At 41.7% G+C, this 288,358-nt stretch overlaps 5 protein-coding genes across 9 annotated transcripts in view; 3 read left to right on the plus strand and 2 right to left on the minus strand.

Moving 5' to 3' along the window:
- Positions 1 to 42,462, plus strand: part of cbfa2t2 (CBFA2/RUNX1 partner transcriptional co-repressor 2) — a 51,653-nt gene extending 9,191 nt beyond the window's left edge. The window contains exons 1-11 of one of the 2 annotated variants that reach the window (XM_033627613.2): positions 15,132 to 15,566; positions 30,814 to 30,972; positions 31,850 to 32,091; positions 32,187 to 32,276; positions 34,735 to 34,919; positions 35,017 to 35,270; positions 36,959 to 37,044; positions 37,285 to 37,477; positions 39,156 to 39,224; positions 39,423 to 39,613; positions 40,534 to 42,462. In XM_033627613.2, coding sequence (XP_033483504.1) covers positions 30,840 to 30,972; positions 31,850 to 32,091; positions 32,187 to 32,276; positions 34,735 to 34,919; positions 35,017 to 35,270; positions 36,959 to 37,044; positions 37,285 to 37,477; positions 39,156 to 39,224; positions 39,423 to 39,613; positions 40,534 to 40,899 — 1,809 coding nt within the window. In that variant the 5' untranslated portion in view covers positions 15,132 to 15,566; positions 30,814 to 30,839 and the 3' untranslated portion in view covers positions 40,900 to 42,462. Of the gene's footprint in view, positions 1 to 15,131; positions 15,567 to 30,813; positions 30,973 to 31,849; positions 32,092 to 32,186; positions 32,277 to 34,734; positions 34,920 to 35,016; positions 35,271 to 36,958; positions 37,045 to 37,284; positions 37,478 to 39,155; positions 39,225 to 39,422; positions 39,614 to 40,533 lie in introns of those variants that run through there. The other variant, XM_033627611.2, reaches the window with a different exon arrangement.
- A 20,541-nt stretch (positions 42,463 to 63,003) lies between these two features.
- necab3 (N-terminal EF-hand calcium binding protein 3) lies at positions 63,004 to 146,223 on the minus strand. Its single transcript, XM_033625519.2, has 13 exons — positions 145,908 to 146,223; positions 129,784 to 129,808; positions 110,413 to 110,521; positions 108,580 to 108,605; positions 105,212 to 105,309; positions 99,121 to 99,257; positions 93,215 to 93,336; positions 86,113 to 86,192; positions 83,732 to 83,785; positions 78,602 to 78,714; positions 76,898 to 76,975; positions 71,194 to 71,285; positions 63,004 to 64,084 (listed from the first exon to the last, which is right to left on the minus strand). Exons 1-13 carry the CDS (start codon positions 146,031 to 146,033, stop codon positions 64,053 to 64,055), a joined length of 1,092 nt encoding a protein of 363 aa, XP_033481410.1. The 5' UTR covers positions 146,034 to 146,223; the 3' UTR covers positions 63,004 to 64,052.
- Positions 146,224 to 151,481: 5,258 nt separating this feature from the next.
- Positions 151,482 to 160,735, plus strand: rbck1 (RanBP-type and C3HC4-type zinc finger containing 1). Its single transcript, XM_033627823.2, has 13 exons — positions 151,482 to 151,644; positions 151,733 to 151,780; positions 152,120 to 152,264; positions 153,972 to 154,068; positions 154,196 to 154,394; positions 154,656 to 154,792; positions 154,900 to 155,073; positions 155,958 to 156,118; positions 157,263 to 157,359; positions 158,061 to 158,240; positions 158,335 to 158,433; positions 160,009 to 160,152; positions 160,283 to 160,735. Exons 2-13 carry the CDS (start codon positions 151,741 to 151,743, stop codon positions 160,361 to 160,363), a joined length of 1,554 nt encoding a protein of 517 aa, XP_033483714.1. The 5' UTR covers positions 151,482 to 151,644; positions 151,733 to 151,740; the 3' UTR covers positions 160,364 to 160,735.
- Positions 160,736 to 166,274: 5,539 nt separating this feature from the next.
- Positions 166,275 to 172,030, minus strand: tbc1d20 (TBC1 domain family, member 20). Of its 3 annotated transcripts, none has more exons than XM_033627498.2 (8): positions 171,481 to 172,030; positions 171,005 to 171,190; positions 170,733 to 170,813; positions 168,822 to 169,008; positions 168,469 to 168,570; positions 167,692 to 167,833; positions 167,087 to 167,265; positions 166,275 to 166,875 (listed from the first exon to the last, which is right to left on the minus strand). In XM_033627498.2, the coding sequence occupies exons 1-8, from the start codon at positions 171,536 to 171,538 to the stop codon at positions 166,611 to 166,613; spliced, it is 1,200 nt and encodes a 399-aa protein (XP_033483389.1). In that variant the 5' UTR covers positions 171,539 to 172,030; the 3' UTR covers positions 166,275 to 166,610. The 3 variants fall into 3 exon arrangements, with proteins under 3 accessions (XP_033483389.1, XP_033483390.1, XP_078025987.1); XM_033627499.2 differs by having other exon boundaries at positions 171,487 to 171,676; XM_078169861.1 differs by having other exon boundaries at positions 166,275 to 166,436; positions 171,481 to 171,676.
- A 1,693-nt stretch (positions 172,031 to 173,723) lies between these two features.
- On the plus strand, positions 173,724 to 196,710 carry znfx1 (zinc finger, NFX1-type containing 1). Of its 2 annotated transcripts, none has more exons than XM_033627147.2 (19): positions 173,724 to 173,875; positions 176,431 to 176,513; positions 176,622 to 177,493; positions 178,503 to 178,737; positions 178,835 to 179,184; positions 179,293 to 179,472; positions 179,840 to 179,946; positions 181,776 to 182,014; positions 182,110 to 182,241; positions 182,463 to 182,611; positions 182,887 to 183,030; positions 183,131 to 183,245; positions 184,543 to 184,784; positions 187,802 to 187,941; positions 188,529 to 188,661; positions 190,128 to 190,295; positions 192,619 to 192,729; positions 193,344 to 193,439; positions 193,674 to 196,710. In XM_033627147.2, the coding sequence occupies exons 1-19, from the start codon at positions 173,853 to 173,855 to the stop codon at positions 196,122 to 196,124; spliced, it is 5,970 nt and encodes a 1,989-aa protein (XP_033483038.1). In that variant the 5' UTR covers positions 173,724 to 173,852; the 3' UTR covers positions 196,125 to 196,710. The 2 variants fall into 2 exon arrangements, with proteins under 2 accessions (XP_033483038.1, XP_033483039.1); XM_033627148.2 differs by having other exon boundaries at positions 184,546 to 184,784.
- Positions 196,711 to 288,358: the final 91,648 nt, after the last annotated feature.

The raw sequence follows: 288,358 nt of genomic DNA on the forward strand, positions 1-288,358 counted from the left end.
TATTGCCATGACACTGATAAATGTGGAGATTTATTCACTGTGAGCTGGAAACAAACTAACTGCTCTCAAGTCAAATTATTATTATGGCATTGGTGCTCCATGGTAGCAAAATGTGACTGAACAGTCGCAGTCTGGAGCCCTGTTGGTAAAAAATTAAAAAAGCATCATGCTCATACTGTCAGTCAGCAGAGACTGGTTTGGATGGGTGGAGGAGTGCGTGTGACATTTTGTGTTCATGAGACTTCTGTGTGAGGAAGAGAGCCAAAACACCAAAGTAAGTCATATGCCATTGTCCTAAAAAAAACAAAATGATGTGATGGCTTTTACTCAGTGTTCGCGATATAGAATTTATATACGTGGAACAGGCCGCGATACAATGAGTATATTCAATAAATCAACCACCCCTAGTCCTTAGCAGCAGCCCGGGTTTGAGTCCAACTCAAACCCGCCCTCTGCTACATGTCAGCCCCTCTCCCCCCAGAATCAAGGAAAGCAAACACGATTAAAGTCAAGAGGTTGAGAGATCAAAGCAAACTTTTTATTATTCAAGATTCATTTTTAGCCATTGAGCTCTTTAGCAGAAATGGTTCATGATTGTGAATATAATTTGGTCTTTCAACATCGGGTTGTGTTGTTAATGGGCTAACTGGCTAACTAGCATCTTGAAATCGTTCTGTATGTCTTCTGGTTTCCCTTTTCTAATGACAGACGACTGCGGCCTGCTGGTATGTTAAGTTATTTCCTCTCAAGCGGACGCAGAACATAGTTGCTAGCTGGCTGTTGGTTGTAGTCTTTGCGGTGTGTTCTGATGCAACTTTTTGGCCCAGTGGCCTTCGTGGCCACTTCCACTTCATGTCGGTGTGGTGTGTCTGGGCCTTGATATGTCACTGATTTGCAACGACTTTGACTGCTTCAACTCTGCGTTTTACTTTCAGTTCCAACTCACTGTTGGTCCAAGCAAAGAAATGTAACTAAGCAACTAACCACAGAGTAGATAGTCTGCTGCCTGTTTACACGCACCTGCCCAGGTGGTGTGATATGCATTTTCATGTGTGTTGGTATGAATGGAGAATCTGAAACGGTGCCAAAACACTTTTGTAGAAGGAGAATGTTTCATTTTAAAACTGCGTTTGAAAAACGTGTTAGTGTGAATGGCCCTGGTGGGGATGTGCTTTTAATTAAAGCAGCTCAGTGTGACAGCTTTGACAGGAGTGGGAGGTGTTGTGAACCTTGACACAGCATGTACGTCAATTTATTGTCACATTGAAAGTAGAAATTTATTCATGCTGTTGTGTTCTGTGAAATTATATGTGGCTCCTCTATTTTAAGACTTTTCCCTCAATAAATGCAAAACACGTTCAAGGCAGGCTGCTAAATCTGAGCAGTTTGATAACTCGGTTATGAGTCATGTTTACTCTCATAATTTAGTTATGTTTTTTATTTGGTCTAATTCTTTAATATCTAAATCCTGGGGCAAAATGTATGTGTTGTGTTAGTGGGTGTAGTGACAGAGGGAACAAGAAGGTATTAGCTTCATGAGGTGGCAGTCTCAACAAAGACTTCTATTAAGTCATAAATGATGTAATTGAGTTTTTAGTTTTGGACCATGATTAATTCCCTATAAAAAAGGTGGCAAAGTCAATAATCTTTTACTGGCCAGCAGCTGTGAACAATACACAGTACTGTCACTATAATAAAGCCTGTTGTACTTAGAGGAATGTCCAATGCGTAGTTACTGGCTGTATGTGTTACGTCTGTGTGTGGGCCCGTCCACATCTTAGCAAGCGCCCGCTCTTTTAACACACGACTTCTCCCAAACATGGAGTTGTTTATGAGCACTATTCATTTTTATGTGCCAGCAGTTGGGTGAGGCTGGCAAGTTCTGATCCGCTGTATCATTTTCCAATTAGCCAAATTGCCGCATTTAAGGTTTTAACTGTGAGTGCCATAGATGGATATCCCCGACAGCGTATCTGGTACATTAGTTAAACAAGAGAGCGGCTGGAGAGACTTCGAAAAGTGTGTTGGTTGTTGAATATCGTTTAAGGGGAGTTATTGGTGAGAAGGGTTTGGCGTCTGGCTACGCACTTGGCCTCCCTGCGTGGAAACTTCAGGAAGATGCAGCCAAGTGAGCATGAGACCCACCGCTCATAAATTTTAAGCACACATACAGCCACTCTCTCGCTCTGTCTCTCCCTCATACCAACACACAAACACCTTCTCACTCACTTTCCCTCTTGCTCATAAACACACTCTCACACATGCATGTCTCCGTCTTTCTCAAACCCGCACTTCTTATATTTACTCATCTCTATTTGCTCCTGTCTTGTGTTTACACACACATCCACACACACCCGTTGCACCCCAAGAGCAGCCGTGTGTCTCCCCTCTGTGCGCGGAGTGTAATAGGAGATCTGAGGGTTTTCCGTGGGTGAGTAGGCGGGTCAGACCTTACTTAAACTAATGGCTCCCAGCAGTGTTGAATAGCCAGACACAGTGGAGCCGAGGCCTGAGGTTTTGGAATGCCACTGCCGGCTCAATGCCTGCCTTTCATCGGCACCGAGTGAAGGGGAGAAAGAGAGGGAGAAAATAAGAGAAAGGAGGGGGAGGAGAGAAGGGGAAAATACGGGACCCATTTGTTTTGGGTGATATGAGGATGCCTGAAAAGGAGGGCACAATAGTCAAAGTGGAATGGACGGACGGAGGAGGGGGGCAAGGGCGGGTCAGTGGACTGTGGGGAAGGAGGGGAGGGGTGAGGCGTGTTTGGGCTGGTGGGATGTCAGGAGGGGGTAAAGTACCAGTCGATGGTTGAATTGTGTCGGAGCACTGTGGGACCCCCCTTCTGACCAGCCACCCATTTGTTTTTAATGTCCTTGGGATGAGCTGTGAATGAGTCTTCAGGGAACCAATAAAGTTTTGAGGACTGAGGCCATGGCCAGAAAACCAAAGCAGATCATTTAAATGTGTTTCCTTGTTTATGGCCTTCCATCCGAACTACGCAACCATTGTTGACCAACAAAAACAAACATGTTGTCCGAAATGACCTAAAAAGTTAATACATTTGAAAGAATGCTGAAAAGAGTGTGATGCCTTACACAATCATGGCTGATGTGCTTTTGTTTGTCTGCAAGTTAAGTTTTTGTAAGGTATTCTCATAGAACGATTCCTATGATATCCCATGAATTAGTTCCCCATGAATAATGTTACATCCTCAGCATGCAGTTACATAATTAACATAAAGTTATGGAGGTTAAAGGCCATTAAAGTTACTGGGGTTAGGTTAAGGAGGAAAAACATGGTGAGGACGTACCTTAAAGTGACTCAAAGTTTACATGGTTCCGAACACGCAACTCCAGAGGAAAGTCCTGGGGGAAAGTCCACCACCCCAGTCTGCTTCTTTACAAGACCACTTGGGGCTGCTTCCTTGTTTACTCCCATCAGGGCATTGGCCAGGTGATCGCAGATTTCCAGCCTGGTTTTTGACTTGGCATTACAGTCAGGCTCCCTCTTACGTAGCTGAACTACTTCACCCGTATTCTTCAGCCTGAACTCTTCAATCAAATGCGCTACATGTGTAGTCTGTCCCTCGCACTCGCCTTAAGACACGTGGTGATCGAGCTTGTGGCCATAGCACCTAAACTTTGGAATGCTCCGCATGCTCCCTTACGATCTTCTGACTCTGTGGTTTCTTTTAAAAGCCAGCCAAAGACACTTGTTTAGACAGGCGTTTGGGTAACTTGTATGTACCAGAGCTGTATTTTTCCAATTTTGTGTATTGTTGTTGTGTAGTGTGAATTCTTCTTTTTGTGTTTGCTAGCTGTGCTACATGGCTCACGTAGTACTTTCTTCATGTATATTGCCCGTGTGAAGCACTTGACGAATGCACGTGACGAAAAGCATTATATAAATACATTTTACTTTCTTACTTTTACTTAGTAGTGATGCTATGGACTCATGCTTTAAATAGCCTGTTTTATTTTTATCTTGTGTACTGCCAGCATGCGTATGAGAATGCAAATGTAATTAATACAGTTGATGGTATTGATGCACCAATAAATATAGCATTGCATCAGCCAAAAGAAGAGAAGAACTGCAAGCCAGTTAAATCAGTGAAGGTTTCAAAAATATTCAGAAGACTGGCTTAACAAATGTTTTATCCAAAATTTCAAATACAACGTGAGACATCAGTGACGTACAAGCTGTACTAATGTTGCGTTCCAGTTGCACAGGGAAGTTGGATTTTCCGTATTTCCAGGCAGAAATTATACCTGGAACGCCCCTTGAAGTCGGATTTCTGACTCAGTAAATCAGAGGAACCTCACCAACCCCAACCTCAAAATCCAATATGGCTGCTCTGGGCATCAATAGTAGTGAAAACTGCAGTATTATACTGCATTTGTGTCTCATTAAAAAAGACATACGTACATCCAACTTCTTTCCTTGGACATGATGCTACTGTGTTTAATTTACAATATAGAGAGTAATGCGTCATCAACAGGTATTGCTAATACTGGCTAATCTAGCTAGAACTGGTATTGCTAACAACATCTTGGTTTTCCCACTTGTTGTACTGGAGCGTGGTCAACTCGGGTGTGATGTCATTCCCAGCTCCAAAATCTGACCTCTGAGGTAAATGGAACGCAGCAAAGGCTCCATCCTTTCAATTCACACCGACCCCATCTTCACTGTCCTCAGACTCAGCTCTCCTTACATCTGCTAATACCAGAAAGTGAGGCATAATTGTGCCAGTTAAGACTGCCTTTAACTTTATGTTGACTATCCATCCATGTCTGTGTTTATTTTAGATCATTACCAGGTCTTGAAACATGTATTTAATTCAGTGTCATGAAATGCTATTTGCTATCCAAGGCACATCAGACTTTTTAATGTTGTCCAGGCGTATGACCACAGAAGCAGATATCTCCACACAAAACCAATGATTAGCTATTTTGAACCAAGTGACAACAGAGAGGGCACAGAATTAGAAGCTTTGCTTTGGCAACTCAGCCATCAGGCATGTTTATGATATTAATAACACATTTTATTTAATGTTTGTGAAGTGGTTGCTTACCAGAACCATTTCGTGGTTTGCCAACTGCCATTTAAAGGTTCCCCATGTAGTTTTAGGCTGAGTGTCCATTTAAAGTTTTTTTCTGAGTGCCTGAGTCTTTTTTAAATTGTTCCCAATGAGGAGAGAGTGTGTGACGCCACATGTTGCTGCTCCCAGTATCTTTTTTTCAGAGCACTCTGACTTTTTGTGCAGCTGTGCTGAGTGGTTCTAGTTGACAATCTCTTAACTTTTCAGAAAGGTGCAGGTGTCACTGTCTCTCCTTTTCAGGCAACAGATCATATAATAGATGGGGCAGGACTCATCACCCTGGTAACCAAGAAACTGGAGGTGAAGCTTGTACTGGCAGTGTCTGTCTATCCACACAGATACTATCACAGCAAGGACAGACAAGCTTATTTGTGGGAGCAGACTGACCACAAACTAGGGCCGCCCCCCATTAGTCGACCAAACGTTTGTCGACCAGAAACGTCATTAGTAGGCAAGGTTTCATCGGTCGCTTAGTCGAAGAAAAATAAAACAAATGTGAAACTCTATTAGGAGCTGCACCTTGTCAAAATAAATCAAAACCTATATGACTGGACTGTGTGGGATTTTAATTTGAAAAGAACAGACACAGGACACACGCTCAGCAGATTCCAAGCAGATAAAGACGCAGCATGTGTATGGCCCCCAAATTCCAGGGCTGGTACCTGCGGTTATTCCACAGGCTAGTTAATAACATGTCGGGCAGGAAATCCAAAGTGTGGGATCATTTTGAGAAGGTGAAGGACGAACCCAAGGTGATATGTAAACTCATCTTCATTGGTCGACTACAAACATGACGTATCATCTGAAACATGTCAGTAGCTACATACCCATTAGCCACTTAGCACAATCATTACTGCTTTGCCGACAGCGTCATTAACAGGCGGCTCGCTCAGTGTGTGACGTGCACTTGTAGATAAAATATAGGCCTATATTAATGAAGGTTCATTAGTACGGTTTGGTATTTCTCTGTAATGTAGCACAGTGTTAACAATGTTACTGATACTATTCTTTCTCACACCTTCAACTCAAACCATTGTGTTGCCCCACCCAAAATATATCATTTAATTATTACATTAATATTGTAAACATGCAGGCAACTAGTCAACTAATGGCTCTAAATGACAACTATTGGTCAACTAGGAGCAGCCTTACCAGAAACTGAATCTTGCTTGTGAATGCTTTCATCACCCTTCATGTTATAACCTTGCTGGAAACCCGTGCACAGCTCTTGTCCGTCGCCTTGCCAGCACTTTCCTGCCAGATCAAAATGCTTCATGGACACAGATCCTCAGACCTCCAGTAGCTCAATGCACCTCTTTTTCGGTGAATGGCTCCCTATTTTGTTTATCTTGTGCATGCGCTCGAAGACAGACACTGTACACCGTTGAATGGTGTTACACTACTCCACAGGTCAAGATGGCAGCAACATGCCAACATACGCAGCAGTGTGCCAGAAAAGACAGGAAAGAAGAAGACTACAATCTAGTAAACATGGATGTAAACAGTGCTGGATTTATTTGTATTTATTTGTGAGGAAAGTTTGTCAGAACTCAAGGATACACACAGTGTGCTTTGGTGAGTAACACTGGATGTAAACACAACTTTTGTTTGTTTACAAGTTAACTCCACAGGGCCGCTTTGACTGAAAGTGGAAGAGGAATAGATTTAAATGTTTTTTTGTTCCTTTGGTATTTGAGAACGTTGAAGTCGAAGCAAAAGTGTGTGTGTGTCTGTGTGTGTGTGTCTGTGTGTGTGTGTCTGTGTGTGTCTGTGGGTGATGTTCCGGGAACCTCATCCTTTCCCTCGCCATCCAGTACTACTTAAAGTTTACTGTCCAGAACCAACACATACAGTAAAACCCTATCATTCATCTGACCCTGCAGACAGAGAGAAAATGGCCCTCACTTTAGCCTTCATTACTACCGAGAAGCTTCTTATTTTATCGCTAACTGTGTTGTTTTTTTTGTTGTTGTCATGTTTTTTTTTTTGACAGTAAATGGTCCTCCAGACGTGGACCTGGAAAATGACGTGTCCCTATTAGATAAATATGCTGTAGAAGATGTAATGGAAAATGCAGCCATGCGAGATCAGACAGGGAAATCTATGGCTGCATCAGATTAGCAAACATCAGGAGTCTGAACAGTGATGAGACAGAGGGGAAGAGGGCGAGGAGGGGGAGGGGAGCCATGCTGGTAAAATGGTTAGAGAGACAACAATGATGAGACTTGGTGGTAAAAATAGCAACAATATCGATAATTACCCAAAATAGGCATATTTATCAGATAGCCAGAAAGAGAGAGGAGGAGAGGAGACAGACGGAGAGACATCCGCGTATGTGGCAGTTTTACAAGGGGCCCCGACATACTAGCCCAATGTTCCGTAGCTGCTATTTAGTGTTTGCAGGTGTCTCTTGGTGGTGTTTCTTGCTGTGTTGCATACTGTTGATACCAGTCGTCCAGTCGGTTATACATCCTAGCACAGTGGTTCCCAACTGGTTCAGCCACGGTTTCCAGATTTCTCCTTAGTCATTAGTTCAAGGTCCACAAACTTTGATACAATCAGCGTCTACCTTGCGTTTGGCCATGATGCTAGCTAGTTTGCTGTCTTTGTCAAGTAACTGTCCGTTAGTCACTCACTCTACCTTAGGAAACGGTGCTAAAAAATAAAAGCTCTGTGCTGGAAATTCACTGGACTTAGAAATAAAGGGTGTTTTTTACAAACTTAACATGTTTGTAAGTCACTTGCGGCCCATTCAGATCGGATCCGAGACCCACCAGTTTGGAACCACTGACCAAGCAAACCAGTGATTTTAAGGAGCAGTGTGTAGGATTTGATGGCATCTTGCGGGGAGGATTGCAGATTGCAACCAGTTGAAACTTCTCCTATGTACCAAGCTTTAACTCCCGGTTAGGATTCCTTCAGTGTTTAAACCAGTAGCCGAATTATCCAAAACAAACAGACCATGTGATTAAAACAGGTAAAACCCTTTATCTTTCTAGGTACTTATGTGTTACATATCAGTGTTTCTTCTTCATTGTTTGGCTCATCTCAAATGGGCCGCTAGCCCAGCACCTGCTAATATGTGTTCCCTTTTTTACTCTGATAACGTAAGATCCAGACATTTGGGAGGTTTTCTGGGGGCGGCTGTGGCTTAGAGATAGAGCAGGTCGTCCACTAATTGAAAGATCTGCTGTACGATCCCCGGCTCCTCCAGTCCGCATGTTGAAGCATCCTTGGGCAAGGTACTGAACCCTGAACTGCTCCTGATGGCTGATCCATCGGTGTGTGGGAGTGTATGAATGGTTACTGAGGAGCAGGTGGCACCATGTATGGTAGCCTCTGCCACTAATGTGTCAATAGGTGAATGTGACATAATGTAAAAAGGGCTTTGAGTGGTCTGAAGACTAGAAAGGCGCTACACAAGTGCAGTCCATTTGCCACTTACTGGGAGCTGAATTATCTGCAGAGGTCTCTTCCTCTCTAAAACACATGGGCTCTGTGATTTAAACCAGTAAAAACACATGTTTTCCAATGCTGTTCGGCTCATCGTGGTGGAGCTGGTTACTACGGTGGCTGATGCAAAAACGAGAGTGGCCCTATCTAGAGCCAGTGTTTAGTTTGTCTGTTTTTGGCTCCTGTAGAAACATGGCGGTACAGCATGGCGATCTCTAGAATGAGCTGTTCTGGCTCATTCTCCACACTGTATGACCACAGATGAGCTCGATAACTGATAACACCATATTCACATCGCAGACACATGCACCACATGCACACACAATCTCACAAAGACTGACTTAACACACTGTGAAGTGAGAAAGCTTCTGTAGGAAGCTGTGTCTGGGGAAAAGATAACAAAGCCCCAGCACAGGTTTTTTTTTAAACTCATGAAAATCTCTGTCATCGTTTCACACTGATCTGGCAGCAGCTCTCGCAGTGACATCCCATCAGCCAGATTACCCTTTTCAAACCCCTCAGTGAACGCTGAGAACAAAATGCTCTCACCATGTGTGAGTTGTGTTGCCTCATGAAAGTCAATGTGATTCCAGTTGCACGGTGTGCGTTGGAGGCAGAGTTTCTGTTTTCCTCAACACCTAACTGATGTGGACCGTTGCCCAAGAGACCTTGTTTCGTCTGAGGATATCTCACATTTCTCAGTTTCCATCTTGATGTTAGCTACAGTGGAAGACTGCTGATGAAAACATGGATTTGGATGTCCATACGAGACCAGGCTCATGGGTTTGCAATTCAGTGGGGACAGACTGGGAAAAGTCTTGTTGTCTTTAGCGAAAAATGTGGGGTTCTTTATTCACCGGACCAACTGGCAGAGTGGATGTGGTCATCTGAAGACATTATGTTATCCAATCTAATACTCGCATGCACACATAGGATACTAGAAATCTACTAAAATCCCTGTATGGCCCATATGAAACTCAGCAGTGTTGTTTCCTTTGAACATTTATGATTAGAATATGATCTGTCAGCTAAGCAGCTGAGATGAAGCTTGGTTGTCAAGAGTTGAATGTTGGGTAATTTTTTTTATTAGTATAATGAGCTAATGAATTAGGGAAAAATGGAAATGGCTATAATTTTGCTTCTGGTTACTTGGAAAGGTGATCTAAGAGTCCGAGTCCATGTTTGTGATGTCCAGAAATTATTTATTGCTATGGTGCAGTCATGCAACCCTTCCTTATTAGCATACTTTGCATAAACAATGTAAAAATTAGGTTGAAATCAGAAAATGGTTATATATTCACTTTTAGTCAACTTAGAAAGGTGATCTCATAGTCCAAGTTTATGCCCAGAAATTCATCTAACCTTTCCTTGGACATTTGTGTCACTTTTTTGGTCTCAGTGTCAGAATCGTTACGCTCCTAATAATCAGGTGTCTTAAACATTAGCCAGTGTGTAAGGAGATTAGCATGTCAGCGATGCTCAGTATCACCAAAACTGCTTCAGCAAGTTCCCACAAAATTCCTCAAAACTCAGTCAATTCTGAGTCACGTAAGCCGGCAATTGAAAAGTCCTTTAGATTGGCTGTAAAAAAAAATAAGAAAGGGGGACGTGGATAACGAAACCACCGTTTCCACCAGACACTTTCGGTATGGAACCTTTGGAATCAAAAGTCACCCTTCAGACATGGTACCCAGACTCTAGGTCCGCTTAGCGTTTCCACCACAATACTCTCAAATGTGGGCAGGGTTGTTGTCACTCACTACTCCGTCCAGGACTCACTGTATTTCCTCAGAGATGGAACGTCTGCACCTTGTTTATTGTCTGCAGAACAAAGTTGAACGCAGACATTTTCAGAACAAAGTAGAACAGGCTGCAGTGAGAGTCTCTCCCAATGGGATATTCAGAAATAGCGGGTTTGTGCATTAAGTCCTTCTCAGGCAAGCAGAGGCAGCCAAAGTCCACAGGAACAACACTCCGCAATGCTTTTTTTTCTCCAAGTGAGGATTAGAACACAAGCAGTTCACATAAGCCAATTGAAATTAATATATTTGTCAACGTTTGAAGAAAATGTCTGTGTCATCCAACAGAGACAAAAAAAAACCCAACTAAAGTAATCGTCAAAGTTGTCACAGTGAAATTTAAGGTGTGCTGATGGATTCATGTCGTGATTCATGCATTGAGAAACATAACAAGTAAAAATTCCACCTTAAAAGTTGCCGGCAGTTGGCCCAGTGAATTGAGTTATTTTTCTCAGACTCCAGCTGCTGCAAGAGGCAGCAAAACATCCTTTCATTTTTATAGTTATAGTTTGCTAATGTAAAACTTGCTGTATGAGCAGTGGTTACAAAAACCAGAAAACCCTGAACCTCAGAAAACACTGTTTTCACTGAGGCGCGTGTGAATCCAGTGATTCAGGAGTGTAAGTGCTGTGTTGTAAGTGAATGGATGGAGTTTGTGGTCGCTTACACATTTGTTTTCTTGGTGCTTGGTCATATGGCTGAGGTCACTATACTTTTACTTCCTGTGTGGAAACCATTTGATGATATTAAGCAGTACTTTGAAAACGTCTTTAAGCTAGATTTTACACAACTTACTTCATTAAAAAAACAATGTAAATGCATGTGGATTAAGGCATATACTCACACAAAACATTATTTCCTTTGCAATTTTTAATGCACGAACATACATAGGGAGTTCACGTTCTGACTATGGTGGTTCCTATCTCGTTTACTCAATCACCAAGTCTCAAAATCCCATATTCCCTCTTGTCCTCCTCCTCCTCTTTTTTTCTTCCCTCTCTAAAAAATGCTGTTTACTTTTTCTAAAAGTGGAAGTTTGGCGAGGGAGCGTGTGAACAGAAACAGATGCTGCATACTCTCTTGCTCTGTAGCGCTCTCTCTCTCTTTATCTCACACACATACACACAATGGCAAACAGCTGTGTGAGGATTGAGCTGCTACAGCAAAAGGAAGCCGTACAGTATGCATACATACTATTGTGTGCACGGTATCGTTTACTCCCCTTGTTTGGGATCTTCTCAAAAGCAGCCGTGCTGAGATTCAAAGCCAATGTACTTCGAAAGTACTGTGAGAGGCTTTTGAAGATGTGAAAGGGGCCATAAGTACCTTTCTGATGACAACAAGTAGGGTAAGAAAAGTGGTTCCTTGTGTCTAACGTTATCCACACAAGAAATAAAAAGATCTGGTGCTAATGCTAGTTGCTGTGGCTATCCCCATTCTGTAACCAGCGTAACATTAGCAAGTGCATATCAGCAACATTACCGTCGTCATTGTAACTCAGCTGATGGGCGATCTCAGGCCATATATTGTCTTTTATTTGGTTGTTGAGATAGTCATGGTGGTGTTTGTCATATAATACTGGTTGCTGAGACGCCATATTGATAAGACGTTCCCTCGTTTTGGCTCAAGCTAGCTATGACATGGAGGCTCATATGCGGTTCAAAGGATATAGGGCTCAAAAGGGCACGTGACTTCGCAATGCATTGTGTGTAACCAGCACCATTTTTACGGGCAGATTGTTTTGTTTACATTGCGTTGCACCGGGAGAGAGACATAAAGCGAGAGATTTAAATGGACCGGGCAGAGGAAAAGTGTGTCGGACAGTACCGAGACAAGCTGGACCCTGTTCCAAAGGCTCGGCTTGACAAAATCCAGAAAATAGGTGGAGTGGACCCGTATGAGCACGGAGACTGGACTCGGGATTTAAAAGCCCTGCCGCCGTTGACTGAAGCTGAGCTTGTCCTCTATCTCGTCAGCGGTTTAAGTTATTGTACCGGCAATAAATTTAGGAATGCCAAATCTTTAAGGGCTCATGGGCAAGCAAACTTTTGGTGGGTGCAGGACCTCCGAATTTTACACCTTAAAGAGAAGAAGTCGTCATTTCTTCTGCCATATCTTCTTTGTTTTCCATTGTATCTACACACCCAAGATAAACTTTTTTGTTGCCCTGAGTAGGCTCACTTTCACAGCAGTTGCAACAAAGGATTTCATTGGTCAAACATACATTTCCGCAACGTTATCAAGGTCTGTCAGAATAACAAATGTTTTGCAGGGGTGTGAAAACAACCCACAAAATCTTTTTTTTTTTAATTTCTGTACAGATATTTTGGCTGAAAAACTTTGCTTGGTTTTAAGTGGCGTCAAGACCGAAAGCAACCCTACATTTATCAGTGTTACTGTCTACAGAGTGTTAGGGCTACGACACACCAAGCTGATGTCGCAGTCAATGTTGGGCTGTGGTATGTCCCGCACTGTTGGCCCTCTTCCTGCCGATTTAGCTATTGAATTGACATCGGCCAATGCTGAGCCCATCGATGAATTACGTCACTCTGATTGGCAGTTTAGCTCAGTGCTCGAGAAAAGAAATGGATGTAAGGAAAGTAAAAGAACTAAAGTCCAAAGGGAGTGAGATCAAAAAACCTTGTTACATATGGAAAGATACATTTTCTTCAGCGATTAAGCTCTTCAGCAGAAACGTTTCCTGATGGTTTCTGTTACTGTTGACTGGTGCACTGTAAATATGCTCAGTTCTGTCAACATTGGATTTTGTTGGTAATGTGCTAACTGGCTAACTAGCATCAAGACGGTCGTTTGGTGTATGATGATTACAGACACCGCCGTCTGCTGATGTGGAGAGTCATTTTCTCCCACGCAAGCGCAGAACATATGTGTTAGTTGACCGTCGGTTGAAGTCTTTGTGGTGTGTTTATGTGCAACTTTTTGGCCGAGACACAGCAATGTGAGGCAATGCAGCATCAGGCTTTTGTTGCCGCTAGTTCTCTGAGGTCAGTTTGATGTAATGTAATCTAACAAATAGAGAACATTTAGTTTTCGTGAACTGACAATGAAAATAAATTGTTAGTTGCAGCCTCAGCCTTTGTTCTGTTTTAAAATAAGATGCTTTACTAGTAAGGCATGTGACAGGTGGTGGTACAAAATTAAACAAGATCGCAGTACTTAATAGAAAACCTGTTGGTGAATTGATTCTGTGGTCTGTTGAAATTATATGGCTTATCTTATTAATATACTGAACAAGTTTGCCACTACTGTGCAGAAACCTCATACTCCATGTAAACTCCCATATAGCTTTGTGTAGAAATGAGGTAAAATCAGACATGTGATAGCTCATGACTCCAGTGAGCATGCTCTGTGATGTGCCACCTGCCTGCCACTGCACCTGGATTTTAATCTAAATCTGCTGGTAGCCTTTATCCATCCGCGGTGTCGGTTGCAGCTCACCACCTACTATTTGCTACAATAGCATGTGGGTTACAGTATGCAAGGCCTTCCTCGTTTCTCCATCTTTCCACCCCCTCCCTCCCTCCCTCTCTCGCAGCCACCTGGCCCTGCCTCTGAGCCTGCTGGCTGACCAGATGCACCCTGAATAAAACAGGCCTGCAAGGAGAGAGGAGGGGAGATAGAGGTTATTATGGGTGATTATTCAGTCCATATCTAGTTTTTGACAACCAGTGGAAATGTAGTAACGCACAATAAGCCTTTCTGTGCTTATTTAGAAACCATTAGATGTGACACCAGTGTGGATTTTACCTGTGTTCTTCAGGGCAGAACAAAAAAAGGATTTGACTTTCAGTTATTCTGTGCTGTTTAAGTGTGTTGTGCATAAGGGCAAAGAGAGGAGGCGACACCTTCTCCTAATGAACTGTTTGTATTTATCTGACAGCATTTGCTTGTTTGTTTGCGCAGCCAAGTGCCTGTGGATTCTCACACGTTGATCATGTTCTCTCAATTGTCGGTCGTCTAATTAAAAACAGATTAATGCCTTATTTACACCAGGCTCACAATGAACCGAGCACCATCCTCTGTGCTCTTCTAGAAGTAAACTGGTGCAGGGAATAAAAGGCAGGAGGAGTGAATGAAGCGCGCAGGCTGCCCGATCTCAGCCAGGCCCTATTATCTTAACCTGCATTGTGTCGACAGCAGCACTTGTGCGCGAGGCTGGGCATAAATCAGACAGTGATTTAAGTTTAACTCAGTGAAGATGGAGCGCAGGGGATGAGAGCGCAGAAGAGGAGAGAAGAATAACTCATTCATGATCCTCAAGTGTCCCCAATGGGTTGGCTGGCGAGGCAGCGTTGAGCGCCGCATTAAGGAGCTGAGACAAAAGAGGGCATCAATGAAAGAGCCGGGAAGGAGTGGGGGGGGGTGGTATAAAAACATTTTAAAGGGAGATCCCCTCTTCTCTTGGAGGGGTGGAGGGGAGGGAGTGGGTTTGCAAAGGACCCCCTCCCTCACTCACACACATGCAGATGCACGCACACACACTTTTGTCTCTCTTGGCACGGCCCCTTGTTTAGCCTTTAGGTGCCAAAGCAATTAGTTATGTTAATTGCAGGGGCCATTGCCGGTGAATGCAGGTTGAATAGAGCCAGTCAGCAGTGGATGATTGGCCAGGATCCACGGGTGAATGGGTGGGGAGGAGGAGGAGGAGGGGTGGGGGCTGTGACGTCGCCAGAGCACCCGGCCCATGAAAACAGAGGAGAGGACAGTGTGTGGGAAAACAGGGGAGGAGCCAGAGCCGAAAGAGAGAGACAGAGAGGGTGGGAGGCTCAGAGCTTGAGAGAGCAAGCACGAGAGAGGACCCACATTCACTGATAGAAACACAGAGATAGAGTTGGAGAAAATTAATACACCTGCGGAGACAAGCTGAGGGACGGAGACAGTGAGACAGAGAGAGCTTCGCGGGAGAGAAAGAGAAACGACAAAGACACAGAAAGAAAGTCAGAGAGAGTGTGTGTGTGTAGTGCAGCGCTGCGCTGGTCTACTCGGTTATCTGTCTCCATCTGGGTGCCATCTGTGTCTCTGGCTCTGGCCTTCGCCACACTGGAGCTCACATATGTGGGAATGCAAACACATGCCTGACATATGAAGGCGTGGAGTCACAGAAAGAGACAAAAAGGAAAGGATAAGAAAGCGAAACCCAGCCGCCGCAGCTGACTTTCTCAAAGGACTGAAGAGTGGACTCTACTAGAGTGGAGGTAGGAGAGAGGAGCAGGATTTGTGTTGCATTTTACTGGCTGTATTTTTAGTGAATATATTCATTTATCTCTAACTGTGAGCGAGTGTTTTTGCTTTTGCAAATGGTGCGTTTATGTGTGTGTGTGTCTGTTACATCCTAATTCCCAGAGCTGCTCTGTAGTGCTGTACAGATGGTGCCTCATCCTCTCCTCTTATCTCTTCATCCTTATCTTCTGAGGTAGGAGGGATGAATTTGCCTGTGCGCATCCTTTCAGCGCACAAAAACTTCTGCTGCCATATGGACAAAATACTGATTGCTGAGGAGACTTTTGTTGTCTTGTTGTTGAAGTTTTAACGGGGTCAGTTTTGGGGATAATTTAAATAGAAGTAGTCCAAATGTTCCCTTTGCTTTTTTCTGTTTCTCTGACTCCATATATAGCACATAAATCAACCCATAAAACGCTCTGGCAACTTTCAGCGTTTGGCATCATCTGTAGCAGCAGCAGATTTTTTTAAAAAAGGAGGCTGTGGCTATCTGACATCTGAGGGTTTTTTCCCAGCAAACTTTTCCCACCAAAGCAGCTTCATCCCCAGGTTTAGCAGCCAAAACATGGAGCCTTCTGTCGTTTCTTCATTGTCAACTCACCCCTAATCCCCCTCCATTTGCTTGCACTTGTGGCAAGCAGAAGAAAAGTCAAATCCACCTGGAGTGATTATGCTATGTGGGAAGAGATCCCTTCCTCTATAAGCAATACTTACGTGCAAACATCGAAGAACTGCTACTTCAGCCGGATACGTAAACACGGCAGCGTGATTGGCTCCATGTGTAAAAGTGGCTTATCTTGCTCAGCTGTCATTTACTCAGATAGTAATCAGTTTTTCCACATGGCAAGCAGAGCAGAAGAAAATAGGTAAAGAAGACGTGTGCATCTGCTGTACAGTATCCCAGACATATGGGAAGAGGAGGGAAACTGCTGTCTGTCTTTCATGCTGTGCCTACATGTTACACAACACCGACATCAGTGGGAACACAGATCCCAGCAGAGTGCAAATGTCACATCATTGTACTTGAGTTGAGTTACAGTTTTTGGAACAGTGTTACCCATCTGCAATACCTTGCAGGGGAAAGTGTGTTGGGAAGGAGGAAGGGAGGGAGGGAGGTGTGTGAGGAGAGCAGCAGACAGAGAAAAGGCAGAGAGACCTGGCTTGTGTTACGCCCGGCCAGACCAGTCCATCAGGGAGATAGGAGCGACTAACTGTTGGCTGCACAGTCTCAGAGCAGAGACCCCTGTCTGGTCTGCTGGACACTGTCACTCTCCTGACAGCAGGCAGTGTTCTGCGCATGTGTGTTTGTGCAGAGATCAAGGATGTGACTTTCATTTTTATTCAGAAATTTCATTTCGCCTTCATTGATTTCTGACAGGCAGTTACTGTTTGTCAAGGATTTATGTGGCTGTTGAAGTTTTTGATCGTATGCTTGATAAGGCCGAGTCCAAAGAAGCGAGTGTGTGTGTGTGTGTGTGTGTGTGTGTACCAGGTGTCTTGTAGACACAGTGTCTGCTCAAGTACAAGGTTGCTTTCTGTAACTCTCTGCCCTTCTCTCTGACCTTCCTTTCCAGCTGTGAGCTTATCTACTGAAAGTGTAGTAATAAACGGGGAAACAGACCACCGTGACACTTGCTCAACGTGCTATTATCTGAAGAATTCATCCACACTATACCCCCCACTTTTTTCAACACATGCACACATGCACACTCACACAGAATAGAGCAGCTGCTTCAAGAGTTTGATGCAGGAAGTGCTCTATTAGTTCCAGTGGCGAGGACTGTGATATCTGGCCCCAGGGGTTCAATGAGAGGTTGTGTGTTTGAATGCGTGCGCCCGCTTGTGTGTTTGTGTGCGGACATGAAAGGGTTAGATCATTTACTCAACAGAAACAGCTCAGTCACTCCAAGTGGTGAATTGAAAGATGGTTTCATCACCGGGAAACATCTCCTGACAGTGTAAAGCGCTGTGGGTTTGCAGACGCGTATCTGTGTCAGCGAGCATCCAGCCACCTGTGCTTCGCCACCCCCTCATCTCTCCTATTGTGACCTCAGTGACATTGTATGGGAGCCCCTCTCCTTGTGCTAAGTGCATGAGTTAGAGGTCTGTTGACCCCTTGCTAGCCTGAGAGACCCGTTCAGTGACCCAAGACAAGAACTCTTTTTACTGGACTGGTGTGGTCTGGGAGGGAAGGGTATCGGCACATGCTTAAAAGGCTCTATAATGACCTCACTTGAATTCCCCAGACAAATCTATTTAAGGTCTGAAGTTCTGAATTGACATTAATTGCCTGCGTAAATACAAGAATAATACATCACATAAAACTGATAGTGGTAAAATAGTACTGAGGGGTTCCATATTTTCAAAATCTATGGGAAAAATAAAGTTTAAATGGAGCGCTGAAAGCTGTGTGAACCATTTTTTGAACACAATAAGTGTAAAACAATCTCACAAAATCACAGCTGCTAACATGTTAAGGCCCACACACACTAAACCAACATCAAAGAACTAGTGACGATGCAGGGCGTCAGTTGCATCGCCTCACATTGCCTGTGTTTTAGTCAAAAAGTTACACTTGAATTCACCACAAAGACGGCAGCCGACAGTCAACTAGCATGTGCATTATTCAAAATAACTCCATACCAGCAGGCCGTGGCGGTCTGTATTTGTTTTTTGTTGTGAGAGACAAAGGATATCTACCATGTGCTAGAAGTCAGTAGCTAAAAAACAATCTTATCCAATATATCAAGGTAGTTTCGATCTCACACCTTCTTGAATTTAGTCGTACAATTCCTCACTTTTGTTTGTCAGAGTAATTTCACTCACGGTTGGGCTCCACCGGCTCTGACATTGATTAAACATACCAATAAGGCTGGAAAAAAGCCGACAAGGGCAGACGAATACCAACGGTGTGGGTAACACCAGCAAAAGTAGGGTGACAGACACTCACTGATTGCCCGAAATGTACCCTTGGTTGACTGTCAGATTGGGCCCTCGACTAACAGATATAGATCAATATGAGTGTCCCGTTGGAGTTACTCTTGTTGCTACCAATTGTACAAGTTCAGTATCTGGTAGCCTTTTAGCTCTTGTTTAGTCCGCCAATTCCAGAGAAAAACATCCGTCTTTATCTTGGTAGTTAGTTAAACTTTCTTCACTGGACACCTTGTTGAATTATTGGTAGCATATACTGAGTTGGCCCGAGCTTATTGGCTTTAAATCAGTGGTTCCCAAAAGGTTCACCCACTGGGTCCAGATTTCTCTTAAATCATTTCTTCAATATCTCCACAGTTTGATACATTCAGTGTCATACTTGAGTTCGGCAATGTCGTCAAGCTAGTTTGCCGTCTCTATCAAGTAGCTGTCCGTTAGTCACTTACAGTGCGTTTTTTACATAGTTGGCAGTTGGGAACCAATGCTTTAAAACACTCTGGGGTTGGTTAGAGTGGTGAGATGTAGCTTAGAGTCTGTACAGAGTCTTGTCAAAGGTTCTGAATGTGTTGAGCAACACTAGCTACTCTTTGACATTACACAGACTCATTTGCCTCCTAATATCACACGTATTAGGTAAGGATGCCTTCAGGCCAAACTTTCCAATATTTAACCAAGGAGGCACAGATATGCAGGAGGAACACTGAGGTTTTGTGAGCCTCTGTGAAAAACAGGATGCGTTTAAACATGTGTAACTTTCCTGGAAATACAGTGTTATTTTTCCAACGCAAAACCCAAAAGGCAGGAGCTGATACTCGAGAGGACGTGCAAGAGCAAAAGAAAATTGTATGTGCCTGTGTTGTTAGGTGTGTGGGTGGAAAAGAAATGGGTGGTGCAGCCTCTCTCCATGAATTGTCTGTCATAGTCATTATTTTCCCTCTTTCTTCTTCTGAGAAAGTGTGCACGAAAATGTGAGTATTTTCACAAACAAAAGAAAGACAAACTGATTTGCTCGGCTGAAATTAAAAACTTAAAGAAACACAGACGTTGAAACTTTGTAGTCAACAGTTTCATGTTAAAACAATGGTTTAATCCTTCTTCACCATGAGGATGAATTGTATATGTACATATACTAAAAAAGACACTGCGTTCTTAAACACGTGTGCTCAAACTCATACAACACGCACACACACAATAACGCTCATCAAAACACGCCTCAGCCCACTCGTTCACAAACACACACTCATCCTCCCCAGCTATCTCTGTCTCATTCTCCTCATTGTTTTGAGCACAGCTGGCCTCTTTGTTTTACTTATCTGTCTCTCTCAGCGGTTGTTGAGCTCTAGTCTTTTATACAGCTGGGCTAAGCTTACACACAGCTCTGTTTATGTACTCTATGGACCATACTGCTCAGCTTTGATTCACTGCATCCCCAACACCTGAGGGTGACAGATTAGTCGTCTCCATAGTCCATGTGTGCATGGGGAAGGGATACTGTCTTTGTTTTACTACAATACAGTAAGTTGGATTGTTTTAAGTTTTTCTTAAGCTGCGCTCATGTTCTCAGTGATGTGACTGGCTTATAGTGAGCTTCACAATATGTTGGACTGACGACATGTTTTTTGAAAGCCTGACCAAAGAAATATGAACGTTGTTCTCTTTAATCTAACGTGTAAGATACTGTAAAACTTCAGATAAAAGCTTAGTCCCAGTTAAGCACCCAGTCCCTTTTACTAGAATGGTGTGGCTACACATTTTGACAAACAAAGGCCTGTCTCGAATAGTGGCCTGGTCTGGTTGCCAAGCAGTTCATTTTTATAGAAGTTCTTCGGATGTATAAAACATGTTGTTGGCTACCCACTTGAGCTAACGTTAATTAGCTGTTTAGATCGTATTTACAAAGATAAATGTTTTAACTTTGGCTACACATGGTTGGCTCGGTGAAATTCTCCACAACTCAATCGTTCAGTTAATTTTACTGAAACCATGAGTACCAGGGAAGACGCTAATTCATTCAGACATCCCGGGCTACTAATCGAAGTTTTACGGTATGAAGTTGCGTACAACAAAATGCTGGGGTTTTTTTTGCAACTTGACACTGATTTTTCGAAACAACTTGTGTTGCGGTTGGGGAAAAAAACCAGTTCACTTGAATATCATGACTCTTATTTTTAACAATTCCTGAACAGATTTTATATAAAACTAGCGCTTAGTTTGTTAGCTTTATGCCGATATAATGGGAATTACCATTAATATGCTGGGGTCAGTTAGCATTGCAGTTGTGATAGTATTATCAGAACAAACAATCCATTTTACTTAATGTGCTTAACATTGATATATATATTTTTTTGTTGGCCTACGCAGAAGTTAGCGCCACCCTGGTTTCTTTGTCAAAAAACAAATATTTCCATTGGATTTGGGATTATTCCAGAAAATAAACTCTGCAGCAAACAAAAGATTATGGTACTTGCAAGTTTTGTTCAGTGATGTTGTGAAGTCGTGTTCGTTGTGATGAGATACTGCAGTCTTATTTAGCCGCTTGTTAGCAGCTGCCTTTTTAAGGCACATAAAAGCTTCAAAACTTAAAAGTGAGGTATGTTGGATAACAAAAAGTCCCCTCAGCTTGTGTTGACCACAGACTCAAAAAAATGACTGGCATGTGATGTGCATTGTTTTTGGAAATATGACTCATGATATATTCATGAATGGTTCAACATTTTCCCATGGTCAAGTGTCATAAAAGCAAGCAAAAATGGCAATAAATCTTAACATCGAGTTGCAACACTTGTAGAATCACCACCCAAGTATCGTGATCAAATCTGGAGATAAGCATATCCTATCAGCCCTAACTTGTGTACATCCATTAACCGTCATGTTTCCCGTCAAGAAGCTCTGACCTTCACCCCACATGTCCTCTCTGGATTAACGTCAGTGAAATGCCAAAAATGTAAAATTAAAGGTCTTGATATAATCCTAAAAAACAAAGCTCACTGAGTCATCGCTCTCAGTCTGGGTCAAAAGAGACCGTGTAAATGTCTTCAGCATGGCCCGTGGTGATAGCAACATCTGGTTGGACCCGAGCCCAGGCCGTTTGGCTGTTGAGGCCTCTGACACCTGGTCTGAAACAGGCCGTTCTTAATGCATGCTTTGTTTTCTCATGTCTAGAGCTCGTATTTTGTTTTATGGACTACCGTAACTTACTAGTTCCGAGCGTGCATCTGCGTACGTACCTCTACCGAAGTACAGCACCGAGGAAAAACAGTATTTTGCCTAGCTGCAGGTAAAGTTGACTGTCCTGGTTTATGATCTATAGGAGCCACGCAATCTTTAACCTCCAGACACACATGATGATATACATCTTCGCTGTGTGTCAGGGGAGCTCTATAAGTCTGTTCTGACATCAATAATTTTGTTTCACCATGAGAATAAACAGTGAAAAAAGAACAGCTTCATTTTAAAGCTGTCATTCTTCCTGAATGTTTGCCGTCTTGAGTTTAAAGACTCGCCAGGCTCTCGATGATTGATGGGCAGGCTAACCAATTAGTTACGGAGAGGTGAGAAGGGTTGTAACCAGATAGGCAGATAATCTACTGGCCCTCAGAGAAGGCGAGCTGGTGTGAGAGTCTGCATGTGTGTGTGAGTCACGGCTTTTGTGTTTGGAGGTCATGACTGACAGATTTGAATTGTCTGTTATGTCATAGCTGTTATTTATGTGGGGGGGGGGGGGGGGGGGGGGGGGTGTGTACACGTGCCTCAGGCTGGCTATTTCACAGGTGTGTTTGTGTGTTGCTTCAGGGATAGCTGCCCTCTCTCCACTAAGCTGATGACAAACCCAACACCTGGTTAATGGGGCCAACACACACACACACACACACACACACACACACACACACACACACACACACACACGATGACGAACATGCACCTCCAGCTGTATCCCTCGTGGCTCAGCTGTGTGTGACACAGGCTTGCGTCTGTGTTTTAAGTTTGTGCCACTGTGAATAACACACATCCATAGGACCCAGTGACGGTGGAGCCTGTGGCAGAGGCTGAATGCAGCAACAGTTAAGTGTGTGAGTCCATAACCTTTGTTATCCCACAACAGGACCACGACAAAGACCCTTCATTACAGCAGATTTGCTTTATTATACACAACCAAACAAGGAAGGTATAATGCTGCCCGGAAGCAAAAGAGGTGGGATATATAACATGCATTTTCTAAGCAAAAACAGTGACACAACCTGTGAGTAAGAAATCATTTACTGTCCCTGTTACATGGCAGCTGATCTGGCCCTCTGCTTGGAAGATAAGGAGCTCCTGGAACTAATTTTCTTTGAGCTAGCTGTTAACTGCTACTACCTGCTTTTCAAATCTCCCAGCAGTGGGTCGCACACGTAACATGTCATCAAAACACCACTCTTGTCCCATCCCGCCAGCTGTCCCTTTCACACAAACATCAATTTGACGCTGTTACTACCACTGCTGCTGGCTTAGAGGCCAAACAGTGCTGTCCTCCCATTCCAGGATCATATCTTTTATACAGAGCGGCGAGGCGGAATAACGGCCCGACATTGGCACCTTGAAATGCAGGGCTTCTGTCAAATACATACAACTATATTTTCTACATTTACTCTACACACTGGCCTTCTTGCCTGCTCAAAATTTTATTCTAGGACATAGCAAGGATCTAGAAGTAGTAATAACCATGATAGAGTTGAGAGCTGGAAGGTGCTTTCATTTCAACAAAGCGCCATAGGAGTCTTTGATAATGTTACAACACTAATGTTCTCAACTGGTTGGTCACGGTTTAAAAGTGGGTATCAAGTCCATTCTGAATGAAGTATCTCGGGGAACATGTCAGGTTTGTAAAAAACACACTTTATTTTGAGGTACAGTGAATTTCGGGCACATGGCTTTTATTTTGAAGTGCCTTTTCCTGCTGTAGAATGAGTGAATAAGGGACATCTACTTAACAGAGACAGCAAACTAGTATGACGCCAAATATATTTAAGGTGTGGACCTTGAACTAATGACTGAGGAGAAATCTGGACCCTGTGGCCACTTCGGAACCACTCCTGTAGGTTTATGTTAAGGTTAGAGTTCTTCATCAAAGACGCAGATAATTTTCAGTTGCCCTTGCTGATACGGTGATAGGCTTTGAAGAAGTTTATGACTCTGACATCGCAGCAGCAATGAAACGGGCTAAGATGCATTTTCTTCGACTGTGGTGTCTGGCATCCACACAAAGAATGATAATAATAGCTATGTAAAATCGTTTTTTGAAGTTGAGCGCATGATGGAGTACACACCAAAACTATAACACCAACAACAGGGTAGAGCGATATCGGTGGGATCGCTTGAGAATGGTTTTGTGAACGATAGAAACAGTAAAAGCCAATCAAAATCTGTCTGACTTTACAGGGCATCGCATTCAAAATGGCAGATGACATTGCAGAGAGACTCATCATTGAGTTTTAAAAACACTTTCGCTGTTTAATAAAACAAACAGACTTTATGAAGACACTTCCAAAAAGGAAGACATCTGGGATGCAATCTTGCTCCTTCTCAGAGTCAGTGGTAAGTGGCCCTTAAAGCCAGTAACTTCCCATCCAGTACATTCTCCCTGCAGTCTGACCTCATGTACACGTGGACGCTGTCCGCTCTCGCTGTCCGGCCTTTGCCAAACCTCCTCTCCCTCCTCTGCTTCCAGCATCACATCACTGCGCCTCTTTTACTGCTCATTCTTAGGTTTTATGGACGACGTCTGTCTGCCTTGCCTTCGTCCCCCTCTTTTCGTTTTCTCTCTCGCTCTGCCACTAAGTACATTTCCATCCCCACGTCCCTTTTTTCACTATGTGGCATTCTGGATTACAGTGGTGTTATTGTAATTATCTCACTGAGTGACAAAGTCATGCGAGGGCTTCTCTCGCTGTCACATTAAAACGTGACGAGTTCCCGTCAGGAACACATCTGCGTGCCTCTTCACATGTGTGTGCATGAAAGTCGCACTGTCCCCTCCTTCACCTATACATTTCTTTTTTTTCCTGATATCTCATCCTCCAGAGTTGTCTCTCCTTCCTCTCCCTTTCTATGTATACATCTTTCTCTCACTCTCCCCCCTTCGCTGTCAACCTTGCCACCTCCCCGTCTCTCCCCTCCCGTAGCAGAGTGAGGAGTAGAGTGTTGATACTGGGTTTTGTCCAAATATGTAGTCTACGGGGCTGGAAGGTGGTAATGAGAGCCAAGAAAAACAGCCTGGCTCCGAGTCTGACAACCAGGCTTGTCTTTCTGATGAAACCAAATGAAAACAGTATTTTCTATCCTTGTTATTCCCTCCCTCCCATCCTTCTTGCCCTACGTTCATCCCTCCTTCTCCACCTATGGTGCCTCTTATTTACAGCCTCATTTTCTGTTAAAGTCAATGTTTGTTTAATGCACTTTCGTGGTCATTAAAAGTGTTACTGCAGCAGCCAAAATTTGTCTTCAGTAGGGATTTAAAACAGAATTAAATTTGAAAATAATGCAGGCATGGATATGTTAAAAAATGACCTGTATATAAACATTGCTTGTCATATTGTAAACCAGTATATTGTAAGTATCTGGTGGCCGCAACAGGGTCGTGGCAACAGATGAGGCTGTGCCGGTCCCAGGAGAGCAATAGTATAAATTAAGTTGATTGAAAAAAGCAGCGAGGACACGTGTCTCCTGATTTCCAGACATTTGACACCACGCACGCACCGAAAAGCCTCTAAAATACTTAAGTCCTTGAACCTGCCGCTTAACTATGAGGCTATAACGACAACCTGACACTGAGAGAGACCATGCGCTGTCGAATTATCTGTTTCATAAGTGGATGGGGTTGTGTGAGTGTTGGTGCATGAGCCCTTGTCTTTGCAGTGTGTGTGTGTGTGTTTGTGTTTGTGTGGGTGGAGGTCAGGAGGGAGTGCAGGATAGAGGAACAGATGTGTGCTGTATTGTGGTGGTGTGCGTGGACGGACGGGGACCAGGTGCAGCCTTTGTCTCCCCGGCATTTAAGTCCACTCGCTCGCATTCAGCCGCCTCGTGCCTCCCCACCCCTCCCCTCCACGTCCTCCTCCACTCCTTGGAGGGAAGGCAGAAATGTGTGTGTGTGTGTGTGTGTGTGTGTGTGTGTGTGTGTGTGTGTGTGCGTGCGCGCGTGGAGGAGGGGCTGCTTTGGCTTAGCAGAGGAGGCTCCAGCAGTCTCTCCTGCACCCCCCCCCCCCTCCCTCACAGGTGACTGTTGGAGGTCCCAGCTGGCCAGCTCTTGGCCGATTAGATCCATATGGTACAGGAGGAGGAGGAGGAGGAGGAGGAGGAGGAGGAGGAGGGGAAGTGATCATCAGTTGCATGGGTGCTGAGGGAGCTGTTAGCTTGTCCCTTCTTTGCCCCGAGCTTTGAGTCAGTTCCTCAAATTTTTGTTATCTTTTTCACTTCACCACTTTTTTCTACTCCCTGTGTGTCTCACCAATTTTTCTGTTTAGTCTGGTGTGTATTTTAATATTATTCCCCTAAGTTCATTTTCAGATCTATTGCTGTTGGTCTGCTCTCTGTTTTGGTTAAGTTGTTTTCCTTGGTGATGAGGTGGAGGCTCTGTTAGTTGTTAAAAACCAGGCTTTTTTTTTTTTTACTTTGAATGGTGAGAGTGCGAGGTTGATGGTAGCCTATTCAGGATCTTGTTTTTGTACTTTAAAAGTATATAACACAATATATGTTGATGCTTGCTGTTTTATTGAAAGTTAGGACATTCAAAACATTAACTTAGCAGCAAATTAAACAGGCTATATAGTGAACATATAATGGAGTAATGGCGTCCTGAGCAGAGAATGAAGTCACACTACCCCTGTGTGAGTTGTATTTTAAGCATCTCTTTGGTTTGTTGTGGTAAACTGGTGCGACCGTGTGTGCATGTTAGTGCATGTGTGTATCCCCATAGCTAGCTCATCACTGCCGACACATTTGCACTGTGCTCATTCAGTAGTAAGAGCTTAAATTAATATGGCCACCGTTGACACCGTTAGCTCTCTTGTTGAGAATCATGACCAGACAAATCATATGCTGGAGATGCTGGAGCACCTACCATTTAGTTCACACCTGGTTAACACCGTTTGATTTGTAAGCACTGTTGCCATTGTTTAGAACTGTTTATGGAGTTAGCACCGTTAGTTGCCAGTTGGTTAAGCCATGTCCATGTTGAGAACCATGTCCAGACAAGTCATATGCTGGAGATGGCATCATTATGGAAGCATAGCGCCCACCCTCCAGTTCCCCCTGAGTTAACACCGTTAGCTCTGTCATCGATGTTGCTGTTGTTTTACACTGTCTATGGAGTTAGCACCATCAGCTGCTTGTTGGCTAAACCACCTCCGCGGTTCTCTGTGAGAACCATGTTCAGACAACTCATATGCTGTAGATGGCATGTAGCTCCCCCAGGTTAACACGGTTAATTTTGTCAGCACTGTTACCCTTCAGCGCTGTAAATAGTTAGCGATGTTAGCTGCTAGCTAGCCACGAGCCCAGTAAACTCCATGTTGAGAACCATGTCTAGGCAACTCATACGCTCTGAATATGCATAGAGTCCTTTTAAGATTAATTTCTGTGCACTCATGGTCCAGTACATGTTTCGCCTAGCTTGGCACAAAGAGTAGAATCGTGTGATGAAGCTAACCCTCTCAAAAAGAGGAAAAATAACCTGCAGCTGCTAACGTTTTCTCTTATTTACATGCGTTATCTTGTTAGCTATCAAGCTACCTACCAAATAACCACGTTTTGTTCAGCGTTCGGACAGTGAGGACATTAGTTACTTCTAAGTTGCTGCGTTCATAGCCCATTGTTGGTCAGAAAGCTTTCGTCTAAGCTAAGTCAACACACAATAAATGTATTTATGACCATTTTGGAGTTGTTGTAAAGTATTGTTATGAAGCTAGGTTAGTGAGCTAGCTTGGTTTCCTCCCCTTGCTCCAGTGTTTGTCCTAAGCGAGGCTAACTTCTTTTAAGAAAACATTCAGCTGTATTCATTTAAACAAAGTGTTGTAAGGTTTGATTCAGTTAGCTTTGTGTGCCTGTGGGTGTCAGCATATCTTCTGGGCCTGCATACTTGTAGCATTGCACATGTGCTCCATTGTCTTTTTGCTCTTTGATAAATTAGTGAGGCCTGTGTTACATCTTCTCTCACCTCATCTACACTGACAGGACTGAGATAGCAGCACGTCGCCAGTACACACAGTCCTACAGCACGCATTCGCACAAATACATGCACCGTGACTCACAGCCGCCAGAGAGTTTTAACCTCAGAGTAAAACCACAAGCTTAATAAACCCTAACACTGAACACATTTATTTATACGTCACATCAAGATTAATTTCTTTGCACTGACTCAAAGTCGGTTATCGCTCCTCACTTCATGTAAGGAGGTAAATGAATGTTCCTGGCACTTTATCTGTCTTGTCGTTTCCGATTTCATTATTTAATGGATTGGCTTCAGTCACAGTAGTGGCCTTATGGGGAAAGCCTTGTTCTGTCTCTGTCTCTTTCTCCTCCTGAACCTCATTTTAAACCATCACCTGCAGAGGCAGAGGCAATTAAAGCCGATTGAATGTTTTAATGCAGACGAGCGTCACCTGAAGCTGAACAAACAAGAAACACCTGGCTAGCAACGACAGCCATCACCACAGATGCACTCCACAGATTACTTTTCCATCGCTGCAGTAACAACTGTAGTAGAGAGCAAATAAGTAAGCTCGGGTAACACACGAGATTAACTTTTTTATTATCTGTTTGAGAGATGATGAGAGAAGACAGCATGGAGAGGTGAGCAGAATCTGTAATTGTTTTATAAATTGAAAAGCTGAAGCTGTCTGGTATTAGCTTTATATTCAGTATGCATTGGTCTGCTCACAGTGTTATCTCCTCTGCTTCAAAGTGTTGCCTATGCATCGTGGCATTTCCATGAAATCCTCTTGATGTGTAGTGAGGAGCTTTGTGTACCTTGTCTTTGTTCCATTAGAGGAAAGACGACAGGTGGTATTTAGACCAGACAAACACCCCACATCCTCCTCTAAGCCTACATTCACCTGAGTTAACATCAGACCACTTTATACACTATGTGTGTGTGTGTGTGTGTGTGTGTGTGTGTGTGTGTGTGTGTGTGTGTGTGTGTGTGTGTTTTGTGGCTGCTGTAACAGCTGCCTCCCCTGACGGCCCTGTGACTAGATCCGATGGACTCAGGTGCTCGCAAGCCAGATGAAGTCATCCAGCTATGTGCGCTGTCTAATTGACAAGCAGAGGCAATCCTCTATGGGCTGTCAGCGCGACATGCACACACACCTGATGTCGCCTGTTTTGGCCATTACCTCTGGCACGGCTAACCACAGACAGTGCCACATCTTAAGACGGCACGGACGCAGCTGTAGCCTAATTTCTCAGTTCCGTGCTGAAATTGGATGCACAACAAGACATATGCGCGATATGTTTGTATCCGTTGAGCGTGTTTATGTTCCGCGGACTCATGTCGGACCTGTCAGTCACACACAATAGGCCTGCAAGAAGCTTCACAAGGATGACAGTCATTTGGACACAGAGCTACTGTTCACTGCCAGGGGAGAACTGTTGATGATGTGTCAACATGTCGCCTTGTGAATACATTTCTATGCGACGCTGTTGAAAAGCACGAGCTGAACGCCGGGGCTCTTGTGTATATATGAAGTTGTTTACATGGTAACAGTCTTGACACTAAAGGCCATATGCCCCGTTGATTCTGTTATTGAGATGTCAGTCTAATTTCCTGGCCATACGGATGGAGTGTGCGGAGCTTTGGAACCGGTGCGTGTGCGTGCTGCAGGCTGCTTCCTGCGGTGCGCTGGCAGACCGCGTGTGTGGTGGGCACGACGGTCCAAATGTCTGCATAGATCCCTCCTTCCTGCCCCCTATGTTGGTGAACAGGTGGAGCGATGGCAGGCAAGCCACAGGGCTGAGAAAGAACGAGAGGGAAGGAGAGAGCGTGAAGAGGACTGCAAAACAGAAGGAAGAACAGTCGAAGCTGTATAATGAATTGCAGACATGACAGATGAGTTGCATGGGGCAGATTGAGAAAGTGTGCAGAAAGATCGACTCTTGAAGGCAAGCGGGGCTGAGAGTTTGTTGACAGAGTTTCTTGTAAGTGCGTGTGCTTCTATATACACATACTTTTGTAATTTATTTCCTCTGAATTCTTAATGCATTGATTTCTGTACGTGTTTACATATTTTTGCACACTCACAAAATCTAAAGCACTCTTTATTCATTCAATGGGTGTAATTCCTCCTTTTGAGTTCTCACGAGTTACCTGCTGACGGCTTAAATCTTCCAACTTAAGCCTTTATAAACTGGGACCCTGCGGCTCAAGGCCATGCAGAGTTCATAGCTGTGAAAAAGATATAAAGGGCGCCATTGAAGCCAAAGCCCTAAAACCATGAAACCACATTTAAAAAGCTGCTCTCTGCTGACCCATGACCCTCGAGACCATGCTTGTCTATTAATCGTCCATTCTTGAAGCAGTTAGAAAAGTCTGATCCACTCTAAATGGAGACGGGACCCCGGCCTTCATGGATCTCCAGGAGACAAAGACGGCTTCTGATCCCGCATCTCCCGGCCGCCACACCCCCCATTTCACTTTCCCCATGCCCCTTATCTGGTGGTCTCATTCAGTGGCAATAGCATATTGAGAAGTTGCGTTTAACATTCAAAAGCTTTGCCGATCTTGTTAGTAAAGCGTGAAATAACCCCGTCCCTTTCTCACTCCGCCCCCCCCCCCCCCTCCCCCCACCCCCATTTTCTGGGGCGCTCAATGAGGGGGCATTCTTCTCCCAACACAATAGGCTTCTTCAGCATTTCTTCTGTTATTGATCTGAATGGTTGGGAGTAAGGGGATAAACTTTAGACATCTGGCTCTTTGATGGGGGGGAGGCAGGGTGGTTGATGCTCTGGCAGTATGTGTTGTGTGATGTGAAGTGGGTTGGGGGGTTGGCATTTCTTTTTCTTTTGTGGCCACAGAGTTGAAGCTCCTGCATTGATTAGGAAAGCAAAACTGGTCTTTTTAGTGGCTTGTTTATGTGTCATGTGAGTTAAAATCCTTTATTTCTTTTTGTATCTTTCGATCAAATGGTCTTCTTAAACCTATTTTGTACATTTTTATGTGTCCTGTTGCTTTAGCGTAGAGAACAAGACAACATTTTTAAAACTGTTCTGGTTTATGACCCACAGCTGAACTCTCTGTCCTCTTTTCTCCCTCTGCAGACAGTAGAGAGAAGAAGAGCCCTGCCATGCCCGGTTCTCCTGTGGATGCTAAGACTCATTCCAGATCAGCCCCCAGCAGCAGTGCCAGCTCCACCATGCCACCCCTGCCCTCTGTCAACCCCAGCGGCCCTCGCCCGGCCTCCTTTTCCACCACAGCATGTAAGAGTCATTCTCTTTTGCAAATGATATCCTCATGCCGGCCTCAGACCAAATAACTCTGGCAGACAAATTTCCAATGTCAGAATAAAATCATGATGTTTACCTCAGATGGTGTATGCTCCCAGGATCTTAATAATAAGGTGCAAGGTGGTTATAAAAACTTAGTCCGAGTTGTCTCAAGTCAGTCTCTTGTGCATCTTGCCATTCCCATAGAATCAAACATATTTAATATTATTGTATGTTTAGTCTTGGCTCATGCAAATCAAAAACAAGTCTCGTCTTCTCTCTTCTCGTTCTCTTGTTCTGTGGAAAAAGAGGAAAAACAGGTGGAGTTGTGGATTCAGTGTGCATCTGAACACCAACTAGTGCTCATGGTAGTGAGAAATCTAATCAATAAAAGCTGGTAGTGAGTTGAGGCTACAAAATCCAACATGTAAAGTTTGATCCAAATACAGTTTAGATTTCTGGATTATATTGATGCCAAATTGACGGTAGAAGTGTCCACATATGAGGCCTTTTATCTCGTTTTCTGGAGTTATTTGTTTTTGCAGACACATAAGGAATTGTTAAACTGACATTTTTTTAAAAGGACTTTGGCATAAGATTTGCCAACATGAGGACTGGAAATAGGACAGGACTGGAAATAATCTAGTTTAGAGTCTTGCAAATAGTGACCCTGCAAGAACCTAGGTCTTTGCAACATCTTATAGCATGTGACTAAAAACGTCTTGAGATGTGAGAGGGTGTCAGACTTAAGTCCTGAAAAAGTCTTATAGCGTATGATAGGTATTAGTCTCATAAGTAGGTTTAAATCATGTGTCCATTCTTATGAGGAATCATCTTAATCTCCCCTCCTCATCTCACCTTTCCTCCCCAGTGACTAATGGGAATCATCATTCCCCACCAACCCTGAATGCAGTGCCATCTCCACCGCAGCGTTACAGCAACGGACCATCCTCTTCCTCTTCCTCATCGCTGGCTAACCAGCAGCTGCCGGCCACCTGTGGGGCTCGCCAGCTGAGCAAGCTCAAACGTTTCCTGACCACGCTGCAGCAGTTTGGCAACGACATCTCTCCTGAGATTGGAGACAGCGTCCGAAGCCTGGTTCTGGCCCTCGTGGTAATTTTGATTATTTTGTGTAGAAATGGCTTTTTCATCTTCTCTTAATGACATAGACTGACTAGTTTCTAAACTTTATTTACCTGCCTCCTTAGAATTCGACGGTTACCATTGAGGAGTTCCACTCACGGCTTCAGGAGGCCACCAACTTCCCCTTACGGCCCTTTGTCATTCCTTTCCTTAAGGTAAACACATCTTCAACCTCCCCTCCACATTCCCATATTTGCTTTGCATTATTCCGTTGGACTACTTCCTTTTTTCTCGGCACCAGTGTTTTTCTTCCCCCTCTCAGTTTAAGTCTTAAACCTCACACACTCTGGTTTCAGAACACTGTGGCCCTCACGTCTCTCGACAGTGGTTGTCAACCAGTGCCGCCTTATTAAAGTGATAAAGAGAAGGTGCTTGACACCAACATCACCTTCATTCAGTATGATCTATATAATCTTTGGGCAATCGCATCAGCGCTTGTGAGTCATGATGGAAAAGTAACAGAGTCATTACACTTTATTACGGCGTCTCCAGGATACAATGCAGTAGTCTATAAATAAAGATCTGTGTAGGTTTTCTAATTGAATAAACGGCTTCTCCGGAGTTCAAAGTAACTATCAACATTTGCGTGTTGACTTGACAAGCAACAGATGAGTGTGTGTGTTAAACAGCCTCTCAAGCCCCTTTGTAACCAGGGGAGTCTGCAAGAGTATACTTTTTAGGAGCTCCCCTCGGTAAAGCAGCCCATAAATCTTCAGTCGGTTGTACCGCTGCAACTTCAAGCAGTCGAAATCTGCTCTTTTTCCACACTTACCTCTTACTCACCTTTGGAGCCCCTCCATCTGTCTGCCGGAGAGCGCCGAGACAAGAAACCTCTGTTCCCCTCCTTTTGCTAATTTATTATGAGGGGGTGGGGTCCCCCGCAACTTAATTCCAACTCCTTGAGAGGAGTCTGTCTTAAAAAACAAGAGAGAGTGGGGGAGAAAGAGACAGATGGGACCAAGTCACAGGGGTGAGGAAGTGGAAAAGAGAGTGAGGTGGGTGAGGAGGAGAGAGGGAAAAGTGGGAACTCGGAAGTGTGAAACATGCCTATAAAGTGTTCCCTTCCCTTTTTATGGGCTTCAGTGTGCCATATGGAGCCGCTGTCCCGTTAAAAGAGCATTCAGCTGCCAAGGCGCCGCCAATCTAGCATCCGCCCCGCTGAACCCCAGAGAGCCCTCTGCTCAACTGACACACAGCACATGTGTCCGCTAGCTGGGGCCCCAGGGAAAGAAGGGAGGCAGAGGAGCATGGGAGAAAGAGGCAAAAGAAAGCACAGGGACAGAGCAGACCATAAAGCGGAGGTATCAGCATCTTTGTGACGACAGTACATGGATAAGGAAAGTTGCTGCATGTGTTAGCTAGCACAGACAGAGAAGAAAAGATTAAAGGAGGAAGGAGCCTGCATTTATAGAATCTGCTAGATAATGGCTGAAAGTGCTACGTGAAAGGAGGAGGTCAGAGTCACAAAATGAGAACGGCATGGTTATTTAGTCGGTTGCCCAAGAAGAGGAAGAATGAGGGAGTGAGGAAGCAGTGTAATTGCAAACACACCAGAGTCTGTTCCTAATTAGGGAAACGCAGGGAACAAAAGCGAGATGGAAAGATAGGACGGAGACAGTCACAGATAAATATTTTTAAAAAAAGTCAAGAGAGAGAAGGTAGGGAATGAGGGGAGAAGTGGAGCCTGTGTATCGTTTCTTATGAAATGCTTCGAAGTTTAAAAGCCTCTGTATCATCAGGCATATCTTTGCCACGATGTTTTTTTGTTTTTTGTTTGAGCCACAGCCACCATGGAGGCAGCCACAAAACAACACCCAGACCCAAATTGAGCTTTACAGCCAGACCTCAAGGAGTCAGTGCCCCCCTTCTTTAAACCCCCTAACTCCCACTACGGCGTCTTCCCCAGGATGCATAAGTACATTGTGTCTCTCAGCTCTCGAACAGTGCTGGTGGTCTGTCTTGGACAGTTTGGGTATGCTTGATTCACATTGGTGCTTCTCTTTTTCTGCTGATCTCTGATTGAGCATGGACTGTATAAAATAATGAACTCAGCTACCTTGACATGACCCATTGGCTTGTGGACTACTGCTTTGAAGTCTTTAATTCGGCATTTCGGCCGTCACCATATTGGGTTTTTTTGTAGCCAGAAGTGATTTGGACGAGAGGGTGGATCTGTCTCATAGATGGTTAGTCAGGCAGACCCGCCCTTAAATATGCATACCTGTAAGCCTAAATTAAATGTAATGCAATGTTTCATTCTGCTGTAAAGTTTGGCATTTAAGATGGGGGTCTATGGACATTGACTCGCCCCTGGAGCCAGCCTCCAGTGGCCATTTGAGGAACTGCAGTTTTTGGCACTTTGTAGTTGCCTTCATTTTGCAGCCCTGGAGGTTGCGGCTTGGGTATGACTGATGTGTGACTGAATACGTGACTGGCAAACGGCCAGTGGCGATCGTAGACTCTTGGGGGCCCTGGGCCAGCTGACATTTAAGGTGGCACAACATCGCTAAATCAAAGATTTCTTAGGAAGATTTCTTTATCTTCCTCCTCTCAGACTTAAGATTCCTCTGTAGATTAGAATGAAACCTCACCAGTTTGTTTATTTCTTGTCAGGCAAACCTTCCCCTCCTGCAAAGGGAGCTCCTCCACTGTGCGAGGGCAGCCAAGCAGACCCCAGCCCAGTACCTGTCCCAGCATGAGCATCTCCTGCTGAGCACCACCATGGCGTCTTCTCCAGACTCCTCTGAGCTGCTGATGGAGCCTCCTGAAACTGTTACCAAGAGACACAGCCCCAGCAGGTTAGATAAAAGTTAGTGGACACATGCAGCCTTCATCCTTCTGCTCGTTTTTATTTTTCTTATTTGTTTTAACCGCCCACTGCCCTCTCTCCTTCAGAGCTAAAGAGAACGGTTTCCACGAACGTCCACCTGCAGCCATGGAGCCCGCCGCGAAACGAATTTGCACCATCAGCCCAGCTCCCCGACACAGCCCCGCCCACCCGCTGCCCCTCAGCGCCCAGCTTCACCCGACCCCTCCGCCCTTGCAGCACTACGCGCTGGATGACATCGCAGCACCGCACATCCTACACCGTGAGCACAGCCAACGCATGCTGGAGATCCGCGAGCTCAAAGACAGGCCCAGACTCCCTGGTATGTGATGCTTATTAAGTTATTTTGTTGGCCAGGTTTCTCAGTCATGTCTTCTCAGGATTTAAAGTTAATGAGCACTGACATTTTATTTATTCCTAAAGAGAGGTTCAGTCTCAGTTGTGGGAAAGCTCTGTCCAAAAACAAACCTCATTCTGTGGCAGAATATTCCTGCAAATCACTTTAACACCAAAAAAATTTAACCTAGATCTGGTTCTTTACAGCAGAGTGAACCCAAGTGGGTGATTAATCTAGATTTTAACACACTTGCATGAACACACATGCATTCTATGAGCGATAACGGGTGGTCTGTGTGTTTGTGTAGCCGTCCCCGCATATATCTCTGGACTCCACATGTGTGTATAAACAGAGCCGTACTGTCCAGGCAGGGAGGGTCGGATCTCCTCTGGTGTATATCTACCCTCCATTTGGGGCTTGTCAGCAAGCAGTGGAAACAGCAGTAGCTCACAGACACAGGCACACACACATACACACACACATGTAGAGAAACACACCTTGATATGTTCATGGTAGAGGTGCTGTGTTTATAAGGCCTTAGTCCCTTGTCTGACAGCCTCCCGCCCGCCTGCCGCCACTTAACTCACAGGCACACACACACATAAACACATCAGTCCACGCACTCGTGGCTTTGAACTGATGAACGCTGATGAGAACCAGGAGTGGAGAAGAGGTCGAGGGGAAGGCTAGCGAGTGTGTGTGTGCGCATGAGGGAATCATTATTCTTTTCAGCAGGCCCAGTGTGCATGTGGCCTCTTGTTGGCTGTTTGTTACTCAGTTTTAAGAGATAGCAGTTTGTGCTGTCTTTGTAGTCAGTGTGTGTCTCTGTGTATGGACATGTATCAAGACATTTCGGGGCCGTGCATGAGCACAAGCTTGTGTGTGCAAACAATTATTGCAGTTAAATGTACAATTAAATATTGCTTAAGTCATAGTGTTGTGCAATGACTCAACTGGAATCAGATAGTTAACTAAATTAGTGTGCATGTGCGTGCGTGTGTGCGTGTGTGTTCATGGTTGTAATGGTCCACAGTGAGTGTCAGACCGGCTGGTTGTGTTTAGAAGTGGAGCCACTCCACTCAGCCTGAGTGTCTCCCTACTGGAATGCCGTGAGCTCCAGGAGGGGAGGTGCTAAGGGAGACGTTTGGGGAGTGTGTGTGTGTGTGTGTGTGTGTGTGTGTGTGTGTGTGTGTGTGTGTGTGTCTGTGTGTCTGTGTGTGTCTGTGTGTGAGTGTGCGGTTGACAGCTGACTTCCAGATGTGTGCAGGCTCTGGGTGCTGGAAGTCTGTTTTGCATCACAGCCATCTCCTTTTCTCTTTCACCCCACCTTTCTCGCTCACAATCTCCCGATCTATCTCACATCTTTTCTTATTTTTTGCTGCCCGTTTACTTCACCTCATCGCTGTCACTCTTGATTCTGGTGTAAAAAAAAGTGCGGCCTTTGACTTTTAAGTCATTTCTCTTCTGTTATGTGGGGAAATATTCTCAGTTTATCTTGTGGTGAGGTAATGACGCTACTGTAGCTCAAAATTTAAAGTTTTTTTTGCCAAGATTGGCTACAGACGCAGACGTATATACACCTTTCACTCACTCACTGTCACTTGTGGCTTCTCTCATATTAAAAAGAACGTTAATCACATCGGCCTGTGGTCTGTCTTGTGTGTTTTAATCAGGCACTAACGGGGGCTACCGCGAGGAGCCGGTGGACCACAGACTGACAGACAGAGAGTGGGCTGATGAATGGAGGCATCTGGACCATGTAAGTCTGCAGACAGGCACCACCACTGCTAATGGCTTGTGATATAGAAAGAATGTCAAATGTAATTTGTCTTCCTGGCATCCTACACCAAAGAGTTTTTAACTTTTAACACAGTATGAAAGCAATCTATAGCACATCTGGACGTCACACATTCACACGAGGAATCCATGTTTTGCTGCTAAAGATAATAACCCCCAAACATACGGGCTTCAAATTAATATAATAATCTTCCTCCTCTAGGTGTTGAACTGCATTGTCGACATGGTAGAGAAGACACGGAGGTCAGTGAGCGTGCTCAGGCGATGCCAGGAGTCGGATCGCGAGGAGCTCAACTATTGGAGACGGCGCTCGAGCGAGCAGGAGGACCCGCGCAAAGGAGGCTCAGGCTCCGCTCCCTTCTCCAAGACACACAGCCCCCACTCTGCAGAGTCGGGTGGGTGCCGCTAGATTTAATTCACTTATGTTGGTGTGCCGCAGAAACCAGTCATTCTGTTGTCATCTCTGTGATCGGTGCCTATTGTTTTCCACATGGGAGGATTGCTTCATGAGGCCAAACCAGTGGAAAACAGTTAGTGTTTATGTTTAAAGGATCAGTTCACCCAAATTACAAGAAAATAACGTTCAGCCTGATAGAATTATCTATTGTGCAGATAATTTTATTTGCCCACATTTGTCGAACTTCTACCATAAAACAGAGTGAATAGATGTGTGTTCCATGATTTTAATTTTAGACGCTGGACACGTCTAAAACGGTTCAATTTGGACGTACCAAATTGAACAGTGCTGTACCAGACTACTCGGTGGAAACGGGGCTTTTCAATTTTAGTTCAGCTCCCTGTCGGAAACAGTTGTCTGTTTGGGAAGATCTGAGCATATGAGTAGATAAATGGGACTTGGATTATACGGCACAAGCTGTGTGAGAGTTTTTTAAGAGATGTTTTGATGTAGTTTTGCTGTTGTTAAAGGCGGACTTTGTCTTTGGATTCTTTGATCACCTGAGACAAGTGAGAAAAACAGTTTTCTTCACAAACTGAAAGTAACATGGGTAAATGGTCATTTGGAGGATGAAGTATTCCTTTAATTCTCAAGTCTGTTACAAAAACTGAACTAAAATGCCAAGTATAATCTTGATAATAAGATATAATGATCTGAACTGAGATGTATGCAGTGGACATGATAGTGAAAGGTCTGAGCACCAGCAAGGGCAGCCTGTCTTCTGTTTCATTCTCTTTACGCCGTCTGGTGGTCATCAGTAGAACTGCAGCTCAGTCACATGTCAGTGTGTTAGTGAGTCCCTCCGCAGTTAGTCCCCCAGTCTGCTGTGTACTGGCACGGTTCTCTCTGAGTGCCAGCCTTGCCTTCCCCCTGCTGGTCCATAGTCACAGACAGGTGCCAGGACCGGCCTTGGCCATATCGGCCACAGAAGGGCCGTCCTGCCGTCCTGCAGGCTCAGAGACCCAGAGCTGGCTGACTTGCCTGAGCACCATCTGGGCCCCCAGCCGGGAAGCCTGCCTGCCTGCCTGCCTGCCTGCCTGGGCTCGGGCTGAGGAAGACTGTAGTGGGGGTGGAAATGGAGGCGGGGAGGGTGCGTGCAGGCTGGGTAGAAGAGAGAGGATGTAAATGACGGTGAAGAGAGAAAGTGGTGGCGGGGCGGAGGATATAAGAGATGGGGGAAAGAGGAGATGAGCCAGGTGGCAGTGCTGGAGAGGCAGAGCCCGGTAGCGACACAGAAATGAATTGAGATGCAGGCAGAGAGGGAGAGATTCGAGGGAACAGACAGAATGTTGACACAGCTTGTTGGTCTGCATTTCCCTCCAAGCCAAACACATTCCTTTCTAAAGCTGTCAGATCTCAGATCAGTCCAAGACTCCGATAAACAACAATTACGTCGGATGTGTGGCCTAGATATGCAGACTTGTTTGCGTCGAGGACAAAATAAAAGACGACAAAGATAATATCACTGCCTGCCTCTGTGGCCTTTCTTTGTGAGCACCTGTTACCTTGATTGAGCTGTCAGTCACGAAGTCAGCCGTTATTTCAACAATTAATCATCTTAATATCCTTATAAGCCTTGGCAGGTGCTAATCCCTTCTGTCTCTGCTTTCCCGCAGACTCCCAGCGCGACTTTGCACCACGGCCAGGCTCAGCATACGTTACAGATGAGATCTGGAGGAAAGCTGGTAAGAACACAATTACATTGGAAAATTAAATCACTGATGTGTTAATGAAAAAAACCTTAATACATTAAGTTAGATACAAAGATAATCATTATGCACTGACAGAGGAAAACTTAAAACATCAAACTGTGCTCATCTGTGGTGTTATTTACTGATGCGGTTGTGCAGAGTTTAAACTTGTCTCACTTGTCTCCCCTGCAGAAGAAGCGGTGAATGAGGTGAAGCGTCAGGCCATGGATGAGGTTCAGAAGGCAGTGGCCGAGGCTGAGCAGAAGGCTTTTGAAATGATTGCCTCTGAGAGAGCTAAGATGGAAAAGACTCTGGCTGATGCAAAGAGGAAGGCTCAAGAGGACGCAATCATGGTCATCAATGAGCAGGAGGACTCCAGTGAGGTGAGCAGAGAGATGGTGTGGAGATTCTGTGAAGTCCTGCATTAAAAGGGTGATTTTGCATAGAAGCATCTTAGATTGTTATTAGTTTAAATACAGTTTATAGTTAAATGTTCACAGTCATAATTAAAGCTGCTATAATCAATTTTTTTTCCATTGAAATTGAATCAAATGACTCCATTTAAGTGACAGGTTGAATCCACACAATATTGTTATTATATTATGCAGAGCTGTGTAGCGACAATGTCAACACAAATTCACAATTCAGCTTCACTATAACTCGCAGCATTCACAGGCAAAGCACTTGTCTTTATCCGGACATATTTTCCCCACAAATACAACATGCTAATGTTTTTAGCACAAGCCTATGGCATTTTACATTCGATAAATTAGCCTAGCAGCTAGTGGACTTTCCCTCTGCTCATATGAAGCCAGGGACAACAGCAACATTTAACGAAATTCGGCTCCATTACAACTCACAAGGTTCCCCGACAAAACAACTGTCTTATACTAAACACGTTTTCCAAACAAATGTAACATGCTAATAGACGGTAATAGAATGAGACCTCATCCAGACCAGATTGACCATAATATAACCCGTGCAAGTCCGGGGTCGTACCTTGGGTCTCAGGGTCTCTTAAACTCCACTGTTCCCTATTTGTCCAGCACCAAAAAACAGACACAGGCAGTGGAGCATTTAACAGCTACAAAGATAAATGTTTCCCTCAGGGGTTGGCGGAGAGCAAACGGAGCTCAAGGAAGAGTAAATATTGGACTTAAATTCATCAGGTGGCCAGAAACACAATTATCAGAGTGATGGTGTGTCAGTGTTAAGTTTCTGCTTTTATTTTGGAAGATGCTTACCTAGGACTCCTGCCCTTACATTCCTGAGTAAACTAAGTTGACTCTCCTTTCTTCCTCAGTGTTGCTGGAATTGTGGCCGCAAAGCCAGCGAGACGTGCAGCGGCTGCAACGCAGCTCGCTACTGCGGCTCCTTCTGCCAGCACAAAGACTGGGAGAGGCATCACCTCATCTGCAGCCCAGGACTTCAGACTCAGCCTAAACCAGTTTCCGCCATCACTGCGAGCAGGGCGGCTGCCGTGGCCACAGCGGCAGCAGCAGCAGCAGCAGCAGCCGCCGCCGGGGTGTCTCCGGTCGGTCTGGCCGGGGTCAAGGTTCCCGACAGCGTTCCTTCAGCCTCCAGTCCTGGTGGAGAGAAGGCTTCGGTCACCTCTCGCTCCTCCACCCCTTCCACCCCCGCCTCGGCCCCTGAGGCCAACGGACACTAGGAGGCGAAGGACATGAGTGGTGAACGTGGCACCTATCCTCCTCCGTACTGGGGAAGAATTGAATCAGCAGCAAGAGGGAACTATTTGTGGGTTAAGTTAGGATAACAGATTTTTCATCATACTCTTTGGCAGATAAAAAAGGACAGATTATGGATGACTGTTTGAGTGATATGTCAACTGGGACTTTGGCTTTGGCAAAGAACAGAAGGACTCGTCTCGAATGCATCTATTGGATGAACAGATCTCCCTAACAGATGGAAACGTGTTTTTCCATGTCCAAAAAACCCCAAATCTTGGATCTGCGAGGGTTGGAAAAAAAACTGACGATTGATCTCAGTTTATCTCTGGCTGCGGGGAGAAAGTTATGAAAGGGAGGCATATGAGAAACGACGGGAGGAGATTAAAAAAAACAGTGAGGTATAAAGGCGCCTCCCCCTTGAACCAATATTCTCACTTTGTTGTGTATAGATTTCAGATTGGGAGGTGGTGGTGGAAAATGTAAACAGTGTAATAGTACCAGCCATAAAACATCTGTCTTTGTCCTGTAGGAAAAAACAATCTGACAGTAGACCACGTCAGAGTCGTCTCTGCAGCTCCTCCTGTATACATAAATATTTGCTCGCCAACTTCTTGTCAGGTTTTCATACGTGTGAATGCGTGTGTCAAACGGTCGTGCCGTCAGTGAATATTGTACAGCATATGATAACTTTTGTCAAAGCAATATTAAAGTGAAGTGTTCAGGTATCTCAAGCCGTTTGTGCATCACCAAAGTTTTCAGTCGCTAAAGAGAGAGTGGTCGTCATTGCTTGTATATGTCCTCGTGAACAAGAGATAATTATACACTAACCCCCCCACACACCATATCTACTTTATAACCCTGGTCACTATGTTTCATTTCTGATCGTCAGACATCTTCAAAAGAACAGAGAGAAAGGTGATGGTGATCGGATCAAGTCAGCGCAGTTCGGACTTTATTCTAGTTGCAGTTTCATTTTGGCACTTGTTCACGTCACCAGTTGTGTATGGCGGGGTCGAATGTTGCTCCAAATCTTCCACCATTGCAATATTTGCATCAGGGGTTTGTAACACAAGTTTTTCAAGCACAGAAAAGCAGATAGAGGATTTAAAAAATCCATTTTACTTCATTTGAAATAATCAAAAAGCAGATAATCCTCACCGGTGCTGACATTGCCGCGGTGCAGGTTTCGAGCAGCGACTCTGTTCCACGGAGAATCTCAGGAGCTAAACTGTATTTGTATGTACAGATCATTCTGTTCTTTTTTGTTTTTTCCTTTTGTCACAGTTAGGTTCAAGTCAAAAGTTTAGTGAGGACCTTTGATTTATCGTACTCTGCTGTTACAACTGAGACATTGTTCTTGTTTTTTTTTTTTTTTTTTGTTCATTGTAAGATGACTTTGTAAAGAATATTATGAGAGAATGCCTTTATTTTGTGAGCCACGATTTTCTTCGTTCTTTAAACACATTCTTTTTGTTATGAGGCATAACTTCATATGAAAAAAGATATCTTGACATGAAGTATGAAATAAACAAATAGAATTACTTCAGATTGTTTTTTGTCTTTTCTCTGATTGACTTATGAATTTCTGATGAAAGGTAAACTCTGCAAATATAAATCAGGGTGGTAGGAGTTAGGTGGGATTTATACTTCTGCGTTGAATGCCATGCACCTCCCCAGAAATGTAACTACACGTTGCAGCGACGCAGACTTCCTGTCTGTTTTTGTAAGCTGACACCATTTCCCTGCAGTGGAATCGAAGCTTTAATTTACTTTAATTTCACAGATAAGAAACAATAATTTGTGAAGACAATAAAGCCTCCACAAAAATAGCATTTTAAGTCTCTTATAGGGTATCTAAGCTATTTGCTGGGCTAATTTATACAATGTAAAATGCCATAGGCTGGCGCTAATAACGTTAGCATGTTATATTTGTTTGGAAAATGTGTTTAGTATAAGACAGTTGTTTTGTTGGTGAACCTTGTGAGTTGTAATGGAGCCACATTTTGTAACGTTACCTTTGTTAAATGTTGCTGTTGTCCCTGGCTTCATATGAGTAGAGGAAAAGTCCGCTAGCTGCTAGGCTAATTTATGCTAAAAACATAAGCACGTTGTATTTGTGGAGAAAATGTGTCCAGATAAAGACAAGTGTTGGTCTGTGAATGCTGCGAGTTATTGTGAAGCTGATTTGTGTACTTGTGTTTGAAACTGTCACTATTAAGCCATGTTTAATGTGTGTTTAATGTGTTTTGAATCAACTAAACTTTACAGCTCATTACAGAAACCCCACGCCGACCAGTGTTTTGGAGGTGTGACTACAGAGTGACACAGACGCACCGTTTCTAACAACAGCAAGGCTATATCAAAACATCTGTTTACAACTTGTGCAGTATAATCCAACTCTCATTTATCCAGTCATAAGCTCAGTGACACGTTGCATTGCCTTCAGCCTTTTCTGACCTCAAAAGCATGTTTTCACTTTTAGTCCCAGAGTTGGATTTTACTGCAGGAGTTGTGTGGGAGTTTCTAAACAGATGTTTTAATATACTTTTGAGTTTGTTAAACCTGGTCCCTTTTCTACTTCAATTAATCAACATTTGCAATTTCTGGATTCTTCATTCATCGGAGGCTGCAAGAAAAATGTTTCCTTCGTGAATTCAAGGTAACACAGCATGACTATTTGACCAATAAATGGTCATTTTGTGGGTGAAGTTTTCCTTCAAGTATGAAATTAAACATCTCTGACATGGAGTGAAAATGTCTTATGTACTGTCACAGTCAGTAGATCTCAGAATCAACCCTACTTGATCAATAAAATAAAAAATGTATTCTGCTTATATATAGTCAGTGTATCAGAAACTCCAAAATGTTGATACAAAAGGTTTTTTATCCATTTATAAAGTTAGTATACCTTCTAATTCACAATTCAAAAAGTGGAGCAGAACTTGCTTCGCCAAGGGGCCACTTTAGCAAACTGGCAAGACGCCTGGGGCCATAAACAAAAATATTTTTCAGATTATATTACATACAAATTGCATTGCACTGGAACTGTATCTTATGGTTTCATGTGACTAATAATTAAATTGATTTATTGATTGATTCAAGGAGGCAAATCCCACAAAGCCATGCACAGCAAGCCCATACAGGTGAGGTCTATACAGAGTTGTTTCTAGGATTTAAGGACACCCCCATTCTGATGCACTCTGGCACATTACTTACATTCAAAGTACAAAATAATCCCATTGTGAGCCGGTGAAGGTCAAACCGTAAGTTGAGTATTGCTGATGTAGATTCTAGTCTTTAAGGCTGATTAGTTAGTAGAACATGTATTGTAGGTATATTATTTCTCAGCTGAGAATATATTGCTTTATTCATTTATTTATTCATTCATTTCCATAACCTCTTATCTCGTTAGGGGTTGCTATGGTGCTGGAGACTATCCCAGCTGACACTGGGTGAGAGGCAGGGTACACCCTGGACAGGTCGCCAGACTATCACAGGGCTGACACATAGAGACAAACAACCATTCATGCTCACATTCACACCTACGGACAATTTAGAGTCACCAATTAACCTGCATGTCTTTGGACTGTTGGAGGAAGCTGGAGTACCTGGAGAAAACCCATGCTGACACGGGGAGAACATGCAAACCCCACAAAGAAGGGCTGCCCCATCCCAGGGTTCAAACCCTCCACCCTGAACATATAGCTTTGATTTCATGCTATTTTCAACAGGGTACTTGAAATGTCAGATATCACCTTGACATTAAAGGCTTGTTCACAAATCAGCATTATGTGGTTCCTCCAAAAGAAGTGACAGAGCTTCAGAGCAAAAGCAGTTGTTAACCATTAATGTATTATCTCTGTATAACCTTATTTAGCATGTTAAAAAATGTCTTCACAAACCAAATTACACTCAACAACTGCTTCTTTCGTGAACTTGTTTTACTGCACAAATCCAGTCATTTCCAAAAACCACACCAGCCTATAATTTCTGCATCCTCTTTGTCTCCCTAATGTTGTGAATCATTCAGTGACTCCTGATGAAATATGCAGGAGGCATCTTCGAAATCAGGTATGAAATAATGAGGAGGCTCTCCTTGAGAGCGAATTATTCGGAAGTGGGTGGAAACTCTGTCATGTATAATGTATAATGTTTTCCACCTCTGAAGTTAATTAATATTTAAGTCACCTCACACTAAAGGTCTTTATTAAAAGGTTCTGGGGTTGCAGGAGATGATATACTTCAGCAGTTACTTTAGTCATCATTGTGTTTTACTCAAAAACTCAACGTTAATTCAAGCAGCAGGCAAGGTGCTGTAAAATGTGTAATATCGTGTATGACCACCAGGTGGCAGTATAAGCTGTCTTAATAAGTAAAGTATTACTCTGCCTCTCCCAGCAGTTAGAAGATCCCCTGTGTGGGAGACTTGTTGCAGAAGTGATGCAGAGCAGTGTGTGATTTTTATAACTTGGACCACAGTACACACTTCCTCATATGAGAATAATAAACTCGACAGAATAATCCTAAAAATATGACTTTTATCAGAGGCAACACCACACTGAAACAAACAACTGCTCAAAAAAATTAAGGGAACATTTAAATCATCATCGATTGTGATGAACGAATTATTCAAGTTGAAAGTCTTTACTGATGTGCACTGTACAATTTGTTGAGAACAAAATGACACAACAGTCAATGGAAACCAAAATCATCAACCCACTGAGGGCTGGATTCAAAATCACACCAAAAGTCAAAGTAAAAAATAGAAATCACAGGTTGATCCAACTGTATTTTATCATGGCAGCTCATAATGTGAGGCCGGGCTTTGTCCTGCACCAGGAGGAACCCAGGGCCCACTGCACTAGTGTAAGGTCTGACAATCACTCTGAGGATTTCATCCTGGTACCTAACAGCAGTCAGGGTACTGTTGGCTATGAAACAGAGGTCTGTGTGACCCTCCAGGGATATGCCTCCCTAGACCACCACTGACCCACCACCAAACCGGTCATGCTGAATGATGTTACAGGCACCATAACGTTCACCACAGCGTCTCCAGACTCTGTGCGCTTAGTGTGAACCTGCTCTCATCTGTGAAGAGAACGGTGCACCAATGGCGGACCTGACAATTCTGATGTTCTTTGGCGAATGCCAATCGAGCTGCATGGCGCCGGGCTGTGAGCACAGGTGCCACTAGAGGACGTCGGGCCCTCATGCCACCCTTATGGTGTCTGACAGTTTGGTCAGAAACATGCACACCAGTAGCCTGCTGGAGGTCATTTTATAGGGCTCTGGCAGTGCTCCTCCTGTTCCTCCTTGCACAAAGGAGCAGATGCCAGTCCTGCTGCTGGGTTGATGCCCTTCTACGACCCTGTCCAGCTCTTCTTGTGTACCGGCCAGTCTCCAGGTATCTCCTCCTCCTCCTCCTCCTCTTGAGACTCTGCTGGGAGACACAGCGAATCGTCTTGCGAGCACACGTATGGATGTGCCAAACCTGTGTAACCTGATTGGGCTGTAGGTATCTCATGCTTCCTGTAGTGACAAGGACACTAGAGAGGAATAAGTCAGGAAGGATGAGGAGAGAGCAACTGTCTGTGGACACCACATCTAAAACCATTCTGTTTTTGGGAGTTGTCATTTTCATTTGCACCAAAGCAACTGAAACTGATTTACAATCACTTGTGCTTTCTAAATGGACAGATTGATATCCCTGAAGTTTAACTGACTTGGTGTTATACTGTGACCATTAAGCGTTGTCTTAATTCTTTTGAGCAGTGTACCCCTTTAAGTAAAAGTCCTGCATCAAAAGTAAAAGTGCTTAAGTATTGCTGGCAAAATACAAAACAAAAAACAAGTGAACTATGAGAACCTTTGTAGTTTTTTATTGCTGATGGTAAATACTAACAAAGCAGCTGTTTTTGTCTTTGTGAGCAGCATTGTTTCACTTTGATTTAAAAAGCACAGATCTAAAAGGACCATGATCATAAAGTGTATTTACTGACCATCAGTTGATCTAAAAATGAACCATGACTCATCTGTTGTCTAGAGGTAATTGTGTGTGTCAGCATGTGTGCCAGGATCAGTGTTGTTGTTTGTGTCTGTGCCTGTCTAGCAGCTGGATCGTGACGTCCGCTCCATGCTGAAGATAAGATATTGAGCGGTCTCATGCTGTGGCTGGGATGTCACATGGACGCAGCAAAGCACGGTCAGAATTCTGAAGCCAGCTTGTAGGTCTCTGTCTTGTTATTAACGTAGATCTGTGTCAGGTTTTTTTTTCATGTGTACACACAGCACAAGCAAAAAGCATTCAGACAGTGTGTTATTGCTGGTGATGAGCCGCCTGGGTTCCCTCACAGTGAGGCTCCGAATTGAGGCCAGACAGTTCAGTCTTGGTTTTGTCAGACCAGAGAATTTTGTTTCTCACAATCTAAGAGTCCTTTGTGTGCTTTTTTTGTGCTTTCATGTGTCTGTCACTGAGGAGAGGCTTCCATCTGGCCACTCAGCCATAAAGCCCAGATCGGTGGAGTGTTGCAGTGATGGTTGTCCTTCTGGAATTCTCTTCCATCTCCACACAGTGTCTCTGGAGCTCAGCCAGACTGCCCATCGGGTTCTTGGTCGTCTCTTCTACCAAGGCTCTCTCTTCTTCCCTGATTGCTCAGTTTGGTCGGGTGGCCAGCTCTAGGAAGAGTCGTTCCAAACTTCTTCCAATTAAGAAATATGGAGCCCACTGTGTTTTTGGAAACTGTCAACACAGCAGAAATGTTTTTGTAGCCTCCCCCAGATCTGTGCTTCAACTTCATGGCTTGACTTTTGCTCTGATATGCATTATCAGCTGTGAGACACTATAGCACCAGACAAGTGTGTGTCTTTATGTGCAATCAAGTTGGAGAAAAAGCTTTCGGGATGAACAGTATACAAAGTATTTCCAGCCCACTCATGTTTCTGCAACAACCACTGGTATGTTACGTTTGTACACCTCATACTGTTGTTGCAGGCCAACTTAGGACCTGAAATGCAAACACAACCAGGAACCAGGGAATGGTTAACGGCAGTTTATTGTAGTTTGAAGAAGCGGAGCTGCAGGCTTGAATGAAATGATGGCTGATGTCGGCAGGGAATGGCGAAGCAGAGCAGTCCAGAGAACGGGGCTGGACATGGCGGGGTATGGTTGAGGTTGGCATTGAACTGATAGCCAAAACAGAAAGAGACAAAGCGTCAAAAGACTAGAAGTTGGCCTAGATGTCTGAACTACAGAGGAGACTGAACGATCTGAAACAGTCTTGATGTCTGACCCGGGGTTTTATACCGCAGTGGCTTGATGGTAAATGTGATTCAGGTGTGCAGGTTCAGCAGCAGCCGGCACTCAGGAGGAGGGAACCAGAAGGCCACGCTCAGCAAACACACAGAGATGTGCTGAAAACAAATATGAGACACTAGGAAGGGGAAACAGGAAATGCAAGGACATATGTATCATATCGTTTCTAAAGTGATGTAGTTCTTTTTTATTGAGTTTTCCATTTATTTTCCCCCCACAAACAAGATTCAGTTCAATTACAGAACCACAAGAAGTTCTTTTTTGTAAAAAGGTTACAAAGGTTCCTCAGCATTTCTCAAAAACTAATTGCTTTTTTCTGAGATTATACATAACCTTCTCTGAGGGCAGGTATGATGAGAGCTCTTTAAGCCACAGAGACACACTGGGGGGGCTCCTCACATTTCCAGCGGATGGCAGTTCATTTGTTAGATGCAATTAGGCCTCGTCTGACAAAGCGAATATTGCCTCTCATGTTGATATGTCCCCCAGTAATGTCAGTCTTGGGTTGGTTGGGATCTCAACCCCCACAATTCTTTTTATAACAACCAAAATAGATCTGCAGCGCTGTTCAAGATATCTACATGTCCAGAACATGCTTCAGTCTTACATCTAGGACAGTACTCTGAGTAGCTACTGCTTATGTTGTGAAGACAATATGGCATCAGGTAAACCCTGTGTGTTAGGTTAAACTGTAAGATTCTGTGTCGGCTGGAAAAAGAGAATGATTGAGAGCTGTCACAAATCAGCTTCCACTCAGAGTCCTCAAATGTATGTCCAATGTCCACTTCCATCTAATCTTTGCATTGAGAACTCTACTTTCTGTACAGCTCATGAGTTTCTAATAGACATTGGATAAAAAACCTTTAAGGTTATGTTTTTCTTGCATCATAATATCTACTTGGAAATCCTCTAGCGGAACAAGTTTCACACCCTGCTGAACTCTGATATAAACTCTAACCTGTAGATACTTAAAAAAAAATGTCCCGTTGGGAGCCCAAAGGAGGATCTCAGTTGCTGAAAGGTTTTTAAATTATTGTGTTCATATAAATGTCCAAATGTGTGTACACCTCTGTTCTACCAGTCTCGTGTGATACCATCCCTCATTGCCCCAGGTAAAACAGGATTGAAATGGAATTGGGTTGATCTGTATACTTTCCGGACACTGTGAAATTTTACTCTAATCTCATGCCATATTTTAGATGTTTGTTTTATAAGTGAAGTAGTTCTGATGTATTTGAGCTGACTTTATTATTATTAGTAGTAGTAGGTGGAGGGGATGGTGGATGGTGTGAAGCCCAGGTGAGACAGCTGCCAAGCTGCAGCCCAATGTTCGAAATCAACAAACAGCAAAACTAGGTGTTTTTTAGCAATACATTGGCAGCATTTGCAGCGGCGATTGTGCCATTAAAACTTGTTGCTTTTTGAGGAGATGTCACCAAAACCAGGTAATTTTTAGCAAGACATTGACAGACGCTGAACAGCGTTTCCAGCAGTGCCAGTGCCACCAAAATTGTTTTTTTTAGCGACAGATCAACAGCATTTCCAGTGGTGATGGAGCCATTGAAACCAGGTGTTTTTTAGCGAGACATTGATGGCATTTCTGGCGGCAATTATTGCACCAACAGCATCAGCTACATTTCCAATGGCAATTGTGCCACCAAAACCAGGTAATTTAGTGAGACACTGATTGCATTTCTAGCAGTGACTGTGCTACCAAAAGTGGGTTTTAAGTGACACATAGACAGCATTTCCAGTGACGATTGTGTCACCAAAACCAGGTATTTTTTAGCGAGACATTGATGGCATTTCTGGCGGCAATTGTTGCACCAAAAGTGTTTTTAGTGACAGATCTACAGCATTTCCAGTAGCAATTGTGCCACCAAAACCAGGGTTTTTTTGTGACATGTAGACAGCATTTTCAGTGGAGATTGTGCTACCAAAACCAGGTATTTTTTAGCGAGACATTGACAGCATTTCCAACGGCAATTGTGCCATCAAAATTGTTTGGTTTTTTTTGCGACAGATCAATAGCTTTTCCAGTGACGATTGTGCCACCAAAACCAGGTATTTTTTAGCGAGACATTGATGCCGTTTCCGGCGGCAATTGTTGCACCAAAAGCAGGTATTTTAAGCAAGACAACAGTAGCATTTCCAACAGCAATTGTGCCACCAAAAGTGGTTTTTAGCAACAGATCTACAGCATTTCCAGTAGCGATTGTGTCATGATTAGCGAGACATTGACAGCATTTCTAGCAGTGACTGTGCCACCAGAAGTGGGTTTTTAGTGACACAAAGACAACATTTCACCAGGTGTTTTTTGGGGAGACATCAATGGCATTTCAGGCAGCGATTGTGCCACCAAAACCAGGTATTTCTTAGCAAGACATTGACGCCACTTGCAGCGGTGATTGTGGCCCCAAAATCAGGTGTTTGTTGGTGAGACATTGACAGTATCTCCAGGAGTAACTGTGCCACCAAAAGCATGTTTTTAAGCAAGACATCTGCGGTATTTCCAAAGGCAATTGTGCCACCAAAAGCAGGTATTTTAAGCTAAAAAATTATCTTCCACCAACCACAATAACCATAACCAAGTGGCTTTTGTGCCAAAACATAACCAGATGTTAACCACAGTGGTGCAGAAAAGTATCAACATATTCACTACATAATGTACTAATATTACATATCAGTGGTTTTCAGAAACGTCCACTGCCAGCATTTATTCTGACGTCTGAGTTGGTATTTCTGCTTGCCAATACAAAATGTTACAAAGATTGTGGAGAAAGTCTGGTTTAATTATGTGCCTGGTTTCTGTCCCAACTTCTTGCTGGAGGCAAAGTAATGGAAGTCACTTTAGATTCTGCCCTTGTTGTCAAAGCTCCTCTCATGATGCCTCAAAAACAAGCTACTGATACAGAAAGCTGATTTCTCTCCCTCTTTCCCTCCCTACCCTTCCTCTTTTCTCACTTCTCTACATCCTTATATCATCTACTTTAATAACAGCTCCCGAATAATGACTCATTCCTGTAACAAACACTGAAAACGATGCGGGTTCTGACATTGTCATCACCAGTTTTGTTTCTTCATCAATGAGGTCTGTTATGTGTTAACATTTAATGTTTTTCTTTTATGAATCATCAGTCTCCCACACAGGAGAAGGGCTGCATTTAACCATTTCTGAAATGACCTTTAAAAGACGTGGCAGTTATGTCACAACAACCAGGGTACACTGAACCTTTGGCAAGTTAATTACTCTTGTTTGCTCCTGCAGTAACTCATTATGTCGAGAAATGTTTAAGAAATGTTTTTTCTAAGGAAATGTTTTAACTCCTTTTTGTACTTGGCTCGATCTGATCCATAAGTGAATCTTGCGTTTCATGAAGCCTTTGATGTGCATATGTTTATATTTCATGTGTATATGCTCTTGGGTCCTACAGCACTGAGTGAAGATCCTCAGTTTGAATTAATCACCAAAGTGAGAGCTCATGCAATTTCTCTTTTCTATTGTATCTAAATGTATGTATCAGAAAACAGTATTTGCTGTGGATACCTAATGAGATACAGATAAGTAGGTTACAGGGGAGCGATGGGAGTGCAGAAGTAGATGGCTGCACTGTAACACTATTAGTAGCTACCCAGTGGATCACTTGTTAATAATACATTTAATGTAGGCCTATACTGTGCAGCAGTTGTCCTATAAAGCTGAGTGTTCAGAGGATTTCACAAAGGAGCATTAAAACCAAGACAAGCTCTGTGTGTCAGGAGGAGATGATATGGGAATCATACACAAAAGAAACCAAACTAAGAATCTTTGAGGCTGCTAACAATGACAGTGCTAACATTAAAGGAGCAGTGTGGACGATTTAGGGGGATTTAGTGGCATCTAGTGGTGAGAATTGCAGATTGCAACCAGCTGAAACTTCTCCTTGTTAGAATCCCTTCAGTGTTCATTGTTCAGGAGGTTTTTACCAGGAGCTGAATCACCTGCAGAGGTCTCGTCTCCAAAACAAACAGTGTTTCTCTGACGCAGCTAGTCTCAGATGGGCTGCATGCCCAGCACCTGCCATATGTTCACAGCGTTTATTCTCTAATAACTCAAGATCCAGACACTCAGGAGGTTTTTACCAGGAGCTGAATTGTCCACAGGGATCTCTTCTTCACCAAAATAAATGGACCAGGTAATTTAAACCAGTAAAAACTAGGGGTGGGAATCACTGGAGGCCCCACGAGACGATATTATCACAAAACATAACTCACGACACAGTATTATTGCGGTTTTAAATGTGTTGCAATATGCTGAGTATTGTGATAAAATATATTGTGATATATTGCAATTTATTACCTTTTTCAACTGCAAATTATGTCCCTGAAGAAAAACTTTGTCAACATCAACAGTTTTATTAAATAAAATAAAGTTTTCAGTCTGTTCATCTCACTTCAGGCAATTTTATTGCAGCAAAATGTATGTAGTAAACTGAAATAGCAACTGATTATATTATTCTAGTAGGCTACCAAAAGTTTAATTTGCATTTGTAATATTAATAATTCATATAATTTTTTTTCTTGTTTGACCAGCCAGTAATACAGGTAGTCCAACCCCCTGGTATATTTTCTTAATTCTTAATTGACACTGGGCTGACTCAATCACATTTTTAAACCCCTCTTCTTTGGGCTCAGTGCCTTCATTAAACAGCATATGCAAGAAAAAGTGTGCCAAAATCGATAATACAAAACACAACGTAGGCACAGAGAAATTGCAGGTCAGAAATATACTTTTAACCTGGACTTTTCACACCCTTTTAGCAAGTTGATGGCTACTCAGAGTAACTCAGTCTCATCTCTCCCTCTCCTCTTTTGTCATGAGGCAGGATGGAGTTACTTTATGGCACTTGGCATCACCAGGTCATTTTATCATGAGCCTAGGTAGATGGATGGATGGATGGATGAATGGATGGGTAGGTAGGTAGGTAGATAGATAGATGAGTATGGACTGGACGGAGTTACTTTATGGCACTTGGCATCACCAGGTCATTTTATCATGAACCTAGGTAGGTAGATGGATGGATGGATGGATGGATGGATGGATGGGTGGGTAGGTAGGTAGATAGATGAGTATGGACTGGATGGAGTTACTTTATGGCACTTGGCATCACCAGGTCATTTTATCATGAGCCTAGGTAGGTAGATGGATGGATGGATGGATGGATGGATGGATGGATGGACAGATGGATAGGTAGGTAGGTAGGTAGGTAGGTAGGTAGATAGATGAGTATGGACTGGATGGAGTTACTTTATGGCACTTGGCATCACCAGGTCATTTTATCATGAGCCTAGGTAGGTAGATGGATGGATGGATGGATGGATAGGTAGGTAGGTAGATGGATGGATGGATGGACAGATGGATAGGTAGGTAGGTAGGTAGATAGATGAGTATGGACTGGATGGAGTTACTTTATGGCACTTGGCATCACCAGGTCATTTTATCATGAGCCTAGGTAGGTAGATGGACGGATGGATGGATGGATGGATGGATAGGTAGGTAGGTATAATATCAATATAAGAAAAGATGTGGGGAGTTACAGTGGTGCCAGTGGTAATAGGCGCACTCTGGGCTGTGACCACCAAGCTGGGAGAGTGGCTTCAGCAGGTATAACGTCTGAGGTTTCTGTCCAGAAGATTGCAAATTTGTGTGATCAGTTGTGGTGGGCCAGTCTGGACTAATTGCCAGGGCCAATATATCCCCCTAAATCCTATACACTGGACCTTTAAGCAGGTATAATCTTTACTGTGTTCACCATCTTAGTTTATCGTGTTAGCATGCTAACATTTGCTTAAAATCACTCAACACAAAGTTCAGCTGAGGTTGTCAGGACTGTCATTAGTTTTGAAGGGTTTGGTCATAAAGCAAAGTCACAGAGCCCCGGTGATGAAAGTAAAACACGGATATATAAGTAAAACACGGATATATAATTTACAACAAATTCAGTGCAGTCGGCAAACAAACTCAGTGAAATTCAGAGACGCACTGAGAGCTAACATTGTGTCTGTCACCTCCGTTCAGCAGGAGGCCTGAATTTTATGATGGTGTTGGAAGATCTGTCATAGTTCATCATCAGTGAGACGCAGGCAGGACATTGGAGCTGTGTCTTACTCCCATGTTGCACATCACTGAAAAAAACCACACTGATGATAAAACTCCATCCCCGTCTGTCTTAATCACATCTTCACTACTGACATTTTTCTTCACTTCCCTTCTCTCTCTCGCCCTGTCTGCCCCTTGCAAATGGTTTTTGACAGAATGCTATTATGAACACTTAATGTTCTTCAAGGCCAGCAGTGACACTGCGATTGATTTTGAGACACATTTTTTCGACTGCTGCTGCTGCTGCTGTACTGGACCTACATCCACACAAAGAAACTGCATGGAATGTAGATTTCAGCTCAGTATAGCACTTACAGTTCTATTAAAGCTGGAGTGCAGGACTTTTATATTCAAGCCAAATGATTTCTCACAATGCTGATCAAGCCTGTGCAAAGTGTTCTGTATTTGTCAGCATACCGGAGTTGTAATGTCTGATGACTGTGGGAACTTTACCGCACTGGTGCACCAGAAGTGATGTGTTTTACATCAGCTGGCCAGAGCTAAAGGGCAGGAAGGGGGGGGGGGGGACCAGACAGAGAAGAGCAGCAGCGAGGAATATGGAGGAAGTTATGCTTCAAGCAAAAAAGTCAGTGGAAGAATTTCAGAAAAAGAAAGCAATTGGCTGCTGAAATTAGAGAAGGCAATAAGGGCAGACACAGATGTCACCTTCTTCCTCTTGGACAGGCTGGTATTTGTGAAATACCAATGCTGTGCCTGAGGAAAGCACCTGCAGCAGTCATAAGCAGTTTTTGTGTAATTACTCTCACCATGGATGGATCCCTGAACGGGCCTACCATGCAAGTGTCAGGGCTCCCCTGGCCTTCACCTGCAAAATGTGCTTCGAATTAACACATGCTGACCAGGATCAGATTCAAAATGACCACAAAAAACACACAAAATCACCACAAAGACACACGAAAGCGGAGAGCAGTGCTTGCACCCCTAAGATTATTTTTTCCTAAACCTAACCATGTGCATTAGTTGATGAAGGCAAGAAAACCTCAATTTGTGGTGTTGTACTGATGTAGTGCATTTATTTTGAAAGAGGCTGCATGTAAACGGTAAATTTCCTGTGAAAACTGAAGTGTATGTTGAAAGAAGACAATTCATGCAACAGGTAGCACTTGGCACGGTGTCCCAGGACATCAAAAACCAACGCACCCCAGATCTTGCACGTCACATCTGAACGTGGAAAGTCCATGACATCGATATGTGACAAGGTCAGAGTGAGAATGTGTTGCATAAAGAGGCTAAACAGCCATAAAGTCTGTGTCCCACTGCTTTGTAGGAGAGGTGGTGGGGCCCTCTGCATGTCTGCCCAGGGCCCCTTGTCTCATAATCTGCCCGTGACTTTCACTGCATGAGGGGAGAGACAAAAGTTCTTCACTGTAGGTTTAAACAATGAATACAGAAAAATGCTTTGATAATATATTGTACTATTTAAAGATAGACCCAAGTCAGTGTGAGGAGTCTTTAAGTCAGCGAGGACGAGTGACTCAGTCTTTTCGAGGCAAAACGCCCTCTGAACATGTTGCCTCCCACACAATCAAGTTTCCAGGGTGAAAGAAATGAAGATACTGAGGCATGAAATAGGACAACAGCTGTTGCTTTGTCCCCTTTGGCCCCCGGTCTTTGGGTTTCTGTGGAGATAAGTCGCACTCCAACATGTCAGACTCACAAAAATACTTCATCATCTGTTGTCCTATTTAATTCTCATGTATTTTTTTCTTTTCCCTTGACCTCATACACGCTTAAAATTGTGTTGGTGAGCTGAAACCGATTGATGGAGCAGATTTTGAAACATCGTGTGCTTTTGTGTTGACAGTCTTCAAGGTTTTCTGCGATCTCCTACGTTCACAACTATTCTTCAAATAAAAACACAGAGAGGTGACACAGGCTTTGACTTTGGACGTCTTCTGTGCTGCCTTCTGCACAATAAAGTAACTGAGGCGCAGGGACTGGCAATAGGGAGGAGTGAAGCAGGACAACAGATGTCGCTTGGTCACCTTAGCCCTGGCCCTTGGCTCTGTGAAGTGACGAGCCGTGTTTTCACACATCAGAGCCAAGGGCACCTGCCTGAATGAAAAAGGGCCTCTATCTTTTCTTCTCTCCCACTGAAGGAGAGGCGCACAGTGGGATTCAAAGAACTGTATCATTTGAAATAACTTTGGCTATTCATCAGTTTCCCACATCGCCTTTCACCATACACAACAGCATGTTTCATAACCAGGAAATTATTAATGTGAAAATATTATTTAACTAACATGAATAGAGTACTGAAATGTGCCAGCAGCTTTTTATTTATTTAAACCAGTGTATTACAGCTCACATCAGACATCTACCCAATAAAAACTCAATAGAGTCAAAGAAGCCTGTCGATACTGTTGTTGTTTCAGTATCATGTTGGAATACATAACTGCGAGGAGAAATCTCCCGAGAGTCCTGGGCTGTACTTTAAAAGAATAATGCATTCCACAGTGGTTTCAGTGTACACATTTCTCATCCAGCAGCAGCAGCAACACTGAATCCCCACATTGTCTGCAGAAATGGAGTAGAAACTAGGCGAGAGTGAATCCCTGTTGTATATCCCAGATATACGATAAATCAGGCAGACACTGTATCAGCACTGTTTGGATTGGAGAACATCAGTTATAGCTGGGGGTGAATTTATATCTCGTGCATAGCAGGAGGCGACGGCAATCTGGGTACATTTTATTAGAGAGTCTGAGGCTGAGTTTATGTTTAGAAACAAACTTCTGATGTCTTTGAACTTATCTTTAAAGGGGCTGTATACAACATTCAGAGCATTAATATAGCAGCAAGCAACTATGTGCTATGTAAAGATACAGAGGAGTAGTGTTCCCTGTGTGTGTGTTGTAATCCAAGCTTCTCTGTTTTTTGTTGTGGTAGTCAGTCTGACCTTCATGCATGTTAGTGCTTGTGAGTCCCTTGGTGGCTAGCTAATTGCTGCCACTTTGTACTGCGCTCACACAGCGGTTACTGCTTCCAACGGTGTCCCAGCCCACAGTGGCGGAGCGGCTGTATCACAAAAGTGTAACACCCACCCTCTGGTTCCCTCCCACATTAACACTGTTAGCTCTATCAACACTGTTGCTGTTGTTAGCGCTCTTCACGCTGTTAGCACTGTTAGCTGCTAGCCGCTGACTCAGCCGCCTAAATATTGGAAATCCCGGCTCATGCCTTGTTTCCACTTACGTATGTGACTGATGTCTGTAGATCTGTAAATACAGGGATGATGCCTCTTGTATAAAACTCAAGGAAGTGCATTTATTTACAGATAGACAGAAACTACCCGTAGCCATGGGAAAGAGGCTAATTTTGGAGTAGGCTGACCAAACGTCCTCTTTTGCCCGGACATGAATTTCTGTCTTTGAGAGATATTATTTTGTAATATAACTGAATTTTCTATCCATACATATAAACTTTAAATATATTAAAATGATAAGGCATCTTTGAGTAAACTGCGAGTATCATTTAAGTAGGCTATGTTGTGGCTGGGCTGAGTTTCCTCTTTTTTTGGAAATCAAAATATGGTCACCCTATTTTGGAGTAGTTTGGAATATGCTCTTGGAACATTACCGGGACGAAAACAGGACCTGTATAACCATATTTTAGCAGAATATCATTACTCAGATTCACAGTGTGTTAAAAATAAATAAAGAAGTCATTTTTAATCATACAAACTCACTTGACAATCAACACTGGCAACTGAATTGAAGAAACTAGCCTGTTAGCCAGTTAGCGAGCTGTTAGCTAGTTAGCACACTGTCATACAGTCTCTCAGAAATCCACTGCAAAAGTTCCATTTTTTTTAATGTACTCGCAAATTCCGGACGGAAATATTACAAAGGGGAGAAGTTTCGCAGGCACATCAGAAATCACAGAGATTCCCATAGGAATGAATGGACTTCTGGTTGCCTCGTCTCCGTACACATGCGTAAGTGGAAATGAGGTGTCAGACTCTGAATGATAAGCCATGTTTCCATCAGCCTGTTTAGATGCGCATCTAGAAGTATCACAACGGAAGATTATGATGGAAATGGCAAAATTCGAATTAAGATCCCCTGATTCGCACAAACTAAAATACGCTTGCTTTAGCCGGGTTTTGGTTGATTCGACAAAATGTTGATTCGCAAAACGGGGGATGGAAACAGTTATGTTCGAATTAAGTCTGACGTAGCGCACCTCTCTCCATGGTGATATCCACACTCCGGGTCGGGAAGGCGGTAATGCATTTACAAGCTGGCGGCCAACCACCACAAAACGTAGAAGAAAAAGAATGCAATGAAAAAGAATTTGTTTCTGGTTCTGCGGAAAACTCGCGCGAGTTCGTAGTTTTCACCAAAGTCCGTACGTTTAATGGAAAAACACAGGATTCGTATTTCTTTTAATGCGCATTTCCCAATGATTCAAATCACTTTTGGATGGAAACATAGCTAGTGATATGCTGTGAATGTCATACACAGCTACTTTAAGATTTTCATGAACTCAAACCCAATTTTTCAATGGTGTTTTTCATTGTTAGTGGCAGGGTCCGCCCTTCCCATGCTTGGTTCTAATTACCTTTCTGTGTATGACTGATTCACAGCAAGACTCAGAGTTTTGTCAAACTATTCCTTTAACATGAGATTGACACGTTTGAATAAGCTGACTTTCAACAATGGTATTTTAATACGCTTTCTAGTAGCTGCATTAATGTTGAGGGCACATGGGCTACAGTTGCTTTTGTGAGAACAGTTTAAAAAAAGTAAATAAAAAATCACTATGTTCTAAAAAATGTTCTTTATTTTCATCCTTCATCTGTCTGTGACATCTGCTGGAAATATTCCTCTTGAAACAGCGACAGGCTTTTTTTTTGCTTCCTTAAATTTGCTCTAACCTAGACAGTCCTCTCAGTGTTAGTAATAGTGGTTACACTTGCCCCTCAGCGTTTAGAGGAACAGATGAGGAACAGGAGGTGTGGGTACACATCCTCCCAGGCTCATCTACATCACATACTCTACACCATATATTCATTCTGTGTAACCAGCAGACAGCCTGGCTAACAGGAGGCTGAAGATGAGAGGGCCAGTAATCATGCAATGAAATATTACAGCCCCGGCAATCAGTGCAATGATGTGCCAGCCTCTGTGGCTGTGCACGCATTTGTGTGTGCATTTGCAAATTTGGCACAAACAATTTCAGCAATCTCAGCAATTAGATGTTTCTGTCATAACAAGATCCTGGCTGCAGGCAGGGATCTGGACTTTCCATTGCTATTCAGAGCTTGTAAAACATTTGCTTCAAACTATTCTGAATGTAAAAGGAAAATGGAGACACGCACAAGGACTTCTGCTGAGCTCTCCGGTAGCTTTAGTTCACAGTACATTAGATGTATGCTGCATTCTGAGTCCCAAATCGTACACTGAAGACACTGATACTACATTTGTGTTGCACTGCTTCTGTTGCAGGAGAGTATGGACTGAATTTGTATGATGGTGTACTGCAGCCCGGGGTATGAAACTCAGGTGATTATTCATACATGGAATGACAAAATATGAAATTCTGCAACACAAATATTTATTTTCAAGCCTCTAAATATGCTGATTGAACTGCTCACAACTCAGATATGCAACCTGATGCAAAGCCACAAGTGCCATGGTTGGGAACTGCTGGTGCAATGAAGCCTGCAGCACTCAATCATTGTCCTGCATTTTATTCACACAGTTGAGCAGTCCCGGTCACGGTCACGGAGGTGTCTGCTGTGAGTCACAGAAACCTCACAGTTCAAGTGCTGTCGTTTCTTTAAGGCACTGTGGGATTCATAGCTCACAGAGTATTGATGAATACAATTATTCAGGCTGTTGTCGTGCATGAATTGTTTTTTTTTTCTATGAAAATAGGTGCACCAAAACTCATTCATATCCTATGTAAGCATGAGCCAGTAATATGTGTATAACTCACAAATTTGGGAAGGTTGAGATCACATGACATGACCAATCGGCATGTAGGGGTGGTGAATGAGTCACAATACACAGGACTTTCCCCAGGAGACTGGTGTTAAGAACTGTGTCAACTTTGAGTGAACTTTGAGCCATTTTAAGGTATGTCGTCACCATGTTTCTTTTCCTAAACCTCATAGTAACTTTACTTGCTTAAAATGAACCTCTGTCAGGTATGTAACCTCATTGATGGGGCGCTTATGCGTAGGATAGCATATGAACCATTGTATGAGGAAACGCTGAGTTATTGACAGGAATGGAGTTTCTACGATCCTTCATTGTGATCTAAGCCATCAGGCTATTTTTTTTTGCAGATTCTTTATTGGATTTTTTTGGATGTATACATTTTACAATTGAGTTCAGACTTATCGGGTATATTCTAGTCTCGCCACCAGACAATCAGAGATCACTGGCTTCTGATAGTCTGTGGACACTCCTTTCTAAAGTGTGTTTAACACACCGGAGAAAACGGCCGGCAACAAAGCAACGGCTCTTGCATTTTTGAAAAAGACACGCCCTCCCAGAAATGTGCGCTCCCCCTTTTCTCGTCCGCAAGAAAACAAACACACAGAGAGCTTGAAAATGGATGCCGAGAGATTTAACTCCGTTTTATCAAGCGTGTGCTCAGTCCACAAGATTGTGGAAATGAAGGACTTACAGCGACTTGAGCCATTTTGTACCGCTACCCGTGTTTTTGGTCGGACTATATTTACGAGCACAAGAGTTCAGCGAGCCACCGAAGGACCACCCTGCGGATTTACTATTGGTTCTGCAACGTAGGGAGTTTTTTTAAACTCTGAAATTGTATCCGCCCATCTAAACACAAAATCAGGGAGAAAGTCATCAGTCTTTAGTTAAGCAAAGCGTCTAAAGACTGACTTGTGACTCTAAAAAAAGTCAGCCATTATCTACTCACCCATATGCCGAGGGAGGCTCAGGTGAAGTTTTAGAGTCCTCACAACACTTCCGGAGATCCCAGGGGAGAGGAGCAACACAACTCCACCTAATGGAGGCTGATAGCGCCCCAGATTGAAACGTCCAAAAACACATAATTGAAACCACAAAATATCTCCATATTTGCTCAAAAGCACGTGAACACACATGAACACAGTGCCGATGTCTCACGGTCTCGCACAAGCACACACACGTGAGCGCAGTGTACACAGAGGCAGTTAGAGCTACAGGCTACAATGAGGCTAAAAACAGAGTTCAAATGACGTTTTTCCAAACAACTTTTTATTTCAGGGCTTCAGGACACTTGGATCACTACGGACGAGCAGTATGGAGATATTTTGTGATTTCAATTATGTGTTTTTGGACGTTTCAATCTGGGGCGCTGTCAGCCTCCATTAGGTGGAGTTTTGTTGCTACAACCTCTCCCCTTGGATCTCACTCTAAAACTTCACCTGAGCCTCCCTCGTCATATGGGTGAGTAGATAATGGCTAAATTTTCATTTTTGGGTGCACTATCCCTTTAAAGTGGCACTGATTAATAGTTTTTGGATTCACATTGAATGAAATGAAAATGAAGACATGAAGAAGCAGTTGCTTGCAATAAACCCATAGATTACTATAACCCAACTCAGATACTTTACTGGGAGTTGTATCCTCCTCAGATTGTTTATTTTTGTTGTTTATTTCATGGTTGAGTCTGAGAACAAAAGAGTACACTCCAAAAGGTAGAGACAAGTTAGCAAAGTCAAACAACCTATGGGTCCAGACATATTTCTCAGGTGAAAGATAGATAGATAGATAGATAGATAGATAGATAGATAGATAGATAGATGCTGTTATACTCCGTGAGAAAGGTAAACTACAATGCTCTCAGAGCAATTTCCAAGTTTTAGCTCTGTTAAGCTGTTAATAAGTTCATTTCATGCTAACATAATCCTGTGTCACTTCATTTGTGTCGGGGCTCAAGTTTGTATAGTTGTTACTGACAGAGGATTTTGTTTGTACCTCTTGCTGTCAGGTATGTTTTCTATGTTTTATTGTACTGAATTGAATGTAACATGGCCGCCCTTTTTGCTGTTGTACTCTGTGGGAGAGGGCCTCAAGTTTATATGTTCGGAACTGCCGGAGGATTTTGTTTTTACCTCTTGCTGTCAGAGTTGTCAGGAATAAACAGAGATCGCCTCGGTCTGGGCTTTCTCATATCAACACAATGCAGACATCACTAGAGTCTGCCAGTATTTCTGATTCTGATTCTACCTACCTATCTACCTACCTACAAGAGCAATGTAGCTTACCTTTCCCACGGAGTATAACAGCAAACGAGGATCTATCTATCTACCTATCTACCTATCTATCTATCTATCTATCTATCTACATTTGTCAGTCGGCCAGGAATGTTTCTTTGTGTTTGCTGGACATTTGCCTACATTTGTCAACATGCTGGTCATAAGAACTGATAATCAGTCAATGAGTGCTGTTTGTTTGTTCGGGATCCTCTTCTCCTCAGTGGCACAAAACTTGATTGAAGCAGCTTTAATTTGCTCTGTGAGAGGGGGATCTTGGAGCCAGTGGAAAGGAAAACAAATGAGACTGGAATGAAAATGAATCAAACGTTTCAAAGAGCATTATGGAAGGGAAATATATAATGCACCTGTCAAGAACTGAAGATACAGACTCATTTCCACTTGTCAAAACAATTAGTAGCTTTAATGATTTTTATTAAAGTTGCTCCTCAGTTTGTTTACAGCCGGTGGTGTACATTACAGAACCAAAACACAACAGAAATATGAATATATCTCCAGTTCCATATGTACAGATGGAGTAAACTCTACCAGGAGCAAAAGAAATACATGTTACATTAAATATGTTTTCTCTCCGTAACTTAGTGATACAATGAAATATCCTCACAAAGTGTTACTTCCCTTAGATACTCACACTTTTTGAGATACTCTAATAGGAGATGTAACTAATATAAATAACCACTAGTATATCTAGCAATAGATAGATGTCAGGGGAAGGGTTGCTTTTTTTTATAATAGCTTTTTTTGGTATTCTGTGCACATGACAGTAGGATAGCTTGATGAAAGAAAAACGGTGCTACAGTATCATACAGCATATACAGCCAGGGTTTAAAGGAACTATTACTGAAAGCTCTTGGCCACAGTCGTCAGCATGCATGTTTAGGCTGCAGCAACCCTCCATCTCCTCATCTTCTCTGTTTTTTTCTTATTTGTATTCAACGATAAACAACTCATCAAAAGCACAATAACACTACTGGCATGGGAATCTTCATTTCAGTTGGATTTGCTCTATAGTCGCCTATACTAGTGTCAGCTTGGTCGTCTTTCACCGGCATGTTATCATACAAATGCTGCAGGAGAGAGGAGGCCAAGTAAAAGACAGGGTTATGAGAAAGAAACGACTTTTGCATCGCGGAGAGTCAGTCACTTTCAAGTCAATAGATTGGCTATAGGGTGCAACTATCCCGTTTGATATAAGCGGCACAATAATGAGCAGTCGAAGACGGAGGAACATTAAAAGATGCTGCTGGATGACGCCATTGTCTCCGTCTCCTGTTGCTTTCAAACGCATGGATTCCTTTTGAATGCTTCTGTGTATGTGTGCGTTTGTATGTGTGCATGTGTGTGGGTGGGTGGGTTGACGCGCCAGTGTGTCTTTGTCCGTGTGACAGTGTAGGCAGCCGATGTGACATTCTGGATTCGGTTGCTAGTTGTTGTTAGTCATAATCCACCAGGAAGCTAAGGAAACACACATAGCAGAGAGAGAGAGAGAGACGGAGAGAGTTAAGTCGCCACACTTCAGTCTGACTGTATGATGATCTCCTGAGGGGAAATGTCAGGGTACATTTAAAAATCATTCATCTCATTTGCATTTTATAAAGCTCTAATTTTTTCCAATTTACCAGCTAAATGTTTTCATCAGCAAAATAACACGTGTAAATGATTTAAGTCATTTGGGGATGGTGGCAATTAAAACAATTAATGGCAGGGGAATCGCAGGGTTACAGATACAGGACAGAGGGTCATGAGGCTGTGTGCACACTGTGCTGCTGTTCTCACATTCAGCAAACAGGGCAAATGATTTTACAGAATGTTTAACCTGCTGTCCGTTTCAGTAGCACTCGCTTAAAGAAACAGTGTAGAGAATTTAGTGGCATCTAACTGTGAGGATTGCAGATTGCGACCATTTGAAACTTCACCCATGTGCCAAGTGTGAAATTCCAGTTAGGATTCCTTCAGTGTTTGGGAGGTTTTAACGGGGAGCCAAATTATCCACAGAGGTCTCTTCCTCAAAACAGTTACAAATCAGTGTTTCTCCTATGCTGTTTGGTTCATTAGAGACGGGTCACTGGCCAAGGACCTCTTAATCTGTGCTCACCTTTTTTCTCTGATAACTTAAGATCCAGACATTCAGAGAGTTTTTACGGGGAGCTGAATTATCCACAGAGGTCTCTTCTTCTCCAAAACAAACAGACAAGGTGATTTAAACTGGTAAAAATGCTGAATAACACAGTTTCACATTACTAGTCAGTGTTTTTCCTATGCTGTTTGGCATGTCAGAGACAGGTCACGGTCAAGCACCTCCTAATCTGTGCTCACCTTTTTTCTCTGATAACTTAAGATCAGGACGTTTAGGAGGTTTTTACAGGGAGCCGAATATTTCACAGAGGGCTCCTCCTCTCAGAAACAAATGGACCTGGTGATTAAAACTGGTAAAAACACTGAATAAAATAGTTTCACTTTACAAATCAGTGTTTTTTTGATGCTGTTCACCTCGTTGTGGAGGGGCTGCTTACTACAGTAGCCATCATGACAACAGGAATGTCCCTATCTGGACCTGGGGTTTGGTTTGTCTGTTCTGGGTTGCTGTAGAAATACTGCAGTGCAACATGGTGATCTCCGTGGATCAGGACCTGTTCCCTATGTAGGTATAAACAGCTCATTCTAAGGCCCTGGGCTCTCATTTACAAACACTGCATACGCACAAAACAAGGCCTGAAAGAAGCGTATGCCACTTCCCACACAAAAGTTGTGATCTATAAAAGCAGACTTAATTGAAAAAATGTTGGAGATGAGAAATTGGCGATGTAGATGGTGGAAGCCTGATTGTAGAAACTGTTCAACACATGAGTTTTGTCCATATGTACATTTTTAGTATAAATTCTACGCATTGTTTTATAAATGAGGCCCCTGATCACACAGAAAGCATTTTAGCAGCTGGAGGCGGCTTTTTGTAATAGTTTTTAATGAGAGTGAAGCTTTTTGCTTGTGTTTTTTGCGTTGCGACATGCCTCGTGTTTTTGCGGTCTAGGTGCTTGGTGTTTTTGCCAGAGTGCTCTGAACTTGAGTTGAAAAAACTTCAACACAAAGCGGAAAAACGCCCCGCAACATCTCTTTTTTCATCATCTTTTTTCCCATTGTCCAATGGAATGATTTGAGAGGCGGGCCTTCTGTGGTGGTCACGACAACAAGTTTACAGTTGGTAAACAATGGAGGAAAAACCGGTCGTAGCTTGGAGCTATACAGCCCAACGATGGACAGCAGGTTGTCAAACTGCCCCTGAGTCATCCTAACATATGCCTGGTAATGGCCATCATCGAGGTGAAGCTCCTGGACCAACTGGTGGTACTCCCAGTGATCCACCCTCGTTTTTAGGGTCTCATGATACCCACACAGATCTCTGTTTCCCTGAGGTAAGAGTAAGGACGTGATGGGGTGGTTGCCTGGCAACAACGAAAAGGTGCAGCAAGCATTTTTTACTCGTGAATTTCATTTTTTTTTTTTAAAAAAAAGGCAGTGCGGTGCACCTCGCGTTTTGCAACCTCCAAGATGCTTTCTGTGTGATCGCGGCCAGAAACATGATGGTTTCTATTCTCAGGTGATAATACAGCAGAGAAACCACACTTATTATATTTCTTTCCTGCCAATATGTCCACCTGAATCCTACACACTGGACCTTTGAGCTGTGAACAGATGTTTAGCGGTTATAAAAAACACAATGTACTTAAAACATCTGGCTGCTGGTGTGAGAAAATGGAAAAAAATATGAATGCATGATAGGTGACTGTCACAGACACAGACAATAATAGCCTCTGCTAGGAGCAGCAGAAAGTTGTGTTTTATTTATTTTTCCATTATTGCTTCCAGAGTCGACTCCTCACTGCGCTTGTGATGTGCACCTCATAAACTACCCCCCGTCTCTGTCCCAATCAGTGCACACTCACATGTGTCCTCAGCAGCCAAACTCATTTAGGATTCAGAGCAAAATAACCTAATAATGAGGTTTCTCTTTGAGAAAAACAGGCTCAGTGTCTGGATACAAACACACGCTGTACATTATCCTGTAAGAAGCAGTTTAACAGCTCTGTTAATGAAGAAATACACAAACGTACAATCTCCCCAACTGGTTCTCAATATCTGAATCAAACTTATATTCTTTTATAACTAACAGTATTAACTTTTTCTCAGGAGAATTAATTTTCCTCTCCCCCTCCCACACGCAACCTTTATTTATTTTAATAATCCCATTACTTCCTAGTTGCTTGCTTGTGATCTGAGAGCAGGATCAAGTCTGCATAGGGCCAGCCCCCTCCTTTCGGAGTGTGGGGGGGACCCAAAGTCAGACATATCAGCCAAAATAAAGAAACACAATCCACATGCAATCACAATAATAATAGTATAACAAAATAAATAATCTGTAGACAAAACATATCGAAACCACAGTTAAAACAATATAAGATTTTTGCCCAAACTTATATCAATAACCACAAGATGCAACAGTAACCTGGTTGATACTAACGGACTCTCCCTGCTGACCTGTTCTGGAGTTTTTCCTGTGATGCCCTGGTACTGCCTCGGTGCCAGTGGACAGGGGGACACACTTCGCCCTGACTTTATTATTTATTATTATTAATTATTATTTAATTATTGGTATTAGTGGTCACAACATAAAGGTAGGATTAGTTTGAATATATTTCCTTCTTTATTATTATTATTATTATTATTATTATTATTATTATTACTTTTATTTATTTTATTAGTATCTTTTTTTCTGATTTATTATTATCATTATTTTATTTGTTTTTTATTATTACTTTTATTTATTTTATAAGTATTTTTTCCTTATTTATTATTATAATTTTTTAAAAATTATTATTATTACTTTTATTTATTTTATTAGTATTTTTTCATTTTTTCCTTATTATCATTATCATTATTTCATTTGTTTTTTAAATAATTATTATTATTATTATTATTATTATTATTATTATTATTATTATTATTATTATACTAATTACGCTAATTTATTTTACGGTCACATTTTCGAATAAGTTTCACCTTGTGTTTATGACATTTTTTATCTTCAGTTCAGTCAGGTTAATTGACTTAAATATGAAAAATATCTTTTTTTTAAATTGTATTTTCCCAGGGTTACTTTATTAATTTCTATTTTAAAGACCTATTTCAGTTACACACACACACACACACCCACACACACACACACACACACACACACACTGGTTGCAGTTATCCTAAATAAGCAACGCCTTCTTGTTTATGTTGTTTTTTTTCCCGTCTCACATTTTCTAACCTGCCTGTTTACACCTGCTTTCAAAAGTGACCTGCATCTGATTCGTTTGTTTACACCACAACAGTTTAGTTCATGTCTCCGACAGTCAGCATGCATGCGTGAGAGTCACAGATGTTGAGGTAAACAACCACGTACAGTAACCTAGCAACGAGCTGAACCCGTGCAGCCCACACAGCTAACTCACCATCTGCAATGACGCAAAGAGGCAGAAATAATAATTAACCCTATTACTTTCTGAAGCATATTTAGAGGCGTGTGACAAATGAATCAAATGTCAAGACGGCAGAGAAGAGTCATGACTCTAACTCGAGCTGGAATGGCAGCGATTCGTGCTCCTCTGCCATGTGTTGATCCTGCTGAGGAGTCGATGACGTGACGAGGAGAAGATATGGACGTCAGATGGAAGTCACAGTGCCAAGTAAAAGGTTGCCTGCTGGGCTTATGTCCACATGCAAATGTGTTCGAAAGGAGGCAAGAAGATATTTGATATTCTGTGTTTTCGCCCTGTTTACAGCTTCACAACATACATCTCTTTATCTGTGCCATGTGAGGGAAACATCAGAGCCGGCTCACGTGCAACAGGCAGTGTGAACACAGCCCAGAGTGTTTGGAGAGGATATCTCCGCTTGGATGTTTATTTATTCAGAAACATCCAATATTTGTACAGTTAACGTCTCATTTGAAAACATTTTCTACCTTTAGGCTCTATAACCGAATTTTCAAAGTGAGTTATTGTCAGGAGGCCCAGAAATTCTGGACGCAACCCCTGATTTCCACAGATGGGAGGTTTTAGTACATATTAACATATCATAACACACCCGAGCCTGATGTACTAATGTACGAATGCAATTAGCAGCTGACTGTGACACACAGAGCATCACCACATTAACTAATCGTATCTTTCAGTTGGCCAGCACGACTAACAGAGGATGAGCCAAAGTGTAAAAAGCCAACATAATGAGCTGTGTCGCAGTTCCATATTACATACTACTGATGAGGAAGTTCAGACTAAGGGACTGTTCATTATTCATGAGGGGCGGGCAAAACAGTTGAGGCACATAAAGTATTGTTTTAAGCACTGGGAAGAGACTCATATTTTTTTATTTTGGGTTAGTGGAGAGACTTGCAACTTAAAACGGCTGTAATTTTTATTTATTTCAAACACCCTCTGAACCTCAAAACCCAGCAGTGCGTTTGAAACACGTGTTTTCTTTTAGAAAATTGACAAAATTACACAACTTATCAAAGCTACAAACTATAAAAACCAGTAAAAACAGACATTTCTGGCAGTGCTTCAACACATCATGTGCGACAAACAATTTATTAGGATCTGTGCATGACTGAAATTAAATCCTGGCTTCAAACCAACTTCCTCAAACTTAACCGTGACAAATCAGAAGTCATTATCATCGGCCCCTAATCTCTTATACCCCTTTCAACAGTCATGGCCTGGCTTGGCTTGGCTTGGTTTGGGCTGTCAGCCCAGCACAGCAGGGATTCTGCGTTGTCGGGGGTTGGCTGTGCTTGGTGAGACGTCATTGCTACCTGCTTGAGGGCGGGCGGCTCGGCTTTTGGACCTACTCCATCTCTGGTGTGGCTTGGCGTGACACGGCACATCTCAACTGACAGTTGAAACACAAATCGGCACAGCGTGGCCTTACTCAGCGTGGCCAAGAGTGACAATGGAAAAGGGGTATTAGCAAATCCACCCATAACTTCTCCCTCTCCATCGATGGCTCCCCCGTGTCTGTAACCTTGGTGTCGTCTTCAATCAAACCCTCTCTTATATCAAACACATCACCAAAACAGCCTTCCTCCATCTCACACACATCGCCCTCCTCCGTCCATCCCTCTTTTTTTCAGCTGCAGAGACTCTCATTCACACATTCATCACCTCCATGCTGGAGTGCTGCTATCCTCCTCTACAGTTCATCATCAAAAACACTCAAGAAACTTCAACACATCCAGATCTCAGCTTACACACTCCTGCACCGGTGACCACATCACTCTTGTCCTTCATAACCTCCACTGGCTCCCCATCCCCCAGTGTATCCACTTCAAACTCCTCCTCATCACCTTTAAAGCCCTTCACAACCTGGCCTCTACTCAACAATTCAGAGTTTAGAATGTGTACTAAAACAAAACAAAACACTTGAATTTTGAGTGTTGATTGTACACTGTTGTCCCACAATGCAATGCAAAGACAAAATGAAGGAGCAACACACTGCTACACAAAATGTAGATGGTGGTTAAACAGCTCCAGAAAGATTTTGGCAAACACAAAAGCACCATCAACAAAGTATTAAATGTTTGTACAAAAAAATGCCCTGTGAAGTATATTCACTTCCCGTATACTACTCCTGGAAATATTGATTTCCTTTCCACCTTCAAATGCCATCTGAAAACACACCTGTTCAAGCTGGTGGTCTGATCTAATGGTGACACACACATTGAGATTTGCACTGAAGATGATTTTATACCTAGTTTTTACAAGTATGATTTCGATCTAGTTATTTTATGAACTTATGTTATGTATTACTGATTTGTTTGACCTCATGTTCTATGGATACACTGCTTCTTGTTTTTAACTGCGCCCTGGAGTGCTTTGAATATAAAACATATTTTTATTGCTACTACCTGCAGAAACACTGGATGAGTGGTGACTGACAGCAGCGTCTGGGCAAGCTGACACAGAGATGTTGGCCCAAGATGACCAAAGATAGGCTGAATAATAAGTTATTAGGTGATTTCAAAGCCATGCAGCGTGCGGTGAATGTGAGCTCATCCCTGATGTGGATACTTCTGGCTCACATTCTCAATTCCACTATCAAGCCGGACTGTTTTTCTGAATATATTCTTCGAAAGACTTGGAATTGCTGTTGACACAGGGGAGAGGCACGGCTCTGTTTGAGTGACCCAGCACAGTATGATCACACGCTCAGAAAAATGACAGATCACAGAGGCAATGAGCAGCTGTGCAGAATATCTAGCATCCTCTCAGCACCCGAGGAGTCTGGGTCGACTGTGCCGACACTGTGGCAAATCTGGATGTGTGTCATATTAACACACTGATAACAAAATAAAAACTGTCACAGTGTCTGCTGTCCTCATCACTTACAAATATTAAGATGTTTTTCCAGGCAGACGTTTACACATGTAAATGAGATGATGATGGTAAAATATATCGAACAAAATAATGAAGGCCTGAAAATAAATGTCACATCTTACTCAGTATATGTAAATTACTTCTACAAACCTGGGATCAGCATGGTAGAAACTACTTCAGCATCCTCCAACATGTCAATGACGCAGCGCTGGAAATCTTTACTGCTGTTGGACTGCAGGTAGCTGCAGACACAGACCACAGAGGACCAAAAATAGGGAAAAAGAGACAGTTAGATTCGAGCATCACGTGTAGTAAAATGAATTGTCAGCTGCTGTTTATGTTAAAATAGAGAGTTTGTCACTGGAGATATTCTGCATTTTAAAAGAACAACTGTTCTGAAGATGTTCATTTACTCATCGAGTGGTTAAAGGGGACCAAATATGCTTATTTCTACTAGAACAGGGGTGTCAAATTTATTTTAGTCTATGGGCCATATAAAGCCCAAGTTGATCTCAGATGACCAATGAAACCACCGCACAATAACCTCTACCATCAGCTCCAATAACTACCCTTTTTTTGTGTAAAGAATTTCAAGTACCTTCTGCAGACATTCATCCTTTAACAAAACACGAACAGCCTGAAATGTCTCAAGAAAAATAAGTGCAATTTCAACAGCATGTTGTTTTTCCACATTCAGTCAGTCGACTTCTCACTCATCACATGCATTTATCCACACATTTCCTGATACAAACAGTAAGTATTCATTCTTATATAAGAGAACTGTATTCTGGTCGGGGTGGAAAAGCCTCTGAAGCAGAATTTTACATGAAGTAGGCAATGCATTGTTTAACTTGCTCCTGAAACCTGGCACCTCTTAGTCTAGATATCTAGTGGGCTGAACTGAACCCTTTGGCGGGCCGGTTCTGGCCCACGGGCTGTATGTTTGACACCCCTGTAGTAGAACATGTTTACATGCTTTAATGATCAAAAGACGGGAACTGCCCATTGGTCCGACATCCCATTGTTCCGACCATATTAAACTCATTGTTCCGAAGTCCCGTTGTTCCGAAATCATCATGATGCCCTGTGGTTAAGGTCTGGTTAGGTTTAGGCACAAAAACCACTTGGTTAGGGTCAGGAAAAGATCATGGTGTGGGTTAAAATGAAAAAGAAAGTGACAAACACATAAGCCGTGAGCCTGCTCCGCCTCAAGCCTTTCCCAGCTGACCCAGAGCCGGTCGCGGCGCACCATCAAGGCAGAAATACACCCGCCGGGAGCCGTTCAGCACCGCGGAGAGCTCCCCACACAACCCGGACCCCAGAGTTAATAACAGGAGGTTATGGTGTTTCATTCTCTTCTCTCTATGACACTTGTATCTCGACCAGTAGCCTACTTTTGTTGTGTTTGCTGATCCTCTATGGTACACAAATACAGTATAGCCTAGTATAATCACATATCGGAACAACGGGACGTCGGACTAATGGGATGTCGGACCAACCAACATTGTGACATCATATATGAATTAGGGATGGGCGTTTTAAGTTACTTCTGTATTTGAGAACATCCTTTAAATTATTACAGAGTACTCGAATATTTGCAAAAAAAAAAAAAAAGAAGTCTAACTTAAGAATAGAAATGTAGAAATGTAGAAATGTAGAAATTGGCCAGCAACGGACAAAAGTGCATTTTGAAATTCATGTATTGAATAACAAGGCTCCAGTTAGCCTATTAAACCATAATTTCAAAGTTAACATAAGAAAAAGTAGCAAACTTTCTGATGCTGCCATTACATACAGCACTGAAGGTCAGGTCAACGTCTGCCCTGGTTAGCATGAGCTAACACAGCAGCAGTGGCCAATTGGTATTATGTATGTTTTTAAATGTGTCTCCTATATTATTAAACCACACCCTGATCTGTGGAGAACAGTATTTCACTCCCATAAATGCTGAGTGTGTTTTATGGAAGTGACAAATAAACGTGATTCTAACATCCAACACGGAGCCGTTTAAGGCTCCCAACAAACTCACATCAACAAAAGAAAGGCTCAACTCTGTCATCAAACTAGCTAGTAACTGTTAGGGAATGTTAGCTGTGTGACACTAACAGTTACCATCAGTGTGTGTGTGTGTGTGCAGGTGGACTCTCACTGACTGTTCTCCTGTGCAGAGCTCACGCCTGCAGCAGCAGTCTCATGATAAATACAGAGAGCGACAGAGGGGTGATGAGGCGCTGAGCAAAGCAACACTGCACACAGCTCTACAGTGAACTCAACTCAACTCAAACTTTATTTATAAAGCACATTTAAAACAACCAAGGTTGACCAAAGTGCTGAACAGGTCAATAGAAATAAACAAACAAATACAATGAGGTACCCAATAGTACACCACAATAATAACCATAAGATATATAAAATACAATACAATAAAATAAAATAAAATAAAAGAGTTATAAAATCAGATCAAAATAAGATAAAATGTTTGGGTGTCCAGCTCAACCTGAGTTAAAAGCCTGAGAGAAGAAGTGGGTTTTAAGAAAAGACTTAAAAACCTCTAGGGTCTGGGCAGACCTAATGTGCAGCGGCAGGCTATTCCAGAGCCTAGGGGCAGCCGCCCCAAAGGCTCTGTCACCTCTGGTCTTCAGCCTAGTCCTAGGAGTAGCCAGTAATAGCTGACTGGCTGATCTCAGGGCTCTGGAGGGAGCATGAAAGCGCAGGAGTTCGGTTAAATAAGGGGGTGCCAGCCCATTTAGGGCTTTAAAAACAATCAATAAAATCTTAAAATCAATTCTAAAAAGCACTGGAAGCCAGTGGAGCGAGGCCAAGATTGGTGTGATGTGTTCGTGTTTACGCTTTCCAGTGAGGAGGCGGGCTGCTGCGTTCTGGACAAGCTGTAGACAGTGTAGCAGTGACTGGTCAATACCGACATAAAGCGAATTACAGTAGTCCAGACGTGAGGTTATAAAAGCATGGATTACCCTCTCTAGATTTTGGGGGGAGAGACAGCCCTTTACTTTAGCTAAGAGCCTGAGTTGATAAAAGCTGGTTTGTATTACTGATCTAACAGAGGAACGGATGTTAGGAGTGAAGGGGCCCAGAAAATCAGCGGAGTAATCGGAGGGGTCACATCCAAACATAATGATCTCTGTTTTATCCTCATTGAGATTTAAAAAGTTAGTGTCCATCCAGGATTTGACATCTTTTAAACATTCTAGCAGTGGCTGTACAGAATCCTTGCTAATGGATTTAAGGGGCAGATAGATCTGTACATCATCTGCAAAACAGTGAAAAGGTATGTTGTGTTTCTTAAAAATCAACCCTAATGGCAGCATGTAGAGCAAGAAGAGGATGGGCCCCAAAATGGAGCCTTGGGGGACACCGGAGGTGAGAGGAGCCGTAGCTGAGTTGAATTCCCCTAAGTTAACTGAGAAGCTCAGATCAGTGAGGTAGGACTGAAACCATAGAAGGGCAGTACCTGTGATACCTACCCACTGTTCCAGGCGAGACAGGAGGATCCTATGATCTACGGTATCAAAGGCTGCTGACAGGTCAAGCAGCACCAGAACAGCAGAGTTACATGAATCAACAGTTGACAAAAGATCGTTAAAAACCCTCAAAAGTGCTGTTTCAGTGCTGTGATGTGGTTTAAAGCCAGACTGGAACTTTTCATACATGTCATGGGCCACTAGGAATGATTGCAGCTGAGTAAAGACCACTTTCTCCAAAACCTTGGACAAAAATGGTAATTTGGAGATTGGTCTGTAGTTTGACAGGAGAGAGGGGTCCAGGTTTTTCTTTTTTATAAGGGGCTGCACTACAGCATGTTTGAGAGCAGCTGGAACACACCCTGAGCTAAGGCAGGTATTTATGACAGCAAGAACAGTGGACCCCACAGTACCAAAAACATCTTTGAAGAGGCGAGAGGGAATGCTGTCAGAGGGACAGTTAGTCGGCCACAGATGCTTAACTATATCTGATAGCGAGGAGAGAGATACTGGCTCAAACTGGTCAAAGACAGCAGGTAAAGGAGGCACAGTGGGGTCAGGACCAGGGGCAGTGAGAGTGGAAGCAACTGGCCTAAGGGCAGAAATTTTTTCAATAAAAAATTTAAGAAAGCTCTCACAGAGAGTGGGCGATGGCACAACTGGAGAGTTATCGCACGGGTTTACAAGGGAGTTAAAAATGCTGAACAGAACCTGGGGCTTATGACTGTTATTGGAGACAATATTTGATATATACTCCACTTTGGCAGCTTTAACGACTCGCTGGTAGGCTGATAAACATTCACGTAAAGCTTCTTTGGAGACGTGGAGCTTATCTTTTTTCCACTTCCTCTCAGCACGCCGACATGAACGTCTGAGAGAACGTGTGGAGTCATTTAACCATGGCTCAGAAAGTGCTTTAGAGCGCTTAAATCTGAAAGGGGCAACAGAGTCCAGGATATCAGTGCATGTAAAATTAAAAACACTTAAAAGCTCTTCCGCATTAAGACCATGACTGACATCCAGAGTGCTAAACATGTTTACGTCAGCATACATGGCAGAGAATTGTGATGCAGTTTGAGGGTTCAACATGCGCAGGCGGCGTGAGGGAGCACAGGTTACAGTCCGCGAACAGGGGATTGAAACGGTAAATAAAACAGGCAGATGGTCAGAAATACATGCTGTTTCACATATCTCATTTACACTCACAGATAACCCATGTGATAGCACACGATCTAAGGTGTGACCCTTCTCATGAGTCGGGCTGGTCACAGACTGAATGAGATTAAAAGAAGTGATGAGGTTTGAAAAATCACTGACCAGAGGTCTGGATTCACAACACACATGGACATTAAAATCGCCAGAAATTAAAAAGTGGTCATACTTCACAGTAACCCCTGATAGAAAATCGGCAAAGTCATTAATAAAGTCCTTATTAAATTTAGGAGGATGATATACAACTGCAAACATGACAGGAGGGGACAGGTTTAGCTCAAACAGTTGCAGCTCAAAACTGGAATAACTGTCAAATAGAATTTGACGACACTCAAAGCTGGATTTGAACACAGAGGCTAGACCTCCACCTCTGCCGGTGGTCCGAGGGGAACTGAGAAATAAACAGTCAGGAGGAAGGAGTTCAGAGAACGGTGTACACTCACCAGCCTGAAGCCAAGTCTCCGTCAGGAGCAGAAAATCCAGATCACGAGAGGTGAAAAAGTCTTTTAACAAGAAAGTCTTGTTTGCTAGCGATCTAGCATTAATCAGGGCAATATGGAGAGTAAGCTCCTCAGTGGCTGAAGTGGCTGAAGTTGAGACAGTGAAATGCGACTCTATCCATTTTACATGGTGAAAAATATATATGTTTAAGTCATGTTCACATGTGGGAGTGGCGGTGGCGAGTTGAACAAATACAGACATCCAAAGGAGTACTCATACCCATCCCTAATATATACATGTATGACAGTTAAAAATATATAAAAGTATAGTAGGTTCCCAAAGATGAACTGTTTTATTTGACTAATCAAAAAATATAAACGTTCAGACTTGTCATTGAAAGTCTTTCATTTTTTTCAAACCACATTTCTACTTAACAAAAGAGGTCTGTGTAGATTCATACATTGATATGTGTACGACCACTTAAAACCATTTAAGATACTTCCGTGTGTGTGTGTATGTGTGTTTCAGTGTGTGTGTGTGCGAACTGAGAGATGGGCCATCTGTTCATCATCTTCACTGGTGGGGAACATTTCCATCAAAAAGTTAAGAGTGCCAAACAGTCTGCCAATATCTGACACACAACAACACACACACACACACACACACGCACACACGCACACACACACGCACACACACACACACACACACACCATACTGACCTCATCCAGGAGATGCGGTCTTGCCAGAACTCATACATTATGTAACACAACTTTCCCGGGAGCTTCTGAACGGACACACTGACAGCAGGGTGGAGAAGAAAAAAGGAGAGTGGGGCAAGAAGAGGATACAAAGTGAAAGAGAGTTTGCACTCAGTGAGGGTACATGACATGAAAAAGTTTCAATCTTTTGAGAGATGTCAGAACTAAGCAGACGGCATAAAAGACAATTAAGCCTTAATTTCCATGAGATAAATTAAAGACAGTGTCACTTTGTGAGAATAATAAATTATTATTAAACATGCTATTACTGAATTAATTTTCCAAAGTGGTCTCATCCTGACTCGTCATATTTTGACACCTGGGCAGAAGCCGCCTGCATCACTACACTGGAGACAGCCTTTTGCATTGTATCTTGATGCAGAAGGGGTCTGTGAATCGGTTTAGGCTACAAAACTACTTGGTTAGGGTTAGGAAAAGATCATGGTTGTCCTTGGATGACATGAGCCGACTCATGGGGCAGAAAAATGAATTCAACACAGAAGTGCCAAAAACTGCAGGTCCTTGAATGGCCACTTGAGGCTGGCTCCTGATGTGAGTTAACCCCCATAGATCCCCATGTTAAAATGCCCAACTTTACACCACAAATAAACATGTTCACAGCCTGGTATGCATGATGAAGGACAGAGCCACTTAAGCCCTGTTTCCACCAAACACTTTCAGTATGGTACCTTTGGAACCAAAAGTAACCCTTCAGACATGGTACCTAGACCATAGCGTTTCCACTGCAAACAGTACTCTTAAATGTGGGCGGGGTTGTTGTCACTCACTGCTCCATCCAGCACTCAATGTATTTCCTCCTCTATCAGTCTGCACCTCACTTAAAACAAAACAGAACAAGCTGGTTACAGTGGTTACAAAACCAGCCACAACTCAGCCCTGACCATCCGCTATTGACCAATCAACGGACTGTAGTGTTCACAGCTCCACCTTTTAGTACCAGATCTGTGTGCTAGGTACGCCAACAGAGGGGGGACCAAAACTGGGGATGGTACGGAACGGTTCCATTGGTACCATCCACAACTTTTCACAGTGGAAACAGAAAAAATGTTGACAGAATGAACTGAACTGCACCTGCTTGGTGGAAACAGGGCTTTTGAGTGAAAGGCAAGGTGTAGTTACAGTCTATGAGTCAGATCCACCCCTCACTTCTCCACAGCTTCACCCTCTCGCCCAAACATGGTCACAGCCAAGTCCTCAAAGGGAGTCCACAAACCAGTGGGTGACATCCTGGTAGCTACGTCCAATTATTTTATACAGTCTATAATGATGCACATGGGTTTACATTGGCGTTTGTTGAAAGCCTGATGTGTCATTATCGTAACACTGCCAAAGCAACTTATTTGGACACCTCGGGAGTGAGACTGGGCTAAATTTCCAGTCAAGCTGCTCACAGTTTGGGGTCACATAAAAGCTGCTAAAACATCTAAGATAGATGATAGATGATATAATGCTCGTGGGAATTTTCCATGAACACTGCTTTTCCATCCTTTTCCCTCAGTTTACTCACGCAGCTTTAGCACCACTGACAATTCAAACCCCTGATTCAACACTGTCTCAATATTCAAAAAGCTACCTCAGCAGCAGAGCCTGACACAATGCTTAAAAAATATATTGCTTTTCCCGAAAACAAGCACAGACACTCACTGCAGGTTGTCAGAGCGGGCTGCGGTGGCATCGATGTAGCTCTTCAGGACTTTCCGGAAGTTGTCCAGATCTTCCTCGGTCACTGACATCTGCCTCTGAACCAGCAGGATGTTCTGTTGGCGACGAGACAAGAAACAAGAGAGAGCAAATGAAAAGACGACAAACTGTCTGCCCAGAGGAAGAACAGGTTTCTGTGCGTGTGTCTGAGGAGGCATCAAGCTCATACCCCTCCCTCCGAGGTCCAGGCATGTTTCCAGATATTGTCAACATGGATACTTTTAAAGCATTTGATGAGGAACTGATTATACTTTCCTGAGGGAACGTATCTCGCTGTCACCAACAACTGATGAGATATAAATACACAAACGGTACATCACTTGGTATTGCTCTCACTTAAGGCACTTTGTCAGTACATTCAGTTGTTAATATATCTGAAAGCCTCAGTGCAAACAGCTGCAGAGAGAAGTATGCAGGCACTGACTGTAAAGTTAAGTGAGATTCAAGGACATTTCATTAATTCTAAGCCACTAAGACGCAGCAAAATGATTTCATAACAGTATACTGATGCTGTACCTGCACTGTAATAACTGTGTTGCCAAGACATCTCATCAGTGTCATCTGGGCTGTCATTTTTTCATGTAAGACACTGACAACAACAGCTGGCTCTCCCCTCTCAATTAAATCTGAACTTACAGTAAGTCAGCATCGCAGGATGCTTTTCACACTTTGTTCGTCAAAGTCCGCCAGCGAAGTAACGACAGCACAGTCGACTAAATGTACCATGAAACTGTTCCGTAAAACACCCGCTTTCCATATCAATCCATGGACCTCCTGACAGAGGGAAAGAAAAGATACTTTGAAATCATACTTTCTTTCCCCTGCATCGATTGATGTGGCCAGCTAACGAGCAACATCCCCGCAGCTGTCATTGATTCAGTGTCCTCGTCAGGGAAACCGGGCTTGAACTTTAAGGTCCTCTGCCTGGTCTCACGATGTAGCACGTCAACCTGCTGCCTTCTTTACTTTCTCAACAACTCAATGCAAGAGTGAGTCACCGCGGCAACCAGTAAAAGTGAAACTCATCTTATGGCTTATCTTTTCCGAAGACTTGAATCTGCCTTGAAAGGTCGGTTCACCTTCATGACAAAAAGACATATTTTGGGTGCCGTGAAGGTTTAGTTTTGAGATATCAATCTCCGAAATATCCTGAGATTTTTGCCGCCACTTCAATACAGTAGAGGATGGAGTTTAAATTATGATGCTCATAACATTTAAAAATGACATTTAAAAAGTGAGTAACACACAGTCCTTGCTGTGGAGCGTTGTCATTGACCATCTTTCTGCCAAAAATAGAACCTGTGAAAAGTTTTTCAGTGTTTTGAAGAACAAATTTATGTTCAGCTCAATTGTTTTGCTGTGGCAGGAACTTTATGAGGATACTTAAAACCTCAGCACATAAAATCAAAACAATCTACACAACCAGACTCCACTGCAGGTGAGTGAAAACATATGTAGCCCTGTGGATAAGCTTAGAGGGTATGATGCGTTTGGTTGTGGGTGATGGTATCTGTCTGTCTGCAGCTTATCTTGCAAACTACTGGACCGATCAGCCTAGTATTTCATATGCGCATTTATGACTGTCTACTTAAGGATCTCTTGTGATTCATAATTGACCTTTCTCTAAGCCCGGCCCCTTTGTGATGGTCCAACAAGCTGTTGGAGTGAGCATGGAGCCCACACTGTAACTAACTGCACCCCCTGAAGAAATATTATCATATTTTTGGAAAAGTGAAACAGTGATTCCAGAGAGAAGCAGACAGAGGGGTCTACAGTCTGTGTTTGAAGGATATAACCAGGATGTCAAACTGACTCAGCAGCAACAACAGGTTAAAAAGACAAAGATAGTTAGAAGCTAAAGCCGAACTATAGGCTACAGATCACAGTGTAAAAGTGAACCACCACATCACTGCTGATCGCCACACAAGACAATGAATATAAAGGGAAACTTTGCTGATATTGAACCAGCTGTGTGGCATCACAGTGTGTGCAGATGAACGTCAAACAACGTTCATCTGTGCACGCTGCGATGACACACAGCTGGTTGAATATGAGCAAAGTTTCCCTGCTTCCCTTCACTGGTTCCTGTACAGCAGGGTTGGTCTTTGTTTCACTGTTGTAATCATTAAAAAGCAAAAGCAGCATGTGTATACATTCAGTAGGCTATATCTTCAGTAGCTAGCTAGCTAACCCTACACTTTTCAGGGTTTGATTTTGGTTTTGGAACAGGGAAGAAACGTATATCTTTTTCCAACCTCTCCAGGTAACGAGTATCATTAATACACGACGTGCCCCAGGCACAACATTTAGCTCCAAATCCACAAAACCAGCCTGAAAATGAAGGAAATCTGAAACGATTGCATCAGAGTCAATGGAGCACAGCTGTGTTGTTGTCGCACCCTGGTCTGAGCTACATTATGATTGGTCAGTCTGTGTTCGGGGGCAGGAGCGAAGGGTCAATTGTTGAAAAACCTGTTTTATTGATTGTTTTATATCGTCATTGACAGCTGACTTCTCACTCCTCTTAACCAACCGCTAGGGGTCGCAGGTCTTCCCGAAACTGGTTCGGCTGTTGCCTGATTTTGTAGACCTGTAGAGTCTACTTCAGTATTGCTTGCTTTGTACTGCAGGGTTTCACTTTAAAAGGGTTATTCTAAACTCCTTAAAGAAATGGAGAAAGAGAAACACTTTCTACCATTCTCCTTTTTTCTACCAGTATGAAAACATGTAAAAACATTCACTTCACTGTTGCTGTTATAAGCACTTTGATATAACTGTCACCATAGCTACTCCTAACAAAACACTCTCACCTGTCTGTGTGTGTGTTTCACACCATTTCTACCTCTCAAGTGCATGAGTCAGTAACGTCTTTTGTCCATGTGTGAACACGTCAAATATACTCACACCAACTTTTATTTACTCTCTCCTGTCGAGGTGAACCCTGTAAACGTCAGCTGGCCCTTGTGTGCTTCCTGCTGAACACTTTTTCACCTTGAGGTTTGTCGTGTATTGATTTTCATAGCTGGAATAAGTTTGAATGGGTAGAGCCTTGCCCCCAAAAACCAGACATCAGAATTGCAGGTACAGGAGGTTGTGGTATCATTTGGTGTGAGGATGGAACAGGTGCGCTGCTTGACATTTAGAAGGGGGGCAGCGAGCAAACAGGATGAGTAAAATGCATTTTGTGGAGAGAATAATTGCTGAGCGCAGGTGGAAAAGAGTCTAAATTATATTTTGTCAGCTTTTTGGAAGATACTAGAACTACTGGAGGTGTACACAATCAGGAGTAAAAAGAGGAGTAGCAGGGGGTGTTAATGGAGCAGAGTCACAAGTCAAATACGTAGAGGGGACTCATGCTGGCAGTGGTGAAATGCTCTGCATAAAGTAATCTAGTCTAGACAGAGTAGCAGCGACTCAACTGTGCACTTCTTCTATTTAATGTTGATGTATGCAAAATTAATGTAACATGAAAAAGAGCTGAGTGTGTCTCCGTTTAAAAGAACAAAATGTGAAAACATTGTTTTAATCAGCAATCATCCACTAAACGTCTTTCTTAGTTTGTACTCCACTTGATTTGCACAGTGAGGAGCAATCATCGTAATCAAGCCACTGCACAGTGTGACATAAGAGAGTTGTTCTATATAATAACTCTGCTGCACGGTAGCTCCAGGCAGAGGCTTGTCACATTTCAACATTGCAATGCAGAGGCCTCACCGCACAGTTCAACCTTGAGTGTTTGATTGCTGTGAGATGCTGTCTGTAAAATGTTAGTTTGGTTTATATGGAGTGGTTTCTGTGCAAACCAGTTCTTGTTTCTTTTGTGTGTGTGTGTGTGTGTGTGTGTGTGTGTGTGTGTGGCAATGCAACATTAACAATCTTGGAAAAAATCAGCTTAAAAGTTTGTGTTGTAATGATCAAGCTTTTACATCTTGCTTTAATAACACCCTGCGTGTAGCAGCTTGTGATGTAATCCATGCACCACTTCAGTAAAATGCTTGTTTTTCATCTTACCTCTAGTGCTATTTAACAATCTAGATTGTTTTGGTGTGAGTTGCAGAGAGTTGGAGATATCAGCCGTAGAGATGTCGGCCCTCTCTCTGATATAATGGATTTAGATGGCACTCTGCTCTGAAAGACTCAACAGCAATGTCTCTTTCCAGAAATCATGACCCGGTTACTCAAGATAATCCTGTCCTGTTTCATTAACAGATAGGAAGGAGGGCTAAAGCTATCTTTTCCAACAGCTCCCACCGCTTATTCTCCAACTTTCAGTTTTTGCCGTCTGGCTCTCGGCTCAGATTTCCCCCGATAAGAGTAACAGATAGAAGCACTCTTTCAGTCCTACTGCCATTTCTCTTTTGAATGCAGGGCAGAGGCAAGAGTCAAACTTTTGGCTGGTTGTTACTCTTGTTATGATCATGTGATGGTGATGGTGATGATGTTGATGATGATGATGGTTGTTGTTGATGACCACTGTTGTTTCAGATCACTGCATTTGGTTCTCCCTGATTGTTGAGTATTTATAGTCTTATGTGTCCTCTTGTGTCTTTTTATGTGTGTTTTTACTTGCTGTGCAACTAATTGCCCTCTAGGGACAATAAAGTCAAAGATAAACCACAGACCTTGTTGTGAGCAGTTTCATGTAGGAACTATTTTCTTTCTACCGAACTTCACCCGCCAAGAGATGCTTGCATCTATTCATGGACGAGAGGCTTGTGCCCAGCAGGAGATGTAAACATAAATTGCGTCCTCCTTGGCTGAGCTGTAACATTAGCCAGCTCAGTGGTGCTGGGTGAGCTTGCAGAGGATGCCCGCTTCCTTCTGCGCAGTGATACAGTTGGTGGGTGTACTTTATTTAAAGTTTTCCAAATGTATTTTCAAGTCAAATGCCATCTATTATACTGGGGAGAAGGCAGACATCTCCACAGCTGATATCTCCAACACTTGGCAACTCACACCAAAACAATCTAGATTGATAAACAGCACTACAGGTAAGAGGGAAAATGTGTATTTTAGATTTGGGGGTGAACTGTTCCTGTAAAAATTAAAATGCTTGTATCAGTGCTGACTTACAGACTTGTATGTGCTGGCCAGTGTGTCCTCTTTCAGTGGCTCCAACTTGGGACCCTGAAACAAGAAGGCATCAAGTATTAGAAGAAGCTTTCAGCTCTGGTAAACATGCGGATAAGAAATCTCACTGATGCCACAGGTATGGGCTTAAATAATGAAACCACTGAACCAATCTGTAAATCAGGAGAGCACAACGTCTGTGAGAAACTGGTTAAGGGGCTGTGCACATGCCGCATTTTTTGAGCCCTGAAATCGATTGTTTTCGATGAAGACGCACAGCAGGCGTGCTCAAACTCCTTCACACACATTCAAAAAGGCCTATTTTTGAGGGCGAGACGGCTGCACCCTGAGATAAACCGAGTTCAACTTTTAGAACGCAGCAGCGCGCACCGCATGTCATGTGACGGGGACCAATCAATCACAGCCAACAGATATTTTCCCTTCCTCCTTAAATATCAGTCTGTGGAAAATATGCAAATGTTGGTAATTTCAGTGCAGGACTACCCAGAGCTTTACATCTCATAAAACATTTTTATTTTCTGATTTAATCAACATACTCAACATAAGTCAGTACAAAAAATATTTTTTATAGCATTTTGGTAACATGAGAGCAAATTAGTGCTGGTGGTTTGAGCATATTTACACCCTATCTGCAGTCATTTGCACCTATGGGAGTATGCACCCATTTGAAGGCTGCAGGGACAAATGGGGTGCATAAAAACTGGCAAAGTAAATGTTACTGTAATAAAGGTTCTGTTGCTCTCTTGTTACATGATATCTGGCTTTATGTGTGTGTGATTTGACATTTTTCAGACGCTGTTGTGTGAAACAAATTCCCTACAGGGCTATAAAGGTTACATCCATTTATTCAATAATGCCATTGTGTTTCTTATAGCTACAAATGTAATAGCAGAGCAAAGAAATGAGCCGTAGCCACACTCCAGAGAGTAGATTAAAATCATATTTTTAAAGAAAAACAAGTGAAAACATGTTCATCGCACCTGATTTTTTTTTTCTCCAAACATATCCGTGGGCTTTTTACAGCATATAGTCTATAAGTGTGTGATGCTATGAATAATGAAATACAGTGTAGGTAGTAAAACAGAATGAGGTTTCCATCTTAAAGGTTGTAGTTCTGGTGTGTGTTTGTGTGTGTGTGTGTACACGGGAAACATAACCTTTGAGGCAGAAAACTCATTCTGTTGCATCTGAGAGAGCAGAGTACAGGGAGAGAGATGGACAGAAGGTGTATGTGTGATGGTGGTGGCACTGAAGTGTGGGGATGGATATTGCACTCCGAACATCCTGCAGGTTATGAATTGTTCTGATATTGCGCTCAGAGTCCCTCCGGGTCGGGAAAAACTGATGGCCAGAGAGAGACAAATGCTCTGAGAGAGGCTGAAAGGAGTGGATGGATGAACATCAAAAGACTGGAATAACAGGAGTTAATAAAGAAAAGAACAGATGAAGAGAGAATGAGATGAGAAAGAGACGTGGCAAGAGAGTGTAAAGGGGATTTGAGATGTGGTGGCGAGAACAGGTCATAGGACACGGGATGAGAAATGAGAGGTGGCGAGGTGATTGCTTTGTGTCTGACAGAAACACAGATCTGTAGAAGTCCTCTTAGAAAACCATCATTTTGTACATGATGTGAATGCACCCTTTGCTCTTTCTTATCTCCCCAAATGCGCGAAGACATGCTCTAAATTATGCTGTCAGTGAATAAATTCAATAGAAATGTACAACATAAGAGAGAGTTTATAAGATGTTAATGACTGTAAAAACACACAAAAGGTCCATTCGCAGGCTGTCATCACAACTAAAACCATTCAAGCCCCAAGATGACACCTTGTCCCAGACATAATGGTCAAAACAGAACATTTAACTATTCAAGTAAGTCCACGTGTCCTACGTAGTCTTGCGATCATATGAATGCAGCCTCACAGGTGTTAAGATCTGCACAGCTTGCAGAGCTACAGTGTGTACTTCTCATTATTCTTAACACATTAATATTCTATGCCCCAAAATATTTGAAAAGCTAATGCATTAGGTGCTACTATTTTGCATATTCCCCGCATAATTTGTCACAATTTATTTAATAATGAATATGTTTTTTAAAAGGAGGTGGCAGGCCTGTGACAGCAAAACAAATAGCCCACGCACAGCTTTTGTTATTTCCTATTAAATTGATTCCATTACCTGTTCGGCAAAGTTAATACATTTCATGTTGATGGTGGATAGTATTCAGTGGAAAAATATGCATTCATCTAATCTATGGGGGCTGAGAGGGTCAAAAATATAAAAGCTCTGCGCTCGTGTTTTCTTAACCTTTCAGATTCAATTTTTATTCCACTTGAAAATATATATAAAGAAGAGTTTCATACCTGACACTCCAGTTTATCCAGCAGCTGCTGCAGCCTGTTGATCTGAGAGCACCAGTTCTCTCCATCTTCTACGCACACACCTGGAGATGACAGTTAATCATCAGAATGACCCAAAACAATGTAAATCTGTGTCCCAGTTCCATTGTGCATTACTCAGTCATGGATGTGTTAAGAGAACTGGATACAGTGTTGGATGTGAGGCCCTCTTCATCCCTATGGAAGTTGCTCAATGGCAAATTAAAGGAGCTATATGTAAGTAAACTAAAGCAAATAGTCGTAAAATCCTCCTAATATGTCACAGAGACTAAGGAATAATGTTCATATAACATACTGATCTCACCGACAACAATAGTACAGCCAGAATATTCGCATTTAAACATTTCATCATGATGTTTCAATCATGTTTATGTTTTGAATTTGTGTTTTGGCCTGTTGCGCCACCCACCGCCGTCTACCAGTCACGCAGTCAGTAGAGTCTCAGCATCAGTTACAGTTACAACTGAGCTACAGCAGCACGGCAAGCAGCATTAGCAGTGTCCTGGTACATAGCATTAGCAGTCTCCTCAGCTGTATCCCGGCAGCAGCGTTAGCAGCAGAGAAGCCGGACTTGCTCGAACAGTCCGCTGGAAAACGGAAGATCAAGGACGCGGCAATGCTGCCCTGCCACGGTCAAACAAATCAGTCTCCAGCGTGCCGCTGTCCAGCAACCTCGAATCTGTAGGGGAGGGGGGGCGGACATGACTCGCGGCAGCATTTTGAATTTGAGTGCAGTAACTGTTTTGGCCACATTCTTACATACAGCGCCTTTAAGCCAGTAAAGCTCAATTTCAGCCGTACAAAATTACCCAGATCTTTCACACCTTGGGGCCCAAAGAGCAAGCACACAAGAGACTTAGGCCCTGATCACACAGAGACAGTTTTAGCAGCTGGAGACACCATTTTGTAAATTGCTTTCAATGAGAATTAAACTTTTTGCTTGTGGTTTTTGAGTTGCGACATGCCTGGCTTCTCAAGTTGAAAAAACTTTAACTCAGAGTGGAAACACACCCCACGTCATCTCTTTTTTTCCCATTTTTTTCCCCATTGTCCAACTGGATGATTTGAGAGGCGGGCCTTCTGCGGTGGTCACAACAACAAGTTAACAGTTGGCAGACAATTGAGGAGAAACTGGTTGTAGCGGATGCTGGATACCGAGAGCTATACAGCCCGACAGATCTCCGTTTCCCTGTGCCCAACAAACTATTTACTGACAGCGTCTCACCCTCAAAAAAATTGTATCCGCTGATTTAGAGATGTCTTTTTCACAATGTCTTTTTGGGCCAATGGCATCACACAACGGACCCAAACAGTGTAATTTCACTTTTGGTCACTATGCTGAATTGCCCACAAAGCCCAAAACTGTTTCTGGGGGCTTGCACTCAGCCCGCTCTCACCAAAAAAACAACCACATAGGTTGTCTGTGCAAGCAGCTCATTAGAGCTCATACTTACATTTATTGTAAGGCAACATCTTCTCGTGGCTATAGTAGTAAAGTTCACTTACTGTTGTACAAATATCAAAGAATCACAGATAGGTTGGGTGGGTCAAACAAACATGGGGCTTTCACCCAGGAGACAAGTGTTTGTTTCCCAAAATCAGTGTTGATTTCTTTTAATAACAATGGAGCCAATCATGCTAATATGTGTAGCATGCTACACTAGTGACGTATGTGACACTGCACTGTGGGTAAAAGTACTTATTTAATGTCAAACACCATGACGTTTTTTCTACACCTAACTACATGGTTTTGTTGATCAACTTAACCGGGTGTTTTTGCAGAGGAACTGCGACCATTTAACTGGAAATATAACGTCACGTAAGTCGTTTACGAAATCAGCGGAATTCGACCTATGCTGTCGTTGAAGTATGAGAGAGTGTTGGTATTACTACTCCTGATTTTGTTTGAGGAAAGCAACAGTCTGTTTTTATAGTATTGATATATACTGCAGAGTTGGAAGACAGCTGAGAGTTTCCTCTCTGTGTTTAATCATTTCATGGGTGTCAACAGACCCAATTCAGTCATGACCAAACAGATGGTATCATCAGCTGACAAGGGCAAAGACACACAGGGCAATGCAGAAGTGGGTTTATGTGAAAATGGCTCCTGTAGAAACGGCTTTAAAAAAAGAACATGTCACATACCAGTATATCTATTCCTACTTCAAAAAATCAAAGGATTCAGTGGAAATAATTATTGCAAAATAATACAGAATCATTCACCTATATGGCGATTACTGTTTCATCAAAATCAGGTTTAGACTTCTTATTATGTGTACAATCAGAAATCCAACTCTTGATGTCGTGCAATGACAGATCCTTTTTAAGTTTTCTGACCGCTAGGGATCATTCATTTTCCTTGTGGGATAATATATCTGATGTTCAGTCTATCAATACAGTGAAGAAGAAAATAAATGAGGCTCAACATAAAACAACGGTCTCTAGAAAATGTCAATATGATCTGTGTAGGAGAAAAAGAAGCCCTCAGAGAGAGCTTATAGCAGCTCTAATTATGCACAATATACTTGTGATGACAGTGATGGGAATAGTCCATGTGTACACCACTGAACATGATACCCCCAAAAGACCACAATAAAACGTACATTTCATTATTGATGTGCTTTGTTGGGAATGTCAAACTAATTATCATGATGTCTGGAATGTTGATTTATAGTATGGTGTAATTTGTCCAAGTAGGCTGATGTTGATACAACGCTGCACACACTGACAAACCTAATAGTGTTTATCCCTTTGTGCCATGGAGCTTTGTTCTGCCGTGCAGACCTTAACGTCATTTTGGTCTAAAATGACATTTTGTCCTTTGTGGAACAATAAAGAAGTCCTGTGTGATGTGGACAAATATCCTGTGTCTCCTATGTTGTGTTTTGTTGAAAACAGTGGGTTATGTTTCCCATAAGTACAAAAAGTTTTTTGGCTTTGATTTGTTGCACTTAAAGTGCTTTGTTTACTCATGCATAAAGTTACCGTTTTAGGTTTTGCAACATGCAATGTTAAAAGTTAGGAAAAATAATACTGCAAGGTTTTGTTTTAATTGAATACAAAGATTAATTTAACCAATTTGGTCCTAATGATGTGATTTGATAATATGCCATCAAAAGATAATTATGGTAAAGTGGTTTTAAAAAGCTCAAGGAACTGATTGATTTCTTCTTATTCCTATAATATTAAATTAAGTGGATAGTTTCATTTCACTTCAGTGTCACTGTAATCAACAACAAAGTGAGAGATAAAATGACACTTACTGACTTTTGCTTTGGCTAGACATCTTATTCTGTTGCATATAATGCAAAGGCACAGGACTTTGAATTAATAATGAGGGTCAGTGGTCAAGTTTGAGCTCAAGATTTTTTTATAAAGAAATTTAAAAAAAAAAAAAAAAAGCCACATTTTCAATATTATGCCTAAAATTCATTTGGACACAAAAAATAAAATAAGATAAAATAAAAATGTGTCAAAAATGTGTCACACTCTGGTGAGTTAAGATCTTTTGCCTTTGTAGGACAGTACTGTTGTATAAAAAGTATTAATCCAACTGAAATCACCTTAAGTCTTTTCTTTATGTTGTCAAAATAATGTCAACTTGATTTTAAATATATTATGAATAGTTTTTATTATCAAAAACAAAATCTTAGAAATGTTCCTTTCCATCTCAGCCTGCTGGAGGGGTGCATCAGTGTCCAAATGGGAGCGAAACAAACTTCTGTTTCCTGACTAGGCTAAATGCCATGGGCAAACACATCAGCATCTCAGGTACGTTTACATGCTGTTTAAAGGAATACTTCAATATATGCATTTTTGCTAAGAGGTTTCTGATCTCAGACAAGAACGAGTAGTGTGCCAGTGCTGCTTATTTATCTATTTTAGATATCAAGGTTTCAGCAAAAATGCATGTGTTTGAAGTACTGAGCATACAACTGGGTGAATATGACTTAGATTATACTGCGCAGGTTGTGTGAGAGTTTTTGATATAGTTTTGTTGTTATTAAATGTGGACCCTTATGACTTCAATTCATAGGCATTTTTTTTTATCTTTGTTCACTGTAGAGGCATACAAGGGAAATAAAGTTTTCTTCAAGTAACTGATAAACAAATGATAAGTTGAGGTGAGATTTTCCTTTAACGTGCCACAGCTGAGCAGCTAATGAGCTATCCAGCCCGCAAACTGATGTCAGCAGTGCACCTCTCCTCGGTGAATGTTTGGTTGGAGGCTCCCTCAACAAGCTCAGCTGCAGGACAAGATGTGTGTCTGTGTTTGTGAGTCAGATAAGAAGGAGACATTAGCAGGAAAGCTGGTGTGGGTTGCTCAAAGTCTGTGACTCTTGTGTTGTGTAGGCTGCTGTCTGGTCAGTGTGACCTTCTGCTCTCTGCCTATGATAGAACGCAGATGTCACCGCTTGACACAAGGTTTGATTGGCTGGTTCAAAATGGGAAAGTGTCTGTCAGTTTAATGGAAATGTTGGGACACAACACAGAACAAGTGATTTACAGAGCAGATACGTAGCAGATAAAAAAAGCAATTTAACTTCAGTCGGAGTTTAAAAACACATCAATGAAACACATAATTGCACTGAGAAATGTTTCTGCATTGTGATGAAAATGTGCATGATAGTTTGTTTTGAGTCAGTCGCACATAAACCATCCTGCTGTCACAGATTCTCACTAGAAAATAGTCTGTAGCAGATGCACTGTTTACTCCTATTTGAGGAATGATTGCTAAAAACTACTATATATACAAATGTATGCGTGGGTGGATTATGAGACAATGGGCCCCTGGGCACAGATATGCAAAGGGCCCTGCCACCTCTCCTACAGAGGAGCAAGACACACAAACTTTGAGGTGGTTTTTAGTATCTTTGTAGTTGTAATGATGTATCTTTCTGTGGTTTTGTGTCTCTTTGTTGTAGGGCTGCCCCCTAATAGTCGAGCAAACGTTAGTCGACCAGAAAGGTCATTAGTCGGCAAGATTTCATTGGTCGCTTAGTCGCGAAAAACCAAAAAAAAAAAAAAAAAAAGCTTCTGAAACTCTATTAGGAGCTGCGCCTTGTCAAAATCAATCAAAACCTATATGACTGGACCATGTGGGAATTTATTTTGAAAGGACAGACACAGGAAGTGGCCACACTCAGCAGTCAGACAGGAGTCACGTTAAATTCCACAGGCTAGTTAATAACATGTCGGGCAGGAAATCCAAAGTGTGGGATCATTTTGAGAAGGTGAAGGACGAACCCAAGGTGATATGTAAACTCATCTTCATTGGTCGACTACAAACATGACGTATCATCTGAAACATGGAAGTAGCTACATGCCCATTAGCCACTTAGCACAATCATTACTGCTTTGCCCACAGCGTCATTAACAGGCGGCTCGCTCAGTGTGTGACGTGCACTTGTAGATAAAATATAGGCCTATATTAATGAAGGTTCATTAGTACAGTTTGGTATTTCTCTGTAATGTAGCACAGTGTTAACAATGTTACTGATACTATTCTTTCTCACACCTTCAACTCAAACCACTGTGTTGCCCTGCCCAAAATATATAATTTAATAATCAAGTTAATATCATAAACATGCGGGCGACTAGTCGACTAATGGCTCTAAATGACGACCACTGGTCGACTAGGAAAATTCTTAGTGGGGAGCAGCCCTACTTTGTGGTCAGTTTGAGTCTCTTCATGGTCGTTATGTGTTAATTTAAGTTATATTTTACACAAGAAGGCCTTGCTTTGGTCCCCTGGGCCTGTGCTCAGTGGGCCCTCCAGTTATACAAACTAAATAAATCCAAATGTCAGCACTCACAAATATCATATATATCGGTCTTTTAATAACGCACAGCAGTATCACAAACAGACGCATTTCAGCACTTGGCTTTCCTCAGCGTTAATGCACAAAGTGGGTATAGCCCACATATCTAACAGACAGGACCTTGCTGAATCATTCCAGCTGGCATGAATCAGTCAATCAACCAATCGGATCCAGAGATCCACAGAGCAAGATGTAGAGACAATACAAAGAGTGGCCAATAGGTATGCTGAGCCTACAATCCAATTAAATTAAAATAATCAGATGACTATCCTTAGTACGTCAAAAACTATCTCAACAGTGACTGATCAAAAAAAACTTGAACAGATCAAGTATAAATACATATGTAAACATCCAGATAAATAATGACATGAGAAAAGTGTAATCACTCTAAAAGGTAAATCCTATATAATGGCTATATCAGCCAAACAAGCAATAATCACAAAACAATGACCAAACAATACCAATAAACAATTAAATAAGTATCCTTAAATTACAAGACCAAAAAGGACAGAAAAAGATAAAAAAGACGAGTCACCTATCCACAAGACCGAATGGGTTCCATGTTGAACATATTAAATCATGCCAGATGACAAACATGTGCACATGCTGATACCCAGCTATGGAATAATACAGGAAACAAACATCTTTCTTTCAAAGTCCAATGTCATGTAAGACAGTAGCCAGACTAGTATCTAATCTACCTCATCAAGACATAATGAGTAATAGGTCTAAAGTACAAAAAATATAAAAAAAATATACAAAAATGTAAATGGATCACCTGCAGTGTGCCACTGGAGACTGTGGGCCTGGCTCAAATAACCCAAAATACAACAGGATAATTATGTGGCTAGTAAGCAGGATGTCATTCTATGAATAATCCAGTTGGAACAAGGCTGGTCAAACTACATACTAACAAAAACGAATGTATGCATGTAATGCTGTCAGCTGATGATACACAGGACATCCGCAGAATAAATTACATTCGCAATATCCTAGATCAAAACATATTCATAAAAAAATCAGTTATACATCCAAAGATTACATCTTCTTTAAGAACCAATCGACTTAGGGTTGAAAGAAACAAATCGAGTAGAGAAGTGTGAGAGTACCGAGAGATTAATTAGTACATTGTTAGGTTCGGTCTTTGATTAAGCGTAAAACATAAGGGAATATGTTGAGTTTTGGTTTCATGGGATTTATGCAGAATAAAAATGATTTAACATATAATAGGATTTTCCTCCTACCTGTGGACAGGATGCGAGAGCAGGGATCTGACGGGGACATGCACAGGTTATTATGGATCCTGCGACCACACCGCCTGCCATTCCCCTGTACTGCTGTCAGCTCCGGTGCCTTTGCCTCTCTCCTGCCATGACAGCAGTGGAGACCCAGGGAGACAAACATCAGAGAGAAAGACAGCAACTGTCAGAGGGATGTGGGGAAAAAATAAAACAGAAATTGAAGATATGGCAGACAGAGGTAGCCACACGGGGGAATGAGGAAGAGGAAATGGAATTAAACTACAGGAGGACAGGGAGAAGACTTGGAGACAGGGTGCAAGAGGAAGACAGAGAGAAGCAGGGAGAGAGCAAAGGAAGCATGAATTAATAATTGATTCAAATCAGAAACTGAGATAGCATAATGTGTGAGAGAGAAGGAGAGATGGGGAGTGAAGTCAACGGTGTGAGACACAAGAACCAGAGATAAACAGCAAGTGTCCAGAATAGAGGTGAAAACATTTAGAGAGCGGCCGGATACACACCAGTGCTTATTAACCCACACGCTGGGTGTTAAGAAGGATGGCTCCATGTGTGCGCGCGCACACACACACACACACACACACACACACACACACACACACACACACACACACCTCTATCTTTGTGAGGACCCTCACTGACATGATGCATTCCTTGGCCCCTTACTGCTCGTTTCCACTTACATATGTGTATGGAGACGAGGCATTCATTCATTCATTCATTCATTCATTCATTCATTCATTCATTCATTCCTATTGGAATCTCTGTGATATCTGATGTGCCTGCGAAACTCCTCCCCTCTGTAATAATTCGGTCCGGAATAAGTACGTTGAAAAAAATTTAACTTTTGCGGTGGATTTCGTTGAGACTGTATGACAGTGTGCTACCTTAGCTAACAGGCTGCTAACTGGCTAACAGGCTATTTTGTTCAATTCAGTTGCCTGTGCTGGTGAGTTTGTATGATTAAAAAATACTTGTTTATCTAGTTTTAACAGTAATGAGTAATGTTATTAAGCTAAAATATGGTTACACATTATATACAGTCAGATGTATTGAAATATTTCACAAAACATGGCGCACACCTGGCAGGCCAACATATTTATTTTATTTGTTGCCATGCAATATACATCCTGTTTCTATCACGGTAATGTTCCAAGCGCATATTCCAAACTACTGGATGGCGAAAATCTGACAAAATTAGCCTCTCTTCCACGACCACAGGCAGTTTCTATCAGGTTTCTATCCACCCATAAAGAAATTCTTGTTTCAGTTCAGCAAACCAATAAAAATGTTCATTTGACCTTATGCAGATGTTGTCTTTGTTCTTACGGACACACACAAACTATAAACACTTAAGGTTATGGCCCATGTAAGGTTATGATAAGGGTTTTATTTGATTTCATAAGGGGGCTAATAATTTTGACCTTAACTGTACATAAGTGGAAACAAGGCTTGAGCTGTGATCGCCTACATTTAGATGTCTGAGTGAGCAGCTGGCAGCTAATAGTGCTAACAGCGCAAAGAGTGCTAACAACGGTAACAGTGTTGGAAATGAGGCGTTACCATAACCTTAACCATCACAAGTACATACCTAACCCCAACCTCTACCCTAACACTAGACTAAACCTTATTTTAACCTAAAGCTTAAAACCAAGTCAACTTTCAAAAAAGGTCTTTAAAAAGATGTCAGGATTGGGCAAACCGTCCTCACTTTCCAAAAACGTCCTCACTTGTTTGGGTCCTCACTATGTATCAAGTACAAGAACACACACACACACCACCTCTGTGGTAAATGGAAAGCGATTCCCATCTGTACATGCAAAGTGTCAAGGGCAGGACATCAAGCACTTTGTGTGGCTATGTGTGACACTGGAGACACAACCAACACCCTCACAATGTGTGTGTGTGTGTGTGTGTGTGTGTGTGTGTGTGTGTGTGTGTGTGCGTGTGCGTGTGTGTGTGTGTGTGTGTGTGTGTGCATGCTGTGACTTCACTTGTGTGTGCCTCTGTGTCTCTAAACGCACATTTATTTGTTCTTGTTAGTGTGTGTGTGTCTCTCTCTCTCTTCCCTTTTGTTGTGTCTTTGTGTGTGCATGTTATTATGTGTGTGTGTCTGTCTGTGTGTGCAGCTTCACACTGACAACGCAGAGGGAGCGCATTGCTAGGAGGTTCTCATGCTGAGAACAGCCTGGAGCCCAAAGGCCACTGCAACAGCCATAAATCCACTGCAGGGAAGCAGAGGAGAGAGAAATAAGCTGTTTGTTGCCAACTCAATATGTCTCTAATTCAGCCCCTCCCACTGCTCACACACTCTGTCTTTCTCTTTCCAAAATCTATACCTGTTTGCACAATCTTAACAGTTATTCACAGCCTAAAAGATCCTCATCATGTCCTTTTGTATGACGCCCCCTCTCTTTCTCCTTTTTTTTCCATTTATCTCAGACATTCTGCGCTATTCATTTAATTTTTGTATTCGTTTTTCTTTGCTTTCTCGTCCTCCGTGACACACTTGTTCTGTATTTCAATGCCACCCATATCATCCTTTCTCCTTCTACTCCCCCCTTCTGCCTCCCCCAGTCCCCTCTCAATAATTCACCTTGGCTATAATCACTCCATTATTTCCAATAATACCAGTGTGGCACCCAGAGGGGAGAGAGGAGAGCTCTGCTGAGCCCCGACACACGCAGTGTAACAGACAGCCTCAGCTGTGCTATCAAATTGGGTAGCCACGGAAAGTGGGGGAAGCATCCTTGTTATTTAAATCGTCAACAGTCGGTTGAAAGAGTTTGAAAGCCATTTGTCATTATATTGACCTGTGGTGAGGTAGATTTATACTCATTAAACGTCCTGGATGGATTGTCTCTCTAAGAATCTTCTGCATTGAATTTCTTTAATAGGTGATGCATCAAAGAAATGCAGGAGCCTATCTCAAGACTCTCAATGAACTACAATGTCTCAAGGAAGGTAGAAAGTACAGGATTTTCCATTGCAAAAAATAGCAATCATTTTACCATTTTAAACGGTGACCCTAGCTCAGTGATTCCCCAAATCCCAAACTGGTGGCAGCAATTTAAATCTGTTTTTATTCCATGAGCTACATTTACATTTAATGAAAGTGTTAGGCTCTCTGACAGAAATACTGAGTTTCAAGCTGTCTGCCTATTACTGAGGCGACTGTTTGAATTACTGCGAGAATGTAGCAGATCCAAAGTTTTGTGTTGAAAGACACACTCTGAAGAAACGCCTCTGAAGTAGCAATGATTAATGGGATTTTCTTACTGCTTATACAGATGCTGTCTCCACTGACAATTTTCATTTCTAATAGCAGAGAGGTCACGCAGCTCTGCATCATACTGTAGGGATGCCTTCTGCAGCAGTTTGGAAAATATGTAGAAGAATAAAGGGCACAGCATATTAAGTATAGTATTGTGCTATGCTATGGATGGCTGTGCTCAAAAGTAACTGAAACTAATTGACAGTTCTCTCCATCAGACATCAGCCTGATTAACAACACATGACTCGCAGGGGTTTTTTTTTGGTCTTTGCCTCCAAATTTCAGCCTGCACACTAGTGTTTCCCAGGCTAGTGGGGTAATGAATATTATAATACAATATGGTGCAATATATAGTACAGCATAGTGCAACACCTGGCAAAGGAAATGTCATTCTAGTGCAGGGGTGCCATTTTTCGTTTCCATTGTTCTCATGTATCTAGACATTGTGTTCTGTCTTATAGGGGTGCAAAAAAAATATTGATACACTTGAGTATCGCAATATTATATTTTGCAATACTGAACTGATTTTCAAAAACACTTAGTTTTTCATAAATAGTACAAAGATTTGTGGCAATTTTCTGTTGTGTTTAAGCCCCTGTCTGCTACATCCTCCAGTGTTTTAACCTATCTTCCGCCATCTCACTCTTGAAACAGAAAGAACACAGGGTTATGAAACATGCAGAGTCAAAATGGGCGCACCGCTAGCACTGATAGTTTTCAAAAAAATTGATTATAAATGATCACAATATATCCCCTTGCTTACAGTATTGCGATATATTGAATTGTCATCCCTGTATCCTGGCAAGTATCATATCACCAGATTCGTGCCAACAGTGTGCTGATGATTTTGCAGGCTAACCTGGACGTTAAAACCGCCCTGGTTCCCTCGACAAAAAGCCAATAGGATATTTCCATTTGACTTTGATTTTTGCAGAAAACAAGCTTTGTCGCAAGCAGAAGTTTATGACGCTTATATGTTTTGTTCAGCGAGATCATCTTCACAAATTGACGCCACTTCTGTAAATGCAATAACTAGAAGCAAAAAGTGTTCGGCTATAAACAAACCATACCACGGTCACATGATTTCAACGTCACCACCATAATTAAGCTTTTAATATGTGTTCGGCATGATGACGCTCTGTCGTCTCATTTAAGGCTTCTAAATTCACGCTCTAGAACATGAGAGTCTCTTAACTTTGTGTTAGCCACAGACATGTTTTCAGGGATCTAACAAACAAAAAAATTCAAAAAAACAATTAACTTTGAGACGAGGGAACCCGAAGTGCTAAAATGCTAACTCATTTCATTTTAGAACTCTTTCCTGCACCACTCTATACACAGCCCTGATGTCTAATGTAACATACAGAGTGGCTCGTCCTCTACTGAGTCCATTGTGCTCTATGGCTCAAGAAGTCTTCATTGAGTTAAGGTGGAAAACTAAGAGAATAGTGAGTTTAAACTTAAGAAATGATTGATTTAAACTGTATACTTAAACAGGATGACCTTTGCTGAGGTGCTGCGACAAGACAGAGCAACAGGGCACACTGAATAATTTCATAACTCTGGTATCTCACTTTCAACAGGTCAAACAGTAATATTCAGGTGGATGATGATGAAGAGGAGGAGGATGTGGACCTCACACAGAATGTGGAGACAGAGAAGGAGGTCAGCTCGACCAAATGAAAGACAGGAAGGGAGTGGTGATAGCGGCTGGATGCAGTGAGACATTCTGGTACAGTATTTTTGGCATACTGCATGTGAAATACTATTTTTTTTTCTGGCATACTGCGTAGTATTGTAATACGGGTGTTGAAATGCACCACTTTTGTCGCAGTACAAGCAGTGTTGCCAATTCTTTTGCAATGAAAGTAGCTAGCACTAGTTCCAAAAGTCGCTGAAAGTCATCGGATGACATCATACACTAAATTACGTATCAGTGATGTAATTATACATTAATGGAAGTATTACAACTTAACTGCATCAGTTTTAAAAGAAAAACCCTCAACAAAACATCTGAATGGAATCGAAGCTCTGGCGCTTTTACTATTAGTGCACCACTTCCTCGTGCTTCCAATCCAGAGAGGGTGAGCGTCAGTGTAACCATAGAAGCTCACTACGATCAAACCCCCACCTACTGCACAGCACAAGGAAAGAGAGGAGGAGAGACCCCAATCTAATGGCAGAAGAGCCTTGGACTGTCATAACTCTGAGCATCATGAATGGAAATGAATTTATATATTTCTCCCCTTTCCTAATGGTCTGAATAAGTTGCTAAATTTGTTATTAGTTGCTTCTTAGAAATAAAGTTGCTACGAAGGTCTGACAAGTCATTAAATCCAGCGAGGAATCGGCCAAGTTGGCAACACTAATTAGGCTACAGGAAACTTGCACTACTTCCTGGTTTGGCACTGAATGTAGAAATATTTTGTCCTGACACAATTGTAACCTTGAGATCTGCCAGCAATCAGAACATTGCCAGCGAACTTGAGGAATTCTCTTTATTTCACTAATGCATTTCATTCGGGTGAGCATGTATTGCTCAAGGCCACAGTATAGATGGTGTCTTGGAATCTGTACAAGTAACACAATACAGACTGTGTCATATTGCAGTACTGACGGGGCAGGGCTGCTTTGTTCCTCCACAGCCTCCATGGCACACTGCAGGGACCTCTGTAGAGACAGCAGTTGACTGGACGTCTCTCTTAGCATAAACCTGGTGACAAACTGGCCCAACACACTGGAACCCTGGTACTCCTGAGAGACAAGAGAGTGACACACAGAAGGAGAGGTTACAGCACACAATGCCCAGAGCAACAAGACAGTAAAAGCATCTCAGAGACAAGACAGACCGCAGAGATGGAGGGAGAGATGTTTTGATAGCTCCTCCAAAACATCAACAGGCACTTGTGAAATGTGTGACAGCAGCAGTTATATGGGCTAATTAATTCTCTGAACACATGCATTATTCAGAACCGCATATCCAAATTCCAAGGTGGAAGAAGTTTAATAGGAGACATAATTGCTGCTCGAGTCCCCAAACACGAACGTGATTACGCACTCTCAGAGGGGCCTTATTCTCGCAATGTGCTAATGAACTAACAGTGCAGCAGCTCTTTGTCCAAACTTATAATAACAAGTAGCCTCCACTGAAAATGCATCATGGGATTAGCAGTCCATAGCACTCCATGACAGACCACAGCTGCTAACTAGCGATTGCACAATCCTCCATGGATTTCCCCCACTCCAACAGCTGTAAAGAAGAGCCAGAACAGAGGAACAAGGTGATCTAATTAAGACAGGATGCATAATTATTCAGCACACATCTCCTCTCCTCTCCTCCTTTAACAAGCAGTGCTGTTTTTTGTTTTATTGGAATTCAAATCCCTGATTCGGGGTTGTTATCCTAAAAAAAAAGTCCTAAGGCAGTTTTTAAAAATCTTGTCAATGGCAATTAAATAATGACTGGGGAGCAAAATTTTAGGCTTCTTTGGGGTTTTTGTTACACACACTGAAACATTTAGAGTATCAGATTAATTGTTTTCTGCTGGAGCTACAGCATTCAAATTCATAGACTGTCAAAACACAGAGCTGACAAGTCTCCTCAACATTAAGCCAATTTAGCATATTGAATATCTCTCTGTCGAGACCAACAGTGACTGTTTTTTTTTTTTTAATTATTATTTTTATTTAGGAACAGTTCTACATTTTGGGAAGTACACTTATTGACTTTCTTGCTGAGAGATAGATGAGAAGATCAATACTGCTCTCAAACCTGTTCAGTAAATATGAGGCTACCACCAACAGCCTAGCTTAGCATAGCACAAAGACTGCTAACAGGTGGAGACAGCTAGCCTGAGTTAGTTACCATTGGAGTTAGGCTGTTTCCCACTGTTAGCAGCCTGTATGCTAAGTTAAACTAACTGTTTCCGAACTGTAGCTTCACATATACATACAGAAATGAGAATAGTATCTCGTGTAACTCTATGCAAGTTAATAACATAACATACAGTAAATATGAGGCTACCACCAACAGCCTATAATGTAGCTTAGCATAGCACAAGACTGCAAGCAGGGGGAGACAGCTAGCCCAGTATTGTTACCATTAGAAAGAGTGAGGCTAGCTGTTTCCCACTGTTAGCAGCCTGTATGCTAAGTTAAGCTAACTGTCTCCTGCTGTAGCTTCATATATCGTACAGAAATGAGAGTGGTATCTTGTGTAACTCTTGGCAAGAAAGTAAACAAAATAAACAGTAAATATGAGGCTACCACCAACAGTATTAGCTTAGCTTAGCACAAATATGGCATACAGGGGGAGACAGCTAGCCTGGTTTTGTTACAACCTGATCTCACAGAAATACGTGAAATGACCACGACCTCTTAACACCGCATTCCGTGGTGGCAGCACGTAATGGGTTGAAATTACGTGCTGCCACCACGAAAACAATGCCAATGTAAAGTCAATTAGGATCCTCTCCCGTGGTGGACACACGGATTCCCTGATTCAATCACGTCAACCTCATTTTCCTCAATGATATCTTTAACATTCCTGTATACACACAAAAACGCGGAAGTGTTCTTGATATTAAAACGGCGAATACATTCCCCTGTTATAATTTCCCACCAATAATAATAATAATAATGATAATAACGTGATAGTTCGGCTGTTCTAGATATTTGTTATAGCCTATTCAAATATTCAATCACAAAAACGCCGTTTCTAGAGAACTTGCTAAAATATCTGAAATGAACCATCATGCCTACTTTTTCTTAACATATTTCATCTAGGTGCAGTGTCATTACTAGTTCAGCTTTACTAGACATTTGATATACTCAGTAGATGTATCTTTTTACGACCCTGTTTTACAACAAGCTGCAAAAAACCTACCGTCCCAAAAACGCCATTTTTAGAGTACTATCTAAAATAACTACGATTAGCCAATATCCTTGCTTTTTTTCTTAACATAGTCCATCTAGGTGCAGTGTAATAACTACTTCAGCTTTACTAGATATTAGATTTATTCAGTAGATCTAGCTTTTTACAACCCTATTTTACAAGCCGCAAGCAAACCTACTGTCCCAAAAACGCCGTTTCTAGTGTATTAGCTAAAATATCGAAAATTAGCCGACATCTTTACTTTTTCTTACCATAGTTCATCTAGGTGGAGTGTAATAACTAGTTCGGCTTTACTTGATATTAGATACATTCAGTAGATATATCTTTTTACAACCCTATTTAGAGCCCTACTTTGCAAATCAGAAGAACTACAACTATGTTGCTGATATGTATCAAACTGCATGGCGCGGTCCCAGGGAATTGTAGTTTTTTAAAAATCTAAGTGTTTTTCCCAGATTTGGAAGTTGTAAATATTGAATTGAGAGTACACTGTGGACTTTAAGGGGATGGTAAACACATTTGTGAAATCAGATTTTAAATATCTAATTTCTAAATGGGTGAAAATTAATTTTATCCATATTTTATCCATATCTGACAGCACCCACAGTTGTTGACTACACTCACATGATAGCTGAGGTCAAGAGCTCTCTATAACAGTTGGTCCCATGTCTGTACCCCCTTTCGTTGCTGAGTTATAAGCCCTCAAACATGCACTGAGGTCAAGGTTCAAAGGTCAATGGCTGAAAGCAGAAGCCATGTAGAATCTTCATAATGACATATGTTACTTTCCAATGATGTATTTGGTTTAGCTCTACGACGAAGTTTAGATTTTTTCATTTTTTGGACACAAGCCATGCCAGGTGTAGTTTCAGAGAGCACTTTGAAGGCCCCGTGTATAAAATGAGTTTTGTTTGTTTCTTTGCTTGTTTTTATCTTTTTTACTGTAGATAGTTACTAAAATGAGTCATCCTCAGACAATACAATACTACTAAAAAGTAAAACCAATAATAACAATAATGAAATAAGCAATAATAATATTAAAATCATATTGAAATGTTAAAATCTATTTACAGAGTGGAATGGTAGCCTAATAGATAACTTAGATAATATTTATTATTGTTTAGACACTTTATTATTGCTTAGATACTATTTAGCCTATTATTGTATTTACTTTTAGCATGTTCTACTTTTGAGTAATTTCCGAGAAGTTATGATAAAAAAAATAAAAAATTACAGACTATAGGAGACAACCTCTTCAATGTCTCACGTCAATTAATTAACACGATTTGTCGGCTTTTTATAATGCCTTTTTTTTTTTTTTTGCTGCTGTCTCCAGTTGAGAGTGGTGATTTGCTAAATACATTCTACAATAATAATTAGATTAACATTTGGTCTATAATATTGTTGGCTATATTACAGATTTTAATTAAAAAAAAAAAACCCGGAAGAATAAAAGAAATAAACACCGAAATAATTACTTTTTATTGATACTCCTCTCTGACACACACACACACACACACACACACACATTGAACACGCGATTAAATGAATGAATGAATGAATGAACATTGGAAGTGGTTCAGCCGCAGTCCCGCCGGCTGGCTCACATTGAGATTACATTTGTTTTTTATTACTAACAAAATGTTTTATATTGACCGTATGAATGGTTTCGTTTTCAAATAAATATTTGGAAACAAAAATATACTTTGGTGTACTTTTACAGAGTTTTGCAATATGTATATAGCCTACCTGTATCAAAATGTATAATTTTCAGCAGCGGTTTGTGTGACAGCTGCCACGGTCGGACATATAACCAGCGGGGCAGCCGTTCTGTGGCGCTGGCTTGGGGTCCACTCTCCCCTGGTGGAGTGGAGGGTGGCCAGGTTGCCAGGGGCAGACGGCTCCATGTGATGGTGTTTCCTCTCTGGTTCTTTCGTGCTCAGCCTTATTTTTATCTTCTTATTTATTTATTTATTACTAGCGTTTGGATTCAGTTATGGCAGACGGATGGCAATCTGAAATGGAATGAAGCCCACAGACGGCGGACAGCAGCTACAAAACAGTAGTGGAACGCGCCCCATCCGCCCACAGCACAATGCTCTTAAAGCCCTACGCTATCAAAAGCTGGCAAAATACATTTATTTTATGGCCTTGACATTAACCTGTCATATTGTTGAGTTATCAAGAACACTTCCACGTTTTTGTGTGTGTACAGGAATGTTAAAGATATCATTGAGGAAAACGAGGTTGACGTGACGTGATTGAATCAGGGAATCCGTGTGTCCACCACGGGAGAGGACCCTAATTGACTTTACATTGGCATTGTTTTCGTGGTGGCAGCACGTAATTTCAACCCATTACGTGCTGCCACCACGGAATGCGGTGTTAATAGGTCATGGTCATTTCACGTATTTCTGTGAGATCAGGTTGTTTTGTTACCATTAGACAGAGTGAAGCTAGCTGTTTCCCACTGTTAGCAGCCTGTATGCTAAGTTAAGCTAACTGTCTCCTCGCTGTAGCTACATATTTACTTTACAGACATGAGAGTGGTATCTCGTGTAATTCTAGGCAAGAAAGTAAATAACATAAGTGTAAAGTAAATATGAGGCTACCACCAACAGTATTAGCTTAGCTTAGCACAAAGACTGCAAACAGGGGAACACAGCTAGCCTGGTGTTTTTATGATTGGACAGAGCAGCCCCTGTGCGCTAAGCTTTCTGTGTCCTGGCTGTAACTCTAGACAAGAAAGTATATAACATAACTGTACATTAAATATGAGCCTACCTCCAACAGCCTATTAGGGGGAGACGGCTAATCTGGTTTTGTTAGCATTAGACAGAGCGAGGTTAGCTGTTTCCCATGCTAAGATAAGCTAACCGTTTCCTGGCTGTAGCTTTATATTTACTGTGCAGACATGAGTAGTATCTTGTTTACCTCTCAGCAGCAAAGTAAATAAGCATATTTCCCACACTATGAAACTATCCCTTTAAAATCAAGCATAATATATGGGAAGTAGCCTGATGGAAATGTGTGTGGCTGAAGTGTTGTTTATTCCCTTTTTCTAACCCATCAGTTTTGGGAGACTTAGAGCAGCATTAGCTCTGTCTGTGCATGCCATAGTTTCCTCTCAGCAAAAAATGAAACATGCTTGTAGCATAAACCTCAAATTCTGTGTGTATGCATGCGTGCATGTTTGAAACAGACTGTCCGGGGCCCCAAAATAAAGACTCAATAGGCTGTTAGTACAAGCAGGTTATTACAATCCATATTTACATTTATTGTTAGGCAACAGCCTTTACAGGGTGTTGTAATTATGACTGGAGCAAAGGAGGGAGTCAGGAGACGCAGTATTATTTAACAATGTCTATGTAAGGATGAGGTCAAGGTGGATGGATGGGTCAATCAACACAGGACTTTGACCCAGGAGACTGCTGCTTGTGTCCAGTGTGAAATCAAAAGTTGAGTTATTTCATGTCAACGTCTGAGTAATTTATGAGACACAAAAATATTTAACTTGTCACGTGAAAATGCACTCAGGCTATTTTACCCCAAATCATAATCTTTTATTAAACCTCAGTAGTTCTGATCCCTAAACCACAACCGTTTCGCAATGTTAACCACATGGTCAAAACTGCGACCGTTAAACGGCCATTCATCATTTTTGTGTTGAGCTCCTGCCATCAGTGAAGGCGCTAAGTTAGGAAATGTTCCTGTGGGTCAGAGCCACTTGCACTGTAGGTTTACACGTCTTTAACATGCATTTCTGCACTATAGAGGCTTGATTTAAGGCAAATTCACAAAAAACTAAACTTACCTCTTTAGTTTTATCCATTGCCTTTAAAATGGCAATATTCAGGCTCTCCAGAGCTGAAAGTACGTTGAGATACTCCCCCAGGTGCTGAGAAAAATAATCTAATAGCAGATAGGAAACAAGCTATCAGTGTCACTACAATGTCAGAACAGTCAAAGGTTTAATTATATGATGCCTTAAAGTTTGGAGACAAATTCTTAAATGTTGCCATGACAGATTCCAATTAAGAGAGGACCACAAGAGCAGTGAGGATTTATATTCTAGAAATGGGTAAATAATATCCATGTTTAGTTTATAAACAAGTGGAGCTGGAAGTATTTGATGTTCACATGCCTGCGTGTCAGCAACACTAAATGTCATGAAATAAATATTGTCGTTTAAAATCATCATTTTACCCTCCTGGGGTGACAAAAATAGCTTATCCACAACTGTGTACACTGGAGCCGTATAGCTTAATTTGATACCACATATAACCAAATGATAGAGAAACTCCTACACACACTTAAATTTAAGTCACAAATGATAAAGTTAAGAAACAATTTATTTAAATGAATCAAAACAAAATTATGTATGAAGGAAGTGCTTCAAACCAGGTCAGCAAAGCAGAGAAAGATTTCAATCTTAATTAGTTCTTAGTTCTTAATTAAAACCTAATTTAACTCTAACCAAAGAGCGCATGTGATATGACACACAGATCTGAGGTTAATGGATCAGCAGCACCTTTTACACTCCTCTTACTTAGATTCAATTAAGTTATCCACCTGCATTTTTTGCCTCTCAGAAGAGAAGAAGAAGAGCAGAAAAAGACTCAGTGAACTAAATCTGAGACAAGTGGAACATTCTGTCATGGAAAACAGTCAACTTCTATTGACGTCAGATGGAAAAGATGCCATATCCATTCAATAAATTATGCAGAAGTTTTATTCTGGGTGCTACTGGTATTTACAGGTTTCTGCCCTATTTCTTCACTTTATTCAGGTCATCTGACACACACATGCATTTTTAAGATGATAAAAAAATAGGTCAATAGATCTGTGTCAGGTTTTTGGTTGGCTGCGCGCACGCACACACACACACACACACACACACACACACACACACACACACACAGGACTAAAGTCTAAAGCATAAGAATAGTTAGATATTTGGGAAAATGCGCTTCTTGTTTGCTTTCTTGTGAACAGTTAAGCATTGTCCCGACTAAATATTTGTGACAAAACAAAATCGGTTTAGAGAATTGCAAAAAAAGTTGCAGCGGTGAGAACTGGCTCATCTCAGCTCGACTCAAACCGCCTGATGGTGTCACCTGCGACTCAGCTTATCACCAGCAGCTGGTTTTAGAACCTAAGGCGTGTCACCTGTTTTAACAGCCAATCAACCTATAGCGAAGTCAGTTGGTTACAAACTGTCAGCAAATGGCGTTTTCGCTTGCTGCTGCATTCTCCAACAACAGCTCTCCGTCCCAGCTGAGCCTCAAGTCTGACTTGTTTACATCCCCACAGCTTTAGACATGTACCGGTCTCCATCATTGTGTTGGTGTTGGACGATGGGTTGCTGCTGCTGCTGACTGGATATGCACATTTCACATTCTCAAAAAAGAAAGTATTCTTACAGTCTTACTTGTACCTGATAAACCATAAGGTGCATACACATGCCGCATTTTTTGCGCCCTGAAATTAAATGCCTTCAATGGAGCTGCACGGCACGCACGCAGGTGCCTATTTTTCAGGGCGCGACAGCTGCGCCCTGAGATAAACTGAGTTCAACTTCCAAAACGCAGCAGTGTGCACTGCATCTCATGGGACGAGGAACAACCAATCACAGCCGACAGATACTTTTCTTGTCCTCCATAAACATCAGTCTGTAGTAAATACCTAAAAGTTGATCATATTGGTGCAGAGCTTTACATCTGTCTCATGAACAGTAGGCCCGCACACAAACAACACACTGGAAGAAGACCAGCTCTGCACTCTGGATTTCAGGTAAATAGGCTGTGATGCGGTGCTTGTTAAGGTTGCTTAGCAACCTCAGACGCAGCCTGCTGCTGTGCTCTTGCTAGCTGACACAAAAAAAGTTATGGAGTAGCACCCAGTGCCTGACCACGTGTTTTCCAGGCGTTTTAAATACGTGGCATACGTATAGCCCCTCACAGTCGTACTTGTACCTGAAAAACCATAAGGTGCGAACACATGCCGAATTTTTTTGTGCCCTCAAATTCATTGTTTTCAATGTCGACGCATGGCGCACAAGCATTCTGGAGCGCCTACTGTTAATGGTGCGACAGCTGTGTCCTGAGATAAACAAAGTTCAACTTTTGGAACACAGCAGCACGCACCGCATGCTATGTGACGAGGAACAACCAATCACAGCTGACAGATATCTTTCTCTTCTTATGTAAATATCAGTCTGTGGTAAATATGAAGAAGTTGATCATGTTAGTGCAGGGCTATCCAGTGTTTTATATCTGTCTTACAGACAATAGGCCAGCACACAAACAACCCCTTGGAAGAAGATCAGCTCTACACTCAGGATTTCAGGTACATAGGCTATGATACGGCGCTTTTTGAGGTTGCTTAGCAACTTGAGATGCAACCTGCTGTCGCACTCTTGAAGGTTGGCACAGAAAAGGCACACGAGTAGTACTTAGCACCTGACCTCGCGTTTCCAAGGGGTTAAAGACGCGGCATGCGCCCCCTAAGTTAGTTAGGAAGTACAGAGAGTACACTGTCTTGTAGTCGCATTGGTGTAACTTGGCAAGTTTCCAGAACGTTGCAGACTGGCGCATTTCCAGTACTTGTTGTGGCAAATCTTTTGTTGGAACAGGGCTTTAGATGAGACGAGTGAAATCACTCTAAAGTCTGAACTGTAAATGAAAAGCTACCAGCAGCAACCATTTGGCTTAGCAAAGCACAAAGTCTGGAAATGGTGAAACAGCAGCAAAATCTGCCTATCAGCATCTATAGGCGCCAGCACACTCTGTCAGAAGTGCTTGTCAATTAGTCACTTGGCTTCAGAGGCCTCCCCTCCAGACACCTTTTAGACTTCAGATTAATCGGGTCTGTGTCTGATAATCTTTGTAACTTCTAAACTTGTGTTTCCAGCCTTTATGCTAAGCTAAGATAAGCTAATCGTCTCCAGGCTGCAGCTTCATATTTAACAGACATAAGAGAGTGATGTCAATCTTCTCATTAAACTTTCTGCAAGATGGTGAATAAGCGTATTTCCCAAAATGTCAAACTATTGTTTTAAAGTTTCCCATGCTACTAATCATCATTAAAAAATGTTGTCACACAAATACGACAACAATCACTGATGTTGGTGAATTTTAAAGGCAGCAAATGAAAGTTGAATCAAAGCTCTTTTCCACCAACCTGATAGCTTGTCAGTGTCCAGATTGCTGCGAGGCAGAACATGAGGAGATAAATGGGGAAAGTATTTGGAAAGTTAATTAGGTAAGATTCAAAGTCATGCTGCTCTTATTTCTGCAAGACAGACTGTGTGGTTAGATTGTGTGAAAAGTACAGTGTTAGCCCAGGAAAGACACACACAGAAGACACTGGCATTAAAAAAGAAAACTATAAAACTCAGTAAAACTTAAGTTAGCAGGGACAATTTTCTTGCCATTAAGTTAAACACAAGCTATTCATTCAGTGTAGAAAATAGGTGTTGTGCACTTTATCACTCTGCATGAAGAATACAGTTCAGCTTTCTCAATAGAAATAAATGTGAAAGAGCTTTTTCTTTTGGACTTACTATTGAAATCAATAATGCTGTGTTTACCAGTCCTGGCAGAAATTATTACATTGGAGGCTAAATTGTTTTCAGTATCACATGTTGGTAAAGACGGTACTATTACTATATATAATATGTTGCTTTAATGGCATTTTACAGGTCATTCTCACTGTCAGGCGCAGAACTTAAGCGAAGCTGCCTAATGGTTTGTGTTATTAGAAAGTCTGCGGGCAAAACAATGCCTGTCTTTCTATCAGCCTGTGTGCTAAATTTCCATTTTGATAGTGACAACAAGTTCCCACACATCTCCGTTGTTGGCTATCATTACTTTGACCAGAGAGATAATTTTCTGTGCTTTCAGCTGACAGGGAACATTCTCTGAGCTGACTTTAAACATCATCTCCAAAGCCTGGCGAAGCCTTTGTTTCAGAAGTGATATTATACGATTAACTGTATTGTTATTCACAACAAGAACACCCTTTAATTAGACACCAGAGCTCAGATCATGCCAACTGCCTCAAAGCCTGGAGCATGGTTAGAGAGGTCCAAGGGCCGGTTTGTCACATCAGTGACAGTCCTGGCGTAACGGCGTGTCCAAAAGCAATTTATCACACAGATGGAAGAACTGGCGACACAACAAAACATAAATGCAGAGTTGTTACCGCAGCCAGACACTCCACTCTCTCTAATTGGTTAGGTGCACAAAAGGAGGACTTCTTACAAAGTAAATGAATCAATACATCAATGCGCTTCTGCGTGTATGCGTGGGTTTGTTTATGCTCGCGAGCGCCTCGTGAGAACAACACAGAGACTTGACAATCAGAGTGAATTCATTAGTTTACCTGAGATACATGCGGTTTGACTGTCAAGATAGAAGCCTTGCTTATAGCCTTCTAATGTCGGTGCAGTGTAAAGAAAAGTCTGGTGGACAAAACTTGTGAATGCCTCACACATACAAATTCCCAATCTGCCAAAAACAATAAAGAGCACTGGCTTCACAGAAAGGATGAACCTTCACGACAGGAGAGAAATGGTCTTTCGCTCTGTGGCTGCAGTGAGTTAAACATTCTCTGCAGACCAGTGATTTCAGCAGCAACCCTCAGGCTGATTCCTTTGATTGCAATTTCTGGGGAGTTGGTTTTGAAGTGGCTGCTGTAGTCCACAGTATTTTATGTCCAAAGGAAGGGGGTAAACATTAATTCAGCCTGCTTGAGTTTGGCTGCAGGGCTCATTTCTGCTTGAAGACCTCCCTCCAGCTGCGAGACATTTAGTTTGTAACTGATGACTTGAAAGGAACACATTAACTGCGCCTTTAAGCGCCAAGCACTTGCTGTTGTCTTTTTTTTCAGCTTCTTTCTAACTGTGAAAGGCACGTGTTTATTATAGCAGTTGTAGAAATAAATAAATAAACATAAGTCATTTTTCACCACGAGGGATTTAAATCAGAGCCCATTAGAAAAAAAAAAACTCACTTATTTTGTCGGCCATCTATGGAATAGAAAAGCTCCTGTAGCTCCTCAGTGGTCAGGATCCCATCGGCGAAGTAAGCATTGAACTCTTCAAATGACAGCTTGCCATCATCTGAAACACAGGAAAAGTATAGGCCTACATCATGACAGAAATAACAAGGGTGTAACATAAGTGTGTGTGTGACTTTATGGGATGATAAATTCCGAATAATCAGCCAAGGATCTCAAGGAACTTCCTCATTTACAATGTTAAAGACTGACCAAGAAACAAGTCAAGTGTCATTGTTATTTTTATTTATATTTTGGCTTTATGGTGTCTAAAACCCTGTTTTCTATCATATCAAACAATCTCTCCACACTGTTACATATTCCATTTGCACAGAATCCATGGGGTTCAGCGACCGGGGATGATCTCTGCAAAAGACAACCACCAAAACTTTGTATTGATTTTTAACTGTTCACTTTTTTATTTTCCTAATTTGTTTCCCGAAAGAATCTTGCAAGCACTTTTTTTTCCTGATAGTCAAATGTTAATTACTCCTAGGTCCCTATGGATTGAGCTACTGCGACCTCTGACTGTTGCAACATATTGCAATATATTGTAATATAATTGTATCATAACCCCTGTATCGTGATATGTGTCATATCGCCAGATTCTTGCCTATATCGTTACTGCCATTTCAGCTCAGCTATGTTTGCTTGTGACATCAGAGGCGAGAGCCATGACTCTACTGTACCTTTAAGAGTGTTTTATTCATCTTAATCTAAAAAGGACTGAAAAACACTCCAGCTTTATTTAATAGCATTTAACAAAGCACATGTATACCATCATCAATATACTTCAACTCAAAACACTCTAAAAACTCTTTGTAGTTCTCTTGTGTAAAAACCCCTTTACTATTTCAGGTCTGACAGCACACTAATCTAACGACCTGATGAACACCATCTCAGTGTAAATGAGTTCATCTGAACCCTATCTATTTTGTTCTTTCTTCCATTTTACTCTTGTTCTGGAGTACAGGTCCACGTTGTGTGGTGATTCCTAGAGCTGAAATTGCTTGATTTATCCAACCAGCAGTCCAAAACCACAATATTCTCAAGATACAATGATATCAAAAACACACAGAGGCAGTAAATAACCACATTTGACATGCTGACACCAGAGAACAATTCAATATTCAAAGTCCATATGTATAAAACTCTGAAAGTCGTCTTTGTTTCGCTACAAACTGCAGAAATATTCCTCAAACTCAAACTTTAAAATAGAAGAAGCTACATATTGTCCGCAGATTGGATTTTTCTACTTCTCAAACTAGTTAACAGTGAGCACAGCTTGTTGTGACAGACAATGCACAGAAAAATCAATAGCAGAAGACAAACAGCTCGGTTGTCATCTGTGAAGGAGTGCTCCTCCGTGAGCCTACTATCAATCTGTCTACTGGCACCGATTACACAGATCAGTCAGCAGTTAGTCTGCCAGAAAGAAACTGCTAGATGTTTTAATCCACATAAAAGAGTCCACAGCAACAGATAGATCGGTGTCTGTGGAGAACATTTCTGAGCCACGACAGACACTCGGGCAATCAGAAGTATATTGGAGGGAGTTGAGCACTCTGTCAGCTGATGTAGATGAAAAACACACCAGAGTGGTCAGGGTGATAAAATAGAGCCAGGATGGCGTGTAGACAAATGAGAATGACTGTAAAGTATTTGTTGAATCAGAGAAACAGGCTGGTTTTGTCAACGAGGGTCAGACAGCTACTGAGACAAACAAAAGCTATCCAGCCATGTCATTACTGCATCCATAAAGGAACTATCACCAGTCATTTTCTGCTCTCAGAGCGCAGGATGACTGTTGGTTTCATAACCCCACTGAGCAATCTACCCAAATAATGACCCTGTCTACACAAAGACAAGGTAAAACGAGAGCAGTTTAATATGCCATGGAGTTCCAGTTGGCTGACTCAGCAGAGCTGAAAACTCAAGGGCAAGCTAGAAGACCATCTGTTCAGCCAGAGCCTCTCTGACACCGCTCATTATTACCTCTGACCAGAATGTGTAATGTGCAGGCAGAGACAATGCACAGCCCTCCACACTATGGCTCATTTTCTCTCCCTCTCTCTCTCTCTCTCTCTCTCTCTCCCTCTCTCTCTCTCTCTCCCTCTCTCTCTCTCTCTCCCTCTCTCTCTCCCTCTCTCTCTCTCTCTCTCTCTCTCTCTCTCCCTCTCTCTCTCTCTCTCTCTCTCTCTATCTCTATCTCTATCTCTCTATCTCTCTCTCTATCTCTCTATCTCTATCTCTATCTCTCCCCCATTCTCTATGTGCCTTGTATTCATCCACTTAAAGAGCGAGATCAATCTGACATGACTTTAAATATTGTTTTGATTTAAAGAACAAAAGGTTTCCAAGTTGGCTCTGTAGTAAAACATTAAAAGAATTGGACCACTATGGAAAGCAATTTAAGGAATGTTAATAGAAACTGCAGTATAGCAGTAAGTCAGCATCTTGCACACTTTAAAAAAATAGCACTGCTGGCAGGTATACAGAGTTTTAAAAACTCCTCTGGATCAAACCCGTAATGCACTATTCATTGCTTATGGAGCAGTGGATGACTTTGTATTTTGATGCTGAGGCATTGACTGAACTGTCCCAGGGCACAAGGAGAACTTTAAAGTTCATTTTGAAGGTGAAAGCTATCCTGTTAGTATGGCTCAAACCTAAACTATAGAGAACAAGTATATGGTAGACACATGCTTCAGTTAAATTCTGTTTCCATGTTATTTTTTTCAACCACTTACTTAAAAGCGTTTGTATTCAAAATACAGAAATGAAACATGATAGCCAAAGAACAATAAGGGGCACTAGAAGCATATTAAAAGGCCTTTGCACATTGAGTCCGTGTTTTTATGGATGTTTTTTTAATCTATCATCTGGAAAAAAAATGTTACGCACCGAAGCTTTGCACACTGATTCTGATTCCGCATTTCATTCGCAATACATGACTCCTTGGCTTCTCTCCACTGGAGTTACCTGTCTGGCTGTCATCACTCCCTCCATGTCTCTTTATCTGGCACCGCAGCTGCATGAGGGGGCAGAGCTGTGCTCCCTGTCCAACACATTCTCACTCCAACCTCGTCACATATTGACATTTGCTTTCCACATCTACATACGACGTGAAAGGTACCCTGGGTGCGTTAGTTGCTGATGTTCTGGGACACCATGTCAAGTTCTGCCTGTTATAGGCCCTATGCATTGTCTTCTTTCAACATACACTTCTGTTTTCACAGGACATTTAACATTTACACACAAAATAAACACACTACATAGGTACAACACCGCAAACTGAGATTTTTTTTCCTTCAACAACAAAAATATGTGGTTAAGTTTAGGAAAAAAATACAGGGTTTGGCTTTAGAATCTTAAGGGACATGAACACCACTCTCCTGGGTGAAAATCGTGGTTTGATTAACCCATCCACCAGCCCTCCCACCCGCCCCACATGCAGTTTCACTGCCTTAAATTTTGTCCTTGTCCTGCCACGTTTCCCCCAAACCTGTGTCCCACCACCACATTTTCTTCACTAATTCTTGGTCAAACGTCTCTAAAGGCTTCTGAGGATGCAAAAAATGCAGAAAACTGAACCTGTTCCAAAACAATTTATGGACGTTGAGATGAGCCTCTGTCACTCTAGTTTTTGCTGTGTGTCCTGCACAATTTGCAATAGTCAGCCCAAATTTTTTTCAGTTGATTCAGCATGTTGAATTGGCTTCCGAGGTGGCAGAGCCCCTTGGTGAGTGAAATCACTTTGCATGAAAGCTCAGCTCAGAACATGAGAAGAGAAACGTGAGGAAAGCAAACAAACAATTAAAGTCAAGCGGGCACACGATCAAAACAAAGTTATTATTCGCTAGTGCACAGTAGATATCATTTGTTTTTTCAACATTAGGTTGTGCTGGTATTGTGTCCATCTTTCGGTTTCCCTTTTTACATGACAAATTCAGACTACTGCCACCTGCTGGTATAGAGAGTTATTTCTTCTCAGGCAGGCACAAAATGTATGTTAGCTGGCCATGGTCTGTAGTCTTTGTGGTGTGTTCAAGTGCAACTTTTTGGCTGAGAAACAGACGACATGTGACGATGCAATAGTCTGCATTCATTGCCACTAGTTCTTTGATGTTGGTTTGGTGTGTCCTGGCTTTAAGCATGGTCAAAGACCAGTCTGCTTTCCAGGCTCCATAATTTCAGCCAACAGGAAGAGCACACACATCTTAACCCATCAGAAGGCAAAAGCAGACTGCAGTCCTAATGCAGCACACTGCAATGACCCTATAGATATGTTAATCCTTTGCTAATGAAATACAGTACATATAAATTATTTACAAATATTTCTCTATTATATAAATGGCTCCTCAGTATAGATTTTAAACCAAGCATTTTCATAGCTATACTCATGCAGTAGTACCACACTTACTTTCTACACCTGAAGTTTCTTATTTGATGCCATCTGTAGTTAGTTTGTGGATCTGAGGCTACAGATCCCTCCACACGTCTTTATCTCCACAGTGTTGCATTTGGAAGATTTCCTATATTTGGGGTGCCAAACAGGCTGCAGTTATGCTCAGAAGTGACACTCTTGATAATCAGTTTGATGGACTCGTGATGACGACTGGCAGTCTCCTCGATTTTCTTTGACAGTTCTGGGCTAAGTGTCTTTCTCATGAAAGAGGGTGGCTGCAACAAATACACAAGCCCGAGGTCTGTGCTTTACTTCTTCTATTAATACAGAGTTTAATGATGATGAGAAAAGATTATGGGTTGCTTGTTTGATGGCTAATGAGTCATTTGTTTCGTTACTTTGTACATTTTTCTTTTTTCTTTTAACTTTTGAGTGATGAAGGCTAACTCCCACCTTTGAATCTCTATTTTTTTCTTCAAATAAGAGCTGACTACTGTCTATACTCAGAACAACCTGTTTGTGCATGTCAATAAACTAAAACTCAGCCTCCGAGCAGGTTGCCATCTGCAATGAGTGCAATAGAGTGAAAGATGGAGGGTCAGCTAGTGTTGAGTTAAGGATGTGGATACATTATATTGTCTGAAAAATGGGAAAAGCAGTAAAACTATGTATTTGTCTCACATACAATAAATGTCAAAGAGCAATCCTACTTTTAATCTCACCCTGATCCTCCAGGGATGACGGTGACAGATGGCATCCAAAGATGGCATTAAAAGCATCAGGAAGGTGAAGATAAGCTGTTATATGAGAAGATTACGTGTTTGCTATCTTAAGACTCATACCTGCTTGTTTACTCTATCCCAATGTATGTATCCTCACTGCAATCACATACATCGGCCTGAGGGATGTGAGGCCATGGGAGGAAGGAGGAATTGATGCAACATTCTTGTTTAGTCAAGCATCATTCTGAAGTGATGTTTATCATTTATGGTGATTTCCATTGCTGTATTTTTTATACCTGGGCTGGTATTGTTTTACTGTTCTGCACAGATTTGTTGTCTCATACCTCTTCTCCACTAGACTCTTGGAACCTTGGTGCCATCTAGCGAACCAGCCCACGTTTCCACCAGTTTTGTACAAAACAATTGTAATCAAGGATGCTTAATCAACAGAGGTGGTGCTTCTCAAAGTCAAGGATCCCTCCATCCTCCTACAGAGGCAAGGCAAGAGTCCTTTCTAGCATTCAGTGAACACCACATTGAAATAGACTGACGAGTGCACCCAAGTCTGCGTCATCAACCCCCTGGAGACTGAGGGGGTTTAAGGGTACTATGATAATTTTGGCACTCTAATGTTGCTGTACAATTTGAGAAAATTGACTCCTGTAGATATTAATCCCAATAAATGACGTATTTATCCAAATCCTGTTAAGCTCCACCAGCAAATTGTGCGCAAGGAATTCTGGGTACTCTGTGTTACATACATGCATCCTTAAAAATTCCCCTTAATGAAGGACTCTGTAGAATTTGAAGAATCCTTGATATTGGAACAGTCCTTTGATTTGATGACATTGCCATTTAAGGATCCTTCCTTAACTTTGAGAAGCACATAGAGTGTTGCACAACAGGAGGAGGCAGGAGGAGCAAGATTGTATTGATTACCTGTGATATTTGTGTCTATCCAAAAAACAAGCATGGATTAACTATTAATGATCAGAAGATGCAGGAGACTATTCGGTGCAAGACTCCATCACGACTTTCTAACCTATAGAATGGACATGCCCACTGATGTTGACATGATTCACACTTTAGGTCAAGGAAAACCTGCTTTTTTGGTCCCAGCTGGGAACCAATTCATGTTTGGTGGAAAGGCTACAAACACTTCGAAATTAGGTGCACAAACTGGAACTGAACTCGTTCCATGTTGGTCAAAAAGGTTTAAGTGAGATTTCAAGAGCTGATATATACCTTAACATTTTTGCAACCTCCTTAGCCGGCAATGTGCCATAACCAAACAGATCATAAACCCTCTCCCCCACACAGCTTGTATATTCTCATACAGCTGTATATGAAACTGCATTTGTTTAAAATTTATTACTACATTTATTCATCCTCTTCCAGTCCTATCAGAGCAGCCACAGTATCCAGTTGCTAAACAGATTCCCGACCCAAACACCAGCTGATGCCTCTAAAATTAATATATCATTCATGCACGGCCCAACGACATATAAGAAGCACTTGCAGCTTCTTTAAGTAGATCACCGATTCCAGAAACACTCATAACATAAACATTATGTATATTATGAAAGCTACTTATGATGCATTGCTCCTGTTATGTCCCCAGATAATGTGTGGTTATTTCTGGAACATTTTCAGAGAACAAAGCAATACGTTTTCTTGAGAATAACTTAATCATAGTCTGTAAATGGATCATATCTCAGCATCAGCAAATGTTGTTGACCTGGTTTTAAAGGCAACATGAGCTCTTTGAACAAACAGGATACCTCTGTATGTCTTCTTCTCTTGAAATTAGACTTTAGAGACTTAAGACTTTTCATGTGACTTATTATTTTTTTCATATTTTATGATGGTGGTCTTCAAAATAAAGAAATACAGGTGTCCATTTGTGCCAAATTTGATGATATTCCTGTTCTCGAGATAAGCAGAAGATATACTTTATAAATCCTCAAGCAGGAATTCAATTTCTTTTCCTACTCTGTTGTCATATACACACAGGCCTGAAATACACATACATGCACAAACAGAACCTATTCATGCATTAAATGGAGAGAAGTCAGAGTGAGGAGGCTGCCTTGGACAGGCACCCCTGAGCAGTTGGGGTTTGATGCCTTTCTCAGGGGCACCACGGTGGTGCCCAGGGGGCGAACTGGCACCTCTCCAGCTACCAATCAACACTCCATGCTTGGTCCGTGCAGGGTCTTGAGCCGGCGACCCTCCAGTTCCCAACCCAGGTCCCTGAGCCACTGCCGCCCCTATTGGCTTTATTGGCTTTACCAGAATTGGATGAGCGGACGGACGGACTACCCAAAAATATTATGCCTCCAGCATGGGGCAGCTGTGGGTCAGAGGTAGAGCGGGCCGTCCACCAATTGGAAGATCACCGGCTCGATCTACGGCTCCTCCAGTTCGCATGTCGAAGTATCCTCGGGCCAAGATACTGAACCCCAAATTGCTCCTGATGGCTGTTTATCGGTGTGTGAGTGCGTGTGAATGGTTACTGAGTAGCAGGTGGCACCATGTTTGATAGCCTCGGCTACCAGTGAATGTGTGTGTGAATGGGTGACATGTGCTGTAAAAGCGCTTTGAGTGGTCAGAAGACTAGAAAAGCGCAATACAAGTGCAGTCCATTTACCATTTAAAACTGACTGAAAAAGCCAAAATGGTCAGAAAAGCTAAAAGGCTTACCAAATTATTCTGCATGACTTCAGAATTTCTGGCATCAAGGCCATGACAGAAAACACAAAGCCAAACATCACAGCTTAGCAACAAAGTAGAATAAAAAAAAGCAGTTCAGAGACTAGGAGCCCAAAACCCAACTCTAACCATCTATCACTGGAGCAATTTGTCTGAGCAGCTGTTTCATCTAAAAACCAATAAGCCATCAGCACACTGAATGCAGATGTGGCAGAGAACACAAGATGAAAAAAGGTACCAGCCCACTGTGTGATATCCTCCTTTAAATTGAACCAAAATCTAAGCGGTTTAAGCCTTCATACAGCCCAGTGCTGCAGAGGAAATTCCATCATTACAGCAAAATAAAAGTAGCTATAAATCACACTGTCGGTCGAGTCAAAGGCAATGTGCTTAAACTGCTTTTTAATACTCAGTCAGAGAAATCGCTTAGGAACGTCAAGGTGAGAAAAATGCTTCCATAGAAAGAGCAAGCTGGAGAAATGTGCTGATTCTGTACCGCAGCAGGACACAGTGTATCACAGTGGCCTTTTCTCCTTCAAAAAACAACTTCAAATACACTAAACAAAGTGTTCACAAGATCTGAGTAAACAAGAACCAAATGAGCAAGTGAGGAAGTCCTGTAAAGTAGGGCACAAAGTAGGCCGCGCTCTTATCTCTCCAAAGGTTAGTCCCATTGCAGCCTCTCCTAAGTGGTTTATAAATTCCCATGAATGCATCACAGCTTCAAAAGCAACTAGCATTTGCTAAAAGAGTTGGGTCTTGTTTCTTCATAACAAACTCCTATGCACTACTGTATGCCCAAACCATCTCACATTCTGGTATTCTTAGTATCAATGCTCTACTTAGTGTTCCAGCGGGCCATCTGTGAGGAAAGCTGTGATATAAGCTGCCTTTTAGCTTCCATATCCTGATTTAAGCCTCGGTGCTGCTTTTAGATCACATACCCTACTGCTTCTCCATTCCCCACCTCACTAATGGTCTGAAGCTCGCTGGTCTCTTTCTCCACACCGGAGCAGATGTCAAGCGAGAAGAAGTGAAGGTCATTAAAAGCTCAGGAGGAAAAGAGGACATGATTTCTCCAGCAATGATACTGGAGTCTGTTTTCTATAGCTCTCTTAAATTGACATCTGGGTGAGGAAGACAAACATTTTCAAGCTAAAATTGAAATGTAGTTTTATTTTGATAGATGTGTTTTTTCGTTTCTTAACTTTAAGCTGCTACACATGAAATAACCCAACGAGATTGCTGATCTGTGACCATTTGGCCAATTAGGGTTGCGACAGCTGGGTTTTATGCAAGACGGCTAATTATCCTCAAGATTTCAAGCACATGGGAAACAGTCAGTGAACCATTAAAAGTGTATGCTCTGAGTACGAAACTTCAGGGAACACAAACTGAAACTGAGTTTGATTGAATTTGTCTCTCAGAAAATAATAAGGCTCAGGTATCAGATTTCAGGTGACAAAGGCTTGAAAGCAAAGGCTGACGCACATAGCAACTGTGACAATCAAACAACACTGGTGGAAATGACCAGATATATGTACGACTGGGCTGATTAGCAGAAATGGGAAGCAGGTGAGTGAGTGGGCGGGGAAAGGTCAGGCAACTGCAGCGCTGATGAGGGTAAGTGGGAACAGGTGAGGAGATGAGTGGGGGAAGCTTAAGTGATTGAGGCTGTTTCTCAGAGGCCGTTTACACGTCGCCGGCTATTTTCATAAACGGACATTTCACCATCTCCGTTTTCAAAAAGATCTTCGTTTACACTTACCCATGTATATATACACAAGAGCATGCCAAACCTGTAGGTGGCAGTGTAACGAGAGGCTCAAGCCTTCCATGTATCCATTGTCACCATAGCAACATAGGTTGCACTTTTGACACAGGCGCAAGTTCCGGCGCATACTGTGACGTCGGCTGCCTATAACTCCGTTTATCTCCGTTTATCTCAGTTTACATGCAAACGCGCAACTGGAGTTTTCCAAAATCTCCACTCTGGCCGGAGTTTTTAGAAAGACTCGTTTTCAGAGGAGAAATCTCCGTTTGCGTGTAAACGAAGGGCACAAACGAAGGAAGATGTCTCCGTTTATCAAAATCACCGTGTACGTGTAAACGGCCTCTCAAAGTCAAGGAAGGATCCTTAAATGGTTGAATCATAAGAGTGCTTTGCTCTGCAGCAGCAAACTGATCTGGTGCTGATTTACATGAGAATTCATGTAAAATGGAGGCTAAGCCATGAACATAAATTACAGATCACCTGTAAAGCGTTTTAATAACTCAGTCTGTCATAATTAAAACAACTGGAGACTGGGAACGAACTGACATATGAGTCTGATAATATTCTAATAAATCAGCATCATGTCTGACAGGATGTAAGTGTTTCTGTGACTTCCTGTATGAACTGAAGGCTGCTGGAAACTGTTGGGAAACTGTCTGGCTTTTTGTCACCACCTCCTGCTGCAGCCGCCTGATCTCATCCACTTCCCAGGCGAGGCACATCTCACACAAGCCAAGCCAAGCACAAGTCAGTGTTATAGTAGTAGTATAGTATGAGCTGACTTTGTCATCAGGAGGTGGACAGGATGGTGGAAGGTGTGACCTGTAGCTGAGATGCCTGCCAAGCTGCAGACCACTGTTTGAGACAAACAAACAACAAAACCACCATAGCTGCATTTCCAGCAGCTTTTTAGGCACCAGACATTGGTGTTTTTTAGAGACCTGTCACTGTGTTCCCACCAGGGAAAGTGCCGCAAAAAGCTGTATTGTAAGCCAAAACATGATCTTTCTCTAACCATAACCAAGTAGGTTGTGGTTAGGAAAAGATCATAATAGCGTACAAATGTAACGTACCCCTAGTTGGGAAAAACGTACAATCAGGGCCGTAGCACAAAATTCTGGACCCTATGAATGCAACACATTCTCACTCTGACCTCGTCACAAAAGGACGTTTGGTCATGGACTTTCCACGTCCAGATACGACATGAAAGGTACCCTGGGTGCGTTGGTTGTTGACGTTCTGGAACGCTGTGTCAAGTTCTGTCTGTTACATGCATTGACTTTTTTCAAATTACACTTTCGTTTTCACAGGAAATTTAACGTTTACTTATAGTTTCTTTGAAAATAAAAGCACTACATCAGTACAACACTGCCAATTTATTGTTTTTTTTCCTTCAACAACTAACGCACATGGTTAGGTTTTGCCAACACACACGTAGTTGGGTTTAGGCAACAAAAGCATGTGGCTGGATTTAGGATAATAGAACAGGGTTTGGCTTCACAATCTTGCAGGAAGTGAACACCACCCTCCCTGTTGAAAGTCACTGGTTGTTGGACCCGTCCACCACCCCTCCCACCAGGCCTACTCCCGACTTTCGCTGTCTTTATTTTCGTTCTTGTCCCGCTGCATTTCCCCCTGGCCATGTGAAAGGACAGCTTCTTTCATCAGAGTCTGACGCCAGAAGTCACTGCCCAAGTGGCAGATTTTGACAACTTTGGAGTGAGAGCGGGTAAAAAGACGTTCTCAATGGTCTTCCTCCATCCACAGCTATTCATTCTAGCATCTTTGTGGGCCCTTCTCATATGACAGCCTTTTGCACTCAGTCCCCCTTTCTGTCCCAGTCCTACACCCTTGTGTAGAATGCCAACATTTATTCTGGCAAATGGGCTACTTTACAATGTGTACAGCATACACATACAAAACCTTTTTATCCTTGGATCCACACAGAGCTTGTGAGAGAACCCTCTGTGTGGTTTGCTTTGACGAAGCACAATTTTTCTGGTCAAGAATGAGCTTTAATGCCAGTACCAAGTGAATTCTCAGCCACTCGAGTGCCACGAAACAGCCTGTTACCACCCAACACTGATACTGTACATTATCGCAACAAGTTGTTCTGCTGAGTAAGTACCTTACACATCTTGTAGGCAACATCAGCGTTCATTTGAAGTCTTGTTTCTGTCCACCTGACCTGACGGACAGTCCAATTTTCAGTCTTCTTTTAGCTCTGGTCTTCACAAACCTCTGAGGGGTATATCAAGCAGTAGCTGCTAATTGCTTCAATATGTTCACCAGGTAGTCACTGACATTGTTCTTATGATGTCTGGTGCTGGACAAGTGGAGCTGAAGGGAGCTGTAGAGTCAGGTGAGTGACCCCTTTAACTTAGATGTAGTGATTTAAACCATTGCTCATATAAAATATTGTTTGTGAAGCTTTACACTGAAGCCAACACAGACAAAATGTCCTGAAAGTGCTGTGGATGAAAAAGCTACTGAGATAGCATGCCGAAAGATCCATGAGCAAATTCCATGTGCTGATGAAGTCCATGTGATACAGCTGAAAACTCCAGGACCCTGAGCTGGGATTGTTTCCTCATACCACCAGATAATAAAAGGACCACATGAGACATTTCTCGTGTTCAGTAGATTATATATTTCTCTCAACTTCAGACAGCCTTTAAATACACGCACTGGTTTATTATTTAACGTTCTGCTGCTATGGACCTCATCTTTAATTTGTTGATATTACGTACACAGTCTATTCCCAGTGGTGTTTATTACTGGAAGATAAAGAGCAGTGATTGTAGCACAGTATATTATCTTCGTGTTTTCCTTTCATATCAACACTCCTCGCTCCCTGCCTCTCCCCACCATCATCATGGTTTAGTGATGACAGCCATCTCAGCTGAGCTCATTATAATAAAAATCCAACAGTGAATATATTCCGCCCGAAGCCACGGAACAATTCATCACGTACGAGACCCGTCACAGCGAAGGTTAAGAGCTGTTGAGAAGTAATTGCTGTTTGGGGGCACGCTGATTACAGCCCCTATGAATGCAACAATGTCCCGTTTATGTCCACTCTCTGCTGATGTACTTTGGCACCTTTTATCATCTGTTGTTAGACAGAAATAAATATCTTTTTGGGCAGGGCATTCTGTGCCACGGCTCAAGTGAAGGCAAGAGGACAGTTTTTATTACAGAGAGGATATTTCAAATCTCGTGTGTAGGAGTGAAGCAATATTCCTTCATAAATATGTGATGTTTCGGGCAGATTTTTCACATGGAACATTCAAATTTGTTTGTTTTTAATATAGTGCAGTGTTGGAAATATGACGAGACAGTGGCAGAGCTATGTTCGCAGCATTGTCTTTCCACTTTTAAAGTAGGCACAATAATACAGTGATGATGATGGTTTAATGTGCTATTTTTTAAAATTAATGTAATTAAATGAACAACCTGGTCTAATTTCGAAGTCCTCGAATACTGCCGCTTAGTCATTTATTTTCCATGTCAGACTCAAACGAAAAACGAGTTTGAAATGCAACTGGACAACAATGTAATGTAAGGACCTGAACCCACAAAACACCTTAAGTTAAGATTTTCCTCAAATTAAAATCAGTTGCACAAAACACCCTTAAGTCTTCTCCTTTAGGTTTTCGTAAATGTCCTCTTAAGTATTTGAGGTCTTCTCCTTGTCTTCATCTTATACTTAAGGAATCTCTTAACCATTGCACAAAAGACCTTAGCAACCAAATTAAGGTGAATAAATTTATGTAAGTAAGTTGTTGCCAATAAATAAGAAAAAATGAACACATCCTGAGAACAAAGTTCTGCAACTGGGAGAAGCCAACAGACATGCATTTAATTTTACGCTATAGATTTGACTGAATTAATTTTCTTTAATTAATTTCCTCCCACAATTGCAAATAAACCAAATACATCAAAGCAAATAAAGACACATTATGGAAACTTTTAGCACTGTGAAATCTCTGTTAATGCAGCCTTATTGTTTTTCCTTTACTAAGGGAACCTTTTAAGGGATTTTGTGCAACATCCTTAAATAAGTCCCTCAGCTCAGGAGAAATTAAGCCTTAAGTTTCATACTTAAAGAGAAAACTTCAGGGCCCATATTCACAAAGAATCCTAAGACTAAAAGTAGCTCTTAGTGACGTCATTCTAAGAAAAATCTTAGAATTCCTTGAATTCTAAGATTTTTCTTAGAATTTTCCCTTGGTAAGATAAAAGTTATTCACAAAGCATCTTAGGCCTTAAGAGAGCTCCTAAGGTGAAAAACTGTTAAGAGGAGGGAGGAGGACTTTTAAGAAGCCTAAGAGTGTCTTACACAGAGAAGACGGCGGAAAGACAGAGAGGAAGGAGAGATATTCTCCGTATATTGAATGACAGTGATTTAATAAGACGCTACCGGCGTGATAGTGCAGGGATAATGTTTGTGGCTGACCTCATCAGGGATTAGCTTACTTTTCCCACCCAGCGTAGTAACGCAATAATGCCCGCTTTGGATTGCAGCACGTACCAGCGCTTCTCACACTCATCGCTTGTGCGTAAAAGGAGAGGGAACAACGCATTGATTTGTCGGGCAATGCGCTTCCAGGTCTGCCTCTTCCCCTGTGCCGTGATCCCGGGACCGAATTTCCCTCTTAAACTCCTTTGTTCTCCTCCACGAGCTGCGCCAACAGCAGGCACTGCTCTTTGGTCCAGTTCAGCTTTCTCGTTCTTTTTTTCTCCATTTCGTTGTTTTGGTCATTCTGCCAAATCACACCACTTTTTACAAGGAGGCCAGCAATCACAGTAATTGCTGACAGCTGAGTCTGCGTCCACCATTAATATCAAATAGATTAAGTAGTAAAATTACCAGCATGGCGAGTAAACATAACAATAAGCAAATCAATAGGCTGAAATAATCGGCATGTGAATGAGGTACGTTCAAACATTTTGAAGCTGTGTAACAATTAATTTAATTTTGCTGAGTTTCATCATCATGACATAAAATTATTTTCACGATTACACATTTCTTAATACAGTCTAAGTTCTATGATGGTTGATTTCACTGTCCATTCATTACTAGGAAGGTTTTTTTTTGTAACAACCAATCACAGCTTTTAGAAGACTGCGTCATACCTAGCAACGGGGTCAACCACACCTCCTCACTAAGATAAAAGTTTCTGTCCCCTCCTTGCTCAGAGTTGCTCTCAGAAACTTTCTGAATCACTCTTAAGCTAAGATTCCTTGCTAGGAATTTTTAGGCTAAGTTAGGAGCTCTCTGAGAGGACTCTGAGAATCTTTGTGAATACGGGTCCTGGTGTTTTGTGCAACCAGTAACCGGAAAGCACCTTAAGGGCAGGCGGGAGGGATGGTGAATAGGTCAAACAACACCAGACTTTCACTTTCACTTAGCCATGTGCATTTGTCGCACAATGAAATAATCTAACACATATGAGGTGTTTTGCCAGCATTGTAAGTTTATTTTTGAAAAAGTATCCATCTAACCAGCAGATACTGTACATTTCCGTGAGAAGGGAAGTGTATTTTGAAAACACACAATGCATAAACAGACACAAATTGATGCACCATCCCAAAACGTCACCAACAGGCGCACCCAGATACCTAGCGTGTAATATGTAGACATGAAAGCCCACGGACCACATTGTGATATGTGATGATTTGGGAGTGAGAATGTGTTAAAATGAACCAAAAAAGACAGCAGCATAAGGAACTGTTTTTATTTATAAGGGGGGAAGGGGTGGTGCAAAACAGGGGCTGTATGTCAAATAATTTTTTAAGTACCGGGGAGGGGCTTATGATTTTTATTTTGGCTTAGGGGAGGGACATACAACTTTAAATGGTTGTATTTTGTATTGAATTTAAACTCTGAACCCTCAACCCACCTGTGGGTTTAAAGACATGTTTTTACCCCAAAAATCGGCAAAATCTCAACATTTATCATAACCAGAAACGATTAAAGAGTGAAAATATTGTCTTGATTGGCAAATTTCCCATGGTCCTTGAACACATCATGGGCAACAAACGCTTCTGTCAGGAAACGATACTAAATCTCAGCTTAAAATAGTCATATTTCATCAAAATCACTTTATTCTACAAGTTACACTTTAAATTTTGTACCGCTTACACCAGGCCAGCACTGAGACCCTGCCTAATCCTAAACACTGACATTTCTCTCTTACTACCGATGAAATACAACCACACAACCTCACACAAGACTCTCCATTTTAAGAGAAGAACTTTTTTGAGATTTACTATGAATCCACCAGCACATGCTGCATAACCTACGGCTGAGTGGAACAAGTTCAGTCACTTTCCTGCGGCTTCTTTAAATCTGCACAGGCGAGACAGTCAGTCAAGTGAAATTAGATGAGGCAGCTCGAGGAAACGTGGGTACCACAAAAAAGCAATTTAATCACAATACATCTCCCGGAATGAGTTTTACATCGCACACTGGTGATATATAGAAGCTGCCAGAGTATCCACGGGGTACTGAGATAAATCACAACTTCAACAAACCCTCTTTGATCCCTTGTGATGCTTCTACGGTTTGATCACCGTAACGTACAAACCTAAAGCACCCATAAGGCCATAGGAGATTGCCTCATTTGGTGTTTTGATGATGGAGTGCTGTCTAATGTCTGTCCAAAATCTCCCATAGGTGTCTAACTGGATTGAGATTGGGTGAGTGCAAGGCCACAGCGTATAACTCACATTGGTTTTACACTCATCAAAACACTCAGTGACCTCTCCTGCCCTTTGGATGGGGGCATTGTCATCCTGGAGGAGATCACTCCCATCAGGATGGAACTGTACCATGATAGGATGAAGGTGATCACGCTTCCCTCTAAGGGTACAATTGGACTGAAACCATTCTAGTAAAGCTGGAGCCACTGGATCCCCCCACTGTAGGGGTCAAGCATTCAGGCCTGTACCATTTCCTTGTTATACGCCACACATGCATTTCTCCATCTGTAGAGAATATGGTGAAGAATGACTCATATGACCATATCACATTTTCCACATCTCTGTAGCCTATGGTTTCTACACCATTGAAGTCTCAAATATACATTCATCTTTGTAATGAGGGGTATATGCGCTGCAGCCCTCCTATACTCTCCTCTCTCTATGTAAATGTCGACAGACTATTGTCGCTGAAACAGTCTGATCACGTCCTACACTGACATTTTCTGTCACCTGAGGAAGAGTTGCTTTTCTGCTATATATTGCACGAATGCACGAGCATCGAGGTCATCAAATGTGCACTGTCGGACACAGTATCCGTTTGCTGATGTCTTTCCCATAGATCTAAATGCAGATGTCACTTCACTATTCCTATTGAAATACTAGCCAGCTGAGCAGTCTTTGACACTAAAGCTCCTGCCATCCGTGCCCCTACAATGAACCCTTTTTCAAAGTCACTTAGATCTTTTTCTCTCGACATCGTGTGACAAAATCAGAACTGAGGCCGGCTCAGCATTTTTATACAAGTCACAAAGCATGTTTGGATGATAATTTATTAGTTGTGCACTTGTGTGGAAGCATTTGCATTTGTTTTGTTTTCAGTGGTGATCCTAAACTCTGGGGGGGCCCCAGGGATAGAAGCCCATCAAGGCCCCGTTTCATTGCATTGATTGCTACAACTAACATTACATGTATGACAGTTACAGGTGGCTGGCTGACTGTCCTAACTAACTTTATCTGGCTGTCATACGGTAGCCAGAAGGGGTTTTTACTTGTGCATCAGCTCCATGCAGAGCCTACACCGTAGCCTACACATGGGAACTGCCCATTGGTCTGACAGCCCATTGTTCCGACCATATTAAACCCATTGTTCCGAAGTCCGTTCCGAAATCATCATGATGCCCTGTGGTTAAGGTCTGGTTAGGTTTAGGCACAAAAACCACTTGGTTAGGGTCAGGAAAAGATCATGGTGTGGGTTAAAATGAAAAAGAAAGTGACAAACACATAAGCCGTGAGCCTGCTCCGCCTCAAGCCGGTCGCGGCGCACCATACGCCAGCCGCGAGCCGTTCAGCACCGCGGACAGTCGGACTAATGGGATGTCGAACCAATGACATGGACCACCTACACACATGGCCTACAGTATGCTGTTGTGAGCATTTATACTTGTGCTGTGGTGTGTCTGTGTCACCTGGTTGGTGGTGGGATTTCTGTGAAGTGCTGTAAAGTTTAATTGATTCAAAATACACATCAAACACACATTAAACATGGCTCAATAGAGACAGTTTCAAACACAAGTACACAAATCAGCTTCACTATAACTCACAGACAAACACTTATCTTTATCTGGAAACATTTCCCTCACAAATACAACATGCTAATGTTTTTAGCACAAGCCTATGACATTTTACATTGTATAAATTAGCCTAGCAACTAGTGGACATTTCCTCCACTCATATGAACTCAGGGACAACAGCAAAATTTAAGATTCGACTCCATTACAACTCACAAGGTTCACCGACAAAACAACTGTCTTATACTAAACACATTTTCCAAACAAATACAACATACTAGCATTATTAGCACAAGCCTATGGCATTTTACATTGTAGAAATTAGCCTAGCTAACTAGCGGAGATCTCCTCTACTCATATGAAGCCAGGATAAATCAAACACAAGACTTAAAATGCCATTTTGTTGAGGATTTATTGTCTTCGCAGTTTATTGTTTCTCATCTGTGAAATTAGAGTAAATTAAAACTTTGTTTCCACTGAGGGAAATGGTTTCAGCTTACAAATACAGACAGGAGGTCTGCGTCGCAGCAATGTGTAGTCATATTTCTGGGGAAGTGCATGTCAGGCGGTGTAGGCTCTAGGTATGGTGTTGATTTGACACAGAAGCATAAATCCCACTTTAGGGAGTTATGAGGTCTATAGTTGCCATCGGAAAATGTGCCAAACGTTTGTCTCTCCCGACAGTATGCCTCTGTATGTTTTTACACTCATTTATTCAGGTTTTTCCTTTAATTTGTCAGATGTATGTATATTAAATTCATGTATATGCATCACATTGTGGCATCTACAGTGCAAGTATGTGTGGGTGTTTATAATGTTGGCACTGGCCTGTGTATTCTGTGTCATTTCATGCCGCATCCTGATTGGTTTGCAGACATGAACAACATGAAGACAGGTCTGCACACTGACGTTCCCTTACCTGCCGTTTATTAGCACATCCACAAGTGATGTTCCGAGCTAATGCTCTTCTTCAGACTTAGCTGTGTGTATAAAGACGCCATATTTAAATATCAATCAATCTGAAACGCATACAAGTTACCTTGTTAGCACTCGCTAATAAAGCCATATTATGAGGGACTCACTGCTAAAAAAAAAAAATTAACTTGGCTCAGCCCGTGTTAACATGACTCACATTCATTTGTAAACAGCACCCAGTCATCTGTGTCGACACTGACGGAGGGGTGCTTTATTTTGTGTGACACATTCTTCCAGTCGTGGCTATAATCCAGCATCTTAGCATCGTTTTTAATTGGGCGGAGAAACTTGTTGGTGCATGAGGAGGAAATGAGCCTCAGTTGAAGAGTCATTCATGCAAATCCTCTATTTCTCCGCCCCAGATAGTCTGAGGCATAATAATGAGGAGAAAAATGTGGGGAAACGACAAGCGTGCATTGTGACAAATTATTCATCACCGAACACATTGTGTTTACTCACCGTTTTTGTCTGCTCGGCGGAAAATCTGAAAAAGAAGAAGGGGGAGGAGAGAGTTATTACCTCTAGTCAGGCATCACTAAAGAGTTTCTTGCAATGAGCAATTTATTAAGAATGATGGCAACAATTACGAATGTTTTTAACCCTGCTGTATAAGGTTAATTTGTTCAGCTGCAGAGAACAAAGACACACCAACAAGGACATTCACGTCTTGCTCACGTATTATCCTGTGACACACACACACACACACACACACACACACTTAAAATATACTGTACATATATACACACGTGTGAGTCATGTTAAATGCCAATTGGCAGTGTACGTCAGTTAAACAATTATCACTTCTGAAATAAACAGTTATTCACAGGAAGCGTGAGGGGTTGCAGAGAGGCTAAATTGTCATTATCTCAGTCATGACTGCACAGAGGAAACATTTTTGAAATCGTATTCTACCCACACACAAACTACATTATTATATTGTACTAAAGTGCAGGCTTAAGACAAACACTGTGCAGAAAATAAACATTCTTTGTAGTTTGGATGTGCAAATGAATTGAGCTGTATTGTTATTTTCTGTTTTACAGTCTATTGCTCTGTTTGTTTGAATGTTATGCCTGGTTTGATTTTGTTAGGCTGGGTTTAATGGTGATATTGTAACTGTCTCATTTAGTGTAAGTGTGTGATTTGTGGACTCCACTGTACATTTTAATACGGAGGAGGAGTCGTTGCCAAGGATCTGGATGGGGATGGAAATGAACAATTAACAGGAGAGTAATGGCCACAAGCTGAGGTTCATCAATAGTGTAGAATTAAGCAGGAACATGAGGCCGGCTGATCTCCCTGAGCACTAAAATTCACTGAAAGGAGTGGTTCTATTTAAGAGGTCGACTCCAGGCATCAATCACCGCTGCTGCTGCTGCTGCTGCTGCTGCTACTTTCAGCTCCTGTTGGAGCTGATTGTATTCACAGGTCAGTGACTGCAACTGCAAGTTTAAACACGACTCCAGGCCGTAGCCATACATGAATCAACACACGATTTTCACTGCATTTTGTCATACAAATCACTGTACATTTATTATGTTGATCTGTTCTGTACGCACGACATCTATTGCCCGCCTTAAAGGGGAACTAATGTTTTTTTCAACCTGGTCCCTATTTTCCGATCTACTTTTGTCTAAATGAGTGATAGGATGTTCAATATTTGACATTTCTCCAGTAAGCTTGGGCTGACCTGCCTGCAGCCCATGAGCATGTACTATATTAAATAATAGGGCACTCAGACAGTAACTATGTTTCCATCCAAAAGTGATTCTAATCATTGGGAAATGCGCATTTAAAGAAATATGAATCCTGTGTGTTTCCATTAAACGTACGGACTTTGGTGAAAACTACGAACTCGCGCGAGTTTTCTGCAGAACCGGAAACAAAACAAGTCTCGCATTCTTCTTCTTCTTCTTCTTCTACGTTTTCTGGCGGTTGGCAACCAGCTTGTAAATGCATTACCGCCTTCCCGACCCGGAGTATGGATATCACCATGGAGAGAGGTGCGCTATGTCAGACTTAATTCGAACATAACTGTTTCCATCCCCCGTTTTGCGAATCAACATTTTGTTGAATCAACCAAAACCCAGCTAAAGCGAGCATATTTTAGTTAGTGCAAATCAGGGGATTTTAATTCGAATTTTGGTGTTTCCATCAGAATTTTCTGATCCGATACTTATAGATGCGCATCTAAACAGGCTGATGGAAACATGGCTAGTGTCCAGTTGGTCAAAATTGGGTAAAAATTCAGCCATGACTACTCCAAACAGAGTAATTCCTCGCGTTTGTAAGGTCACTCCAGCGGTAACTTCCTGCAACAACTCAAATCTCGCGAGACGTGAGATTTCAGAGCCAGACTTTCACTCTCTGAGTGTTTTGACTTGCCACAACAAACATGTCCGAATTTTTGCCCAACTTTGACCAACCCGATCTGGATGAGCCATTTGAATTTTATGACCGCCCATATTTATTTGAACACGGATGCAGAGCTCATTGAAACTGAAGAGCGCATGAGGAGAGAGAGGGAGCAGCAACAGGCAGAGGAACATGTCCGAATCCAGCTAAAGGTAAACACAGACGTTCATTTCTCCTTTCCGTTATGTTGTCGGATAATTATACTAACAATCCGAGCCTATCTGTGTGGAAAAAATGCACTTCTAGTGGATGTATTTTGACGTTTGATGCTGTCTGAGTGCCCTATTATTTAATATAGCGCGCGCTCATGGGCTGCAGGCAGGTCAGCCCTAGCTTCGTACTGGAGAAATGTCAAATATTGAACATCCTATCACTCATTTAGACAAAAGTAGATCAGAAAATAGGGCCCAGGTTGAAAAAAACATTAGTTCCCCTTTAAAGGGTTTTTTGGGGGAGTTTTTCTTTATCTGCTGTGAGAGTTGGAGGCCAGAGGGATGTCGTCTGCAGTAAAGCCCTCTAAGGCAGACTGTCATTTGTGATATTGGGCTTTATTAATAAAATTTAATTGAACTAAATGTCATAGAAGGAAAAGCACAGGTGCAACGAACCTTATTAGAAATGTCTGAATTACAGTTAGTTGCCTTGCTATCAAGCTCGCTCACCGCCTCACCACACAGCCATCATTAGAGTTATTAATTACACCTGTGCTTCTCCTGTCATGACAAGTCAAAATGTCTGCAGCGAGACATATCTACTTGAGCGACTGCTGCTCTCAGCCGCAGCTATTTATTTATCCACGCGCTGTTAGTTACACTTGTAATCATATCAGTGTGTTGTTTGCTCTTTTGCTGTTTAATTTGTTGTTGTATAATACAGACATTGCTAAACAGTTGTATGAGGTCTGGCTCCTTTCACTCAGTCCCCACTGGGGGTTTCTGGCGCTCTATGAGATGGCTTGTGATTAGCAGGGGAGGCTGCAACACTGAAGTCAGTTGTGTTTATTATAATAGCGACTATTATGAGGATGTTTCTGAATGAATAAGGGATAAATGGACGCTTAAACATATTGCTAACATCTCAAACAGTACTGCCAGACTGGGTAGTGTGGTTGCACTACCCATGAACTGGGGGGCCCCATAAAGAGAGTGGGCCCTCGAACGATGTGTTGGAAGGAGAATGGGCCCTTATGTGTGATTGCCACCTTGGATATATGCCTGTATTCAAAGAGGAACTCTCATTAAATTTAAAACAATTTTTGCTGTTGTTGTTTTTTCTTTTTTTGTAAAATAGTCATTAGCATCTATAACAGAATTGAATGCTTATTCCAAATAAACTATTAAAATTGTTAAATTAATAATGTCTTGGGGCGCCTGGTGGCTCAGTGGATAGAGCAGGCGTCTCAATGTCCTTGCCGCAGCGGCCGTGGGCTCAATTCCAGCCTAATAATAGCAAAAAGCCACAATATTTTTGTGATATACAGATATGCAATGTCATATGACAAAATGATATGTGTACACCATAATAGCGCGCACTGGGGCCCATCTCAACGATCTTACACCACTGGTTTAAATCATTAAAACTGTGCTGTCACAATACTGGAATTTCTAACTTTAATGCAATACCCTGAAAAATATCAATATTTTTGGCACCATTTTCAATACTACAGGGGAAAGTAACATTGAGGGGATAAGAATTTTTTTTTTACTAAAAGCCAAATATAACAGACTAGAACATGACAATAATTTTTCTTGGTTTGTAGTAGAGAACAACAGAATAACTGAAGTTAGCATGAACAATAATGAAAACTTTTATACATGAATGAAAACACAGACACAAAACCTCTGTGTCATTTTAGATTCTTTACATATTTACATAATGTAGCTAAGGTACGACCTCTGCTGAGCCAGCAAGATGCTGAGAAGCTTTTGTTTCCGGTCGTTTTGATTACTGTAACGCCCTGTACACTGGCCTACCTAAAAGTGCCATTGCAAAATTACAGACCATTCAGAATGCTGCTGCCAGGGTTTTAACTAAAACTAAAAAGAGACATCATATAACTCCCGTTATCTGTATCCTACACTGGCTCCCAGTGTCTTTTAGAATTAATTTTAAAATCGTTCTCTTAATGGCATCGCCCCCTCGAACCCTGAGATCCTCTGCAGCTGCTCTTTTAACAGTTCCTAATGTCACTACAAAAACTTTTGGGGATGCTTCTTTTAGCGACTACGCCCCAAAAAATATGGAACACCCTACCTTTAAATATTAGACTTGCTGGATTAGTGGACAATTTTAAATGACGATTTAAAGCATATCTCTTTAATATAGCCTATAACCAGCAGCTATCTGTTTTAATATTCTTAATATGTATTTTTTTTATTATTATTTGCTTAATTAATTCATCTTTTTTATATATATATTTTCTATTTATTTATCTTTTATATTTATTTTTCTTCTTCTTCTTTCTCCTTAAATAAATGTCTGTAATTGTATGGTTTTATTTCTTTGCCGTTTGTCTCTACCGCTGAATTGTAAACCACTGTGTGCTGCATTCTGTGCATGAAAGGTGTTGTATAAATAAAGACGAATGAGACAAGTGACGAGAAGACAGCACAGTGACTGAGCAAGAGGAGGCAGGGCTATGGGGGCACTGTAGCGGTGTGTGTTTCAGCTCACTGCCAGGGAAAAGAGAAGGCAAGAAAGTAGTATCAACACTGTGGAAAATGAGTATTGAAACCATTTCAAATACTCAGAATCAATATGTATTGATAAATCAGTATTGCATATTGTAGAAAGTGTAAAACCTGTACCCCTGAAGAATAAGGAATATTACTAAAATGAATGTAGGTCTGGTTGACTTTTGTGCTTTCAAGGATCTGCTCTTTCTTGCTTGTGATAAACTGACAGTGTGATCATTATTCCCCTGATTGTAAGACTGGTCCAGAGCTGGCAGGGATTGTTGTAATAATTGTCATGGAGACTTATGTCGGATGATAAAAAGTCTATTTTTATCAGAGCTTTAAAAATTCACAACCACCACTGACAGCAGCTCTACAACACAGCCTTGCTCCAAGGCAGAGGATAATAAACTTGACACAGATCGGCTGAAAACAACAACAGAATGACTTCAGTGCAGATGAGTGAGTAACGCAGGGGAAATTTGTTGGCCGACATGAGCAAGACACAAGGCCATACAATATGGCTTATAGCTGACCATATGAGGGGTATGAGTCAGCTACGGGCAGTCTTGAAAACAGGGGGCTGCCTCCTGATCAACAAAGGAAAAATCCAAATCCAGCTGGAACATCAACACACAACATGACTTTAAAAGACACAGAGATATTAAAGAAAGAGAAAGAAGGTGTTTTGTTCGTCACTCCAATATGTTATTTTCACTCACAGCGGGATTGAAGCAGGATCTGAGAACCACAGACTGCACTGGGCAACCACACAAATGATGAGACAGGTTTTAAATAAGTCCCCAGAGTCACCATAATCACTAAACCACTTATCTAGACTGAAAATGAAGGTTAGTGCCCCCAAAATGCCTGTTATAATCATCCATTCAATTAAGCTGCATGCACACACAACTAAACTATGCTGGATCGAGCTGAAGTAGTTTTAAGTAGCTCTTGAAAATCAAATAGATGTTTACAATTGGCAGTTTGGGTGACAGTTTTAATGAGCACCTTTGTTTTCATGTCCAACATGTGGTTTAGATAATTGGACCCGACTAAGGAAAACCTGCTCCATTATAAATCACTGTCAACTACAGTCTCTGTGACCCCATGGCAACAATAAATGTGGCAAAGCTATGAAAATAAAAGGCAGAAAAACAACGTGAACAGAGATGTGTTCAAGAGATTGACATTTGTAGGTTGCTAATTTGTCCTGTCAGGGTCACTGTATTGTCCTGGGTGTCTGTCAGTATAGGTAGGAACCATTCGTGGGGGGACAGGTGTTGCTAAACGGGGGAGCACACATAGTTTTTTGAACGCAATGCCAAGCCAAGTTAAGTCAGGTGTACGTTGTTCAGTGTAATGGTAAAAATTTGTACCTTTGAATGGTTTATTGACACAGATTCACTAATGTTTGCAAGTTTTTCATTGAAGACTACAGCTGTGATAAATAAATGATGCACCAAAAAAGAAGAAGAAGTGGACTCTTTGTTTTCAGCCGATGAGCAGTGGTCAGTTTGGTTAGGAAAGCACATCAATTAGTAAGTAGCCTGCCTGTCTATGCAGCCCCTTAGTGGCTCTAAGTTTAGGGTTAGCCGCTATATTAAAAGTTTAAAAACTATGTGTGTCCTTCCTATAATGACAGACAGCCCACGACAATACTGTGGCCCCTACAGGACAGATGAACAACCTACATACATTTTACACCATGGATGGCTCCTACCCTGCGCTTGCAATCATTTCCTTAATGCCATTATCTTGAGATATAGCTTCTTGTCTCGTCATAACAGGAAAATATGTCGATTCTCAATAAAGAAAGACCAATTTCTTGAGATAACAAGATCATATATCACAAGAAAATGGCTTTTGTCACTGGATAGTTATGGATAAGTCGAAAATGAGTTTAATCACACGCCTGATTTTAGCCTTCAAGATCACTGTCATGACGGTCAGAGAGGATTCATAACTGAACCTTGATTGAAGTACAGTCTGATGTAGGGATGTCAACAGGTATCTGTTAATCGGTTAACTAAGTGACGTTAAATAACCAGCTGTCTTTCAGCATAGCCAACCGCGGTTAACCACCAAGAAAATTTTTGACTGGTTACAAATGCTGTTCTAGGTTGCTACTCTTCATGTTACCTACTGGTGGGAGCTAGTTTTAGTAGTTACTATTAGTTTCGTAGTGGCCAAACAGTGGTACTGCAACTTCCGGGGTCCGTCATGTGATCCCCGGTGGGGGGGAAAAAAACCTTTTCTCATAGACTTAGATGGTGAAAGAGACTTCTGTAAATAAGTGGATAAATTCATCTGAGCGTCACAACTCGTTTCACTATCAGGATATAGTCCATTCGGTCCGATAACATTTGGAAAGTCTACAAGAGAGATCTTCTTATCCCCATTTAAGTTAGCGGAGCGCTAAACCGGAAGTTTGCCGTTCGGCCGGCGGAAGTTTACCGCTCGGTCGCGCTCGGCCACCGTAAGTCTCTAATGCGCATGCTCTATGCGCCGCACAGTCAAGGCTATTCAAGAGAATAGGCCGTAAAGTGAACACAGTTATCGTTTCATCTCGTTCCGACATCTGGGGACTACACGATCTTTACTTCATAAAAAAGACCGATACATGTTCAGCTAATCAGCGGGAGTTCGTAGCTCATAACCCCGCAAGAGTCCTGTGATCGGGGTCGTAATTCAGCACTTGTTCCGTCTGAGCGTATTGATCAGTTCCGCCTGAGCGTAATGAGATTTGGTACGTGAGTGGTGGCACGGCCGTCACGTGATCGCGCTAAACCAATAAGGTACCCGCATTTCGTGTCGCCATGGTTTCATTCAGTAGAGGAAAACAGACCCGGAAGTCCTCAAAAGTGAGCAGAAATGAGCTGAAACAGCGCTATTCACTTCGCCGTGTCCATGAAACACGATGAGACAAATAGACAATAAGGTGAACTAAGCAAAAATGTCTTAAAACACATTTGATTCGATACCTGGGCATAACCGACGTATTATTACATTGACAACATAGCTACGGAAGACGAGAACGGCCGTGTATTTTTTATTTTTTTGTGTGCACTGTTTTCTCGTGATAACGACTTACTATTTCGTTATCTCGATATAACAAAGATTGTTTTCCCGTGATAATTGTCACGTCTGATGATTGCGCACTGGTTAATGTGATCGTCTTGATTTCAGCCTACAAGAGCTGCCGTGGTCCTGCTAGATGCCTCCTGCTGCTTGCTGTTATCATTAGTCACACTTCTACTGTTATTATACACATATGATTATTGTCACATATCGTAGGCTATATTTCCAAATAGTCGATCGGTGGCATACAGCCGCGGGGCACCTAATAGCTGCCGGGGGTTTGACCCCATTTTGCGTATTAAACGCGGGCGATTATTTCCTCATTCGTTGCCTCAAGGAGGGACAGCTGAGGGACTGTTTGCGCTTTAACGCACGGGTCGGTGGTGAATCGGCGGAAATCAGTTTCTGTGAGACTTTTTCTGATTCACCTTACGGCCTAGAAGGCTGAGACACGGGGTCAAACATGGGGGGATTGCACATGCGCAGTAACATCTGGTCGGCACTGTCACCCTCCAGAATCGCAGCTCAAGTTACATTGCGCATGTGCAATCCCCCCCATGTTTGACCCCGTGTCTCAGCCTTCTCTTGAATAGCCTTGCGCACAGTGCGGAAGTAGTGCCGCTAGTAATTGCTCATTTAGCAATGTTTTTTTGATGTATGTATCTATACTTATGTATATAATGGTTTTCTTAAGTGTTTTGACGATGCTGTTATGCCTATCGTGTCTAAAAAAAAAGACAGTGCAGAGCAGCTTGGGCTAATGTTAGTTAACCAGTTGAAGTTGGAGGGTGGGCAGTGAGCACTATGTTTCTATAAAACATAGATAATAAAACATATGGAAAGACATTTACATAAAGCATTAGAGTTTCACTCTCTCTTAATGGATAGCTCTGTGACATGAGTTGCTAAAACTAACACTGAGTCAATGGAGCACCAAACTTAAAGGAAAGCCCGCTTGTCTTTTTACATAATTTTGCCCTTTTTTTTTTCTTAAAAATTAAATGGTTAGTTACCAGCTATTGGGTGTCAGGCTATGGAAAATAAAATTAACTGAAACTGACATCCCTACTTTGATGCATTGATCAACAATGGGTAACTACTTCTTGATCTGACATTTTCAGCTTCAATCACTTTCTTCACTTGTCAAGACACCATCTATACATGCTAGCATGGCACTACTGATCTCTGATGAACATTACCCAGCCAACATTTGTATGTGGGGCCAGTGGGCTAAAAAATAGGTGCCATATGGGATTGTCCATGGGTTCCATAATGGCCCCATGCCAGTTGGCCTCATGGTTGGGTTTAATCAAGAAGGCCCCGCATAGGTTATGCTAAGGCTATATGGAGTGGGTATGGGCCCAAAATGGGCATCTTATCTGGGGTCCACTTGGGTAAATCCACCCATGTTGGCATTTGGAATAGGGCCGATGTGGAACCTGTGGAACCACATACACATGTTGGCTGGGTATAAGAAAGAAGAGGAAACAGCCTTTTGTTTGTTTGTGCTAACAGATTTATTACCTTTGTATCTCAAGATCACAAAATAATTAATTTGTTATCTCGAGATAATGGTATTAATGAAAGTGATTGCAAGCCCAGCCATTCTTGGCCTCTGTACAGTTTTAACTTCATAATGTTTAATCATACAGCAAACAATAATTTCTTTAAGCCAGCTGTTCAATAAGACTATGATAAAGCAGATTACTGCAATGCAAATGCAAGTTATTCGTTCAAGCTATTCCCATAAGCAACAGTTATCAACCTGAGGCCCAAAATACAACTCAATCATAGCAAAGCAGCACTTAAAATGAAAGCATACAATCTGTTCAATCGATTCTCCTCCACTCCCTCAGTCTGTTGTTTCTATTGTTAGGCAGCGGTCAGGACTGACATGCTCATCAGCCTCAACCTATAGGTTATTAATAACAGCACAGCCTGCCCTTCACGTCCATTCTCCATAGGTCAACAAGCTCAGGGTCCGCACCTCTGCCCTCTGTCTATCACTGTCTGTCTCTCTACTTCAGTCCTGACTAATAACAAGAGCCTGCCCGGCCATTTTAAACCACTTCACAGCACACTCATTACTTTGTTTTTGATTCGTCTGTCTAGACTCGAAGGTGGCTGCAAAGCTGCAAATTACTGTCTGTGTTATTTGATAAAGTGAACAGCTGCTTTAAATAGGATGGTGGTAGGACACTTTGACCCACCAACCCTCCTTATTCATTACATGGATCTGAAACTCATAGTCTACCTACAGGTTTAAGACATAGCCTACTTGCTTTAGGCTTCTGTACAGTACAGTAAAACTCCTTTTCCCAATCTCAGACAGTCTACTTTTTCCCCTAAGCTGCATTTTTCTCCCTTCTGCTCAATTCAATTGAGAACGGTTACAGTAGAGTGAAACTTGTTTGTTGTTTGGCTATGTCTTTGGGCTCTCCGGTGTCAGGAGACGATAATGCATCATTTACAGCAAGCCCAGAAAAGGTCAGACCTGCTTCCCAGAGCGCTGCTGTTCTGATGTCACGGTGGCAGGTGTTAAGACAGTGGGTTCTCTCAGGCTCTGCTGACACACTGTTTGGTGCAGGGCTTTAGATGTGTTTGAGGAAGAGGAAACTGGAGCTCATGATAATATTTTATTGAGTATGTTCTGCATGCCATATATTCCTCTTGGCATTTTTTCCTCTCAGTGATTCACTGAGATGTACAGTATATTTCTTTCTGTTTCTTCGCATGCCATGTTTTTTTTGTTGTTGTTGTTTTTGTTTCTCCCCCTCAAAAGCAGCAAAGCGAGAGCAGAAGGAGAAAAGATGAACATGAGGAGAGGGAGGACAGCGATGCGAGGGAGAGAAAATCAGAGAGAGTGCTGGTGATGGAGGAAGCCTCAGAAATGCAGAACCACGGAGACACAAAGCAAATACAGTAGAAAAGCAGCAACAATGTGGATTATAAAACCAACTCCAACTGGGGCTGGGTCAACGTATTCTTATCCCAGGTCGTCAAATACCGACCTGTGGTACCAACACTCAAGACATCCTTTGGTGTCTATATGAGGCAACCCTTTAATGTCTGTATGAGATGCAGAGCTGTCTCCTGGGTGAATCTCACTGTAACACATGGTCAGAGTTTTCAGACGATTGCAGTTAGGTTTAGAAAAAACATTGTTTTGCGTTAAAATAAGTATGTAGTCATCCCTGCTTTATCCTCATTGGAGAAAGTTCTAATTAAGAATCCTTTTAGTTTAAAGTTTAAAGCATGGAAGAACGATTTCCAGCAGGATTTGTGAATTGAAGAATGGAATAAGACATGTAGTGAAGCTCAGACTCAAACTGCTAACACACCATTGAAACTCCTGCAATAGAACTGGTTAATGAAAGTGTACATTTAACCCCCAAATCCCGGACATGTGTAACAGACGTGGTAAGGGAGATTTTTCCATTGTAAATGGAGTTGCCCATAGATGATGGAATTTTGGATAGATGTTTGACGGGTAGTGCAAGAGATATTATCAATTCAATCAACCGAAGATCCTAAATGTTTTGTTTTTATTTATCCAAAAGGGTCATAAAATAAAACACAGTGAATTTTTTTTGATAGATTAGTGCTTTCTACAAGCCAAAAAGATATATAGCATTAATATGGAAAAGCACCCAGAGTATTGGGCACTGGCCTTAAGGAAAGATAAGATAAATAAAAATTGTTTTCAATGTATCCGGGGCCCATTTATAAGATATCTTTGGGGCAGAGATTTATCTTGTTTGTTGGACATAACAAAGGAAGCATAATCAGAACTTCTGTATTAAAACTTAAATTAATTTGTTTGCTCTGAGCGTCAGGTATTATACACTGGAGTAAGCTAATAGCCCGCTGTGTCTCATACAGACACCAAGGGGTGCTTTCAGTGTCAGTATCACAATGCCTTTATTTGATGACCTGGGAATGAGATCGGACTAGTTCAGCCACTGTAAAAACTTTTAAACTGGTTTGATATGAAGCAAAACACTGGATCGGACTGCTATAACAAACTTTACCACTAGGTGTTGCCCTTGAGTCAGCAGCCACTCCCAAGTGCTGGCAGTATGTTTTTCACTGCAGTGATTACACGTTGCCTCATCTCTGGTTTTCGGTCTAACTCTTTAATCAGCTTCATTTTTGATGTGTAGCCATATTGGCACAGATTTTTCTTTGAGACTACGCTGCTATCTCTCGTCTCAAACATGTCAAAATGACAAAGCCAGTTCAGCTAGTTTGCATAAATCATACTAGTATAAACCCGTACACCCAACCAGATCAGCAAATGTTGATATTGACCCAACTCTGCCTCCAACAACCATCACCAGCATCATTATAGACTTGTGGAATGGGCTGCATGCTGAGTTGAAACAAAGCATAAATATAAATCAATTTAAAAAAAAAAAAAATCACACAAAAAAAGATATTTTTGGCAAATATATAGACGAGGAAAGGTTGTGTTAGGGGAGTGCATATTTATTTTGTAACACTGGGTGGTACTTGGACTGTAAATACACTGGGTTTATTACTTATTTATTTAATTGGGTGGTAAACAGACTGGGGGACAGTTTTATATTAGCTGTAATTAAATGTGGGAATTTGTTGAAATAATATATGAGTTAAAAGAAGAAATGTAAGACAGGGGTAGGAACATGTAAGTTTTACTTCTACCTACTCTTTTTAGGACGCTGCTATCTTTGTCGTGTTTGTTTTTTATTATGTTTATTTGCCCCTGACCTTTTTTTTCTTTTGAGGCATTGCTTTGTCACCCTGGAAATGTGAGTTAAATATTGTGACTCTCTGCATCTCCAACATCACCGACTGACTCATTATCATGTGAAAGGACTCAACATCGACCCACTATTGACATGCTGATCTCCGTCTGTCGCACGTCCCCAATCTACTTATTAATTGTGTGGGTTTTTTTTTTTAAATATCCCTCAAGTCAATGTACACCACTTCAATAATAAATAATAATCCACTGACATTATCTCTGAAAATCAATCACTATTGATCAGTGCTACAACTTTAAATCGAGGCACACACAGTATTTGTGCTTGTTTTGTGGTTAATAATCTGACCAGCTGGCTTGAGAATACTTCCTACTGTGGGGACCAGTGGAAATATGATAGCATGATGAGGACAGCTCTTCCTGCCTGAAATACAAAATTACATATGTGCTGGAATAATTGGGAAGCCACAGGCAGGAATATGATTTCCAGTGTCAGCACATTGTGTCTTCTCCACCAAATAAGAGCAGAAAGACAAAAAATAATGAGGTGAGCAGAGAGGAAAAACAAACAAGCATGGCGATATAAACCAAGACAGCATGTCCTTGTCTTGCTTTAGAGTATTTAGTATTTCCAGACACCATTATCTCTGACACAGGCAGTTTTAGGCAGCTCAAACACAATTATGTTTTTTTTGAGCCCGGAGCCATCAGAGTGTGTCTGTCAGTGTGTTTGTGCTCCATCAACAAAAAAAATCTCAAGGTTGAAGCCTGAATGTGGAGGCACTTCTGTGCTGCACCCTGTTCAGGGACAGTTTGCACGGACACAGTGACAATCCTGCCAAATGTGAGTAATGTGTCCTTATTTAGACAAAGCTGCCTGTGTACGGCATGAGTGACAGATTAGACAGAAGGATGTCAGTTAGTTAGAGCTCAGATTTGGACACATCGTTGACCTGCTAACCCTGAACATGACAGTATGTGATGGATGGATGGATAATTACTGTGTTGATGGACAGTTTCTGCTGCAGGCACTGGGTGTTATTGTTTAAAGGGACAGTTCATCCCCAAAACAAAAATACATATTTTTGCTCTTACCTATAGTCCTGCTTGTCAGTCTAGACTGTTTTGGGGTGAGCTGCTGAGTGTTGGAGATATCAGCTGTAGACATGTCTGCCTTCTCTTCAATATAATGACACTAGCTGGCACTCGGCTTGTGGTGCTAAAAAATGCACTTGCAAAACTCAACAGCAATGTCTCTTTCTAGAAATCATGACCCAGTTACTCAGGATAATCCACAGACCTTGTTGTGAGCAGTTTCGTGTAGGAACTACACCTGCAAACTACTAGTCATGAACGAGAGGCTCATGTCAGTGGAGGCCCTGGGCACAGGCAGTACAGGCCAATGCTAAGGGTGCCATCATCCATAGGGGGCGCCATAAATGGGGGAAAGGAAAAAAATCAAGATGTTTATCCTTTACTTTTTTTCACTAATACTATTACTACTGATATTTTGAAACAACAACATAACTACAAAGCAAAGCCTACTAAATAATAAAGAGGCCTTTTTTGGGTTTTTCTGCCACCCCAATGCCCCCTCCTCACCTCGTTACACTTAACCTGCTCTCTGGTGGAGATTGGCGAGTTATCCAATGTCACGTGAACCTTGAAACATGCTGTATCGTTAGCATGTCAAGACGACAAAAGCTCTCTGGTGCCCACTGAACTACCACTACACTACTGGGAGGAGTGGATGTGGAGAGAAAGAACACAAAAAAAAAATTGTGTTGAAATCAGCAGAAGGAGAGCTCATTAACTTAGCTGTTAGCTGTTAGCAGCTAGTTATCGTTACCTCTAAGCAGCTGATGGCCACAATTAACAGCTCATGGAGGTTGCATTGATTTACACTGTGAAGCCTTCAAGCTCTATTCAGTAAAAATGAGTATTGGACAAAGGTAAACGCTCATGATGTGTTCAATGTAATCTTGTAAAGTGTAGCTTCTAGCAAGAAACAAACAGCCGTTTGAAAGAGAAATTTGTTGATGTTATCACAGTAGAGTGTGAATACTGGCAGAATCAGGCCGGGTTCGGATAACAAATCACAAATTTTGCTCTGGTTTGGCCCACTTGACATGCTGCTGTGTTGTGCTATGGCTAGTCTCGCTCACCAGACCTTTCTCAAGAAAAGAAAGGTCGGACTGGGCCGACTCTCACTTTAAGATTGGAGAAAAAAAAACGCCCCGGCTGCTTGTATTTCTTTCAACCAATCACAATCGTTCTGGGCGGTGCCACAGCAACGGTGCGCTTGCAAAAATATTGCTGGGGGGAAACAGGTTTTGGTGTAACATGCCCACAAAAATATCGAACTTCCGCCCACTCAGACTATACACGTTCTATTTCACAGCACCATAAATTAGATGTTAGAGAGGAAATTATGACGTAGCATGTATAGTAAAAAGATATTTTACATGTGAATTATTGAATTTGTGCCTGAAATGTGACTGAATGACTTTAAAACTGTTCATTTATTTTTATAGTGTAGGTTTCTGCGTTTCCCTGACAGAAAAGAAGAATAAACAACAACAAAGAACAAAAACACAGATATAAAAACATCTGTATCAGCTATTGGTGGAATTGTGGGGGCTGGGGAGACTCGCCTAGGGCACTAAATGTGCAGGGGCCACCACTGGCTCATGCTCATAACAGCGCAAGATGTAAACATTTATGGCAATTTCCTTAGCTAAGCTAGCTTAGTGGTGCTAAGCGAGCTAGCAGTGGATGCACACTCCTGCATGGTGATATGGTTGGCGGGTGTAGCTCAGAGCAAAGAAAATAGTTCCTACATGAAACTGCTCACAACAAGGTCTGTGGATTATCTTGAGTAACCAGGTCATGATTTCTCAAAAGAGACATTGCTGTTGAGTTTTTCCAAATGTAGTTTTTGGCGCTTTGAGCACCACAAGCTGAGTGACATCTATTTCCATTATATTAAAGAGAAGGCAGACATCTCTACAGCTGATATCTCCAACACTCAGCAACTCACACCAAAACAACCTAAACTGATAAACAGCACTACAGGTAAGAAGACAAATATGTATTTCTAATTTGGGGGTAAACTGTCCCTTTAAATACCAACGGGGGTAGGTATGTGTGTGTGTGTGTGTGTGTGTGTGTGTGTGTGTGTGAGGTACTCGTTGTTACATAAAGCTTTTGAAAGACCAGAGGTGTTTGTATAGTATGTGTGTGTGCAACAAAAAGAGGAGAACCCCCAGCAGTCCCTAAAGCTGTCCGACTGTGAGAGCTTAATTTATTATGCAGAGGCAGCAGCTGCAGCTCTTCCTACTTTCCTCTGGCGCGCGCACACGCACGCACTCCCCACACAAACACACACACACACACACACACACACACACACACACAAATACTGTATTATCTATGGGTGTGTGGATATACAAGAGAAAAACACTTGATAAAACATTTCTGTCACTTTTAAGGAATTTTCTAGAGAGAGAAAAATACAACTCCTACAACAGACATATAGTTTCACACCCTATATGATTTTTATATGACTTTTACAGTTTGATTTGCATTTGATTTAATTATTTTATGGCCAAACACTACTTTTCTTTTCACAGTGATGCACAGAGTAAGAAAAGAGTCGATGCACTCACATCATGAAAGATGGTCAACCCCTGTCCGGCGCTGTGCAGCGGCTGCTGTTGCTGCTGCTGAGCCCGGAGATGCTTCTGTTTGGCCGACTGCAGGCACATAGTGATCATCTCCGTACAAGCCAGCATCTTTGAAACGCGTCGTGACACACCTTGATCGGGGCTGGGTCGCTTTGACGGTAGGGAAAGGCTGAAGTAAAGTAACGGTAGTGGAGGAAAAGGCAGGCTGCAGGTGCGACAGATAAGCAAGTGACGGCGCAAAGCAGGCGGGGACTCTGAGATGCTCTGCAACTTTGTGATGGTGCGCTGCTGAGCAGAGCTGCCAGCCCCTCCTGCTGGAGCCGCTGTGATTGGCTCGTTGATCTGCGGCCGTGTATCTGGATCAGAAGTGTTAACTTCATCAGAAATGCCCCCTCACCTCTGGTAAGGTTTGACGAAGGTTTTTTGTTTGTTTGTATGACTAATGTGCAAGGCTAGGCAGCTTTGTTTGTATAGCACAATCATACACAAGGGCAGCTCAAAGGACTTTACAGAGCAGTAAAATATAAAACATAATAAAGGATACAGAAAAGAGTAAAGAAAAAGAAAGGTAGGCTATAAAAGGTAAAAGTAATTACCAAATAATTTACAATTTAAAAAAAAAATCCCCATTAAAAATAGCAAACCTGACAAGAAGTGCAAAGATAAAATAAAATATTTTAAATGATTTAAAATTTAGTTTAAAAATAACATTTATTCAGTCAAATCTGACCAAACCGACAGTACTGTTACTGTAACTCAGCATATCCACAGGAATGAGTAGAGTCTATAAAAAGGGTGCACGAGCGAGCACACAAGCCAGATACCTTGCAAACATGTGGACCTTAATAATAAAGCAGCTGTATTACACCAGCAAACATTGTAGGATAATTAAAACATAGTGAAACCACATTCTTATACCCATCATAGTAATTTAGCAACCACAGCGGTACAACTAAACACCACATCCTTACAGTTCAACAGACATATTAAAAACAAAAAAGCCCATGACCTCTTAAAGCTTTCAACTTTATTGCTGACCCTTGCTAACATGTGTTCATATCACCCAATTACTAACATAGATTTCTTCCATTTTGCAAAATCTGAAGGTGATGTACTCCTCCAGAATTTGAGGATCACTCGAGCAGCTGTGACGACCCCTACATTTATCACCACAAGGTCATACTTTTGGTAATTCTGTTTGGTCCCCCATAAGGAATAGTCTTGGTGATCTAGATACTGTTGTACCCAACCACTTCCCTGTGTGATCCATGACTTTTTTCCAAAATGGGTTAACCAGTTTACATTCCCAGATTGCATGTAGAAATGCTTCTGTTTCTGTCTGACATTTCCAACATGCATTTTTAGCCAGTAGACCCATCCTGTGGAGCTTAGAAGGATTAAAGTAAAACCAATGAATTAATTTATACTGAGTAAATTTCCCCCTTGCCTCCTTTATACACCAATCAGCCAAAACATTAAAACCAGTGGTGGTTGAAGTGAGTAATATTGATCAGTTTGTTACAATGCAATGTTCTGCTGGGAGACCTTTGGTCATGGCATTCATGTGGATGCCACTTGATGCCCTCCGTCCACCCAAACACCGCTGTGGGCTAAGTAACCCCTCCTTCCTCACGGCAATGGTACTCCACAGAGGAAAAATGCACCATGCCACACCACAGAAACTGCTCAGGAATGACCCGAGGAACGCGACAAAAACCTCAAGGTGTCGACCTGGCCTCCACATCTCCCACACCCCGATCTGATTGAGCATCTTGGAAAGTGCTCACAACTGACAGGTCTCAAATGATCCGAAGCCAGCACCCCGGTGCCAGACACCACAGGACACCTTCCAGAGGTCATGTGTCTATGCCTTGACATGTCAGAGACAAGTCTGATCCAGGGAGGTCCCATTGTGGATTAGGGGTACCTCAGAGGTACCAGCAAGTCCCAAGATGCTCGATCAGATTTGGATCTGGGGAATTTGGAGGCCAGGTCGATGCCCTTAGCTTTTTGGCACGTTCCTCAGGCCATTCCTGAACAGTTTCTGTAGTGTGGCATGGGGCATTTTGAGGGGGGGTTATTTGGCCTACAGCGGTGTCTGGGTGGGTGGAGGGCGTCAAGTGGCATCCACATGAATGCCATGACAAAAGGTACTCCAAAAAAAGTAATACTAGTTTCTTATCTTGAATGAATTGGCCTTCAGTGATACAGCTTCTGATTTGTATTTACTTCCAAAAATTACCCTTATAGTCCAGATCGTATTTTTGCATGAGATTTGAAGAAGACATAAACACTTCATCTAAGTACAGGTTACTTATCTTGAGAACCCCTTTTAAAATTCACTGATTCCAGTAAACATTTTCCACAATACGTATGACTGGGTTATGCCCCAAAGAGGCATATGATAGGTGAGACACACCGCACATCCTGTGTACTTCTCCCCAGACTGCTTTAGAATGAGCAAGCGCTGGGTTTAAAGAGTCATCATGTCTAGCAGTCTTTAAACCATGTGAAAGGGAACCCAAAGGTTTGAAGGGACTGGCAAGCTCCTCTTCAGTTATGATCCAACTCAGTTCTGAATCCATTCCCTTCCAGTGCATATTCAATCTAGACATTTCATATGCTAGATTGCACAGTCTTGCATTGGGGAGGCCTAAACATCCTATGTCCCTTGGTGACAGGCAGCATCATGGAAACATAATTGAATTGTGGGGCAACCACCATTTTAATCACATTTATTTCCATTTCCAAGTGGTCAGAGTCAGGGTTTGTCAAATATCATCTGAGAGGTTATTCCAAGTTTGTGCTGCATGATAACAAAACGCTGCTTCACCATGTTTTGTTCTGACTCTTTGATGTCCTCAGAGTTCTAGAAGGGTCATATGTCAGACGTATATTTGGGCGCTGAGCCACAGAGTGATTTATACACAAGCAGCAAGATTTTGAAATCAGTTCTCTGAGTGACAGGTAGCCAGCGTAAGGATTTTAGGGCTGGAGTAATGTGGTCATATTTTTGTAGTTTTCATCAGGACCCTCACAGCAGCGTTCTGAATAAGCTACAGAACATCTTGTTTTAAAAGTCCTACAAACAGACCACTGCAGTAATTGAATCTACAGGAAATAAAGGCGTGGGCGAGCTTTTCAAGGTCTCGCTTTGACATTATTCCTCTGACTCAAGCAATGTTTTTTAAATGGTTGTAGGCAGATGACGGTACAGATTTGATGTGGCTGTGGAAATTTAAATCGGAGTCCAGGATGACACCAAGGTTTCTTGTGTAACTCTTACAACAGAGAGAGGTTCAAGGTGAGAGCTGACAATCTGTCTTTCTTTCCATGGACCAAAGACAATTATGTCGGATCTCTGTTAAGTTGTAGAAAATGCATCCAATCATTTATTTGCTCAGTGCAGTGACACAAGCGTTCTACAGGTTCTACAGGACTACATTTTATTATTGGGAAAATTCCACATTCATTAGAAAAGATGGGACTTTTGTTTGGACTCTGTGTCCATCAAGCACTACAGCAACATGGCTCCACAACAAGAGGCCTTAAGAATAAGAAGACAATTAAAACGAATAATGTGTTTGAGACATTTCCTATGAACCGATTCTGGATTTGTATTACTTTTACCTTAGTATTATTATTTAATTGTATATTCCTCTGTATATACACTCACCAGCCACTTTATTAGGCACACCTTGCTAGTACCAGGTTGGACCCCTTTTGCCTTCAGAACTGCCTCAAGTCTTTGTGGCATAGATTCAACAAGGTGCTGGAAACATTCCTCAGAGATCCTGGTCCATATTGACATGATGACATCACACAGTTGCTGCAGATTTGTCTGCTGCACATCCATGATGAGAATCTCCCGTTCCACCGCATCCCAAAGGTGCTTTATTGGACTGAGTTCTGGTGACTGTGGAGGCCATTGGAGTACAGTGAACTCATTGTCATGTTCAAGAAACCAGTTTGAGATGATTTGAGCTTTGTGACATGGTGCGTTATCCTGCTGGAAGTATAATACTAAATACTAAACTAGAATTTGCCACCTTGGCTTGGGTGGTACCAGTTAGTGAAAATTCTGACATGATCACCACTCATTTACCATAATGTTTTCACCCGTAACAAACACAACTATTTCCACTATTGCACCTTATATCTTTCCTATCCCATCCCATCTACGACGTACAGGATGTCTTTTCTGGCACATCACCATGAGGCACAGCATTCCGTATTGCTTTTGCAATTTATTTGAATTTGAAAAAATTGTTTTAAGTGGATGACAATAAGAGTAAAGATGCTGATAGAGTAGAATAGAGTAGAAAACTTGCTAATAGAACCAGTCACCAGTAACTTTCAGACTTATGGCAGTAGCTCAGTCCATAGGGACTTGGGTTGGGAACCGGAGGGTCGCCTGTTCAAGTCCATGTCCGGACCGAATATGGAGCTTGGACTGGTGGCTAGAGAGTTCACCTCTTGGCCACTGCCAAGATGCCCTTGAGCGAGGCACCGAACCCCCCAACTGCTCGGGGCGTCTGACCAAGGCAGCCCCCTCACTCTGACATCTCTCCACTTTGTGCATGTATAGGTCCTGTTTGTGCATGTGTGTGTCTTTCAGACCTGTGTGTTAATGACAAAAGAGTGAAAAAATTGACAGAATAATTTATACCCAGTTTAGATGCGGACACACCCATAGGATCAGTGAACAATTTGGCAAAAAAAAAAAAAAAAAAGGTTGTTGGGTAGTAGTACCCCAAATACAGGTGTAATACATCAGAACATCCTCTTCAAAAGTGTTTTACTGAAAATAGTGACCCCAAAAACTAAAGAAGGGACACCAGATATGTTGAATAGGTGTAGGTAGACCCTACAATATTAACATTATTTCACCCAGACCATGTCACTGTGAAATATTGGTGTACTTTTAATACTTTTAATATATGATGCAGAAGAGTACTGGGACCAATAAAAACTATGAAACATTACTATTGCAGTTTCTCCTAGGTTGGGCCCATTTTTGAGTTAGATTGACTGCACTAATTACATAGTGAAATATTTGATGCATTTATGTCAGAAACAACTTTGATCTGTACAAGTACAGTTGACCAACTTTTATCAGACACTGCCATCTGCTGGACGTTGGGAGTCATTACTTGTTTTTAAAATATAAAGACCTATAATTCAGCATGATTATCTTCCAGTGCATTACTTAAACATTTCATGCAGATTCATTTTATTTATTTATTATAAGAATTTAATTTTTAATCTGTAGTCATGCTTTTGAACTAAAGGCTTTGATGGTGTAGGGTTGCCAAATGATCTCCAGTCATTTTAAGTGTGGAAAAAAACATAGTGGACACGTTTAGATAGGCCACTTAAATGAAAGTTGTTTTTTTGTTTTCAAAGGTTATTTAAAATCAACATCATAAAGTAGAAACTCTCAGGAGCAGCCTGGGTCTGTGGGCGGAGCACAGCCATCCCACTGCGATCCTTTTAAATGTTCTCTTCCTGAACTTGACTCAGTTTCACTTTCCGTTCTTACCTGCTGAGAAATGAGAGTCGGGCTCCGCAGCAGAGGCAGAAAACAAGTCATTTAGTCCTCACCGAGCTGTCATTTCACCTCCAGCTGCCTTTATAAACTACTCTTCTCACCTTAAAGTCGACTACAGGAAGTGTGTGTTGGATGCGGACAGGACTGCGACTACACGGACCGGAGAAGGTTGGCTGTAAACTTTTCTCATACACAGCTCGGTCGTGTCATAACTGCGGTGTTTACGACATACATGTTGTGTTACCTGTGTTTTCAGGTGTAGTTATGACCTCTGCAGTTACACCGAGGGCGGATCTTAAGGAAGGTGAGGGGCTCTGCTTGGTTTCGATTTTGTTGTGTGTGATCTAAACTAATGTTGTGTTGCTGTGTGACACTGAATGCATCAGGAATGTTTCAGAGGACAGTGGTGAAAGTGAGTCACTGTTTTGATGAGTCTTCAACTTACTTTCTGTCCCACTGAACTAAAGCAGTCACATGTAGTCTATTTATTTATTTATTTATTTATTTATTTACAACCAACATGCATTTGTACAAGTAACAGAGGAAGCTACAGACAATAGATATGATAACTAGAACAGTGCCATCCAATGGCAGCAGAGCAGTGCTGATAATAAACCATATCTCCCCTATGCTGTGTGTGCAGCGGAGGAACTGGCCCTCTCCCTGAGCGAAGCCCTCAGCACCGGGGATGGACAGGAAGCAGCCAAACTGTGCCAGAGGCTTTCACAACTCTGTGTTCCCGTGTCTGTCACCGTCAGCAGTCAGGCCTACCCTCAGGACTCCATAAGGTGGGACACTGCTATGTGTGCGTACACGTGTGTCTGTGTGTGTGGGATTTCCTCATTTTCGCCAACTGTTTCCAAAACAAAACACTATAAATAAACCATGAAATTTGTTGCTGTTGGAGAAGAATTTCCGTCTTTTCATGGGAGGGGGGAGTATTTTTAGAGGGAGGATTATGTAATTGATGAGGACAGAGAATGAGGATCAGGTGTGGCAAAAAGAAGTGAACATTAGTAGTGTGTGCATGTTGGAGTAAGCATGGAACCCACACTTTAACTAACTGCACTCCCTGAAGACATACTGTATTATTATCACTTTTCAGGGTTTGATTTTGGTTTTGGAACAGGGAAGAAACGTATATCTTTTTCCAACCTCTCCAGGTAACGAGTATCATTAATACACGACGTGCCCCAGGCACAACATTTAGCTCCAAATCCACAAAACCAGCCTGAAAATGAAGGAAATCTGAAATGACTGCATTAGAGTCAGTGGAGCACAGCTGTGTTGTTGTCGCACCCTGGTCTGAGCCAGCTTGATGCTACGCTATGATTGGCCAGTCTGCGTTCCGGGGTGGGAACAGGGGGATTTAAATCTGAACATATAGCAACACACAGCATTGTACACATGTCCGTATCTGGGGGACACGTTGTCATGGCTAAGCCTCCCTCTGGCTGCCAATTTAGACTTGCTATTAGTATGTTGACTGATTTCCCTAAACAAGTACCATAACATACACACACACAAAAAACAGGTTTCACATAGACCCAACTGCTTTTTTTTTCTCTGTCTATTCTCACCCTTCCCCAAGGCTTAGTTGTTCCCATCCCTTTAGGAATTTCAAAGTTTGTAGTTTTGTTTTAGATGTTAATCTGTCTGTCATTCAGTGTGTTTTCAGAAATGTTTTAAATTCTGAAATATTAAGCTGTATTACAATGTTACTCATCTCTGATTTGCTGCTACTTATGCCCCCCTGTTTGTGAGTTAATTGTATATTTATGACTGTAAATCATTATCCACCTTTGGACTTTATTCCAAAATGAGGCAACAACGGGAGAACACCACATTAGATGCAATCTTGATTCCTCTTCATCATTGCAAAACATACACAAACAAGCTTGTTCTAGGCCCCAAAAAGAAAGCAAATCACTGTTTCACCTTTGAGACAGGCCACTAGTCCAGCACATGCTAATGTGTGCTCACCTTCTCTCTCTGCTAACTTAAGATCCAGTTGTCAGGAGGGTTTTACCAGGAGCCGGATTATCCACAGAGGTCTCCTCTTCTCCAAAACAAACAGACGCAGTGATTTAAGCCAGTAAAAACACTGACTTAAGCAGTTTCACATTTAAAAAAAAATCTGTTTTCTCACCCTGCTCATGGTGGAGGGGCAGCTAACCACACTGGCTGATGTGAGAATGCAAATATCCCTGTCTAGAGCTGGTGTTTGTTTTGTCCATTCTGGGCCACTGTAGAAACACTGCAGTGCAACATGGCATCTCTGTGCTTAAGGGCCTGTTTCCTATGTAGATATAAACGGCTTATTCTGTGGTAACAAAAACACAAAGATTGTAATTTTCATGTGATAATGCACTAAAGAAAACATACTTATTGTATTATTATTATACTCCATTTCTGTCACTGCATCTCCCTAAATCCCACACACTGGACCTTTGATATAAAACTCAAGGCTGGTTTCATTGTCCTTTGTTCAACAGGTTGCGGGTTGGAGTGGAGGACGCTCAGTCAGACGACTACATCCCAGTGACTGTTGTGGTTTCTTGTGACATGACAATTGCACAGCTTAAAGACAAGGTACTGATGTGGCAGCAAACACGTACAGCACATGAACACAAATACAGTACACACACACGTTCTGTAATAAATGTTTAATAGAAATGTCATTGAATTATCTCGTCTATCCCTCATTTGATGTTCACAGATCAGCCATGACTTTGGGTTCCACCCCACGCTGCAGCGGTGGGTGATCGGGAAGCGGCTGGCTCAGGACAAGGAAACGTTGTACAGCCACGGTGTCCGTCAGGACGGGGACCAGGCTTTCCTGTTTATCTTGTCCGCCCATGCTGCTCATCTCACACGGCATCAGCACAAGCTGGACGAGGAGCAACACCGCATAGATGGTCAGCACAAAGCACACACACACACTCACACACATGAAGGCCAGAAATAACAGTAATTTATTTGTCAGTTAATCGACTCGTAACAACTCCTATTGTAGTTTTTTTCAATAACAGTGCCAATTTAATACCTTAAGTTTTTGGCATGAATAACAAAATACTTAGGCAATAATAATAATCAGGCAAAATCTTAATTAGAGGTGGAACTAACAAGTCAAACTAGCAGTTAAACTTAAGTTTTATGGAGTGATCATATATTTCTAGGCATTGTGGAGTCCATACAGCTTTTCCCCAGAGGGCTGGGCGGAGCTGGTGGTGGTGAGAAGACAGCTCCTCCTCCAGAGCCTCAACTCATTCCTCCTCCTCGTCCTCCTAAACCTGCTGTTCCTCCTAAGCCTCAGGTCAGAATACAACCTCTGCATTAGACATCATGTCTGTGATGTGACCAAGCCTTTAGGTGTCCACATGGTACTGTACAAGCGTACTGTATGTCTGTGTTTGTGTGTAGCTGGGCTGGGCCTGTCCTTTGTGTACGTACGTGAACAAACCGACGCGTCCTGGCTGTGAGATGTGCGGCAGTGACCGGCCAGAGGATTACCAGGTGCCTGACATCTACCAGCCTGACCAGGAGGAGGTTCGTCGAATTCAGCAGGAACACCTGGCCATGTTACAGTACGAACAGGTAACAGTGCAAGTCATTAAAAATCAGGCAACTGAAATCTTTTCAGCCTGTTGCCAAATTCATATCTAAAGTTAACGATACATAGATCACAGAGTCTCATCGCAACATCCATGAGGGGGCAGAATATTAGAAACATCTCTCAGTATAAAGCAGGATTTATACTTTTGCATTGACACAGAGCCTACGCCGTAGCCTGAATACATTTGATTGCATTAGATTGTACTGATGTACCCCAAAAAGTGGTCACTGGGTGTATAGTAAGCGGGGGTTTGCTTGCCAGTTTTCCAACAAAGTTTCACAAGTTTTTATGAAAAAAGGAAATATTTGTGGACCACATCAGCTGTTAGTTTAAAATGTGTTTTAATACCTTTTGTTTTGTGACACATTTTCAAATTTTGAAGCTACACAGTTGTTGTCATTGTGTTTTTGCAGTTTGCACACATTTTGATGTCTTGTAGATGAAAATGATTGTGTGAATCTTCGTAAGTCACAGAGTTGATTTCCTCATTTATAAATTAAATTTATAAATAATGAAACCTGATCTGTGGTGATCTAAGTGCTCTCTCTTGTACAAGAGAGGGTGCTCAGTAGTTGAACTAACATCATTTATGATGTATGATAAAAGCAGAACCAATAGATGACACTTACACAACACGCAGACAAATAGATTGAAGTATGGGTCAGTGAACATCAGCACCACAGAACACAGAATAGGTGATGCTCGTGGAAACTATTTAAGGTGCCAAGAGCTTTTTGTTTTCAATGGGCTTCAGCAGTTTCACTTTCATTTTTCTAGAAACATGGGGTTGTTGTGTTTGTAATGAGTCATGAAAAAGTGTAGTGAATATCTGTGTGGTGACTGTCTCCCTCCCTTTGTGATGAAGGCTCAGCAGGAGGAACGAGAGAGGAACTACCTGCACCTCTTGGCAACAGAAGACCAGCACCTTATCCCCAATGCCACAGCGACAGACTGTCCCATCTGCTTCTGTCCCCTGGAGCCAGAGGAGGGCATCGTGCTCAGAGAGTGTCTACACACCTTCTGCAGGTATGACACAGTTAATGATTTTATAGCTTCGTCACAAACTAGAATTACCACCTTGTGGTTGTATGAGTCTGCGCAGCAGTCAAGTTGCAGTTACAGTTTACATCCATGTCTGTGAAAACATGGATGCTTCACACACATAATCACCAATTCAGTATCTGACCAAATGTCAAATGCCTTTTGGGCATATAATGTCATCACTTCATCATTTTATTCTGTTACACATTTGTGTGAAAATCTGACATAAATAGCATACGAATTCTAGAGTTATGGCCAAAAAACATGTTTTGTGAGGTCACAGTTACCTTGACCTTTGACCTTCAGCCACCAAATTCTAACCAGAACATTCCTGAGTCCAAGTGGACATTTGTGCCAAATGTGTGCCAGATTTCAAGACCTTCTTGAGCTATTGATTGATTTTATGAGACGGATGCAAGATTCCAGTGATCTTGAATTTTGACCACCAATTTTTTTGTCAGTTCGTCGTTGACTCCAAGTGGATGTTTTTGCTAAATTTGACTGGATTCTCTCAAAACGTTCCTGAGCTATCACATTCACAAGGATGAGATGGATGATGTCACAGTGATCTTAACCTTTGACCTTTGATCACCAACTTCTAATAATTTCATCACTGAGCCAAAGGGGACATTTGTGCCAAATTCAAAGAACTTCCAGGTGTGCTTGCGATATCGCATTCATAAGAATGAGACAGACGCAAGATCACAGTCATCTTGACCTTTGACCTAATCAAAGTCTAGTCACTTCACCCTTGAGTCCAAGTGGACATTTGTGCCAAATTGCAAGAAATTCCCTCAAGTTGTTCTTGAGATATTGCATTCATGAGAATGAGATGGATGCAAGGTCACGATGATATTGACCTTTGACCATCAAAATCTAATCAGTGCAATGTTGAGTCCATGTGGACATTTGTACAAAGTTTTAAGAAATTCCCTCAAGGCGTTCTTTAGGTATCGCGTTTGCAAGAATGGGATAGACAACCCCAAAAAAAAGATCTGAAAAAGAAGATATATATTATTCTAACAGTCTACAAAGGTCACATTCTGTACATGCCATTGTCTGTAAAATGTGCATGTTATTATTTAATGCATTTGTGTGTTTGTATTTTTCTTTGTGTGTCCTTTTCCAGGGATTGTCTAAAAGGGACAATAGTGAACAGTAACGATGCTGAGGTGTCCTGTCCTGAGAAATGTGACAGCAAGCTCCTGGACCGAGAGATCCAAGCGGTGAGTGTCAGACCGGAGAACAAGACACTTTTAAGGTGGATGGTGTTAAAGTCAAAATCTAAAAGTTGTCAAAGTTCTAAAAGAAAATATTAATCATTCAGACAGTGTGTTATGTGTATTTAAGGGTAAATTATGCAGGATTTTCCCTAAAAACAATGTACGACTCATACAAAAGTAATTCTCAATTATAAGTTATGACAAACTAGAAGTGTATGGTGGTGAATCTGCAGATACTCTGCACATTGATTGTGTTCGCAAAGTTTCTGTAATGAGGTCTGGACTTTATAAAAAGGTAGCGACCAGGTGCCAGACCATAAGCAGCATACATCCAAGAGGAAGCTAGAAAAATTGCCGAAACGCAAATATAGCGAGAGAGAGAGTAAATCTGGTGTTTGCATTCACTTTCACTACAAATAGATCCTGCGTAGTTTACCTCTTTTTATTTAAAAAGAACCTCACATCCTGTCAGGCAACAGAAAATGGCAGATCTTCAGTAATGGCATGTCAGTCAGTGGGGGTGGGGCTCTAGTGTTAGGCTGCCGGCATTTACTCAAATGTCAAATCCATTTTTCATAACTTCTTCAGGTGAAACCTGAAGCTGATTTATTTTCCTTTATTACATAAAGGTAATAGCCCTCTAGTATGTACACCTATAACTCGCTCTATGTCTCTCTGTATCCATCTTATGACCCTGGATACAGCTGCTCACAGACGAGGAGCACCAGCGGTTTCTGGAGTTGCGTCTAAGCATCGCGGAGAGCCGCTCGGAGCACAGCTTCCACTGTCAGACTCCCAACTGTCGAGGGTGGTGCATCTACGAGGATGAAGTCAACGAGTTCCACTGTGAACTCTGCAACGAAACCAACTGCATTCTTTGCAGGGTAATTTTCTCTACATTCACTCACCAAGATTTTCTTACTGTGCAGTAACAGTAGAAGCACCAAACATGAAGCAAGCTGTGTGTTGTGTTTGCAGGCCATCCATGAAGGCATGAACTGCAAGGACTACCAGGATGACCTGCGCATCCGAGCAGAGAACGACCAGGCGGCGAAGCAAACGAAGCAGATGCTCGAGGTAGATGAACCTTAAAGCTGCAGTCTGTTGCAGTGCTGATGACATTTGGCAATCAACGCCTGTGTTCTGGTTGGTGCTTGCAGGTCATTGTGGATCGAGTAACACCTCCAACTCTAACTACCTTGTGAAAAATAAACAATAAAAAACCCCACATCACTTCCTGTGTAGCACTACGGTTTGCACCAGTGAACCATAAACCAGTACAGGAAGTTCTGAGGGGTCTTGAATGTGGTTCATTACTTCCTGTTGAAGTCAACTAGAACAGTAAAAATGAAAGGTTAATATCGTACTATTAAAAATCCTTTACATAGAACCTAAAATTATTTAATCATGTCTAATGTGCCTGTAAATATTTTATGATGAGTCATGAATGTAAGAAAGGTTTACTGTCTGCACTGTTGTGGCTCCAGCAACCCATCAGGCTCTGTGGTCTTAACTCTTAAAGGGACAGTTCACCCCATAGTCAAAAATACCTGGTTTTCCTTTCACCTGTAGTCCTTTTTATCAATCTAGATTGTTTTGGTGTGAGTTGCCGAGTATTGGAGATACCGGCCGTACAGATATCTGCCTTCTTACGAATATAATAATACTAGATGGCACTCGAGATACTCAAGATAATCCACCGACCTTGTTGGGAGCAGTTTCATGTAGGAACTATTTTCTTTCTACCAAACTACACCCAGGCATCACCACACAGAAGGAAGTGTGCATCTACTGCTAGCTCACCCAGCACCACTGAGCTAGCTAACGTAACAACTCAGCTGAGGAGGACGCCATTAATGTTTACATCTCTTGCTGTAAAGGGCACAAGCCTCATGAGTAGATGCACGCCTCCTTCTGTGCGGTGATTCGGTTGCCAGGTGTGGCTCAATAGAAAGAAAATCGTTTCGATGTGAAACTGCTCACAACAAGGTTTGTGGTTTATCTTCTCTATGGTGGCCATGGTTTTGGCCAGAAAACAGTGGATTGCCCCCTCTGGGTCGGGAGTGAGTTACTGTCTCAAGCAAGGGTGTTATAGCATCTCAGGGTCTTGTTTACAAGTGAAGGTAGAATGGAGCGTGAGATGGATCAGCAGTTTGCCGAGGTGTCTATAGTGATGTGGGCACTGTGCCAGACCAGCATGGTGAAGAGAGAGCTGACCCAGAGGCCCTCAGCAAAAACCCTCACCTCAGGTCATGAGCTCTAGGTAGGGACTATAAGAATGAGATTGCGGATACAAGCGGCCGAAATGAGTTTCCTCCGTGGGGTGGCTGGACTCAAAGATAGGGTAGGGAGCTCAGGCATCCTGAGGGAGCTCGGAGTAGAGCCGCTGCTCCTTCATGTCAAAAGGGGTCAGTTGAGGTGGTTCGGGCATCTGATTAGAATGCCTCCTGGACGCCTCCTGTTAGAAGTGTTTTGGGCACGTCCCACTGGTAGGAGGCCCCGGGGCAGAGTGCCCATGGTCTTGCCCCACCATTAATCATCTTGAATAGCATTTCTTTGTACTGCAATCCAGTGTTGACTGTCTGAGTAGTTGTATTTGCACATTTCTCCCTATGGCTTCATTTCACATGATTTAACTGTATCTCAATACAGAGCCTGCTGCAGAACGGGGAGGCCATGAAATGTCCACGGTGTGACATCATTGTCCAGAAGAAAGACGGCTGTGATTGGATCTGCTGTTTGATGTGCAAGACAGAAATCTGCTGGGTCACCAAACAAGCTCGCTGGGGACCAAATGTAAAAAAAGTTCACTTGCATCCTAAATTCAAAAAGAAAAAAAACTTCTCCACAGCTTGGTTTGCTCTTTAGTGAAGTTAGAGCCTTTGTTTGAGCTTTGCATGACTTTTCCCTGTTGTGTATCTTACAGGGCAGCGGTGACACATCTGGGGGCTGTAGATGCAGAGTCAATAATCAGCCCTGCCATCCCAACTGCCAAAACTGCCACTGAGGGAAGAAGCACACTAATGAACACGCGCGGCTGCAAGCACATGCAACATCTGAAGACAGGCAGACCTCAGTTGATGCTTAGGCTGTGAGCTTAATGCCGGCTACGCTACTGTGTTCTTTACTTTTAGCCTTGTTTTCAATGGTATGGTGACGAAACACTGTACAGAAGTTCTCGTCACTGAGGCACACATCTTCTCAGTGCCGCAGCAACGACAGCTATAAGTGCTTTATATAAGCTGTACAAACTGCCAGCTATGTCTCCTACATCTCCGCAGCTGAGGATGCTAACTGTCAGTGTAAGAAAACAAGCTTTACTGGGATCTTCCTCTATAATAATACCTTGTTATGAATTAATGTTTATTATACATTTTGACCTCTGGTTACTTCTTTCATCACAATCAGTTTTTGAACAAGCAATTATATTGTGTTGACTAGAGTTTAACTCAAAACTTTGATTGGAAAAAATATAACTTTTAGTCTCTTAAGACAAAAATGCAAGACAAGTCTCATGCCGGGTTCACGCAAGACGATATCGTCGTACGGTGACAGCACAGACTGTAAAAGACAATGAGTGTCATGCGCAATAATCCATCGTTCCATCTTGTGTAGTGTGTCATTGTAAACGTCAACCGATGCCTCAAGACGTCCCAATAGAATGTCATAATAAAATTAAAAAACAGTGGCGGGGCTTTTACTTAACACAACTGCAGAGGCTACCAACGTCATTTAAAACAGACTACATTATAAACGGGTCATTATTATCATTCCCTCTGTATGTTTCTATTTTTACTTGTTTGCCGTGGTAAATTTGATGCATTGCACCATCATTTCAAACTCAACACTTCCCGTAGCTGTTTAGAATTAAATGCCCGTTAGAATTTCTGTTGAGAGAATCCCTTCATTTTCTAAACAGGCTTTTATTGTGAAATATTTGCAAGAACTTGTGGACTTCAAATGTTGCTCCTGCCATCTGGTGGCGCTTTTTATGTTACTACAACAACATTTCAGTTGGGACATGAACAGCCACAGTGGCTGAAATAATAGTAATGATAATAAAAACAGGACAAGAATAACCCAGTGACATCACACACGTCATTAAAGATGACCATGGATGATTGGTCGTGGGCCATTGTGCAGTCTTTAATGTCTGTCGGCCAAGTCATAGCACGAATTTATGACTCCACAATCACATAATCTCACAGAGTGACTGTCAGAACAGATTAAAACGTCGTGTAGTGTGAACCCGGCATAATACTCTAATACAGCACATAAAAATGTCACCCCACAGCCAACAACTTCATAAATAATGAATTGTCTTTCCCCTCAGCGAAACATGGCTACAACTAATTAACTACAGCAAACAAAAACCTTCATTCATGATGTCATTATTTTTACAGCTCAACTTGCAGTCTATAAAACACCACGGCTACAAATGAGTGCTGGATTGCTGGATACCAAAGTGATGTCTTTCTAAACTAACCAAAAAGATTTTTTTAAAATTGTAACCAATTTTTGTTTCCTGTTTTTGCTTCTTAAGTGACTAAAATATTAATTTATTGTAACTACAATAGCCCTAGATTTCTGTCAGGTATTCAGACTGTGGTGAAGGATGTTGTTTACATTGAATGAATGTGTTCATAATGCAAAACAAGCTGCTTTGATGCACTTAATGACCTTGAAGTATCAGTTTGAAATATGCCGCAGTGGACAAATAATGATGCTGCGATGATGATTTTTTTTCCCGCAGGTATTCAGGACTTAAACTGTAGTTTTTAAAGGGGAACATCACCTAAATTATGTGTTAATTTATTTCTGTGGCCCAGGCTGGTTCAATCAATATAAGTGAACATGAGCTACTTTCTCAAAGCCAGAAACCAGAGAAGTGAGTGTCAAACTTGTGATGTGAAGTATGAAGTCTTTTTTAGACCCAAATGAGCTTTATTCTACTGTAGTGTTCTCAGTCCTGAAACAGAAAGTGTACCCATACACTCACAACATTCCCCTGGGTGCTCTCAGTGTCATCTAGAACATCTTTCCCTATCCATTGTCTGTGGAGCAGCTCCAGACTTTATATGATGATGTCATAAATTTCAGTTTTAGCTAGGATCGAGCCGAATACTCGAGAAAAAAAAGGTAGGAGTATCTGGTACAGATAATGTACTTTTTACAAGTACAAGTATTATCAGAGTAAAAGGTGTCAATATCTTTACTGGTGATGAAGTCAAATCCTCATTTAGGTGTTTAAATCTCTTTCTCTTGTGATCAAAAATGATCTGAACACAGTCCTGGGATTGTTCTGTAAATGGCTTTTAAATAAAAAATGAATAAATTAACAACTTCTGATCAACCAATCAATTTCAGGCCTAAAAGAAAAACTTCTGGTTAGCCCCACCCACTTCTGGTTTAAACGATCCAGGATATAGATACAGATAATGGTGTACTAGCTCATTCCTAGTTTGAGCACTCTAGTTTTGGGATTTGTGCGGGAGTTTTTCGTGTTTACCATTTTTTTTGTACTGTTTTTAGGCCAGTAGTTCCCAGCTGGTTCAGCCACGGGGTCCAGATTTCTCCTTAGTCATTAGTTCAAGGTCCACAGAGTTGAATAAATGCAGTGCCATACTTCCATTCGTCCATGTCGTTGAGTAAGTTTGCTGTCTCTGTCAAGTAGCTGTCTGCTATTTGCTCACTCTCCAGCAGGAAACAGCACTTCAAAATAAAAGCTCTGTGCTGGAAATTCACTGCACTTAAAAATAAAATGTCTTTTACAAACTTGACACATTCACAAGTCACTTGCGGTCCATATCGACTGAACCTGTGACCCACTTATAGACCACGACCCACTAGTTGGGAACCACTGTCCTAGACCATAGGAATACATGTATATGTGTATGTATGAATTTGTTAATTCCTCAGGAACAACAGAAATCAATCTTTGTCTTGTATCCATCATGTTTGTTGGGTTCTACTTGCATGTGCCAATGCCTTAATTCCAATAAACTGGAACCACAAGAGACGTAGCGTGTTAGCATTATTGTAACACAATGAACTATATTGACATTAAGCTCAAAGGATAGATGAGGCTGATGAAGTCTAGCTGAGGCTGATGAAGTATAGATGAGGCTGATTAAGTATAGATGAGGCCGATGAAGTCTAGCTGAGGCTGATGAAGTATAGCTGAGGCTGATGGGGGGCAGGTGAATCTAACAGGATAGCTGAAGCAGTTGAGATAAGCCTGACAAAGTATAAAGTTAAGCTAACGTAGAGATGAGCCGTACTGAATAAGCTGACTCTGAGACGTCCTAAAATGGCCGATGTGTCCATTAAAAACTGGTTTTGAAGGTTGAGATGGATCTTCCTCAGTTCTGAAAAACATCCTTGCTGTATAAAAATAGTATTTAGTTGTAGGCTTTATGGTGGAAATCATTATACCAGTGTACTTTACTGTCACAATATTGACGTTATTGGGTACATATGAATAACTGTGTCCAATCAAATCCATTGAACATTTTCACTCTAGTTTATTAGCATTCTCTTGTACAACTTTACATTAGTATGACAGTTTCATTATAACAAAATAAACATAAAAGGCAGATAAATCATTTAGTGCAATGACAGTAAATGAAAACCACTGAGTGCAGATACATGGTGCATTTAAATACTGCTGAACAACTACAGTCTCAAGAACCTCACAAGCATCATTGGACACGTTCCAGATCACCTTTAATGTCTTCAGTTTGCAGATCCCTGACCAGCTGAAGCAGTGTTTCACTAAAAAGGCAATAAACCAATCAACCGTAATAATACGAATGGGATGTCCGAGTATTCAGTTCCTAAAAAGGCAAAAACGACTTCTCTCAACATGTCAACTGACCTGACTATTTCTAGTTGACTGGTTGTTGTGCCGTACAATGTAGGTGACCTCGAACTAAATCGATAATTCTGCAGATTTTCTGTTAAGCAACATACATCATAAAAATTACAGACGACCCCGATTCACCATCTTAGAATGAAGTGCTCTGACAAACTATTCGCTATGTATTTACTGATAAGACTTGGCTATTCAGGCAAGTGCCACACCACTAAAACCTAAGCGATCCCCTATTACTATAAAAATGTGATTGAGTGAAAATGACTGGAACGTTGGAATGAGCTGGACCGTCTCTGAAATGTGTATGCTAAGCAATTCAACTAACTAAATGGCATGTGTTAAAGCTAAATTCATGTTTAAAACAAAAACCTTGGATAGTATGAGTTTGAAGGCTCAGGTGCTTTCTTTTCTTCCTGAGATGAGCACCCTTACATCAGGAGTGAGAAAAGCACCTATCTAAATAATCCTTCAGTGATTTTGTAAAACTAATGCCGTCAGTGCAAACTGGGCCCCCCACTGTGCCAACCCAAAGAGTATCTACTTCATTTACTTGCTGTTTATCCCAGCTCTGATATTTTCTGTTACTAGGCATTAAGTGAGTGTGTTGCTGAAATATGAGGAGAGAGTTAATCATCTACTCCAGAAAAAGTGACGCAGAAAACATATGCTAGTCATCAGGCGCCATGAAACACAGACACATTTTTAAGGTTGTGCTACCCAACAATTCAATGAGTAAAAAACTGGAGAGCAATTTCGATATGGTCGAGTTTTTACTTCCTGGACATTGAAAGTTGTACTCTATTCTGCAGCCTATTCCTCAGATGTTCAGGGATACAAAATGGTGTCTCAGGCTACAATGTTAACAATAACATTTTGTTTAAAACTTCCTACAGGTGACTTTAGCTGACCGCAACCATGAGCCAGAATTAAAATATATAGTCAAGGGTGGCAACTGTTGACGTGTTTTAAAGGTATACTATGCAAGATTTTCCTGCCATAGTCTGGCAACCTGTCCGTGATGTACCCCGCCTCTTGCCCAATGTCAGCTGGGATAGGCTCTGCCCCCACGCGACCGCTAACAGGATACGCGGTTACAGAAAATGAACGAATAAATGAAGAAAAAAAAACGTTCTCTGCCTGTATTCTTAATTTTTTTGCTGTTGTCAGGACATTTTTGGGCGTGTAGCCCTCTGCCAAAAACAGCACAGGTGAGGTTGGGACTTTATAAAAATGTAGCAGCATCTATAGTAGGAGGAAGCTACAAAAGAAAGAAAAAATGCAAATGTAGTGAGGCAGAACGCCAAGCAGACAAAGCTTGTCCCAACTAGTGTGAATCTGGGGTTGGCTTTCACATTGTAGGAGAAGATGGGGATGAAGAGGTACGCAGAGTTGGCCTGTTTTGTGTTTGAAAGGTAGCATAAAGGTAGTGAACACCGATGGTTAGCTTAGTTAGCTCGCCAAAGTTTAGGCTTCTCCACTGCAACAAATGTAACGTTCCTACAATGGTACAGTAGATTGCAGTGTAAGTACAAGCACTGTAGGGGGGAGGGGACAAGTCTGATTGTTGTGTTTACGATAGTAACCAATAATTCTTGCATAGTATACCTTTAAAGATACTCAACCCCAGAAAGAAAGATACTTTTCTTGACTAAAAAGGTTTATTCGAACAACTTTAAAGAGGACAAAATGAACTAAAACATAATAAAATGACAACCTTAAAAAGTGCCTGTGTGTCATGAGCGTATCTCTTTACAGCCGCTAACATACCTATAAATTAATAAACTGTAAATCATACAAAGAGAGGGTTCTAACAATCCTCGATTTGGTCTCAGTCCAGGTATCAAATAGATAACAAATGGGTTGCGACCACGCGACCGAACAAACACACATACACACACACTCTCATACATTCACTCCAGCTCTCTTAATTGGCAGCAGTTTCAAGTGTAGTGAGTCCACCAAGCTTTCAGCATAAATCTCTGTGAGCATAACTCAATACCAGATAATACCAAATATAAATAAACTTTGATAATGACACCGTCAGTAATAGTTCTTAGAAAAACAGTCTCTTCATTATACAGGATGGACGCTTCATTTCAGAACACCAGCAGTTGTTGCTGTTACACTGGTGCACGCTCTTTAGGAGTCATTAAAAGGACCTTCAGCTGGAGCCTGAGAAGCCCTACATAGGATGTAAAGACGCATCCTAGGAGACGAGAGAGGAGCGTTAACTGGTTCAGTTTACAGAGCAGACTCCAGACAGTGTTATCGACTGCAAGGTTTGTGGTTTCATTAATTAAAGGGTTCTTGGAAACAGACCCACCAGCTAGATACAGTCAAGCACAGATACGGTGGAGTGCTGGCGTTAAAGAGGAGCAGTTCAAGGAAACAGGTCCAGCTTAGGGGCCCACTCCAGGGCAGTGTTGACCACAGCGAGAGCCGCTGCCCCTAAAGCCACGGTGAGACCCATGACGGCCAGTCGAACAAACCGCCGTGCTGCTGAAGGTTGAGCCACTGCCACTACCGCGTTCGCAGCCGAGCTCTCCAGCGCGGCCTGTTTCTGTCTGCGTCGGCGACGGAGAACAGAGTCTGGCCGCTGTTGCGTGGACGCAAGGTCAAAGTCCTTAAAGGTAGAGGCTGCCATGCTTAGGAGGAAACGAGACAGATACATAGAGAGAGACCAAGACAGACAGAAAATAAAAGTGTTAATTAAAAAGCAGTGAGCAACCGGAGCTGAGAAGTACAAGAAAGTGAATGTGAATATTACTGCGTTTAAGTCAGGGTGCAAACGTAGTGGCAGAGAAATGACAGGTAGCATCTGTGAAGCCAAGGTGAAAACCCTAAGGAGTTGAGTACCTGTCATGTGAAGCAGCCTCTCTGGCCAGTTCAGAAGGAGGGAACTGGACAAAGAGGTCTCCTGCTCGACTGATGAGTGTCTCATAGGGCAGATCCTGAGGAATCTGAGACAGCAGATGATGAACCATGGCCATATCGCACTCACACTCCAACACTTCCTCTTCTCTGTACAGTACAATCTGCAACGCAAGCACCAATAACACATACTGGCACATGTATTATTACACTTCAGAACACCTTTACCTCTTTAAATGCAGGAAAAGTTAGGGAGTAATCGCATCCTGGCAACCTATACGGTGTCATCACACAACTCTCACAACTCTCGCATTCTAACAATTCTGCACAATATGTCTTCAAGCAATCACAAAGGCTTCTTGCACAGTGAAACTACTATGTGAGGTATGTAAAGCCTCAAGCAAAGAAGAACAACAGGGTAAAGGGTAACTCTTGGCTTCTGACTCATACATCAATAAATGTAGCTCTTACAAATGCTCTGGCCTATAATTAACTCAGCAGACTGGGCTGCACTGCTGTAAATGAAAGCTGCGTTTCTAAATCAGTCCGTCTGAACTGCAAACTAAGAGTGCTGATTATAGGAATCTCACCACAGCAGCAAAATAGATGGGCATCAGTGGATGGCAGGCCAGGAAGAAGTCATACAACCGGACGACATGGCGGAAGTCTGACAGGACGTGGCCGAACCAGGTGATCAGCCAGCTGAGAGCGAAGACGGTCCCCACTTCAGCCCTGAGAATCAATCGATACATGAGATATTAGCTTTAACATCAGCGCACAAAACTGTAATGTGCACCTATGCTCCACTTCAGCGACAACTATAGCATTCATTATTAAAAATTGGGATGCTAATGGATCTGGAAATGAAAGATATAGCGGACAGCAGCGATGTTAGCCCTCCGAGGGAAGGACTTAACAGCCTGTGTTGTTAAGTCTTTAAAGACGTAACTTGAGCTGTCATAATAGGATCAGTATGCTGTAAGTGCACAGTCACCCTTCTCTTTCACTTGCAATAGTACCATCTTTTGATGTGTGCATGCTGAGGTTTAACATTAACCTTGTTTAAAACACTTCAGACAGAAGCAAACTAAAAGATGTATTCATTTAGGACAGCGGACACTGGTGGGAACAATTTGTAGAGCAGATATAAATGGTATTACATTTCATAACCGTAGGGAAAGCTGTGTTGGGTATGGGGCCTTTTAATATTCTTACCATTCTGCCTTAATTATAGCAGCCTTACGCTTCCAATTATGTTCACACTGCGTATAAAATGGGGGTGGATTTTTCATTTTGGAGAGATTCATATCTCAGAGACGGATAGTAATTTGATTTGGCCTGTTAGCAGTAAAACAGCTGAGTCTTACTGTTGCATGAAGTCGTGCACCTCAGGGTTGACCCTCTCGATGATGGGCATCAAATAGTTGAGAATGTGTTTTGTGTTGTCCATGGTAGGATCCATGAAATCCCTGAAAACGAGGATAAAACAGAGCGTTTCAGAGTGCACAATAGACCACTGTTGCCAGAGGAGAACGGGGGAGGAAGGGTATTTTCTATTCTGACATTTGGATGCTTAACAGAGGAAGGCAAACTGAGGAAAAAGGAGGCAGAGTCAGTGTTTCCAAGGGGTTGGAATTACCTGCCAGCACAAAAATGGTCTACTACATGTCCCAAATGACGAATAAGTGAGTAAAAGAGCTTGCGTATATGCAAGAAGTACCTGAGGTGGTGTGTGGAGAGCTTTTCCACAAGAGCAGTTGCAAGGCGCTCTCCCAGGACCAATAGGAAGGTGACAACAATGTCATGGTATCCTTGGTAGTAGTGCAGCTGGGGATTGCGTTTCAGAACTAGGAGGATGATGTCAATTAGCTCTTCCTGGAGACCCTCCCTCTGCTCATCTGGCATACCTATACAAGTCCATCCAACATGAAATACAGTTGTTAGTTTATATAGGTTTTCGGTATGCTACTACATCACTCTGTGAATAATAAATATCAGAGCTGTAGCAATACCCATTCAGTCATGATGTGTTCATGAAAAAACTGATTCAAACAGAAGATAATCCGAGTATCTTTATTTGACAGCCTGGGTATTGGCAGTGGTGACATGGACTGGCAAGGATTCCAGTAGTGCAGAGTTCACAGAATGTTTGCAATCTAAAAAGCACTCTCCTGAAATTTTGTCTGTGTGCCAAGTTGACAAACAGCAAAAAGTAGCAGTGACAGCAAGTCGTCACAAGGCTTTGACGTTGCATTGATCTGGAGGATAATAAATTTAGTTTTTTTTAAAGGTGAGTGATCTGCAGAGGCAAATGGAAGGCTTTATCAAAGAGATAAAATTACTCTGTTAATACTAAGTCTCAAAAACACTGCATTTGTCATTTATGTTGAACTCAGTGTAATACCACTAATTATCAAGTTCCAATTGAAAATGAACATCTCTACCCCTGAGGAAACTAGTTTTCTTTCTGGTTCAAAGACAGTGTAGAAATTATAAGTGACAATACAGGATATTCAACACATTTGTAAGTCAGAACTTCTAGATTTGAAGCTCATAGAGCTGGGTATCGTTTTAAAAATAATACGATATCAGCACCAGTACCCTTAAAGTGATACCAACACAAAAAATAGAGTACTTCATTTGCTACCTATTCTTACTACTTTATTTGATACGGTCATGCAAATGAAAGCATTCAGTTGCGTAAAATGCCACCAGACAAAACAGGCGTGTAGTATAGCTCTACTTTCAAACGTTTTAATGGCATGTCAGCATGCTCAACCATCAACACTGCCAAATACACCACGCTCGACTTGACCAGACCACAGAATGAAAAGGTTATAGCTGCTGCAGTAGTGCGCCAATCACACGTGGCATTAAATCGAAGAACGCTTGCGTTGCTTGGCTACGAGCAAAACCATACAAACAGTTTGTTTTTTTCCTTCTAGATCTGGATACAAAAAGGATCAAATGTAGGTCTTGTTTGACGGGGGAAGTTTTGATACTACTTGGTGCACCACAGCTGGGTTATGTGTGTTCATCTGTGGGTGTATCAGTGTCATGGGTGTAACACTCCATCGATCTGGATCGATATCTCAATTCAATGATCAATGATCAAATATCATCGACGCAAAGTGGAAATATCGATCGATAACGTCATCTCTAGGATACGCATTCATTTTGAAAGTCTGTCATCGTCAAACAGCAGCAGCAGCCGAGAGAAAGATGATGAGGATGATAATGTTATTTACTCGCTATTTACTAGCTACTGTCAGTGGAGTTAGTTTAAGATAATATTTCCTGCACTTACAAGTTTAAAATTACTTAAAGTATTTGTATTGTTTGATCTTTTTTGGCCAAAGGCAAAAAAGAAAGGGATAGCATCCTCTTTTGTAACCTGTTGCGTTTATATAGGCAGATGATATCGTCTCATATTGATCACAGGCCCCTGAATCACATCGAATCCAAACTGTATCGTGGCAGACTTTGAGATACCTGCAAATATCGTATTGTTGTCCAAAGAATCAATATGATATAGTATCATGATTTACACCCCCAATCAGTGTTATACACTTAAATATACACAGCAAGGCTGCATGAAACAGTTCTCTGTGCAGGTATGGGTTCTACTCACCAGGTGGGAACCTTCGGAGCGAGCGCTGGACGTCCAGCAGCACCTGGTTGTAGTCCTTGTTATTCTCCCGCTCCACCCTTTCTGTAACAGACATGTCACCATCAGCATTGCCACACACTTGTCAAATACTGTATGTGTGGGAGAGCCTACACCTGCTTGGGCTCTGTTTATTAACATGAGTCATGCATATTGGGAAAGGGAACTCTGTGCAAGGGCAAGGGCAATTAGTAGTCTGCATTGCTCTGTTTGTGCATGAGTAGCTGACATAATACCTGGCTCTTGCTCCAGGACTTGAGGAGGGACGTTGAGAAGCCGAGGCCAGACTTGACAGCGTATCTCATCAGTCAGCAGACCTCCTTCACTAATGGCCATCCTCCTCAGAGCTGCCACATCCACTGGATTCACACTGAGGGCCTGTGTGATGTCCGCGATTTTCCTCTTCCGCCTGGTGTCCCAGTCTGAGACACACAAACACCGAGTCCGAGCAGCCAGTTAGCCTGTGCTCACTTTGATCTTGACCAACTGAAGAACAATTAACGGTAACACTACATGCAGCTACCAGCAGGCAATACATTTGCGGTGGTTGTGGATGACAACTCCAGTTACAGATACAGGCGATCACGTTTTAGACATTATACAGTCTTTGGAGGCTGCTCACGCTGCTGAAACACCCCAAACATCTCATCTCCCACAATGAATACAATGAAGACAGCTAACTAACTCAGCGACATGCCGTAACGTTACTCACCATTACCTTGCTTCCCATTCACAGGTGACGAGGCACCTCCACTTCTGGATTTACTCATATTTTCCTCCACTTCTTGATGTGTCCTTGTTAGATTGCATTACTGTCCATCCTCTCTTTCTTGGCTAACCTTGATTTAGCCCTCTGTGGCTGCCAACTGGAAGCTAGCTGTCTAATTAGCAAGGCCAGCCTTCACACAAACACGGCCCGATAGTTAGCTAGCTACTCAGTGTTAGCTTATTATCAAGCTAACACTACGTTACAGCGCCCCGGTTCCGAAACGGCTACTTCCAGCGACACAGCCATCGTTGTCCGGATTACTGTCAATGTGGTCAACAACTAGGAGACGCTGTTTAATGGCAATGCGTTTAAAGCGGTGAGAGGGCTACATGTTTACAATGACGGAAGCCGCAGACAGGATACATCAGCTTTAGCTAGCCTCCCTTCTCAGACAGAATGATGACGTAGGCCACGATGATTGTGATGGGAGGTGACGACGAGGAGGCGTCTACCTCCTGGGTGTGTCTATCCCATATCCTTAGAAAAGAAACTTAAAACATACGTGTTGACATATATGTTAATTCTAGTCAAGATTGAAAATAACATAGTATATCATGAAACTTTTTTAATTTTGTAAAGTTCCGCACTCATAACAGGAAATAGTCATAAACCAAACCGACTTTCTTGCACTTTATTAATAAATTTCAACAATATGGCAACATTTGATCAAATATTCAGAATATAAAAGCTATTATAAGGCATATTTCTCTCTCCTGTCTCGCCTATAAACTCAATGGTAACTGAATTAGCCGTTAAAGCGCTTCCGTTGGTCACTTGATCCACTTGAACGGCTGACAAAGAACGTAGGGCAACTGAACTGATCGTGACGTCGACAACAATAGTGGCATCTCACATCGTATGTGTATCACTCCGCCAAACTTAATCATAACTCCCAATACCTGCACGACTCTCAATACGTGCGCGATATTAAATAGCTCCAAATTTAACGTAAAGCGCAAAATAAAATATGAATGTTGCTAACATTAAATTAACTAGATGCAAAATAATGCACAGTGAAAGACAAGACAGCTACTGGACACTGGACAACAACAATAAGCAGTTAAAAATAACTATGTTTTTGCAGATAGATATCAATTGATGGTTGATTGATTAATCTATTTTCATTTATTTAACCTTTATTTAACCAGAAAAAACTCTTGACATAAGTTACGGGCAGACGGCATAGAACAAGAATACAGAATAAAAATATACAGCTCTAAAACAAGCAACATAAAATAAGATTACTCCAAAGAAAAGCCAAAAAGTATGTTAATAAAACAAGCAACATAATCAGAATCAGAATCGGTTTTATTGCCAAGTACGTTTTCACATACAAGGAATTTGGCTTGGTAATTGGTGCATAACAAAAAAATATAAAATATTTTTTTAAAAAAAGAGTAAAGGTATAAAAAGGAAATACTATAACAATTAAATAAAATCTGAGTGCAAATAATGTAATAATAATAATAATAATAATAATAATAGTAATCTAAAAAATATGTACACTGTACACATGAATAAGGTGCCCAAGTGTGCAAATAACAGTTGTGCAAAATAAGATTACTACAAAGAAAAGCCAAAAAAAGAGTGTTAATAAACACTAAAAACAGCAACTGCACATGATGACAAAGAGAAGCTAAGACACACCCTGACATGGCATATAAAAAAATCCTCCTATTGATTAACTGACTGATGTATGTCCTTTCTGACAGCAGACATTTTGCCTCGTCATCATAGGTAAAGCACAGGTGTTTCCACTGACACTAATGGCTATGTTGCGTTCAAGTGTCCCAGTGAAAGTGAAAATGGGCCAGCATACATAGCGCCAGGAGCCTGAAATCAAAGCAGCTAAGTGGAATAAGTGGACTACCTCGTGCATTAATAACCATATTAATACCCACAGTCCAGTAACATCCAGTGTAATGTCAGGAGCCATTTTGCTGAAAAGGAAACTACAAGTACATTTTGCTGATAATACCTCCATACAGGATTTAAATGGGGTGAAGGTGAGTTAACTCCACACATGCACTGCAGGCACAGATACTAAACTTGTCATAGCATGTTGTGTTCACAGGTGATAAACAGTTGTCTGTGAGTCATAAATAATTACATGTTGGACCATGACTTATGGGTGTGATGAGCTTGTTCTGATGAAACGAAAACGAAACAGACACTGAGCATTTAAATAGCTGCTTCCTGGACTGAGCAGTGAGAGCAGCGGCTACAGCTGAGGCAGAGAAACACAGAGAGCCGAGCTGATGTCATGATAACAAACAGGCCTGATCCAGTTTGCTTTATGTAGGTGGATACATTAAATGGCGAGTGGATTTCAGTCTGGGTGAGTCACATCTCTCTGTTATTGTTTATGTTGCGTTTAGGGAGCGGTAGGACGGTAGAGACAGCTGGCTGAATTATTAGGAAATATATTTTTTTTTAAATATATAAGATTAAAAAAAATCAAAAAAGCACTCTGAATATAACGATCTGGGCCCACAATAAATAAAAAAAAAATCAAAAGTATCGAGTATTTAATGTGATACACTTAGATTAAATAAATAAATGATGAATTAAAATGCGCTGTGCATGAACTACCTTGTCGGGTAAGCACCATACATGTAAGGTTTTCAGTTGTTTCATCAGATCCGTGACAAGCAGTTTGTGGTTTGAAGCTCTCATCCGATTTCTGGTGAAAAGAAACCAACACTCCCAGCTAACATCTGTCCTGCACCCAGTAGGGGGCGCACTCCTGCCGCTGGTGAAGGCACTGCAGCTGTAAACAATGTCCACTCTCAAACAGCATTAGAATAAAAGATGTATTTGAATTAAAAATGCCACATATATTAGAGTTAAATTCTAATGTCACACGAAATAACATTGTGATAAGAATAGAGACAGACAAGCAGGAAGAATGGATGCTTTGTTTCCTCTGAGGTTATAAACATTGGAATCCCCCCTTCTTATCTGACTCCAACTCTTCCTGTGACCTTGCAAATCATACTGATAATAGTGGGAAACATGAACAGAGCAAAGTGCATGATATTGAAAGACCTAGAGCCATTTTGGGGCTGCCTGAGTCGCCTTTATTTATTTATTTTGATTTTCTAACTCTAGCAGTCAGCATTACGTGCCATACATCATTTTATTCAGAGGAACCTGAAGTTTCAGTCTAACGCATTTAAAGTGACAATTTTACTTTAACTTTGTCTGATAATGGATAAATTTAACATAATTTAAATAAAAAAATGCCATTTTTTTGTGCTGTGAATTTAATTTGATTTAATTCAATTTTCCATTATCTTATTTTGTTTTTTGTTAAGATGTTTTGGACTTCCAAATGAATTTTTGCTAACACATAACCTTCCCTTAGCAAGTTACAGCCATTTATCATAAGATTATCCTTTCTGACTGTGTAGATGTGTAAAAGAAAAGTACAGAGAGTAAATAGAAAGGCTCTCATATTTAACAGTACAGATGACACTGAAGCAAAAGTGATTTTTTTTTTTTAATCAGAGAAAAATATTATCAATTGAACATGAACATCAAATACAAACCGTGCAACAAACAGTGAAATTGTCTCCACTGTCTATACGCATAGAGAGAAATGTGCAACAAAATACATCCAGGGCAAATGATCTTCACACACTATAAACAAAATGAGAAAGAAATATATTATTGTGGGGAGATATATAAACAGTGCAGTGATCCTCATGAGGTATACACCAAATGCGAGGAAAATATACTGAGTGCAAGTAAACAAAGTCCCCATCTGCTCCTCTCTTCCTCTCCTCCCTGTCAGGAGGTTGGTTTGGAGAAATCAGGTGTGGTGTGTCCCTCCATTTTGGGGGCAGATATTGTACTTTTTACTCCACTACATACAGCTGTAGTTACAGATAAATTACAGATTCAGATTATTAATTCAAAATACAAATCAACTGATAAATCACTGTATAAAATGTAAGCTACCTGCAGTATAAAAAGTAGCTTGCGTGTAGTGCTCAGTGCTGGCCACCAGAGGTCAGTGTCCGCTCTCTACTGGTTAAACAGGCTGCAGGTGACCCAGAGGAGAGCAAGACGTTTTACATCTAACTCCGTGAATTAACGGATTATTTCACATAAAACTAAAGTTAGTAAATGTTGCAACAGTGGACCAACTAACAAAACTACAAAAATGACTAATTAGGGCGGTTTTGGTGAGTTATGTTTCTGTCGAGTTTGAATGAAGTGTGTTGGAGGGGCGCACACGAATACCGTCATTACGGTAAATATAAGCCTACCTTACAGATTTAGATTTAAACAAAACGTAAATCAATTAATAAATCATGATGATGTTAAAGGGTCAGTTACCCAGCAGTATGTGAAGTAGTAAAGTGAAATTAGTTCCACCTGTACTAGATGCAACATTGTTGATGATTACACATTAATGCGTCACCTTTTTACAATCTAGTAATGTATATTTTTCTGTAATAATTTTGCACATTAAGTCACTTTATTTGTTTGTATTAAAAGTATATTTTGATGCTGATACTTATGTACTCAAGTTCAAGCTATGGTGTCATATAGCTACCCAGCTAACATTTGTATGTGGGTAGTAAATTAGCTGAAAATTGGCCCTTTATGGAATTGTCCAAGGGTGCCATAATGGCCCCATGCCAAATGCCCACGTGGGCGATTTTACCCATGTTGGCCCAAGTTAAGATGCTCATTTTGGGCCCATACCCACTTGGTACCCAGGTAGCTGTACCACAACCCATGTGGGCCCAGTTGGGTGCCTTGCTCAAGTATGATTTTAAGTGCAGGACTAGCAACAGTATTTTTTGTAGTACCTTTTCTCAAACTCTTGTGTGATCCTCTTGTGTGTTCTTTTCATTTTCACTCTAATTTCTTGCCACTCAGAAATCATTACCAATCATTGACTGTCGCATGCAAGACCATGGACAGACTGACTTTAAGAACGGGAAGAAGAGGACCTGACAGTGGTAAATATAAAATATAGGAGGCAAACAAGTTACACTCCTGTGTACAAATTTATTAAACTGTTATTTTCAAGGTCTTAAGTATATGAATGGGGTTTTTTTTCCACCCAGGTGCTGATACTGGCCAAAATGAAAATGCTGGTGGAGGCGAAGGGAGCAGAAGAAGAAGACATCGGGGGGGAAGTCAAGCTGAAAAGGAGGAGACAGATGGAGAAGGAGGAGGTGTGGGGATGCGTGGGAGAGGCAAAGGAGGAGCAGACCCAAGAAGAGGGGGTGGTAGAGGTGCAGGAAGAGCAGGCAGGGAGGGGACAGATTGGGTAGGAGGAGGTGAAGGGGTGCATGGGGGTGGCAGAGGAAGAGGTGGAGCTGCAGGTTCAGGGAGAGGGAGAGGGGGTGAAAGAGATGCAGGAAGACAGAGAGGAGGAGCCAGACAGGAAGGAGGATGGAGGGAGAGAGGCGGAAGGCAAGGTGCAGCTGAACGAGAGGGAGCTAGAGGGGGGATGGCAGCAATGGGTGTAAGGAGAGGAGGACATAGTGTGGACAGAAATGGAGGGAGAGGGGGTGAGAGAAGAGATGGTGTGGGAGAAAGAAAAGACAGCCATGGAGGGAGATCACATTCTACAGGTGGATCAAAGGCACCAAAGGGTAATGGCCTGGGCTATAAAACACTGGAAGAACTCTCTGGGAAAGACCCTTCTGTAGTGGCCATCACCCTGTCAGCTAAACCCGCCCTACAAGAGGTCTTAAGTGAGACAACAATGAGGCAGGATCTTGTCGAACTCTTCTGCCTGGTGCTGAGTAAAGCCTTCCAGTCACGATCAGATAGAGGCACCCTGCAGCACCTGGCTGGCATCATCAAAGATTCAGGGTTCTTCCGCACCATCCTGCCCCACTATCTGGCCGGCATGGGGACAGAGGGCAACCCCGTCCGCAGGGCAAAATACCCACAACACCTCGAAAACATCCTGGCTATTCTGTCAGAGGTAAAAAAACAGGAAGGATTGAATGGAGGAACTAATCAGCTGAAATATACTACACTGCACGTGAGTTCAGTAAATGCAGCTCTTCTGGGTCTACTATTTTAGTAAACCTAGAAGAGCTGCATTTGATGGACACAAATGAAGTCCAACCAACAATGTTGAAACGTTTACAGAAAATGTGTTCCTGCAGAATTTCATTACATCTTACAGCAAGAAGCTAATAAATAAGATATTTTTTAAACCCTCATCCTGCCAACATATGAAACATACAAGGACTATTGACTGGGGTCCATAAACTACTGAAAAGGACAACCATCATAACAAAATATTAACTTACTTGTTTTCAAAACATTATTAGTTCAGTCAGGACCACTTTTGTCAAAGAAAACTTTATTTCCATTTGCAGTGTTTGGCGGTATGGCTTGCCCTTCCATGCGCTTACGTGGAAAGCCTTAAGGCATACAGAGCACACCTGTCTGCCCTTCCACGTGCTTACATGAAATCCTGAGGCAGAGAGAGCAAACCTCCCTGCTTTTCCATGCGCCTACATAGAAAACCGAAGGCAGGGAGAGCAGCAGTAAAGACCCCCCAGGAACAGAACAGAGCATCATCAATGACAAACAGAAATGACATTGATAATTCAGACACAGCATGAAAAGGAGGAGCTGTTTCTAAAATGAATAAAATAATTAGTCAGGCAAAGGGGTCATGGTTAGTGTAAGTTCTAGCTGATCTTGAATATTCTCTGAGATTAAGGTTGTACTTTGCACTATGTACATGCAATTTAGCAAAGGAACATACACCTTGGTGAAAATAGCCACATTGCTGTTGACACCCTGGGTGTCAATGGCATTGTTGGCTACGGACACCTGTGTACTAATAGCACCTGCATAATTATTTTAGTCTGATTGTGTTTCTTTCTGTTAACAATTCTTAAATTAGTTCAGTATTTATTCAACCATAAAGAGTACAACTACTATCTAGCTAATGTTTCTCTATATATGCCCATTAGGTCCTCAGCATTTTCCCTGCTAGCTCCCTCCAGGCTGCAAGTTTGCTACTGACGCTGCTCCAGGCCTCCATCAACCGCCTGAGAGCATTAGGAGTGGACATCCAGCCTCAAACGGAGGAGAGCATGGAGAGTGTTCAGAACCTGGTCAAACACCTGGAAGAGAGGTCCTGGGAGGGTACTCTGCGCTCAGACAAGGACACTTATTCCCTCCTAAACCATGGGCGTGATAACCCAGGTAAAGAGATAATTTTACTGAAATGCTTTTTTTTTTTTTTAAATGTTTTCATACCCTGGCCTCAAGCCAACTGAAACTCTCATTATTTCTAACCCAGGTGAAGAGCAACAAGATTTCAGGACCATCCCCATCTACCCGACTCCTGAGGAGTTCCATCAGGAACACAGGCCCTTCCTCAGACCCAACCTCACCTCTCAGAGCTACACAAACACCCACCTCTACCTTGACACGCACTTCCGGCTGCTAAGAGAGGACTTTGTGCGGCCACTCCGTGAGGGGATCCAGCAGTTCCTTTGGAACCAAATGGACAGGGGAAGGGGTGGTAATCCGCTGAAGACAAAGCGCTTTGATGACATCAGAGTATATTTTGATACCAAACTGGTGGTGCCCAAGTGCACGCATACCGGCCTCGCCTACGTAGTCCAGTTTGACAGTCAGCCGCTGAAGGTTAGTCTCCGGATGGATTTAGATGTTTAAGAGATACATTAGTGCTTTGCTAATTTAATGGCAAATGGAAAGACCTACACTAACAGCCTTCATCCATCTATCTTACAGTTTGTGCGCTGGCAGAACTCCAAGAGGCTGATCTATGGTTCCCTCGTCTGCCTGTCGTGTGATAATTTTGAGAGCTTCTTGTTTGCCACGGTGTCAGATCGGGATCCCAACGAACTGGCGAAGGGACGGGTCCAGATTGCCTTTACTGAAGAAAGCAGATTCAAGTTGGCCAGGATTGAGGTGAGCAGTAAATTGTGTTGATAAGGGCAAATGCATGGAGCTGCAGATACGTGACGTGACGGTCTAATTTCAGCCACTTAATCTATAACTGAAACTGTACATTGAGTTGCCTGTTTATTAGGTACATTACCCTGAAACACTGAGTAGGGTTTTTATTATATAGTCCATCCTCACTGATTAATTCGGACAAAATCTTCAAACTACCTCTCAGTATAACTGTATAGCACCACAAACTGCAGCCTCCGAAATGACCATAAAGGTGAATTAACACCTCATCAAGCCTGTTTTATTAACAGCAGGATGACGCAGGGCGGGGGATTTAATGGTTTCATATAAAACAACCATACAAACTTATTTTATCTCACAGAAAGATCAGTCGTTCCTGATGGTCGAGACCACCGCCTACTTTGAGGCCTATCGGTATGTTCTAGAGGGCCTACAGGAGCAGAAGGAGGACAACCTGCCTTTTCAGAGGTAGGAGTGTGTGTGTCTGTGTGTGTTTGTGTGCCGTGGAGGAGTTTTTCACATTTTATCGTCAAGGTCACAGCTTTTATATAATCCCACAGCACTTTCAAAACGAGTTCACTTGTAGATTTTTCAAAGGGCAGCGGGGGGAAGAATGGTACAAAGCAAGTTCAGCAATCATGCTTTTAATTGCCATGAGTTAATTATATCGCCATGGTATTCCCAAAAAGCTATCACGCATGGATGAGTTCAAAAGTTCGGTTATTGTCTGCACTCCCGGTGCCCTTCACAGATATCACAAAGTAATGTATTATATGAGACACTTTGTCGGCCATCTGTCTCCCCGACCGTTCTCCTGTGACCACCTTAAACAACTTTAAACTGTTTTTCCTTCAGAGGTGCACTGTGGGAGTTATCGGTCACATAGAATATTTTTAATATATTGAAAACAGCTTTCCTTTCTATCATTTTTCCATATGTTTTTCCTTGTTAGATACTGATTTGGGTTAGTATTGTGGAGCAAACAGTGCAGGCTTGTGGGTTTTTCCTCTGACAACCATCTCCAGCTTTTCTTGGTAAACCCTGGAACACCCACTAGTTTAGCTGGGGGCATCTGGAGATCAATTCTTCAAATATCCCACTGTTTTTCCTTGTTTATAATTGCTAAAGGCATGCTGCTTTTGAGCTTGCATTCAGAGATGTTATGTCCGATAACACATTCTTTCTTTTACCAATGGAAAGTGGAATTCATAGGCAACAAAATGCATGCTGAATGTGTACTTGGTGTGGTATAGCCAGTCACTTATGATGGCTAATGTTAGCTAACATTAGCTTTAGATAGATATTGTTGAGTATCTGACATTATTGAGTCAGTCCAACGGCCTTATGACACTTCTTTACTTTTAAAGTAAGGATGTTTTAATACGAATATACTTTACTAATATTTTGTTTGACATGGTTGGTAGTTAAAAACCCAACTCTGAAAAGGAGCCAGGAGCAGATCTACTCTTTCTACCTCATTGACAAATTCTGGATCTGGCCTCCGCCTCATGCACCACTGCCGCTTGCAGTAGGATTTGCTTTCAGCTTTTTCCAGCGCTGCTTATGCTGGGTTGACCAGTGAAAGAGCAGTGCGCATCAATATGGGTAGCATTAGAGGAAACATCAGAGAGGTTCAGCCATACATGTTTAAGCATCAGTCAGACCCAGACTCAAATGAGGAGTCTAACTAAAGCAAGATTTCTACTTGTGTGTCAGTTCTATGCAGACCCTACGCCTGTGGCCTACGCTGTTGTGAGCATTTATACTTGTGCGGTGGTGTGTCTGTGTCACTCTGCAGTTACACCCCCAAAACACTAGTTGGCAGTGGAGGTTTCTGTGCAGTGCTGTAAAGTTTAGTTGATTCAAAACACACCCAAAACACACATTAAACATGGCTTAATATTGTCATTCATCTTTTGCTGGACACATTTTCCCCACAAATACAATATAATTAATTTTGGGAAGCTGTCTATTTCATTTCACTCAATGCCTTATGGAGAAGGGGTGGGGTTTAACAAGTTTCTATTTCCTCCCACTCCTTTTTGAATGTGTAAATCAAAATAACTGCACACTGACAATTACTTTTCATTATGCTTTTCATCATTTGTACATATTCTTTCTTTTTGTGTTTCTGCTCATTTGTATGTTCTTTTTTTACATGTTCGAAATAAATATCAATATCAAAATCAATTCTGACCAACATATCTAAAAGGATTTATTAACTGGAAGTCTCTACATCCTCCTTTCACACATATAGTAGATGCTAAAAGATGAGATCCTATCCATAATTCTTCCAGGTACATCGTGGAGTGCAGCACAGATGTGCGACCCCCAGGTTATCTGCGAGGAGGAGATGTGTACAGCCTGTCGTCCGTCGCTACGCCCGACCACAAGGACAGCATACAGCCCTTTCACTGCCTGGACGCAGATGCCTGGCCGAGTATGGAGGAGCTGGGCCTGGATGACTCTCAGATGAGAGCCTTCCAGCTGGCCCTCACAAAGGAGCTGACCATCATACAGGGACCTCCTGGCACTGGTGAGGGGATGACTCCATCAATTTGTAAATGAAAAAAGAAAAAATGTAAAATGTATTTCACACATTTGTAAAATGACAAAATCCTCCTCTTTTAGGGAAAACCTACGTTGGCCTTAAGATTGCTCAGGCTCTGTTGACCAATCAGAAACTTTGGACAGAGAGATTGGTCACAGCTCCGATGCTGGTGGTGTGTTACACTAACCATGCCCTGGATCAGTTCCTTGAGGGTAAGCAGTGATGACAGTAATTTCACATCTATTTTATATGTTGTTTGTATCTATCTCTGATTCAAGCAATGATTCTTGGGTTTATTTGTATATGCTGAAACTTTCGCTTCAGGACCCCAGACATCTACTTCAAGTTTTATTTCATTATTTATTCTGCAAACTGCGACCTTGACTGGGAGATGTAAGGCAAACAAGCTTTCCGTTTTGCCTCTGCATCTAAGGTATTCACAAGTTTCAGCAAGAGGGAATAGTGAGAGTCGGAGGCCGCAGCAGCAGCGAGATCCTGAAACGTTTCAATCTGAGGGAGCTGACCCGCTCGCATGACTTCAGACGTACGCTGCCGTCTCACCTGCGTTTTGCATATAGTGAGGTGAGCTCCTCATACTGCCTGTGCTGCAGTGCGACTCTTTTGACTGAGCTTGATGTTTCAAGTTGCTCCACAGTTTTTCTCTCATGCATAGCAACATTTTGAGAATATTTGACTGTGTATCTTTAAATAATTCCTATAATTTGGCTTATTATATTCTAAAGAGAGTCACATGATACTGATGATTTGTTTTGCACTTTACTCAGCTCTATAAGTTGCAGTATATCACACAAAGTCTGCGTGATTTCGCCACTAATTCACGATGACCTGCTTAACAGATATACGAAAACCTGCGTCAAGAGGAGGAACGGATCCAGAAACAGAGCATAAGGCTGGAGTGTGCCCTGAAAGGAGTCCTGCGTGAAAGCTTCTTGCAGAGTTTCATTTCATACAAACACTGGGAGAGTCTGCACCTGCCTCCTGTGAGTGACTACACCATAAATATTTCATGTGTGTGTAAACTGAGGGAGACAGAATAGAGGACACAAACTCATCTGTTCCTGTTCATGAAATGATTTGCAGACACAGGGTTTTGAGTTCTGGTACCAGAAGAAGTCCAGTCTGATGATGGAGTGGCTGGGTTTGGGTTCCACTGTCTTCCTGCAGAGGGAGACAGAGAATGCAAATGGAAATGAAGGTAAGGCTTTTAATAGAGGCGGTGCTCTGCTGAAACAGTGTGAGAGTTTATGATAATTGGCTTTTTTTTTCCTGTGTGTGCAAACAGCACCTTAAAAACTATAACTGTTACTGTGACTGGATCATTTGAACAGCACAAGATTCCTTCTACAGAGGCAGTGGAGGATCTTCCTATAGGCGATATAGGCAGCCCCCTTACCATGCCAAAACACCCCCCAGTAGTAAAGTTAATTAATCGACCGAGTAGTGCAGTAGCATCCACAAAAGATACAAACTCTTTTCCCCAGGAACAGCCCTGAAGTGCAGCGGACTGTTTTTTTCTGCGGAGGTCTGGATAAAAATAATAAAACTAAGGGTTAAGTAATGTGACTGACGCCAGCACCACACCGAGGCATGTAGACGAGGGAAGCACTTCCACATGACATCACTTACTAATCCTGCAGTTTATTCTGCTTGCTGCTTTTCTCTTGGCTTTTCTTAGCAAGACCCGCCCTACTCTGCCTCTGATTGGCTCCATTGCTTTTCTTGAAGTGTCTCCCACATGTCTCGCCCATAGACTGTATATATTTAGTGGATTTGCAGTGGACACTGGAGACATAGACACAACAAGGGCTGAGAAATGAGCTAGAGACAGAGAATACTGTTACGAAGGAGGAGAAGAGACAGAGACAGTGACATACTGATGTCAGGTGTTATTTGCAGGACATATTCATGTTCTAATTGCCCCCAAAAAAGAAACGTTTTAATGAAGTTATGTTATTTTCGTAGTTGATATTACTGTCTTTTATTTATTATGGTTTTATTGACTGAAAAATATATTTTGGACCTCTGTTACATGAACAACTGACATAGCCTGATAGCCTACTGAAAGAGGTCAAGACAGGAAAAAAAAGAAGATTGTTTTTTTTTGCCTTCCCTTTTTGTTTGGCTGATATTGTTTCTTATCACTAAGATAACACTGGTTTGACATAAAGTGAAAAATTAGTAGGTACTTTTGCCATTTTCTGGTAGCTTAGCTTGCTACATGTCTCTGGGGGTAGCTTCAATGTGCTGAAACGTCATTTTGATGTGGAGTAACTGGTAGCTTAGCTCAACTACATACTACAGCTCAGTACAAAACGAAATGCGCAAATTTGCACGTACCGTATTTCATTTGTTTGTTTGTTAGTAATAAATACAATACTAGGGTACCGAATGCGACCCAGTTTTAGGTTGTCAGTTAAGACTAAAATTCTGCACATTTATTGTGCTGGTGAATGAAATCATTCTCATGCTGATTTCTCATGTGTTGGGTATAGCAGCAGAGGAAGCGATGGCGATGGAGATGGAAGACGAGGACGACCTCATTGAAATCGCAATGGAAGCAGATCTGATCCAGGCGGAGCGGATCATTGAAGACAACATCGGTCCCAGAGGTGATAGACATGACAAGAAGAAAGAAGACATGCAGGAGGCTGTCAGACAAGTGGAGGAACTGATGCTGGCTATGAACCTGGATCAAGTTGAAATACAGGCTGAGCAGAGCGAGGAAGGATGGGAGGTAAAATTAACGGGGGGGATTTTTTTCATGTGGAGATTGTAATGAGTTTAACATTTCACGAGTTTAACATTTTCGCAATCCCTGTTCAATCAGACAAATTGATTGAGGACGCTATTATTAAGAGCGGACCGCTTTGAGAGGAGTGGAAATATGCACATCATTTCAGTAAATCTAAGAGCTGTCCAACAGAGCCATCTGGTAGCAGGTGTTGCACTGCACTGTAAAAGGTACCCTGTGGTTTTAAATTCACTGTTTATTACTAAATGTGTGTCTTTGGTGTCTAAAAGTCAGGTTGAATGTCTTTCTCCCCACTGATCCAAATATTTACTTGTGCTGGTCACAAGCAGGTGTAAAGTAAAAATCACAGCCATTGCTCTATATCAGCAACCTGACACACAACACAAGAGGCACAAATTTTAAACATCAACCCACATTAGCTCTCCTGCTCTAGTCTCCTTATTATTTGGCTAACTTACAAACATGAACACACATCTTGTCCTTCACCTCAGCTTGCACTGTTAATGTCAGATATCAAGCTAGATGGGTAGCTCATTAGCTGGTCAGCTGCAGCACATATTATTAAGCACATAAACTTACCTGAAAATGTCACTTTGGTTCATTTAGATGCTGGTATTGTCTTCTACTCTTTAACCCTGACATACTGTTCATATTTAACACCGTCACAACATGGTGCAGGTCAGTTTTGACCTGGCCCAAGGATCATCTTAAGTGTCTATACCAATTTTTGAACCACAGATCTACATTATTTAATGGGTGATTCATTCTCAATTAATGTTTCAGAGAGCAGGGAGAGTGTTTTTTTTTTTCTGTTCTTTGTATGCGCCTATGCTGTTTTACTCTTTCACTGTTTCAAGATTCCTCCATGACACGTCAATTACCAACAAGTGCCTGTATCAGTGGGAACCTGGGCAAATGTGATGGGAACACAGGCAGTTCTTAAGTTACAGCCAAGTTTGTTTACTTTTTCTGTCCTTTCGCTTAACGTGGAGTGGGGCTGCCCCGGACTAACAGTTTTCCAAGTCGACCAATAGTCATCATTTAGGGCCATTAGTCGACTAGTCGCCCGCATGTTTATGATATTAATTTAATTATTATATGATACATTTTGGGTGGGGCAACACAATGGTTTGAGTTGAAGGTGTGAGAAAGAATAGTATCAGTAACATTGTTAACACTGTGCTACATTACAGAGAAATACCAAACCGTACTAATGAACCTTCATTAATATAGGCCTATATTTTATCTACAAGTGCACGTCACGCACTGAGCGAGCCGTCTGTTAATGACGCTGTCGGCAAAGCAGTAATGAATAGGGATGTCCCGATCCAGCTATTTCACTTCCGATCCGATACCGATATCACAGCCTTGAGTTTTGGCCGATACCGATTTGATCCAAGTGCATATTATACATATTCACTTATTTTGTTGTCAGTCATGTTAGAAAAGGTTTGACCAAGCAATATTACTCTAACAAGAACAACTACTTAATCGGGTTAGTTAGAATGATCCACAACAGTTGGTATGAGAAACTGACCCATTTATTGTTAACAGGGTTAAATAAACAAACTTTAAACTTGAACATTAACATTAAATAAAAAATATAGCTGGTTTGCTTTGGCTGCTTTGGCCCCTTAATAAATAGAAAATAGATTAACACCACATTGTTGACATTTAACAAACAATGCAGCCTTTCCTTTTCAGTTATTTTAGTAGTGTTTTTGTAGTCCATCCATGGCTCCAATTTCAGTAATTGTGCCCAAAACAATGCCATCAGTGCTCTTTACTTAAAGAGTAAGAGTGTAAACCAAATAAAAATATCACTCTCAAAAAACCAGAGCAGAAAACAAATAGTCAGTTAACTAAATTGAGTGCTGCTCTTCCTACCCTTCCTTCCGTGTGTGTCTGCAGTCTGCATGCTGGCCTGGTAGATTGATAGTAAGTGCTGGAGTGGATCACTGGAATGGACTGCTTGAATCGCGGTGCGCTGGGCTGGCCAGAAAACCTGGATCAGAGTCCATGAAAAACTGGATCAGCATTTTTCCATGCAGTCCGATACGATGCCGATGCACGTTTTTTGCTAATATCGGCAGCCGATACAACATCCCTAGTAATGATTGTGCTAAGTGGCTAATGGGCATGTAGCTACTTCCATGTTTCAGATGATACGTCATGTTTGTAGTCAACCAATGAAGATGAGTTTACATAACACCTTGGGTTCGTCCTTCACCTTCTCAAAATGATCCCACACTTTGGATTTCCTGCCCGACATGTTATAAACTAATCTGTGGAATAACCGCAGGTACCAGCCCTGGAAATTAACCTGACTCCTGTCTGACTGCTGAGTGTGGCCACTTCCTGTGCCTGTCCTTTCACATTAAAATCCCACATGGTCCAGTTATATGGGTTTGGATTACTTTTGACAAGGCACAGCTCCTAATACAAAGTTTTACATTTGTTTTATTTATTTATTTTTTTTTTTTTTTTTCTGCGACTAAGTGACCAATGAAATCTTGGCGACTAATGACCTTTCTGGTCGACTAACATTTGGTCAACTATTAGGGGGCAACCCCAACAGCCTGTGTGCAGTCGGTATCATGTCTGGTTTGTCACACAAAAATATCTAAAACTGAAAAAAACAACATGTTCCAGATTTCGGGTCATGTGCTACGATGAATACTGTCTTCTATCCATCAAATTTCTTTTACCTGATACTCCATAATGGCATTACCACAAATGATGAATGATTATCTACATTTATACAAGCCAGTGGGAGAATGTTTTCACTGTACCCTGCGCTGCAAGGCAATAGCTAGAATTGCTGGACATTCACATGAACGTGCACCACTAAGACTGGGCGTAGTTCATTCTAAAGACAGCAAAGACTTAGCAGTGAGGACAAGGCTTAATAATGACCAGTTGGTGCATGCTCTTCATTTGAAACAGTTAATGAACTGAGGGTCTGAAGTTCAAAGTTGACCCTGCTCTGATCTCTACAGATGCAGCGAGACCAGAAGAAAAAGATGAAGAACAGAATCAAGAAAGAGCTGGGGAAGAGCACGGCCATGACTAAAGAAGAGGAAGCCGCAGTCTTGGACATCTGGACCCTTAGCCTGCCCGACAGATGGAGACTCTATCGGTAAATCTGCATCTTTGTTTATCTTTTCTTTTCTTTGTTCACTAACAATGTGCTTTTTCTCATTTCTTACCTTCCTTCACCTCTCCTAGTACCTTTCTTACATTTCCATCCTCCTTCGCCTCCTTCTTCATTTTTCTTTCTCTCTCTTGCTTCCTCTTATCCCCCGAGCAACCCCAGTCTGGTAGAAGTAGTCTATTCCCAGTGTGTATAATTAAGTCAACTAATCACCAGGAAAATGTCTCCCAGAGGATCTTCTCACCTCGGAGAGCCGAGACGTAACTTCTGATAGTGTGAAAACAGGACTGTAAGGACTCATGTTTACATAGTCGTAATTATCATTTAAACTAACAAACAGGGCAATTTCCTGCCAAGACAGATATTACATGTCTTGCCGTAATTGTTAAACTACACTTAGATTACTATCGCAGCATCACAGCACCGTAATTACCACAGCGTCATATTTTTTTTGACCTCGGCTCTGAGTATACTTCCAGATGCAGAGCAAATAATGAGTGTCTTCGGGCTTCTAGATAATTGAGTCAGTCGTCACAGTGTTTTACTATTATTAAATTCCTTTGTGTGTGCAGGTTGTGGGTGGCACGCTACAGGGCAGAACTTTGCACCAAAGTCCTGGAGTCTGAGCAGGCCTATCAGAACGCAGTGGACAGATTGGCTGATGTGAAACGTCATGAGGACCTTTGCCTTCTCAAGAAAGCCACGGTACTGTATAACTGCAGTGATGAATAGTATAAATGGTACTTTTCAATGATCCAACAATAGATTGTTTAATCAAAAGGTCTCCTATTCAGTAGCGTGTGCCTTGAACTTTTGTTGCCTGTAAGGTGCGCACCACTTTACACTTGATGTATTTAGGAGTCTGGACGCAGCTATACTGAACAAACGTAACACTAAAACAAGTTGAAAGTAGCACAACCTTTTACAACTAAGGTTGGGAATCAGAGCACTGACTCTGCTGTTTTCCACCTGTGAGTTTCTCCTCCACCACAAGTTAGTTAATATCTGTTCCCTTATTCATTTGATAAGCTCAACCACAGGAAGTCATGAAGTAGTGACTCTGGTCGTCAAATTGACAGGGGAATCATTTAAAATGCCTGTATGTTTCTAAATGTCCAGTGTGCAGGATTTAGGAGGATATATTGGATATAATGGAATAAAATATAATAAGTAAGAATCATTGTGTTACCTTAGAATGAGCCGTTTATGTCTACATAGAGAGCGGGTCCTCATCTATGGAGATCGCCATGTTGTGCCGCCATCTTTCTACGGTAGCCCAGAACAGACACCAAAGACTGCCTCCAGACAGGGACATTCTTTTTTCGCATTTCGCATCGGCCACTATAGTTACACAGATTTTTATTTACGTGTGTTTTTACCCGTTCAACTCAATGGGTCTGTTTGTTTTGGAGATGAAGAGATTTGGCTCCTGGTAAAAAACCCCTGAACATCTGTATTAAGTTATCAGAGAAAAAAGGTGAGCACACATTAGCAGGTGTTGGGTTAGCAGCCCGCCTCAGACATCCCAAACAGCGTTGGAGAAACGCCGATTTGTAATACAAAACTGCATTATTCAGTGTTTCTACCGATTTAAATCACCGGCTAAAGCCCTCCTGACACTGAAGGAGCTCTAAGTTTCAGCTGGTTGCAATCTACAATCCTCACCACCAGATGTCATTAAATCCCCCTAAACTTTCGACACTGTTCCTTTAATATTTTCCTCAATATTTATGGCGCCACTGTATGCATTGCTAGAGGAAGTAATATGATACATATTTCCATGTTGACATTTTGTCCCACTCCTAATTAAAATTACATACTAGTAAAGACATGTAGCATTACAACAGTTTGTAGTAATAAAAGTAATAGGTGGCAGTAGCTCAGTCCATAAGGGCTTAGCTTGGGAACCATGGGTCAGTGGCTCAAGTCCCCGTCCGGACCAGATATTGAGTGTGGACTGGTGGCTGGAGAGGTGCCAGTTCACCTCCTGGGTACTTCCGAGGTGGCCTTGAGGAAGGCACCAAACCGCTTGTCCAAGGCAGCCCCCCGCTTTGACACCTCTCCATTTAATGCATGTCCTGTTAGTGCATGTGTGTGTATTCCAGGCCTGTGTATATAGAAATCATAAAAATGGCAGAGATGTGTAGATAAACACACCCTTTCTTCATCAGGTTATTGGCATGACAACAACAGGGGCAGCCAAGTACCGTAAGGTTCTGCAGAAAGTGCGTCCACCTCTGGTGATTGTGGAAGAAGCCGCAGAGGTTCTCGAGGCCCACACCGTCACCACACTGAGCAAAGCATGCCAACACCTCATCCTCATCGGAGACCACCAACAGGTAAGAATCCACACAGACGTATAGGCCGATGATTCCTGAACTCTCGGTGTCATCTCATTAAACTCTCAGTGACAATTTGTGCCCTGGTGTATTTTAATAAGCCATCATCCTCTGGCTGAAATTACCTCATTTGCATATCTAGGTGAAAATTTAAAGGACAACCTGTCATTTGGGATTTGGTGTATTTGTGTGGCTGTCATTTTGTTTGTGCGTGTTGCCTTGAGGGAAATGGCAAAACAAACCATCCCATGCCTGCCATTACACGAGACAGAGAGGAGAAGAGTGAGGAGTGATATGCTGGACATCAGCAGACTATTACAACAACTTGTCAGGGCCTGCCAAGGACATATGGCTGGGCAGCCTGTCTAGCAATCTGCAGAATGCGATCACAACTACACACAACCACACGCAACTCTACCACACATCTCAATATTCTGTCCTGGTCTCTTCTTGCTGTGTAACTTCTGTCTGCTCTTTTCCTAATATTTGCTCGATGTACTGTGTTTATGCATGAATTTATGCGCGCATTTGAATATACAAACAAACCTGACTTCCTTGCAGTTGCACTGAAAGTTTAGCAAGTATAAGAATGGAATTTAAAATACAGTTTGACTTGAAAATTGCATTTATTGTAACCTGGGCTTGGAAATCAATGGTCATTTTTATACATCAGGTGCCTCAGATTAATATAAAAGTAATTTAGCCCAGTGCCTGAGGCTCCCTTCGCTGTTTTATACAAGTGGGTGCAATTCAATGTGCAAAATGAATAAATCAATATTGGAATATCTCTGATTTATCAATTTAAACTACCGTGCAATTAAATTTGTACAGGTGTGGCAAAAAACATGTTTAAAAAGCAAACAAGATGAGGTATTCTGATGGCATACCTAACTATGGCTCAGTGTGTGTTTCATGACTTTAAAGCCATTTAATAATATTTTATTTCAATTCTATGAACAAGTGTTCAGAGCTTTGTTTAAGTGGAACCCAAACTTGAATCTGTGCATGAAATGGAGGTGGATGGATCACACTTTCCGAGTAAAATAAGCTGTTGTGCTGTTCATTAATCACAGGTTTGGTGTTGAATCGAGCAGAACACAATGCTTCACATTTATACTAGAATTCGTCTTGCCTCCCCCACACCCCTCCCACATACATGCACAATCACACTCTGTCCTCGAGCTAAATTAGGTTTGCACACACATAAACACTTGCACAGACTGTACAAAAAAAAAACAAACTTCGCAGTACAGGGAAAGAACGTTAGAGTGCATTTGCATACATTCTATATTCCCTCTCCGTCACCCTAAAGCAGAAACCCATAGCAGAATATAGTTTATCGCTTCTAGGCTTACTACTGTACGGTTGCTTCCACCTGTGTCTAGGAACTGTGTAATAAGTATTCACTAGCATTTACATAACTGCAAATGGTCTGATCACCTCAGGTAGGTGACCGTGAAAGTCATCTCTCTATTCTTTCCTCGCATGGTTATGATCTAGGACTCTTTAAATATGCTAATAAACCCGCCAAATGAACTTAATCACCAGTGGATGGAAAAAGCCAAAAGCTGGATAAGGTTTAGAGAGAGATGACTAAACTTTTATTAAAATGCTATATTAATCTTAAAAGCATTTCTAGCCCTAAAAATCTTACTTTTTTTTGTTCTTTTCAACCAATGCGAAAACTGATAATTTCCCAATTTTTTTAATTTTAAAGAGAAGTGTATAACCTGTTGTTTGTGTACGCCTGAGGGTAAGAAAGGCTGAGATGTAGTGAGAAAATACGGATGCTTTAATATTCCATAGCTCTGACCGAACCAAATCAAACCGACATCACTATTAACAAAAACAAAGAATGGTCCTGACTCTTCATACCTGCCAACATTAGGCTGGGAAAAAGAGGGAGGTTTTCTGGGGTTCCCTTAACGCCCTTGCCCTCATATAACCCTACACTACAGATGAACATAATAAATGCAAGGCTGTGAAAGTAAAATGACTTTTGATATCAGTGTTAAATTTATAGTTAACAGTAAGAGAGAGGGAGATAATGAAGCCCAGTGTTACTGTGCCATTCTCTGGTGTATCAGTAAAGTGTATAAACTACACAGCAGAGTGAAGTCAGAGATAACAACAGAGACAAACACTGACAGCTGACTCATATGAAGGGGTCATCGGCAGGTCCGCCTTACATCTGGTGTTATCAGCTATAGTTTTAATTGGAATAATGCACAATAATAAAAATGTGACATTACTGGCAGATATATATAGTTCATGAAAACAGGGGTGTTTAAGGCATGTGATGGACATGTGATTTCTCTTATAGCTGCGCCCCAGTGCCACAGTGTTCGAGCTTGCTAAGAACTTCAACCTGGAGATGTCCATGTTTGAGAGGCTGGTGAACATGGGACTTCCTTATGTCAGACTTGACTACCAGGTTTGTGTTTCTGCATTTTTTAAGCTGTTCATCTTTTAGCAGTATCTCACAAAAAAATAAATGTTTAGATGATGTGGTTAAAGGAGCTCTTTACAACATTCAGACCGTATCTGTGATTCAGAGATTGTCTGCACATGGCTCTCAACGTCCCAGCAGCTAACGGTGCTAACGGCGTGAGCAGCAACAGTGCTGACAGAGCCAACGGTGCTAACCGGGGGGGGGAACTGGATTGCATTTAGCTTCCGTAACATTATCAGCCAAATGAGTGCAGTGCAGAGCGGCACGATTAGCTAGCTAGCGGGATACACACATGGGGACTCACATGCACCCGCGGTCGGACCACCTATCACAACAAAGAACAGAGAAGCTTGGATTACAACACATACAGAGGGAGCGTGACTTTATTCTCTGCTCAGGACATTGTTACTCCACTATATCATTACATAGCATATATTTTTTTGCTGCTTTCTTAATGTTCTGAATGTCGAATAGAGCTCCTTTTAAAGACACAGCACATTACACTTTAATTTGTGTGTTTGTAGGTGCATGTTTGCCTCTGTATGTTTATGTGATTGCCTGTGTTTATCTATGTTTGTGTTTGTTTTTTTCTTCAGCATCGTATGAGACCAGAGATTGCCCGTCTTCTGACCCCACACATCTATGCAGAGCTGGAAAACCATCCCTCTGTGTTGGACTACGACAACATCAAGGTGCGCATTTCATTAGCTCTCCTGCTGCATCTCTGTTCTCCCTGTTTTTCTTAGCAGTGAATATCTGTTTACTTGCCTACACGGATGAAAAGTGTCTGTGTAGTCTCTTAGACTTTTAATATGTTTTGAGTCAAAGTCAGGTGATGTACAAGATTCAGAAGAATATGATAAAAAGAATATGATAAACACCAAAGAATAACACACAATCTGTTTTTATTAAACGCTGTTTTACAGGGCCTCAATACCAATTTATTCTTTGTGGAGCACAGCCACCCAGAGGAAGAGATCAGAGATGGGAAAAGCCATCAGAACCGTCATGAAGCAATGTTTGTAGTCGCTCTTTGCCGCTATCTTCTCCTTCAGGACTACAAACCAGAGCAAATTACCATCCTCACGACTTACACCGGCCAGCTGTTTTGTCTGCGCAAACTTATGCCTGCCAGCCAGTTCACAGGGGTCAAAGTGCACGTAGTGGACAAGTACCAGGGTGAAGAGAATGACATTGTCTTGTTGTCTCTGGTCCGCAGCAATCTGCAGGGTAAAGTTGGCTTTTTGAACATTTCCAATCGTGTCTGTGTGGCCTTGTCTCGTGCCAAGAAAGGTCTCTACTGCATTGGCAACAGTAAAATGCTGAGCCAGGTCAAACTTTGGAGCAACATCTTCCACACCTTGAGGGAGAAAGACCAGGTTGGGAAAGCTCTGACCCTGTGCTGTCAGAATCATCAAGATCGACAGGTACAGGCATCTTGTGCTGATGATTTCAAAGAAGCCCCGGAGGGGGGCTGCACCAAGCCTTGTGAGTTCCGTTTGAAATGTGGCCATGTGTGCACAAGAGTCTGCCACCCCTACGACCCTGAGCATAAAGAGTACCAGTGTCTCAAGAAGTGCCAGAAGATTTTATGTGATCTGGGACACAGGTGCCCACGGTTGTGTCACAAAAAATGCCCTGAGAAATGTCCAGAGAAGGTTGAGAAGATCATACCCCAGTGTCTGCACACACAGAAGGTTCCCTGCCACCAGGACCCGATGACATTTGAATGCAAGGAGCCTTGCGAGAAGCTGCTTCGCTGTGGACATCGATGTGATTCACTGTGTGGGCAACTATGCACCACTCAGTGCAAGGTGGAGGTCACTTTAGAACTAGAGTGTGGCCACAGCCAGCAAGATGCGTGCTTCTACAAAAATGACATAAAGAAGCCAAAATGTAAGACCCCTTGTGCAGAGCAGCTAAAATGCGGCCATGCTTGTTGCGGTACCTGTAGCCAGTGTCACCAGGGACGGTATCATTACCCATGTTGTCAAAAATGTGACCGTCTCCTCATTTGCTCTCACACATGCAAGGAGCCTTGCACTCGTGATTGCCCCCCATGTCGGAGACCATGTGAGAATTGCTGCGTGCACAGTAAGTGTATGAAGCCGTGTGGACTGCCCTGTGATCCGTGCATTGAGCCCTGTGCTTGGCAGTGCCCTCACCAAAGCTGCAGCAAGCTCTGCCACGAGCCATGTGATCGTCCGCCATGCACCCAGCCCTGTGTCAAGACCCTGGTTTGCGGCCACCCTTGCATCGGTCTGTGTGGAGACAAATGTCCAAACAAATGTCGCATCTGTAATCACGACGAGGTCACAGAGATTTTCTTCGGCACTGAGGATGAGCCTGACGCTCACTTCATTCAGCTAGAAGACTGTGGACACACCTTTGAGTGCACAGGCATGGACCAGTACATGGGGATGGATGACAACCAGCAGGCAAATGAAGGAGAGGTGGCCATAAAACTGAAGGAATGTCCACAGTGTCGAACTCCAATACGCAAGAATCTACGCTATGGCCCTCAGATCAACTGCAGTCTGGCTGAGATAGAGATGGTAAAGGCGAAGATAAATGGACCTCAGGGAGACATTGAAGAGCACAGGAAGGCCCTTATAACTCAGTGGAAGGACAACCTTCACCTGTTTGATATGAACTACCAAGATCAATATATGGAAATCAATGCCAGACTGGGAAAATCTCATCTCACAGCAAAGGATCTGTGGATCCAGGAAAACAAGATGGATTTCCTAATAAGAGTGGCAAAGCTGAGGGAGATCCAAATGAAAAAAATGTCATCCACGCAAAGCTACAGATTAGGCAAGTGTGTTGATGAGTTTGTGAGCTGGCTCGGCGACTGGCGCCAAAGATTCACAGACCAGCAGGTCTTTGATTTGCAGAGAGAGCTGCAGAGACTCACTCTCCTGACTGAACTCGACGCCCGTTGCCACATGGCAAACATAAGAGGACAAAGTGTCAAGATTCAATCCGAGGTACAAACAATAAGAAAGGTTTTGGAAAAGTCTGGTCAGTTCACTGAGCAAGACCAACACAGAGTGAAAGAGGCCATGAAGGAACTAGACGACAAGCTTCCAGCCACGGGCTTGGGGATCACTGATGAGGAGAGAAAGATGATCGTCTCAGCCATGAACATGCCACTTGGACACTGGCACAAATGTCCCAATGGGCATGTCTATGTTATAGCAGACTGCGGAGGGGCTATGGTGAGTCGACGCTGCCCTGATTGTGAAGCTACTATTGGCGGGGCACATCACACACTGGCAAGTGGCAACCAAGTTGCCACAGAGATGGATGGGGCACTGCACCCTGCTTGGTCTGAAGCCAACAACCTTCTAAACTTTGATCGACTCCACATCTGAAAGCCATCTTAGAGAAGTCTGTCGTTGTCTTCTCGGTCCCAACTGTTGGGTGCAAAACCTAAGGACAACAGGTCATGATTTTACTTTAGTGGCCACTTAAATGGCAGGATTTTTTCAACATTTACTGACCTCCAGGTCATAATCATCTTGCATGACTTTGACTTTTTAAACCCTTTATTGAAAATACAGACTTTACTTATGATAGCATTAGTTTGTGGCACTTTTATTTCAACCAATATCCACTTTCTCTTACGAATTAATGCCACACTGTATTGATTTTTGGTTCATGAAAGTTTTAACATTTCCTTCGTTAGACATTGTGGATTGTAGTTTTGTTTTAAATATTGCTTTGCTGCAGAAAGCATGTATCAATGATGTGTAACAAGTCACAGACAGATAATAGTTTTCAATGCTGACTGAATCATCAAATACTAACTCTTTGTTTTTGTTTTTCAAGACTCCCTGTGCAAGTAGCAGTTGTCCTGTACCTTAACAATAGGTGGCAGTAAAACACTGTAAAAGAATACGACTTGGTAGTCACTATGCTTGCAACTTGTTCAAATGGAGTAAAATGTGTTTGAATTCATAAGCCTGTTCTTGTCTTAATTTAAACACGTCGCAATGTAATAAATATTAGAAGAGAGAGCAGTGCCTTGAAACAGCAGGTTTCTGAAAATACACGTGAGGTTAAACTGTGTTGTTTGTGTTTTTTTTATAAGGGGCGAGAGCATTTAGTTTAGTACAAATGATTAACATGCAAACTTGTAATGCTGCTACAAGACAGGCACATGTAGGAAAGCTAATGCACAAACACAGCACAAGGGAATAATCAACATCTATAAATCATTTTTAAAGTTGCTGTTCAGTAGTAACATTATGCATGAAAAAATCCTGCTCACCATTACAACAAATATAAATTCTCTCCTTTTTCTCTCTCTCACACACACACACACACACACACACACACACTGACTTGTACCAGCAGGAGTTAATCATTTGTGTCTCTAACACGACATCATTGGCTTTGAAGCCGAAGGAACAGCCCTGAAAATAGCCACAATTCCTCTTCCCTACTGTACAGGACTCACAGTTGCTGAGTTTCATTTTGGCATTTTGTAACAGCTTGCATCACTTTATTACATGATGAATGTGTCCCTGTCACAAAACCAGCTCCAATGCAAACCGTGCTGTCTGCAGGGATGGGGGAGTTGGTGGCTGTAGGGGGGAAACAACAAAAATGTGCTGTCAAGACAAGTGTTAAAATTGAGCAAACTTTAAAGGGGTGCCAGTCTTTTAGTATTTATATGATTCAAACACCGGGCCGAGAGAGAGAGAGAGAGAGAGAGAGAGAGAGATGGGCAAAGGAGGCACTGCAGAAAAATGGTAATATCCTACAGGGTGGATGGTCTCATCTATCATGTCAGGTGGCCTTAAAATATGTTATTGTCAGAGTTTCAGCGAGTCTGGTCATGCAATAAAAGCTACCAAGTTGCCCTCCTCCCCAACACACACACACACACACACACACACACACTGTATGTGGTTTGATTACTGTCTCTGGGTGGAAAAAAAGCACCATTGAAACAAGGAGGATCTGACACACTAAGCAGTGATCTGTGAAGACAAATAACTGTGGGGAATGTGAAAAGGTAAGACATTTGCCTTTAAGTGGCATCTGCAAGTTTTAAAACCACAAGATGACAGATCAACTAGATTTGGGTTTGTGATGTTTTTACACCTTGTTCAAGTGTCGTGGAGACAGTGATGAAGTTTGATAGCGCTGACACTGCCAGGCAGACAGGTTCGGCATGAAGAACCAATCAATCAACACTTCTTGACAGCAGGGTGTAACACTATGAGCTATATTTACTCTTTAGCGTAAATTTGATTTACCGGTAGATGTTAGATCTTTATGATAAGTTAGTCACAGCAGTTATGCTGTATGCCTGTGAAGGAGGGCTGTTTGGAAAAACCTGAATACTGGAATAGCCAGATACTGGTCTGGATCAGGAGCAAAACACGGTTAAACCTGGACAGGGAACACAATTTCAACACAGCCTGAGTGACACATTAGCATCACATCAACTCACCTTCATTTTTTAACCGTTAGTGGGGTTAGCAAGCTCCTTGTCAAAGGTCAGAAGTTAAAGAAATGAATGGCATGCTCCAAACTAGCAGAAACAAGGAAAATATATTTTGACAATGAAATCCATTTAAGGATGAGTGGAGTGAGAAATGTGCTCTTCTTATCCAGGGGGGAGCCCAAGAATTACTTGTAATGTTCATGTGTAATGAAAACATTGTCCATAAATATATGTAACATCATAATAATCATATGTGTGTAATAATAGTAGAAATATGATAATAATAATAATAATAGTAGTAGCACTGGCCATCAGGCGCAACCATGACCCATGATCCAGACCCAACCCCAATTCATGGGAACCTGTGAGATGACAAAGCACTAAAGCTCTTGGAGAGAAGCAAATTAGGGTGCTTTCACACCTGCCCTGTTTGGTTCGGTTGAATCGAACCAAAACAGTCGGACCGAGACCTTCTTGAAGAGGTGGTCTCAGTCCGGTTACAAACGAACTCTGGTGTGGTTTGTTTGTGGTGAGAACATGTTCCGACCTCGATCCGAACCAACTGCAGTCACATGACACATTGTTTGGGGTAAACATGAGCATGTTACAGTCCTGGAGGATTATTAATGTGCACCTCCTCCTGTACTGCCGGAATATGCACATTCAGCACATCCAATGCATCAAAACATTGTTTTCTAGTTGGAGCCGCGCCTCGTTTTCAAACTGTATGGTTTGACTAAAATGAACAATGACAGCAATATAGTCCACGATGAGCAGCGCTAAAATCAACCTGCGTAGTTGTCCCTCCATTGTGACATTAGAAAGTGTCACATTTATCTTGCAAGTGTAGTCTTCTTCAACGTTTTGTTTACATCCTGGATTTTTCCCACATGGAAACTCTGACCAATCAAGAGCAGCTTTCTCACACAGACATTTCATCTGATCCAATGTGAAAGCTGCCATGAGAACACGAACAAACCCTCTGCAACTTTGTAACAAAATTAGTCTTTGACTCAGACCAAACAAGCGAACTCTAGGTCTGAAAGGACCCTTAGTAACGTGTATTAATGGTTCATGTCCCCAAACAGCGAAAGATTGAGTCCCCTGACAGACTAGTCCTATATCAGCCTAACTAGGGGCTGGTCCAAGGAAAGCCTGAGCCAGCCCTAATTATAAGCTTTGTCAAATGGGAAATCTTTATCAGAAAAATGTTATCATTTAACACTATGCAGCTATGGTCTTGAATCAATAAAATCTGAATCTGCAATTGTAATTTTTAATTTTTGTTTTGACAGCATCATTTTCAACTGTTTCCTGCAAACTGTATTCACAAAAAAGGTCAGTATCACTCTTTTCCTAGTAAATGGAACAAGGTCCATATTCACAGACAGAACTGTCAGCATCATGTTGGCCATAAGGGTAATGAGTTTGTATTATCAAGAAATTGTTTATTAATGCTCCCTTGGAGGCTTTTCATCAGTAACAGTACTTGAGGTCCAAGGTTTCCACAACACAAGATACTCTACCAGACAGAAACTGTCTGAGACGCAGTGCTATAGATGGAATACATAATAACCTCTTAGCAAAAGATCTAAAGCAAAGTTACTGAAAGATTAGCTTTCACTATCATGTGTTACCTCCAAGCCTCCTCATGTGTGATGAACCATGTTTCTTTATTAAATAATAAATGAGAGGTTGTTTACAGAGAAGTTGTTTTTTAAAACTGTTTCACTGCAGTGCATAATTGCAGTGGCTCCTTGTGCAAATGTGCAGTATCTGCTGATTAATTTCCTTTGATTCCAATATGCACTGCTATCCATAGAAAGAGCATACTCAGTCCCATCATTTGAATTCTGCATGATGTCTCGTGTAATTTTATCAGAATGTCTGCTTTGCTTGTTGAATGGCTGCATCTGAAACTGGCCTGTGATGAACTTGGATCTGAATAAACAACGGCTCCCACTGGGCTCTTCATTCCATAGCAATCCTAACAAGGCTGTGAACGCTGTAAATTGATAAACCATCACTGATTATCTTCCCTGCCTTAAAGGTAGACTCTGTAACAATGAATGGAATTCCAATTTTATTGACTGAACTCTATGAAGTGTCTGTATAGATCTGAATATAAGTGTAGTCAATACACCAAAGAAAATCCGAACATCTTTGTTGTAAAACAACATTTTCTGTTGTCCACTGAAAATCACACCCATTCTCATCAAATGCCAGTTTTGTCAGTGATTTTGGCGTCCCAGGTATCAACGTTCAGAGGCAGCTGTGGCGCTGGGATATGCACCAGTTGGTGGCTACTTTTGACATCAGTGTCAACAACTGAACTTGTCAAATACTGACACTTTTTTTGGTGGATGTCGGTGTCAGACACCAATGCACCGAGACACTCTTCGAGGGGGTAAATATGCAGAGTGAGAAGTCTGTGTAGGGCACGAGGGAGGAGAGCTGTATCGGTCAAACAAACACTGGACTTTAACCCAGAAGCCCACAATTCATTTCATCCATGTGAAACCAAAAGTCAATGGAGTTATTTTAATAAAATTATAGCGTAGTAGTATGTGTAGCATGCTACTCTAGTGACATATATCACATGATGTATGTCACGTGACGTCACAGTTGGTGAACCAGGTGAGACTGGACTCAAACGCTCAACTCTGAAGACGGGGATGATAACACAGTCTTTACTGGTCCAAAGGTAGGATCGGTACACAGAAGGACTATCAATGGAAGCAAACAGTTCCAATATGGATGAGGCAGAGGCAGGCAAAAATTAAAAAACCAAGACAAGGACATGGGGATACAAAAGGCTGGCACACTAGGAGCAAAGATGAACTGGCACTGAGAGAAAAGAAGACACACACACTAAATACTGTAGTGAGGGGAGGGATAACGAGACTCAGGTGAGGCTAATCAGGGCGGGACAGACAATCAGACATAGGTGAAGTCATCAAAAGGGAGGGAAAACACAGGGGCAGGAAGTGAAGCGATCTGAAACGAGAGGAGATGCGAGTTTCAAAGTAAAACAGGAAACAACATGTATGAATGAAATAAAAAACATAACCTAAGAAACTTGAGCTGTGACAACACATACTTTAAGCCAAACAATGATGTTTTTTCCTAAACCTAACCACGTACCTTTGTTCCCTAACATTAAGGAAATAGATGTAAAAATTAAGTGTTTTACCTACGTTGTAAGTTTGAAAAACAACTGCATGTAACAAGCAGAAACTGTACATTTACTGTGAAAATAGAAATGTATTTTGAAAGGAAGCGGCAGTTTAAACTCTGGGAGACTACCGAGCACCTCATATTTTGACGTTCAGGTCCACTGACAAAGCAGCAGTGTTTGACGAGTTGGGATGAGAATGGGTTGGAAAATTAAACGCCCACTGAAATGACCCTTCCTCAACTTTTCCAAAGACCTCTTGTAAATGTCATGACCCATCAAGCTACCTAAATTCATGTTTATTTGTCATCCCTGTGCTTCCTGTTTAATTTTGGAATCCATTGTGTCTCGTTTCAGATTCCATGTCCTGTCCAGCTTCCCTCCTTTGTAATTACTTGCCCCGCCCTAATGTGTTTCACCTGTGTCTCATTGGGTGCGGTTACATGATGGCTTCTCATTCAGAATGAAATAAATCTGAATGAAATCATTCGGAATTAAAGTCTTTCCAGGTAGTTTACATGGGAAATATTCATTCCGAATGAAGGTTGACACGGGAGATCAGTTTAATCACCTTTTAATCGCCTTTATTCAGGTCCGCGCAAGGTTTGGGGCAGGGAAGGTTTCTGATTGGATAGGGGGCGGGGCGGATGTTACGTGTTATGTTTACCAGAAGAAAACACTGTAGTCCTCGTTCTGGATAACAAGATGCTTGACGTCGCCGTTCTTAGTGCCTTTTTCGGGCTTGTTTTGCTTATATTCTTGAAGCAGCAGTACGACAACAACCTTGTTCTGCTAATGCCTCGTCTGTTGAGGAGGAGAAGGGAAGTAGAAGGTCGAAGAAGGGAGGTAGAAGACTGTGCTTTGGTGAATGGAAACAGGTTAGTGCAACGAGTCTGACTGCTCTATCTCAGCCCGTTGCTATGCGCGCTATATACGTCATCGTGCCAGAAGGGCAAGGAAACGAGCATGCGCAGAAAGACCGGAATTAACTTAAAGAGGAATGAGTGTATACAAGTGCGAGAAATTCTTTCATTAGGAATTAGAAACGGAATATTCCAGCCTCTTACATCGGATTGAATTTTCAATCGCATTGGCCATTTTCATTGCAAATTAGGTGTTTACAAAATCACTTTTAATAGGAATGAACTTTCATTCAGAATGAAAAGGGAATTAAACTGTCCATGTAAACGCACTGATTGTCTCCCTTGTCTCAGAGTATTTAAGTCCCTGTCTTCCCCTCCTTTGTTGCCAGAACATCTTAACCTTTGTGTGATAGTTCCAACGTTTCCCTAGTGTTCCTCATGAGTGTGTTTTTTCTGTTTTTGGGTTTTGACCACCTTTTTACCTGTCGAATTGGATTCCTTTGCCTGTGTTACTGATCACCCGTGCAGCATCCTGAGCATGATAAAGACCCTAAAGACCCTGAACTTTTATCCTAGTCTGTGAGTCTGCCTTGTCAGTCCTTCTCCACTTTGTGCTTGACAGTAATGTCTTTACAATGAAGTCAAAATTTATTCCTCTTTTCCAAATTCCTCCTCAAAAAGAGAAACTCCCTTCACATTCTTTATATTACCAGGTATGTCATTCATTGTAATAAAAAGTAATAAAGGGCTGACTTTAAGTCCTTGAGGTGTTTTCAGCAGCAAAGTTTCATCAATAGTTTTACTGTCTATAACGTCTTCAAGGGATTACTTAGTAACATGGGTTGTTCAAGTTATCGCAAAATGTAAGAGAGAGTTAAATGTATTTAGATGACGGGGCACAAAAAAAACTGCACTGAGACAACTGGAGCCGTTTTTTTGTTCAGCTTCCAGTTCATCACTGAGTAGTTTGAGATACAGCCATTCAACAATTGAGATAGAGCTACAACGGACATTGTACAGAATTCAAATGATGGGACGGAGTGTGCTATTTCTATAAATACCAGCACATACTGGAATAGAAGGAAGTTAATTAGCAGATAAATTAGCAACAGAGGTCAAACAAACAAACAAACAACAACGACAAACAAAAAAACACAAATTGATTTAACAATTAATTTGAGTAGAAATATAGAGTGTAATCAGGCACAGGTTGAAGATGAGGTGGCAGTAGCGGTGGGAGGAAGAGAAAACAGAGCGATGGTTTTATTGAATTCAAATAAAAGTCTGAGAAATGAGAAGTACAGGAAAAAGCAATAAAGAGGAGATGATAATACCCAGATTAAGATTTGGTCATAGAGGACTAAATAGCACATTGTTTTAAAAAAGAAAACACAAAACAAGGAGGATGTGACTTTTGTGGTTAAGGTGAAACTTAAGAACATGTAATGATTCTTTGTCAAAGATCTAAAACTGAGGCAACAGACCTGATTCAGAGCCTCAGAGGGATCTAAGGAAACTCTGAGTTACATGATACTTTGGGGAGATGAATGTTGCCTGTTTTTGTTGAATTGTCTGAGGGAAACAAATTTGATTTAGAGGTGTTGTGTTCTTGGTTATTGTTGGTTACATTTAGAGTCCAGATTCAAACAATTGGTGGTGAACCACATCATCTGCAAAAAGCAGAGATGCATTTCTGAGGTCACCAAACCACACCTTGTCCTTCCTCCATGGATCTCGGAGAATCCCTTCCCGTCCATGAATGTCACAAATAGGCAAGGGACAACCCTGGCGGAGGCCAGCACCCACTGAGTAACGTGTTTGACTTTACACTGAGGGCCGAATTCACAAAAGGATTGCGTGGCTTTTGCAGCCGCTAAACCTGTAAAAATGGAGCAAACAGATACCATCTAAATCACAAAGCACGTGCAGAGGGTGAAATGCTCCACTAACTGCGCTGCCAAGCAGATTGCATCTCGGTGCTCTGGTGTTATTTACACGTATTTAAATGAGGTAATATGCACATATTTGGCGCAAAAATTGCCCCTTTCTATGCAAATGAGCCTCATTGATAAACAACGTCTAATTCACTAACACCAGCGCTAATAGCCACACGCAGTTTGAGTGAAGTAAATAACGTCTTTAGAAAGCTGGTGCAAACTGGGCGCTCCTCTGCGGAAGCCTCTCGCCCAGACTTTCCATTGATTGTGGCAGCAGTGATCGTCTGTTAAATCAGTCTGTAAATAATATTTTGACATTATTATTATAATCATTATTACTGTAATGGCATCCGAAGATACTGATGCGTTAAACAGGTGACAGTCTGCGGTCGTTCTCAAAACACACTTCTGTCACGCACTTCAAAAGCAACTTTCAATAATTTATTTTACGAAACGGGGGAAACAAACGTGGACGTGGTTCCATAATTTATATTAAATTCAAAAGATAATGAAAAAACAGCTACGAGTGAGAGGGAATAGTGATAAAGTGGTCAGATCCACAGCCTCAACCCATCTGACAGTGTTAAACTGACTCACCAGCAGACATCACTACATGAGGATATACAGTATTCAGTACTTTGCCAAACACTTACCATGCCATGCCATGTGGCTAATTGCAATCAGGGGCAAATCAGGGGCAAACTGCACTCAGCTGCCAAACTTTGTGGGCGTGTTTGCGCTGGTATATCATTAGCGCAATATCCTTTGTGAATAGGACGTTAAGACGGAGCAAACTGCGGGTGCAAGTGAAGTGCAATTCAAGGTGCTATCAGCGGCCGCAGTTCATTCTTTGTGAATTAGGCCCTGAGTATGCTGACACAGCTCTCACTTTGGTCATACAGGGACTGGATGGCTCATAGCTGCAAGCCCAGTACCCCTTAACCCTGCAGTAACCCCCACAAGACTCTCCGAGGGACGTGGTCAGAAGTCTTCTCCAAGTCCTCAAAACACATGTAAACTAGTAATTGTAAACAAACTCCCACAACCCCTCCAGCAGCCTCGCAAGGGTAAAGAGCTGGTCCACCGCTCCACGGCCAGGACAGAATCCACATTGCTCCTCCTGAATCTGAGGTTCAACAATCAGTCTGAGCCTTCTTTCAAGCACCCTGGAGTAAACGTTTCCCGGGACGCTGAGCAGTGTGATATCCCGGTAGTTGGAGTACACCCTCCGGTCCCCTTTTTTGAAAGTGGTAACCCCCTAAACCTCCTGTGCCCACCCCATCCCCCCTGAAGTAATGACATATCACTTTCAAAGGGTGCACCAAAAAGTTACTTATGATGAGGTTATGAGTAATACATGAGTCATTTCTAGTTTTGCATCGCTCAGTGGCTGAGCAATCAGGAATGACTCATCAAGAAAGTCATCAGCATGTCAATTCACAATTATTTATCATTCATTAACACATCAACACTTTGTTCTCTAGTAACTCATCAAATCTTTTGTATTGCCTTCGACTTGGAGGCCCCACTGGGCCCAATTTCCCTCAGATTTGTCAGCAACCTCAGGTGTGAGTTCCTGACTGAGCGGATCACCGGGCCTTTTCTCCCTCTAGTCGTCAGTGGCAGGCTCACTTAGCCTCAACTGGCCTTTCATCCCTGGCCCTGATTCCCCCGGATGCTTTGGGCTCTGTTAACATGCTGTTCACTTCCCACTGGATTTGAGTGATCCCCATCTACTGGACCGGAGAGACAGGGAGCGCCACACAAAGAGACAGACAGATAGACAGGCCTGAAACAAATGCACACACACACACACACGCACACACACACACACACACATTCACATGGACAAAACAAGAGATAACATCAACGGAGAAATAGTCAGATTGGATGGGGAAGGGGATGTACTGGACTGATTGACTGACCTGCTTTCAGTCCATCAGAGACTCCACTGATATAGGGGAGACACAGACAGATTATACGGAGGGAGAATAGACCCGACTTTATATCAAGTGAATTGAGTAGTTTGACTGATCCTCCACTCCACTGGACCAGAGAGATATACAGACAGACAGGAAGAGAACAACCAAGATAAAGAGTAAAAACAAAGGTATTGGCGATGGGGACAGAAATTGTGAACGAAGGTTGAAAATTGAACAGGAACTAAAAACCGACAAGAAGAAAAGTGAGGCAGACGTTTCAGAATCAGGTTGTTAGACTCAGCTCTATAGTTTCAAACTTCACACTTTGTCATCCTCAGCTGTATTTGGGATGAGATGACTGAGGAAGAAAATGTTTGCAGTAAAAATTTAGTATTCTTATTTATGGAAACACGTTTTTGTTACATACTTTGACGGCTTACATCTGAATCTATAAAAATAAACTGTAAACTGTATCTTACAGATTGGCTGTGTCTCTGATGAAAGTTTGTGACAGCAACTCATTCAAATTCAGATTCCAACACCAGCAGCACATCTGTTACTGCAAATATGGATGCGACTATTTTTTAAGTAATGTGATTAATTCAACCCACCCACTGCATCATGCTCGATTTTTCCTAAGTTTGAGGAAAAATATATGAATCTTACAATTAAGATTTACAAAGCAGCTGCTGGGCGTTGAGATGCAGAGGCTTACTCAGCATTTCACAGTGTCAACCAAAGGAGAAGAGTGATAATTTTCTCTCTAGGAATAAATAATCATACCAGCAATGAAGACTTTGCTTACAATCTTTTATACTTCCATTTCAGGAAAAGTGACAGCTAATTTACAAAAATAATAACAATTATTTACTGATAGCCCCAAATCAAAACAACTCATTCCCCCACGCAGTCATTTAATCTATTACAACTTTATTTATCCCTGTCAGGCAGCTCCACACCCAGATCAACAGACACACACACACACACACACACACACACACACACACACAAACACACACACAGGAGATAAAGATATGATACTGAATAGCAACACAGTGATAGATTGATTGTACAAAAGCAAGAGTAAAAAACCTTCAAATAATTGTGGTTCATTTTGGACAGAAATCTTAATCTTGTAGTAAAAGAAAAACAATTTACAAAAAAAGGAAAACTTTATGTGCCCTTTTAATTTTTTGAGTCCTGAACATGCAACCCAGTTGCCAGGATAAATGCTGGCGTTGTATGTTTCTGCAAACCATGGATACAGCATTAGATCATGAACATGTCCTGCAAAAACAGGTGACATCAGTATGTCACTCTCTTCCTCCTCTCTTTTTCTTAACACTGCTCTATGTCTCTCAGCTCTTTTCTCAGCCCTTGTTGTGTCTATTTCATGAGTGTCCAATGCAAATCCACAAAATATAAACAGTCTATGGGTAAGACAAGAGAGACGCGTCAAGAAGTGCAATGTAGCCAATCAGAGGCAGAGTATGGGGGATCTTGCTGAGAAAAGCTAATAGCGAAGCAGCAAGCAGAATAAACCAAAGGATTAGTACATGATGTCATGTGGAAGTGTTTCCCTTATCTACATGCCTCAGTGTGGCGCTGGCATCAGTCACTTTACTCAACCCTTAGTTTTATTATCCTTACTTTAATCCAGACCTCCACAGAAAAAAACAGTCTAAGCTTTTCTTGGGGAAAAGAGTTTGTAACTTTTGTGGACGCCACCGCACTACTCGGTCAGTTAATTAACTTCACTACTGAAAAGCTACATGACTCAGGAAGTAGTGATGTTACCATCATGCTACTGAGATATGAACAGTTTTGGGGGCACAATCCCTGCTCGAAAAGCAGCAATGGTTCAGTAAAAAAACAGCTACTTTTTGTGGTACTATCCCCGCCGGAGAAATAGCGACAGGTCCAGGGGCGTAAATATAGACAGTGTGGTTGCAGTGGAGACTGTGAGGTGTGGGGGGCTTGCAAATGATTCAGATTGTCACCTCCGAACTACACTTGTGTTCAAAGAAATCAAATTTAATTTAAAATGACGCCATTTACTATTAGCTATATGCCAACCTGCTAAATGCAAACCCATCTCCGCCATGATTTTCTTTTCTTTTCTTTTCTAATTTTGGTAAAATAGTCAGTAGTAATCTAGAACAAAATTATATGCTTTTTCTACATGAACTAGAAAAACCATGAAACCATGAAAAAACTATTCAACTGAATAAATAATTTCTTGTTTCCTTTGATATTTTTGTCATATACAGGTATGCAGTGATGATTGCAGGGCAACGTGTGTTGATGTTGTCTTATGTTAAGTCTCTGTCTATCATGTGACAAGACCAGGCCTGGAATTTCGTCATTTTAGGGGTAAGGCCACTTGACCTTTCGCGTTGTCAATTTTTTGAGGGCACAAAGGCCAAAAGCCAGGGCAGCAAGGCCATACAGTAAAACAATGATTTTAAATCCACATCCATAATGAATTTAAGAACTAAGGATGTATAACTATCTGTGAAATGAATAAATAAAACAAGCTCAAGTAATAATAATGAATATAATAAGTAATAATGTGATTTATTTAATAGCACTAATAAACCCATGTGTTTTAAATATAGAACAACCAGGTTCATGTATTTATAAACAAACAATCTTAAATATTAGGCCTAAATATTTTTTGAGTGTACATGATAAACTGATTCACTGAACAAGACTGGCTTACAATTATTTTTGATGTGTTGTTAGATAGCTAACAAACAAACAAACTACAACAGGGCTATTCAGTTAGGCTACTATTTCAACTGGGCCGCATTTCAAAACCAGAACATGTTGACGGGCCACATTTTTAGCAGTGAGCAATGATCCATTTCTTTTTTTTTTTGCATACATATATATATTTATATATACACAGGCATGGCCCTCCTCAACATGATGCAGAAACAGAATAAAAAAGAGCTATCAATGCACAGAAGCATAATAAGTGACATTAACAGTATCTAACATCACACACTATCTCTCTACCAGCATCTCCCTCTCTCCTCTCCTCCACACACACACATGCACACACACACACGCACACACCTCACTTCCTGATGCTTTCCTTACAGGTCAGTTACACAGGATATAGTTTAATACACTCCATGGCAGCAACAGTCATGTTTATAACAACAAAGTCGCTATTTAAAACCCAATAATATCTCACTGGAATATAAATATTCCTCCTGACATCACAATACTGAGTGAAGAAAGTCACGTTATCTCAGCATGAAGACAAACATCAGTATCAGTCATTCATCCTGCTCTCTGTCCCTCCTCTACTGAGGACACTCACTGTCTGCAGGTCGCTACTTCAGGTACATGTTCAGATAAAGTGTTAGCCTACATACAGACAGCTTTCATTTTAGTTTTAAAGGGCCAGTGTGTAATATTTGGCATGGTTTATTGTCAAATCTGAATATGAATATGAATATTCTACTCATTAATATGTTTATACAAGTGTATAATCGCTATAAAATAAAATTCGTTTGGTTTTCGTAGCCTTATAATTATGCTTTTATATATATATATATATATATATATATATATATATATATATATAGCAAGGGCCTTGCTTTAGAGAGGTCGCCATCTTGTGCCGCCATGTATGTACGGCAGACCGAGCGGACAATCCAGCCAGCCAGAGAACGCGTTTCGCGTGTATAAATGAACCAACGAAGACAGCGGAAGGAAGGAAGAAGGAGGAGGAAACAGCAGACAGTGTTAGTAGTTCGTCGATAGAGAGTAGTGAAAAGTTTTTTTAGTTATAAAGTTTGCGAATGGACCACACTTACCACGCAACAGGAGAGAATGAACCCGAACCGTCATCTGCGAGGAAAAGAAGATGCAGCTTCACTCCTTGTGATGCACTCTCTGCGGCGCTTTTCCTCCTGAAGATATATCTCCCCAACGATGGTAGCAGTAGCACCGAATCCCATTCTGTGCATTCAGCCTCTCTTCTCGCCCGCTCAGCATCAAACACATGGAGTTCCTCATCTGTATGCTCCGGCTCAAACAGGTATGGTTCTGGGTCTGTGTCCGCTACAAGAAACTCTTCAAAATCGCGTTCAGAGTCGTCCATTGCAGCTATTATAGTCCGGAGATATTGCTAGGCTAAATAAACAGCTGAGCTCTGTTTACAGGCTACGCTGTCAGTCAGTGTGCGGGCTGGAGATTGGTGGAGCAGAGAGGGGAGGGGGGTCCCCACTCGGTATGGTAAACGAGTATGTGTGTAAAGTTATGAAGTGTGTCTGTTAGAAGAGTCAGAGTGTGGGACGGAGTCTTTTACCCCCTGGAGTGTTACCAGAGTTTCTGGAGTGCTCAAATAAACTGGCCTTTTCCCCGAACGCTACTCTGGTCTCCTGCTCGTGAGGGATTCATTACAATATCGTAACATGGTTTAGATTTCTAAATAAACATTCACCTCGTCGCTAGATAGACCTACTCCTGAAAAACTCGTGCACAAGGCTTTTTGTCCCTACGAGGCCACTGTCATTTACCCGACGGGAGGGGTGAGCGAGTGAGCCCTGCAATCTAGAATTTGACCACTGATGTCACTGTTTTCAACCCATTTTACACACTGGCCCTTTAAGTCTATAACAGTTTGCTGTTAGCACTGAGAGCACGATGTGCTTGTGTCGACCGTGATCATAAATCATAAGAGCGGTGAATGAGAGACTGCGGACAGAGCAGATTGAAATATGGCTTTCTACATGCTGATCACATGTATTGATAAAGTATTGGCTTGGCTGGCAGAGGTTTTATCGCACTTACTTACAGTAACAAGTGTAGCTGTCGTTAACTAGAGTCATCTTGAAGTTATATTCCCTTCATCTGCACCGCAGTCCCACCACTGTTGAGTTTGTGTGTCTGTGTGTGTGTGTGTGTGTGTGTGTGTGTGTGTGCGCGCGCGCTGTGAGGGGTGACATGCATACCAGGTCTCGGTACCGATCCCTGCCTGGGTGTTTGATGAAGTCTCCTGGTTGGCTGGTGATAGATTGGTGTCAAACTATCGTTACAGCCCGTCCATGCCAGGCTCGAATCAAACCCCCCCACTGGTGATGTACGCATCATTTCATTTGATGTTCCTCAATAAGAATCCAGAATGTCATCGCATTATTTTTTTCTCAATAGATGCAGGTGTCAAAGCCGTGTTGACAGGAAAGAGGCAGAGGAGAAAACCGCAAAGGCCACTGTGGCCTTAGGGCAGATAAGGGCAGATAAGGGCACAAGGCCAAATGAGGAGGGCACGAGAGCCATGGCCCTTGTGGCCCTCGTGGCCCTCGTGAAATTCCTGCCCTGGACAAGACAATACCATTTGAAGTCCAGCTGGTGGTCATACCTTTAAAGAAAGGACAAGAAAGACACGAACGGGAGGAAAAAGTAGCAAAGCTCCCTAAATTATATGTTTTGGGTTTTGCCAGTGGTGTGTGTGTGCGGCTTATAGCTAGTAACTAGTGTGCACTAGGGCCTATCACAATAACGTGCACTGGGGCCCGTAGTAACTACCTTACGCCACTGGACAGGTTCCTAAAAAACAGTCATGTTTGAGGGGTAAAAAGCAGCTGGAAAAAGAGCCACGGGTTACTAAAAAAACACTCACAGTTGATACTTAAAAAAACTGCTAGAGACCACCAATGACTCACTAAAAACAACTTGTTTTGTTGTTTGTTGGTCTCAACAGTGGTCTGCAGCTTGGCAGGCATCTCACCCAGATGTCACACCATCCACCATCCCCTCCACCTCTAAATGACAGTCAGCTCATATACAACATCAAGAGAGGTTGATATGACATATATGAAACATGCAAATGTAAAATATTCTTGTGTTGCAGAAACATACAATGCCAACATTTCCTCTGGCACCTGGGCTGATCCATGGCTACTGTTCAATCTTATGTGTAACCAGGAAACGACACATGTACTTCATGAGACTTAGAAGCGAGCCTGAATCCAGGAAGGGGTTTGAAAGGCTTAGAGTCTGGAAATATGGCAGACACACAACCTGTGGTTTTAATTGGTGCTTAATTGCAGCGTGGGCAGTACATTAATAACATATTAGCTTGGCCGTCTCCTGAGATACCAGCAAGGCAACTTCTCACAGTGTGTGTGTCATCACATCAAAACTTTGATTAAGGCAGTGGGAGACGCACAGACCCTGATCACATTTTTGTTCGGCTTCCAGGCTGATTTAAATGTAAATTCATTTTTATTTCAGCTCCTCCCATCTCTCAACAGTGTCTTGGTGCGGGAGCAGGGAGGGAGTTGAGGGGAAGAGGGCCGATTCTGCCCAGGTAAGCATATTTAGTCTGTGAGTGTTTGAATCTAAACTAATTTGAATAACTGTGTGGAAGCCAATTTGGTTTAATTGAGCTCTGCTCTTCTGAACACCTGCAACTAGATTAGTGACTGACATTAAGTTGTTTTGCTGCACTGGGCCTCCAAGTGCTGCCCCTGCCACTTCATAACTCTGGATTTACCTCCAAATTTTAATACAACACCATATGTGCTTTGCAAAAAATATGCAATGAGCTTGGCTTGGTGTTTCACAGAGCAGCAGTGAAATATGGCCAAGAAAGGGGAAAATAATACCCGAGCTAATCCATCCTACTCTCCTATGCCTGAGTACTGTGACAAAGGTGGTTTATTACCATTACCATCAGTGTATGATTATCAATATGTATTAGGGCATCGCAACATCCAGCAGAGCCCCAACAGGCCATGGCAGGCCGAAAACAAACTATGTTTCTGCTCCATCGAGGGACAGCATTAAGCAAAGATGCACATCCCCCCTGGCGCTGGCCCAGCACAGCTGAATCTGCCAGAGAAGTTGAATGGATATTTGTGTTAGCTCAGAGCAGCGCATACTGTGTCCTGGTGGCCTCTGCAAGCTTTTTGTAAGCCTGTGTGCCTCTATGATTTAAGCACCAGCAAACTCATTGATCCACTGTTCAGGACTACAGTAGGCTATTAACGCTGCCCCCACCCCCCAACACCACCACCTTGTTGTAATGCCATGAGAGTAATAGGCACTGATGTAGCAAAGCTCAGAACTCCCTCTGCTGAACTTTTTCTTACTAACACAGACACACACCCACACTTAAAATGAGGGGGCTTCTCATATGCATTTATTTTCTTTCCCGGCCTTCACGTTGGTAGATTCAATTTTCCATTCAGCTTTATTTATATTGCCCAATATCACAAATCACAAATTGCATCAGAGGGCTTTACAGCGTACGACACCCTCTGTCCTTGGAACCTCACAGCGGATAAGGAAATACTCCCCCAATCGGGTATAAAATAAACCTTAGACAAGGAGGGATCCCTCTCCCTGGACAGATGTGCAATAGGTGTCTTGCGTACAGACCACACCAACAAAATCAATTTACATTGTAGACAATGTATATATGACAAAAATATTATATGTATATCTCAATATATGAATAATAGTAGAAGAATGATATATTATTGATATCATTATATTGATAGAAGTAGCAGTGGGCAGCAGGCGCAACCCTAATCCGAAAAACCCAAAAGATGGGAAAGAACAAAAGCTCTGGGTAGAAGTGACATGCATTATGGGACATGAATGTGTGCAAATGGAGAGAGAGAAGGAGGAGAGGGAGCTCAGTGTCTTGGGAAGTCCCCCTGCAGACTAGGCCTATATCAGCCCAACTAGGGGCTGGTTCAAGGCAACCCTGAGCCAGCCCTGAGCTGGACGATGGTTCCACAGAAGAGGAGCTTGATAGATGAAGGCTCTGGCTCCCATTCTACTTTTGGAGACTCTAGGAAACACAAGTAACCCTGCATTCTCGGAGCACAGTGTTCTGGTGGCATAATAGGGTACTATGAGCTCTCTAAGGTATGACAGAGCCTGCAATCCCATTTTCAGGGTCAAAAGTCATGGAATTCCATAATCTCGTTTTCCAGGCTTGGATTTAGTGAACTGATGAAATTAATTGTTAAACTAAAGACACTGGCACCACCTCAGCGCAGCACATCATGTGATATGTGTCAAGTGCTGTCCCATAGCACACACTGTATGCGTCACACTGCAGCTTGCCTCAGACGACCATGCAAAGTTATTACTGCTTTTACTGAAAGATCTGCACCTCCTCCACCTTTGCATTAGCTTCAAATAATGTGTGGAGAGCCCCTAATTAAAACTTGATTTCTCACCTGGAGAGCTCATCTCCAGAGCTATGACTCACCAGGAAGTATCTTTTTGGCCAGTGTCTTTATGATGACAGGACTGTGGGCAGTTTAGCTCGGGATATTTCTCATCCTCAACAACGAGTCCCTTCTTATCCATTCTATGTCACACACGAGACACAGCAACAGCTACAGAGTTCTCTTTATACAACAATAGTGAGGAGTTGAGCTGCCATAGAAGCAGAGAAAAAGAGCTGCTTGGGGAGTGGGTATTTTTTTAATAAGCAGCATTTGCCGCCCTTCATGTAAAGTAGCAAGATGGTGAGTTTATCTTCTGCAGCTGTTGATATAACATACCTCTAATGTGTATCGATGTTTGACATTTTGTTTACCAATACATATGTTTCTTCATTTTCTCCCTGGGTTCTGTCTCTCAGAATCAGAATCAGAATCAGAATCAGAAATACTTTATTGATCCCCGAGGGGAAATTATTTCCCTTCATATATGCCAGTTAGCTGGACTTGTGCTTGAATAGAGTTTGAATCTGATATGTTTAGACAAAGCTGGGCAAATGGAACAGGTAAAATAATGTTGTGACAGTGTGATTTAACATGTAGAGTCATGAATCCCCAAATTTCCATACCTACACTCCACTACTAAAACTGTATTGTATTGACACGAGGAGCCTAAGGTGTTAAGTTGTCAGTTGGAGCTCCAATGCACACTTTGGTTTCTTGAACAGCCTTGAAAGTACAGTGTGGCAGTTTCTTTTTTTGGACAAATTAACCAACAAGTCAACCAAACTGTCAGCTGTCACTACTCCACTATGGGAGTGCTATTGCTCTGTGTCTGCAGCTGCCTACAATAAGAATAATAGTAATAATAATGATTAAAAATGATAATAAACTTTATTTATATAGCACCTTTTAAAACACAGTTACAAAGTGGTTTACAAAACCGAATAAAAGACAAAGCAAATAAAACAATATAAAAGGAAACAGTTTTAAACAAGTAGGTTTAAAAGATGATTTAAAAAGATGTGATTTTGAAAAGATGAGACTGAGTTTGCAGCCCTGATCTCCTCAGGCAGTTCATTCCAAAGTTGTGGAGCTCTGACTGCAAAGGCTTTGTCACCTCCGTGAATTAATCAAGACCTCGGAACAAGAAAAGATGCATCTGAGGATCTCAGGGTGCGAGAATGAACATAGGGCAAGAAAAGATCTGTTATACAACTTGGAGCAAGGCCTCGCAGGGCTCTGTACGTAACGAAAAAATCTTAATTTCAATTCTAAAAGCAAGAGGTAATCAGTGTGGTGTAATATAATTAACATTTGGTATAAGTAAAGTGTACTATAAAGTTCTTTTTATGTTATAGGTTTTGAATAGTCATGGACGTTTCAATTTTGTCCATGAAAATGTGTGGTAAAGCTGAATGCAGGAGCGCAGAGTGGGGCATACTGTAGCTGTTATTCAGATGGATTCAACTCCACACCACCTCATGATCTCAATCAAAAGAAATAAGAACTGTGAAGGTGTATTTTTCAAAAACAAATTCAGGCTTTTAGTTCCACCAAGCATAAAAGAGATGCTCGAGAAAAAAGAAAAAAACTGGCTATGTTTCCATATCCTACTTTGAGAACAGTCTCCGGTGAAGTTTATGTGACGTATAGCCACTTAGAGAGACAAGAGATCCAGACATGATTACTACTGTCAGTGTTCAGTAAGCCTTACCTTGCCTGTCTGCTCCTCTCCCAGCAGGGAGGACACACCAGTGTCTCGCGCACACTTTCATGCTTCGTCGGCTCCATTGAAATGTTTGTACGGTTGTGTCGTCCTCATCTCTGTTGCTTATTATGACAAATGCTCGGCTTTAGATAACACCAAATTATAGGTTACATTTCCCTAATTAAACATGATATCTGTGGGTAAAACTGCGGCACAAGGCTAATGCTGCATTTGTTGATAATCCAAAGTGGCAAAGGCATCATTCCCACCCCCTGTGCTGTTACTGTTAGTTACTGAGGTAGCAAAAAACAATGACTGCCCGCAGTTAAATGTCTCTTTGGTATGAGCACCGGAGACCTTTATATGAACAGTTTGAACCAACAAATGTTAATATACCGGTGTGCGGATGATTTAAAAACATCCCATGCAGAAAATCATCCACTAACTGGAGTATGTTTCCTGTAAAAGTCATATTTGTTTACTGTGTGGGGAGCCACTGTTCATTAGGCGTCATGCCAGGAGGGAAAGCACGCCCTCGAGTTTGGAACAGTCTTCCCAAAAGGCTCAGAGGAGCATCTTAAAAGCCACTTGTTTTCTTTGACCTTTCATCGATTTTATAACTTTGTACTCTGAGTGGCTTGTCCAATTGCACACTTGTCCTTGTTTATATTAATCGTCTTGGAAGTCTCTTTTATTCCCTCTTTCTCTTTTTATTTAATCCATAAAGCCTGTTGTTGTATTTGTGAAAACAGGCTGCAGACTAAGATATTTGATAAATCTGCACTTAACATTTTGCCATTTTTTAAGCAGGGTAGTATGGGTAACACGCCAGCACCTCAGATTAGCTTTAGAAGCTGGAGGTGATGCAAGGTGAAAGAAAATTAAGTCTGCAAGCCTAATAGGGAAGACATTAAGTGGAGTCAAAGAGTTGTAAAACGTTAAATGGTTGTTTCAATTTGAATACATTTACTCAGTAGAAAAGCCTCAAATGGTGCCTAAAATTTGTTCAAGTCTCCCTTTACTTTCATACCTTAAAGTGGCAGAATGGTGTGGCTAATATTTAGAGGCCTACAGCAGGAAATGATTTAAAGTCTGTGGGTTCTAGTGCGAGACTTCAACCGTGGACCTTTATTTGAAGATCTTTCTTTGCCCTTTTTCTTTCTGTTTCCTGGATAAACTGAGCGGAAATGTTCTGCGCTTTGAGCACTGTGTGAGCAGTGAGAATGAATTTGGACAGCTGTAAAGGCACAGATACTCACATTGTGCCGCGACAGCAAAACTGGATCCAGGAGAGAGGCCACTAAAAAAGCCCTCTGTCAGACCTTTCAGTGACAGAGCCGCGCCCACGCTGACAGAGACCAGGCACTCACCTGATCACCACTGCGACGCCATCTGATAAAGCTCTGATGACATTCAGAGCCCATTAAACAGACAGATAAAGAGGGAATGAATGAAGGGAGGAATTAATTAATCACTTTAGGTGTCCTTCTTTCTGACTTGTTCACAGTGTTGAATTGGACTGTCTGTCCTTTTAATGATGAGTTAGTTATACAGCCACAGAGCTCGGGAAAACAACTTTTAACTGATGAGATAAATATCATGTCATAAAAATGTTATTCTTCTCACTTCTCAAAAAATCTTTCACTTGCTGTAAATGCTAAATTCTTCAAGTGAGAACACTACAAAAAGTGGGTTTAATATTTATTGTCCAGCTGGCACTGAATACAATGAATAGAATGAACTAAATCAGGGCTTTAATCACCTATTTAACACTTTGGGGACCATTTTCAATCAGCACCTTCTGTGACCAAACCCTCCAGGGGCGCCTGGAGTGGGAAATTCTTTAGGGTGTCTTCACATTTGGTCCTTTTCAGCCTTCTAAGCGGACTCAGAGTGGTGACTCAGCAAGAGTCTGCAAGTCTGCGGTGCAGTTCACTTAACCTGTGCCTTGTGAACACAAAGTGCTCCAGGTTTGTGTTTGTACTCCAGGTTTCTGAGTACGGTTTGCTTCAGAGGGGTCTTGGTTCTCTTGAAGTGCTCACATATGCGCAAAAAAATGCTGAGTCACAGATCTGAGCCCGTTTAGAGGGCTGAAAAGGACTCTATGTAAAAAAACACCCTTAGAAACTTAACAGATAAACAAGCCATTTTAGAGTATTTTCAAACAGTAATCTTAGATCAGGGGTTAAGGAGCCAGCATGTGGCTGAGGGCCCCATGGGTCAGTGGATGGACCTGCACTTGTATAGCGCGTTTCTAGTCTTCCAACCACTCAAAACACTTTTACACTAGTTGACACATTCACTCATTCATATGCTCTTTCATAAACTGTTTGCCATACAAGGGGCCACCTGCTACTCCTGAGCCACAGCCGTCATATTATGGCATTTTTTAATACCGTAAAACTTCAATTAAATGCCTCGGCCCAATTAACCCCCAGTCCCTCGTACTAGCCTGGTGTAGCTACACATTATGACAAATAAAGGCCTGTCTCAATTAGAGGCCTGGTCTGGTTACCAAGCAGTTCATTTTTATAGAAGTTCTTTGGATGTTGGGGACCCACTTCAGCTAACAATAGTTAGCTGTTTAAATCGCACATACAAATATCAATGTTTAAACTTTTATCAATATGGAAATGCCACACAATGATCAAAAGAATCAAAGGTGTTTTTCATAAAAATTAATCCAAGTTATGAATATTGTTTTAAGAGGATAAAGTGGTGTTGTGGTGGTATGCAGGGTGCCGTAAAACAAGCGTCAACACGTAATTGATATGTTATTCAAAGCCTAGGTAGCCTGGTTCAAATAAACAATTTGATCATATCAGCCATCTTTGCTTTGCAACAGTTTTGTGTAAAAGGAATCAAAGGCCTGTCCCATATAGACGCCTGTCCCAAACATAACCCTGTTGAGTTCAGTGATTTAAGCAAATAATAGCCTGGGCCACTAATTGAAGTTTTATGGTAACTTTTGTTGAAATTCTATACTATGACTTTTTTTTATAGCATTCGAATACTTTACAATAACTATTGCAACTGACAGTGACATAGCCTACAGAAACACTCATATTACTTCCTAGTTTTGTACTTTTTAATAAAGTAATGAAAATAGAGCAGCAGTAAAGTGTTTGACATTGACTGTACCCACCCACAGCAGTTGAACAATGGCTTCTGCTGGGGTATGGCAACATCAGTTGGACAAACTGCACGTAGAACTGCAATTCACTGTGATACTAGCACCAGCAGTGATAATAGTGGCAATATGTTAAAGCCGCTACAAGGAACTTTTAACTGGATATGCAAAAGTCTCTGGTTTCTGCTGATGTCTGTGTGTGACCTACAACAGCAAATGAGACCATCGGTGTGAAGATAAGTTATTTCTATATAGTGTATATCCATACCTTTAGGAAACTGGCTCCAGGTCCACCCCAGGTCGCTTCCAGGGCGAAACGATTTACGGCACTCAGACGGCACATGTCATCTTACCTAGCTGCTTACATTTATAGTGACTCCTCGGGAAGTCAGGAAATCCTTCAGGATAAAGGTTTTGTTCACTAGCGATCTAGCATTTACCAGCCCAATCCTGGCAAGAGCCGGCGGGTACACGGCGTTAGCTGTCCGGGGAGCCTCATCTGGGCCGACGACAGGTACCAGCCAGGCGTCGACAGGGTCCAGCGAGTGCCGGGAAATAAAGAGGCGAGGCACTGCTCCATACTCAGTCCAAGAAGCCGTGGGAAGTGCTCGCCAAACAGGCCTTAGAGCTAACAGAGCTCATGGGAAATGTAGACTTCATTCTGGCAAAACACTACTGCTTTTGTCCACAGGGTCGCCAAAATCAACTCAAAATAAAAGTTCCTTATAGGGGCTTTAAGTTTATTTAGCTGGTGATTATTTTGGACGACGGTGTGTGGTTGCCTGTCATGACAAAGCCAATTTTTTTCCTTATATTTTCTTTCAATAACTTGGGGGGGCGGGAATGTGAACCTCAATATTTAGTAGAATTACAGTCTAAAACTGAATTATTTATTGTTGACCCTTTACAACATTCAGCATTTGGGAGGATCTGTTGCGCATCTGAGTTTGTATTTCACTTGGAAAGTGGAGACTTGCACGCTAGGCTAGCTAGCTACTTAGTTTACTTTGCTAACGTTACCACTGATCCTCAAAAGACCCTTATCTTTAAGTAATTTCAACACCCGCTGTGTCATCGGGAGCTCCTGCACACTAGCATTAGCTGTATGTCCCTGTCATGGGTCCAGTTGACGAATTTACGTTTTGTAGGATGGCGAAGGCATGACCTGCCTGTATATATATATATATATATATATATATATACACACACAGTATTTATATACTGTATAAACACAATATACACAATACAAAACACAGTATAGCATATTATGTATGGCACACCTTTGTGCACATATTCACTTTTCCACTAGCTGTGCTGCAAATATCCCCTGCTGCTCATCCTTCTGTATCTTTTTTCAAATTATCTTGACCACAGTCCCATTTTCATAGTTATAATACCAATACCAAAATTAATTTCAGTGTTTATGTAAATACTGAAAATGTTTTTTACTACTTTTGAGGGATCACAGCAGTCAGTGTAATAAGAATAAGAAGAACTTTATTAATCCCCGAAAAGAAAATTTCAAAGAAGTCTGTAAGATCATCTATTTAACAAAGAATTATTACGTCTGACGGTTGTGGGTATAAAAGAGAGTGTGTGTAAGAAATAAACTCAATCAACAGTAGAACTTTTTCTCTATATTAATAATAATTAATATAATAATATATATAATAATTAATATAATTAATATATTAATACATTTATTAATATGCTATACTATGTTTTGTATTGTGTATATTGTGTTTATACAGTACAGTATAGCGTATATATATATATATATATATACAGTACAGGCCAAAAGTTTGGACACACCTTCTCATTCAATGCGTTTTCTTTATTTTCATGACTATTTACATTGTAGATTCTCACTGAAGGCATCAAAACTATGAATGAACACATGTGGAGTTATGTACTTAACAAAAAAAGGTGAAATAACTGAAAACATGTTTTATATTCTAGTTTCTTCAAAATAGCCACCCTTTGCTCTGATTACTGCTTTGCACACTCTTGGCATTCTCTCCATGAGCTTCAAGAGGTAGTCACCTGACATGGTTTTCCAACAGTCTTGAAGGAGTTCCCAGAGGTGTTTAGCACTTGTTGGCCCCTTTGCCTTCACTCTGCGGTCCAGCTCACCCCAAACCATCTCGATTGGGTTCAGGTCCGGTGACTGTGGAGGCCAGGTCATCTGCCGCAGCACTCCATCACTCTCCTTCTTGGTCAAATAGCCCTTACACAGCCTGGAGGTGTGTTTGGGGTCATTGTCCTGTTGAAAAATAAATGATCGTCCAACTAAACGCAAACCGGATGGGATGGCATGTCGCTGCAGGATGCTGTGGTAGCCATGCTGGTTCAGTGTGCCTTCAATTTTGAATAAATCCCCAACAGTGTCACCAGCAAAACACCCCCACACCATCACACCTCCTCCTCCATGCTTCACAGTGGGAACCAGGCATGTGGAATCCATCCGTTCACCTTTTCTGCGTCTCACAAAGACACGGCGGTTGGAACCAAAGATCTCAAATTTGGACTCATCAGACCAAAGCACAGATTTCCACTGGTCTAATGTCCATTCCTTGTGTTTCTTGGCCCAAACAAATCTCTTCTGCTTGTTGCCTCTCCTTAGCAGTGGTTTCCTAGCAGCTATTTGACCATGAAGGCCTGATTCGCGCAGTCTCCTCTTAACAGTTGTTCTAGAGATGGGTCTGCTGCTAGAACTCTGTGTGGCATTCATCTGGTCTCTGATCTGAGCTGCTGTTAACTTGCGATTTCTGAGGCTGGTGACTCGGATGAACTTATCCTCAGAAGCAGAGGTGACTCTTGGTCTTCCTTTCCTGGGTCGGTCCTCATGTGTGCCAGTTTTGTTGTAGCGCTTGATGGTTTTTGCGACTCCACTTGGGGACACATTTAAAGTTTTTGCAATTTTCTGGACTGACTGACCTTCATTTCTTAAAGTAATGATGGCCACTCATTTTTCTTTAGTTAGCTGATTGGTTCTTGCCATAATATGAATTTTAACAGTTTTCCAATAGGGCTGTCGGCTGTGTATTAACCTGACTTCTGCACAACACAACTGATGGTCCCAACCCCATTGATAAAGCAAGAAATTCCACTAATTAACCCTGATAAGGCACACCTGTGAAGTGGAAACCATTTCAGGTGACTACCTCTTGAAGCTCATGGAGAGAATGCCAAGAGTGTGCAAAGCAGTAATCAGAGCAAAGGGTGGCTATTTTGAAGAAACTAGAATATAAAACATGTTTTCAGTTATTTCACCTTTTTTTGTTAAGTACATAACTCCACATGTGTTCATTCATAGTTTTGATGCCTTCAGTGAGAATCTACAATGTAAATAGTCATGAAAATAAAGAAAACGCATTGAATGAGAAGGTGTGTCCAAACTTTTGGCCTGTACTGTATGTGTGTGTATATCAATCAATTCAATCCATTTTATTTATAAAGCCCAATATCACAAATCACAATTTGCCTCACAGGGCTTTACAGCATACGACATCCCTCTGTCCTTATGACCCTCACAGCAGATAAGGAAAAACTCCCCAAAAAATCCCCTTTAACGGGGAAAAAAAACGGTAGAAACCTCAGGAAGAGCAACTGAGGAGGGATCCCTCTTCCAGGACGGACAGACGTGCAATAGATGTCGTACAGAACAGATCAGCATAATAAATTAACAGTAATCTATATGACACAATGAGACAGAAAGAGAGAGAGACAGAGAGAGAGAGAGAGAGAGAGATGCAGGACAGACAGTAATGACAGTAGCTTACAACAACACTAATTAAAGTAATTATAGTTATAGTTCTGGCTACTGTGGTACAATATGTTGAAAGTAGCCTATATATTAATATCTGGCAGTATACATGTGTGACAATAATCATATGTGTATAATAATAATAATTACAGTATATAAATACTGTATATATATGTGTATATATATATACAGTACAGGCCAAAAGTTTGGACACACCTTCTCATTCAATGCGTTTTCTTTATTTTCATGACTATTTACATTGTAGATTCTCACTGAAGGCATCAAAACTATGAATGAACACGTGGAGTTATGTACTTAACAAAAAAAGGTGAAATAACTGAAAACATGTTTTATATTCTAGTTTCTTCAAAATAGCCACCCTTTGCTCTGATTACTGCTTTGCACACTCTTGGCATTCTCTCGATGAGCTTCAAGAGGTAGTCACCTGAAATGGTTTCCACTTCACAGGTGTGCCTTATCAGGGTTAATTAGTGGAATTTCTTGCTTTATCAGTGGGGTTGGGACCATCAGTTGTGTTGTGCAGAAGTCAGGTTAATACACAGCCGACAGCCCTATTGGACAACTGTTAAAATTCATATTATGGCAAGAACCAATCAGCTAACTAAAGAAAAACGAGTGGCCATCATTACTTTAAGAAATGAAGGTCAGTCAGTCCGTAAAATTGCAAGAACTTTAAATGTGTCCCCAAGTGGAGTCGCAAAAACCATCAAGCGCTACAATGAAACTGGCACACATGAGGACCGACCCAGGAAAGGAAGACCAAGAGTCACCTCTGCTTCTGAGGATAAGTTCATCCGAGTCACCAGCCTCAGAAATGGCAAGTTAACAGCAGCTCAGATCAGAGACCAGATGAATGCCACACAGAGTTCTAGCAGCAGACCCATCTCTAGAACAACTGTTAAGAGGAGACTGCGCCAATCAGGCCTTCATGGTCAAATAGCTGCTAGGAAACCACTGCTAAGGAGAGGCAACAAGCAGAAGAGATTTGTTTGGGCCAAGAAACACAAGGAATGGACATTAGACCAGTGGAAATCTGTGCTTTGGTCTGATGAGTCCAAATTTGAGATCTTTGGTTCCAACCGCCGTGTCTTTGTGAGACGCAGAAAAGGTGAACGGATGGATTCCACATGCCTGGTTCCCACTGTGAAGCATGGAGGAGGAGGTGTGATGGTGTGGGGGTGTTTTGCTGGTGACACTGTTGGGGATTTATTCAAAATTGAAGGCACACTGAACCAGCATGGCTACCACAGCATCCTGTAGCGACATGCCATCCCATCCGGTTTGCGTTTAGTTGGACGATCATTTATTTTTCAACAGGACAATGACCCCAAACACACCTCCAGGCTGTGTAAGGGCTATTTGACCAAGAAGGAGAGTGATGGAGTGCTGCGGCAGATGACCTGGCCTCCACAGTCACCGGACCTGAACCCAATCCAGATGGTTTGGGGTGAGCTGGACCGCAGAGTGAAGGCAAAGGGGCCAACAAGTGCTAAACACCTCTGGGAACTCCTTCAAGACTGTTGGAAAACCATTTCAGATGACTACCTCTTGAAGCTCATGGAGAGAATGCCAAGAGTGTGCAAAGCAGTAATCAGAGCAAAGGGTGGCTATTTTGAAGAAACTAGAATATAAAACATGTTTTCAGTTATTTCACCTTTTTTTGTTAAGTACATAACTCCACATGTGTTCATTCATAGTTTCGATGCCTTCAGTGAGAATCTACAATTTAAATAGTCATGAAAATAAAGAAAACGCATTGAATGAGAAGGTGTGTCCAAACTTTTGGCCTGTACTGTATATATATATATATATATATATATATATATATATATATATATATATCCCACTCTGGGGTTGAGGTGAATAAAATAACTGTGTTGTGACCTAAATAACATGCTGTTGCTATCTGCAGAAAGTATTAAAGCATGAAATCCCGCATTTTTAATGTACAAACGCATCCTGTATCATAACTACATGTGTGCCGTTTGTAACAAACCATACCGCCGGCTGCCATCCAAGATGGCGGCCAGCGAGGACGCGCTCAGGCACTCGATGCGGCGTCTATGTATATATGTCTATGGGTTAGGTTTAGGCAAGAGGAGTGAGATTAGTGAGGGTTAGGGTTAGGATGTAAGGATAAGCCAATGAGAGGCAGAGTAAGGCAAAGTAGGGTGGGTCATGTCTTCGTTGTCCCAGGAAAGTTGGTGGCTATGGTGGTCATAGCAACAGCCCTCTGTCACGTTACCCTGTGATTCAAATCATGACAGAGTAACTAACGTTCGCAGTCACACAGTAACATAGGAGGTGTTTCTTTCAAAAGGGTTTAGTTGGAGTTGAGTTCACAGAAGTCACCTGGAAACAAAGTTCTAAGCTGTGTTTGAGACTTTATGGTGAGTAGCAAGTTTCTTTCAAATGCATTTGCTGTCTGACACATTTAAATAATTCTGAATGGGAAAATCAGTTAAACTGGCTTGACAATTAACACAGGCCACAGAAACATGCAATCCTGAGGCTAAAACTGTGGAGCAGTTTCAAGCACTTCCTGTGCATAACAAACACAATTCAAGGTTACAGTCAGCCACTGATGGGCGAAATCTCAGTTTTCCACTCTTTCTTCTTGATCACACACATCCTTGAAAGGGACAATACTGGGCTGTAGTGGTGATTTGTACATTTCGCTTTCATACATTTCCGTTTTTTGCAATTACATTTGCTCGCCTAAGGCTATATACACACACATTAATAAAGCTCTTGGCTGAACCAATCACAGTGTGGGTTTTCTGAAAGAATTAGGGGCAGTGGCATCATCAGAGTTGTAGAAATGACTGAAAACGACTGAAATGACTTCGTTCTGACCTGGTTGTTCTTGAGGTTAATTGTGATGTGCTTAGAAAAGGGGGACAGGCTTGTTTGAGTCCAGGAGGAACTGCAGATGAGAGTGAAGTACTTTGGGTACCACCCAGAAAGCACTGCAATTTTCTTTCATCTTAATTTTTCACTCTAGAGAGAGGAGCCCTTTTGTATCCTTTGGTGCAGCAATATAAATCCTCACAAGAATTTTAAATATAAAACTCCTCGCTGTGTTCTGTTGGGTAATTATCTCAACAAATTGTGCACGCAGCTTGCTCCTGTGAAAGGCCACGTCTGTTAAAAGTAAACTACAGCACCAAAATATTAAGAAGGTAATATTATATTATTCAAGTGTGAATAGAGTTTTTTCATGTGCAGATGACCCACAAGTAAATGTAAACAGATATCCTCTTTGGAAAGTAATATTCAGCGGACGACACAGACTGACTGGGCCGCTGGTTTCTGTCATGCACTCTTGTCATCCTGACAAGAAAAAAGCAAGACTAACATGTATTGTAGGTTATGGACAGTGACGTCTCTCTAATTGGCTCGCTGCTGTCTGTCCTGATTTACAAGTGTATCGAAGCTGCTTTCTCACGACACGCACATTATAAACAATTGGACATGGCTCCAGCTCACAATTACTTCAGTTCAATCTCCTGTCTGTATGTTTGTGTTTGTGTGTGTGTGTGTGTGTGTGGGGGAGTATGACTAAAGTTACCTTCAGGGACACCCACTAGACTCAAAACCAGTTGATTGGAGACAGCTTGTCCAACTGAGGACAAAAGTGTTGTCCTTATTTCAGTAAAAACTTATTTTTGGGTCAGTGGTTATGGTGAGGGTTAGATCAAGGTTAAGGTTAGGAGTAGGCAGGTAGTTGTTTTTTGTGTACTTGTAATCAGTAATTTTACACACACATAAATCAGCAGCTGTAGCAGAGAACAAGATGCAGGTGTGTCTGTAGCTGCAGGAGAGCAGAGCAACAGAGAGGTGACACAGCACTCAGCTCACACCTGATGCATGTTGTGCATACATCACATACACCTTGGAGCCTTAACGTGCATTCATGTGGCATCAGAAGAATTGGAAAACTGAGTTCCTGACTGGGAAAATTCAAGTTTGAACAACAATTTTTGGCAAAAATTTTGGTACTCGAGTTGCCAAATTGACATCATATGTAGAAACATGGTGGACGAAAGTAAATGTTTGGTTTATGGTAATAAACTTCTTATCTATTCACATATTTGCATGTCAATTTTTTGCTCACATGTAACTTTTTAACATGGTATGAGGTTGTAATCGTCAGTTGCTGCCAATGCAGAGTGTCCTATATTGATTAGAACAGTACAGTCTGGGGCAAAATCACTTTGTAAAATATAGGCAAGCCTTAAACTGCTAGTGCTGTGTTGTTCAAACAAAATTACAGTGACTAATCATAACCTTGGGGATAACAAAGGGGTTACACCAGAATGTATTTTTTTAAGATTTTCTGGGGGCTTTTTAGCATGAAAGGGTGGGCTGTTGGTTGAAATCAAACCCACGGCCAGTAGGAGGACAAGGCCTTTGTACATGGGATGCCTGCTCTATCAGGTGAGCTACTATTACCCTCTTCTGAATGTATTATTGTTGGTAAAAAGCTAATATGTAGAATATGACATTGTTGTTTTGTATCTTTTCGCCATGAGGGATTGCCAGATGTAACACTGAATTCTGTGACCAGTGCCAGACTCTTGTTGAGTTTTGGGAATTGCTGAATGGTTAGGGCAGGGGTCGGCAACCTTTACTATTTAAGAGCCATTATTGGCCAAAAAAAGAAAAAAAATCTGTCTGGAGCTGCAAAACAAATCTGAAAAAGGTAAGAGCCTATTAAGTTTAAACTAATCCACCAACATTAGGAATAGGTCTTAATGAGCATCCACTGATATGCTTTACTACAAGGTGGCTACTCTGCAGTGGGCTATTTATAATTATTTAGTGCTTTAACTTTGCAGCATTGGTGGTGGAAGCAAATTAATCTGTCCACACACTGTTAAATCCTCTATTTTCCTCCAAGACTTTTCCATTTTGGATTTGGAGTCCATAGCGAGCCATGCTAGAGAGACTCCAGGCCACCGCTACTGAAAGATTTAGAGGAAAAGGCACCAGGTGGTAGACGTGTGACGCACATTTTAGTTGATGAAACGTAAAAGCGTTTTTAATTCGATGTATAGGCTGCCCATTTTTACAGGTGTAGAATGCAGTTATCACTCTAGGCCTACAACAATGACATACAGTACAGGCCAAAAGTTTGGACACACCTTCTCATTCAATGCGTTTTCTTTATTTTCATGACTATTTACATTGTAGATTCTCACTGAAGGCATCAAAACTATGAATGAACACATGTGGAGTTATGTACTTAACAAAAAAAGGTGAAATAACTGAAAACATGTTTTATATTCTAGTTTCTTCAAAATAGCCACCCTTTGCTCTGATTACTGCTTTGCACACTCTTGGCATTCTCTCCATGAGCTTCAAGAGGTAGTCACCTGAAATGGTTTCCACTTCACAGGTGTGCCTTATCAGGGTTAATTAGTGGAATGTCTTGCTTTATCAATGGGGTTGGGACCATCAGTTGTGTTGTGCAGAAGTCAGGTTAATACACAGCCGACAGCCCTATTGTTAAAATTCATATTATGGCAAGAACCAATCAGCTAACTAAAGAAAAACGAGTGGCCATCATTACTTTAAGAAATGAAGGTCAGTCAGTCCGGAAAATTGCAAAAACTTTAAATGTGTCCCCAAGTGGAGTCGCAAAAACCATCAAGCGCTACAATGAAACTGGCACACATGAGGACCGACCCAGGAAAGGAAGACCAAGAGTCACCTCTGCTTCTGAGGATAAGTTCATCCGAGTCACCAGCCTCAGAAATGGCAAGTTAACAGCAGCTCAGATCAGAGACCAGATGAATGCCACACAGAGTTCGAGCAGCAGACCCATCTCTAGAACAACTGTTAAGAGGAGACTGCGCCAATCAGGCCTTCATGGTCAAATAGCTGCTAGGAAACCACTGCTAAGGAGAGGCAACAAGCAGAAGAGATTTGTTTGGGCCAAGAAACACAAGGAATGGACATTAGACCAGTGGAAATCTGTGCTTTGGTCTGATGAGTCCAAATTTGAGATCTTTGGTTCCAACCGCCGTGTCTTTGTGAGACGCAGAAAAGGTGAACGGATGGATTCCACATGCCTGGTTCCCACTGTGAAGCATGGAGGAGGAGGTGTGATGGTGTGGGGGTGTTTTGCTGGTGACACTGTTGGGGATTTATTCAAAATTGAAGGCACACTGAACCAGCATGGCTACCACAGCATCCTGCAGCGACATGCCATCCCATCTGGTTTGCGTTTAGTTGGACGATCATTTATTTTTCAACAGGACAATGACCCCAAACACACTCCAGGCTGTGTAAGGGCTATTTGACCAAGAAGGAGAGTGATGGAGTGCTGCGGCAGATGACCTGGCCTCCACAGTCACCGGACCGGAACCCAGTCGAGATGGTTTGGGGTGAGCTGGACCGCAGCGCGAAGGCAAAGGGGCCAACAAGTGCTAAACACCTCTGGGAACTCCTTCAAGACTGTTGGAAAACCATTTCAGGTGACTACCTCTTGAAGCTCATGGAGAGAATGCCAAGAGTGTGCAAAGCAGTAATCAGAGCAAAGGGTGGCTATTTTGAAGAAACTAGAATATAAAACATGTTTTCAGTTATTTCACCTTTTTTTGTTAAGTACATAACTCCACATGTGTTCATTCATAGTTTTGATGCCTTCAGTGAGAATCTACAATGTAAATAGTCATGAAAATAAAGAAAACGCATTGAATGAGAAGGTGTGTCCAAACTTTTGGCCTGTACTGTATGAAAATCTGAATGCTGAAAAATAACCATCATTTATTTTCCTATAATGCGGCTCTGGAGTTGCAGATTGCCTACCGCTGGTTTAGGGGCTGGGTCAAGGGTTCTGATGGGGCATCCTATTCCCAGACATTTTTCAGCATTATTGCCCAGTTCAAAACATTTGTTCCAAAACTAATATATAAAGTAATCAAATGTAATAAGTTACTTTACTTTAATGTAGTAATTAAAATAGTTACATTGGTTATTACATTTTTACAGACTAACAAGTAATCTGTATCCTATTACATTTCAAAAGTAACCTTCCCAACACTGAATACAACACATTTTCTTTGTGGTGTCAATGTTGTTTCCACATTATGACATAAAGCTCAGAAAATCGCACCACCCGGGGGGCACCTGAATGCACCATAAAAGTTTCTGTTAGGATGCAGACAGTCACATCCGGCTGTGGCTAACAGTTGTTACGGTTAGCATTATTATAGCTGACATAGATAAAAAAGAAAGATTAAATCTACCTTATTTATATTCTAATTTAATTCTCCACCGTCAGACAGGCAAAGTGAGCCAAATTAAACACACCTACGTTGCTACCTGACTCAGGTTCAGACTAGGCTAACTCAGGCTAACATGCTAACTCAAGATGGATCCGCCAGCGGGACGACTCTCTGTTTCTGTCAATAACCGGTGGTGTGACTGAGTTTAGCTCAACATGGTGGAGCACTGAGGAGCACAGAGGGACATGGAGGCCGAGTAGACTGGTTATACTGGGACAGAGAGGCTGTGTGGACTGGTTACAGTGGGACAGAGAGGCTGTGTGGACCGTTATATTACAGTTGTACTCCGAGAATGGACCAGTTGGATGTAGAGCAGCAGACTGAGGAGACTTCACTGTGCACACACTGGTGAGTACAGAAACAAACTTTAACTCACTCTCCAGACAAGAATATTTACAACATGCATGTGTGCTCATTGTTATATATAAAAGTGTGCAGTCTTTCCTCCTGTGCTGTAATATGTGTTTGTGGCCACAGCCTCTGTAGAGCTTCATTTTGCTGCTAGTTATATTTTACATGTCAGGTTATGTAAGTTGTGTAGCTTAGTATAGTTTTCTACACCCGCTGCTGGTGTCCACAGACTTTTTATTTATTTATTGTCATTTTTGTCTGAGTCTTATCCCTTTTTTCTGCTAATTCTAGTGAGGCTAAACTGACTGATAATCAGTTGCAAAGACAGTAGAATGTAATGTACTGGTTTGGACTGTTGGGGCTCATGTTGCTGATGACTGGTGGCATTAAAGGTCCAGTGTTCAAGATTTAGGGGGATTTAATGACATCTGTATTGGTGGTGATTGCAGATTGCATCCAGCTGAAACTTCTCCCAGTCATAATTCCTTCAGTGTTCATTGTTCAGGAGATTTTTACTGGGAGCTGAAGTATCGACAGAGGTCTCCTCCTCTCCTAAACAAATGGACCAGGGGTCTCATTTATAAACATTGCGTATGCACAAGAGGAGGCCTGAAAGAGGTGTGCACCACTTCTTACGCAAAAGTTGTGATCAATATAAACAGACTTGATGGGAGAAACTTTGACCCATGCTTACCAGCATTTTGGAGACGGGAAACTGGCGACACAGATGAGGTGGAAGCCTGATTGTAGAAACTGTTGAACATTTTTTGGCGCACTCCATTTTTGGCTTTAGTCGTGTACAGTTTTAGTGTGGATCCTACGCATTGTGTTATAAAACTGAATAAAGCAGTTTCCTGTTACATATCAGGAAAGATATTTAAAAAAAATGTAATGCAGTAATGTTTACTTGGAGTACATTTCAACTGACCTACTTTTTACTTAAGTGAAGTTTTACACAAGTAATTTTACTTGTACTTGAGTAAAACTCCTTTGAAATAACAGTACTATTACTTGCGTACTACTACTTTTATAACCAACACTTTTGGTTATAAAGTTTGAATACGTCTCCAGGAAATGAATGTAAGACAATATAAATTCACTTATTACATCCACCTGTGTTAACATGTGTAAAGCGAAGGACAGAGAATCTGTATTTTTTTTGTGTAGCTTTAAAAAGAGTACTGAGATATTTTACATGACTGGAAGTATTAATACCTCAATTTTAAAATACCCATGACAAGAAGCTTAAGTACTCAGTAGAACTGATCGATGTGAAGGTGATGTATTATATTGTTGGATAGCTACTGATAAATTAAGGGATGAGCAGTGTTCTAATGTTGTCGTCAAAGTGAAGCTAATTTTGATTTATTTATGTACTGCTGGGGAGTTTGATCTGTAAATATACCAGGGCTGCAGCTACGGATTCTGTCACTAATCAAGTATTCATCCAATTATTCTGGTGATTAATCGAGTAGTTAGTTAAGATACACTGCACGTTTTCATTAAATTACTTTAGCTTTATTTAAGGACATTAGTAATATATAGAGGAGCTGCTTTCTTATGAAAAGCTGTCCAAAGTACTACTCTGTGACTTTCTAAAACAGGGTATAATTGTATAATGAGTATAATTAATTTTTTTATTGATAGTTATTAGTAGGTCTTTATAAATATTATAATTTGAGTTCCTATGACTGGCTAGTTTAGACTCATTCGCTGTGGTCAAGGGGTGCCTTACACCTGCTGACCCTTTTTACTGAAGTCCACATTAATATACCTGCTGTACTTGATTGGTGCATTTGGGCTCCATTTTCTACTCTGTGTGTATATGTGTGTGTGAGAGTGTTTGAGGGGTGCGTGAATGAGGGAGTAAGGGGTGTGCATGTGTTAATGTGTGTGTGTGTGACTAACATAATAACGTGAATGAAGCTCAGGCTTTCACAAATTGACCACAGCATTTTAATGAAGCCATGAGGCAAATAATTTGCCCCGAGGCTTTTTAGTAATCGAATTACCAGAGTTACCTAGGAATCGTTTCAGCCCTAAAATATCTATCTATCTATCTATCTATCTATCTATCTATCTATCTATGACTTAGTGCATCCTTGGTCTTTTGCTGCTAAAGAAACAAGGCCCTGCTGAGGCACATCTACCATGATGTGAAGTAATAACACATAGACAATTCTACTGACTCAGCACACACCCACTGAGGCATTGAGAAAAAGACAGAAAAAAAAAGAAAAAGTTGAGCAGTGCAACAGATTTAAAAAAATCCTGTGCCCAGTCCGAGAGGGGAAGTTTTCCATTTTATTTTTCATTTTCATTATCTGTCTGGTGAAAGTATAAATGCCAGGAGGATTAGAGAAATTACATGGGCTCTCGCCTCTCCTGGCCTGGTGCTTATCCTTCTCTCCGCTCATCTCTCCCTCTCTCTTTCTGTCTTTTTTCATCCGTCGCTCCCCTACCTTCTTTGCCTTGCTCCCTCTGTTTACCCACCATCTTTCCTACTCCAATGTCCATTTCTCTCTTTTTTGCCTGTCTCTATCAATCTCCAGATGTCATAGCTACTCTGTCGCCTCCTTCACCTCGCTCCCCTGTGACATACCCCTTTTTCTATTTCTCCGACCCCTATCTTCGGTTTTAGCCATGCTGCTGCTTCTCCTCTCTTTTTGTAAGTGTGTCGCTCTTGTCGTGCTCGCTGGAACTCCCCACGGGGCTCACACTGGATCAGCATGACTGGGCCCGGCCCCCATGGGTCCGGCCAGTTCTCAGCAAAAAGAAGTGTCTTAAGAAGCCCCCCCATCCCTAATCCTTAAGATCTATTACAGATAGCAGCGCTGACACAGGCGACAGAGATTAGAGGGGGCAGATACTGACTGTATTGATTGGCCTTCTCATCCTGAGGCCAGCCCAGCAGCTTGCTCGCGTAATAGCACGCTGTAATGAAATTCAGCCAGGACGTCAGAGCCAGCAGCTCTAAATGCATAAAGACTGGACTGAACTGAGGTAAACTGGTGTTACTGTAAAGCCACCCAGCGAGGGAAGGGGACAGAGTGCCTGCTGGTGTACCATTTAAAGTGGAGGTTAGTATCCCTGATTCACCTCCCTAAATACATGCTGGCCCACAGTTGCCCAAATCTGCTGAGAGGAAAAAACCACTCTCTGTTTGGACCCAAGAGGATTTTTTTTTTTTATGTCGTGTCATGAACTTGTGTTTTAGCGAGCCGTTTGTTAGGCATTTTTTGTTTGGCAGTCACATTTAGGCATGATTTTGGAGCCAAAAATCAAAAACCAGCTGGACCACTCACTTTGCAGTCCATTACCAGAGGTTATGGGGCCAAATTCATTTTGTGCTTAGCTCAAAAAGATATGAGCCAATTTTTTTTTTTTTTTTTTCCTTTTCAGAATTTGATAAATGTTGGAAATGCCCATGGCTCATTTAGGCTGGTACTTTAAAATTAGGATCAGTATGAAACACTAATTAAACTGATACTTCATGTAAAATAAAGATTGATGATGGCACAGACGTCTACTTGAAATTGCAATGGAAAAGAAGTCTTAATAGTTACTAGGTGTGAAAAATATTGCTCTGAGTTCAATTATTTTGCAGGTACAAAATGCTACATTTATAAAATGAAGTTCAATGTTCAAACTGCTGCTACTGACAGAAATTACAGTATTGACATTGGAAATATACAGTATCAGCACTGGCTGTGTGACAAAAGGACTGAGAGAACACACATAATAGCATCAATTATATGTGGTGGAAAAATGGCAACGTTCCCAACCACAGCGACTGAATTAAAGCACTTATGTCTATCCACGTAATGTTATGCTGTCTAGAAATGGTGCTGAGATGTAAAGTCAATGGTTGTTATGCTTTTCAACAAATACTTACAAGTCTGAATGTAATAAATGCAAGGTCTTGCCAAAAGGACAAGATTGAGCTGCTTTGTATCCATCCAGCAGCATATTGCACATTTGCCCCTGCAGTTTCATTTGGTTGTCCCTTTAGCAGTCAAAAATGTCAAAGTAATTTTAGAATTTAATGTTTATTCGTTACTGTCAGTGGTTTATTTATTGATCGAGGAGCAGGCCGGCTGAGCCCATGTAGAGGAATTGACTGACAAAGGGGCTGGTTTATGCTAGAAAAGTGCTAGTTCATATGACGTCTTGTAAGACCTGAAGTATGAATAAGTGAATTGCAGTTAATTTTGGTCTGCAAGTAGAAACAAGAACATCATGTTTTAATCTACAAATAAATGTTAATAGCGACACAGCCTCTCACAGAAAAAGTACATTGCAAAACATTACAATAAAGTAATCTAACATAACTTAGACACCTCTGCACTCCGAAAAAGGTGTTGGCTGAAGCTACAGCTTATAACACCTACCAAAAAATCAGAAGTATTAATAAATTTCTGAATGTCCACACGCAAAAGGAGGCATTGTACAATGTACAAGTACATTGTTTCTTTATGTCCTCTACAACAACGCAAAGAAGCATTTACTAATCTTAAGCCCTTATCGGCAAAACAACATCACTGTTCTGTTTTATGATGTGAGAACTCTATGGCAAGGGTTCGGTTTAGGTCATTGACTGTATATTAAGAAGAACAAAGCTTCTCCACTTCCTCCCACTGTACAAAAATGAGTCAAAACATCTTGGATATGGATATCTTGCACCGGTGACGTTAATTGGTGCCAGAGTCTGTGCAGTAGCTATCACAGGTATTGTGTTCCTGTCCATAGAGCCGTCCAACTAATTATGATCAGCACCTTACACACTGATTGGCGCACACACACCTGTCAGTCAAGACGTCAAACCCACTTTTTATAGTATCTAATAATAGTCATAACGAAACTTATCAGAAAAATGAACAGTTGAACCTACATTAATTATCTGAAACGGCAGAAACCATCTTTGGGAAAAACTTATTTGATGTGCAGTTTGCGTTTTGAGTTTGTCCCACATGACCTATTCTGCAGCCAGCCACCAGGGGGCGATGGACATGTTTTGGTGTCACTCTTAGGGGGCTGTTATGTTGTCCATACAGTCAGGCTGGGCAATATGTCCTGAAAATTGTATCAGGATTTTTTCCGGCTAAGTCTCGATACATGATTTATATCTTGATATTTTTAAAATCTCATCAAAAGCATTAATGCTCGGACTGGGAGACAAATTCAAACATAACATTTCTGACCAAATACCATGTCTTATGTGACAAAGCTGTAGGGACGAGCTATTGTAGACTATTTACTTTTTTTCCAGAAAATATTACCACAATGAGATATTTGATCAGTAATCATCAATAATGTGGATAGAACGATTAAGTGGTTTAAAGTAAGTGCTAAAACAAATAGAAAAGTCTGGTAAGTTGATAAATTTACATCACTTTACTAGGGCTGACCCAAAAAATTCGAAGCTTCGAAGCTTCGAAGCTTCGTTCGATGGCATGGGATTCGATTGTGAAAAAAAAAAAAAAATTGAATATTCTGCTTTTTTTTTCTCCCGTTTTTTTTGGGGACCTTGAATGCAACACCGTCTCCGACAAGGAAATAGAAAGCCCGACGTGCAATGAATGGAGACCTGTTATCCTGCTTGAACACAGACAGCTATATTCTTTCAACAATGTGACTCAAAATAATGATAAAATATTGATGTAAAATAATATGCTGATGGTGACATTTTCCACCGGTCCCCTGTGCTCTGAGTCCGGTGTCAGTGACACATGCTGCTCTGAGTCGCGCATCTGTCTGCTTGTGCTGCAGTGCGCGCCAAGGGTTTTAATTTTTAGTGTTAAATCAGAAGTTAAACACTACTTATCAGCAACCAGAAGTGTTTTTTCATTTGTGAATATTTTTATCTTAATTCTAGGGTTGCGAGAAACTACCTTTTCGCCATAATTTCTAAGTTATTAACTTTTTTGGACTTGTTTTTTTTTTTGCTCAGCACCCTCCAGTCGTCGAAGGCTTCGATTGTCAGCCCTACACTTTAAAATGAAGGAAAAAACATCATTTATGCAACATCACGATACAACGATATCCAAAAACTAAGACGATATATCCTCAGATATCTCGATAACGAAACAATACTTTATATTGCCCAGCCCTACCATACAGTCTATGGTTTAGACTTGAAAACAACTTGGTTAGGTTTAAAGACTCATCATAAAATGACAACTTTATTAGGGTATTTGTCACCATGGTTACTATAATAAACACGTGGTTTGGTTCGGGACCGATCGTGGTCATGCTTTCAAAAAAAAAAAAAAGCAAATGTTGAATGTCAGTTGGAGCAGCATCCTCTATACTAGGACTTTGTCGTTTGATAATACCGTCACCTGACTCCCTCCTTTGCTTCCAAAGCTTTTGGATTATCCGCCAGTCAGTTTCGATGATGCCAACTGGCAGCTTTGCAACCATGCCAATATCTAAACTGACCAAAACGACATCTGCAGGTAAGAATATCAGCTGTTAAATGTCCCACAGTCGAGTAACTCATTAGCTACCTAACTGACAATAGTGGTGGTTTGTTTGTGTGGTTGCTCATTCAGCAAGACAAAGTGTAGGAAAAGACATTTGTCCTTGTTTGGTGAGTTAGACGGAGCTTGATAGATAATGTGGGTTGTTTAAATTCTGTGGCTCTGGTGTAGCAAGCTGCTGTCTGGCTGTTGCTGTGACCACCTGCTATGATAGAACGGTGACGTTACTGCTTTATGCAAATACAATGAAATGATTTACTTGGCTGTATAGCTCTGTATATATAGCAGGAGAACAAACAACATCCTGAATCTGTTTTATGCAAAGACGGGGGCGATACAAAAAATATAAAAGAGCAGATATCTGTGTAGTAGCTGGAGAAAAAACAATGTAATTGAATTTCAGTTGAACTCAAGCCACCAAGAGTCACATCAAGATTATTATATTAAGATTATATATTATTTTAGTGCCATTTACACACACACACACACACAACTCAGCCAGAAAGAAGGCATTAATGAGAAAGCATTATGGGCACCAAAGCAGGAGGTTTTACAGTGAAATGAATTGGCCAGCATGTTTATATTCTTCATCTATTTCATCCATTCATGAAAATACAAAAATGGCTTGAAATGCATTTCTTCCAGTGTGCTGGCTCCGTTCTGAAGGACTTTCCTGGCACTGTCAACCAGGGCAGGTGCAACACAACAAGCTACACTTCTCAATAGCTGCAGTACAGAGAATATCTCATGCAACTATGAATACACACAGATGGATAGAGGACAGCATTCAGAGTAGTACTTGTCCCGAAATCTGGAACATGTTGCTTTTTCAGTTATAGGTATTTTTGTATGGCAAACTCGACATGATAGGGATTACACACAGACTGTTTGGGTTGGTTGTATGTAGGGCTGCCCCCTAATAGTCGACCAAATGTTAATTGACCAGGAAGGTCATAGGTCGGCAAGATTTTATGGGTTGTTTAGTCGCAGGAAAATAAAAATAATAAATTAAACAAATGTGAAACTCTGTTAGGAGCTGCGCCTTGTCAAAATAAAGCAAAACCTATATGACAGGACCATGTGGGAATTTAATTTGAAAGGACAAACACAGGACGCTCAGCAGTCAAACAGGAGTCACATTACAAACTAATCACAGCCAACATTTGATAATTTTAGTGCAGGGCTACCCAGAGCTTTACATCTGTCCCACGGACGATAGACCTACAACTTATAAAAAGCACCTGGAGGAAGATCAGCGCTGCACTCAGGATTTCAGATAAATAGGCTATACAACGCTTGTTAAGTTTGCTTAGCAACCCCAAACACAACCTCTCAAAAGCTGGCACAAATAAGGTGCAAGAATATTGCCCAGTGCCTGACCTTGCGTCTTCCAGGCAGTTAAAGACGCAGCATGTGTACTGCCCCTAATTTCCAGGGCTGGTACCTGCGGTTATTCCACAGGTTAGTTAATAACATGTCGGGCAGGAAATCCAAAGTGTGGGATCATTTTGAGAAGGTGAAGGACGAACCCAAGGTGATATGTAAACTCATCTTCATTGGTCGACTACAAACATGACGTATCATCTGAAACATGGAAGTAGCTACATGCCCATTAGCCACTTAGCACAATCATTGCTTTGCCGACAGCGTCATTAACAGGCGGCTCGCTCAGTGTGTGACGTGCACTTGTAGATAAAATATAGGCCTATATTAATGAAGGTTCATTAGTATGGTTTGGTATTTCTCTGTAATGTAGCACAGTGTTAACAATGTTACTGATACTATTCTTTCTCACACCTTCAACTCAAACCATTGTGTTGCCCCACCCAAAATATATCATTTGATAACTAAATTAATATCATAAACATGCAGGCGACTAGTCGACTAATGGCCCTAAATGATGACTGTTGGTAGACTGGGAATATTCCTAGTTGGGGGCAGCCCCACTTGTATGACAGTGCAGTTGTAAGAGATGCTTGACTCAGCAGTGGTGCTCTCCAGCCTCTTGATGTACCTAATAATATATAAGAAATGCATCACAGTGCGGTTTATTGGATTTGGAGAATTGCTGTTTTTGCATTTGCTTTTCAAACTTTAAAGCAGAACGAAACTGACAGATCCTTTAGAGAACAAATACATATTCAAACAGCTCACAGTTTTCTGTATCTGCCTTCTGTTTGCCTTTTGTCCTCTCTTTACAGTACAGTACTGATATTTTTTCATTTGACTGTAATAGCTCTGCACGTCTTGGGCTCCACCAATGCTGTTTACCTATAATAGAAAAAAGCGCATTAGCATTTATCCTGATTTATTACTGTACCAAACAATATGCTATTTTCAAGTGTTTACAATCCTTCATGGAGATGAGGATTACATGCAGAAGACACGTGACATATATTTTTGGTATGCTGTTGTCTAAAATTTATTATCTATTTATAGGCTCACCACGTGGCTCTAGTCAAACTTATTTCAGCATCTTTCTCACGCACTACTCCTCCTCCTTAGGCCACCATGCTTGGAAGGAGCAACAGCCCCCCTGTCCCCTGGGTTTAGCTTGATGCAATGGATTGCCAACAACACGCAATAGCTACAAGGCCTCTGCTAATCACACTATTGATCCTGTAATTCCACCCATTTGAAACTCTTTACCTCGGTGGGCGGTATCAATGAATAAAGTCCAAGTCTCCGATTCTTCCCCCGTTCGTTGAGGCACCTGGTGTCTCTGGGGAGGTGATTGAGACCTGTGCGCCTTCTCCACATCACAGCTTTGCTCTCTTTTTAGTATTCAGCCGCCACAAACTCCACAGGAAAGTCTGCTGCGCTGAGAACAAACACAAATAGAGAACGGCTGATCGACCCCCTTCCCTTTGACTGCTTCTTTGTGGGACTGTTGTGTGTCGAGTTGTGTTTGTGTTGTGTTGTGTTGTTTTTTTGTGTGTGTGTGCAAGTAAAGATTGTCACATCAGTGCAAAGATCTGGGATGCAAGAGAGGAGAAGCCTTAGAATGTGAACTCTTATGGAATATCAATAGACAGAGTAATGGCCTGGTTTTCGAGATGGCAGAGAAGGCTTTGGTCCATTGCGTGTCATTTCAAAAGCTCGTGCCCGAAGAACAAAAACACAACAACACATCTGATAGTCCCAACAGCTATCTTGTGATTACACAACGTCCCCAAGTAGTTAGTTAAGTCTGTCATCTTGTCAGTGAATTAGATTAACTGTGACAGACCTCCTTGACAATAATTATGCTTTACGACGACAGGAGCGAACTCAGCAGTGCGTGCCCTCCGAAGAAAAACCAGGCTGAAATTTACGACATTGCTCTGCATGTGCACTCTGCAATAACGCAGATGGCGCGAAGCAGCTAATGGTGGGTTTAATTTTTCTCAGCACTTTGCATCATATAATTAACCCTTTTACTGTAGATCTGCGAGCAGATGAGCTTGAAGTCCCAGAGTCTTAATGTAATGTTTTGTATGCCTTTTAATTAGACGAGCAGCATTAAAGAGAGAGGGAGGGGGGAAGTAGGAAGAGAGGTGGGAAGGAAACACACTGCAGTGAGAGATGCCAAATCACTTATACTTGTTTACATATTGTCCTTGAGTAGATGTAGGTCCGAGGGCAGGCATTTGAGGACGACGAGGACGTAATGAGGAGGTGAGGGAGAGTGTGGAAAACAAAAGAGAGAAAGGAGGTGGCATGGGAAGGAGCACAGAGCTGAGGATTGTCGAAATAAGAGTAACAGAAAGAAGGGGATTTACATAGTGTAGGTCTTGAATGGATTTATGGAGAAAGAGACTATATCTGATGGATTTGGGAGAGTGTATCAGTGGTTCTGGGAATATGTAGGTGAGCTCTGTATAATGTTGACGCAGGGATAAAAGTATTACAGGGAATAGGCGAAAGTGCTGTATGCAGAGAGGAGCAGATGAAGTGGTGTCATTTGAAATGGGATAGAAGAGAATCGGTGGAACTAGAAATGTGGTTTCCTCTCTTACTCCAGAAGTTAGAGCCTAGATGAGCCGGTGGACGCGTGATAGCTGGGAGGAACTTTCAATGAAAATTAAATCGGCAAATCATCATAATCCAATGTCAGATCTGGCTTTATCTGCCATTGTTTAAAAGCTTAATAGACAGAAGTATGAAATCATTTTTATATTTGTTCAGTCTGCAATGAGGCACTATAAAGAATCTACCAGAGGGCAGCAGCTCGTACTCTGTATACAGAACATGAGTCTTTGATGATCTTATTGGCTTGACTTAGAGCAGCCTGTCCAAAAATACAGTGCATGACGATGATGTCGACAGTGAAACATCTCGAAAGACGATGACATTTAGGCCTGGTTTGGCTTTACTCGGTTCAGCTGGGCTGGTCAGCTCAGCACTGCAGAGGTTTGCGTTTCCATGAAAACCAGGCTACCCACTTGAAGGTGTGTACTTTAAGATGACGTGCTGGTCATGGGTCTAAGATGTTTTAAAAGGAGCGTCTTCTGCAGAGCTGCTTACCATTGCATTGTGCAACAGCTGCTGGTAGCATCGTCATGATGGATTTTCAGGATGTTGTTGTGTTTTTGCTCGGTATCTACTGCTTGTTGCTTGAGAAAAAAAGGCGGGATGGCGAAATGGATCTAATGTTAGACAAGGAAGAGGATGAAGAAGAGGAAGCTGCTATTTGAGGATGGTGAATAATGGCAACAGAGAGAATAAGAGGAACCAACATTGTGCTTGCTTACAAGTATAGCCTCTGCCGCTAGGAGGAACTTGTTGTTCGGATGGTTCATAAATAAGCTTCTTTAGTCATCATCTCCAGGCTTTATTTCGCTTTATTTGAGCATGTCGTGAACTCTTAAACTGTGTACTCTGTATCCACATGTTGCTATCGTGGCCAGCAATGGCCTGGCACGGATAGCGTTTGCTACTACAGATGTGCGGTGTTAAGTGAAATGCACCACGGCACTTTAACCTGTTGTTTCTTTTGGTTTTAGAAAGTCCTCGTTTGTCGCTCAAAGAAATTTGGAGAGGTGGGGGGCAATCATGCAAAAATATGCGCATGCACTTTGCCAAATTTATGCGTTATAGTAGCACAATTGTGTAAACTGAGACAAGGACAGAGACAATTAAGACTGAGCCCCATGGCACTCACCACGATGTGTGTATGTGTGTTTACGAGGAAGACAGAGAGGAAGAGAAGGTGTAAGGTGGACTGTTGCCTGCAATGTTCCTGCAGGCCAAAATGTTAATAACTTATTTGGAATGCTGCTTTATCACTTTTTGACCCGCCTGCCAGAAACCGTGATGCATATATAATGTTACCAGTGAATTAGCCTGAAGGATGTGAGTGGATATTAATTAGTGATGGTGGGAAATCTTTACGATGGTAGCAAAAACCTTGGTCGCTAAAAAAGGTAACACTTTGCCCATCTGGCAGCCTACAGCCCACCGCAAACCTGCGCACCGGTGTGGGTGTGAACGGGTAGGAGTTAAAGCACAATTTTGGGCTCAGTGGTTGATGACCAACAGACTTCTTTGTTCATGTTACATGTACCCCCAATTACAGAACGACTATGTTTCTCCCTGTTTTCAAGTCACTGTCAAGTTAAGCTAACTGGCTGCTGGTGGTAGCTTCAGATTTACTGTACAGATAAAAAAAACATTACAACAGAGTTGTAATAAAATGGAATTATCCTTTAAAGGTCCAGTGTTTCAGTGGATATATTGGCAGTTTTCTTTCGTGTATAATCACCTGATAATAAGAATCCTGTTTTCGTTACCTTAGAATGAACTGTTAAAATCCATGTATGGGGGATCTTAAGTTATCATTTTAGGAGGTGCTGGGATTGCGGGCCATTTGCAAAGTGTCAAACAGTGTAGTAGAAGCACTGATTTGCAATGTAGAACTGCTTTATTCATTGTTTTTATCTGTTTTAATTACCTTGTCCGTTTGTTTTGGGGAGGAGGAGACAATAATTCGGCTCAATAATTAGGCTCCTGATAAAAACCTCCTGAACAAAAATCTCTGAAGGAATTCTAACCAGGAAAAGTTTCAGCATGGTTGCAATCTGCAAGCCTCACTGTTAGATGCCCTCTAAATCTTCCACACTGGACTTTTAAGAAATCTAAAATGTCAGACAGGGTAAAAAATATGACCAAGCAGTAAAACACAAAGCAGAAAGTGATTTGCATTATGTGTTAATGTGGTAAATGCTACCCATCAGACTCAGGCATTTAGCCCATGCCGGTGACAGCACAGCATTGTGGTCACACCTGTTTTCCAAGGTCATGAAAGTTTACACCTCATTTTATGGATCCATGCCAAACCAACTGTAACAGCCCCTTCTGCTTTTTCGACAGTGTGTTGTTGACAGATAGGAACTCCATGACAACATTTTCTCAGTACTTTATACTGAGCCTTCAGCGGTCTTTTCATCCATCCAGCTATTATTAGCCTCTGAAACTCACATGGACCTCTGGACGATGAGGGATTGTCATTGTTCAGTCTCTCACTCTGTGGCTCATGTGCCGCTTCCTTTTCATTATGGTCCAAAGAGATAATACCACTCAACAAACCCTAACTGCCCATCCCTTCATTTACTCTCATCATTATCGAAAGTATAGTGATTGTGCTACCGAGGGGGCCCCCCCCTCCTCCCTTTCTCGCCCTCCGCTCACCCTCTTTCTCTGTCATAAGAGGCCCTCTTTGCACTCAGCCACAGGCCATTAAAGTTGTCCCACAGCAATAAGCCTTTGTCTGTGTGACCAAACAGTTGATGCTTGATAAGCGTAATCCTGGCCTGTGTTTTAGTCCTCTGAATGGTGCTGTGTGGGCTGCGAGGCCCTTCACAAAGCAGCTAGCACTAAATTGCTCACTCTTGCTTGCCTTTTGTCTCTGGATTTGTGAAACACTTTGAGCCGCTTTCGCAGTTCTGAGGGCGATGGCCTCTGTGGGATGGAGTTTACTGAGGACCGTGTATTGTAGCCGTGCTGGACACACATGATCAGGATATGGCCCAGTTCCATTTTATCTGCTCATTGCAAAAGTTGAATCATGGTTTGTTATGTATTTAAAAAAAACGAAGTCTGGGCACAGCTCATTGAACTCAGTGTTTTATAACTTCCTGCATCACAACAGCATGTAACATGGCAAAAACAGGACATTTGTGTACAATATTGCATGGCAAGCTAATTTGTGCTTGACAGAAAAGGAGTGGAGGCTGAGAGGACTGAATCATGGAACATTTCCAGAATTAAAATGAAGTCATTAGGTTTCATCTACCAAGCCACTGTTTGAGGCATGACGTCTGACTGAAATATATGCTCTCTGCTGTAAAACTGGATTTTACAAAAGGTGCAAGTTTCTTAAGCAAAAAGGCTGTTGCCCTTTTTCCTACCCTTCTGCTCTCAGATGGTCTTCAAAGTGATTTTAACACCTCTTTAGGTTTTGAAGTGTAAACATATGTCTTTCTGTCACTGCTTTTATCCCCCTAGCAAGAGTATGGTCACCCACATCCAACTAGCTTAAGCCACAATCCCATTAATTGCATTAGCACTCCGAGGGGAAGCAGCCAAGTTGGATTAATTGGCCTGCACTATGCAAAGCAGGCACAGTGTAACAGAAATTCAATGCCGAGGAGCGCTGATGAGTGATTACAAAAACATTTCACTGGCTGCCCAAAGTTTAGCCAGAAATTATCTCATGGTAAGAGTTCTCCTCTTTGTTCTAGTCCTGTAGACACTCTTTTGTTTCCCTATTAATTGAGTCTGTCTGCAGTTGACAATGGCTGAAATGCCAATGCCTTGTTTTCGCTCCGTCTGAGATGTCAAAGATGTCAGCGTTCTTCGCCATCACTCACTTCCCATTTGTGCAGACTCGAGCCTAGCTAATGCATCCTATATGTCCCCTCTGGGCTCCCATACATCAGTCCTTGACCCACGGGAGAGGTTCAGGAAGGATCATTTATTATTGAAATGGCTGAAGGGGTGGGGTGAGGTGGGGATTCTCATAAGGCATTTCTTTTTCCTCAATGCAGTGAATCAGCAGTGAGACATCTGGGGTAATGTGGCTGTCACAGATCCACCAGACAGAAAAACCCACTGTGGAATATGAGAACATCAGCACGGGCTCCTTTGCAGAGAAAATATAGTGGTCAAATATGAGCAAAAATCTAACATAAAAGACAAAGTGTATTACTTTTAACAGAATTTTAGAAACTATTTGGGTAAAAAGTCAATCTTTGTCTCTTGAAATTCAAGTTGGATATGCACATGAAGGAGAACTGTGACTGTACTGGACTTCAAGGCCCCAAAATGCAGTGATGGATCTTTCTATAGGTTACATGGGCAGTCTATAGTCTACCCTGGGGGTGTGTCATCGTTGATGATAATACCAGTATAACTTTGATGTCATATCAAAAATTCATATCATGATACTCCCAAAATTTTGGCTTGTTGACATATTGACGTCATACTGTTACCCATGGCAACAACAAGCATGGTTGAAAGCAAGTTATTACCAACTCCACAGTGGTTCCAAAAAGAGGAGCAGCTTCAGTAGTGTGAAATAAACTGTGGAGTCCTGAATGTTTTATGAACAGCTGCGGACTTCAGACTATTTTAGCGAGTTACCGCTCATAGGGAACTCATTCACCAGCTCCTTCGGCAGCAGCGCAGCGTCTCTTCCTCTCCTCTTTTGCCGTGCAACATATATATGAATTGTGGTATCAGAACAGCCTGTCACAGGTTACAGCGTGATGATTAGAGGAGAAATGGCAGAGCATAAAGGTCCAGGTGGAAAGAAAAAAACAACTCAATCATTTAGGATTTTGCTAAAAGAGAAGAAAATCACCTGTTGACTTATATAGATCCCAGGGTTCATTTTTTTGTATTTGGGAGCTTTTTAATTGTGTAATTTGTGGTAGATTTTATTTGTTGAACTATTACTATTGTATACAGAATCTGAATCTCACTCTGAGTTACTGTTGTTCACAAACTAAAGAAATTAGAGATAATTTTTATTTCGTTTTTACTGAATATTTGAAGGCAAACTGTTAACATGTGAAACTATATCACTTATTTTGGTGCAATTCTATGTTTCTAAATTAATGACAAAATATATATATTTTTTTACTAATTTGTCATATTGTCAAGAATATCGTTATCGCGAAAATACCCTAAAATATAGCCTACCCCCTTTAGCCTATAATTTTGATGGTAGTGGGTGGGGGTTGCGGTGGGGGCACCAGTGGAAGCTTGCCTGGGGTGCCCAATGTGCTGGATCTAGCACTGCCAATATGCAGCTACACTCGACACTCTTTTTTGTATACTGGAATGAGGTTGACTGAATTATTATTATCAGAATTAATCAAAAGAATTGGTAAAAATGCTGAATAATTCTTCAGTGCAGATGCCACGGTAACTGTTTCATTCTGATTAATCACCATTTAGCTTAAGAGCTTAGCCCAAAATCTTTCTTTTTAAAACAAAAACACATCTGCAGTTGAACATAATATAGATGACGTAAACATTCATCGTCCATGCAGAGCACCACTACACAGCGGACAAACCGTCTGTCTTGTGATCAACGAGCTTGTGTTAGAAATCATAGCACAGCTACAGCCCATGCAACACAGAAGTACCTCATATATCTGGTAAATGTCTGCAATAACTGCATGCTATGAATAATGTACAGTGTATAGTATGCAATAAATAAGCAATGAGTTTCTTTTGACCAGTCTTGTGTGTCTCTCAACTATGTAGCCTTGGTTATTTCAAAAGGTTGCACATTCATCACAGGTGCTGGTAGAGCAAGAAAGGTCAAGGTGGATATTTTCTTTCCTTTTTTTGGTGCCATCAGAAAGATAATGGAAAACAGATAACTGGATACATATTGTATGATACCAAAGAACCTGTCTTAAGCAGGGAATGGATAACAGATGTACTTGGCTCGTGGAAATGGATAGCAGATGTATCATCATGCTCATCCAAAAGGCATTAGGTTGCAGACAAAAACAGGATATCGGCAGCACTCCAGGAAAAAACTAAACAAGAAGAAGACAGAGAAAACCCAAACTCCTAAATATATTAAAATGAGTATGCCTCTGGGCTAAAAAAACCACTGGACTTTGGTTCAAACCAGGACTAACTGGTCATGAGGAAGAGCTCTTATTAGCCAAACAACAGTGAAAAAGCCAGCCACAGAGCAGATGCATAATGAGCCCAGACCTAATGAGCATTTGATGATTCCTGGGTTTTTAACATCTGCTTTCTTTTCTACCTGAGTTCAAATCCACTGTCAATGATAGTATCATGTGTCAGATTTAAAAATGAAACATTACATTGTCACTGTGGAACGATGATCAGTTTTTCCATCATGACTTGCCTGTTGTTGAGTTGTCAAAAACTATAAAAATAAGCAAAATACAGTCAAAGTAAAAACAGTCTTTTGCATGCTTGAGGCGTCATACTAAACTTTAACAAATATTCTTTTGTTGGCTAATATTTTTGAAGAATCTGTTGCATATCTGAGGGGTTCCTTTATTGGTTAAAATCACTGGTGTTCACATTTTACAGTAGGGGTGGGTAATATGGCCCTTAAATAATATCACAATATTTCAGGGTATTTTTGCAATAATCATATTCTTGGCGATATGACAAATTAGTATAAAAAATGTTATTATTTATATAAGAAAATATAATTGCAACAAAATAAGTAATATTGTTTAACAGTTTGCCTTCAAGACTAAACAAAAATTATTCCATTATCCCAATATAGTGTAGTGGTTTTTTTTACATAAGGTTAGTTAACCCATCGTATTCTGTGCAAGTGTCGAGCTGATTCTCACTGAAAACAAACATGGCAGTCTGGTTAAATTACTCTTACTGCAACTTAATCGTCAGTGAGACATCTTTTATTCATTACAATAGAAGCATAAAGCCCCACAGGCCTCCAGTGCCTGGTGGGGCAGCCCTGTAATTTGGTGAAAATATAACTCATTGGATGCAACAGCGATGTCATGTTTTCTGCCTGCTTACTGTGTTGTCAGACACCCCCGGTGTATCTCAGACTTTCAGGCCCTCTTTATATATATACAAAGACTGTAACCTCAGAGAGAGCGCACACCAATGTGATTTGCATCATCTTTTCCCTCTAGTGTCTCTTCCCTTTAAGGTATTTCTGAATTAAAACTCCTTAAAATGTCATGGCTGCAGTGTCTTGAGGTGACGAGTCTCGGATGGTTGCACTCTGGAGCATTACAGAGTAAATCTGAATCAAGTCACTCAGAATCACTGCTACACACAAACACACCGTGGCTGAAAGTCATAGCACCTCTGTAAAGAGCTGATTCCCAAAAAAGAATAATTAAATGCCATCTATGTCATTGGTGATGTAACCATTTTACCCAGTCTAAAAAAAGCTTTATCTCTGGCTTGGCCAGGAGCTCATATAAATTATCAGGGTGATAATTTAAAAAGGCTTCTAGCTAATTCCATGTTCTTATATCATTTACATTAACTTTTTTACTAGTATTGCATTAGTAACAAAAGGTTACCATCTGTCATTTTTAAATCAGATCAGTTTAATCAGACATATTTACATATTTGGTCTGTGATAGTCAAGAATGATAAATTTACAGAGGCTTTATATTTACGGTTTGTCCGACCATAAACCCATCTGTTGTCTTTTTGTTACTTCTAGCAGTTTTGACACTCAGACATTGACAGTGTGGATTTTATAAGATCCACAGCCTCCATAATCCGTGAAATAGTTTCCACACTAAATCATTGACCAGTTGTTCACTCGGGGCATTAAGCCTTTAGTGTTCAACAAAATAGCTTCTACTTATATGAACAGCTTCAGGTCTCTGTCAAACCAACAGAGCATGAAGATGTGAACGAGATGTAACATCTGCCACATAATGGATGCTGTAATTCAAAATGCCCCACAACATACATTTTTTAACATGAATGGCCCCCATTAGGACGGCGACTCTTAAAAAGCTTGGCAGTGGTACTGACATGTTTTATACACGGAGATGGTGTAGACATTAGCTGCTGGACCGCCCAACCACTGCAGGGAATTAAAACATATAAATAGTCACATCCTGCAGAAGTGTCTAGCATCACTTGTAAAAATGTTTGTTGGTCATTGTCATTGTTAAAAAATTTAGTCTGTCTACAAACACAACATTATGGTACAAGCAACAGGCTTAACTTGAAACAGTTCTGATAAGGGAATAAATATATGCTATTGCTTTATCATGCTAGCAGCATGGCTCTAGGAATGGCAGTGTTGGTCTGTCGACTACTTTGGCCCAGACTGAAATACCCCAACAACTATTGGATCAGTTGCCGTGAAATTTGGTAGAGAAATTCATAATACCCAGATAGTTAATCCTATTGACTTTGGTGATCCCTTGACTTTACCCTGTAGTGACCCGAGTGGGTCAAAGCTTTAACTGTGAAAAATCCCAATATCTACTGAATGGAAAGGCACAATATTTTGTACAGATATTTATGGTTGGAAGATGAATCCTAATGACCTCCCCTGACTTTTTGTTTTGTGGTTTTGAGTGAAATGTCTCAGTTAACTACTGGATAAGATAATAAACGTGATGCAAATAGACATTTACAAGCAAAATTATTTAATGAATTTGTATACAAAATGTACAGAAAGGTAAAATCATCAAGTTTTGAAAAAGCATTGCAATTAAATTTTGTCTTTAATGTTATTATCTTACATATATTATCTTTGTAATATGATTATCTTATAAAATGTTATTACTATCCTAAAACATTCTCCAGGTCCTCTCAAACTCTGCAGGACTTAAGCTTAAGCCTCTTTCACACAGAGCTTTCGCGGCGCCCACCGCGGGGTAGGGCGCAGAGGACAGGATTTGGGGGAGTACAGGCTCGTTCAGGAGCTACAGCTCCATGGTGACTGCTTTCGGGTCTACTTCAAGCTCTTCTCTGCTATTGGACACGCGGCGCAGAGGTGTCGTCACAGCGCGTTGTGGTGAAATTAAAAAAATTTCAATTCGAGTGCAGGCGGCAGAGCGGTGTGCTCTTGCGCCGCGGTAGCACATACACAATGAATGGGTTCCTTGGCGGAGGTCTGCGCTTTGCACGCTCTGTGTGAAAAGGGCTTTATTTCCACTCTGCCCAGCAGCGGTACCGTGGTGAACGGTCCCTAAAGGCCTCTACACATGATCAGCTGTAAAACCGCTTTGCGCTGGCTGTCCCATTGTTTGTCAATGGAGAGGGCAGCAACGCCTGACAAAGCGGCACCGCTACCCTTGGCGTTGCGCACGATATTCATTGTGCCAACAGTGGCTTGGAAAACCGCCCATAACCGTGTCACACAGGGAAGAGGGAAGAGGGAAGGCGGCTGGAGTTCCTCCAACAGTTGCAGTTAGATTATCATATTTTTTTTATTGACAAAAATATATGCTGCTTCGGCTGATTTTTTTATGTGCACATGTGCCCCTAAATATTTTTTACAGTTCGCACACACCTATTTTTAGTCGCAAATGCGAGTGAAGCGCTCGCACTGTCGAGCCCTGCTATATACAGCAGAGCTACAAGAGAGGGTTATCACGAGGAGAGGGGGTTGACTGTGGCTGTGACATAACAGTATGTCCTTAGTGTAAAGTTTTGTAGGTTAGGCTTCGGCCATAGACCCTCTTAGGACCAATGTCTTGATGACATTAGTTTGTTAGCTGGAGGCAAAACATGACTTGCCACCACAGGGCTGTAGGCTACATAGGAGTCTTAAAATGTGGTGTTGTTGTGATATTGGGAGTCAGAATAGATGGAGTCATGACTCAAAACTTGAATTTTATCACATACCAGCCATCACAGCCCGTCAACAAAAATGAAGACTATGGTTAAATGTGATAAGACGAAAGGACTGGATGGAGGCGATCTTACAAAATGTTTGTATGTGCAGCGCACACTTCATATCAGGTAAGGGAATAAGTATTGACTGTAGTAGGGATGAATAATGTTATGTGTATTAAGGGTTATCATGTCCAACTAATCAGATATTGGGGAGGTATTAAGAGGAATATTAGATTTCTGCGTATCGCTAACTTTGAAGCGCATCAACTAACATTAGCTTTGATAGCAAAACAATCTGGAGGAAACCGTTAAAGTTTCGTCCTCCTTTGTAAGATTGGCATACTAATCAACCACAAAGCTTTCTGTTAGCATACCATAGGCCAGTCTGGTCTCATTAGTCAGTGTTTACTTATTCAAGTAACACTTGTGGTCCTGGAGAGTGAGTGACCTGACATGGTGCATTCGTAAATTCAGTCTGACACTCTACACTCAAATGAGAGCCCTGTTGGTCGAAGAAACGGAGCGTTATATTTCTATATGAATTAATGAACGGTCACACATTCACTCTGCTCAGCCCTCTGCTGCTCCGCCCAGATGTGCTCTGCCACTTGGATAGCGCGGTGCTTTGGATGACCGAGCGGTACGTTCAGACAGCGCTCCAAATTTATGAACAGTTCAGTTTGTGAATGAGTATGAATAAATGAGAATGAGTATTTCTGAATGCACCACTCACATCACCTTCCTCCATTGTCTAAAACAAGCCAACAGAACTTGCTAGCTAGCACTAGCTAATGTCTGTGGAGAATTGTTTTGCCTCCAGGTAAGCCCCGCCCACCAAAAAACATCATTCTGTTTACTAACATTAAAAGGGTGGATAGAAATAGAATTATAGTTCTATGACGTAGACAAGTGAAGTTACATAGGTTAGGTTCGGGAAAGGAAACATGGTGACAGGGTATCTTAAAATAACTCAAAGTTCACTTGGTTTTCAGATGGTCCTGAACACCAGTTTCCTGTGGGAAAGTCTTGTGTTTGTTTGACAAATCCACCTCCCCAACCTGCTGCCTGACACGAACTTTCCGTCTTTACTCTTGCAAGCGCATTGGTCATGTGATTGCGGCCTTCCTGATTATGTGGGTTATACACAAATGACTTGCTCATGATTACAGTCATTATACACTGAACAAAAATATAAACGCAACACTTTTGTTTTTGCTCCCATTTTTCATGAGCTGAACTCAAAGATCTAAAACATTTTCTATATACACAAAAGACCATTTCCCCTCAAATATTGTTCACAAATCTGTCTAAATCTGTATTAGTGAGCACTTCGCTGTCATATACGCCAATCCAGAGCATCCCAAACATGCTCAATGGGTGACATGTCCGGTGGGTATGCTGGCCATGCAAGAACTGGGATGTTTTCAGCTTCCAGGAATTGTGTACAGATCCTTGCAACATGGGGCCGTGCATCATCATGCTGCAACATGAGGTGATGGTCGTGGATGAATGGCACAACAATGGGATCTCGTCATGGTATCTCTGTGCATTCAAAATGCCATCAATAAAATGCACCTGTGTTGGTTGTCCATAACATACGCCTGCCCATACCATAACCCCACCGTCACCATGGGCCACTCGATCCACAAAGACATCAGCAAACTGCTCACCCACACGAGGCCACACACGCTGTCTGCCATCTGCCCTGAACAGTGAAAACCGGGTTCATCCGTGAAGAGAACACTTCTCCAACGTGCCACACGCCATCGAATGTGAGCATTTGCCCACTCAAGTCGAACTCAAGTCGAACTGCAGTCAGGTCGAGACCCCGATGAGGATGACGAGCATGCAGATGAGCTTCCCTGAGACGGTTTCTGACAGTTTGTGCAGAAATTCTTTGGTTATGCAAACCGATTGTTGCAGCAGCTGTCCGGGTGGCTGGTCTCAGACGATCTTGGAGGTGAACATGCTGGATGTGGAGGTCCTGGGCTGGTGTGGTTACACGTGGTCTGCGGTTGTGAGGCCGGTTGGATGTACTGCCAAATTGTCTGAAACGCCTTTGGAGATGGCTTATGGTAGAGAAATGAACATTCAATTCACGGGCAACAGCTCTGGTGGACATTCCTGCAGTCAGCATGCCAATTTCACGCTCCCTCAAAACTTGCGACATCTGTGGCATTGTGCTGTGTGATAAAACTGAACATTTTAGAGTGGCCTTTTATTGTGGCCAGCCTAAGGCACACCTGTGAGGTGGGATGGATTATTTCGGCAAAGGAGAAGTGCTCACTAACACAGATTTAGACAGATTTGTGAACAATATCTGAGGGGAAATGGACTTTTGTGTATAGAAAATGTTTTAGATCTTTGAGTTCAGCTCATGAAAAATGGGAGCAAAAACAAAAGTGTTGCGTTTATATTTTTGTTCAGTGTATATAAATTTTGGTGCATCATTTGTTGTAGGTATATGTTAGAGCAGTGCACTGAAACAATCTGATGTAAACTGGCTTGCTCATTTGCGTTGCCTCCAGTTAGAAAGAGGTGTTAGTTTTGTTTGTATTCCTAGACTGCTGTTGACAACTGCCAGTGACTTTTTCCATTAAGTGCTCTTTATATGTCTCCCATGTCTGAACGAAGGTCACACTAATGTGCTCTGATTGAGTCAAATCCCATCAAAGGCAAGTACAGCAACTCTCCACCTACTTGTTTATTTCAAGAGATTATCAATGAATAGCTGCACACTTCAGTCTAGATTCAAGAGGATGAACATAGTAAAAAAAAAAAAAGTAATTTTGCATGGCAAGTCACACACCACTCTCCTTGAGGTGCCTTTCAATTAAACCCTAATTACAATTGACTTCATTCAATTCCGAACCTCACCATCGGTACGCCGTGCTGGGAAAAAAAGTGCTTTTAAGTCAAAATAAGATATTCAGTGTGGACAAATACTGCATAATGTCTTTTCTTCAGTGAATTCTAACTATATTCATTTAAATCTGAAGTCACAGTTTAGCTGCGGATGAGAGGGAGAAAGTTAAGCAGATGCCCTGTGAGCTCCCCGGCGCTGGAGAACTCTACTTCTTATTCTCCCAGGGTTTACTGAGGGAGAACTGTAACAATTTCTATTCTGATAGGAAGCAAGTGTGTGGACTGAAGGGCAAAATCAGCTAAAACTGTTTGATCTCCCCACCAGCTGATTTACATTTGCGGAGCACAGTCCTAATCTGCCCATTTATAACCACTAAATAAAGGAACACAGAGAGAGACTGACCTGAAGCCAATGAAGTCCAATATCTTGTGTATCCTTCTCTCTCTCTTCCTCTTATCTTTTGACTGTGTCTTTTTTTCCCTGTCTCTGCCTCCTTGTCTGTCTCTCTCTCTTTCGGCATCTGTCCCATCACTTTCTGTTGAACCAGCTCTCTTCTCTCCATCTCTCTCCCTCCATCTTTCATTCTCTGTTCTCATCTCCCTGAAGGGTCTCCATCTTATCTCTGAGATAAGCTGAACTGCCACAGAAATGCATTGGTCTTCATCTCTGTCTGTATACCTCCCTTCTGGGTTTATGGAGACACATTTGGGAGGATGGATGCAGTTTAATGAAGCATTCACTGTGTGCAAGTGTCTGAGTGTGTGTGTGGCGCCAAATCACTTTTTACTTCCTTGGATACTCGAAAAATGAAGGGAGGCGCACCTCCTGCACACTTGATAACATTATAAACCTCCATGGTGTCTGAACCATGAGGCCCTTTGGACTCGACATCAAATACTTTCCTGTTCAAGGAATTTATTCAGAACTTCTTAATGTGGTAGATATCCCTTGTGTGTTTACCTCGTGAGATATAGTATGGCCAAAAACATGCTGCACATCCAAAGTGTAAAAATTCACTTAAATTCCCCATTACTTTGTTCTTGTCCTCTGCATAAATAACAGGAAAAATGTCATTTCCTATTTTCTTGGCTGTATTCCTGCATACCATAAGATCTCCTCATTACCTTGTTCCCTCTCTTACATAATGAACACACACACAAAGGCACCCACACACACACTCCCACACACTCTCCCACTGCCTTCGTTCACCCCCACTGGCACAGGTGGTCTGCTCCTCACCTCATGAGAAGCCCGCCTGGCCCTGCTCCCTGCGTAATCTCCCATGAGCCTCTCTGTTACAGAGACAAGAAGGAACTACAGTTCAAAACCTGATCTGTTCCGTTCAACTGCCGCTCGCTGCCATCTGGCTGCCCGGCATTGCGTGGCATTACGATGATGCGTGCAGATGTAGGGGAAATCTGTTTGCCTCCAATGCAGGTTGTTCGGTTTATAAGGATGGCAGACTGGCAGATGTTAATGGTAAGCACGTATGCGCATACATTGCAGTATATGTAATTCCCGCGTCTCCAGTGGTGTATTTTCCATCAGGTGGAAGCCTCAGCCAACGCCGTGATGTGTGCGCGTGTGTGTTATGATTTATTGGTGAACGGCTGTGTGTTGTTGCTGAATCTGCAACTGTGCTACAGTGCCAGCAACTGATCTTCATAACAACATGTTGTTCTCTGTTAGCGACAGGGACAGAGGGGAGGAATGAGTAGAATAGGAAAGCAGAGGATTAGAGAGTATTTCTATAGCTTAAAAAAATGACGCAGTGATTATTTATGGGTTTGTGTATGTTTACAGGAGAGACAGTGCGAGGGAGAGACGGAGAGTATGCAGACATTGTTGTCTGACCCTGACCTTGGTCTAATGCATTCCTTCTGCTACTGTTGTCTTTTTTTATATACTGTAATCACAATGTAGGTTTGAGTGAGAGCTGTTTTTTTACTGTGTACTCACAGACAATCATAGATTCAGGTGAAGTGTACAGCCACGCTTTCCAAAACACTGCAGAGACTCAGGGTGTGTTTCCTTTATCTTATGTTATTAAATGTTATTAGCACTCAAAAGACCTGTATTTACTACATGGTACACTTACACAGTGTGGGTTTTAGCAGTATAAGTAAGTAAAGGGTTACTCCAGCTATTTAGTACTATGTCTCCATGGGCTGAAGTGTGTGTTATAATAATAAGTTTGCCATCAACAGCTGATAGAAACATGTATGGATCTTAAAGCAAAACTAGCGAGTGGAATATGCCCAGAAAGTACAGGCTAGTTACTAGATAATGCACGTAATGTATGCTAGCTAGCATTCCAACAGGACTTCAGCATAGCATTGTGAGAATATAACCACGCATACAATTATCATTTTCACAATCGACAGTGATGTCAACAGTCATAGTTGTAGTGCTGCTGGAGAACACCGGAACGAAGCTCCGCCACTTTTTATTTCCAAATGAGAAAAAATAATTTCCTTAGTTTCCAAAATCTGGTTGAAATTCACATATATTTTCTTAAGTGTTAGAAGACCCAACCATTACTGAAGTGTATGTAATGCAAGAGGGTCAAAAAACCAAATAGATGGTCAAAGTTCTCATGGTGACATTTTAGGTGTGTTGATTCATTTACAGTGCCAACTTATGCATTGAGTAACATGCAAAAAACAGCTGCAGGTAGCTTTTGAACAGCGTAGTGTAATTCTTTCTTTTCTTAGTCTATAACTCGCTAACTGTGTATGAAATATGCATCACTCTTCTCTTGGTTACTTAGGCCCATTTTGGATGCATTAAATATTTGCAGAACAACATTACAAAGCCAGTCCGGGTTTAGCATCCTGTGCCACTTTCACAAAGCGTGCAGGAAATTAGAGCCTGTCTAGTTAAATTTTCATAGTCTAACCCAGTGGTTTTCAAACATTTTATGCCCAAGGCACACCGGAGGGCAAGCCAAAATCTCAAGGCACACCTGTATTTGTATCTGTGCACAATAGCCTCTTTAATGTGATGTAACTCTTATCACAGCATAAATGTTTGATGTTACTCACTAACATTAAATAACAATTGACAAACCAACCATTACCCATGAAATATGTATTAACAAAAAGATTTAAGAATTCATTTGAAACCATTTAAAATTACATCAGAACACCAGTAACAGATCCAGGAAAATAGTGTAAACAGGAAATAATGTAAGATCATGTAAGATGCACAAATGGTGGCAAAAAGGTTCCCCATGAAGGTTTTTTTTTTTTTTTTTTAAAATTAAATTAAATTAAATTGACTTAGATTAAATTAAATTACATTTTTTTTTCAGGTAGAGTCTGCCTCTTTATTATGAAAGGGTTACATACAACATACTGATACAGTCAATAAAAAATTAATTTATAACTTATTGTACAGGCCCAGTTGAATATTGCAATGATAATGTGTGGTTATCACAAAATCCCACGGCACACGTAGATTTATATCACAGCACACCATTTAAGAACCACTGGTCTAGCCTGTTAGATGAGCTTGACCTCTGCTTGCACTTCAATTTTTCCTCAGAATTAATGTGTTGACTGCGGCTTCTTTTTGCTCAGCACAAGTGAGTAGATGAAATTTAAAACACAAACGTATATTGCTAATGCCATGCCAATCAGCCTACAACCTATAACATCCATGATATCGCTACTACGACAAGATGTTTGTCTGACTGCCATGCAATATGCTCAATATGATGACACTATTGATAAAGTCATTGTGTGGTCAGGATTAGTTGACTAATGTATGTCAACTTGCCACCATATGAACAGTGTTTATAACCTTTGGAACAACCCACACTTAACTGTGTGCGCTCTGGTACTGAAACAAATACCACTACACCCTTAAAAATTGTGGAATAGAGTGACAGCACAGCGTTTGACATTGAGTGTACCGACCCATAGTAGTCAAGCAACTGCTGGGATTCAGCAACACCACGTAGACAAACCCAACTGTAATACAAGCACTGGTAGTAATAATAATGGCCATTTGTTATGTTTATTTATGATCATGATTACATTTGCCAATGATTATTTTGGACAGTGATGTGTGGTCTCCTGTCACCTGTCGGCATGTGTCCCCCTATTATACATTATAATTACTGCTTGCTCTTAGACCATAAACACTGGCTCTGATGTATTACACAGCAAAACTCAGTAGTGTCTTCCTTCATGCCTGGTAAACATTCAAATCTTTCAAACTCAGTACCTTCAGTTTGTCATGCAGTCTCTCTGTAAACAAAATAAAAGTAGTCTGAAGCCCAGGCTAACATAATCCCGATGACATCATCAGGGTTATTTTCTCAGACTTGACAAAAGCTCCTCCAGAGCCACACAAGACGTTATACAGCTGTTTTAACGGGCTGCATAGAACTCTTCATGGCGGCATATTTTCAACACTCCAGCAATGCGGCCTGAAAAAGTTCTGTGAACATCTTATACGATCATTTACAGCACAACTGGTTGCTTTACTTATTGTACGTGTCCTACAGAAGGAAACGTAAGGGAAGGTTTTTAATGTTCTCCAACAAATTCTATACACAAAGTTAATTCAAAGTATTTTACATAAGATATAAAATACATTAAAGACTGAGTACAGCCCAGGACATTAAAAACAGATCCCATCTCAAGGATAATAAAAAAGAAATACATGAAGACAGTGGATACTTTAAAAAGGGGGGGGGGAAATACTTATAATCAGTGAAAGCCAGGAGATAACTTAAAAGTTTTTTAACCTTATTATAAAGGTGATTAGAGTTGGAACCCAGGCTGGATTAATTCGGCAGAGTGGGCAGCTGCGCCAGGGCTCCAGAGTCCCAGAGGTCCCCAAAGGCCCCACATTCACTATGTTGCACTTAGTTGTGGTAATTTGATTAGTTGGAGCTTTGTTTGTAAACGGGGGAATATGCATTACTAAAGCACATTATCAGCTGACATAGTGGTTGGTCCTGCTTTATTACCTTATTTTGAGTTCCTGACTTGAAGATGGGCTCTTCCTTATTTTAGCTGATACTGTACTTATGTTTCATATTCCTAAAATTTAAAAAAATCCCACAATGGAAAACCTATGCCCCTTTTCGACAGGCATGGGCTGGCTTGGCTTGGCTTGGCTTGGTTTGGTTTGGGCCGCCAGCCCAGCACAGCAGGGATTTGCATTTCAACAGGGCTACCTTCTTGAAGGTGTGTCTTAAACTGATCCACTGCTGATCCACTCTGCTCCCCCTTTATTTTTGTTGCATGTGTTTTTCCACAGCAGGGCAGGTAAAAGAAGTTTACCTGTTGGAGGTAAGCTGTTTGCAGAGGTGCAGTAAGAGCCTGTTGTGTGCAGCTCTTCATCTAAGGCGGAATTTATACTGTTGCGTTGAATCGACGCTGTACCTACAGCATAGGCTCTGCATTGATGTAGAGGGGGGTGGGGTTGTCAGGGATTGGCTGGCTGCAGTCGGCGAAACGTCACCGATACCCACTTGAGGGCGGGCGGCCCGGCTTTTGGACCTACTCCAGAGAAGGTCCATTTCCAGTGCGGCTTGGTGTGGCACGGCACGTCTAAACTGACAATAGAAAACACAAATCGGCGTGGCAAGTCTTTATTTTAAGAGTGACAATGGAAAAAGGGTACTGTACTACTGTATGTGAAGGTCATTCTAAGTGCTATATCGTAGGCAACAGCTTGACTTACGTGGTAAAACATCTTCAGGAAACTCAAGCAAGTCCTTTTTTTTAGATTAATTATTGTATGGTATATGGATCGAGTTTTAGAAACTTGTTTTCACTTCAGTGAGCATTTTTTTCTCTTATATTTAAAAAAAGCTGTGATTCACTGTAAAATAATAAAATATCAAAAAGTCTAAGGTAATGCATTAGTAACATTAGTTTGCAGCAACAAATTAGTTGTCATTTGTAAATACCACTGTGTATGGACACATAATAAGATAATGGATCCATCATCAGATCAGAGACGTGCAGTACTTTTAATATTTTTGTGGACAAATTGAAGTCATTAATGAGTCATTTACAGATGCAGTGTATCAATTGAGCACTTTATGATATTATTTTGAAATATCAAGATGTTTCATGATGAAACCTTTCCCCTGTCATAGATATAACTGATACACACAACATGCCTGCACACTATCTGTATTCACTTACTGATATGGCTTGTTGGTGTTCCTCATCTCATCACCTCTGACTGCAGACCTGACTGTGCAGTTTGCCACAGTAGTTGGGGTTACAAAAAAAAGGTATAGTGAAGGTGAGATAAGGCACGTTAATGGCTGGAGCATTAGCTTCTATAAAAGCCAGGTTTCTTGAGCTCTAAGAAAAGATTTAATGGGCAGTTATGCTTTTACTCTGCAAGGGCACAAATAGAATTCACATGATGTTGAGTCTGCCGTAATCAATAGCCTGTAAACTGAGGATGGATGGTGAGCTGTTATGGCCATAAAACAAAGAGCCAGTTGTATTGACATGGCCATCTATACTACTCTGCTAACACACTGTCGAGTGGGGAGACAAATTTTTCTACCTTTTCTACCTTTATTTTTGGTGCTCTATTGGTGTTAAAAAGCAGGTTTCCTTTTCAGACCTCTTCCTCTGGATACAGTTTCATGGACAGAGTTTTTGCATTGCACTGCAGAGGCATAGACATTTAGTCTTTCAAAGTAGCTTGGGAAAAAAAAGTGTGTTGGTGTATAAACGAGTGCAGTCACACTGGTGTAGCTCTGAGGATGCATGAATGAGCTGTCTGATTATGTAATCACCTCAATGCACTGCAGAAGACACTGGAAAATAAAGTCAATACATTAGTTATGATTCAGTACTCACCTAACCTGTGTGGATACACTGCTGACATTAAATGTAAATGATCTTGTCATAGAAAAGAGAGTTGATTCTCTAAAAGAAGTTGTCAGAGTACTTTTATATATAACTTCTGAATCAACTGACTGTAATGTAGAAGGGTTATGTATACTGCCAATCCCTCTGAGAGTCATCACTAAGTTCTGAAGCTCCATGCACTTGTCAGTCTTCTAGAATACCAAGACCAAGTTTCAGCATGGGGTACCGGGGCCACAAGAAGTCTTTATCATCTTCTTCAGTGTGAACAGGTTTTACCGTTTACTCTATCTTATTGAAAACATTAGCCTCAATCAGCCTCAAGACTTGTTGCCCAGTCTCTGGGGGTTTCATAGCTTTTGATGGCAGTTGTTACTGGACCCCAAAAGATTTACGCCTTACACCTGTGTTTGGGCAGGGAGTTCGTCAGGCCTGCACATATGCCTCTATGGCTAGTAGGATGCATTGAAGGGGTCCAAGGATGTTTTTCCCCAGCTCTATTTATATGGTCATTCTGATTAAGGTGCTGATTGAGGTGTTATGAAAATATTTGTTTAAGCTTCTACTGTCATCTGTGATGTGATAGGGCCTCATTTTTCTGTTAGCATTTTCGCCTCACAGCAGGAGCATCTCTGGTTCGAACCTGCATGTTGCATGTTCTCCCCGTGTCAGCGTGGGTTTTCTCCAGGTACTCCAGCTTCCTCCCACAGTCCAAAGACATGCAGGTTAATTAGTGACTCTAAATTGCCCATAGGTGTGAATGTGAGCAAGAATAGTTGTCTGTCTCTATGTGTCAGCCCTGTGATAGTCTGCCGACCTGTCCAGGCCCAATGTCAGCTGGGATCAGCTCCAGCCCTCCAACAACTCCCAACAACATAAGCAGTTACGGAAAATGAATGAAATTATTAATTTTCCTAACCTTTTCATGGTTGTATTAATGGCTTTTAATACTCAGTGGAACAGCAGTTAGAATACCCTGAGCTTCCATTACATGGCTTACATGCGAGTGAAATTGACTGTGTCTACGGGGTATATAACTTTGGGATTGAGTTAGGGCTGGGCGGTATGACAAAATTTCCATATCATGGTTTTAAGAAAAAATCATATCGGTTTCACAGTATTTCACGGTATTTTGCTCAGGTTTGGCCAACTTGACATGCTGCTGTGTTGTGCTATGGCCTATTCAAGTGCCGGAATTTGTTATTTACCTGACAACGCCTGAACGCAACACACGCTCCGCTTCATTCATTTGGGCTCCACTGACTGCGTACGGAAGCGACACGTAGAGAAGCCAGCGGGGTTGTTTACCGTTTGCCGAGCCGAGAGGCTGCATGTAGGCTGCATGAAATGTTAAAGCATTTTCCACCTAAGTTATTACATATATTTGAGTTATCTACAAGTTTACTGTACTGTTTGTCATCTACTCGCTTTCAAATGTCCGCCACGGACATTTACACAATGTCACGGATAAACATGGGTAAATGCATGAAAAAAAAATCACCTCTGATAATGGTTTATTCATTTAAAAACACATTGTGCTCGTTTAGCACACTATTTCATGTAGTTTTTATCTGCTGGAGGGTCGCGTAGGGGAGCGTAGCTCGACAAAAATAGAAGAGCCGCACAAAATAGAGAGCTGTTGTGCGACAGACGGGGGTTGTCGTGCCGCTCCTGTTGCCGGTGGAGCCGCTGTAATTGATTAACAGGGGGGGTGAGCTGCTACGGGACTCGCGCTGCAGACGTGTCGCGCCGCTGTCGTGCCCGGTGGAGCCTGGCCGTAACTGTCTCGGACTCGGGACGGGTCGTCTTCGGTCAGGAAAATGCGGTCCGAGCCGTGCTCTAGTGTGCTCACCTGTGTGTGTGCGCTTTGTCTGTGTGTGTGTGTGTGTGTGTGTGTGTGTGTGTGTGTGTGTGCGCATCGGGGCGAAACTCCGCCGTGCGCGATACAGAGGGCAGAGGAGAATTGTAAACGGCGGTGCGCTGCTGCTAGTTGCATATAGGGGAAACACTGCTCTTTTTGGTATGAGTTCTTCTGGGTCATCGTGTACAGTTGCTTTGCTATCAGGACTCTCTCCGGCAGCCATTCTCGCCTCTAAACTTTTCTATGCTCTCACTCTCACCGGCTCAAGCTGTGGTGTGCAGCGGTGAAATGGGTCCCCAATGAAACACTTTCCCGCTGCGCACGTTCCGGACGTTGTTTGGGCTATTCATCGGTATTGCGGTATATGAAAAATTCATATCATAACGAAAATAAATACCGGTTTTTGGTACAAACCGGTATACCGCCCAGCCCTAGATTGAGTTGATCAAATTGTTCAGAGATATTATTGTTAGCAAACAAGTGTTTCTTGAGTATATGGAGCGATACCAGAGACTGTGTAAATAATGGACGTAGCTACTGTGACATCACCCATTGGTTTCTGGTTTTGAAGTCTTGAGTTTGGCATTTTGGCTGTTGCCATCTTATGTTTTTTTTGGAGCCAGAAGTGACCATATTTGGACGAGAGTGAGGGGTGGGTCTGACTCATAGACTGTGATGATGCCTCGCAGACAGCCTATCACTCCAGTGACCTTGCCCTCACGTATGTGTAACTTTGGGCCTTAATAAAATGTAAATGAATGAATTAAAAAAGAAGGAGAGGAAAAAAAAACCTGCACAGTTGTCATGATTGTTGAAAATAGCTATAGAGACTAAAAACCGTTTTTTATACCAGGCTGAACACATGTTTATTTCTGCTGTAAAGTAGGGCATTTTAACATGGGGGTCATCAACTCTGTTCTGGAGCTAGTCTGAAGTGGCCCTTCAAGGAATAGCATTTTTTTGTTACCTCCGCATTGGCTTCATTTCTCAGCCTCCAAGGTTGCTGCTTGGGTGAGACATAGGACATGTACAGTAGAGGGATCTGAAGCTTCACAGGATTGTTCACATTCCTCACCAACATTGGTAAATCGGGAAAAGCAGGACAGGGAGGAATGAATGAATTAGACCTTAACCTCTTTTTGGAAAATTTAAACCATCTGATATCCAAACCCACACGTTCTACCCGTGACATCCATCTTCCACGAGCTGCAAGGGTCTTGATGGTTAAGTGCAACTGACATACTAAGACATAACAGAACAAATGATGCAGGGACAGGAGGTTACCACTTGCAGTGTGTTAGCAATTCTCTACAGATACATTGCATGGTGTGTTAACATTGTTTTTTAGGTCTGCAGCCTCTAACAAGCTGCAGTTACCAAGAAACCCCTCCAGTGCATCACAATGCAAAGACTTTTCATCTGTCTTCAAGTGTGTTCCAGCCTTGGGTGAATAAGTGAATGAGTCATTCAGTAAGTGAATTGTCTTGCTTTTATGATCAACACAGTTGGTAGTTAATGTTGTAAAAGGCACATGAATAATCAAGGTCAAAGCAAATGTACTCAAAGATCTACTTGAGATACCACAAAGCATGTACAAAATGTAGTAACGTTATTGGTTTAACCTTAAAAAAAGAAGATGCTCCACTCATTTGCCCACAGCTTCATTCACACGGTATCTCCTGGTGCTACTAATGCCCTACAAAAATATGCTACATGAGAGATCTGATGGAAGTGATATGTATTGATTTTTAATAAGAGACTTCTGCAGCTTTTAAGATATTGCTTTCACAATTAGAGCATCAGCATTGAGCCATTAGGCTGAGTGTTGCTTCACACCTCCTGTATTTTCATCATCTGGCATTTTGATGATAATGAAGTAAACTATGCCAGGCACGATTTCCTCCCTAAGTGCTCATCTATGAAGTCTGCTAACTGAAGTGTAGTTTATGGTTCATTCCATGTCATTTTTCTGCCACTCTGACCACTTGCTTTGTGTAAGAGAGCAGTGAATTTACATGAGGAAACACAAAAAAAAAAAGAAAAATAAGATTGCGGTTGTAAGCAGAAATGCCCATCACAGCATGTGTGCAATGTGAAGGAGCAAGGCAAGTTCATTTCCCACAAAGAAATGCTCAGTGGCTCTTGTGGTGATAGAAATGGCCACTTTCACAATCTCCATCTCAGGATTTGGATGTGTTCAGTGAGCTGGTAAACATGGGAAAACACTAAAAATATTCTATTTATTTTGAAATGGCCTGAACATATCTACTCTTTCAATTAGCATTTTCTTCTGTTACGATATTTCATAACAGAACATGAGGACTAGAAAGAGCTGCTAGAAGGATACTCATTGTCCTGGGCCCCGTTCCCACAAGCATCTCAAGGCTAAGATTATCCAAGTCCATATTCTTTGAATAGGGCCATGATCATCTTAGCATTAGAAAGCTTTTAGGAGACTCCCAGAGACATTTCATATTAAGTGAAAAAGGGGATTATACAATTATACCATTTTTGTTGACCTTTGTTTACTGAATATTTCTGGTTTTGAGCATTTGCCTTTGTGAAACTTAATTATACGTTGTAATTAAGAAGAGCTGAGTTCAGCAGAAGGAAACACAGCTTCATGAGAATGGCATAGCATTGCATTAAGGCTGACTTGAGCATTTAAAGGAACAGTGTCTAAGATTTAGGGAGGGATCTAGCAGTGAGGAATGCAAACTGCAACCAGAAATCATTTAGTGTTCATTCAGTGTTTCACACAGGATATCCTTAGCAGCAGTTTGTGGAGTTATGAGCCGCGGGATGGATAATTGGTCAGTCGATCCAGTCAGAGCTGATCAGATCAGATCAATGGATGAATTAACTTTCACTGCCTCTGTCATTCTGCTGCCCCATCTGTCCCCAGAGTGCACTCTGTGCTCCGGGAGTGTGTTGCAATGAATAACCAAATGGTGTATTCCAACAGCGCAGCTAATGAATGGTCCAGGTTCAAAAATAGTAAATCAAAATGTGGCGGCTGATGTTTTGATTGTGGTGGGCCGTCACAAGTAAATGAGCGTGTGGGAAACCCTGTTTTGTTCAGGTGTTTTTTCCTGGGAGCCGAATTATCCACAGAGGCCTCTTCCTCTCCAAAACAAACGGACCTGTTGATTAAAACAGGTAAAAACACTGAATTAAGTTTTACAGTTTTACATTACAGATCAGTGTTTCTCCTATGCTGTTTGGCATATTGCAGACAGCCCACCTACCCAGCACCTACACATGTTTACTGGCTTTGTTTCTGATCCAGACGCTTGGGAGGTTTTTACTTGGAGCTGAATTATCCGCAGACGTCTCTTATTCCCAAAAACAAATGGACCAGGTGATTTAAACCGGTTAAAATTTTGAATTAAGCAGTTTCACGTTGCAAATCAGAGTTTCTTCTATGGTGTTTGGCTCGTCAGAGATGGGCTGCTAGCCCAGCACCTGCTAATGTGTGCTCACCTTTCTTCTCTATTTACTTAAGATGCAGATGTTTAAAAGGTTTTACCAGGAGCTGAATTATCCACAGAGGTCTCTTCCTCTCATTCCTCAGCTCATTCTAAGATAAGGAAAAAACAAAGATTTTAAGTTTCAGGTGATTATACTCTAAAGACGCAGGTTTTTTTACACTCACCGGCTACTAGGTACACCTGTTCAACTGCTGGTTAATGCAGATTGCTAATCAGCCAGCCATGTAGATGGGAAACTGAGGCTACAATTTACAGGGGCTTACTAAAGTTGGACAATAGAAGATTGGAAAAATGTTTCCTGGTCTGATGAGTGTCGATTTCTGCTGAGACATTCAGATGATGGGGTCAGAATTTGGTGTAAACAACATGAGAGCACGGATCCATCCTGCATTGTATCAACAGTTCAGGCTGGTGCTGGTGGTGTAATGGTGTGGGGGATATTTTCTTGGCACACTTTGGGCCCCTTAGTACCAACTGAGCATGATTTAAACACCACAGCCTACCTGAGTAGTGTTGCTGACCTTGTCCATCCCTTTATGACCACAGTGTTAACGCACCATGTCACAAAACTCAAATCATCTCAAACTGGTTTCTTGAACATGACAATGAGTTCACTGTACTCCAATGGCCTCCACAGTCACCAGATCTCAATCCAACAGAGCACCTTTGGGATGTGGTGGAACGGGAGAATCGTATCATGGATGTGCAGGTGACAAATCTGCAGCAACTGTGTGATGTCATCATGTCAATATGGACCAAAATCTCTGAGGAATGTTTCCAGCACCTTGTTGAATCTATGCCACGAAGACTTAAGGCAGGTCTGAAGGCAAAAGTGGGTCCAACCTGGTACTGGCAAGGTCCTACACATTGGACCTTTAACGTCACTTAGCCTGAGCTGCTTTTTCACCGGCTGAAATGTAAAGAAACAAAAAGCATTTGCTTTTAACTACCAATGTCTGAAGCTTTCAGAAGGAAAATTGTCTACACCTGTTTCATTTTAGACAAATGTGAATGATAAGTCATAATTCAGTGAGAGACCGATTTAGGTTTTTTTTTTCCCAACAGAGGAGTACCAGCTTTACAATGATTTGTTAATCTGTGTCAGTCTCTGTGTGGTGCAACATCAGGAGCAGCCAGATCTGTGCAAGCACTCCCGCCACTGATCAAAATGATTGAAGCTGGCATTCCAGCATCTGGTTAATGTGAACTATGTGCCACCTGGCCAATGCCAACATATGTATCACGCCAGTGCCCCTGCAGATAAATAGCTAAGACCCCTCAGAGGAGCCTCCAGGAATTCTTTGTTGTCTTCCCGAGCAATTTGGGAGGAGTGCTGGCACCTGAATGAAGGACTGTCCACTGCACTACCATGTCCAAGCTATTTCAGAGTTTGGCTCTCCTTTAAATTATATCATTTCACAAACACATTGACTAACCTGACAATGACCTGATTATACTGCCACTTTATTTCACTTCATTCATTCAGCCTGACGTTGTGTGGCCTTGTTCAGTGTGGGGGTCATGGGTGGGGGATGTGTAGCCACAGACATGGAAGCTGTGTTGGTGGTTGCAATAAGAGGATTTAATGTTTAAGAGAATCAAATACATTTTAAAAATTTGAGATTGTATTTCTGTAAGTTGACTTACAACTCCCTGTACAGCTGTACCAATATGATCTACACTTGTGCCATTTTTCTGGCTGTTGTACTGTCACTAATTAAAGTGGATTAAGCTAGGTAGCCAGCAAGCTATGTAGGGAGATGATGTCCGTATTTTTAATGAGCTGATTGGTCACCTGCTTCTCCAATCACCAGAAAGAATCTCATGTTAATGACTTGTGAACATTTGTGTTATTGAGACAGTTGTGTGATTACAGAGTTGGGTATGTAAGGAAATTTTTTTATCGACAATATAACATTATAGACATTAAGTGTGGGTGTAATTACTAGGGCCCGACAGATATGGATTTTTTGGGGCCGATGCCGATTCCGATATTATGGAATGAAAAGATCTGATAACTGATATATCGGCCGATTAAATTTTTACGTTTTTCGATTTAAAAAAACCTCGAAATACCTGCTTTTGATGGCTTAAATATAGTTCAAACACTCCTTACAACAAACAGCATATGAACAATTTGAACACAAAATAAATCAAAAATATGATGTGCAAAAAGGCAGTAAACCTCTGGGAAATAAAATTATCATGCAAAGTCTATATGCATTAAGACATTCACATGTATGTTCACAGTACCAGAGTTCTTCGTATTATTGCCAATTTAACAGAGGTAGGTTATAGTGCAAAAAGTAACACAAGGACATCATTTCTAAGTAAAACACCATATTCCCTGCATTTTATTAGTGATAAAAATATAAGTGTTAACATCGGCGTCAATCGGCCAACTTTCGGCCAATGATACGTCATGTTTGTAGTCGACCAATGAAGATGAGTTTACATATCACCTTGGGTTCGTCCTTCACCTTCTCAAAATGATCCCACACTTTGGATTTCCTGCCTGACATGTTATTAACTAGCCTAATAACAATTAACTCCATGACAATGAATGTGTCATTAACATCAGACCTATTTGAACACTGCAGGATTCAGAGATCTGGAAGTTACTACATGTATTTTGACAGTCATACTAAATATCCAAGCTCTACTTGCCATTCGTGTACAGTTACACAACAATGAGCGCACCGTCAGTCTTATTTAATGAAAGGAGGACAAAGTCTGATGGAGTTTATCCTTTGAAAAGAACAAAGTATAGTAGTTTCCCTCCGAAGAAATAAGGAGAATTGCACTACTTAGTTTGTCCATCCATCTCAGCAGTAGTGTTTTTTAAAACCCATTCTCAGGTGTAATTTTCTAACCGGCTACTCTTTTCAAACCTCCTGAGAGGTATGCAGAGGAAAAGACTTTGCCATACTCTTTGAAACATTCATAGAACAAGAAACGGGGAAGAGGGAAGCATGTTTGAGAGATGCCGCTTAATCAGAAGCACAGTGCTTGAAGAAAGGAGTGGAGGGATGTCTAACAGCGCAGGCTTGTGTTGTAAGGGTTGTCTGCACTCCAGGATGATCTGAGCTGAGTAATGACTGTGGACTCTGCTCTGAGTTGTAACACTGAATAATGAGGTGAAAAATGCAGTCAGGGTGGGGAGGTAAGTGTTGACATTGTTGACACTGCATGTCAGTGAGTTCACAAACACTGAAGACATCAGTTAGGCTGCATTCACACCAAATCAGCCATCGCTGCGATTAGCCTCAGGGTTGTGCGGCGATGTGGGGGTGTCAATGGCCCATTTGTGGGGGAGTGGAGGGTGGAAACAAGCTGTAGAAAGCTAATCTCCCCATCTTAGTCACTGAGTATTTGTCTTTGCTGAGTTTGGTAAGGTAAAAGATCTGTAGAATTTCTTTTGATCATCATTACTGTATCTTTACTACCACAAAACACACGTGAATGCACACAAACAAAGTGAGTGCTCTCCTTTGTAGGATAGTACACATAAGCTATTCATACATACTTTTTTATTCATTTACTCACAATAATTCTTAACGATAGAAAGAGACTGCATTACTTGTCCCCATTGACTGTTTGCGTCTTCCAGTGACTGATTGCAGCCCAGTCGCCTGAAGATGATTTTGGCGTTGTATGTCGCTGCAAATCAGTGATTTGATACATTCACACCAGTGGTGTAGTGGTAGTTGTTGAGGTGGGTGTACTGCTAGGTAGATAGGTAGGTTATCGATGAGGAATTAGGCATACTGTTCTATATATTACAGTGGCTTTTTAGCTGATAGGTGGGTATACTGTAACTGGATAGAAAAAGAAGTGGGTATACCCCGTATATCTGAGTATACCCTCCACTACACCAGTGATGCTCACATATCATATCAACGTACAAGTGTTTGAGCTGACTTTGTCATCAGGAGTTGGAGGGGGTGATGGACAGTGTGCCACCTCGGCGAGATTCCTCTCAAGTTGCAGACCACTGCAGACCAGCGTTCAAGACAACAAAACTGATTGTGTTTTGGCGGTTAATCGTTGTGTTTGGTACAGCTTTTTAGCCACCAAATGTGTTTATTTTTTTAAAAATAAAATGTGGGTGTTTTCTAGTGACCTGTCACAGTGTTTCTACTGGGAAAAGTGCCTCAAGTTTTCCCCCAAGACACTGACACATTTCGTTCTGGGATAGTGCCACGAAAAGTGTTTTTTTTTTTGTCACACTCAAATGAATAGAAGGACTGGCGTTTTGGCTGTAGCACCTAATTCGATGTGAATGCAACCTTAGAGCCTGGTGACTCTTGATGGATCAGGGATTTGGTGCTTACAGACACATGGAAGTCGGGTTCTGGGCTTCAGTTTCTATTAGGATTGTATTATGTGTTTTTTGTGTGAGCTGTATCAATAACAAGGTATGATCATCCCCAATGGATTTGTAAAATACCAAAGGCTGCGGTGCTCAACTTAAAAGTTGATTTAAAATAGTGGTTTCATACAAAGTTTACCCTAAAACTTCAATTAGTAGTCTGAGCTACTATTTGCTTAAATCACTAAAATCAACAGGCCTATATTAGAGACAGGTGTCGATACAGGACAGGCCTTTTTTTTCCTTTCACACAAAATGTTGCTCATCAAAGATCGAGAAATACAATCAAATTGTTTATTTAAACCAGTGTGAATATTACTTGTTTAAAAATTTGGCTTCAGATAACATATCAATCATGAATCATTCATTTGATGTAGCTCTGACAGCGCATCAGAGAGAGAGTGAGTTACGGCGCTTGAGGAAGATGGCACCCGACATACAGACACAACACCACTTTATCCTCTTAAAACAATAATCACAACTTGGATTTGATACTTTTGATACCCTTACAGACTTAAAGAATATGAATATCTTTCAGGGTAATCGAGGAATGGACACATAATTTGAGGTAGCCAACAACTGGATTTACTACGTCCGAAGAACTTCTATAAAAAAATTGCCAACTATTTGACAACCAGACTAGGCGTCTAACTGAAAATGTGTAGCCACACCAGGCTAGTAAAAGGGCCAGGCGTTTAATTGGGATTAGGCTTTTAATAGAAGTTTTATGGCACATACATATTTCACCTTCAAGTCATGTGTGAATGTCTTTAGATAAATCAATTATTAATCAACACTCCACAACCCAAAGAGATCCAGTGTACAATCATGTAAATCAGCAAAAGCAGCAAATCCTCACATAAGAGGAGGTGGAACTATAAATGATTAATCAAATAAAAAGACAACTGACCATCAATGTGGTAAATATATGGTGCCTACGAACAGGAAAAATGAATTACTAAATAAACATCAGAAATGTCATGCATAAACATTAACTGTGACCCCAAGTTTCCCTGCCTGCCCTCCCACAGTATTTCCTGAAAAATAGTCTGCTCCCTAAGAGATAATGTTATTATCACTATATCCCTTAGTAAAATGTTGTTTATTCCGTTAATTACCATTCCTTTTTTATATGCTGAGCGGTAGCCGTGGGGGCTATCTGGCACATGCAGCCAGGCAGAGCCTGTAAAAACCCTTCTGGAAGATTCATAAAAGTATGAACCACAGGCAACTCCTCCTGAGGGCCCCTTAATGGGTCTGTGTCTTTCAGGAAGCGTTAAAATGTAAATTATGGAGAATTTTACACTTCTCAATGACAGCCTGGGGAACTGTGAGAGACAGACCCAGGGTGGATCCCTATCTTGGCAACAGTGTTCCAATAATCTATTTCTGCATTTTCCAGTGGCCAGGATATACCCAGGGTATTGTAACATAAAATCCACAGGACTACAATAAAAGAGACACACCTTTTCAAGTGTAAGTCATTGTATGAAGATAGAAAACAATACTAATTTAGTCTCTGGAGAGTTTACAAAGCCTCCGTAGGAGACAATGCTCATTTTTTACATCTTTACAACGGCAGCTCCATAATCTCACAAGTACATTTATGGGCTTTAACAATGCCATAACACTCAGTTAGATTGCCTGCCTTGTCAATGAGTGGGATGAGTGACTTAGCTCAGAAAGTGTTTTTCACTGAGCAGTTGTGATGTTGTTGAGTGAAAATTAAAGTCCCCCCAGAGATGCAGCACCAGTTATCAGAGGGGGGAAAAGGCAATCAGCCAGCTGCTCTCATACTGAGAGTGAGGGAAACTGTTAAAGTGAAATGTCTCATATATCTATCGAAAGGAGAGACCAGGTGTTCCCTGCTGAGTCGCTGGATGCTACATAACTAAGAAAAACACAGTGCAGCAACAAAATATTTAGTTTTCTATTGAACATGACCCTGAATCTGTTTTGATTTTTAAGGATGAATATGTTTTTTTTTAATTATCTGTTGATGTATCCACCTTATTCCTAACCCCCATGATACCTTGAGTGAATTATGGGCTGAAACGGAGCAGTGTTCTCCAGTGGTACAGTATACTCATCCTCTGTTGTTGAGTGATTGGGGAATAAAACATGTGGAACACACCACCTGTTACACAGCTATATACCAAAGCATTGGTTGTTGTCCTCTTTAAACAAGTACATTAGTGATTAGCTTACCTCGCTAAGTTCATTTTAACGAAGCCCTGAGTTAGACTACGGTAAACTCTAACACAAATTCTGATTTAATGTGTCAATGCTGTTAAAACTGGTTTTATGTCATTCTAAGCATGTGAAAATGAAGTGTATGCATTAGAATAGGGTGTAGCCACCAATATTAGCTCCTAGGACTTATCAGAGACAGTCTATGGGACTAACTAGCTTACCGCTACTTCTGCTACTTCACTTGTGAGGTAACCAGCGAGGGATGGATCTGACTGAGAAGCCGAGGACACTATCTGCAGACAGCCTGTCACTCAAAGCAGCCATGCTCTTAATTATGTGTAACTTAAAGCCTTAATAAAATGTAAACAGGTGAGTTATATAAAAGTTCACCACTTGTACAGCTTTCATGAAGGGTGAAATTAGCTAAAGCGACCAAAATTGTTTTTTTGTACCAGGCTGTAAACATATTTATTTCTGCTGTAAAGTCAGGCATTTTAACATGGAGGTCTATAGGGATTGATGTGCTTCTTGAGCCAGCCTCAAGTGGCCGTTTAAAGAACTGCAGTTTTTTGCACTTGTGTGTTGGCTACATTTTTCAGCCCTGGAGGTTGCTGCTTGATATCTACCTAGGCAGCGAGTCCTTGTCTATGGATACCGCCATATTGCAGCGCCATGTTTCTACAGTAGCCCCGAATAGACAAACAAACACTGGCTCCAGATTGGGCCGTTTGCGTTTGCGTCTGGGACTGTAGTTCGCAGCCCCTCAGTAATGAGTGTGCCAGAAAAACAGATTTTTTTCAAAAGTGAAACTGCTTTATTCTGTGCTTCTACTGGTCTCAATCACTGGGCCAGTTTGTTTTAGAGAAAGAGACCTCTGCTGATTATTTGGTTCACAGTGAAAACCTCCTTAACAAAGAACACTAAAGGAATTATTACCTAAGGAGATTATTCAGATGTTGCAATCTGCAGTCCTCCCCACTAGATGCCACTTAATCCTCCTAAATCTTACACACTGTTCTTTAAATGGATAGTGAAAAGGTAACCCACTGGCATTGGGGGAGGGAGACAAAGCTAACGGAAAGAAACAAAACAATTTAAGAGGCGCTGGATTAGTTACATGGTGTTATCATATGTGTTAAAGACAGCAAAACAATATTTCATTTTTAAATTCTACAGTTACTGTCGGTGATACGCAACAACCCTAGCTGACATATTTTATGTAGCTTTCTAATGAACTTAAAAATTAGGAACTTTACAGGCACTCAATTGAATTTTATTTATAAAGCCCAATATCAGTACTATGTCTGTTTGCTTGGTAACCAGTTGCCGGGGGCAGTTCTTGAGAACATCACAGCATAGTAAGTAGAAATCCTACTTTAAGAGGTGTGTGGTGTAAAGAGTGGCACAGTAATAAGTCTTTTCCCCTACATCTGGTCACATTTGTGTCTTATAATGTCAGTGTCAGCTCAGGGCCATGTATTTGAGTCTTTTAACACGTCCTTTGTGAATGAGAAATGAAGTGAAGCGGAATTCACTGTCTGCTTGCCTTCTCGACTCATTTAAAATAAAAAAGCTTAATGGTCTTATTTATGGCAATCATCAGAGTGAGAATTTTTTTTTTTTTTTTTAAATTACCTCTGAACCTGCGTCATCCGCCTTCTAAAACAGCCGGTAGAGGGTATGAAGTAGGTGGTTTGTTACTAATTTAAAAAACATACCTCTAAGGAGCTGCTAATGTATAACAATTTAATTATATGGCAACAGTACAGAGTTGGGAATTCTCATTATTCCCACCTGTAAACTTACAGCCAATTCAGATCATATTCTGTGAGCAAAGGTTATGCCTAAGAAGCATATCCTCGCTTTGATGAATCTTTGATTTTGTGTCAGCTTCTGAGTGAACAACAAAAAAGTCCTTCATTAACCGGAGTGAACCAGAGGTGGGAAGGGGAGATGGAGAGATGGATAGAAGATTAGAGGGTTGTAGATTAAAACACACACTTTTAACACAGAACAGCCAAAGAGGAGAGGAAGAGAGAAAACCTCAAGGAGATGAAGAGATCTTTGAAGTGACACTCAGGACTTCTTTGAAGCTGTTCTCTTGTCCAGAAGCAAAAGGTGGGTCTGTACTGTACGTCTGGATTTGGCCTCACAACTTCACCTTTGATGACAAAGTATAGTGCTGTGGATTCAGAGCAGTGTAGATATACTGTCTCCTTCCAGAGAGATGCTAAAATGTTAAAAGCAAACTGGTTTGATTTAAAAGTTATCACTGAAAAAGCACATTGCTGCTGTGAAGGAACATGAAGTCTGCAGGAACATGCCAGGAATCATTCACTGCTGTGCTTTTCCAAACAGATTGGCATGTTGGTGCCATCAGTGGGGAGGTGTGGGCCTCGGTAGTTTATTGCAGATTGGGACATTGAGATCAGGCTTATAAAACATAAATACCATTCACTAGCTGACACTAGTATTATCTGAATGCAGGCTTTTCCCCCTATGCTACTGTTTTCAAACTTTGCTTCACTGTAGCTACTAATATATGCTCTATAATTGCTCCGTCCTTATTAGTCACTGTTGCTACGTCTGTTGAGCTTTAGTGCAGCTCTACAGTATGGTGTTTAATAACAGCGGTGGTTGTTGGAAATTCATTGTTATTTCTAGAACAATGGGACCTTTATCTCAAACAAAATGAGGCAAAAGCAAGCCTCTTACTTTGACAGTCGACCAGCAGATTTTATCAGCTGTAGCTACTAGAGGTGTACAGCAATTTCATTATCTGCCTCTGTTAGGGCTGCCCCCTAATGGTCGACCAAATGTTAGTTGACCAGAAAGGTCATTGGTGTTGCAGTTATGATTGGACCATGTGGGAGTTAGATTTGAAAGGACAGACACAGGAGATGGCCCCGCTCAGCAGGCAGACAGGAGTCACGCTGATTTACATGTCTGGTACCTGTGGTTATTCCACAGGCTAGTTAACAACATGTCGGGCAGGAAATCCAAAGTGTGGGATCATTTTGAGAAGGTGAAGGACGAACCCAAGGTGATATGTAAACTCATCTTCACTGGTCGACTACAAACATGACGTATCATCTGAAACATGTCAGTAGCTACATGCCCATTAGCCACTTAGCACAATCATTACTGCTTTGCCGACAGCGTCATTAACAGACGGCTCGCTCAGTGTGTGACGTGCACTTGTAGATAAAATATAGGCCTATATTAATGACGGTTCATTAGTAGGGATGTCCCGATCCAGCTTTTTCACTTCCGATCCGATAACCAATATTACAGCCTTGAGTTTTGACCGATACCGATACGGATCCGATCCAAGCGCGTATTATACATATTCACTTATTTTGTTGTCAGTCATGTTAGAAAAGGTTTGATCAAGCAATATTACTCTAACAAGAACAACTACTTAATCGGGTTAGTTAGAATGATCCACAACAGTTGGTATGAGAAACTGACCCATTTATTGTTAACAGGGTTAAATAAACAAACTTTAAACTTGAACATTAACATTAAATAAAAAATATAGCTGGTTTGCTTTGGCTGCTTTGGCCCCTTAATAAATAGAAAATAAATCAACACAAGAAATCTTTAAAATGTCTAACATTGAAATTAAAATAGCAGCAAGACTCCACACACTTGTGCTTTGGCCCCCTAATAAATAAAAAAAAGATTAACACCACAAGACATTGTTGACATTTAACAAGTGTCAGTGCCAGCCTGGTGCACAGGCACACAATATTGTACAACTGTTTAAACAAGCAATAGTCCATCCATGGCTCCAGTTTCACTAATTGTGCTCAAAACAATGCCATCAGTGCTCTTTACTTAAACAGTAAGAGTGTAAACCAAATAAAAATATCACTCTCAAAAAACCCAGAGCAGAAAACAAATAGTCAGTTAACTAAGTTGACCCCTACTCTTCCTACCCTTCCCTCTGTGTGTATCTGCAGTCTGCATGCTGGCCTGGTGGATTGATAGTAAGTGCTGGAGCGGATCACTGGAATGGACTGCTTGAATTGCGGAGCGCTGGGCTGGCCAGAAAACCTGGATCGGACTCTGTGAAAAACTGGATCGGAGTTCTTGGATCGGCATTTTTCCATGCAGTCCAATCCGATGCCGATGCACGTTTTTTGCTAATATCAGCGGCCGATACCGATCCGATTATTGGATGGGGACATCCCTATTCATTAGTACGGTTTTGTATTTCTCTGTAATGTAGCACAGTGTTAACAATGTTACTGATACTATTCTTTCTCACACCTTCAACTCAAACCATTGTGTTGCCCCTCCCAAAATATATCATTTAATAATTATATTAATATCGTAAACATGCAGGCGACTAGTCGACTAATGGCTCTATTATTTTTTCAATCAACAAAATAATCCGTCTCTGTATTTAGATAGAAGACCGGAAGTGGGCGTGGTTTGAACTTGAAGTCATGTCAGATTGGGCAAATGTTGTATTTTCTAACGTAATATTTATCGGCAATGTAACTGTTGTGCCTTCAAAGTATCAAATTGATTATATTGGCATATTAATTATGAATTATATTTTTCGCATACAGTACTTTTCATCCTGCCCCCAATTGTATTGTTAACTCAACCAGGTCTTATGAATTGTTTGAACCCAACCACTGAAAGGATTGGATTAAATGGTAAAATGTCTTTTCAATATTGACTGGGTCTTTAGAAGAAACTAACACATTTAACTAAAAACAACAGGTTCTAAGCTTAATTTTGATGTTTAACTTGTGGGGGTTTGAAAGAAATCCGGCTGCCTTACCTGATTTTTGTTAGGCTACTCCACACATGACACCTTATCTATTGCGATATGCAAGTTTCCCTACAAGAATAAGAGTCTTAACAGAATTGGCATTTGTATCTTGTAGCCATCCACAGTAATAGGAGTCGATGTGAAGACACATAATGGCTGACGGTAGCTATGTCCATTATTTTTACAGTCTATGCACAAGATGCCTTCTTTTGTGTTTTTGTATTTTTGCTCAAATGTGTTTATCACGCCCATTGATTAATTTTCATGCCATTTTGAGTAGAACTCTGAGGCTCTTATCTTTATTTTTTTAAAGATTATTTGTTGGGTATTTGCCTCAATGCTAGTATAGCTGCAGATACTCAGGAAGGGTGGGAGATAGAGGGGAGATGACATGGAGGTAGAATTGAACTCAGGACTCACCCTATATATGATGATCTTAAAATCACGTGTTGCCAAATAAACCAGAAAAACATCTTCAGGATTCTAACTTTAATTTCATCATCTGATAGAATTCAGTCTCTAGCTGACTGTGTTTCAGTAATTGCAAAGTATGCATAATGACATGTAAATTACAGAATCAAAAATCAATCAATCAGCCAGATCTTGAAATAGAGCAACACTTTGTTTTAAATGCTGGTATTCTGCTTTGTAATAGTTAGAGAAAATGTTTGAAGTGCAGGGAGTGTAAAGGGAAAACTGTTTGTACTGAGTCAGGTTGAGCTTTTTCCAAAAGAAATCGGTGATCAAAATTTAGTAATCCCCAAACATGCTTTGTGTTTTATTCCTATTGTTTCATTCAGATCACATTTCATCAATGAGCCTCTGATAGTAGATAGTAGAGAGATATAGTATGGGATTCATGTCTCCTTGCAAACATAGAAGGGAACTCTGATACTTGTCCCCGTGTCCGTTCTCTGGAGGACTGCTCCAGAGAGAGTTCCTTTTTGTAACAGTGCCTCTGTTTTTACTGCAAGGCCATGAGTGATTCTCTCTGTTGAATTATAGTAAGTGGGACATAACAAAATTGGACAGCATAATCCTTACCACAAAGACCATTCATTTTTAAAGTGAAACAGAGGAGAGGGACCGATTATAAGGCAGGCAAAAAAGAAAGAAAATTTTGTATACACACAAATTACACAGGTCGTGCCTAAATTTCAAGGAAAATTCTCCCCTCTGATGTTCACTCAAAGGTTTTTCCTACGGATGAAGTGCTGCCTGGAGGGCTGTTTGACAGAAGAACCAAAAGAAAGCCAACAATGCACCTTGTTGTTTTGTTACAACAGCCACTCGTATCGTGTGTTGCTGTGTCTTATTTAGCTTGCAAAATACACTGAAATATTTAACAATATTCTCTGAACATGGGTTCTTTTCATTTGATTGCTGACACTTTCAGTAGAGTTGTCCTTGAATTAGCTGAGCTAAACAAATAAACAAAACATCAGGCAGGCAGAATACATATTTTTTTCATAGTTTATTAGAGATTCAGATTTCCACAGATTTACTCAACATGTCAGAATTAGATATTTAGCACTTGGCCTTGTACCACACAGCATTTTATACAGTTTTGAGATGTGGATAAGACTATGATGGAACTGGAGAAGCAGTCGAGTAATTAAGTGTGTATGTAATTTAAGTTCCTGTGACTGGCTAGTTTAGACTCATTCACTGTGGCCTTACACCTGCTGACCCTACTGACTGCAGTCCACATTAATATACCTGCTGTACTTGATTGGTGCATTTAGGCTCCATTTTCTACTGTGTGTGTGTCTGAGAGTGATTGAGGGGGTACATGTGTCAGTGAGTTCGTGAATGAGTGAGTAAGGGTGAGTAAGTGCATGTGTGTTAATGTGTGTGTGACTAACATAATAACATGAATGAAGCTCAGGCTTTAACAAATTGACTACAGCATTTTACTTTCTGTGTGTTGCTATTTTCTCTAGCAAAACTTGGCTAATATGCATGATACATGGCCAGGTAACGTTAGCCACCACATTGATTTACGTTATTAATCAGCCATAATAAAGCCATAATACACATAGGCTCTTTACATGCCTTATGAATCTCAGCTAGTAATCACTGATTAAGGTTAAATGCAATTAAACATGACATTAATGTACCCTATTGTGTCGGATCTGCTGGGCAACTCGACGCATACACTGGGTGTTTTCTACTTAGATGTTGTAGCATTGACGACATCCTATTGTGGTATGCTAACTCTGTTTTGCAATACACAATGAACTGTTTTCTTTTCATTTTAACTTGTAATGATCCCACACCCTTGACACTTTGTCGTTTTCTTTGGGGTGTCTCTTGCTCTTTTCTTGTCCCTCCTCCTCCATAGTTTTGCAATCTGTGTTTCACATCCACGTTACAGCTGCGTAGGCTAGCAACAGCGAAAGTAACAAGGACCTTGTGCAACATAAACAGCCATCCATGTGTAACACAGTGCACTGTATTTTTGTACTGGATTTAACAAAGCCTCGTGGCACTATTGACTACTGCTGAGTGGCAGGTGACACCATGTATGGCAACCTCGACTACCAGTGTATGAATGTGTGTGTGAATGGGTGAATGTGACGTAGTGTAAAAGCGCTTTGAGTGTTCAGATGACTATAAAGGCGCCCATTTACCATCTCTAGAAAAAAATGATCATAGCATTAATCTACCAGGATCTACCAGAACTAACAGAGGACAAGATCCTGCCAGCTCGTGTCTAGAATCTCATTAAGTGTGTCTAGATGTTTGTTTAATGCCCTTCTTCCGTTCACACCATTACAGAATAAAAAAAAGCTCTTTGACAAATACTTTAGTCTATGACAAACTACCTAAAAAAAACTATGCAATAGAATTTCATTTTTTTTGCCGTTTTAGATACCTGCTTTCAATGATCAATGTCAGAGGCATAATGAACCATAGCGATCTGGGATTGAAAGTAAAAATAAAATTAAAAATGGTTTTCTTTGATGTATTTAATTTATTTATATGCACATTAATCAAAAAAAGAAATAAACTAATAAGGAAAAAAAGCAAATAAAAACACTAGGCCTGTTGTTCAGAATGACCACAGACCCTGAGGGCATCCTGTCATAAACGGACCGTGACCCGCTGACCCATGACTCCATCGATAAACTGGACCGTCTTTCACGTAGCCAGAAGCTACATATGTATGCTGTGTTGCAATATTGCTCCCGGCCATCAGTGGGCAGGACTGAGCACAACTCTATCCAGCACACAGTCGAGAAATTATGTGCTCCCAGATGGAATTGACAAGGGTTGTATTAACTTTAATGGAAATCACTTGCATTCCATTAGAGTATGTACTGTATTTCATTTTACGCCCACGAGATACTGCTTTTCTCCCGAGGTCACTGAGAGGTCAACGCTCTCTCCAGTGAGAAACATTTCCAACATTCTTTCATTAGCAAACTTGTGAATTCTTGAACTAGACAGCACTCCGTGATCCTGTATCAGGGAGGTACTGTGGAGGCAGGTACCTCTTTACAGCTGTCTTCATTACACAGTGTTGGCCTGATGCTCCCCTACCATTTTTTTTTTCATTTGCTGCATGTAAGCCTCTGCAGGACTCCTTTTAGATAGAGACACCTTGTATTGTTCACTCAACCCTGTCCTCTAGATATTGTGTTTGTATATTACTAAATTGTTTTCATAATTAGGTTGTGGTGACAGTGTAATCGCTTTCTGGATTATGTTCAGGGAGAACATTAACTTTGAGTTAATGAAACACTACATTTATGTTCTGTGCTGGACTCACATGGAGGTGGTTGGGGTGTATGAAAGACATACAAAGTGCAGGACTGTGACAACAGATGTGATCACAGCTTTGCATCCAGTATATAGTCTATGATCAACTTTAGCCAACAAAAGCACTCCGGTTAAGGGTAGGGAAGGATCATTATTTCAGATAAATGTTAATAAAGATGCCTATTTTAACAGAAAACAAATGAAATATGTTCTCAGTTAACATTTTGGTGATATGTTTAGTGTCAACATTTTTGCGACTTGCCAGGTTAATTTTGCCTAGGTCAAGACATTTGAATCCGCCACCTCCCCTAAGTTTGAGCTGACTGATTCGTCCAGCATTGTGACCTGAAAAAGCAGTTTCTTGGTTGAGATAGAAAACAACCAATGAGCACTGCTGTCAGTGCCATGAGCGCCATGAGCGGGACAAACGCTGTGATCAAGCTGTTGTCAAGCAGTGTGCCAGAACCAATTACAATGGTGAGGGCTACAGACAAGATAGATGCTGCTATTGAGGCTGCTCTAAATTGACATGTCTTCTCAATATCGCCTGACATTATTGCTTTACTTTTCTCTGCTCCCCCTAAAACCCCGGCAAAACAGGTATGTTTACATGGCTACACATAGAGTGGGATCATTTATACTTGTGCGTCCGCTCTATGCAGAGCCTACGCCGTAACCTATGCATGTTGCCTAGGCCTTGTGAGCATTTATACTTGTGCAGTGGTGTGTCTGTGTCACTCTGCAGTTACACCTCCAAAACACTAGTCGGTGGCGGGGTCTCTGTGAAGTGCTGTAAAGATTAGTTGGTTCAAAACACACTTTAAACATGGCTAAAAAGCAACAATTTCAAACACAAGAACACAAATCTGCTTCACTATAACTTGCAGCATTCACAGACAAAGCACTTGTCTTTTGCTGGACACATTTTCCCCACAAATACAACGTGCTAATGTTATTAGCCCCACCCTATGGCATTTTACACTGTATAAATTAGCCTAAAGGCTAGCGGACTTTTCCTCTACTCATTTGAAGCCAGGGACGACAACAACATTTAATGAAGGTAACGTTACAAAATGTGGCTCCATCACAACTCACAAGGTTCACCGACAAAACAACTGTCCTATACCAAAAATGTTTTCCAAACAAATACAACATGCTAATGTTATTAGCACAAGCCAATGACATTTTACATTGCATAAATAAGCCTAGCAACGAGCAGAGATTTCCTCTACTCTTATGGAGCCAGAATAGATCAAACACAAGACTTAAAATGTTATTTTGTGATTATTTTTTATTTTTATCTGCAAAATTAAAGTAAAAAAAAAGCTTTGTTTCCACTGAGGGAAATGGTTCCAGCTTGCAAAAACAGACAGGAGGTCTGCATTGCCACGACATGTAGTTGCATTTCTGGGGAGTTGCATGTCAGGCTACAGCGGAGTGAGAGTGAGAGTGGACCCAATGTCAGACTGAAGATGAAAATGGTGTAAGGAGTTTGCAATTCTGCCTGATACAAGGCAAACATTAATTAGCAACATTTTCTCTTTATGTTAATAGATATTTAATTTGCTCTGCATTACCTTTCCCTCAAAAAACATACTTGCTGTTTCAGATTAGTTGTATTTAATTGTAAATTCCAGCAACAGGTCCGGCTTGTTTTGTTGATGACCCTTTTATTGACCCAATGTAGTGTTAAATGATGTTGGACCATGAACCCAATGGCAAACATGTACGCCTGTAGCAGTTATATTACTACACTGTACCTGCAAGTATCTAGCAAAGACTTATGTGCTTATGATAAATGTGTTTATGTCTAGAGTTCAGGTGCTATACTGCAATAATAATAAAGCTCAATGGTCATTATGTGCTTTGAATATGTTCAAGATCATCTTTATGCACCCATGATGATAGCCTTACCTCAACAATACACAACTCTGGTTGTCAAGGACCACTTATATGAAGTAATTTAAATTGAAAAGGAGCATTATCAGTCTATTGGCAATTAAATCTCTCATAAACATTAGTTTATTTACTTGCAGGATTTCAAGGATGAACCCCATGAGGGTTACTACCCTGTTTTCAAAAAAATAGACATGAATAAACATTATTAAACAATTATAGAATAATATAGTTGGGGAAAAAATAAACAATGCAAACTTAGTGATACTGAACGACTGAATTAATGCCCCAGATAACAACAGTGGGCATAACAGTAAAAGTAAACAGTGAATTAATGGGTTTGGCATTGCATTTAACTATTCACATCCTTGGGGAGAGTACCCTTGTTCTAATAAGGGCTGTAAAGGCAGAAAAAGACAAACAAGGTTGCCATTAGAGGCGGACACCCCTGTACTCCCTCATATGTTGGTCCTGAGAGGGAGTAAATAGGATCTACTGACAATGTATACCCACAGGCCATCCAGATCTAATCAAGAGGTGGGGAAAAAAGAATGTAGAAGTAAATGAAAACGCCACAAATCTTGCACAGCACCACCGCTTTGCCACTGCTGTTTTAAATAGATCAATTGCCTCAGCTCGCATTGTCAGGCCCTTAATATCCTCCCCCCAGGCTTGTGGTTTAGCTCTTTAGTCCCATAAAAATAGATTTGATGGATGGCTTTGCAGCACTCTGACAGAGGCAAGGGAATCCCCAAAATGCTCCCCTCCCTATCCACACTCAACCCCACTCTCTCCACCACCACAGCCACCACCACCAATCCATCCACCCGCCCGCAGCCAGTTGGCAGGCTGTTGTTCAGCATTTTGTCAGCCTCAGTTTGCTTTTTTGTTTGATTGAATCACAAGTTCAGTACATTCAGGGGTTCTTACGCAGGTCAGGCCTGATTGAGGGACAAAGTTTATCTGTTGCAGATGGGAGGATTGTAGCCCAAAGGCATGGGGGGGAGAGAAAAAGAGACAGAAACAGAGAAAGAAAAGGCAGCTGAGAGGAGGAAAATAGGCAGAGACGTAGCATCATGTTAGTCATCCAAGCTGAGAGGTGCAAGTTAAGGGAGAGTAAGCTCGAAAAGAAGAGGGTAACAGTGTGCTCATGTGCGCCATCTTTTACTCAATTGTTGCCTCATGTTTAAATAATAGTTCCGTCTTTCACTCACCGTCAATGGGTTGAGAGATATTGATCGGCAATCTGGTCTTCTCGAGCCAAAGGCTAATATCTGCTGTTTACTAGATATAAATCTTCAGTTGGTATACTAAATAATGCAGTGCCAAGCAGGCAAAGCTAGAGAGAGAAGAGGACGTAAGGCTCCAGAAGGCTCATACAAATAGGAAATGCTCCAGATCTGCCAGTGATCATACTAAACTGAGACATTTGTCTCTGTTGGGTCTGTCCTGCTGTGCCCGCTTTGGGACGATTAAACTCCAGCCGACATCAGGCTGTCCAGAAGCAGATGAAACCTTTTTAAGCCACACTGTGAAAAATGACTCGGTGTAGAAGTGTTTGCTCGTAGTTTTGGTTCGACATTACTCAATGTAGGACACATTATTCTACCCACCACCAGTCACTATGAAGTATTGAAACAATCGCCCCTTGGGAAAAACTCCACAGGCTCTGACTTTTAAAGGAAATTGCAAATACACCATTAATGATATAACACAGGCTTTCTCTCTGTTGTATAACAAAGAAGAGATATGTGAAAAGGGGAAGGTGCCGAGATCAACTTGAGATATTCATAAATGTGACATCTTTGCTCCTAATCAAGATCTTATGCATTCAGAATATTCTCACTAAAGTCCCAGTTGTTTTTTCTTCACAAAAAACTCGCTCGAATTACAAAAGTAATTTGAGAACACGTATTTGTGGCCTTTGGTGCAGATAAAGCGGATTTGAAAGTGACAAAAATGTATTCCTTATCATCTCACATTCACACAAGGCCTCCATTTTTTCCATTTATTGGTGGAATTTAAATTCCACAGCCCCTATGTATAAAGCAACAGAAGCACTTAGTGCAAAAACTCCAGAAGACCTTTCTTAAGCAGTTGGGCCATTTCTCTTGCACGGAACATAAATCAGCTGCCAGCATTGTGTGTGATGTGTGAGGGGTCAAGGGGAGCAAAATATCCTGCTGAGACCTGATGATTACTTCACAAGATATGTAAGCAGCAGCCTCAGGCGGAGGCCCACCTGGTTATAGCTTCAATGTGCATTCGGAATCCCAATGAATGTGAAAGTAACAGATCTCCTCTGTGCTGTCAGGCTGTAGCCGCGCTCCAGTCGCTGATTATGATTCAATTGGGTTTTTATTAGCATCTCAGAATTCATCTCCTTAGCACACATCAGTTTTCAAAATAAGTCTTATGTAATATGCCCTGAGTCTTTGTGTGCCTCAAACGCCAGGATTAAACAGTCGCCTCCATCTTGGGCTGTAAAATGAAGCAAACATGGAAACACCAAAAACTGTAGTTCTTTGAATGGCCACTAGAGGTTGGCTCTGGAAGTGAGTCAATCCCCATAGACCCCCATGTTAAAATGCCTTACTTTAGCAGAAAACTGTACGGACGGTGAATTTTTATATAACACACCTGTTTACACTTCATTAAGGCCTAAAGTTACACAAAATTAATGGTGGGGCTGCTTTGAGTGACAGATTGTGTACTGTTAGTGTCCTCTAAGTGGCTTCTCAGTCAGATCCACCCCTCGCTCCTCCATGGTGCCAGCCTCTTTCCCAAATATGGTCACCTCACCAAACTGGAGTCCACAAACCAATGGGTGATGTTACAGTAGCTACGTCCATTATTTTTACAGTCTGTGGGAACAACGGTCGGTTTCAAAGCCAATTTTACATAGTGGCCAAACGTGGAATTACAACGTCCCAATCTGTGAAAGAGACATCTGTAAATTAGTTGGTAATTCTTTTGAGTATCGCAAACCCCGCAAAATGACTCTTTTCACCATCGGGATTTGATCCATTTGGTCTGATAACATTTTAAAAGTCTAGAAGAGCCGTACAATTGAATTATTTTATCCCCATTCAAGTTACCGGAATGCTAAACCAGAAGCTAGCAGAAGTCTTTAGCGGGCTTGCTCTATGGGCCCCACAATGCAGAGGATCCAGGTAATTGGGCCACTAAGCTGCTTTCATAGGAACAAACAGAGTCCTTCCATGGCGTGCCTGACCCGCTGTCTTGGTGGCCACCTCAAGGCAAGATAATCTATCCTCCCCTGTGTTCCCCATATATCCAAACCCTCAAAACAAGCACCACATGTCATTTGCTCCTCAAGGTGTATTAAATGCATCAGACCGTGGGGTGTATTGATTATTTAAAAGCACCACTGGATGAAATAAATGTGCCGGCAGTGAGAAGGAGCAGAGGCGAGCTGCATAAAACAACCAATTATATCATTCTTCACCCTCGCCTGCTGCTCTGGACTGCGGACTGGAATTATGGCTATTTAAAACATTACACAAAAAGCAACAAGGGCCTGGGTGGAATATGAATGTGCATTCTGGTACATTTTGTTCAAAAGTAACCCTTGTCTTTTAGTTATTGTCCACGATTTTTTCTGCTTCTGAGAAAGAATAGAAGGTCAACGAATAGAAAGGACGCAGGTTTTTTTTTTTTTCTTTCCCCATGGCATTTTTATGTGAGAGAGACCTTTTCCATTTTCATTGTAAGACTTCTCCCACACAGCTGTCACGCAGGGAACGTTCTGGTGCCGAAAAGCCTATTTGATGGTGATGCCACAACCTGAATAAAAAAAAAAAGTAAAGCATGAAACTTGGAAACAAAACAAACAAGCAGGCAAAAATATATCTCTGTCTTTGTGGCAAGACAACCTGAAAACAGCCATCTAGCAAAAGGGAAAAGTAAATACGAAATACATGCTGAGGCTACCTGTTCAAGCTGTTGCCAGTAGCCATTTTTTCACCCTTGAACTCCTGGCTATGTGATCTCTCAGGAGTTGCTGCCAGTGGGCACCGGTGGCCTGACAGCGGCTATGCTCCGCTTCCTGGACCGGACTGAACAGGAGGAAGATTGGGGATGTGAGGCTGCAGGACTATCAGGCGGCACACAGCACTGCCTTTGACAGCCTGGTGTGTGACTACTGGCATCACTACACAGGCCGAGTACCATCAGCAGACTTACAGGCACACACACTATATGGCACAGCACGCGGTCACAGTGTAAAATCACTTTGTAGTCAGCGTGCTTCACACCCTAGAGGTGTGTGCGTGTGTGTGTATGGTGTGCCGTGTGCCCCTGGGCTCATGGGTGCTGAAGGGGAAGGTTAAGCTGTAGCCAGATGTTGCAAGACACTGCTCCAATAGAGTCCCCAGTGTGACCAGAGAGGATTATGAAAAGGGCTTTCATGACTGTTGCACTCGTGTATTTCCTCTTGTCCTGGGTTGTGAACTTGTTATTTGGGCAGAAAGCAAACAAACAAAGAAAAGCTAACAGTTTTCATCTGGTTGTGAAGCAGGGTGCATGACATAACCTGGAGATTGTTTTTGAGTTCATACAAATCCAAAACTCTCTGGTTTTGCAGAATAAGAGTTCTGTGACTGGCAGCCCCTTGCTCTAAGGGTGCTTTCACACCTGCCCTGTTTGGATCGGTTCATTCGAACTCAAGTTTGGCCCCTAAGTGTGGTTTGTTTGGGCAGGTGTGAACACAGCAAACACACTCGGTAGCACACCAAAACAACCAGACCGAGACCTTCTTGAAGAGTTGGTCTTGGTCTGGTTACAAACAAACTCTGGTGCGGTTCGTTTGTGGTGCGAACGTGTTTCGACCTCGATCCGAACCAACTGCAGTCACATGACACATTGTTTGGGTTAAACATGAGCATGTTACAGTCCTGGAGGATTATTAATGTGCACCTCCTCCTGTACTGCCTTAATATGCACATTCAGCACATCCAATGCATCAAAACACTGTTTTCTAGTTGGAGCCGCGCCTCGTTTTCAAACTGTATGGTTTGACTAAAATGAACAATGACAGCAATATAGTCCACGATGAGCAGCGCTAAAATCAACCTGCGTAGTTGTCCCTCCATTGTGACATTAGAAAGTGTCACATTTATCTTGCAAGTGTACTCTTCTTCAACATTTTGTTTACTTCCTGGATTTTTCCTGCATGGAAATCATGACCAATCAAGATCACCTTTCTTGCTCAGGCATTTTATCCGGTCTGCTTGTAAATGCTGCTGTGAGAACACGAACCAACTCTAGGCAATTATGCAACTATACTATACTATAACAAAATTAGTCCCTGATTCGGACCAGAGCTAGACAACTCTAGGTCTGAAAGCACCTTAA

The sequence above is a fragment of the Epinephelus lanceolatus genome, chromosome 1, assembly GCF_041903045.1.
Source record: "Epinephelus lanceolatus isolate andai-2023 chromosome 1, ASM4190304v1, whole genome shotgun sequence".
Taxonomy (NCBI): Eukaryota; Metazoa; Chordata; class Actinopteri; order Perciformes; family Serranidae; genus Epinephelus; species Epinephelus lanceolatus.

Coding starts and splice junctions, on each gene's coding strand:
- tbc1d20 (XM_033627498.2), bottom strand. CDS start 171,538: ATGAGTAAATCCAGAAGTGGAGGTGCCTCGTCACCTGTGAATGGGAAG. Junction 170,814..171,004: donor AGTCCTGGAGCAAGAGCCAG/GTATTATGTCAG, acceptor TGTCTGTTACAG/AAAGGGTGGAGCGGGAGAAT. Junction 168,571..168,821: donor CTCTCCACACACCACCTCAG/GTACTTCTTGCA, acceptor CCTCGTTTTCAG/GGATTTCATGGATCCTACCA.
- znfx1 (XM_033627147.2), top strand. CDS start 173,853: ATGGCGAGTGGATTTCAGTCTGG. Junction 188,662..190,127: donor GCCTTCTCAAGAAAGCCACG/GTACTGTATAAC, acceptor TTTCTTCATCAG/GTTATTGGCATGACAACAAC. Junction 193,440..193,673: donor TGGACTACGACAACATCAAG/GTGCGCATTTCA, acceptor GCTGTTTTACAG/GGCCTCAATACCAATTTATT.
- necab3 (XM_033625519.2), bottom strand. CDS start 146,033: ATGCTGGCTTGTACGGAGATGATCACTATGTGCCTGCAGTCGGCCAAA. Junction 108,606..110,412: donor ATAGATGGCCGACAAAATAA/GTGAGTTTTTTT, acceptor TCTGCCTCGCAG/CAATCTGGACACTGACAAGC. Junction 64,085..71,193: donor TTCTACCATGCTGATCCCAG/GTTTGTAGAAGT, acceptor GTGTTTCCTTAG/CTTCCTGGTGGATTATGACT.
- rbck1 (XM_033627823.2), top strand. CDS start 151,741: ATGACCTCTGCAGTTACACCGAGGGCGGATCTTAAGGAAG. Junction 152,265..153,971: donor TACCCTCAGGACTCCATAAG/GTGGGACACTGC, acceptor TTTGTTCAACAG/GTTGCGGGTTGGAGTGGAGG. Junction 154,069..154,195: donor TTGCACAGCTTAAAGACAAG/GTACTGATGTGG, acceptor TGATGTTCACAG/ATCAGCCATGACTTTGGGTT.